The 283,212-nt window shown below is 44.2% G+C and overlaps 13 protein-coding genes, 1 long non-coding RNA gene and 2 pseudogenes across 31 annotated transcripts in view; 9 read left to right on the top strand and 7 right to left on the bottom strand.

The window, feature by feature from the left end:
• Window positions 1–1,933: 1,933 nt before the first annotated feature.
• CATIP (ciliogenesis associated TTC17 interacting protein) lies at window positions 1,934–26,008 on the bottom strand. Of its 2 annotated transcripts, XM_081853188.1 has the most exons (11): window positions 25,927–26,008; window positions 13,914–14,073; window positions 12,062–12,226; window positions 9,854–10,054; window positions 8,014–8,069; window positions 6,106–6,192; window positions 4,259–4,429; window positions 3,861–3,985; window positions 3,135–3,211; window positions 2,368–2,456; window positions 1,934–2,182 (listed from the first exon to the last, which is right to left on the bottom strand). In XM_081853188.1, the coding sequence occupies exons 3-11, from the start codon at window positions 12,156–12,158 to the stop codon at window positions 1,970–1,972; spliced, it is 1,116 nt and encodes a 371-aa protein (XP_081709314.1). In that variant the 5' UTR covers window positions 12,159–12,226; window positions 13,914–14,073; window positions 25,927–26,008; the 3' UTR covers window positions 1,934–1,969. The 2 variants fall into 2 exon arrangements, with proteins under 2 accessions (XP_081709314.1, XP_081709313.1); XM_081853187.1 differs by lacking the exon at window positions 25,927–26,008 and having other exon boundaries at window positions 12,062–12,238; window positions 13,718–13,937.
• LOC309336828 (putative hydrolase PNKD) lies at window positions 20,445–53,352 on the top strand. Its single transcript, XM_081853208.1, has 9 exons — window positions 20,445–20,667; window positions 41,716–41,831; window positions 43,254–43,366; window positions 47,355–47,413; window positions 47,734–47,826; window positions 48,932–49,095; window positions 49,592–49,678; window positions 49,875–49,990; window positions 51,892–53,352. The coding sequence occupies exons 1-9, from the start codon at window positions 20,480–20,482 to the stop codon at window positions 52,063–52,065; spliced, it is 1,110 nt and encodes a 369-aa protein (XP_081709334.1). The 5' UTR covers window positions 20,445–20,479; the 3' UTR covers window positions 52,066–53,352.
• Window positions 53,353–64,289: 10,937 nt separating this feature from the next.
• On the top strand, window positions 64,290–98,949 carry LOC309336851 (protein lifeguard 3-like). Its single transcript, XM_081853277.1, has 12 exons — window positions 64,290–64,431; window positions 88,474–88,714; window positions 89,993–90,087; window positions 90,959–91,023; window positions 92,060–92,113; window positions 93,455–93,505; window positions 93,835–93,874; window positions 95,479–95,516; window positions 96,206–96,293; window positions 97,069–97,164; window positions 97,700–97,753; window positions 98,334–98,949. Exons 2-12 carry the CDS (start codon window positions 88,495–88,497, stop codon window positions 98,478–98,480), a joined length of 948 nt encoding a protein of 315 aa, XP_081709403.1. The 5' UTR covers window positions 64,290–64,431; window positions 88,474–88,494; the 3' UTR covers window positions 98,481–98,949.
• Window positions 98,950–99,821: 872 nt separating this feature from the next.
• Window positions 99,822–113,329, top strand: LOC309331348 (protein lifeguard 3-like). The gene is made up of 9 exons (XM_081843469.1): window positions 99,822–101,711; window positions 103,839–103,918; window positions 104,429–104,523; window positions 104,729–104,793; window positions 105,496–105,549; window positions 106,078–106,128; window positions 106,896–106,935; window positions 107,645–107,697; window positions 112,496–113,329. Exons 2-9 carry the CDS (start codon window positions 103,867–103,869, stop codon window positions 112,653–112,655), a joined length of 570 nt encoding a protein of 189 aa, XP_081699595.1. The 5' UTR covers window positions 99,822–101,711; window positions 103,839–103,866; the 3' UTR covers window positions 112,656–113,329.
• Window positions 113,330–114,286: 957 nt separating this feature from the next.
• On the bottom strand, window positions 114,287–117,033 carry LOC309337019 (uncharacterized protein). Its single transcript, XM_081853645.1, has 3 exons — window positions 116,891–117,033; window positions 115,207–115,408; window positions 114,287–114,978 (listed from the first exon to the last, which is right to left on the bottom strand). Exons 1-3 carry the CDS (start codon window positions 116,919–116,921, stop codon window positions 114,795–114,797), a joined length of 417 nt encoding a protein of 138 aa, XP_081709771.1. The 5' UTR covers window positions 116,922–117,033; the 3' UTR covers window positions 114,287–114,794.
• A 212-nt stretch (window positions 117,034–117,245) lies between these two features.
• Window positions 117,246–133,123, top strand: AAMP (angio associated migratory cell protein). The gene is made up of 11 exons (XM_081853062.1): window positions 117,246–117,426; window positions 119,065–119,190; window positions 119,910–120,029; window positions 120,876–121,015; window positions 121,792–121,936; window positions 122,879–122,962; window positions 124,527–124,642; window positions 126,687–126,781; window positions 128,057–128,147; window positions 128,995–129,149; window positions 129,765–133,123. Exons 1-11 carry the CDS (start codon window positions 117,297–117,299, stop codon window positions 129,838–129,840), a joined length of 1,278 nt encoding a protein of 425 aa, XP_081709188.1. The 5' UTR covers window positions 117,246–117,296; the 3' UTR covers window positions 129,841–133,123.
• A 5,501-nt stretch (window positions 133,124–138,624) lies between these two features.
• On the bottom strand, window positions 138,625–146,589 carry GPBAR1 (G protein-coupled bile acid receptor 1). 2 transcript variants are annotated; one of them, XM_081874912.1, is made up of 2 exons: window positions 146,384–146,589; window positions 138,625–139,864 (listed from the first exon to the last, which is right to left on the bottom strand). In XM_081874912.1, exon 2 carries the CDS (start codon window positions 139,855–139,857, stop codon window positions 138,817–138,819), a length of 1,041 nt encoding a protein of 346 aa, XP_081731038.1. In that variant the 5' UTR covers window positions 139,858–139,864; window positions 146,384–146,589; the 3' UTR covers window positions 138,625–138,816. The 2 variants fall into 2 exon arrangements, with proteins under 2 accessions (XP_081731038.1, XP_081731039.1); XM_081874913.1 differs by lacking the exon at window positions 146,384–146,589 and adding an exon at window positions 142,272–142,277.
• A 2,245-nt stretch (window positions 146,590–148,834) lies between these two features.
• Window positions 148,835–160,594, bottom strand: LOC309331673 (keratin, type II cytoskeletal 8-like). 2 transcript variants are annotated; one of them, XM_081844008.1, is made up of 9 exons: window positions 160,161–160,594; window positions 155,215–155,423; window positions 154,945–155,005; window positions 153,315–153,410; window positions 152,910–153,074; window positions 152,631–152,756; window positions 150,950–151,170; window positions 150,113–150,162; window positions 148,835–149,097 (listed from the first exon to the last, which is right to left on the bottom strand). In XM_081844008.1, the coding sequence occupies exons 1-9, from the start codon at window positions 160,452–160,454 to the stop codon at window positions 149,090–149,092; spliced, it is 1,230 nt and encodes a 409-aa protein (XP_081700134.1). In that variant the 5' UTR covers window positions 160,455–160,594; the 3' UTR covers window positions 148,835–149,089. The 2 variants fall into 2 exon arrangements, with proteins under 2 accessions (XP_081700134.1, XP_081700133.1); XM_081844007.1 differs by having other exon boundaries at window positions 148,835–149,068; window positions 160,161–160,589.
• Window positions 160,595–160,886: 292 nt separating this feature from the next.
• LOC309336414 (keratin, type I cytoskeletal 18-A-like) lies at window positions 160,887–171,214 on the top strand. Of its 2 annotated transcripts, XM_081852110.1 has the most exons (8): window positions 160,887–161,443; window positions 163,705–163,787; window positions 165,061–165,217; window positions 166,686–166,850; window positions 167,617–167,742; window positions 169,180–169,400; window positions 170,453–170,481; window positions 171,040–171,214. In XM_081852110.1, the coding sequence occupies exons 1-8, from the start codon at window positions 161,060–161,062 to the stop codon at window positions 171,135–171,137; spliced, it is 1,263 nt and encodes a 420-aa protein (XP_081708236.1). In that variant the 5' UTR covers window positions 160,887–161,059; the 3' UTR covers window positions 171,138–171,214. The 2 variants fall into 2 exon arrangements, with proteins under 2 accessions (XP_081708236.1, XP_081708237.1); XM_081852111.1 differs by lacking the exon at window positions 170,453–170,481 and having other exon boundaries at window positions 160,891–161,443.
• An 813-nt stretch (window positions 171,215–172,027) lies between these two features.
• Window positions 172,028–199,001, bottom strand: ARPC2 (actin related protein 2/3 complex subunit 2). Its single transcript, XM_081843871.1, has 10 exons — window positions 198,765–199,001; window positions 188,143–188,177; window positions 187,110–187,222; window positions 182,642–182,687; window positions 181,830–182,016; window positions 180,761–180,854; window positions 178,462–178,588; window positions 176,406–176,506; window positions 176,102–176,202; window positions 172,028–172,486 (listed from the first exon to the last, which is right to left on the bottom strand). Exons 1-10 carry the CDS (start codon window positions 198,836–198,838, stop codon window positions 172,462–172,464), a joined length of 903 nt encoding a protein of 300 aa, XP_081699997.1. The 5' UTR covers window positions 198,839–199,001; the 3' UTR covers window positions 172,028–172,461.
• A 12,217-nt stretch (window positions 199,002–211,218) lies between these two features.
• Window positions 211,219–212,855, top strand: LOC309345758 (C-X-C chemokine receptor type 1 pseudogene; annotated as a pseudogene). The gene has a single exon. The product of its transcript is annotated as a C-X-C chemokine receptor type 1 pseudogene (transcript).
• Window positions 212,856–220,522: 7,667 nt separating this feature from the next.
• LOC309337771 (C-X-C chemokine receptor type 1-like) lies at window positions 220,523–222,430 on the top strand. The gene has a single exon (XM_081854599.1). The coding sequence runs from the start codon at window positions 220,540–220,542 to the stop codon at window positions 221,629–221,631; it is 1,092 nt and encodes a 363-aa protein (XP_081710725.1). The 5' UTR covers window positions 220,523–220,539; the 3' UTR covers window positions 221,632–222,430.
• Window positions 222,431–226,356: 3,926 nt separating this feature from the next.
• Window positions 226,357–232,900, top strand: LOC309336832 (C-X-C chemokine receptor type 1 pseudogene; annotated as a pseudogene). The gene is made up of 2 exons (XR_014161592.1): window positions 226,357–226,422; window positions 230,455–232,900. The product of XR_014161592.1 is annotated as a C-X-C chemokine receptor type 1 pseudogene (transcript).
• Window positions 232,901–238,416: 5,516 nt separating this feature from the next.
• RUFY4 (RUN and FYVE domain containing 4) lies at window positions 238,417–259,420 on the bottom strand. 2 transcript variants are annotated; one of them, XM_081880172.1, is made up of 12 exons: window positions 259,248–259,420; window positions 255,636–255,699; window positions 255,243–255,349; window positions 253,414–253,542; window positions 249,783–249,889; window positions 248,916–249,059; window positions 248,243–248,306; window positions 245,261–247,267; window positions 244,222–244,328; window positions 243,613–243,759; window positions 243,004–243,135; window positions 238,417–239,450 (listed from the first exon to the last, which is right to left on the bottom strand). In XM_081880172.1, the coding sequence occupies exons 2-12, from the start codon at window positions 255,679–255,681 to the stop codon at window positions 239,348–239,350; spliced, it is 3,093 nt and encodes a 1,030-aa protein (XP_081736298.1). In that variant the 5' UTR covers window positions 255,682–255,699; window positions 259,248–259,420; the 3' UTR covers window positions 238,417–239,347. The 2 variants fall into 2 exon arrangements, with proteins under 2 accessions (XP_081736298.1, XP_081736299.1); XM_081880173.1 differs by lacking the exon at window positions 259,248–259,420 and adding an exon at window positions 258,714–259,201.
• A 12,628-nt stretch (window positions 259,421–272,048) lies between these two features.
• The window catches only part of TNS1 (tensin 1), a 335,674-nt gene continuing 324,510 nt past the window's right edge, over window positions 272,049–283,212 (top strand). For all 11 annotated transcript variants that reach the window (XM_081852254.1, XM_081852268.1, XM_081852271.1 and 8 more), the window contains exon 1: window positions 272,049–272,186. In XM_081852254.1, the coding sequence (XP_081708380.1) occupies window positions 272,064–272,186 (123 nt within the window). In that variant the 5' untranslated portion in view covers window positions 272,049–272,063. The remainder of the gene's footprint in view (window positions 272,187–283,212) is intronic.
• The window catches only part of LOC309337189, an 18,426-nt gene continuing 9,399 nt past the window's right edge, over window positions 274,186–283,212 (bottom strand). Inside the window, exon 3 of the long non-coding RNA XR_014154138.1 lies at window positions 274,186–274,435. This is a non-coding gene — a long non-coding RNA (uncharacterized lncRNA). The remainder of the gene's footprint in view (window positions 274,436–283,212) is intronic.

The following is a 283,212-nucleotide window of genomic DNA, read 5'->3' on the forward strand; positions in this document are numbered from 1 at the left end:
TGAAATGGCATCCCTGCTTCAAAAATGCAAAACCAAAGGAAAACGTGAGAAATGGGTTACAACTCTTGTGTTTATTACACTAAAATGCATTGTAAGAATCCCTGTTAGCTATGGGTTACTGTGCTTATGGAATCAAATACCACCATTAGTCGTATCATCATTTATCTATGGGTGGCTGAGGACTGTCTCTGTACACTGCTTTTTCTATGCAGACATAATATTTTTGTACAGAAAACATTTTCAGTTTCAAACAAACAAACAAACAAACAAACAAACAAACAAACAAACATCCCTTTATGGAACAATTACCGGGGGGATGAGATACTGTGCTGAAAGAACAGTGTTAAGAATAAGCTGTACTTTCATAGTTTGATAATAGGCACAACATTTCTTTTTTAAAAACCCCAAATTTCCTGTGTTCTCTTTCCCAAGACAAAAACGGCCCATGTAAACATCGCCCTTCTCCTAAGTGAGTACAAAAAACAACAACAAAACATTTGCCAGATCTACCTACATGAAGAGAACATAACTGGTGCTCTGTAAAATGTTGAACTTTCAGGAGGGGTGTTGTGAGAGAATAGTTGAGGACAATTTCAATTTTAAATGTTTTAAGGTTTTGGTGCATGTTTAAATGCTGTAACTTCTAATATTTATTTAGACAAAACAACAAAATTGTGTTTGATGGGGATCTTGCTACTTACATATTTCAAATGTAAAGGCTGGGTCCCTACAGATGTAACTGGAAAAAAGGACCTGCCTGAGTGAGAATGACTGGCTCTTAATGTTGACAGATATACTAGAAACAGAACTGACGCCACGTTTTCCATCTCCTTCCATTCTTCTGGAAGGATATCTACTTCTTGATTTTTTTTAGACCACTTGCAGATTTATCTGAATTAACGTTTGTTTGATATCTTATTCAAGGTTTGATTCAAATATAACAATGAGCAGGCATGAGCCATCGGTTCGTACAGTTAAACCTACCTTTTTCACCTCCTCCCCCTGCTGTGGGAGGAGAGGAGGTGATAAGTTTCTAGCTGCAATAAACAGTAAAAAAGGTAAAGGTAAAGGTACCCCTGCCCGTACGGCCCAGTCTTGACAGACTCTAGGGTTGTGCGCTCATCTCACTCTATAGGCCGAGAGCCAGCGCTGTCCGCAGACACTTCTGGGTCCCATGGCCAGTGTGACAAGCTGCATCTGGCGAGCCAGCACAGCACACGGAACGCCGTTTACCTTCCCGCTGGTAAGCGGTCCCTATTTATCTACTTGCACCCGGGAGTGCTTTCGAACTGCTAGGTTGGCAGGTGCTGGGACCGAACGACGGGAGCGCACCCCGCCACGGGGATTCGAATCGCCGACCATGCGATCGGCAAGTCCTAGGCGCTGAGGTTTTACCCACAGCGCCACCCGCGTCCCTGCAATAAACAGTAGCTTCCCACTTTTGACCATTAGCTGTCCCTCCACGCAGAAGTCTACATATTTGGATGCACCTTTTAAACTCTTTGTTTTCAATAATTGGAAAAAAAACAACTTTATTTGGTCTCACGTTTCATAAATTTTCTATCAATTGATTCAATTATTTATTGGCTGAGCTTTCGTCTCGAAAGACAAAATTTTAAATTCAGAGAAGTCTGTTATAATGTTTAACTCCTGCCTTCTTCTTTTTTGTTTTTTAAGGATACATTTGATCCAAAATGTCACATTCTGGAGGTTTTCCACCACTTCCCACTTTGCAGAGTCGCCAGCTCTGCGCTGGGTGTGGAAATGCTAGCGGTTTCAGTTCCTACTCCCAGCAGCACTCCTAACACCCTTTGGGAAGCAGCGTACCTCAGGACTGAGCCTCTGCGCTGGACACAGCAGTAGTCACTATGCACCCCTTTGGGCAGGGCGTGCCCCCAGCAACTTCCAAAAACAGTTCCCGCAAACCCCAGCATCATTCTCTGGGTCTTTATTCTTCTGCTGGAATAGTTTAGACGTGGCTGCGAAAGGGGCTGGGCTTGTCGGATGACCGAAACGACCTGCAGGGTGGGCGCTCTGCTGAAAAGGGGGCAAAGAACTCCGCAGCGAAGGTGACCACATCATCGGGCTTGCGAAGGAGCAGCAGCTGTAAGAAATCTGCCAACAGTGCACGGAGCTCTGGGTGGCGACGCACATAGGTGGCATGGCTTGCTTGCAGCTCCTCCTGAAGGGAGGAAACCAAACCCCCGTTAGAGGAGGGGCTCTCAGGTTGTTGCTCTGTCCAGTTTGGTGCCCTACCCAAGTACTTCAGGTAAAACTACATGTATGTGGAGGCCCACTAATTGACCCCTGGCAACAGTTGGCACATTTTAAGAGCGTAGGCAAGACTCTAGCTGCCACACAACTCACCTTTCTGTCTAAGAACTGGGAATACAGCTGCACATCCTCTTCCCAATCCAGCGGGATTTTCTCAAAGACTGGACGAGGGTCTGCTTCATCTGGGAAGAGGTGGAAATTGAAGCAGAGAGTTAGGAACACAGGAATTAGAGATAGATGTCCATCACATACTAGAAATCCACAGCTCTTAAAAATAAACAAAAATAAACAGTGCAATTAAATTTCAATCCATGCCTAAATGAAAGAGAATGTCATTTTGCCCAAGTTAGTTGATTCACTCCCAGATGCTGTCCCCAGTGGAGGCCAACACAGATCCTGGGCCTCTCCAGACTGGTGTTTTGTTGTGGGTGTATCCTGCAACGCGTTCTTGACACAATAATAGTGTGTTAGTGGTGGATTTAGTCTACTTTAGTTTGCTCTGGGATTCTTCCCCAACTGTTATCATGTTTTTGCTTTCCAAAGAGGCAATAGCACAACAGAACCAAAACAAAAATTAACTAGAACATTTGTAGTATAAAAAAGGTATGAAACTTCAGCAGGAGATTATGAGAGATGCACCGCTTGGAAATGAAGCAGCATGAGGACCCCAAAACTTTTGCAGGCACTGACAGTATGGATATCTGATGTGACCACCTCAATTGCAGATCATCACAAATGTCCAATGAAAAAAGGATGTCTGGAGGGGGTGCAACTACCAAATGCCCCCATTGCCTCTGGTGACCATTCCCAAGCGCTGACAGGGTGGAGGGAGGGAAATTTCACAGACTCCTGCCTTTTACCTGTGTCGATCAGAATGGGCATCTGCAGGATCACCATGGTGGCCGGGGATCCAACCTGGACGCGGCGAGATAAATGCCTGGGTGGAGGAGGCAAGAAGGAAAACTAGCCAGCTGGACCCTCCCATATTTGCCTGGGAACTGTAAGAGATAGGCAGGAGCCCTGCAAGACTGTAGCTGCATGCGACTCTGGTGCCTTCATGATGTGGTGTGAATGGATCATCATGAGGCATGCCAGGCCTAGGAACAGGAAGTTCTCCTGCCATTACCTTTGCATTTCTTTTAGTTAATCAACTGACAAATGTATCTTGGTGGATACTGAAGATGCAAACATCTTCTGTCTCCTCTTCTCCTCCCCACATTTTGCACGTCGTTTTGCATACGAAATGCAACTGAGTTGTTTCATTTATGGTTCTTAGGGTGGAATAAGGGAGGGAGAGACGGGGAATTTAGTACACACAACCTGTGTACCTTGAGAGTGGACATAAAGAACTAGGTTACCTTGCATTCACTCAATGTATTTGTAATAATAATAATAATAATAATAATAATAATAATAATAAGTTTTTTTAAAGCACTGGCATTCAAAGGAAACCAGGCTGTGCTAGGAAACCTACAGTAAGAATGCTGTCGAAAAGACTGTCAGAAGCTATTCTAGGTCAGAGGGAGTGAGCCATGTTGCCTGCAAGGAAGGGCTGGACACAAGCAATTGCACTGGGTCCTCCTTACCCATCCGACAGGAAGTAGAACTGCCAGCACAGGGGGACCTCGTCCATGGAGTGCACAATTCTCTCGATGACAAACACCTCCACCTCCTCTTTGCCCACTTTCTGCTTCTGGATGCCCAGGGAATTCTGGGAATGGAATTGAAGAACGAGAAAGGTGAGTAAAAATAGTGCTGCTGGTGAGGCAGCAAAGCCTTGTTCTCTCCTGCCAGCATATAGTTAACTTTAGACAGTCAGCTGGCCTGCATGTTTTGGTCAAATCTTCACGTGGATTTTTTTGCCAATCTACCGAGGGCTGGGCTGGATAGGTCAGCACAATATGTGCTGTAACACAGCCCTTCCCGAGACAAACTTCCTCATACATTGCCGACACCTGCAGGGTGCCCCACCAGACACACTCACATAGGTGCAGGGGCAGATGTGCTGGTCAATGCCAAATGCAAGGAAAATGGCATCTTGTGGTACAGCTTGCCTCCTGGCCATCACCCGCATCACCAGGAAGTTGGCAGACTCTGAGACTAGACCATGAAGCTGTGCACGTTTGTAAGAAAATGTGTCAACGTGGATCTCTTCCTGTGAGAGAGAATAGAGGAAAGACATTTTCACCTAATCCAAGACAACAACAGGTCATTCTGGGGAAATTGTTTTGGGACTTATAGATGGCACTCCTTGGCGCTTCAAGACAGGCTTAGCCATTCGTGGGACAAGAATGGGAAACTGTGATCTTGCTGCCCTTTGTCATCTGACTGTTATGAGGGCTTGTGCAGCATAGTGGTGAAGACTTTGAGTTGGGAAGTCCTCAGTTCAAATCAGATCTCAGCTGCAAATTCACTAGGTGGCATTTGGTACTAAGCATGACACCTTTGGCCTCAGACCAGCTCATATCTGCAACATGAGGACAATGCTGTTCTTCTTAGTGGGCAGGTGTAAGTACTGAGATAATGAAGGTGGAGGGTTTGGAAATGTGCAATAGAAATGTTGTTCTGGGACATGATCTGAAGGAGATGCTCAGGAGATCTGGGTCTGTTTGGTGTCTGGAGACCACCTGCCTTGAATTCCATCATGGAAGAAAGAAGGGGTATAAAGGCAATACATATAGTATGCCATATTGCTGTTTGTCTATTTAGAATACTTAACAGGGTGCAAATTGCTTTACAAGCCTTGCAACAAGGCTAGACTCCAAGGTAGTTAGACTACAAAATAGTGGAAAGTAACATAACAATCTCATAGTCTGTTAATCCCTGATGACAACCAGTGGAACAAGTTATTATAGATAACATTCAAGGACAGTAGCTAGGAATGCTTGAGGGATACAGTATTTGCGAAACTAAGTATGAACTAACCAGATTCAGACCTTCCAGTGTTATGAATAATCCTAGCACCACAGGGACATTGTGTTATTTCTGTTCCTGGACTTAGATTTGAATGTAATCTTTATTTCAGGATCTTTTGTAAACTGCTTATGAAGTGGGAAATAAATATTCTAAATGAATAAGTAATGTGTGAGTCAGAACTCACTTCTTGATTGTTCCCATGTAGTTCTCATTCAACAACAGCCACAATCAAAATGCATTTTAAAACATGTTATTTCAAGAGAAAATGTACTTAGAAACTTGTATTTTGAGGAAGGGGGGACGTTTAAAAATAAGTATTACTGTATTTTTCGCCCTATAGGACGCACCAGCCCATAGGACGCACCTAGTTTTTTTGGGGGGGGGAATAAAGGGGGAAAAATTATTCCCCCCCCAGCCACGGGAACTCCCACAGGGCTCCCTAGGCTGCAGATATCTGCCTGAAGCGCGGGGCGCACTGCTTCAGTGTGCCCCGCGCTCCGTGCAGCAGGCTGCTATCCGCAGCCTAGGGAGCCCTGCGGGAACTCCCGCGGGCTCCCCAGGCTTACGGATAGCTTCCTGGAGCCTGGAGAGAGAGAGGGATCGGTGCGCACCGACCCCTCTTGCTCTCCAAGCTTCAGCGAAAGCCTGCATTCAGCTCATAGAACACACACACATTTCCCCTTCATTTTTGGAGGGGAAAAAGTGCGTCCTATAGGGCGAAAAATACGGTACATAACATACAATTTTGGTTGTGTGGATTTAATAGGGAAATCACGCTGGAATTGACTTATAGGTGAACAGACATGAAAGTGACATGGATTTGAATTACTAGTGTGATTATTTCCCTTAACCTAGAAAGGGAGGGAGTTGGGCTTGACTTTCCAAATCCTTTAAGAAGGATCAGAATTTACTCACATCTCTTTCCACCACAGTTTTGCTCACAAAAAGCTGGTCTTGGCGTCTCACCACATGGGTCCTGGTTTCCACTGGGTGCTCCCTGAACTGCAGAAAAAAGTACGAGAAGATGATAAATCCATGCCAGACAGATGGTTTTTTTTTAAAAAAAAATATTTTTTTTTTACCCAAGAGTACTTATGTCTAAGCCCTTTGTCCCTCTAGTGCAGAGGTGGGGAATCTCTGGCCCAAGGCCTAATTATGGGTTCTAGTTTGGCCTGCAAGACCAGTTCCCAAAAGCAAATCAGGATGAAGGCTTATTCTGATATAACTGCTTTGTAAACAAATAAGGACCAATTAAGACCAGGCATAGGAAGGAATTCAGTGTAGTGCTAATCTCCCTTCTCCTCCCTCTGTGTGCTGCTCCAAGGGTTCTCCTGGACCCCCCCCCCCAAACCAATGTCTTTATATATGTTGGAAGCCACCCAGAGTGGCTAAGGGTGGGGTACAAATAAATTGTTGTTGTGGAAATCCTTGTTTGGGCTTCTAGTGGGAGGGGGTTGTTAGTTGAATCCCACCCATAGTCTAACCACCAAATAAGCAAATTGGGATGGATGCTGAATGTACAGATTGTCTGGAGCAGAGGTCCCAACTAAAGAAGAATGGCAACTTAAACTGATGGAATATGCACAGCTTATGGACCTAACATATAGAATAAGACAACAAGAAGAACATACATTGGAAAATGTTTATTGAATATATGGGAGGAAATTGTGTACACTTGAAAACATTGGCAGCATTAAGGTAAATTCAACAGTGTAAACAAGTTTTGATGGATGTAATAATGGAATACTGAATGGTTTAGTTTATGCAAAATATGCAGTGATTTATTATATGCAAAATGAACCATAGAAAGAGAAGAAGGGAAGTCACTGACATTTTAAGGTGGTTTAAATGAATATTATAAATTGTAAAATAGAAAATTTAATAAAAATTATACCCACAAAAGAAAGATTGTCTGGAGGAAGCCCATCTCGGCTAATGGCTCTCCTGTCCAGTCCTTGATAAGTATAAAAGTTTAATTTCGGAAGAAATTCAGAGCACTTATAGGCTGATCTATCACACCTTCAATGACACACTGTTCCCCACCCCACCCCGGAAATATGAAGAGATCTAAGGCTTTACAAGTAGGTGGAGTCAGCTATGTTAGAAGGAAGATGTCAGGCGCCAGTATGCAGGTTGGTTATTTTATTTATTTATTGTTAAATTGCCCTGCTGACATGATTTGGATTTTCTGTCTCAGGCACCATATTGTCTTAAATTGACTTTATGTAGGCTGTGCTATAAATAGTCCTGTTAGATTGCTTCCTGCTTCTGGTGTGTGCATGTAGGCAAGACCAAAGTGTTGCTTTAAATCCCAGTCCCCACAGGGGGAAGGTGGGCTGACAACTGCATTTCCAACAGCCTGCTTTTGAATGGGCTGGATATTCCACTGATTTCAAAGGGACCTAAGGTAAGGTTACCAGATTTTTTTCAATGAATCTGGGGACACTTTTCAACTTCCTACTAAATAGATGGATTTTGTCAGGGAACTGATTTGGAAATCCAGGGACTGTCCCTGGGAAACGGAGACGTCTGGTAACCTTAACCTAAGGCCAACTATCCTGGTGAGTTTAACAAGGAGAGCAGAAAATGGAGATCATGAAGGAAACCTGCAAAAGGGGGGCGGGACTGAAAATATTTCCCCTACCCCCATGCTTCACTATGAAGAGGAGAAATCTTGTCAGGATTACAGGTGTTTAGAACAAACTTAGTTGGTCTCTAAGGTGCTACTGGACAATTTTCTTATTTATTCATTCATTTCAGGTGTTTAGATGTTATCTTGCATCCAGGTAGCCATGGTGAAGGGGACACAAACAAGATATTTACCCTCACACTTTCCTTTGTGTGCTGCTCTACAGTTTCCAATTTCTTTGTTACATATCCTGATAAAGAAAGAAATAAAGGTTTAAAAAACAAACAGTTAAAGGTTATGCCACCTAAACACTCCCTGCAAGCCCTCATTGCCTCTTTATTACCCTTGGAAATACTCCAGTTTTTACCAAGAGTTCCTGAAGCTGCCTACCTTTCTCGGAATTTTCCTGAAGTAGTGCCTGATAGCTGCTAGAAACCACTGTGACGGCTGCCAAACTTACTGTGACTGGGTTGATTTCACACTAGCTGTTTTCTCTGGAATGGATATCATTCATTCACTTTGTTTTTATGGAGGATCCAGATGATTTCTCTTCCAAAATGTTGCATTCCAGTGTTTTCTGTGCTGTCAGCCCAACCTAATTTGTGCCATTTCTTTGTTTGCTTAAGATACAATTGTAACACCACTCTGTCCAATGCCATGAAATGGCAAAGCACTACTGATGCATCTTGGGGAAGAGTGGTCTGTTTTTGGTGAAGCCTCGCTTTTCTTCATTCTCTGCCTAGTTGCTTTTCCAGGGAGACAAGCAGCTCAACTGAGGTGTTTGAAGGAGAGCAGAAGGTTCTAAGCATCAGCTTTGTACTAACTCTCAGATCCAAACAAAACATATTTACACAAGAAAAGTACAATGACTAGTGTTGTGCATGAACTACTTAAATCTCATTCGTTTCAATGGGTTTTAGGGAACCTACCAAAACACGTGATTGCTCAGGGTGGGTGGGTGTGAATGCACAAATAATACTCCATGGCTTTTATTCAACATATACCAGCTGCATTAAGAAGATAAAATAAAAATTAAATGCATATTGTTAGTGACAAGGGAATAGCTGGGAGAAGGAACAGCAGTGTGGTGTAGTGGTTAGAGTGCCTGGGAAACTGGGGTTCTGGTCCCCACTTAGCTGTGAATCATGCAGAGTGACCTCGGGTCAGTCATTGTCTCTGAGCCTAACGTACCTCACATGGTTGTTGTGATGATAAAATGGGAAGAGGGAAGACCATGTATGCCACCTTGAGCTCCTTCGAGGGAAGGTGGGAAAGAAATGTGCTAAATAAGTACATCACAAAATTAGGAGGTCTTTGCTGATTGAAGGCTGCAATTCTGAACAAGCTTCATAGCCCATGAGTCCCATTAAATGAAGTGGGAATAATTTTAAACATAGTAGAGTCTTGCTTATAGTATGGTTGCCATATTTCAAAAAGTGAAAATCCGGACAGAAAAGTTGTTTAGCTTTTTTGACAAAATCTCAAAAGAATAAATAAAAATGAAGTTTTGGAGCTATTTTTAAGGAAAATCACCCAAAACGACACTGCTGACATGGGCTGCCATATGTCCAGATTTTCCTGGATGCTTCAACAGATTCCGCCATGACACTGCTTCCAACGGCCAATTGCTGGTTATGTCTGGGAAATTCCAGACGTATGACAACCTTAGCTTATAGGAACAGGAATTGTAGGGCCTTATTGGGGATATAGCAGAATATTAAGTGCTATGTCCACACTGTGTGGCTGGAACCTTGCTCAGCTTTTTCTTCCCTTGGGTCTAAAACGGTTATCAGACTAAGGAAGCATGGCACTAGGAACAAAAAATGACTGTATTCACTTGCTACAAATACTCTATGGTTAAATCTCTTCTTCTCATGTTATAGCTCCATCTCTGCATCCATAGTTTCAAGGTCCCATATCGCCAGTTGTATAATTTGAGGCCTGAAGGCTGTTATTTGGACACAGGAGTAGGCTGACTCTCTCTCTTCTCCATAACACCACCCTCCTCCTGCCAAATTATCACAGTGAAGTTACCTGTAATGGACGTTGTGCAAGGGATGCCATCAATGGTCCCCTTGCTGCTGGCACGGACCAGGTACAGGTCTTCTTCGTCCCAGTCGTCTGGTGAATAGCTGGTCTCCTCCACTGAGATGGTGAATGTCCCTGTAGTCTCTCCGCTCTCCGAGATGGCAACCAGTGATTCCCCAAAAATGCAGTACTTTATCTCTTTCAGTTCTGCAAGATGAGAGAGTAGAACATTATCATTTGGGGGAAACAGAGAGAGAAAAGCCTGTTCCCACACAGAATGGGAAAATATCCCCCAAGAACAGAAACCAATTGGTGGTGGATGCAGAGTATTTTGGCAACAAAGGTAGATCCAACCCTAAAACTCATGAGCAGAGACCTAATATCAAACCAGATTCTATATGGAAGTGTTTAACTGAAAAGCTGAAGGAATAAGTCCACTAAGTTTGGAGTCATCTGGGTCATATTGACCTCCTTTCTCCCCGGCTTCTCCCCAAGGCCTGCCAGTTGCTTGCCTGGCCTGTGATGTGCCTGGTGTTTTTTCCATGATCCATTACAGCATTTGAAAGGATGGTCACCCAGGGAAAGGCGTGGGGAAAATGGGCTGCATTCCAGGGGCCATATGCCAATGGTGCCCAGGGCCAGAGGCAAAAGCGAGCAAAGCAACATGTGTGAATTTTACCTTTGTATAGTAAACTACTTCTTACCTATGCTCATACTCTCCTCTCTGTCCCGCATCCAGGCAAGCAAGAAGCATTGTCTGTGGGGTGTGATCCATGAGAGGCAGTCAAGTACAACATTCCTTGTAATGATAGAGAAGACTTGCAAGGGAATGTTTGGTCCAGCCAGTCAAAACTTCCTGTTCCTCCTGGCTAGAACATCCTTCCTTTTGCATGTGATAGAAGGTGGGCGTGACCTAACCTGTCCAGGTAAGGAAAGGATGAGTCATGCAGCACAACTCCCTCTTTTTTTGACTTCCTTCTTTGTTTGACCAGCTTCTAGCTAGGACTGCTCTGCTGGCTCTCAGCTAGCTGAAGCACTGGGATTATTCCCCCATATGGGGTAGAGCCACATGTACATATTTGTAACTGAGTCTGCCTTCAGGAATCCATCTGTGATCTGATGTGAGTAAACTTCTTTTATTGACTTTGAATAAGATTGTTGTGTCTTTATTCTTTTAAGAGGGATTCAAGGGAACTTACTGGGAACATACAATTCAATCTGAGACAGACTGAATTGTATAATAGTGAGAGGCTCACATGAACCTGCAACCAGCTATCTGCTATGCATATAAAAGGGGGAATGTAACTGCTACATAAAGGAACTTGCTAGTGCAAGTTAGGAAGGATATTAATAAACAATATATCCTCTCCTGCCACCCTAAACATTCCCATATTGTCTGAGGTTGAGGACACATTCCAGTGAGGGAAAAGCTCTCAAGGAGGGTGCAGTTCAGGGCTGGTGAGGCATGTGGCCTGAAGAGAGGGGAAAGGGCTCTGGGAAAAGTCCTGAGGGTCAGACAGAGAAGCCTGCATTTGGCTCCATGTCCTGAAGTTTCCCCATCCCAGCCCTGGGACATACCATCTTGCAAGTCAGTCTGGCAAAGCCTTGTACCAGGTCTAAAAGGTGGCTCACAAAATTGGCTGTTGAAGATAGGAAACTTGGTTTTACCTTAGGAGTTAGCAGCAAACTTGCTGATACAATCATGCCCACGCTGACCAATAGTGTTCCTTAATGGTTTGGAACTGAGGAAACTAGACACGACATTAACACTGAGAATATTCCTATTCCATTTCATTTTTTTATAATAGCAGGTGCAGGGGGACCCTCCCATTTTCATTGGGACTGCAGCATGCAGGCAGGGGATCTTTTACTCCCCCCCCCTATTGAAATCCCACTGAAAATGCCCCCAGTGTGGAGTGGAGTGGGGAAATTCATTAGAACTGCAGCTGGGTGGCAGGATGAGGAGAGGTTTAAACCTCCTCCATGTCTGCTGCAATACCAGTAACCCCCCCCCCCCCGCCCCTCAGTGCCTGCTATGAAGAAAAAGAAAAAAGGTTTTCCCAGTGGTGCTTTTAGTGTCAGTCTACTTTGGCCCTAAGACTCCTATATCTTCAAAGGTTGATAGTGAAAAAGCTCCTGGCTGTCAGCACCCCTCCCTTACATGGGGGAGAACAGGGTAGGAGAGCCTCCTCCCTCCTCAAAAGGGGCACCCACCAATGAGCGAAAGGAATTCCACTGCCCCTTTGTTGGCAGCTGGGACTTTCGGTATTGGCACCTCCTTCGCCACCTCGTCTGAGGTCTTCTTTTGCATTGTGGAGAGATGAGGACTTAAAGCCTTGGAGCAGGTGGGTGTAGAAGAGGACACTTCCCAGAGGTCTGCTGTGAGGAAATCTGGAAGAAGAAGCAGCGGGGGGGCGGGGGGCGGGGAGAGGATATGGATGATGAAAGCAGACTGGATGCAAACCCTGCCTGCAATACATTAGCTGGAGTGGACATAGCTCTAGCCACATACTGTGTGAGATAAGGGGAATAGTCCCAGCCTACCATACTGTTTCAATTAATTTTGACGATATATACAAGGGAGAGTCACAGTGAAGAATTCAGCATGAAACCAACACCAGAAAGAACTGAGCTAATGTGTCCAAGACATGGGGATCTGCCATTTGCTCATTCAGGTGCTGTGAGCCCACCACCCCACAGGACATCGCTGACCAAAAGACCACTCGTGATGAAACTGGTTTGAATTTAGGCCACAAGGTTATTGATTACAGCTGTAAGGAGTTTGGTGAAGGCATTGGGTTGTAACCGACCTCAACCAACCTGACTGCTGAATTATCAACCAAGGGGTCGAACCGATGTTGAGGAGACCCTATGACTTGTATCAAATAGGTGCTACTCCACAAGGAGTGCTATGGCCCTAGCCCCTTGCATGGGCATCCAGACAAAAGCACCTCCTCATGGACCCCTTTAACGGGTTTGCCATATTCCCTCAGAGGCAATGCACATTTTCCATTATTCCCACCAAGCTCCCAGGCTATAAACACGACAAACTTTTTGAAAATGAAAGCTAGGAATCAGGACCTGCTAATGGGCCCTGCATGTCTAAAAGTCAGATATCCAGGCAAAGCAATGGCTCTTATTTTGCTGTGCTTCGTGCCATCTCCTTGGTGGGTGCTAAGATAGAGCTCTATGGTCAAGCTTTTTGCAGGCTCTTCCCAGAGAATAGTAGGAAGGATGAGGGCCATCGGCCATCTTCCCTCTTCCCATGGAACTCTGAGAAAGGTAGTCCTTCAAAGGGTCTTTAACAGAAAATTCTCACCAAGCTACAATTTTCAGGATTCTTTAGGGGAAGCCTGTTCTGCACAAATAAGGAATCGGTCTCGCAATGGGGCAGTCCCTATGCTGCAACTCCCTGCACACTGGTATTTGGCAGACACCTTTGCTGTATTGTTTACAGCGCCTTCTAAAAACTTTTTTGCTTAGGCAGGCCTAAGCCAGATAGGTAGGGTCAGCATTTTAATTGGTAATTCCCTTTTGTATTTCATAACATATATTTTTAACTGGTGATTTTATAAATACTTTTTAATGGATCAGCTCATTTTTAACTTCTGATGATTTTAATGTCTATCTTATGTTTTATGCAAACCATCTACAGTACAGGTTTTGACAATTAAGTGGTAGACAAAATTTAAAATTTAAAAATAAATAAATTGAGATAAGGTATGTGCTTTCTCTGTCTTTTTCTCGTTGAAGCTGCCTCCTTTTATTTTATTGGATGGCTCCCAGCCTGGCAATCAATTAATCAATAAAGCATTTGTATAAATTTGGGAGAATATTGGCTGCAAAGACCCCCTATTTCCTTCCACTCACTTGTCCTCCGTCCTTCTGTACAGCATCCTGATGTAGCAACAAAGCCCCTCCACCCTCATCAATGAATGCCTCAAATGCTAACCCCAGTTGCATCCATCCCAGTTATTTCCTCCCCGCCCATGCAGCTTCCCAGGATGGGGGTAAATTTAGAGAAACGAGTGGAAGTCAGCTTCGTGTTAGACCTGAAGCCTCCCACTCTAGACTCACTGCGGGTTTTTTCCTGTCCTTCCACAGTGAGGTTACAATGTATTCATTGGTTTCCGCAGCAACAGCCTTCCTCCCCGCCTCTTAAAGGGACAGAATGAGTTGGTAGCATTGAGAGAAGCTTTTCACAGGATTCTAGCATGCATGGAATTCTAACAGGGAAGAACACAAAGGGAGAGGAGGGCATGAGCTGGGAATTAGGAACAGGCAATCAGAATATAAAAGGTATAGTTGTGGAGTTCTGTTTTCAGTGGTCTGCACAACCAAACAAGGCACGTCTACATACACCATCCTTTGCACAATATTCTCACACTTCCTGATCCAATGACAGTATAATGACTGCATGTAATGGCTGAGGGGAAGAATAGCTCATCAACAGGAAAGACCTTGCTGAACATAGATGGGGGGACAAAGACCTCCAAATGTTGCCTTAGAAAAGCAAAATTAAATTAGTGGTGTTTTACCCACACCCACACCCAGACTGTGGGTTACAGATAGCCTTGCTGCTGTTCTTCTCCATTTATTGCTGGCTAAGTACCCCTGCATTGGGGTCACACAATTAGTGAATTCAAAGCCACCAAATGAATACCTTAACAAGGAAGCTCACAAAATACTGTGGGCATTTTCTATTACTATAATAGAAAAATGGTGCAATGGCACCCCTGACATGCATGTAGTCACATTCCATAAAGCCATCACAGTAGCAAAGGACTCAACAACTGATGGCATTTGTGTCTTAGTCGAATCAAACAGAATCTTATGGCTACAAAATCTTATGGGGGAAGTATCACATTTTCCTAAATGCAAAACATGGCACTTTTGAGGACTTAGGACATGCAGAATCTCAGCCACAGATGTTACACAAGAATATATCATACAGAGAAGTTCTAAGTAGAAGAGTAACTCATCACTGTGACTAATGAAAAAGAGTTCTATGAATAAACTGGTTCTTCTTTGGGAGTAGGACACTTCAGTGAAGAACTTTTAACAGCATCATGTCCGTTTCTCTGTCATCTTAAACACTTTTTTTCAATGGTTAACAAATCTGGCTTTTCTTGCAACATTATTCAACGCTAACCCAGTATTTTAGGGGAGTGGGTGGTGTTGTGGTCTAAACCACTGAGCCTCTTGGGCTTGCCGATGCAAAGGTCAGTGGTTCAAATCCACACAACGGGGTGAGCTCCCGTTGCTCAGTCCCAGCTCCTGCCAACCTAGCAGTTTGAAAGCATACCAGTGCAAGTAGATAAATAGGTACTGCTGCAGTGGGAAGGTAAACAGTATTTCTGTGCGCTTTGGCACTCGTCATGGTGTCCCATTGTGCCAGACGTGGTTTAGTCATGCTGGTCACATGACCTGGAAAACTGTCTGTGGACAAATGCAGGCTCCCTCGGCCTGAAGCGAGATGAGCGCTGCACCCCATAGTTGTCTTTGACTGGACTTAACTGCCCAAGGGTCCTTTACCTTTACCATTTATCTAATCCAGTATTGTAAACTTTTTCAGAATTTCAGTTCATCCTTATGAATGGAAAGTTATTAGGGCCAACAGAAGAGAACTAGTATCCTATTTAAAAAAAATGGTACAGCTGGAGGATACTTCTAGCATTACACAGATAGTTTATATATATAAACAGCTGGTTGTTATACATACTGTTAAATTACTTTAGATACAGTTGGTGGGAGAAAGTTGTCCTGAAACATCCCCACATGGACATTTCTACATCCATCTGCCAAATGTATCCATTATCAACCCCTCTTTATATATTCAGTCTCCTTTTTTCCATACCTGTACTGTACTTTCCTTTCTGTATCTCCATCTTTTATTCTTTGTGTTTTGTCCACTATGCCCCAAAGCAAAAATCAAACTACAGCCAGTTCAACCATGTCCTCTCTGCCTTCCGGCAAGATTGGATTATTACCAATACTGCAAGTTAAGAACATGCCTGGAGGCACCTTGGTTAAATGAGGGAGGAAGAAGCCCTAAGCTTTCAGTAAAATGATAGCTCTGTTGTTGATTTAGAGTATTCAGCTACATTTTATTCAGAGCAGACCCACTGAAATGAATGGACCTATTAAGTGCAATGGGTCCATAGCTGTCAACGTTTCCCTTTTTTAAAAGGGAAATTCCCTTCTTCCAAATAGGATTTCCCTTAAAAAAAAGGGAAAAGTTGACAGCTATGAATGGGTCTACTTTGCTCAACACCACCCAGTAAGGGAATCCCAGATACATCTACTCAGAAGTAACTTGCAAGTAACAGGGCAAAAGACTGCAGTTCTCAACCCCTCCCCCACCTTCAAACAGATGTGCACGACAGATTCCCATACTGAAGCTGCATGCAGGCCATACATTTAAAGCAAGCACAAAGAATTCTGCAAACTGTAGTTTACCCTGGACAGAGCTACATCTTTAGCAAAGTACTGTTCCCAGGGCTCTTTGGGGAAACTAGTGTGCTTTAAATGTATGGCGTGTCATTCATTCTCTCCATCCTCCTGAAAACAGAAAGATGAGATTGCTGGGGCTCAGCTGGCACTGTCAAGATTATGAGCAGCTGTCAGGATGAATGTGGGTCATTGCAGGGATGGAGTTGGCCTGGAGTATGTGTATGCAATAGTGAGGGGAGAGAAGGAACTGAGTGATGAAACGTTTAACGAAGCAAAGGTTAAATCTATCTGTTTTGTCCCTCACTCATTTACAGAGATGCAGAAAGGCACCACACTAGTTAAGGCACTGCACTGCTCTAAATATATTGTGCACAGCTTTAGAGGCCAATGTTCTAGGTGTCAGCAATGCCAAACCCTACTAGAGATCCTTAATTGTCTGATGTCTTGTGCGGCTGTCACTAAACTCTAAAGCCATCTTCATGATATCGGTGTTGCCATAGAAACAGACAGGCTTCCCACAGGGGGAGGGGAGCACAGAGTAGATTATAAGGGCGACAACAAAATACAACAAAAGCAAATGAAGCTGAAAAATAGGATGTGAGCTGCAGATGAAGGTGATCTTGAAGAAGCATCTTTTGAGAATAAGCATAAAAGCTTGCAAGTATTTACTGGGGAAACCATTCATTAAGCCTGACTACTCCCTCCTGCTCTATGCATATTTATTTCGACCTTGTGCATCTTCCCTGAGATATCAGCGAACACCAGCATACGGGCGAGTCCCGCCTTTGCAGACAGCTCTGAGCAAATGATGTCAGGATACAGTTTCCAGGAAGCAACTCAGTTCCCAGAGTTTTCTTCCTAGAAGCAAATTCTGCTCACAGTTGGCACTGAAGATTCTGCATCGCAAGAAACAAACCCAACAGGCAAGTTGCATTAAAAATAAATAAAAATGGTGTGTACGCATTTTTTGCTCATTCATGGAGACAGAAACAAACTTTATTGCCACTGTACTGCTGCACCATCTGGTGGCTCAGGCTAGTACAACAGTCAAGGAATGAGGGGGATATTTCTTAATATGCCTGGAAGAATTTCTGTAAGTCTGGTTCTTTTGATTTGACATTTTCCTCAATGAGCAAACAAAGAAGTGCTTTTAGATGTGCCTGAGAGTCAATCCTACGATCAGGCAGGGTGACATGTCCCCGTTCTGTCTTTATGTTGTCTCCTTCCTCTGCCCAGCCTACTTTGTAAGAATCTGAAAGGCTCTGTCGTCTAATAAAGCCTTTCCAAACTTGGCCCTCTCCACCTGATTAGGACTACACTCATCACCTCCAGTCAGCACGACCTATTGACTGTGTAGAGTGGGGCTGATGGGAATTGCAGAAGAAACAGGTGGAGGGCACCCAGTTAGGAAGGCTGGGGTCAATCTCTAAGTCAGTGAGCCATAAGCCAGCAGCTTGGAGACTGGGGTAAATGCAAAACAGGTGAGAGATCAGCAAAGAAGGCAGAAACAACTGGGTATCATTAGCATAGATATTATTAGTAGTACTGAAAGACTAAGTAAGAGGATCTAATGGATAAAGATAAATAATGAAAAGGAAAAAAGATAATCCAGTGATCTCCAGGATGATGAAATAATATGAAAAATAGTATTGGATAGATAAGCATGCCACAATCATACAAATATCAAGTTCAAGATAATTGTAGCAAACCATTCAATTCTTGGTATGCTCATGGCATTTAGTGATCCCTTTACCTTTACTTATATATATAAGCAAGTTTGAATTTATACACAAACAATTCTTTGGAGACTGAGTTCGCCTCTAGGGTTATACCCAAGTGAATGAATGTGCATACAGCACCTTAAAAATAAAATAAAAAGATACTGGTAAAAAACAACAATCACCCAAGGTTACTTTTCTCTCCAGAGCAATGCTCTGCCATTTGGTGAGTTCGGTTTTTAAAAAAATAAAGTCTACCAACTGAGTTGTCCCTGCCCTTAAATTGATTAATTATTGCTATGAATCAAGCACCTTAAGGGCTTCCATCAGAAAGTAAATATATGCTTCAACACTTGGATAGGCAGAAGTAAGTATAGCTTCCCTTGGTTATGGTAGTTGTCCTCATGGGCGTAGCCAGGATTTATGTTGGGGGGTGGGGGTGGGCAGGACACCCACCTGTCATCATCCTCTGTCTGGCTCTGTCTAACAGATTAAGAATTAAATGTCTCAACAACAGTTGTTTTAAATTAATTTCTTTTTACTCCAAGTGCTCAGAAAAATGTGTCAAAATATTTCTACAATTTCTACTTTAGTTAAGTATTTTTTATTTACTTGATTTAGGGGGGCAGCTGCCCCCCGCCCCCTGACTATGTCCATGGTCATCCTTACAGTAGACATGTGGCCGTAGACTACATACATTGTTTTAAATGTGCATTTTATATTTGGCTTCCTTTAGTAATGTTGTCATTTGAAATGCCTACGATAACTTTGTTGTTGTTGACTTTGCTGCTTTAAATGTGCATTCTGTGGTTGACCACCTTTGCAATGTTTTATTTTAAAATCTTTAAGATAATATTTTTGTTTCCTGTTAATTATGTTGCTTTGATTGTATACTTTATATTTGACTTTCTGTAATGTTTTCCTCTGGGTTGTTTTGTTTGATGCTTTACTGTAGGTTGAAAACCACTTTGAGATTTTTTTTCTTTAAAATATTATTAATTTCATTTCCATACCACTTTATAATAACAATAATGTATGCAACAGTCTTGGGAAGGGAAGGACTTTAAAAACCTAGGTATATTTACTTTAGCGTAAATACCGTTCAGAGGGCACTACTGTTCTGCAAACATGCATTGTGACTCAGTGCAATGATTAAACTCACAGGTGTTTGCAAAAACAGCAACAAATCTCTTTTTAAAAATGCAGTTAAGCCTATGAAGTGGTGCAGCAGAAAGCAGTGTCCTAACAGTGCAATCCTGTTTACTCAGAAGTAAGGTTCGTTCTATTCAATGGGTTTAACGCTCAGATAAGTATGCATAGACTTGCAGCCTAAGTTATCAATGAATTGTACTTACTGGGTAAACTCTGTTTTACATGCTCAAAAATGAGAAGGAAATTTGATGCTATTGACTCTAATCAGTAGGTGCCACAGTTCACACACTGCCTTTCGAAACTAAAACAAACACACTCATGTGGAGTCAGGGAACTGTAGGAAAATATTACATTGCTCTTTCTGTACCAGGGAAATGCCACTGACTTCTTTACAGGGGAGGAAAGCCCCGTCATTAAGGAGGCTGGGGCAGTAGGTTCAACTTGTCTTTTCAAAGATAATCAGCTGTTTTTATATACCTTGTCTGATTTGGCTGCACTTTTCATTGTTTTATGATACAGCTGTTCTGTGTTCTTAATTGCGGGTATATTGCAGTTATCTTGGGGAAGAAGGGATTCTCCAACCTGACGTCCTCCAGTTATTGTTGGACCACAGACCATTAAGCCATGCTGGCAATGATTGGTGGGAGCAGTGGCCCAATACATCTGGAGAAAACAACAGTTTGAAAGCAGGTCAAGGCTGCACATTTATGATATAATAGGGCAGGATTATAAAGAGACACAGGGAGAGAAAAAAGTTTACTTAATCCAGTTTTGCTGTTGTGGAAATGAACCAGATTTGTCATCATATTTTTGAGTTTTAATACTGTGATTCTTGAAGGTTGGTATATAAATTTAATAAAATTATTGTTAATACTAAATGCTTTTTTCAGGGGGGACGATGCATACTGTGAATCTCTGTACTTTTGTCCATTTACTGTCTTTATTTTTCTTGATTTGAACTAAAAAATGGTGATTTTCTTGAGTCAAAATGAGAGTACCCCTAAGCATTTTTTAAGAAAAAAAGCACTGACTAATACTATTATCTCAACACATTTATAAAGAGGCTGTGAAAAAATGTTTTGTTTTGTTCTGAAAGCCCGATGCCTTGGGCTTCTTCGTTTACCAGTTCCTTACGCGTTCCCCTAGGGTACCACCGCTGGCATTTACGGCCAGATCCCTCAGGGGGCACTGCATCCCAAGCCGCGCGGGAAGCGGCTCCGGGCCAGACGGCGCTCCGAGGGGGCGGGCCCGGCTGCGTGCTTGGGAGGTGGGAGGGCTGTTTTAAAGCCAGGGGCGGGGGGCGGGTCCGATGCTTGCCGCGCTCCCTCCGCAGAGCATGGCTTGGCTGGGCTGGCTGCTGCGGATCCGAGCGCTGCTTGCAACCTTCGCCGCTTCTTCTTGCAGGGCCCTGAGCGGCGCTTTCCACCGGTGCGCGGCCAGGCAGCGCTTTCCCCGAATGCCCATGGCTCTGGCGGGTCCCCTCCTGTTCCGCATCGGGTGAGTTTGGAGACCCGGAGAGAACTCTGCGGCTGGATCCTTCTGATCCGAGGACGAGGAGATCATTTCTCTGATCCGGCGGGTGCTGCAAATGGGGAAGTCTTGCCGAGGTTACTCGGGGGAGGCCTGGTGTTTTTTTAAGGGGTCCCAACGGTTGTATTGTAGCAGAAGGAGATGTCTAGAGCAAAGGTTGCATGCGGGGGGGGGCATCGGGTTTGGGGGGATCTGTTTGCCTGCTTAGATCTTGCTTTATAATTGAGTGGGAAGAGGATCTGTTAAGATGGGGCGGGGGGGAAGAGCGGGTATGTGCGTGCGCGCGCCGCGCGCTCCTAGATATAACGATGAATTTTTGCAAGTGGAATGTCAATATGATTTGGTGGCGATGTTAACGGGCAGCGAGAGTTATGCGGTTTTTAAGATAAGGCAGGTTGCTTTTGGTACGAGGGGAAGCCGGGCTGCACGGATCCGGGGGGCGTCTGTCGGTTTGGGGGAATAGATAGAACAGTCGTGGACCAAAGTATAGCCCAGGTATAAGAGTGTAGTGCGTGAAGGAATGTCCTGTGCGATTCTGCGGGAGGTTAATGAAGAGAAGCTTTGAAGCGCTAGAGTTAAAAGTCCCGTCGAGAGCCAATGTGCATTGGCTGTAGGAGAAGCGTGGATCGGTGCCTGCCTCTCTGGAACCCGGTAAATTAATTGGTTTAGGAAGAGAGAGATTGCAGTTGCATGCATTTCAACAGAGGAATATCTACGGAGCCTTAATATGCATGCATGCACATGTGCACTAAGAAATCGTCCTGCAGAAATATATACTGTATTGAAATTGGTGAGTGCACGCGGAAGGAAGGTAGATTTGGGATCTACTGGTAGATCTCTGTGATTTGCAGTAGATTGACTATAGCAGCAACAACAAAAATGTTTTTTCCACCCAAATTGGGCTGCTGAAGTGAAGAAAGCTAACCAGAGGTGGCCTTTGTGTGTGAAAGGACTGTGAACAGAGTTCACTTCTGGAACAGAAAACAAATGCTTTAGCTGAGAATGTGCTCTGAGGGGCCCTTTTAATTATAATGGGGCAGATCCAAATGTTCACATGCAATGCACATTTAAATAGCATGACTTCCCTCAAGGAATTCTGGGAACTTTAGTAAAGGGTGTTGAAAGGTGTTGAGAACTGTAGCTTTGTGATGGGGAGACTATAGTTTCCAATATTCTTTGGGGGAAATAATGTGCTGCAAATGTGCACTGTATGTACTTTAAACGTGCACTGTAGATCTCCCTAAGGTATATCTTTTGCACCTGGTTTTAGCAGGTAAATCTTGGAGCACTATTTAAAAAGCAGAGCCTTACTTAGTGATGCCAGGGGTTGAAACTGGGACTTATTGTATGCAAAGCATGTTCTCTACAGCTGACTGACAGCTCTTCCCTTTATATACCTCTTCAGCCCTTAACTCTGCCCACCCCCACCCCTGATCTAGGGGACTGTGAGATTTATGTTACAGGTATGCATGATGTAATGCTAAGAATGCCTTTCTGAGGCATCGGATGCTGGCTTGTACTGTGGTGTTTAGTTTTGGTCAGAAATTGTTCTTTGTATTAACTTTGCTTTGGAAAAATCCTGTTTCTGTGATGTGGGACTAACAGATGGACAAGGAAAATAGATAATATTTTTTTGCGACCTTATGGTTGCAAAAGAGATTTATGATGTGTATACTTTATGGTTTACTCTGCCTTCAGTTTGCTCCACCACTTGTGTTTGAAGCTGAGCACACAAGATGTTAGCCACAATCCTTATGTATGCTGTAGTTTTTAAAGGAATACTTCTGTTTTGATGCATTTCTCCTCAAACCAGCTTCCATCTGATTTGAAAATGGAAGGTGAGGTGTGTACATTCAAGGCAGCCCTTGCACATGTGCAGACAGCTTCATTGAAAATGAGTTTGGAGGGGGTGTTACAGGTGCAGGGAAACAAATTGGGTAATGTGTGTTGGGTGAAGACATCCCCACACCTCTCTGGTGTGTACAGCGATGTGAAAATGAAACTTGAAACACAGGGAGAAAATGACCTCTGTGTGTTTTAAGATACAGTACTAAAGTATACATAGTCTAATGCTTCAAGGCTGGAAGGATAGATACTCACCATCCATGGTGCAGTGGCTTTTCTGTACTGAAAATATGTAGCTTATCTTCAGTCCTGTTTAGATATGTATTTGGACATAGGAGCTACTTCTATTGTGTTTAAATTAGTATTGATACCTGAAGGAGCATCTCCACCCCCCATCGTTCAGCCCCGGACCCTGAGGTCCAGATCCGAAGGCCTTCTGGCAATTCCCTCACTGCGAGAAGTGAGGCTACAGGGGACCAGGCAGAGGGCCTTCTCGGTAGTGAGGCCGCCCTGTGGAACGCCCTCCAATCAGATGTCAAGGAAATAAACAATGATCTGACTTTTAGAAGACATCTGAAGGCAGCCCTGTTTAGGGATGTTTTTATTGGTTGATGTTTTATAGCTTTATTATTATTATTATGAATAATCTGTTGGGAGCCGCCCAGAGTGGCTGGGGTATTATTATTAATAATAATAATAATAATGATGATAATTTATAGATTATTGCTAATATGAGCTGACATCCCCTCCTTTCTGCTACATTGGCAATATACTTTTTTTTTAAAAAAATGGAACAATAAGTAGTTTGGATAACTAGTTTTCAGGGATTACATCTAAGATTACTTTGGGGGTGGGCAGAAGCAGTTGCATCTATGCATGTTGGGGATTGGGGAACAGCCGTAGCTCAGTGGTAGAGCATCTGCTTTGCATTCAGAAGCTTCTAGGTTCAATCCCTGGCAGCTCCAGGTAGGTCTGGGGTTGTTTTCCCATCTAAAACTCAGGAAAGCTGCTGGCAGTCCTCGTAAACAAAACTGAGCTAGATGGGTCATTTTGGAATGGCACCTTCCTCAATTCCCAAAGAATGTCTGAGTTCTGCGAAGCTCTGCTCACTTACCTTTAGCTTGCTACAGAACACTTAATGGACTGTGAAGTTTTTCTTTTGTTCTGCATCCTAGTAGATAAAAATGAACAGAGCCTTCCACTGCCACAGCTGCATTTTGCCTGCTTTTCTTGGGAATGGTCAGCTGTTTGCAACATCTGACATGTGCGTGATATCCAGAAAGCTCCCTGCTGTTCACAGGAGAGCAGAATGACAGCGGCGGTAGCTTTCTGGGCCCATACAGTGCTTGACATGAATGCATATCCTGCAGCTTCTGGAGATTCCCATTCATTCGCTATTGGAAATGCTCTTCCTGTGTTTGTGTTTGTGTGTGCGTGTATTCATTCTTTACAAATCTTTCCATGCCTCCGAGTATGGAGTTACAGAATGGGCCAGAAACTGCAGTCTGCAGGAAGAGAAAGGGTGAGGGGTGAGGGTGAGGAAGTGGCACATAAACCAGAAAGGTAGGGAGGGAGAGCATAGAGGTAGAAGGAAAGGCCCTTAGGTTGCTTGAGGAAAAGAACCATGTGCTTTTAGAAATAGAAAGAAGAAAAGGTGGATGCAGCATCCAGCATGTGGGAGATGACGCAGGAAAAAGAGGCTTTCCTTTTTCCTATACAGTGGTACCTCGGGTTAAGTACTTTATTCGTTCCGGAGGTCCATTCTTAACCTGAAACTGTTCTTAACCTGAAGCACCACTTTAGCTAATGGGGCCTCCTGCTGCCGCCGCGCCGCCAGAGCACAATTTCTGTTCTCATCCTGAAGCAAAGTTCTTAACCTGAAGCACTATTTCTGGGTTAGCGGAGTCTGTAACCTGAAGCGTATGTAACCTGAAGAGTATGTAACCCGAGGTACCACTGTATCTAATAGTAGGTCTTCCAAGTCCTACACTGCTTAGATATGCTGGTTGAGTCCCCCTCTCTTCACAGTTTTTTAATGCACACCAGGGATGGAGAACCTGGCTCCTTCTGATTGTTGTTGGACTCCCAACTCCCAGCATGGCGATGGGCAAGGGATGACAGAAGATGTTGTTCAGCAATATGTGGACGCCACAGATTCTTCATCCCTGATGTACTCGGTGCTAAAAGGTTCTTGCACTTTGACCAGTGGCATAGCAAAGTCAGGTGGTACCCGGAGCAGAAAATTTCTTGTCACCCCCAGCCATTGAAATTATTAAAAGAAGGAAAAAGAAGATACTTGAGGATCGTGGCAAGCAAGCCACAGAGTCTTAAAGCCATGCAGATTTCTTTTAAGAGATCTGACATATTTAACTGTGTCAAAGGCTGTCGGCCCATCCATCTCAATGGTGTCTACAGCTGGCAGCTGCTACCCAATGTTTCAGATGTAGGTGCTTTCATGCCCTACATGGAAGTGTTGGGGATTGGTGTCAGGGGCTGTTTGCATGCAATGTGTGTGGTCTGCCACTGAACAACAGCCCTTCCCCTTAGATACTTCCTCATCCATATCCAAATTTGGCACCCTCTCAAAGGAGATGATTTTACTAAAAGTGTTTGAGGGGTTGGTGATGCATGACTCGGTAGTAACGGAACAGAGGTCAGCCCTGGAACATATAAGGAAAAGGCATTGTGAATATGAGAATGCCATCTGCTGAATGGGGACAGCAGAATGCTTCTGCAAAGAAGATTTAATTCCAGGCAAGGACTTTCTCGCTGCTGCTGGCTTCCTACCTCCCCCTGTACTGATCCAAGTAAATGTGAAGTACCTTTTGTGAACCAGAAAAAAGATGCTCTCATTAAGGGACACTTGAATTGTGCTGTGGTGACATATGTGTGTCTCACAGAACTGATGCACCTAACTCTTTGTTGTTGCATAAAAACTCTGAAGCTAACTGCTAAAACGTTATTGTGAAGGCTTTGTTAAAATCCTGGACCTGTAATCAAAATATCTCATACAACTGCCCTTACACTGAGTTGGACCAGAAGTGCATATTGCTCAATAGTGCCTACACAGACTTTCAGCAGCTCTCCAGGGTTTCAGACAGGAAGTCTATCCCAGCCCTTCTTGGAAAAGCCAGGGAATGAACCCGGGGTCTTCTGTACGTGCAAAGTAGATGTTCTACCACTGAGGTGTGGCTCTTCCCTTTTCACGATAAGGTACCATTTTTTGTGCAAGTAGCAGGTACTTCAGAAAATAAATAAATCCACAGGCATCTAGAAATGTAGTGCTCTGCCCGGGTGATCAGTTATCAGAAGTGAGATCTGCAACAAAATGTTGCGGTATGGGGTGGTGGTGTTTAGGTTTCCATTCACTTCATTCCTCACCTGCAAATTTGTACTTATGCAAATCTTGAGGTTCCTCCAAGCTGGCTGATGCCTTTCTCTCTTTCTCTCTTTTGTGTGGGTGGTTTTGGCTGCCTAAGCAATTATACCCTCAGCTTTCACATCATAATAGTAGGAATGATGCATATATCACTTTTCCTTTGTGCTCTGACCACTTCATGGTATCTTAGTAATCTTTATGATGCTATAAGGCAGGGCAATGGTATTAATACTTGTACTACAAGTATTAAGGGGAGCTTAAGACTGTGATGGGCTTATCTTGGCATTCTTCCAAGCAAAAACTTATATTTTGGGGGTGAGGGCATCACTGGAGCCGAAGTAAGTGGTAATGTGTATGCAACCTTGATTTTATTTAAAGCAAAACCCAATCTGTTGCATTCCAGAGACAAAGCATAAATAAACCCCTTGGAAGAAGGTTTGCTCCCAGGCAGTATAGGATTGTAGTAAAAAAGAGAAGGTCACATGATTATGAATATTTCATTAGATTTAACACAAAAGTATGCATTAAAGTTAGCTAGACTTGCATCTTCTTTTGCTTCCTTGATGTATTTGTGCACAACCCTGCTAATGAATTGCTCAAATGCAATGCTTTCATTTTCAGCCAATTCTTGAATGCCTGGCAGTTCTAGTTCTTCATTTCATACACTAATTAGTTTATTCACATGATCAGGCAGAAGGCATGACCTTTCAGAACATAGCATTCTATTCAGCGATGACAAAGAGTGCTGAACTATATGGTGCTTGTGTTGGGAAATTGCCAGATAAGAAGTCCTACTTGGTTCATTCCTGGAAACATAGCACTAAGACAGAGTCAGAATGTTTTCCCACCCCACCCCCCACCCCGAAAGACACTGCTGCATCTGACAGATGGATTTGGGAATCTCCTGCTACTGGAAAGAGATGCCAACTGGAAAGCCTTGGTCTTGCACGTTAATGCAATGAATTATATGGAGTGGCAGGACAGGTTGTGCCTGCCTGCTCTTAAAGGAGGGTGTGTGCACATGTGGCCCTGGGGTCGTTCACACAGGCCCACAACCTGACTTCTTCAGTACTGGGGATCAGTGTAATAAAGCCTGGTCTTGAGCTACTATAATAGATGCCTGCTCATTTCTGAACCTGCCCAGCAGCTGAGATCATCACCAGTGAACCTACTTGGTCTGCCCCTTACTTTACAGAGAACCAGTGGTGTAGTGGTCCAGGAGGGTTGCATAGGGCCAAAGACCTATTACTATTTCTGCAGCAGTGTCCCTGCTTCCATCACCCTATCAGCATGATAGGGGAGAAGATATTGGAGCACGCCAAATCATTTTCCAAGCATAGGCACAGAAAATAGTAGATCAAGCTGATCATGGAGACTTGCATGCCATTGCTTGTTACGGTGCTTGTTTATTACGATTGTACAATGAGAAGATCATTGTATAATCTTTCAAGGTTGTGACTGTCATAAAGGGACCCTCTAGTTCTGTCACTAAACTACTAGAGGAAAGACTTTTGTCACTGTCCTCTTATTTGTAGAACTTCCTCCAAGAGGAGATCTCCTTGCCATCTTTGTTTAAGAACCAGGTGAGGCCCATTTTGTTTACTGTGGCTTCTGCTGAATTAAATGGTTCTTGTTGAACTTTTACTTCTGGTTTTTCTTTTGGGCTAGGGTTGGTCAGCCAACTGCTGAGTCACTGCTGCTTTTATTGGTATCTCTGTCTTCTGGCATGCTTTTGGAATTTACCTGCTGCTTGATTTATTTCTTTTTGATTATACTGGTGTCGTTAGGAGGCTTTATTAAGCTGCCTTGGATGCCAGCTTAGGGCAGTAAAAGTGGTATACAATTCCTCTTCACCCCAGTAAATCAATCATTCAACAGGTGACTTTACACAAGCATGTTCTTGATTGTGGCCAAATAATGAGCTGTCATTTGATTGGTGACTCAAGCCTACTTAATTTAATTATAAATATGCTGCATGGTGGGAAAGCATAGAAGTACTCTAGACACCTGGTATTATCTGAGCAGGCTTGGGATGAAGATGTTGCTATAAACTTCACAAGAGTGAGAAGTCCAAGGAATGACACCCTGGAGGAAAAAAGTTTTCCCAAGCAGTTTCATCAAGAAACACTGGGTTAAGCGTTCCTCAAAAAGCCTTAGGAACCATTTTTTATTTGTATGGTTGCTTTCCCTTTCTTCATTTTCCTCTTTAGCAAAGTTTCCCCAATCGTGTTTATGCCACAGAAGAAAATAGACAGGTATTTGCATGTTTTCTGCTGTGGAGCAGATTGCAACTTGTGGGGGATGAGGGTGGCTGGGGAATTTAGACTGGAGAAAATCAGTGTTCTGGGATGGAGTGTTAAATCCCACTTCTGCAATCCAATTTGGGTAGGGTAGCCAGATTTGAGAGGACAGGGTTCCTATCCCTTTGTGTGTAGTAGAGGAAATTTAAGCACGTTGTAGCTTCTACACCTGCTGAAATCCCCTCTTCTATAGAACTCTTAAAAGTGAAGGAGTCCTGTCCTCTCCCCCCTTACTCTGGCCATTCAAAATATTTGCGGCCTTCTGGTTGCTTTTAGGTTACATTTAAAACAGCCAGCGATCCAATTGCAGATGGTTTATGTCCTTGTTTTAGTCCTGACAAAGCCCTGGAAATCTGTCTTTCCTTATAGCTGATAAGATTCTGGATTTTGCAACTCTGCTCCATAGCATGTGGTTTTTAAATCTGAACCACCAATGCTCTGCTTTGCAAATACTGTATTTTGTTGTCTGCAGCTATTATACTAGGGGGCCCAACTACCGTATTTTTCGCCCCATAGGACGCACCAGCCCATAGGACGCACCTAGTTTTTTTTGGGGGAAATAAAGAATTTTTTTTTATTCCCCCCCCAGGTGCGGGGCTGGGGCGGGGGAAGCCCAAGCTTCCCCCAACCCCAGCCCCCAGAACAGGCTGCTATCCGCTAGCCGTGGGAGAGCCGTGCGACTTCGCGCGGCTCTCCCACGGCTAGAGGAGCGATGCGCGAAGCCCCAAGCACGTGCTGAGCTCAGCGCGCCCCAAGCTTCTGGGTGCAAGCAAGCTCTCCGCTAGCCGTGGGAGAGCTGCGTCTCCCACGGCTAGCGGATAGCTTCCTGAAGCCTCTCGCTCTCCAGGCTTCAGCGAAAGCCTGCATTCGCTCCATAGGATGCACGCACATTTCCCTTTCATTTTTGGAGGGGAAAAGGTGCGTCCTATAGGGCGAAAAATACAGTACATGTTGCAAATGCTTCTGATGAAGCCCCCTGACTGAGTACTTTAATATGAAGCAGCCTTAGGAAATTATAGTTTTAAGAAGTGGTGTGACAGTACCCTAAGGTGCTTTTCTTCTGTGGGATACCAGATGTGAATTTATTTACAAGGCTAAATCACATGGCTAAGCTTCAACAAACACGAGGAGGCAGGTGTTAGGCATTTTATAGTATATTCATACACTCATGGACACACAATTTGCAGCCCAGTCTTGAAATCTGTTTACCAAAAGTAAGACTGACTGGGTTCCTTCCAGCTTTCTTTATAGATAGCGTACTTAGGATGTCACTTTTACTTCTGCAGTTTTTGTTTTATTAAAAGCCTGGGCTAAGTTTTCTTGGGGGTTTCCAGACTGTCACAATTTTTGGTTGAGATTCAGTCAACATACCAGTTAATTAGGATTGTGCAATTACAGTTGATAGGAAGGTCTTGCACAACAAATCGGCTTCCCCAAAAGATCTAACTTCCTGCAATAAGGCACGTGGCGAGAAAATTCCCTGGAAAGCGTGGGATAGCACTGACTTTGACACACCACCATATAACCTCCTCACAAACAAATCATGAGGGACGCTCACTATAATAGCCAACATTGCATAAAACCTCCCTGCATAAAAACAGGGTGACTGTTCAGTGAACACTTCATTCAGAAGCACCCCTAGGTGCCCGAAAGGCACCGTTTCTATAAAACATTGCTGCAGGAAGGAAATGCACCCAGTCTGCATGTTTTGCTTGTGCCTCCATGACCTGAAAAACAGAATTGTCTGAACAAGCCTCCTCAGCACACCATTGTGTATCTCCCCTGCCTTTACGTTCCCTGGCCTCCTAGTTCTCTCTTCCACTCTTCCCCTTCCCCCTTTCCATGATTAAAGCCTGAAATATTATTAGTAGTGTGGACTCTTGAGTCTTTGAAGTTCGGCACAGTGAGTGCCTTGGGCTGATGTAAATAACTCTGAATACAAAACTTGAGCCTCTGTGACATTTAAGTCCTTGGAAATAGGGCTTAGCTCTGGGGTGTATGAAGTAAGAATAGCTTTTGAGCATGTATACAGTGCTTTTTCTCCCCGCCTCACAACCATAGCTACTATGGTATAGCAGTGGACAGAATGGTCAACTGAAGCTGCGTACTGATTACCATTTACTCTGGCTCCAGTCTGCTCCCACCGCTTTTGTTTGAAGCCAGGTACACATTATGTTAGCCATAGCCACAAGCCTTAAGTATCCTGTAGTTTCTGCTCCTGTCTGATGCACTTTCTTTCAAAGCAGCCCCTATCCAATTTGGAAACGTAAGCTGAGGCACACACATTATCACGGCAGCCATTGTGCAGGCACAGATGACAGCTTCAGCGAGTTGGAGTTCATTGTGGGGAAACAAATTGGGTAATGTACATCAGGTGAAGGCCACCCCAACCCATCTTTATTGTGTACAGCAATGTAAAAAAGCAACTTGAAACACTCTGGAGGGAAACAACCATGGTGTGTTTTAAGCCACTAATGTGTACTTAGCCTTAGATCACAGGGAGAGGGGCAGGGTCAAAAAGCTGATTTTGGGCTCTCCATATCTCAGGATGCTGTGCTCACACAGGGTTGTTTGAAGGATGGCTAACCTTTGCCTCTTCCTGATGTTGTTGGACTACAACTCAGACTTTCCTAACCACTGGCACGCTGGCTGGGGCTGATGAGAGCTGGCGTCCGAAACATCTGGAGGAAACAGCTTGCCTGTTTTCAACTTAATAAAAGGTCTGGGGGGAACTATATGTACTGCCGTATTAAAGGGGGGTAGGGCAGGGAGAATTATATGCTGCCTTGTAACTCAGTTGACAGGGTGGATTGCAAGAAGAGGAAGAAGAAGAAGAAGACGACAATAAAGCAGATCCTCAATAACACACATAAAAACAGTATAAAAATGATGTCAAACATTAAACAAATTAGACCTGGAACTCATAAAAGGGTCTTTGAAGGGAGGAAATGTACTTTGAATGTGCCTCAAAGTGTGTACACTTAAGAGCTCCTTCCTTCAGTAATAAAGAACCAACACTTGAACCGCTTGCAGCACCACTTACTCTGGAAATTACAGACTGGTGAGACTGCTAGCTGTCTTTCTCTGGAAAAAACAAAACCCCCAAACATTAGAAAGCATATTTCTGCGTGTCTTGTTGCCAAGGTACCCAGCTTGCATTGTTGGTTGTCTGCCAGGCTGCTGGAATTTCATCTAATGCTTTTAAATGCTTAACGTGGAGGGACTTTGCTCCTCCTGACTCCTCTTTCTCTAAAGTCAATAAGGTGTTGGGGGGGGGGGAGAGACTGAGCCTTTTGATCCTAATCTTCTGTGTGTTTGGACTTTTGGAGGTGCAGTGCAAAGACCTCAGGCAGTGAGGGGGAAATAGAGTGGAACAAAACATTCTCCCTAGTTGTGCTAGAAACATTTCCAGGGAGCGATTTTGATTTGTGCTCTGTGCAGGACAGTCGGGCTGAAGAAAGATAAGCCCAAGCTTGTCATCAGTGCAGTTTCCAGGCCAGATGGTTTGAAGCTGCAGTGTTGGCTGATCAAGGTGCTGACTGTGTCGCTGTCGCCTGCTTAATTGCTGTCAAATGCCATTGCACTGCAGTGAACAGGCTCCTTGAGGGGGGCTATTGCTGACAGTTCTCGGGTGCGGCGTTATTCTTTATTATTATTGAATCGAGAGAGGGGGAAAGATTACAGTTCTTATGTTATGTTATACAAAAATATACGCTAATAAAACAAAAATACTAAATAATAACAAAAGAGATATTTCACCCATGTGACTTCCCTCCCCCACTACTCGACATTCCTTATTCTTTTAACATCTTATTGACATTGCGTCTTATATATCTTATCCCTGATATTCCTAGTATATTAAGTTTATTTATTTCTACTTTACATACTTAGTCTATGCATATCAACATATTATCCTTAGAGCAGTGTTTTTTCATATAATCCTCAAAACATTGCCATTCCGACCTTAGTTTCTGATTTGTCTGATGTCTTATGGCTGCTGTTAACTTCGCCATTTCTATAAATTCACATAATTTACATATCCAGTCTTTACTATCTCCTTTCCAATTTTTTGCAAGTAATAGTCTGGCTGTGGCTGTGGCATATAAAAATAGTATTTTCTTATCCTGTGGGATATCCTTTCCTACAATACCCAATAAAATACGTCTCTGGCTTCTTTTCTATAGAGGTTTTAAACATCTTTTTTAACTCTTCATGAATACATCCCCAGAATCTTTTGACTTTTTCGCAGCCCCGCCATACATGAAGCATAGTCCCCTCCATGTTATTACATTTCCAACATAAATTGGATTTTAACTTATATATCTTGGCCAGTTTGGAAGGCGTCATGTACCACCTATAAAACATTTTCATTAGGTTTTCTTTAATGGTATAACAGGCGGTAAACCTAATATCTGACCTCAAGAGCCTTTCCCACTGATCTATCTGTATTGTATGGCCAATGTCTTGGGCCCATTTGACCATTACTTCTTTTATTTCTTCATCGTTTAGGTCCTATCCAATATCAAATCATAAGTTCTGGATAATACCTTCTTATTGTTTTTTAATAATACTTTTTGTAGTTTAGATTCTTCTTTCCCAAAACTTGTTTTTTTATCCAAGTTAAAAGCGTTACTCTTGCCATGCTGTTTCGTATGTTTAAGCAGCTCTTGAGTTTAACAGTGGAGATACTGTGTTCCATTGGTACAGGTGGGGGCTTTTTAATTCTACAAAGGGCTTTGCTTTGGTTTTTCTCCCACCCACCTGCTTAAGCTGCCTTCCCATCTGCATGTACTCCGTACCATTAAACATTGCAGCTTCTGTCAATTTGGGGAAATGTACGTCTTAGAAATGCAACCTTTGCTTTGAGAGTCAGGGGTTCAAGTTTCAGATATTGGGTGAAGAGGGAGACATCTGTGACAGCGGAGCAAGATTCTCAGCTCTCTGGGATGTAGTCACGATCAAATTAAATGGCAAGATAGTATTTTTGAGGCCATACGTTTTTATACTTCCTAATAGCCATAGCAATGTTTTAACATGGATCCAATAGTAAATCTCACACTGTTTCTTTTTAAACACAGGGTGTTATGTCTTTCACATGCTTATAATAGCTTAGATTTAATAGTTTACAATGGCGGTCACCTTGTGATGCAGCCAGTGAGTTGGTTATAAATATAGATGTTCCTGAGGAATAATTGCAGAGGGCAGTGCCCACCCCACCCTAAATGGCTCCATTGGTGTAAAGTACTAATTCCAAATTAGAGGCCAGGTGGTGATGGTGACAGACATTGCAGTTTCAGCCCTCCCTCCCTGGCTGTAGGGCTCAAAGCACTATGATGTTTGGGCTCCCCACAATTTGGTGCTGGGTTTTTAATTACTTTCTTGCCTCTGTAGAGGGCCTCTTGCCTTCAACACTTGAGGCTAGGAACCTGGTGTATTTTTCCCAGTCTATTGTTAATGCTGTAGCTGCTGTGTAAGCTAAAAAAAAAGAAAAAAGTATTCATTTTAAAAATGGATTGTGAGAAAGTGCAGCTCCATTGAAATGGGTGGGTCATAAGCACACTTGCTTTTCATTTTATGTATTTTAAAAATAGATTCATACCCCACCTTTCCGGACAAAAAGAAACTCTCAAGGAGGGCTTACAAGAATTCTAGTGCATCTCACGGCTGCTCAGTGTGGTGTAGTGGTTAAGAGCGGTAGTCTCGTAATCTGGGGAACCGGGTTCGCGTCTCTGCTCCTCCACATGCAGCTGCTGGGTGACCCTGGGCCAGTCACACTTCTTTGAAGTCTCTCAGCCCCACTCACCTCACAGAGTGTTTGTTGTGGGGGAGGAAGGGAAAGGAGAATGTTAGCCGCTTTGAGACTCCTTCGGGTAGTGATAAAGTGGGATATCAAATCCAAACTCCTCCTCCTCCTCCTCCTCCTCCTCCTCCTCTTCCTCTTCTTCTTCTTTTATCACGCTGCCCACATAATGTTGTCACCATCATCAAAATGCCAGCCTGTACTTTTAAAAATCCCCATTTCCTCTTTTTGCAGAAAACTCTTATAGTGAACATGACCTGCTGGACATCTGAGGCCACTGCTGGTGTGGAAACATGCTAAGGCATTTTTGTGCATGGGCAGATCTGTGGTGGTGATTTAGTGGGTGGTTTCTATCACCACACTCAAACTTTTGTTTGCTCCTCACTTGAGCAAAATCTTGCCATTCTGTATCTGGAAGCCTTAAAGATCCGAGTGTGTCTTTTCTCACCCATTGGTGCATGCTAAAGCATCCAGTTCAGAGGAACTATTCTGTCAAGAACTTTACATATTGCAACCTTGTATGCCCAATATGAGGAGAATTTGTGCATACTTAATTTTGGTTCGCTGGTGTCAGTTGACTGCCTGTTGTTTTAGCACTGGCCTGATTTTCACACACAAACAAATTGCACAGTGGTAAAGAGTAGGCATGGAAAATGTTGCTTTGGGTTTTGAGAAAGAGAAAATTCTGCGGAAATCAGTATCACAAGTTCCACTAGAAGCTGCTGCAGCAGTTGGCACAAACTTCCGTAGATTGTTAAATGCTGGTTTCAGCTTGCCTCCTAAAGGCAGTTAGTTACTCTTGCCTCTTTCCTTTTGGTGAAGAGGTTTCTGTTCTGGCAAATGGTACACATTTCAATGATCTTGGCCTAAGAATTATTACTATTATTTAATCTCTTTTTAGCCTCTGTTTTGTTTGCAGCATGCAAAGAATGTGTTGGCATTATCCCTTGATTGCAGTGTAGCATAAGGGCGCAATTTACATTCCTCCCATCGGACATAGCTTAGGAGATGGTGTTTAAATCCACCCTTCTGGCTGTCATCAGACATATGAAGAAGGACACACTGACATGGTAATTCCAGAGTGAACTGTGCATTCTTATATATTTACCATGGTTTGATGTGTGTCTTCTGCCCTGCCCACGTGCATTGATCTGGCCTTCATTTGCACCTTTGGTTTCTGTTCGAGCCTGGGGGAGGTGGGTGGCAGCCCTTCACAGCAGGGACAGTGTGTTCACTTTATAATCCTACATCTAGTTAGCCATCTGTTTCATTAGCATCATGCGTAAGTTCCTCCCTCCCAGCCTGTTCTGCCACGTCTGTTTTCTGTGCTACAGAAAGGGACTTGGTTAGGAACATAAGTGGAGCTCTGCTGCATCAGACCAAGGGTCCATCTAGGTTTAGCTTCTAGGTTTAGCCAAGGGCTTCTAACAAGCCCTTAAGCAGGGCATGAGGGCAATAAGGAGCTCCCTCCATCTTTGTTGCTTCTCAGCAGCTGATATCCAGTGGTATTCTGTCTCTGAAATGGAGGTCTTGTTTAGCTATCATTTGACAAATCTTCTTTTAAACCCATCTAATCCAGGGCCCATCAAATATGCCATAAGACAGTAAGTTATAATAATCCTCCTAAAAACAGTAAAGGTAAAGGATCCCTGACAGTTAAGTCCAGTCACAGATGACTCTGGGGTTGCGGCTCTCATCTCACTTTACAGGCCGAGGGAGCTGGCGTTTGTCCGCTCTGCAGACAGTTTTTCCAGGTCATGTGGCCAGCATGACTAAGCCGCTTCTGGCGCAACGAACACCGAAACCAGAGCAGTGCACAGAAATGCCGTTTACCTTCTCACTGGAGCGGTACCTATTTATTTACTTGCACTTTTTGGCATGCTTTTGAACTCCTAGGTTGGCAGGAGCAGGGACCGAGCAATGGGAGCTCACCCCATCGCGGGGATTCGAACCGCCAACCTTCTGATCGGCAAGCCCAAGAAGCTCAGTGGTTTAGACCACAGCGCCACCCTTTCTTCCAAGGGAGCATACATAGGATTCCTAGGAGGTCTCCCATCTGTGCACACACCAGACCCACAACACCTTGTTGTTCTAACCGCTGCCTACAGACCCTTCAATGAATAACTTCCTTCTGCCACCATGTTGACCTCCATCTGTCTCAAGAGACAATGGCATGTGCCTCTTGGGGTGGAGTCAAACTGCTGGAGAATCACAGTGCCTTAAATTCATCCCAACAATAGCAGCAAGTAGAAGATAATGCGGTAATGTTTAGTAATCATATTGTATCAATAGTGGTGTTTAGATCAGCACAGATATGAGTGATTTATTTGCAAAAGGTATAACAGATGTGGGTTGCTAAGTGATCAGTACAGTTGTCATTGTGATCTGCCTGAAGGAAGCCCCCGCCCCGCCTCCCGACTATCACTCAAAGCAGTTCTGCTGCCTTTGCAGACTCAACGGTGGAAGAAACATGTCTTTTTCTCTCATTCCATCTCTGCGGCAGGGTAGGCTGTGTAATGAGTTCTAGACCCTGCTCAGTGTTATGGGAATGTTATTTGCTTCCAGAAAAAAGCAGTTTGCAAATAATACAGAAATGAGCACTAAACCTGTGCTATGATCTGGAAGTGGCTTTTACGTCATGTGAAAGCTCAAATATAATGTAGAAATCAACAGTTAGGGAAACGTCAGGAATAAACTGGATTAAACTGCAGCCTTAAGTTTCCTTTGGATAAGGAATACTGGAGACTTATGGTGCCCTCTCATCAGTGTTTGTGTTATTTACAAATGCGTAAGCAGAGCACACGAGCTCTCCTACAATGCAGGAGATCTTCTCAGAGTGAGAGAGATGCTTCACTTTCAGTCGACTTGCAACTCTCCCTGTCCTTCTCTAAATTTAAAATACTATCAAGCTTTCTTTCTCGCACACAATCTGCCAAGCACTTGGCTTGGATCCAGTCCCTCCAGATGTGCTTCATATGTAGGGAATCATCCACAGCCATTAAAGCAAGGCTAGGGAGCCTGTAGCCATCCAGATGTGGTTGGACTCCCTGACCACTGAGCATGCTGGCTGTGGGGGCTGATAGGAATCTAACAGCACCCAGAGGGCCATCAGTTCCCATCCCCTGCATTAAGGCAATGATGATATTGGTGTTCACTATTTGACAAAAAAAACCAGGCACTGTAGTCAAACAAAAAATATGGTGATTCAAAGGAATTGAGCCTGGGCAAGTTCATAGAAGCAACTTGTTCTCAGAAAGGGTGTCTTGGTCTCCAGTCTAGGTCCAGCTTGTAGCTCTTCCTGGAGAAGAGGGCAAGTTGGCAGGTTATTGACAGGTTACCAAAACAAAAAGACTATGTGGGTGGAAGATAAGTGGGGTTGGTGGATATATGCCAAGATTGCACTGGCTTTCTATTGAGCTTGCTTAGCGTCCTCCTCCTTGGTGGGACATAATACTTCCTGTGAATCAGCCACTGTTGACGTTAAAGAAAAAAGAATCCACTAAGATGAGGAAACCCCATGGAATGATGGGGCTGCAGCAGTTTTAACCCTGTCTCTCCTCTCCCCAAATATAAAAGGCTTGTGAGTAAATTCATATCAATTTGATTTGCCATAAAAGTGGAACCAGCATAGTTTGTTATATAAAGCTATTCTGACAACTGAATTGAAATCAAATACTGAGCAGATGTTTTTAATGCTGAAGTGTGCTTTTACAGATCCTTCATTTGCAGTGTCCCATCTGCAATAGTGTGGCACAGTGGCTGAATTGTGAAGCCTCTGCCCCAGATTTGCTAGGTGGTTTTAGGCAAGCTGCTATTTCTTAGCCTTGGTCTGCCTTATCTATAGAACGGGGATAATACACTGATCGATCACCCTCATTCACACATTGTGGCAAGCCAGTATTTCATGCTAGTGCATGTTTTTGGATTTTTCCTGTTTTTGTGTGCCCCCCCCCCCCCCGCGGTGTGACTGGGAGAAAGGAAGCCACAGTTAAGCGTGATCTCACTTAACCTTGTATGTTCCAGGTGATTTGGAGCTCAACACCTATCTCCCCTGGCCAGGATTGGAGTTGTAATCAAGAACAGCTGAAGAGTACTAGGTTGATGCCACCAGCAATGTTACAAATGCTAAACTAGATAGACCAATGTAGTGACACATCATAAAGTAGTCTTCTATGTTCCTGTGACTTTGCCCTAAGGAGATATTTTTGCAATTTGCAATTGTCTAACCTTTGCTGATTTGTTAGAGTTCTGCTTTGGCAAAATCAGTTTGAATATGTGGGTCAGGGATGGGGAATGATCCTGAACCCAGGATTTTTCTTCCCACGTGTGCTGGTCCAAATTTGACAGGTGATGCTGTGTGTTGAAGCTTCAACACTGGGCTTAACGATGCAGTATGGGGCTGCTTGAAATTCCTTCTGCAAATAGCCCCCTACTGCTCTTTCAACACTGCTTGGAAAAATGCTTTCAGACAGTCAGGTATGATAGGTGGGCATGGTTTGCCCAGAATTGCCTTGCATAGCAAATGGGGAGGCCTGGTGGGCCGTGTTTGGCCCGCAGGCTGGAGGTTTCACATCCCTGATCTACACGGTCCCTGCAGCTTCTGCTCTAGATGTGCACCGAAGGCATGCAAGAACTTCCATTATTTCAGTTGGAACTAGTTCATCCTAAACAATAGCTGACAGTTCATGGAGCGTTGGCGGCTCTCAGATTTTGATTTGCTGGAGGAAGTTACTGTGGACACAGCTTGAAGATGGGTCTTTCTTCCAGGAAACGGCTCTGGGGGAGAGAAGCTGGCTGGATTTCAAAGCGTTCTGAAGTTAATACTCTGTAAGGCCCTGCTTTTCTAAGATAAAGCAACTGGACAAAGTGTAGCTCTGTGTAAACACACTGTACAGTTCTGACTGAACAGTCTCTGCTGGTGCAATTGGCTGGCATGCTGGAGAGAACGTTGGCTGTGTAATGCAAAGTGCTTGGTTTTTCTGTCTTGGCAGTAGAGGATGTTGGTTAATGCAGAGGCAGATTCCAGCTATAGGGCCTGAAATTTTATTCAGAGAGTCTGCTGGATGAACCTGTGTTCATCTCTACCAGGTAAGGTAAAGGTAAAGGACCTCTGGACAGTTAAGTCCAGTCAAAGGCAACTATGGGGTGCGATGCTCATCTCGCTTCAGGCCGAGGGAGCCGGCATCTGTCCACAGACAGCTTTCCGGGTCATGTGACCAGCATGACTAAACCGCTACTGGTGTACGGAGGACCATGACAAGTGCCAGAGTGCACTGAAACGCCGTTTACCTTTCCGCTGCAGCAGTACCTATTTATTTACTTGCACTAGTATGCTTTTGAACTGCTAGGTTGGCAGAAGCTGGGACAGAGCAACAGGAGCTCACCCCAAATCCACGGATTCGAACTGCTGACCTTCCGATCGGCAGGTCCCACTCGCATAGCTTACCTCACAGTGCTTCTCTGATCTTTCTTCTCTCCCCCCAACTCTGCCCACTCACTGCGATCATGAGCTGTAGCTGCCTCTTGCTGTCTCTACAACAGAACAACAGAGAAAATGCTGGCATGTTTCTCTGGAAGCTGATGGGTTGAGGAGAGAACCGCTGGGAGTTAGTAGTCACTTCTGGGTAAATTCCTGGGAATCTGAGATGCTCAGGGAAAATGCAGTGTTGAAGAGCAATTAATGGTTTCACTTCAACTGTGTTGTGTATACGCCAAAGGGAAACATTGCACTGCTGGGACTCTTTAATCAAAGGAACAGATGTCAAGAATGGATTTGTGAAGAAAATGTCACCTCTCTTCTGATGACTCTGTGAGCCCCCTGCTCAGCCTAAATAAGCCTGTAGGCCTGAGCTTCTATACCCCTGGCATGGACTATACATTTCTATACAGTGGTACCTCGGGTTACATACGCTTCAGGTTACAGACGCTTCAGGTTACAGACTCCGCTACCCAGAAATAGTACCTCGGGTTAAGAACTTTGCTTCAGGATGAGAACATAAATCGTGCTCCGGCGGCGTGGCGGCAGCAGGAGGCCCCATTAGCTAAAGTGGTACCTCAGGTTAAGAATAGTTTCAGGTTAAGAACGGCCCTCCAGAACGAATTAAGTTCTGAACCCGAGGTAGCACTGTAACCTGTTGGGAGTGAAAGTAAAACTGGGACCCCTTTCTTCTTGGCAGTACCTTTCTCAGGTCACTTTGACACATTCTTTGAAACATTACAACAGTTTATATCATTCCACGTCCATTGTTATGTTATTTGCATGTGATGGTATTGCGTTGTCTTCTAAACTTACAAGGTTTCCATCATCCAAGATACCAAGGTCTCATGTGATGTGTGACTAGGCATCAGCAAGCACAAAATAGCAAGCTTGATTCTTTCTGCTTCTTCTTCTTTTTCCTCCTCGTTTTGGACCATGGTGGTTTCTGAAGTTGATGGTCCTGGAGGCATAGTGGAGTCCAGAGCAACAGTGATACCCATGACTCCTTTAGATTGCTTAATGTGTGTGTGGCCCACAAATCATCTTGAGACGACTTGGCTTCTGAAATTCATGTGTAATACTTGCAATAGTATAACTCAGACTTTTGGCTGAAAAGTCTAAAGAGTTTATGAGAGCATCCAGTCTTTTTTTTTTTTTTTAATTATAAGTTTTAAGCCCTCATGGCTATGGAGCAAAGCTTGGAAATATGTGGGGAGTGTCTACAGGTTCAGAAATAATTAGAGCTTTTGCATGGCCTTCCAAATGGTGGGTGTGAAGTGCATTATAGAAAAATATACCAAATGTAACATTTTTTTTAAAAATGTCAGGAAAGAAAAGTATGTAGCAGGTAGCTTGGCATAGCAAGAGTTTTCTTACACTGTTCTGTAGTGCACTTTTTTTGTCCTGTATATTAACCAAATCAGCTGGTTTTTTTGGTCCCTTTTCAATTCCATGTAACTGCCTATTTACTTTCGTAGCTCAGCAGATTTTACTAGTGCTTGACAGTACTCTACCCTGCCTGTGATAAGAGACACAATATTCCATAGTAGAGCAACACAGAATCCACAGCAGACTTTGAAGATCCTACAGTTGTAGTTTAGACTGTCCTGAGAGTTATGCCATCTCACTTACCTCAGTTTTGTGGAGGCCAGCTCACATAGTAGGAAGGAAAGGGCACTTTGCTCAGACGCACTCTTCCATATTACCAAACCTGCTCTGAATGTAAAAAGTTTTGTGCTGAAAGCAGCTTTGCAGGGCTGAGCACTGGCTGAAATGAAGCCCTCTTCTCCTGGCATTCACACTTGAGAGTGGTAGGGGAGAACATTTAACAAGTTAACCGCTTGGTTAGGTGACAGCTTGTGAAAAAGTGCAAAGCAAAATAGTGCTATCATAATTTTATTTAAATATTATTTGAAAAGAAATAATAATGCAGGAGGCTGAGAGAGACCTGGCATATTCCAAGTACAAGCCATTAATCTGAAGCAGCATCGCCAGCATTGCTGAGTGGATCTGTGCTGTGCTAGATTCCCAGGGTTTTAATCCCCGTAGCCTGCAGCCGTCTATGAAATTTTACTTGGCTTTGCTGTAGAAGCCAGACAGAAACAGCTATTAGCACTCTGCATGGTTAAGCATACTCTCGATGGAAGGAATGATGTCAATGATGTTTATGAACATGTTCAGGCTCAGCTCACTGTTGGTCTTTCCTGTCCCTCAGGTATAATCTCTATGCCCACACTCGGCTGGGCTACCTGTTCTACAAGCGTCAGGTGAAGAAAGCGCGGGAGCGTTACCCGCAGGGGCACTCTGTTCCTCAGCCTGTGGTGTTCAGCGGTGAGTGCCCAGTCTTTTTGCCAATGCATTTCCGATTAGTCTGTGTGCTTTGCTGCTTCGAGGTACATTGCTTGGGTATTTCTTTTGATGAAATTTCCAGGCGATTAATGGCCAGAGGCAACACCTGCAGAGTGGTGTGTGCAGAGTGCAAAATCTTGACTCCTTTATGGAATCCAGCTACTTGAGATGTTTCCCCCATGAACCCCTCCTGAAAATCCAGACATTTGACGCCCGAAATTAATTACACACCACACCTGAAATTGGAAGAACTGGGGCTTTCTGTTTCAAGTTTAGGTTTTCTTTTTTAACATGTGCAAGACTCTAAACACTGTTCCTTGTGCCTAAGCTCTTGCAAGGGGCATAAGCAAGTTTGATTTCTGAAGTAAGATGAACATGCAGCAGCAAGCTAGTGTCTGGGGTTTTATTTTTTTATTATTTCACTTTCTCTTTCTCTCTCCCCCGCCCCACTTCTGCTATTTCAGAGGGGGAAATACCTCAGTTGCTTAAATAATCTTGTTTGTTAACTGCCACCACTCCTGCTCCAGAGTACCCAAAATGCTTTGAACAGTTTTGCTTAACTCTTGTTTTGTGTTTGTACTTGTATTTATATTATGCAGAGGTTTATTTATCAGCATAAGAAACAAGCAAGTGTTTGGGGCCATTTTTATTCTCTGTTTGCACACCCAACCCTTTAAAAAGGAAAACCCCCAACAAACCGCCCTAACAGACTCTCCACAATCCTCCCACACAATGGTCACCCACATGAAGTTCAAGCCTTGTTCTCACAGGGTATCTTAGTCCTATGTTTGGTCTATACTATTCAGATGGCAGTGGGGGGGTGTTGCTAAATGCTCCTCCATTCAGAATAATTCCCTCCATGTAGGAAACTAGTCTGTCAAAGAAAAGCCTGAGGTGCTGGATTTCTGTGTGGAGGGAACACCTTTGTATGGAGGAGCATTCACTCCTACAAAACCCTTCCAGCAGTCTGAAGTGGTATTATTTAGTGCTTCTTTGTCCTTTTAAAAGTATATTTTATTCATTTATTAAGTTTATATCCCACCCTTCCTCCCAAAGGAGCTCAGGGTGTGTGTGTGTGTGTGTGTATGTATATATATATATATATATATATATATATATATATATAAGCTGCCTGTCTGCTGCAGCACTGAAGGCACTTGGTGTCATTTTACTATAATATTGCAATTTATTAATACTTTAGCATGTATTGATAATAGATAATTTTGTCTGTGTTGCGTGACATTAGATGATATTATATGTCTTTTTTTTAAAAAAAATAAGGTGATTTTACAAGAGATAGTATTAAGAAAATAAATGTTAACATAAAAATTGCAGCATTTGCTAAGGTCTGTTGTGTTGACTTTCCTGCTTTCCTTTGCTCTATGTCTGCCTCTGTCATCCTAGGAGTGAAGATTCTTCCCATCCCTGTCCTATCCAATAACTACAGCTATCTTGTTATTGATACTGGCTCAAACTGTGCTGCAGCTGTAGACCCCTCTGACCCACTGGCGGTACAGGTGAGAGAGACAAAATGTGACACCTATCGCCCCTCCTCTCTCCCTGTGGAGCAAGACTAGCATTTTCTTCCTTATTTGATTCTTCAGATTTAAAGGGGGAGGGCTGTACCTTAGTGGTAGAACATCTGTCTTGCATGCAGAAGGTCCTGGCAGATGTCCCTATATGTGGGATATCTGGACTTGGTCCAGGAAGGCATCTTATAAACGTATTATTATTATTATTAATATAGCATTGAAGGCATCTGCATGTTTGGTCATCATCTGGTTCAGCCACTGCACTTGCAGAAGAGGCTTCAGTATCCCAAATACATGGGTGACTCTTTCTATGCATAGGAACAGCACTTCCAACAGAGCAGGTGGAGCAGCTACTCTGTATATTTTTTGCTAATATGCCTGCAGTTTTGCTTTCCGCAGGGAGCTCTAGTATAGGCGGATGGGAGGGGGTAGAAATCTAGAGAGTTCCTGGTGTCATCAGCAGGTTATAATTCCTGGGATTCTTTGCAAATTAAACCAAGAGCTATCATAGCACAGTGGCTAATTGGCTGTGCTGCAAGTCAGGAAGTATGGCATCATAGAATTGGAGAGTTGGAAGGGACTCAACGGGTCATATCTGGTCCAACCCCCTTGCAATGCAGGAATCATTTGCTGCGGGTAGCAAGTCTCTCAGCACCCATTCCCAGTATGGGAATGTGGCAGAGAGGCCCATCGCCCACCTGGCTTCTCAGCAAAAGCAGGTAGGGAAGCATTGTGTGTGTGTTAATCCTCAAATGCCACTCCCTCCCATTTCCCCTCCTTGCTCCCATACTGGGAGGCGCCTAGAGCTGTGGAGGATTAATATGAGACGAGAGGATTCCTCCTAGTAAGCCCCTTGATCTGGCCAGGCAAGTCCTCCATCTGTCCTTTCCACTCCCCTCTCTTTACAAGCTTAGAGCAGGAGGGAATTGCACTCTAGGTAATGCAAGTAATCCAGTTCCTACAGCTAGACAAAAAAGGTAAGCAACTTCAAGGTTAAAATATGAAAGGAACAGATTTTATTTAAAGCAGAAGAAAAGGGAGCAGAAGAAAAAGGAAGCTGCATTAAAAGAAAGAAACCGCATTCACTAAATCAGTTGTAAACTAAGCCAGGTTTAGCCTTTTACAAAATACTAGGGGTTGCTGCCTCTGCTCATGTTCGTCTCCAACCCACAGCCTCCTTGCCAACCCTCCCCCTTCAGATGCCACTCTTTCACAGCCCCTTCAGCCCCTCATAGCTCACCCCAGTCCCAAGATCCTGCTGTCACTCACAGAGGGGAATAAATATGTTGAGGGGCGAGTTCTGGGCAAACTGGGGGCAGCGATGGGAAGCCTGTTAAGGTCTGCTTGGCCACCCACCCAGCTGCTTTCCTGCTCGCTCAGCTGGGCCTCCCGCTCATTCAGACCCCAAACTTCTCTCACGTGGTTGCGCATGCATCACCCATTCCCTGACTGAGACCTCATCTGCTTTTGGGGGTGGCTGGGGGAACTGCCAGGACAGTGCCCCCCTGCTGCAGGGGCAAGTGCTGTTAAAGCAGAGACTGAAAACTGATAATGCAATTTGTACTGTTGCCTTGGCATGTGGAGCCCTGTTTACATTCAGTTGGGGCCAGCCCAGAGATGCACATGTTTGACTTCCTTCAGTGGTATTAGTTGCTGCTTTCAGCCCCCCACCCCCAGATAATTTTAAATCTGTGATTGACCGCTCCCCAGAGCCTGCTCTTCACTGCCTCTTGCCTGAGGCTTTGATTCCTGCCACCCTGCTTTCCTGACCATCTGCAATTGGCTAAGTAGGAGCTGGCCACGGCCAAGGTCATTCCAAGTTTAGAGCGACAGCCTCACATGATGCGCACCATCCCTCCTGCTTGGGGCTTCTTTCGTGTTTTCCCTTCAAAGGCTCCCGTCCGGCTGGCTCTTCCTGTTATACTTGAGAAGCGGCTCTGCTGCTTTGTTGAGATGCAGCCGGTGGAGACATGCCGGGTGGCCGGATGAGACAGCCAGACCAGTGACCCGGAGAGGAAAAGCTGGGGATCCAGATTTGGAACTGGAGGGTGAAGGGCTGCTGGGAGCAATTCCTCCCTCCTTGACCCAGTTCAGGGGCTTTGTCTAGGTGCTGTTATGATAGAGAGCGATGCCGTGTGAATTGCAGTTGAAGTAACAGCTTAATGCTGAAGCAGAAGCAACAAAATATGCCCGTACCTGCAAGGAAATTCCACAAAGACAAACCGGAAGGAATCCTAGCCAAGGAGCAGCATTGCCTGGACGCACTCTGGGAGGCGAATGTAATGCACAAACTTAGTGCTCTGTTGCTCCAGTTCCAGTAACCTTTTTATAGCTGAACAGAGTAGATAGAAGACAGATGGCTTGGGAATATATGTAACTCTGATGGGGGAAGGTGGCACTGCCCAGTAGCTGAAGGCTTGGGCATTAAACCTTACACTGGCCCTTTAATGTATTGTACATTGCCCAGAGGAGGAGACATTGAGTGACTAACAAATTTAGATGATGCATGGGATCCTTTGGGGGAAATGGGCCTGTCAAGGTGAGTGAGGACCCAGTAAGAGCTGTTCGACAGTGGAATTTGCTGCCAAGGAGTGTGGTGGAGTCTCCTTCTTTGGAGGTCTTTAAGCAGAGGCTTGACAGCCATATGTCAGGAGTGCTCTGATGGTGTTTCCTGCTTGGCAGGGGGTTGAACTCGATGGCCCTTGTGGTCTCTTCCAACTCTATGATTCTATGATTCTAAGAATAGTGACACGGTGGAAGTGCCCTTGCTGCCTTGAGACCAAGAGACAGTCAATTATGCACCTGGGCATAATGGAGTAACTCCCAGTTTAAATGCAGTTTAAATTGCAAATACTACTAAACTCTCATTAGTAAGCCCTGTCCTTATCCCCTAATTCATATATGGTAACAGGAGTCTGCATGATTAGAGGGCCAAGCCAAAAGCCATGATAAGTTTAACAGTCTCTATTCTACACCCACCCCCCGGATTAATGCAGGCTTGGAGGTTTCAGTTTTTGTGATAAAACACATCTGCGTGCACCACCAACCCGCTTTCTTGCGTAGAAATGCAGGTGGGGATTTTGATCACAAAAACAGCGCAGCATCCCTTTTGCCCAGTGCCCCTGCCAAGAGATCAATTGCAGATCCCTCACTTCAGCTTGGCCTGGGTGCTTTCTTGTATGCTGGCATGAGACTTATTCTTAATCAGTTTGTGTTGTCACTTCATGTGTTGCTTCTCTCTCTCTCTCTCTGTGTGTGTGAGAGAGAGACAGTTAAAAACATTTACAAAACAGTTAAAAAACTAACTGAAGATCAGTTTATTTATATGGTTTATTAACAATATAATAGGACAGTAATCCCCTTTCTGTCCTAGTCACAGCAGCCGCTATGGAGAAATTATATTACTGCTTTATATTGAAGTATACCCTGTGGATGTGAGCTTAATTTTTAATGTAAATGATTTTCGAAGTCTGTTTTGATGCCATGTGGATGTCTGCATACAAGACTTAATATCTGTACATACATTAGTTCTGGAAGACAGCACTTTCTGCATGTAATTGTTTTTTAAAAACATTTACATGCGTTGTTTTTTTTTAAAAGAATCAGTTTAGAAATCTCATTGTTGATATTTCCAAGCCTCTTTGCCCTTCACACTTGCTTGTGATGCTATTGTGTGTTTGTCGCTTTCCAGACTGCTCTCTCCTGCCCTGTTGAGTCACATATCTTATCGGAATGGCCTTCTGCTAGACTTATCTAAGCCCTGAAATAGGGATCAGCTGCCTTGCCTTTCTCAGTCCCTCTGGCTGTGCTGTGTGACTCTGGTTCCTGCCTTTGCCATTCAGAACCTGTTTCTCTTATACAGAGCAGGAGGATGTTCCTCTGTTTCAGGCTAGCTATCTTTCCTGCCTTTTCTGGGGATGCAGGACATGAGCCTCTCCTATAAACCTTTCTCTCTCTCTCCCTCTCTCTGCAGTCGGTCATCGAGCAAGAGGGGGTGACGCTGGAGGCCATCCTGTGCACTCACAAGCATTGGTAAGGGGGCTCCCTCCTTCCCTTTACCTCGATGGGCCCTAGAAGGCCTCAAAATACAGGTGTGCTGAGCAAATGCTGTGCGGCCATCTTTGGGTGCCATCCATGCAGACGTTTGCGGAGGGGGGCAGGGAAAGAATATAATATTTGGGACTCTTCATTCTCTGTGACCCAGCTGGGAGGGAATTGCCCCCATCATGCCTTCTTTGGGAACACATCTCAGGCTCTGGGCACTGAAATCCGGCAGGTGAAATGAGGACTGCTAGGTAGATGAGCTTTTTTTTAATACTGTGGCTTTATAACAAGCATGTTTTCTCTCATAGGGATCACAGTGGAGGCAATGCAGCGCTGAGGCGGCGCCACAGCTCTTGCCGAGTCTATGGCAGCAGCTATGACGACATCCCAGAATTGACAGAGTAAGTGACCTTTTTATTTCTCCTCTCCTGTGGATAAGTGTTGGATAAAATGTTCCCCTGCTGAGCCTGGAATGTAAAGGCAAATCCTCCCATTAGCTGGGGATCTGTCGGGAGGCTGTAAAGAATAATCCAAAGTTCTCTAATATCTGCTAAAAAGGTTCCTGGGGAGCAGCTGCAGCATTTGCTAGTGTTCCTGACTCCTCCTCCTCCTAAGCAGGGATGGGCAATCTGGCCCCTCAGCCCAGTTTCATGAAGACTGGAAGGTCCCAGATAGAGAGTGAGGGGGAGTGGAAATATGGGGTGGGATCACTAAATGGATGGAGCAATGGAAGCTGATCAGAAGGTCGGCTGTTCGAATTCCCGCAGTGGGGTGAGCTCCCATTGCTCAGTCCTTGCTCCTGCCCACCTAGCAGTTCGAAAGCACGTCAAAGTGCAAGTAGATAAATAGGTACCACTCCAGCGGGAAGGTAAACGGTGTTTCCATGCGCTGCTCTGGTTCACCAGAAGCGGCTTAGTCATGCTGGCCCCATGACCCAGAAGCTGTATGCTGGCTCCCTCGGCCAGTAAAGCAAGATGAGCGCCACAACCTCAGAGTTGTCAGCGACTGGACCTAATGGTCAGGAGTCCTTTTACCTTTACCTTTAAACATCCCATTGGGCAGGGGGAGAAAAGAGAGAGAGAGAAAGAGAGGGGAAAGGGGTGTGGCATCTGACAGATTATCCTCAAGGGAATGTGGCCCTTGACAGGGCAAATGTCCCCCCACCCTCGCTCTATGGCAAGCTGCTATGACATTTTCCATAGGAAGCATTTGGCCAGTCAAGAACTGGGATCCAAGTCTCCTCTGTGCAGAGGCATATCTAGGCTCTTTTGCACCATTGGTAAGGAGCTATATTGGCGCCCACTCCAATGCTTGCGGCCCAGCCACCAAGAGCAGTGGAGGAGCATGCAGACAGGCGGGCAGCCTCCTAGCCACGGAGGTGTGATTTCTGCGCCCTTAGTGGGGACCAACATCTAGGTTGGCCTATGGGCCATCCTAAGGTCTTCCAGGCTGGCAATATGGTTTTCCTTCCTCCTCATGATCACAAACCCAACTGTTGCATTCCAGTCCCCTCTCAGATAAAGAGACCATTGTGATAGGACGTCTGAACTTCAAGGCCCTCTTCACGCCGGGACACACTGTGGGGCATATGGTGTACGTTCTGGATGGCAAACCTTTCGAAGGGCCAGCCTCTCTCTTCTCGGGAGACCTCCTTTTCCTCTCCGGCTGTGGTAAGTCAGTGGGGAAGGGGGATATAGGACAGCCATTGCTTCCTGGGAGGTTGTGCTTCTCCACATATGAAGGCCTCCCCAAGGCACTAGAAGGCAGCAGCTGCACTTGTGCTCCCAGTGCTTAATTTGTGTGGAGACATCTACAACAAGCTCCAAGATTGTTGGTGGGAATAGGAGAGAGGTGATTTGGTCCTCGTCTCTGGGAGGTGTGCAGTGTCTGTGAGAGAGGAGACACTTAAGGGGAGAAAAGGTGTCAGATGAAGGCTTGTAGCTCAGCAGTAGAACATCTGCTTTGCGTGCAAATGCCCCAAGTTCAATCCGTGTCTGAAATCATGGAAAGCCGCCATCAGTCAGTGGAGACAATGTTGAGCTAGACAAATCAGTGGTCTGATTTGGTATAAAGCAACTCCTTTTGTTTCTGTTTGGCTGTGAGGAAGCACTTTATTTTTGTGCTTCTTCCCTGTAGAAATTAACTCCTTGTTCCTTAACCGTCCAGGTCGAATATTTGAAGGGACGCCAGAAACAATGCTGTCATCGCTGGACACAGCAGCTGATCTTGCTGAAGACACACTGCTTTGGCCAGGTAGGAGCTGGAATAGCTGCACGGACAGAAAAGATGCCCATCACCTTCTACGCTGGTCCTGAAGTAGGGCAATGGCTGGTTGGGAATTAGAGGAGGTGAAGGCACTAGAGGTTCACTGGGAGTGGCACTCAGCAGGATGAAGCTCTACGTCAGCGCAGCCCCTGTTGACTGCCTGCTCCTTTTCTTTTTTTAATAGGGCACGAGTATGCTTCAGAGTGCTTAATGTTTGCACGCCTTCTGGAGCTGGAGAATCCCGTCCTGGAGCAGAAGCTACAGTGGGTGAATCAACAGCGGGTTGAGAAGAGAAGCACGGTGAGAGGGCTGGGTGTATGCATGCATGAGATGGTTCTTTCAGATCAGCTGTGGTCCCTGTAGAATCAAGAGAGAATTGGAGAAAAGTGGCTGGGGTGGGGTGGGGGGGCGGAATTGATGGATCTTGGAGTGTTCTTATAGACAAGAGACTCAACCTGCTGGCACTGTGTGTGTGTGTGTGTGTGTGTGTGTGTGTGTGTGTGTGTGTGTGTGTGTTTCTTTGTTTCCCTCCATTCCCCTTCCCTTCCTGTGCATCGGGCACATGCCCACTTCTCCAAGGCCCTCTTTGTCCAGCCGCCTCCATCCACTGCAGATGCCATGGCATTCATCCAAGAGCAGCTTCCTGGCTCTCTTGTGCCGCTGGGTAACACCTGTCCAGGGAGTTTCCTGCCTCTGTCTTCTTAACTGCAGGCATCTGGTTTCTGATTTTGGTTCCTCCCTTCTGGAAGTCTGGAGTGGGGTGGTTGTCTGGTGCAAAACCGGCCTGGGGAATGTGGCAGGTGGTACTTTCTCAGCTGGGATCTGCTTGTCTGGGAGGTTGTGGGTCTCTTGGCAAATTCTTGCATGCTTTGGTCTCGCTGCCTCAGTTGCTTGCCATGCACTTTGCCTTCCTTTCTGTGAGATATCAATAGCTTGCTTTTCAGGTATCACCTGAAAAAACCCGGGGGGGGGGGGAATTAACCACACCCAACCAAGTGTGCAAGTACTCAGGCAAGCATGCGTGTGGAAACTCCATCCACAGTTTTGCTGGGTGCCACTGTCCCCTGCCCCCTCCACCTCAGTCTCTCTTTCATTGTGATGTTCCTGTGCCTGTAATTGCTGCCCATTTTCATCATTGTTGCTTATCTAAGTCTTAAATTCCTTCTGGGTTCATTTCTGTTGCAGAGCTTGGCCTAGTTTCACCAGCCCTTGTATAGTATCTCTCTCTGCAGTTATCTGAACCTCACCTGCATCTATGTGTCTACTCCTTCCACTATTCCACTTACCCAGATTGTGAGAACATGAGAATAGGCCTTTTTGGTGGTGGCTCCCCATTTTTGGAATGTTCTTCCCAGGGAGGCTAACCTTGCATATCTTTGGCCGCCAGGCAAAAACATTCCTTTTTAACCAGGCCTTTGGCATTTAACTATCTATGGCCTTTTAGAGTGGGCAGAATGTTCCGTGGTTTTAAGGTACGTCTGTTCTTTTGGTAAGTCGTTTTGAGTTGCCATGGCAAAAAAGGTGACTAATAAATTTAATAAATGATAATAATAACTGTGAGCCATCTGTGCAGAGAGCAGTGGTGGCCTTTGCAATGCCATAACCTAACACCGAATTAAATTACATTTTTGAGTAGCAATACTGGTATAGTGGAACCTCTGTTTTCGGGCATAATCTGTTCCGGAAGACCGTTCGACTTTCGAAACATTCCAAAACCGAGGATCAATGGGCAGTTGGCAAAATCCATTGGGAAAAATGGAAAAACACGCAGTGCAAGCCGTTCTACTTCCGAGTTTCCTGGTTTTCGGCTTTCGGTTCCGAATTGTTTGTCAATGGAGACGTTTGAGAACCAAGGCTCCATTGCAATAGTTTGGTTGGGATCTATGCAAAACATCACCAAGGCCAAAGCTGGCAGGGCCCGACGGGGAGCTTTATGTTGTCTTTACTGCTTTCACATCCTGCAAAAAGCCACCCAAGGGCCAAGATCAAAAGCATTTGAGGTCAAATTCGAAAGAGCAAAAAGCGCCAGGTATAAAGCTGGGGTGGTCCAATTTGCCCAACATGCCAAGGTCCTGGCCTCGCCTCCCCTCCATTCAAAGGAAAGCGGCAAATGCGAAAGCAGTTAGGAGGAGAGGTACTGCTTTGTGCTGCCCGTTGTCCATGCTCACAAGTGTGTGCCTGTCTCATTCTCTCCCCTAAAGTGCCCTTCTACCATCGGTGAGGAGAAGCAGTACAATCCCTTCCTGCGGACGCACTGCCCGGAGGTGCAAGAAGCCGTGGGGATGAAGCGCCAAAGGGACGAGGACTGGGACACCTTCCGGGCCCGGGTGCTGAAGGAAGTGCGGCTGCGGAAGGACGTCTTCAAAGCAAACTAGCAATCTCGGGTGGTGTCAGGCTGGAGCCACATGCAGGGTGTACCTACAGGCAGGGGCCAGGCAGGGCCTCTCTGCAAGGAGGAGCCTGATCACATAATGGGCTCTACTATGCTAATGAGGAGGGATCTACTTGGATGCTGATCTCTCACGCAGTGCGAAGTGAAATGGCAAAAAAACGGAGGGGTTCAGGCTCGTTTCTTGAGCTCCCCGCCCCCCAGAAGGTTTTGTTGGTGCTGCTGCTTATCCATGAGGCATGGCGAGTGGGACTTGCAGCCTTTCACCTGCAAAGGTGTTTGGTAGTGGATCCAGGTGTGTTTGGGTGGCTCCATAGCCCCTGCTGTTTTCAGAACACCTGCGGTGGGGGGTGGGAGGGAGAAGTGATGGAGCAGTAGAAGGCAGCGCCTGGGATGATATGCTGAAACGTGCATCCTTATTTTCAGAATGTGTGTATTTGTTTTTGAGTGTGCCAGCCTATTTCTAGCTCAGGGGGGTCATCTTATAAGCACAATCCTGTTCACTTTGTCCCCTCATCTGGAGAGGCAGGTGTACACATGTGAGACGGTCTTCCATCTCTTATCGAGCACATCAGGAGGAACCTTTGCCTCCCCAATATTCCTACTCCACAAAACCAAAATCTTGGGCAGCTGAGCACTTTTAAAAAATCATCTACATCCAAGGACAGAAGGTGTCCTGCCATTTGGCCTCTTCAACTTGTTCCTTCTCTTCTGACTCCTGTTAATATAAAAATGTTTTAAACTTTCTCTCCAGTTGAGCCAGGTGGGCATATAAGCTCTTGCAGCCGGGCCAAGCTTGGATTTGTGCTCCATGTAATTGCAAGGCAGGTTTCCAGGTACACCTAGTGTTTCTCCAAGCTGCCTCTCAGAGCACAAGCTGTTACCAGGAATGCATAGAGTTCAGGCCAACAATGGCTGTGCTTCCCACGGGAGCAGGAGAACGAAGCCAGGGAGGCATGCCACCACCTCCTACCTCTGAGAATATGTTGCCAGTCCCCCATGGCATACATGGCTTTCTTCCACCGGCACCACATGCAAGATGTTCGCAAGGGAGATTGTACATTAATGGCTGTGAGGGTGTTTTTAACTGAAGCTCAGCACTGTGGCCGTATGGTTGGTATTTATCTGTATATAGTTGAGTTTGGCTCCTGCTACCTGAGTTTCTACTGTCTGTGAGTTTTATAGCGCAGGGTTGTTCTAAGGAGAGGCTCAAAAGAGCGTAATCTCTTTTTTTTAATTCATTGGCGATGAAATAAAATAGCACGATAGATTATTTTGGAATCCTTTTCCCCCCCACTTCACATTTTAATGTATTCTCTATTGTGGACACTACATATGTTTGGCTCTATTTTGCAAAGACATGAAACAGTGGGTGGGTGTGTTTTTAAAAGTGACTGCTGTGAAATCTTAAGAGAACTGCTGTTTCACTTTGCACCTTCAGTTCTTCTGTCAAATGCTGAGGCTTTGTGGTGTCAGTAAAACAAAGCTGAGAATGGAGGCTTACAATGCTGCACATGCAGTGTGCTTAACCTCAGGTGGGTGAAAAATGTGTTTCTTTTGCAGAGGCTCTCAAAGATCAGTAATAACTTTGAAAAAAATACCTACACAGTCTTAACTCTGCAAGGAGGATAAAGTGTGTGTAGCTGATGACTGGGTCATTGATCCATCATGTTTAGGCTGCAATCCTAAACACAGTGACAAGGGAGTAAGGCCTATTGAACACAGAGGGACTTCCATCTGAGTAAACATGCCAAGGATTGCTCTGCATTGAAACATGAAAGCAAAGTATTGGCAGAAGGCATTACCTGCAGGAAACCAGGCGTAGCAACAGATCTTGGAAGAATGGTGTCATGAGAGCCTCATTTGAATGAAAATTGGTTCTCAAGACCTACCCAAGTTGTTCTATTACAGTAGATGAGTAATCTTTTTCAGCCCAAGGGCCACATTCCCTTAAGGTGCAACCTTCTGGGGGCCACCTTCCGTTTATGGGTGGGAGCAGAGGCAAAAGTATGTAGAGCATTAGATCTTACTCTTTCACCTTTTGTACAGTAGGCTGCATTCTAGCCAGGCACAACCTGAATTCTCTACATTACCTCTTCTCCTTCACCTGCAAGAAAGAAGCACCACCACCATTTAAAAACACATTCCAGCCAGGGGGAGAAATGCGAAGGAATGGAGGAGGTTGCTGATCAGGGTCAGTGAGGGGTATGGCCTTTGGAAGGTGGGTGGCCTGCAGAGAGCCTTGAGGAACAGATGGAGAGGCCGGAAGGGCTGCATTTGGCCCCCAGGCCTAAGGTTCCCAACCCTATCCAAGTCCCTAGCAGAGGGGCTGGGACAACCAGAACCACAGGATAGCTCTGCCTTCTCTCTGTGTATACATCAGTGTAGGCTAATGTCCCTGGATTCAGTGGAGCAGAATGTGCAAGCCAGTCGGAAATAAGTCATACTAAGTTCAATGGGGCCTACTCCCAAGTTAGCGTGTGTAGGACTACAATGGAAGGAAAAGCTGATGATGGGCGGTGCAAAACCTTGGCTTCGCCAGGGTCTTTTACTCGGAGAAAAGAAAGTTTATGCTCCTGGATTACACTTCATTCCTCTAAGCTTGCTGCTGTAACAAGGGCAGGTGCATAAGCTAGTTCACCCTCACTCTTTGCACGACAAGAGGCAGCATGAGGCCCATGAGCTTTGCTTGGTCATCTGCGCTCTCTGGGGTGGGGAAAGTGGCTTTGGTCACACAACCTTCTTGTCACACCCAGGAGCCTCTGTTATCTTGCCTTCCTATAGGAAGCCCATGTAAGGGAACTGATAATTCTGATACCAAACTCTCTGGAGATGCACTGAGATAAGAAGCAGAGGAGAGGGTCTGGCTTGCCCAGGGGCGTGTAGCTGTCAGCTCGGTCAGGGATGCTGCTGGGCAACAAGGTGGTTGAGGGACCAGCAGCATCCCTAATGTTCTGTCTGGCTGAACTCCCAAGTGCAGACTTTCCAAGCCCATCCCAATATTAAGAGTTTTTCTGGTAAAGGGGGTGGTGGTTCTGTGGACATAGGAACACACAGACGCTCTACCCCCATGCAATGTACCTTTGTGCTGTTCCAAGTGCCCAGATGGGCACAGCTGAGGTAGGTTGTGCCTCCCAGCTCTTCCAGCCAAGTCTCAGCAAGTCTTTAATGAGCATTCCTTCTGATTTGTTTATTGTGGAGGGCAGGTCATACGGCAATGAGCATTTGTCCTGAATTCATCCCGATTTGCTTGCAGCCTGTTTACATTTCTTTCCCTTTATTTATTTGTTCATCAGTGCATTTCCTGTCACTTTCCAACCGGGAAAAAGTCTGGTGTCCTTTTTCTTTTTCAAAAAGTGGACTTGTTGCACTAGGCCGACGATTGATTTAACCACTTTAAATGCTAAATAAAGCCTAATGTTTTGGTATGCAGCTGAACTATTCCCTCAAAATGCTGACAGTCTGGTGGCTCTGAATGTGATAATCAAAGACAGGTGTGGGGAACCCTTTGCCCCCCGGATGTTGCTGAATTAAACCTCCCACCATTGGCCATGCTTTCTGGGGCTGATGGGAGTTGTAGTTTAGCAACATCTGGAGGGCCAAAGGTTCCGTACACCTGATATAAGGGATAGGGGCCAAGATTTATGTAGCACACACTGTGATATTTGTTTGGATTTGAATCTCCCAATAAATTTTGGGCTTTTCTTGAGTTGTACATTGGTTTTTGCTTGGTTTCTTGAAATAAATGTCATCTAACAAGCCTTTGAAATGCTGCTTTGGAGTGGAGAGGGGAATTGATGCAACCAAGCTTGTAGGAACTGGTAGGGAGCCCTATGGGTTTACTTGCCAATGCCCCTATTTACCCTGCGTTATCTTGAGAAGGGCACAGTGTCCCCCCCTCATTGCACAACCTCCCCCAAAAGTCCTAATTCATTCTCCATTCTCCACAATGCAGGATATAGAATACGTTCTAAAAAGGTATGTCAGTTTCATCCCAGAGTGTCTCTTCCTTCCCTTTTTAAAAACATGTTTCCGAGACATGGGCATTGCAGCAGTGTATCCAGCCTTCCAAAAGTAATCCACAAAACACTGGGGACATTTCAGTACACAAGAGAGGGTAGATTTCTTAAAGGATCAAGGATGGCGGAGAAATGCTCTGCTGCTAAAGATCCAAAAATAAAACTGCACCAAAAGGCATAGGGGTGTGTGTGTGTGTGTGTGTGTGTTGGATGTCACTGTTTCCATGCACACCAGCTGATAAGCGTCTTACAGCATGTGTAGCACATCTTTGATGAAAGCAGCATTCTGAATTGCAGTGAAAACGTTAGCATTACACAAAACAGCATAAAGGGGTGGGGAGCTTTGGGTATCTTTTTCTGTTCTTAACAACAGAAGTTCAAACTTCAGGAAATGTGTCAGTCTCCCATGGCAGCTGATTTAAGAACTCCATTAATTTGAGGAAAGGCACTTGGATGCTTTATGACAGGACAAATTTAACATGTGCGTAAATGAATGTGAGATGGTCTTGCCCTTCCTCGGCTGTTCACATTTCCATAAGGCAGGTGGCAAAATGACATGCTTGAATGGGCTGCTGTCTCTGAAAAGCTCTCACAGCAGGGAGAAGACTGAGCAACACTCCCTCACATATGCTAGATTTTTTTGCAACACAGTGAAGCGTTCAGATGTGTCCCCCTCCTTTTCTGCAAGATGACTTGGTACAGTCCAAGAGATATTTAAAATGCTACTTCTGAGTAACATTTACACCATAAAAGGTATTGTCTAAAAGTCCTGTGTTGCTACACTCTGACTGAGTTTCCTAGTTCTGAGGCTTCTCGGTCTTTTGTCTTGATTACAGGAACTTACAAAACTGGCTGCTTTATACTGAGTTAGACCATTGGTCCATTAGTATTGTCTACATGGACTGGCAGCAGTACAGTACTCCAAAATTTCAGGCATGGGTCTTCCCAGCCTTATCTGGAGATGCCAGGGATCAAGAAGAGACCACCTTGGTCAGACCAAATACCTGACTAGTCCAGGGTCCTGTTCTCACAGTGGCCAACCAGATGTGTATGAGAACCCCAAAAGCAATCCTGAACACACCCCAACACACTCACTTCTTGTGATTCCTAGCCACTGGCATTCAGAGGCATAATGCCTTGACTCTGGAGACAACTGCCATGACTTTGAGACTTTCTGTATGCAAATCCAGTGCCCTACATCTGAGCTGCAGCCAGCCTTTCCTGATCCTTGCTTCTGTATTTCCCACCTACATTGATCCCTCCCATCTTTCCTCCAGGGCGAGAGAGGACATGAAACTTATTATATTCTTGGTTCCTTCTGGGGAGAAATCAATGAACTCTCTGGAGGCAAGAAGCCTCTAGAGGCCAAAACAGTTGCCAAGTTTCCTCATTTTCTCTCCCAGATGTTTTCCTCTTATATAAGCTGCTGACAACTGAGCTAAGAAACCCTTCTCCATAGGAATTTTGCAAAATGGTGTCTTGATGGATGCAGCAACCACTGTTGACCTGGATTTCACTGTACAGTGGTACCGCGGGTTACATACACTTCAGGTAACATACATTTCAGGTTACAGACTCCACTAACCCAGAAATAGTACCTCAGGTTAAGAACTTTGCTTCATGATGAGAACTGAAATCGTGTTCCAGCAGCGTGACGGCAGCAGGACGCCCCATTAGCTAAAGTGGTCTTCAGGTTAAGAACAGTTTCAGGTTAAGAACGGACCTCCGGAACGAATTAAGTACTTAACCTGAGGTACCACTGTATGTAGGCCAGAGGTGGCAAACCTGCGGCCCTTCAGATCTTGCTAAACTACAACTCCCATCAGCCTTAAGCATTGCCTGTGCTGGGGCCGATGGGTAGTATAGCTCCAGCAACATCTAGAGGGGTCACAGTTTTCCGATCCCTGGCACAAGCCAAGATTTATGAAAATGTACTGATTTTCAGGAAACTGCTCTGTTCGGTAAGTGAGTACCAGCTCTTTGATTCGGACTGATCTTCACAGCGAACCTTCAGAGTAGGCGTGGCAGTTTTCTAGCAGAACTACAGTGGTACCTTGGGTTAAGTACTTAATTCGTTCTGGAGGTCCGTACTTAACCTGAAACTGTTCTTAACCTGAAGCACCGCTTTAGTTAATGGGGCCTCCTGCTGCTGCTGTGTCGCCGGAGCACGATTTCTGTTCTCAGCCTGAAGCAAAGTTCTTAACCTGAAGCACTATTTCTGGGTTAGCGGAGTCTGTAACCTGAAGCGTATGTAACCTGAAGCATGTGTAACCCGAGGTACCACTATATGAGAGAAAGGGAAAGAGAGGCAAAATGGAAATGTTTTGCCAACAGGGAGATACTTTGCCTGAAGAATTTTCTTCCAGTCATTCCACAGTCTGGGGGGCGGAGGGCTTTGTTAGAATAATGGCTTGTAACCGTAAAGGCAGCTCACTACCCATATAAAAGAAACTCAGGCTCAAAAGATGCTACTTGGCTCTGTGGAAAGATAAGGGCTTTCATTCAGCTACAATAGTTTCTTTCCTCAGCTCTCCCACCACCACCCGGGCACCAGAAACACAAACAAATGTATGAGAGGGAGAATTCTAGAAAGTGCAGCTTCTCCCCTCGCAAGGTACATGAGAAGCTAACTCGGGTGGATAACTGGTTTCCAAACATCTCTAAAGGGAAGTTTTCCTTCTGCACATATGTTTTCCCTCTGCACATAACTGTGGCCTTATGGGAAGCATTGCTTCTTTTCTCTTGCATTCTGGGAAGTCTTGCTTATAATCTTTTCTCTGTTTCTGCACACACTGTACGAACCTGTTCCAAACACCAAGACATTCTCTCATCGTTCAGTTCACCTTAAGTTCATGGTGACTTGTTCTCCATGCATAGCTGACCACATCTATAGAACTTGATTATTGTATTCTTTCATGTTATGATCAATCATTAGTAATTGTTTTATGCCATATTAATCTTTAGTTATTATTAATTAGGAGGTTTCATGCTTGTCTAGTCCCAACCTCGTTTCCCAGCCTTTAATCTACCAGTGATTAATGTTCACATGTAATTCCCACCCCTCACATGTAATTCCCGCCTTGCATTTGCATTAACCAATCAGCATTAAGTTTCTTTGTGTTTGTATCAACCAATCAGCCACAAGCACACCTGTGGCAATGTTTGTAATATTCAATAAAAGAGAGTTCCCGGGACTTTCCCGGCAGACGCCTCATGACACCCACTACTCGTCTGTCGTGATTTTCATTCCTACACATCTCTCAAAGGTTATATAGCAGCTCTTTTGCAGTCTGGTCCTGACAATCTTGGGAGGGCCAAAACCTGGGTCCCTTTGTGGCGGGTGCTCCATCTCAGGGAGCAGCCAACTTTGATTTATCATATACCTTTGTACATTTGTCAAAGAGATCAGTTTGCTTGAAAGGAACTTGAAATTGTACCAAAATCCTTACAAGATGTTGATGGGGAGAGGATGCCACCGCGTGGAGGTTTTGTGTCTCTGCAGTCTTGGAAATGAATCTGATGGAATGAGTCAGCATCAACCGTGGGGAAGGAGAGGAGCTGTGATGTACATTTTCCTGGGCAAGAGCTTGATTCTCCTTTCAAAACTTTGAAGGCTGAAGGTTAGGCTCTCCCTTCTCCCCCTAATTCTGGGTATTTTAAAATCTCAGTGAGTCAGGTGGCAAGGAAGCTACTAGAATTTGAGGTTTCCCTACATGTCCTAAGGCAGCTGGCCCCTTCCCAAGTTATCTTTATGCAAAAAAATAAAAAAATAAAAAAATGTCACAACCTCTGATGGATCTGATAATGTTCGCGTTCATTTGAACTGCATTCCTAAATGTACAGCAATGGGACAGTATGGCTTGTTTATCAGTTTCCAACCTCTCTGGCTTGCCATTGATCTCTTGTAAAGCACAGCTTTTATATTATAGGGCTATATAAGAACATTATGCTCTTCTGTTTTAGTGGCTTGGCAGCCCATGACAAACGATTAATGGAAAACAATCCCAGCTTGAAATGGAAGTTGGATCATACATGTCCAGCTGTGGACAGTGTGTGCCACAAAGGGGAGGTGGGTGGGGGGAGATTCTGTTTTAAATTTGGCAGGGGGGAAAGAGGGACTGATCTCCTGCAGCTGTCTCCAAGAAGTAGCCTTAAGGAGATGCAAAGATGTCCTTTTGCTGTTTTTGGCCGGGATGTGTGTGAGTGGGAATTGGATGTGTTGACACAAACATGGTCTTAGCCTGCCAGCCGGCCCTTACTCTACCTTTTGTTTGTAAATTAAATCTATATGATTAGAATCACAATTTTGTCTCCAACCTTCTTTTCCTGCAAAGAAACTCACGCTAAGGTGCTTTATTGAAGTTACCAGCAGCTGGCAGATGTCATATTATAGAAGCAGAGAATTATAGAGTTGGAAGGGGCGCCAAGGATCATCTAGTCCAACCTCCTGCAATGCATTAATCTCTACTAAAGCATCAATGACTGAAGACCATCCAACCTCTGCTTTAAAAACCTCCAGTGAAGGAGATGCCACAACTTTCTGAGGGAGTCCATTCCACTGTGGAACAACTCTTACCACCATAAAGTTCTTACTGATGTTTAGTTGGAATCTCGTTTCTTGTAACTTGAAGCCATTGGTTGCAAGTCCTACCTTCTAGAGCAGGAGAAAACAAGCTTGCTCCATCTTCCATATGGCAGCCCTTTATATATTTAAAGGTGGCTATCATATCACCTCTTTAGCAGACTAAATATATCCAGCTATCTCTCAACTGTTCCTCATGAGGCTTGGTTTCCAGACCCTTGATCATCTTGGTCACCCTCCTCTGCAGATGTTCCAGCTTGTCAATATCCTCCTTAAATCTCAGCACCCAGAACTTCTTAAATCACAGCACCCAGTACTCCAGGTGTGGTCTGACCAAGGCAGAATAGAGGGGTACTATTAGTCCCCTTGATCAGGACACTATCCTTCTGTTGCTGCAGCCTAGAATAACATTAGTTCTTTTTGCTGCTGCATCACACGGTTGACTCACATTAAGCTTGTGGTCTACTAAGACTCCTAGATCCTTTTCATATATATTGCTGGGAAGACAGGTAGTATAAATTTTACTTAGGGATAAACTACCAGTAGGATCCTGTACAGGCATTTTTTAACAGGAGGGGAAAGGTCAAAGCAGCTGTGGAGACCCTGAATCAGATTTGGGCCATGACTTTTATGGCAAGTGCATGTCGGATAAATAGCAGTGGTGGTGTGAGCAAGGGAGGAGGAGGATTTCAGCTGGGAAAATGGCAGTGTCCGTGTTTATAGCAGCCTTCATCAATCTGGTGCCCTCCAGAAATTTTGGACTACAACTCCCACATGGTGGCTGGGGCTGATGTGAGTTGTACTCCAAAATTTCTGGAGGCACCAGGTTGTTGAAGGCTAGTGTAAAGGATTAACTTCCTCTTCTGCAGCTCCATAGCCCTGCTCTGTTTCAGGTTTCTCTGCAGCCACTTTAAGAAAAGAAAAAACAACAACTTCAAGAAAGCCAGTGGAAGGACTTATCATAATAGGGGCTTTGGCTATGATTAGTGGAATGGTTTTAGAAGGAGTTTAGGTATGACTCAATTGCTCGCTCTTGTGATACCTTTCTGGCAACTGTTAAAAGACATTGTTTAGGAAAGTTTCCATGAAGAAACTTGCAATTGAACTGAATAGAAGCCAGAATAAAGGCAAAGTGTGAGACACTAGACCCTTGACGGGTAAAAACATCAATAGTTGAGTCTCAGGATTAGTGTTTCTAAACATGTTTCTGGACAGAAATTTAGATCTTAATTACAAAGAACTGTTGGGTCATTTACTTTTGGCCGCACTAGCAGCTGTTGAACTAGAAGACACGTAAATGTTGACCAGTGGTACCAAAATGCTTTTGATGTGATTTTTTGGAGAAATTAACACACAAACTAAGGGTAGGCAGGGGCCAGAAGACAAAGGACTCATTCAATAAAAAATGGAAAGCGTTTACTGATTACACAAGTATAAAGGATAATGCCTGTCCTCTAGCCTTGCTATAGGCTACACTATGGATCTTTTGAAGTTACTTTCTCTTTTCATTTTGAAACCCTGTAAAGGAGAAAAAGAATAAAGATTATCAGTATGTATAATAATTGAGCTATCTTAGGCCTCATGTTAATATTCACCCTTTGCATTTTATTTATTTATTTATTTATTTATTTATCGCTTCAATTTGTATTTTCAAAAATGTTCAGTCAAGAAATGTAAAATAATTATGGTAGTTGACTTCTATCAAGTCTAAAACTCTTTTGGGAAGGAGCTTAAATGCTAAAAGAATTGCAAATGAAAGAGGCTCAGGCTGAATCCAATGGCATGATCAGCAGTCAAGGATGTTGGGAGTTGTAGTATAACATAAGAAGGGCAACCTATTGCCTATTCCTGGTTTACATGGCAGCCTGCTTATCTGTGATTTCCACTGAAGTCAATAGCTTTACTGCAGAGTAGACTTGCATAGGATTGCATTGCACAAGCAGTTCAAGAGCTGAGTGTTCAGAAGCTACTCAAATTAATAACTACTGTTCAGCTGAGGAACAAAATAGTGGGGTAAGGTGGGTGGGCATTAAAAACACTTATAATGGCCAGTAGGATCATTTAGATGGGCTTCTGTGCTCCAAATGTCTGTATGGACCAATTTTTCTACCAAATTAATGGTTATTTTTATTATATATTTATTTATACCTCACCTTTTCCTCTGGCAGGACTCAAGATGGCTTAAAGATAAAAACAAGAATCGCTAAAAACATGGAAAAAAATCAATAATTAAAAATGATTAAACACTGAAAGAATTAAAACTACATACACATAAAAAATCTATTTAAAACTTACAAATAATTATGATAAAAACAGTGCGGCACCAGCCCTTTCATTAAAAGCAGGCAGTTTCCAAAAGCCTGTTTGAACAACAGAGTCTTCACCTGCCGGCAGAAGGACAGCAAGGAAGCAGCCAGTCTGTCTTCTCCATGGAGGGGATTCCAGAACCTGGGAGCTGCAACTGAGAAGGCCCTTTCCTGCATACCCACGGGTGTCTGTGGGATCCCCCAAGAGGAGCTCTTTAACACCTTGGCAGATCTTGAACAGTACACCAATGTTTGTATACAATGTGTTGAATGTTTAATTCTAAAAACCAAAACCATCCATTTTAGTATTGGATGGAGATTGCCTGGGACTCTTGAACCACCCCTTGTCAGGCCAACCCTGCCGTGCAGAACTTGAAAGAGCCCATTCCTGTCTGGAAGGTAGTCTACTTCACTAAGGGAAGCGTTTGTACAATTCATTTATTCACCCAGTTTTGCTTTAGCCCCCCACTCAATGCCGTGTGGCCCTTGGAAGGTTGCCTAGTGGGGGATGTGGCCCTCAGCCTGAAAAAAGACGCCCCATATAAACAAGTTTCTCACACACCCTTCAAAACTTCACCCCTAGACCAGAGGTTTTCAACCTATTTGGGTCCCTGTCTCCCTTGACCAACTACATTCTTTCTGTGGCACCCTTGTGGGGCCCAGGAGCCCATTTATGTCACCCCTTGCCTGCAGAGCTGACAGCTCCTTACCCCTTTTCAAACACCCTCCTTTGGAGAGTGATCCCTCAGTCTCCCTTCTTCTCCTCTCTCCTTGGGAATCTTCTGGTCTCTGAGCTGGCCCCCCCCCCCCGCCCCAAAGAGAGGTGCCTCCTCTCATTGCCCACAGGGCCCTGGGAAACACCCCCTGGCCAACCCTAGAGGCACCATTGAGTTTATATCCAGGGCTGCTGCAACAAACAGCTGTGCAATCCTTTGGGAGGCAGCGATGCTAGAGACCATAAGAGGAGGCCATTGCAAGGGATGGAAGGGAAGAGGGACAGAGGCCAGTGTTGCTTGCAGTCGCAGCACCCCTGTGACCATCATTCAAGGCACCCCAGGGTGCCACGACACAGTGGTTGAAAACCACCGCCCTAGGCGAAATAGATCTCGCTGGGCTAAAGCCGTGACATGTTGCAGATTCTGCGCGCTTTCACGTCAAAGAAAGCTCATTCCAAACAACAAATGGGCGCAACTTTCCGGCGGCAGGACCCGATCGAGCCACTTGGTGGCACCCTGAGCTCCTCTGACGCAGCTGCTCGCAACATATTCCTTTTGGACGGGAGGGGCTGGGTTTCTCCCGGGCGCCGCCTCCCTCGGTTCCCCCGCGCGCCCCGCCCTCGCCTCCCAAGGGCCGGGACCAGAGAAGTGTTGTTAAGTTCTGTCAGAGTCGCGGCTGCAGCGAGAGAAGAAAACTTAAGTCTGTGGGGACCGAGCGCCAGCACCAAGGTAAGGAAAGGAGGGCCTGCGCTTTCGGGAAGGGGTTGCTCGTGAGGAAGCCCGATGCGTTGCGGGGTTGTGGCTTTTTTTATTATTACCCCCGGGCGCCCTAGCAGGTGCGGATGGGGACCCAGAAGAGATGCGTTCTCTTCCTCCCTCCCGGGCAAGTTTTTCTGTGCGCCCTTGGTGCGTTCGCGCCTTCTGAAGTTTTGTTGAAAAACGCACACTCGGGTTTTGATTCCTTCTCCCGAGGTTATTGACTCCTTGGTCGGAGTTTGCTCTGTTTTGATCCGGACGGCAGCCGAGCGCGGGGCTCCTGTGCCTGGCGCTGGCCCTGCGCTGGCCGGTACCCGCCATTGGGTCGCCTTGCCTGCTTGGCACCTGGTGCTGAACGGCCAAGAGGCACGTCCTGGCGCTGCTTGTGAAATCGTTGCCAGAGTGTAAACGAAGCAGAGCCGGGCGGTTTCGGTTTTGCTGCGCAAGGGGGGCTGGTAACTCTCTGCCTATGCCCGGAGGAGCTCATTACCGCACATCTTCCGAGACGTAGCCAGGGCGCGGAAAGATTCTGTGGCTAAGCCTTGGCACATATTATACCTAAGTGGCTCTCCCAGGGAGCCTGCTCTCGGTATGGCAATTTCGTCCTGCTTTTCAGGGACTGGTTTCGGTATTCCCCACCCGATTCCCCACCCGAAGCAGAGGCAGAAGCTCAGTCTTCCCTTGTTATTTCCAGTCACCTGACTGCATTTATTCCTTGGCTGGAATATTAGATCATGGAAGTTTTCAGTCTGGTTTTTACTTTTTCTTTAGAATATGGGTTTAGTTTTAGTGTTTATGATGGGTGGGGTTACACCAGTCATCTGTCTGTTTCATGTTTGCATTCCTAAGATATTCAGCAAAGAGGTCCTCCCACCATCTAAGAATGGGTAGGCATTGTGCCAAAGCAAGCCCTGGTAAGTGGGGTTAGGATTGTAGCCTAAGACTCCTATCCAGGAGAGGGGAGTTGGCTTTTAAGTGGGGGAGGACTTTTTGGGGCACAGCGGGAGGGAGGGAGGGAGAGACCTGCTCTTTCTGCAGTGGGTCCACAGAATCCCCTCCCTCTAGTGAAACTTTGCCTAAGTGCCAAGCCCACAGGGACAAGAGATGTTGAGTTAGCAAAAGATGCAACTTCTATGGGAGAAGAGGAAGCCAGACAGAACTTTGTGAAAGAGTCATGCTCATAGAAACACTGTGATGTAATGGGGTGGGGCAATGGCTGGGTGACCTTTTTTGACATTTGCTCCGCTGACAACATCCCTTGGTTTTTCCACTTGTCTGCTGAAATGACAAGGCTATTTTACTCCCTTGCCTGACCAACCTGTTCCCAGCCTTGCTGATTCCTTTCTGTCCCAGTCTCCCTTTGCTGTTGTTCCATCCCATCTCCCTAGATCTGTCAAATGCAGTCATTTTACAGTAAAATATTTAACCTTCTCTTCCATTTCAGCAGAGATTACCATTCCCATCCCTGGGATTCCCCAGCCTAGTTGGGTCACTAGGACTAAAAACTCTGAATTCTTCCATGCATGGCCTGGATTTCGTTGGCTTTTTACACACACACACACACACACACACACACACACCTCAAACAAACAAACTAGACATGGTTGCTAAGTTTGGTCATGTTGTTCTCACATTAATCCTTGAGAAGAAATGTATTACTATTAATAATCCTTTAAATTTCTTTTTGGACTGGCACTCACAAATAATCTGTTGGTTTTTTTTAAGTCAACAGATTTATTACCCAGAACAAACATGTATACTGTATAACCAAAACCTCAATTAAAATTCATTTTTGTATCCATCACACACTGGACTTTCTCTTAAGTTATGGCCCACTGTTGTACTATGGGCCACTTTAACTGGCAAACACACCTCAGATTGGAATCTGTAGTTTGAAACTCCCTGCCTCTTCACTGTATTATTTTAGATGCCTACTGAAAATGTTTTTGAAAATGGCCTTGATTGAGCATTTATTCTTACTTGTTTATGGAGTGGTTATACAACAATGAGCATTTATCTTGCATTCATCTTGGCTGGCTTGTGGGGTGTTTGAATGTCTTCCCATTAGTCCTTCATTCGTTTTACAGGCTTTAATGTATTTCCCTGTCACTTTTCAACATTTAAAAATGTTGATTCTTTTTTTATATGTCGATTTGTTGCTCTAGAGCAGAGAGGGCTTTAATCCACTTTAATTAGGGAAGCCTAAATCTACAGTATGCATTGAACTCCTCCTACATATTAGTGACAGTCTGGAGTCATGAATCTTAATAGTGAGCTTGTGTAACCAAAGCAGGGCTAGGGAGTAGCAAGAGGGAGATGGATGCTTGGAGAAATTCTAAGGCTTACAGGTAATCTTGGCCTAACTGCACTGGCTACCAATTAGCTTCTGGACCCAATTCAAAGTACTTAAATGGCTCAGGCCCACAATACCTGAAGGACTGCCCCTCCCCATATAAACCACCCTAGTTTCTGTCTTCTTCATCTGAGGCCCTTCTCATATGCCTCCTCCACATGAGGTCTGGAGGGTGGCAACACGAGAATGGGCCTTTTCATCCTTGGATACTTCAGTTCTTTCTTTCTCACATATACATTTGTTTCTTGTAACAAATCAGTTGCAGTGAACACGTGAGATTCCAAGGATATCTGGGGGCTGAGAATTCCCTTGAGCTACATAGAATGTTGCCATATTTCAGGGCAGGCAGTTTGGGCCCATTTAGCCCATTGCTGTCTTCCATGATGATTGGCAGCTGCTCTCTGGGACTTTCTGCATACAAAGCAAACGCTTTGGCTTCTTGAAGCTGTAGCCCCACCCTTTCCTCAGACATTTTTAAAAACAGAGTTATAGAATCTCTTCAGCCCCAGGGCAGGGAGGTTGATCGCCAGTCCTTCCCAAGCAGCTATGCTTAGTAAAGAACCTGGGCAACGTGTCCTGCCTTACCAACCTGAAGGTTTTTAGCCACTCTGCATCTTCTTGGGCATTCATTTGCCTAAGGGGATTCTTCTATTCATCCCTCTTTTGAACTTTCAAATAAGGACCTGAGAAATAGTAACTATTTTCTCTTGGCCTCTTTGAGAAAAGAACATCACCTAGCTTTGAAGACCTAGATTTAAATTGAAAAGCTCCTGTTTGCAAAGGTCTAAGTAGCATGGCTCAGGTATGCACATGTTTAGAGATGGGAAGGCCTGGGAAAAAACCTGGTCCCCCATTTTTTCTGGGTTTTTCCCCAGGCCTTCTCATGCACCCTCTGCTCTAAAAGGCTGGCAAGCTGAAGAAAGAAGACTCAAGCTTAGGCTGAGATCCGGTTGCCACCTACCTGGGCATAAGCCCCATTGAACACAACAAGGCTTACTTCTAAGGAGACATGTATTGGCTTGCTGGGTTAGCAACCAGATTGGCCCAAGGCCATGGTGGGAATCAAACACATGTGGTAGAAAAAATATTAAAACATGATGTGTTTTTTTACAAACGCAAGCCAAATCTAACCAGCCACCGTATTTGGTTTGAAACAAGCTGGGTGGTGGTAGAGGAGGAGGACAGTGAGACCAGCAGATCAGCTGAAGCTCCTCAAATTGTGTACAGGACTAAAACATTTCTGTGGCACAGGTTTGCTGTAATGTTCCTGATCAGTTTCTTCCCAGGCATTTGTTCTTCTTTTCCCAACTTACATCTTCTGGAGCAGAAGGGAGCAAAGCGAGTGAGGAAGCATGACTTGACTTTTCCATTCCGATTGATTCCAACTTGGCTGGGAGTTTGGGATTCCTTTCCCTCAATTGACCTCTTTGTTTCCCGAAGTCAGATGGGCAGGCGGGGGCTACACATAACAATTTGTGCTGAGATGTGAAATGGCTAACACTCTTTCCTACTCCCAGGTCTGGGAAAGGCAATTGGATTTAAAAAACCTTTCTGTGTAAACATCCACACACCCTGAATGTGTGCATTAATACAGCATGCACACACACTGCACCTTCTCAGCTGATCTGTGCCCAATTAGTTACATATTATTACATTTCTATATCATCTTACCCCACAAGAGCTCATTGCAGGAATATGTGCTTTTCTCCACTGCATTCACTCCTCGAAGCAGCCTGGTGTGATAGGTTAGGCTGAGTGATAATAACTGGCCCAAGTTCACCCATTGAAGGATGGCTGAGTGGGGAGTCTGACAATCTAACCGCTACACAACTCTTGTTACCTCTTCACTCATCAAATCAGGAAGGAGCAATTTGCATCCCCATCAGGGCACTGGGCTAAGCAGAGAGGTCTCTGCCCCATCCCAGTGCTGGGTCTACCTTTATTCTTTTTTCTGCCTCTCCCAAGTGGGGGTCTAGTAAGGATGTGGGTGAGAGAGAGAAAAATGTACTTGCAGGACTGGGCAGAGAGTTACCGTATTGGCCTGAATATAAGCCTCGCTTTTTCCCCAAATCCCAACCATGAAAAGTTAAAGTGCGACTTATATTTGCAACCTTACAGTATGCATATATTCAGATATTTTTTTCTCCCCCCCCTTTCCAGTTTTAAAGATGCAGCTCATATTTGGGTGCGGCTTATATTCGGGCCAATACGGTACCCACCCATGACCCAGAGATTCAGCATGGGCTCTGTGATGTGGGTTTTTGAAAATAGTTTTTAAAACTCTTTGCAGAAATAGCTTATAGGGGTATTGGAAGGCCTGCTTATATGGTTCTGAGCAAAGTGTCACATAATGTAAAATAAAAGGTCTACTCCAGTGCTGAGATTTATAAAGAAAAACTGTCAATTATTTTTTGTTGCTGTTGCCAAGATGAAGCTTGAAAATATTGGTGGATTGCATCTGAAGATGACCCTCCCCGTTAAATATTATTGTACAGTATACCCATACCTGGGGGAAAATGTTTACTAAAAAAGCAATTAAAATTTTAAAAAAAATTGCATTCAGAACATCGAGTATAAAAGCGGTGCTGTCTTGTGTTGTCTGCCTTTTGGTCAGCACGTGCAACATGGCTTTTAATCAGTCCTTGTGATGACTGCCTCTATAAGGGAAGCTGCTGGTTTGCATCAGCTCCCTGCAGACACCTGCTGACTTTCTCCACAGCTTCCAGAAGCCGGAAGCTCTCCTTGGCAACTGGCATAAGGTACTCCAGTCGTGAGGCAGAAATGTTTCCTTGTCGTGAAGCTGCACTTGTTGAATTTCTTCCAGTTCTGTTGCTGTAAAAGGCTTAGAAGCCTTTGCTGGGAAAGAAGTAGGAAACAATCAAAGCACTTGGCAAGAGCAAACAAACCTCTTTCACTGACACGACTACCCCCAGCTCTTTCTCTCAATTAGAGCTGTACTTCTGGGGCCTTGTTGGCAGAGGCTTGGAGTCTGAGCTGATTGAGCTCTTCTCTGTGCTTTGCTAGTTTCACATTCTCCTAAGCCATCTCTACTATTTTAAAAGGGTAGCTGCATTAGGGAAAACCAGTTTGTCGTGCAGAGGTCTGGCCCTTTAGTTTAAGGATTCAATCCAAGAGCAATATTGAAACAACACAAGAGAGGTGTGCCGCAACCCCCATCCCCCAGCCCTGACACTGCAGTAACAACCATTATTTTAAAAGAAAATGGAACATTGGACCTTCTTTTCTGACTCCAAATGGTCTGGATATGACATCCACAAACTGAGAAAGTCAGTATGATAAGTGACAAAGCAAATTTACAGAGCTCCGTTTGTACAGTGGTACCTCGGGTTACATACGCTTCAGGTTACATATGCTTCAGGTTACAGTCTCTGCTAACCCAGAAATAGTGCTTCAGGTTAAGAACTTTGCTTCAGGATGAGAACAGAAATCGCGCAGTGGCGGTGCGGTGGCAGCAGGAGGCCCCATTAGCTAAAGTGGTGCTTCAGGTTAAGAACAGTTTCAGGTTAAGTACAGACCTCTGGAACGAATTAAGTACTTAACCTGAGATACCACTGTATGTGTGTTGAAGCTACAAAAGGTGCGGGGTTGGGTCTGAGCATCCAGACCAGAGGCATTGGGGATCAAATTTAGGCATCAAAACTTTCTTTTTAAAGGAAATGAACACTGTGAGTAGCAATCAACATGTTCTGAAAATCTTGATGCCAAACTTATCCGTAGGACTTTTTCTAGTTTCTGCCTTGCTCCTTGATCTTGATGAGGAGCAAGTTACTTTTTTTACTGGTTTTGCTAAAACCACGAACAATTCTTGCATTATTATACTGGAACATTATGTACATGTGCACTTCAAGTTTCCTAAAGTATCCAGCACATCAACATACAACAATGCATACAACTCTGTAAAAGTGCTTAGGTATCTATATTTACAAAAATTATATTGTAGAAATGTAGTACTGTATTGCATGGGGCATGACTTTTATATGATATATGTTTGTTCCTGCTTATAATTTTGCATATGATTAGCCAGGCTTTCTTTTTCTTTAACCAGCAGTGCATGAATGACTTGCACTTGATGGAAAGAATGGTTCAGTGTGGACAAATTCCATGCATACATCTGTTTAAAAAGGATTGCTCCTCCATCCCCAACTATGAGTGCTCATCTTATTTATTTCATGAAATGCATCACCCAGAAAAAGCTTCTTTCACTTGCAGAACAGTTCAGTTTCTGGTCCTGAAGCCTCTTGCTAAAAATAGACTGATGGAACCGTGAGGCCTTTCCTGCCCTGCCCTATTCATAATAGGAGGTGTCATGTTTTTCCTGCCCCAGCTTTAGCTCTGAAAGGGATTTTTGTAAAGTTTGCTTGAGCCTGGGAGCAGAGCAAAAACTTTGCATCAGGATTCAAAATGTCCGGAGCCCCCCAGCTAAATGCAGTGTTATATTTGTACCTAGGAAAGGAAAGAGAATAGAGAGAGAAAAGAACACTGGGGAGTGACTTGAGGAGAGTTTTATGAGAAAACATGAAAGGGAGATGGAACTATATAACATATTGGTGTACGTGTAACACTGGAGAATTGTGGTTGGATTTCCTGTAGTTTTAATGAGGTCCTTCAAATTTTTTTGAACCAATGTGGGGCCAGGTGGAGGAGGTATTTACTCCCCTCCCTCCTCTCTTGAAGCTCCAATTTTGGAGCCCCCCCCCCAAAGGCACCAAAGCAAAACCCAAAAATATCAGGAGATCTGATTGCAGAACTCCTGTGTAATATGTAATCTGTCTCTAAATGGCTGGCTGGGACTGATGGGAGCTGTAGTCCAAAATGAATGGAGGACATCAGGTTGAGAAAGTCTTCTATAATGAGGAGGATAGTAAGACACATGGACTAATAGCTGCAGTGGCTGTTTGCAGATATGTTACTGAGGGTACAGTCCTAAAGCAGACTTGCCTGGGAATAAGCCCCAATGGACACTGTGGGAGTTCTGGGTTGTAACCAATCAAGTTTTACACAAGAGTAGACCCATTGAAATTCATGAACCCAATTTAGTCATGTTCCTGAATTTCAGTGGGTATATTCTGAGTAAAACTTAGCTGGGTACAGCCCAGTATTGTTCATGTTTTTGAAAACTTAGCCAACAGAAACGTTTGTATAAGGCACCCGCCGGGTTCCAAGTATAAAGAAAAGCATAGCTATCAACTTTTCCCTTTTCTTGCGAGGAATCCTATTCGGAATAAGGGAATTTCCCTTAAAAAAAGGGAAAAGTTGACAGCTATGAAGAAAAGTATTAAGGAATAAGGGCAGAAAACAAAAGCAGGCGTTTCCCATAGATCTTTTGTCTTTTGCAGAAGTCAGAAGTTTTGCTTTTAGCTTTGGTGTCTCATGACCTAGAAAGAATTGCAGCTTGTGTTAAGGCCGATAGGATCACAGTGGACGCTGTCCAAAAAAACTTTTGTCACTTTCAGAATTATTCAGTTTCTGGGATCTAGAGTCTCTTGCTAAAAACAGACTGGTGCAAGGCCTCTGCTGCTGTTCACTGCACTATTCATAGTATGAAATGCCATGTATTCCAAGCTCTTACATAGGCAGCTGCTTTATACGGACTGATGCCATTGGGTCCATGTAGCTCAGTATTGTCTACACGGACTACAGCAGCTCTGCTGGGTTTCAGACAGGGAATCTCACTCAGCCCTGCCTGGAGATGCTGGGGGTTGAATCTGGAACCTTCTGCATGCAAAGCAGATGCTCTACCCTTGAGCTACAGCCCTGAAAGGCTTTGGCATTGTGCAATAAAAAAGCAGTTTGTTTTTAAGGTGCCACAAGGCTTGATTTTGCTGCAACAGACACCTGTTCCTCTAGAAACCTAGAAAAAAAATCAGAAGCTTTCCCATTCTCTCTCTCTCTCTCTCTCTCTCTCTCTCTCTCTCTCTCTCTCTCTCTCTCTGGGACCATTCCGTTTTAGGCTCCTCCCCTCCTGACTCCTTTTCCAAGGGAAGAAGTAGGACCACACCTAAGTCCTAAATCACATGTGACTGTGACTCAGCAGATAATTAGTGAGTCCCTGAACAGGCTTTTTTTCCCTTGAGAAGTAGATGGTACTGCTATGCTGTACTTTCAGTTCCTGGTGTGCTGGGGACCTTGTGATGGTTGTGTGGGAACAACTGTTCAACAAAGCTACATGTTGGCACTTCAGCCTTCACTCAAGGAGACTGATTAAGGCTACAATCCTAACCCCATTGACCTAGGAGAAAGCCCCACTGAATGTAGTAGGGCTTACTTCTGAGTAGATGCGATTAGGCATGTGCTATAAATGCTTTAAAGAACCACAGACTGTGTAAAAGAGTCCAGTTAAAGGCAGAAAACACCAAGGATGTATGCCAAGCAAGCCATCGCTGGTGGTTAGACCAAGGTTGCTGCAACAAGAATGCAAGAGTGACATGTTTTTAGCTCTGGCGCTTTGCTAACTTACTTCCTCCCTGTATTCGGCTTCTGATTCCATGGTTTCTGAAAAGCAAATGCAGTTGCTGGTGACAATGCGGGGCAAAAAGAAGGAAGTGGTTTTGTCTCTCTCCATCTCTCCCCGCTATACACAGATGTGGGAAGTTTTCTCTCTCTCGCCACAACAACAAGCTCCATCGGCTTGTACTGCCTGCAGCGGAGTGATATGAAGAAGCCATGCTTTGTTTTCAGGGAAACAATTGCTATCTTGAGAGGTTGAACAAGGGGAGTTTGTAGTGGACAAACATAGAAAGTACAGCTGTATCTTAGAATGGGGTGACAGCAGTGGTGAGTCAGAGGGACAAGGGAGTGAGAACTACCAGGCAGAAGACAGCTAGCTCTGTTGCATGCCTGTTGGCTTTCTGGATGCGTAGTGTTCTGCCTCTCTGTGACATGGGTGCCTCCGCGACATAAAGCAGTGGTGCGAAAAGCCTCCTGGTACGTGAGAGAAGTCTGCTATGTGCTGCCTCTCTACATCAGCCCGTCCTCTGTCTTTGGGAGGGTCATAGCTGGAGTAGATTTCTTCCACGTGACATGGGACTCCTCAAGGAGTTGCTCTGCAGTGGCTCCTATTGCAGAAAGCTAACATGGGAAGGTGGACATTGTTGGTTTCTATTTCCCTCACTGAGCAGCAACTGCAGTCACAAGACATTGTTTTGCATTCCACAGTCAGAGTTACTGTTGGATTCCCACGGGAATGGGAGACTGGATGTGACGTTCACTGGTTTCCTGTTTTTCACTGTTCTCTCAGTGTTCTTTGTTTCCGAGAGGAGTTGCTTCTCTGCTCTCACAGAGGCAAGATGCATGTTTGTATTCTCTCAGCATAGAGTGTAAATAAAAATTGAATGTAGCACATACTGCTTATCCTTCTGCTGTGTGACGACGCTCTGCTTGGGCTCAATATAAGACGAGCCTGTATCAGCTTCAGATGGGCCGAAGCTGGTCAAAATCTCACAGACATGGACTGTTTACTACACACCAAAGCCAACTTCTGTTCATTTCAACCTAAATCAGTCTATTCTGTATGAACACATTATCTGAGTTTTAGCTAGCTGGCTGTAGTGTAAGCTGAGAGTTCAATTTATTGAACTGACTTGGTGTAGAGAAAAGCAATGAGCATGTACCTCCCCTCACTTCCTGCACCCAGTTTTTTAATTGATTGTACTTTTATTTCAAAGTACAGACACATTTTTCATAATATTGCGCCACCTGGAGCTAAAAAGGTATCAGCAAGAGGCCTTGGTTTCCTCTGGAGTATCAGTGGTGAGCCATTTCCATTAGGCCATGCCGATTGTTATTTTGTTCAGTTTAGCATTTCTTGCCGGATAAGACTTTGTAGTGCTCTTATTTTTTTGTCCCCTGCTGGGATCACATCTACTCGGATGGTCCGCCCCCACCACTTAATGGATCCAAATGGTTTCCAGAGAGTGGTAGGGGATGCTTTATCCCATGTTGATGGCCTTTCAGCTGATTCCCTGGTGGCCCGCTGGAATGCGGAGTTAACCAGGGCTATCGACTGTCTGGCTCTGAAACGCCCTCTCCGATTGCATGGAGCCCGGACAGCCCCGTGGTTTTCTTCAGAGCTGAGGGCAAGGAAGCAATCACTGAGACAGCTAGAGTGGCAGTGGCAGAAAATTCATTCTGAATTGGACCGGACACGGGTTAGAGCTCAACGTCGAGCCTACCAAGTGGTGATAGCGACGGCAAAGAAGACTTCTGGTCAAGTTGCATGGAATCAATTTCAATCCATTACCCCCAAGGATGTGGACAGGCTGCTTGAACGTGTGAAACCAACCACCTGTCTCCTTGATCCTTGCCTATCCTGGCCAATAAAAGCAAGCCGGGAAGGGCTGGGCGATGGGCTCTGCGGGGTGGTGAATGCTTCTCTCTGTGAAGGGAGCCTTCCCAGACCCGCTGAAAGAGGCGGTAATAAATGCTTCTTAAAAAAACATCTTTAGATGGGGCCAATATGGCCAATTATTGCCCAGTCTCAAATCTTCCATTCTTGGGCAAGGTGATTGAGCAGGTGGTTGCTGAACAACTCCAGGTACGCCTGGAAGAAGCAGACCATTTGGATCCCTTCCAATCAGGATTCAGGCCTCATCATGGGACTGAAACTGCCTTGGTCGCACTGGTTGATGATCTCCAGTGGGCTAGGGACAAAGGTGAGAGCTGTTTCCTAGTTCTGCTGGATCTCTCAGCGGCCTTTGATACAGTCGACCATAACATCCTTCTGGACTGTCTAGAGGGGCTGGGAGCTGGGGGCACTGTTATATAGTGGTTCCGCTCCTTCCTCCTGGGCCATGTTCAGAAAGTGGTGGGGGGGGATGAGTGTTCAGACCCCTGGGCCCTCACTTGTGGGGTGCCTCAGGGTTTCGTCCTCTCCCCCATGCTTTTTAACATCTACATGAAGCCACTGAGAGAGATCATCAAGGGGTTTGGACTGGGTGTCCATCAATATGCAGATGATACCCAGCTCTACCTCTCTTTCAAATCAGAACCAGTGAAGGCGGTGAAGGTCCTGTGTGAGTGCCTGGAGGCGGTTGGAGGATGGATGGTGGCTAATGGACTGAGGCTGAATCCTGACAAGACAGAAGTACTGTTCTTGGGGGACAGGAGGCGGGCTGGTGTGGAGGACTCCCTGATCCTGAATGGGGTAACTGTGCCCCTGAAGGACCAGGTGCGCAGCCTGGGAGTCATTTTGGATTCACAGCTGTCCATGGAGGCGCAGGTCAATTCTGTATCCAGGGCAGCTGTCTACCAGCTCCACCTGGTATGCAGGCTAAGACCCTACCTGCCCGCAGACTGTCTCGCCAGAGTGGTGCATGCTCTAGTTATCTCCCGCTTGGACTACTGCAATGCACTCTACGTAGGGCTACCTTTGAAGGTGACCTGGAAACACAACTAATCCAGAATGTGGCAGCTAGACTGGTGACTGGGGGCGGCCAATGAGACCACATAACACCAGTCTTGATAGAGCCAACATACTTGGCTCCCAGTATGTTTCCGAGCACAATTCAAAGTGTTGGTGCTGACCTTTAAAGCCCTAAACGGCCTCGGTCCTGTATACCTGAGGGAGCGTCTCCATCCCCATCGTTCAGCCTGGACACTGAGATCCAGCGCCAAGGGCCTTCTGGCAGTTTCCTCATTGTGAGAAGTGAGGTTATAGGGAACCAGGCTGAGGGCCTTCTTGGTAGTGGCGCCCACCCTGTGGAATGCCCTCCCATCAGATGTCAAAGAGATAAACAACTGCCTGACATTCAGAAGACATCTGAAGGCAGCCCTGTTCAGGGAAGTTTTTAATGTGTGACATTTTAGAGTATTTTTGTTGGAAGCCGCCCAGAGTGGCTGGGGAAACCCAGCCAGATGGGCGGGGTACAAAAATATATTATTATTATTATTACTCATTTCAGTCTTTATGCAAATCTGAAATGCAACTGATATGTTCATAATTGCCCCAATAACCACCTGTCTCATGAGATTTCTAGGCAGGTCTGGAAATATGTATTTAACAACAACAACAAAAGTTCTGTTCTGGGAGAGAGCAGCCGAAGAGAGCCCAGATGTGGTCTGTTGGCTTTCTGAAGTGTGGGTCGAGGGGAAGCAAACCTAATTCTGGTGCAACACATGCTACTAACAGCTTCCTTTCTAGTGCTCTGCTGCCTGAGGAATATGATGATGGCTACCATAAATGAAATGTCAATGCATGAGCTGATCAGCATTTTTTGCTGCTGTGTGTAAGATGCCTAAGAGCTGGTTGTGAGTAAGAAAGAGCGTCAGCTCCTCTGAAACACCAGCTCCTGACGTGGTGAAAATGCTCCACCAAGATACCCTCAATTACATTTAATATAACACTTGTCCGGGTAAACTAGGAATAGTCAAAACAGATTCTGAAGCTGCAGGGATGGGGGGTTGGCTGGTGTATTCTTGATCTAAGTGCTGAAATCATATGCTCTTTTAATGTTGTTGAAGCCAGAAACTCTCTACTACGCCCCCCCCTTTCCTCCCAAGGAGAGACTTTCGTCCTTCATTGAAGAAGTTTGTGGTGTGCTCATTATGAAAGAGAGTTCCCCTGGCTGAGTTGCAGCCTGTAACATTATGCTGTTATCGGACAGGGTGCTGAGCACACCCAGATAAGCAAGGCAAATGGAGGGAGCTCGCAGAACTCACATGGACCCAGTCAGACTAGACTTCCTCCTGGTTTTGCATCCTAAGCCGTGAACTTAGTCATTGGCTTTTTCCAGTGCTTTAGACGAGTCTTTAGATTCTTCCTTATTATTGGAGCCAACCACAACTCCCCACCCGTGAGGCTACGTGGTTAAATAACTTCCTTAGTCATTCACCGTAGGGCAATGATGGATATAGTTACCTGAAATAATGCCTTCTGCCATATGGACCTAACTACATTGTAAGATCCTATGCCAAAGCCCTGGCTTAAAGTGCCTCTGCCAAATGAAGTGTGGTGGGAAAAACCAGTTGGCCCTGGGAATTGACTAGTGAGAGGATCATTTTAGCACTGGCACCCTGCTCAGGGACTGAGTTTCCTACAGAGTTTCTTCCACCTTCATAATGGCCTTTTGGGTACTAGGAGGTGAAGATGTTCCTGTTCACTCCAAGCTTCTAAATACCCTGTTTTTTATGGTCTTAGTTTTAAATTGAGCATTAAATTGTATTTTTAAATTGTGTCACTTTTGTTAATTGTGCTGTCCCTGCTCTCCCAGGCCACTTTGTGAGCCATCCATAGAACTTCTTACGATGGGGCGGCTTCATAAATGCAGAAAACACAACTTAACAGATAAATGTAGACAAGGTGGTGACTGGCGGTTTATTCTGCTGCTGCAGCAGTTGCTGTTTAATCTAGATGAAGCCCTTGGACACAGAGGCTTTTCAAGCACAGAGCTCCCTGTCTTTCCTTGGTACCGCCTTACTTCATACTGTAGCTGCTGCCTCCAGAGCATTCTCTTTGAGCCGAGTGTGTTGGGAGGTGGAGTTCTGCGCCACTCCCTTTGCCTCAATTAGTCTCATGCTTGAGGCCTGACTCAGAGGGACCCGCTGCCAGGTTGGAGAGCCAAGAATAGAACAAACTCTGCAGGAAGAGATATCTGTATTGCAAGTGGCACCAGTGTACACAAGGAGCTGCAACCTGCTTAATAGTTGCACCGCCTGTTTTCTTTGCTAATTGTTGTACAGTAGTACCTCTGGTTAAGAACTTAATTCATTCTGGAGGTCCGTTCTTAACCTGAAACTGTTCTTAACCTGAGGGACCACTTTAGCTAATGGGGCCTTCCGCTGCCGTGTGATTTCTGTTCTTATCCTGAGGTAAAGTTCTTAACACGAGGTACTACTTCCAGGTTAGCGGAGTCTGTAACCTGAAGTGTTTGTAACCCGAAGCATTTGTAAGCTGAGGTACCACTGTACTGTCTACCGAGTTTGTACCTCAACACGGAGCATGTGCTTAAGATGCACCTATTTGGGTGGTTGAATATTGGACTTCCTGCTCTTCTTCCATATTAAAACAACATTTATTTTTTACTAAAATATATTGGAACTTTGCAAAACCACAGCTTTTTAGTGTTAGATTTGTATGACACATTGGGTGGGGATGTAATCCTTCTGCCAGGATTTTGGCATCCAAGGCAGCTAGCATTAAAAAATATAGATCTGTAAAAATACAAACCAGTCAAGAGAAAGAGAGGCTTAACTAAAGAATCATGGCAAGAAAAATTGACAGACCATGTAGAACTGGCAAAACTGACATATAAGCTACGGGACAAGGATAACTGTGACTTTAAGGATGAAGGGGAACCCTTTACAAAGTATCTGAAGACGCAACAAAGTGAACTGGACTCCTTGGCAGGTTTTGAATAAACATTCACAAACTTTTAATTGATAATAATCAGCTAAATAGTTGATCTATACAACTTTGTAACATGCAGAAAACAGCAGTCTCAGAGAAACCAAAGACTGGAACTGAGGGAAGTCAGGGGGTGGGGCGGGTGGGTTTTACGTGGGAGGGTGGGGCGGGTGGGTTTTATGTGGGAGGGTGGGGGGAGGGAGGAAAAATGGGGGGAAAACAAGGATGATATGCTTTTGGATAATATTTCTTGTTTTAATTTTGAATAAAAGAACTTTATAAAAAAAAGAGAAAGAGAGGCTTGAACCATCCCAAACGTACATATATCTGCCAGGGTGGTGGTAGCGACAGCAGGGGGAATATAAAATCTGTAGAGTAGTGGTATTGCAACGTAAGTAGGTCTCCCATCTAGCAAAACATTTCCAAAATGATTTCAGGAGGTGAGTTAGGCCAGTAGAAATGGTTGTTTCAAATCCTTTGATCATTGTCTGTTGGTTCTAGAAATCTGCTCTGTAAATCGCTCTTTAAACATAATGTAAACAAATTTTCAAGGATAGGAAAGGGAGGTACATAAGACATCATTCTACTCTTGGCACTTTGCCAAGTACAACAAAGAGTGACGACTGGAATGTGACCTTGATGACAAATGATCATTAGAGAAAATTACCTGAGTGCGTTTAAGTATTTGTATCTGCTTTAATCTTGACTAGTTCCTGTATGGTAGCTCCACAGTATTTTGGTACTTGGACAGAGAGGTCTTGCACCATCTAGTTTTGTGTTTATTGTTTAGTTGTTACAACCCCCCCCCCCAACAACTCTGGCAGTTTCTTTTTAATGCATGCTATATTTCTAAGTACTGTACTGGAATAGGAACCACTATTTCCTCCATTCCTTTGGCTTTGCTCTTGCTCCCTGGCCTGCCCAGGGGGCCTTGATAATTGTTCTCACAAATACCCCCTTCTGGATTTCAACAACACACACACACACACACACACACACACACACACACGTGCCCCGCTCCAGGCAGGTAGGGATGTTCCAGTCACCCATTACCTGTTTAACTGGTCATTTCTGCAACATCTTCTCCTTCTGGCAGTTCTTTGGGCATCTGATCCAGTGTAGTTTATGACCTTTGGAGTTGAACTATTTGCTTTACTGTCAGATAAAAGAATTTGCTTGTTATTTAGGAGAGGAGGGGGAGTGCAAAAAAAGAAAAATGAGGTTGGACCAAGTGGCAAGTTCTATTCACTTAAGGCCCATCAGTTTCAGCAGAAGCTTAAGTAAAGGTGAGTGCATCCCATTGATTTAAGTGTTGTCTAATTTCAGTTTAGTATGGAGGATCTAAACCTTTATATCCCTTGACTTCTGCTGGATTCTTGCTTTTGACTTGAGTCCTTGCAGCTGCCTAGAATTGTAAATTTATAGAGGTGGGCTTTTTCCATCCAAGGGCCCCAGTTCCTCATAGGAAATCTTTGGGAAACCACATACCTGTGGTGGTCGTAGCCAGAGGTAAAAATGGGCAAACAACAGAAGTAACACTTGCTTTTGTACCATAGGCTGTGTTCCAGCCACACAAAAGTGCATGTTTTCCCGGTGATCCATCCAAGCAGGAGATGCGGTATTCTCAAAGTTCATGGACGCATTCCAGCCAAGCAAAAACCTTGAAGAAGGTTTCAGTGCAGGGCTGGTGAGGGCTGTGGCTTGAGGAGAGGCCCGATAAAGGAATTTGGCCTGAGGGTCCCCACCCATGCTCTCCAAACACTGCAAGGTTCATTCTCTGCTCATGTGACTGGGCGTCTCCTCTCAACTCTATTCTTTAAGCCTACCGTATTTTTTGCTCTATAAAACGCACCAGACCACAAGACGCACCTAGTTTTTGGAGGAGGAAAACAAGAAAAAAAATAATTCTGAATCTCAGAAGCCAGAACAGCAAGAGGGATCGCTGCACAGTGAAAGCAGCAATCCCTCTTGCTGTTCTGGCTTCTAGGATAGCTGCGCAGCCTGCATTCGCTCCATAAGACGCACACACATTTCCCCTTACTTTTTAGGAGGGAAAAAGTGAGTCTTATAGAGCAAAAAATACGGTAATTAGGATTGCTAGATGTCCTTTGCTCTGTTTTCAAAGGATCAATCCTTACTTTGTGAAGCCAGTTTAGGAAAGCATTATGTGATAGGAAATTGTGACATTAGAGAATAAGGGATAGTCCTTTAAAATAAACTTCCCGCAGGAGATAACGGGCATGCCTTTGCCCTGTGTCAACACTATAGATCCAAAATGCCTTTTGTATTTCTAAATATTTTAAGTAAACCTAATTTAACTCTGACCTTGCAGCTTCTTCCCTGGTGTGGGTGCTGTTTGCAGCAGTATAAATTCAGTTTATTTTCAAATGTGTTTAGCAATGGTGGGGGAACTGTGTCCACTCTCTCCAGATGTTGTTGGAGCTCTCGAGGGAGAGTTGTTAAGAGGGAGATAGTAAAAGCACAACTTCAGGCAATACCAATGAGACGGAAACATGGAAGGTGCCTAAGGAAGCCAGGGTGGCTATCTAAAGAACTTTTAACTGAGTTAAGATTAAAAAAGGATGTGTACAAAAAATGGAAAAGGGGGGAAACCACCAAAGAGGAATTCAAACAAATAGCCAGCACGTGTCGACACAAAGTCAGAAAAGCTAAAGCACAGAATGAACTCAGGCTTGCTAGAGAGGTTAAAAGCAACAAAAAAGGCTTTTATGGGTATGTTCGTAGCAAAAGGAAGAACAAAGAAACAGTGGGGTCACTCAGAGGAGAAGATGGTGAAATGCAAACAGGGGACACAGAAAGGGCTGAACTCCTCAATACCTTCTTTGCCTCAGTCTTCTCCGATAAAGAAAACAATGCCCGACCTGAAGAATTTGAAGCAAATGATTCAGCAGAGGAAACACAGCCCAGAATAACTAAGGAGATGGTACAAGAATACTTGGCTAGTTTAGATGTATTCAAGTCTCCAGGGCTAGATGAACTGCATCCAAGAGTATTAAAAGAACTGGCAGATGTGATCTCAGAACCACTGGCAGTCATCTTTGAGAATTCCTGGAGAACAGGCGAAGTCCCAGCAGACTGGAGGAGGGCAAATGTTATCCCTATTTTCAAAAAGGGGAAAAGAGAGGACCCAAATAATTACCACCCAGTCAGTCTGACATCAATACCAGGGAAGATTCTGGAGCAGATCATTAAGCAAACAGTCTGTGAGTACCTAGAAATGAATGCTGTGATCACCAATAGTCAGCATGGATTTCTGAAAAATAAGTCATGTCAGACTAACCTGATCTCATTTTTTGACAGAATTACAACCCTGGTAGATGAAAGGAACGCAGTGGATGTAGCCTACCTTGATTTCAGCAAGGCATTTGACAAGGTGCCCCATGATATTCTTGTAAAGAAGCTGGTAAAATGCGGTCTTGACTATGCTACCACTCAGTGGATTTGTAACTGGCTGACTGACCGAACCCAAAGGGTGCTCATCAATGGTTCCTCTTCATCCTGGAGAAGAGTGACTAGTGGGGTGCCACAGGGTTCTGTCTTGGGCCCGGTCTTATTCAACATTTTTATCAACGACTTGGATGATGGACTCAAGGGCATCCTGATCAAATTTGCAGATGACACCAAACTGGGAGGGGTGGCTAACACCCCAGAGGACAAGATCACACTTCAAAATGACCTTGACAGATTAGAGAACTGGGCCAAAACAAACAAGATGAATTTTAACAGGGAGAAATGTAAAGTATTGCACTTGGGCAAAAAAAAATGAGAGGCACAAATACAAGATGGGTGACACCTGGCTTGAGAGCAGTACATGTGAAAAGGATCTAGGAGTCTTGGTTGACCACAAACTTGACATGAGCCAACAGTGTGACGCGGCAGCTAAAAAAGCCAATGCAATTCTGGGCTGCATCAATAGGAGTATAGCATCTAGATCAAGGGAAGTAATAGTGCCACTGTATTCTGCTCTGGTCAGACCTCACCTGGAGTACTGTGTCCAGTTCTGGGCACCACAGTTCAAGAAGGACACTGACAAATTGGAACGTGTCCAGAGGAGGGCAACCAAAATGGTCAAAGGCCTGGGAACGATGCCTTATGAGGAACGGCTAAGGGAGCTGGGCATGTTTAGCCTGGAGAAGAGGAGGTTAAGGGGTGATATGATAGCCATGTTCAAATATATAAAAGGATGTCACATAGAGGAGGGAGAAAGGTTGTTTTCTGCTGCTCCAGAGAAGCGGAGACGGAGCAATGGATCCAAACTACAAGAAAGAAGATTCCACCTAAACATTAGCAAGAACTTCCTGACAGTAAGAGCTGTTCGACAGTGGAATTTGCTGCCAAGGAGTGTGGTGGAGTCTCCTTCTTTGGAGGTCTTTAAGCAGAGGCTTGACAACCATATGTCAGGAGTGCTCTGATGGTGTTTCCTGCTTGGCAGGGGGTTGGACTCGATGGCCCTTGTGGTCTCTTCCAACTCTATGATTCTATGACTCCCATCGGCCCCAACCAAATATGGCAAGTGGTAAGCCAACACCCTCTGGAGGGCTACAGGTTCCCCACTCCTGGTTTGCCACTGAATTTTTCTCTCAGTTTGTTAATTCCTTTGACTTGTACTATTGTTAAGCCATTGCAGAAACTGGCATTTGTACTTTTCATTATCCCTCACTCCTCGACCCTGTTAGGGTTTGATCAGATGATATCAGTGAGAAGATACTTTATAGTCACAGTACCTTTTTCATTATGATTTAGGAGATCTCCCTTGGTCTCATTCTAGCCAGACAGGAAATGAATGGGGCATCTTTTCTGTGTGTTTTTCCCCATGTACATGGAGAGCAGATAACATGTGCTGAAGATGAAAGCAATGCTTCGAGATAGGAAAGGGTGATGTTTACATAAGCGTCAGTAGTCTGGCAGATGTAACTTCCTTGGCCTATCAGTTCCCGCTTCCTTTAACTATATGAATTGTCATAGCAGCAGTTAGAGGTGCCAGTACCCAACCTCTTATGTACATACACAAGGCAGGATAAACAATAAAGTGCAAATTAGTCTTTGGTGGACGGGAAGGCCAAGGTCTCAACAACCTCACTTTGGAAGAACCCAATTATATCTATCAGGCAAAAAGCTTTTCCTGACAAATCTGTCTTTCTGGACCCGACCACATTCTCTCTCACTTTCCCTCCAACTAAAAAGCCATGGAAAATGAGGAAGAATGCTGCCCTTTGCACCAGTTTTTAAATTAATCATTAAACTGCTTATCGTGACCCCTCCTTCCATTTCTTTTCAGTACTCAGAACTGACTAGGGAATAATAGCACTGCCTTGCAAATGTCAGTTCTGCAAAACAAGCAGACCCTTCCTTTTTCTCTGTGTTCAAGTTCTCCCTGTTTATTCGGCGAGTGCCCCCTTATATATCCGGAAAGGATTTGTTTGCCCTTCCTCTGAACTACTACTCACAATGTTGTGTTGTCTTGCAAAATTACTTTCTTTCACTTCTCCCTCTTCCCCACATAGGCCCCTGGAAGGGAAAAATAATTTTTGGAAAAAGGGGGGGGGGTGTACGGAAAATATTGCATCTGCTGTGGCATGGCTGGCTGCCATGTTCTCTTCTTCCTCCCCAGGGGGCTTCCATATGTTTGCCCACCTGTGACTGGTCAAAATTAATCTGTTCACACAGGCTCTCCTCTCCGCAAGGAGTCTCCTCAGGAGAAAGTTGCCCTCTTTCCTTAGAGAACTAGCTTGCTTAGAAGCTGTGGGTGAGTGGGAACAAGCTAGAAAGGAGTGTCAATGTTTTGCAACTGAGGGAGCGTACCATCTTGGCAGCCTTTGGACTCATAGTCGGCACTTTTGTTTAAGCAGCCGCCGTTGAGGTACAGTTTGTTTCTAAAGAGGCCTAGGAGCAGCAACATCTGTTTTTTATATTCATTGGGACATAGGAAGGAAATTGCCATCTAGCTCAATACTGTCTACACTGACTGGCAGAGGCTCTTCAGGGTTTCAGGCAGGGGTCACTCCCAGCCCTCCCTGGAGAAGATTGAAACCTGGGACCTTCTGCATGCCAAACACATGCTCTGCCATTAAGGCTGAATTTGTGACATACAGATTCATTCCCTGAGTTTGTAGCCTTAGTATATCCAGTCATTGCCTAGCATCGTAGCAAGATTGTGGATGATACAATTTTTCAAAAAAGGACTTGTTTTCCTGATTGGAATTTTTCTAGCCTTGTGAATAAGTCTGCCGAAGTAACTGCTCTGCTTGCCTTGCCTGCCCCACACATCTGTAGCATATCAACACCCTGAATGGGGACTGGGATGGGGAGGCAACCAAATTTCTTCCAGCTTTCACAAAAGCTTCCTTCACTGATTGCCTGGTGTGATTCTAACATGCCACACAGGCTGCATGCACACCATACATTTAAAGCACAACAGAATCCTGGGAGCTGTAGTTTGCTCCTCGAGGAGCTACAATTCCCAGCACCTTGGATAAAGTACCATTCCCAGGATCCTTAGAAGGAAGCCGCATAGTTTAAACGTATGGTGTGTACATACGACTGGGCAACTGGGTATACAACTCTGGCATTGTCCTGTTGTAGATACAAGCACAACCATAGCACAGGGTGGGGCATCTTAGGCCCCAAGGCAAAATGTGGCCTCCTAGGCCTCTCTGCCTGGGCTTTGGGACTCTCCCCAGGCCATGCCCTTCACTGGCCATGTTTCACATTCTCCTCAATTGGTTTTGCCCAGTTGAAATGTGTCCTTGAACTTGGCCTGAGTGGAGGATAGAGGCGGGTGGGTTAAGCGTGTGTAGAAATCTTGCCTACTGTACAAAGGTGAAATGTTACATTCATTGCTTTGCCTGCTTATGCTTCTGGCCCCACCACCCACTGACACGCAGCCCCTGGAAGATTGCCCAAAACCAATGCTTAAAAAGATTCTTCACCCCAGCAATAGCATCTGTTCCTTTTACATGCAAGATGCGCTGACAAGCCATGGAATAAGCAGGCGCTGGGGCTGGGGAGGGGTTTGCTAATGAGCATCTTTCTGTTGTGGCCATCCATGTACGGTGGTAAGTGAAAACACTGGGCTCGTTTGTGCTTGTTTTCCCTTAGAAGGGAGGGATATATAAATATATTAAATAAATAAATAAAAGCTGTGCATTCAAGTGCGCAATTGTGGGCAGGGCACTCTTGAGAAATGGTTCTGGAATTGCTAACTGGCATCAGCACAAAAGGGCTGGTTTGCTGTCCACCCTGAAGAATGTTAAAAGGAATCTCAGGCCAGTAGTGGAAATGATTGTCAATTTCTTCCTGTGTCTCAAACCTGAGTTATCCTGAGGCTGTACTTCTCTCCCTTGGTCTCCCTCCCTCCCTCCCTCTCTCTCTTCTGACCAGCATCATGCACAAAGTCCTTGTGTGCATAATCATTTGACAGGAATTATAACACCGGTAATATTAACTGCTGCGTAATCAGCTGCTTTTTGGTCCAGGGTAGGCTTCTGATTTTCTTCTTGCCCTGGCACCACACGCATTCTAAAGGGTCATCCTATCTCCTGGGAGATCATATATATATGAGCAACAGGTAAAATAGATCAGCTCCTTTAGGGAGTCACTGGAGAAATCTGAAATGAGAATTGTTGGGCTTCTTTTAAAAGATATGCTGCTGACATGCCAAGGCATTGCTGTACATATACTGTACACCACTTGCTGTTCTACAGTGAAATGTAATGGATCTGAAGTTGTGGAGCAAAGAAACTCCCTCTTTACTGCTCCACATACGGTAAATACGTTGCCAGTACCAGGCCAGAGGTGCATATAGGCAATGACTGTTTTATGCGCATTCAAAGCATGCACAACCATGCACGTGCACATCACCACAACCCAGAAGTGGCTGGAAAAGGAAGCGTCACGGGAGCATGGCGAGCTTATATATGCTCTGCCGACAAGTGTGGGGGTCAGGGATGCAACCCATGCGCAAAACAGCTATTGCCTATACCGTATTTACACAAATGCAATGCACTCCTTTTTTGGCTGAAGTATGTCGCAAAAATTAGGATATGCATTAGATTTGATGCTGCATTTACATTTGCCAGAAAAAACTGCTTTTCGTTTCAAGGTTTTTGAAAATTGAAGTGTGTGTTAGATTCGATGGCGCATTAGATTCACATAAATACAGTATTTTAACTTGTGGAAACAATTTTAAATGACTGAATGTGCTGTACAGTTTTAGGCTGCAGGCACTGATTCAATGAGAATATACTATGCCATCTTGCCTGTTGCCCTTATTAAGCTTTTCAAATTTATTTCAGTCGAATTATATATGTTTTCCACTGTGTAACTATGGTCTGAGGGAGGTTTGAGGGCAATATATCAGTGGAAGAGTTCCTACTTTGCATGCTGAAGCCCACCTCCCCGAGGTAGGACTGGGAAAGACAGCTGTATGAACCCCAGGAGAGCAACCACTCATCAGCATATAGACAGCAGTGAACTAGATAGGCTAATAGTCTGATCTGGAATAAGGCAGCAGACCCTATCAGGCAAGAGGAGGTGGCGAAGAAAAAGCTGTGTCTGTGTGGTGCCATTCTCAAAGTCTTCATTTCATAACAATCATGAGCTATAATGTGGAAGGAAGGGGTTTCTCAGAAATAGCTAGATTCGCCTTTTGAGATGCAAGACGGATCATAAGATGCACGCAGGACTCTTGGGACAAGAAAAAAGGGACGTTACTCGGGTTTTTTGAGAAGTTACTAGTCACTTAGTTCTCTCTCAAGTCCTATATGGAATTCACATATTCCTTTAAAAGCAGAGGACAAAAAATAAAGAGCAAAGTTGGTGGAGGTTATCAATGACACTGCCTAAAAATTAAACAGTTAATAAGTGCCAAAGCATTGCGCTTGAAGGATACATGCCCTCCAACCCTTGCTTAGCCAACTTCAGGTAGTAATATGTTCTTCCTTTAGTTTTAGGATTCTGCTACTACAGCCTTCATCCCCCTGATGCCCTCCAGGAGTTTCGAAGCACAGTTTGCATCAGCAGTAGCACTGATGTGAGTTGTATTCCAGAGGGCACCAGGTTGGTGAAGCCTGCTCTGCTGGACCGCTCTATTCAGCATGACATTTGCTGCCTTGTGACTTCCTTTTGGCTCCCCCCACTGGCCATTTTTGGTTCTGATGCACCATCGAGACACAAGAGGTGATGCATATATATAAAGGGTGATCTGCATGGTTTTTTGTTTAGTACGGTGGAATTTATTTTGCAGGTGCGCTATTAGGGTTTTACCTCTTTTGTTTTTCAGTGCTGGGAGCCTCGCTGAGACATGTCACGCCCCTCTGCTCCTCCACCAGGCTACGATGATCGGAACCCCCTCTATCCTCCACCAGCGGGGGGATATCCTGCGGGGTACCCAGGAGGCTACCCACAGCCCCAGCCCCAGCCTCCACCATACGGTGGTGGGTATGCACAGCCTGGAGGCTACTCGCAACCAGGGGGTTATCCACAGCCGGTTCCTATTATGCCTACGGTCCCAATGGGCTTTGGTATGCATTTTGATATGTTTTCCTCCTATGATGGGGAAGGGGGAATACATTCATGAGTGGGGGGGGGATTGGCCAGCTGAAAAACAAATGGAAAAGGGAGTAGCGAAATGCCACAACTAGATGGCTACAAAAGCAGGAAGTATTAAATATTCCTCTTCTTTCTGCTCCTGCTCCTCCTCTTTCTCCTTTTTAAAATGTCCTAACTTTTCTAGGCACTGCCCTGCCCGCAGACTCACAATCTAATGGAGATAACACAAAAGGAAAGAAGAATGGGGAGGGAAGAATAAAGCAAGCACGAAAGCAGCTGCTCCTTTCTGCAGCTTATGAAAAGGGGCCAGATTGGGCTTTGCCATTATGGTCTTCTTGAGAGGCAGGGAGTCCAGCCTCCCAGTGACCCCTTGATCTTCTAGCTGATGTGGTTGGGGCTGGAGTGTGCTTCTATCCAGCTTTGTAGTCCCAGGGCAACTGGCAGGGGACAGAATTGTATGTGTGTGCGTGTGCATACATGCATGTGCTGGAGTTGTAGTCCAGCAATATCCGGAGGGACACAAATTCCCTACCTCTGATATATTTGCCTGATTTAATTGCCATATTATACTTTCAAACAACCTGGTTAAAAGGGTGGGTTTCCTTCATGCTTACATTATACTTACATGGATGAATGGGTAAAGTGAATATTCTCATTTGCTCTAGTGACTATGAATATGGAACTATGGTGTGGTAATCAAATCTAGGTTATGTTAATAGGAAGTTAAAGGGTGTGTGTATCATGGAGGAGGCATTAAAAAGAAAGGCTTATGCTATAATAGGCCACTCCTTTTGATCTGCAGCTAAAATTGCCTTTTGAGGCAAATACACTTCTAGCCACATAAAGTGGTCTGAGAAGAATATGTACTTAATGCACAGCTTCAGGAGATTTTGCAATCAAGCGGCTTGGTTTCAGTAGCAGCTCCCTAGCAGTAAATACCCAGGTGCTGAGATCTAAGTAACCTGAATGATCAGTGCAGAGGAAAGGCATATATGGGAGATGGTGATTTTAGCGGAAGATAATGAGTAGCTAGAGAGGGTGAATTTAGAGCTCAGAGGGCACTGAGAGACTTTCAGCCTTTCAAAGAGTTGACTGTATGGGAGGCAAGTCTTTGCACACCCACCTTAGAAGGTTCTGAAAATACTATGCCAACCCAGGCCAGGAAATTGTTCCTGGTTCTCCTCTTCTCTAGTTAGAGCAGGTGAAGTTAATGTAGAATAAATACCACCATTTTGTCTTCCTTTTGACAGGAGATGTCTATGGTGGCGGCGCTGCTGGAGAGGATGGGACTTTCACTACAGCAGACTGGGATGACAAGAAAGTCAGACACGTTTTCATCCGCAAGGTAATAACTTGAGGAACTACCACTGCATGGTCCCCCATTGCAGCCTCTGCTTTAATGGATACTTCTCTTGGAAGAAGCTAGTCTGTTGTGTCAGAGGGAGAGAATCTGCAGAGAGCAACCCTTGGTATCTTTGCAAAGGAGTCTGTTCACTCTGCTAGGAGGAGTGTTGCCCCGTTCTGCAGAAATGAATGAATTGTGGTTACAAGGCGACAACTAGGCATTTAGACTCGATAGGGGCAGGGCCTCCTTTTAGAGAACTGAAAGTTTTGCTAACAGTGTTAATAAAACAAACCATGCTGCTTTTTCAGCTAGCATTTTGAAGCACCCCCTTCTGCTATCCCTGGGTGACTGTGTAACTTTTCAGAAATGCAGAACTGTAAGGAAGGACAGCTGAGCACAGCATCCAAACACCTAGGTGAGAAGCAGTTCAGAAATACATTGTTTCTTGCTTTCCCAAATGGTATGTGGTAGGTAGCAAACTCAGTTTATATCCCCCAGGGCAAGTGTAGGGAACCTGGGGCTCTCCAGATGTTGCTAAACTACAACCCCTATCATCCCTGACCATTGGCCATACTTGTTGGGGCTGATGGGAGTTTTAGTTGAGTAACATCGGAAGGCCCAAAGGGTACCCACCTGTGCTTTAGGGCAAGAGTCTAGAAAAAACTCCTAGCCTGCAAACAGATAGGTGAACTGCAGGTGGCTGCAGCATAATCTGTTGGAAGCATCTGGCCCTCTCTGTAATGAGGGGTTCTTTAGAAGATTTACTGCAGTTCAAAAGACAGTGAAATGAGCACCATTCATTTCCAGTCTCTAGGTTGGCATTGCTGTGCATTTACACAGCTTCATGTATACCACATGTCTTCATTTCCAGGTCTACACCATCATTTCTCTGCAGCTGCTGATAACTGTGGGCATCATTGCAGTCTTCACCTTTGTGTAAGTTTTTGCTCCAGCAGTCACAGACCAGTAGTGCTTTTCCCTACTGAGAAATGTCCGCAAAATAATGGTGCTCAGAAAAGCAATGTATTTTTTTATTTCCCCTTTGTTCATGTTGAAGCTCAGGACATTTATTTTCAGCTTCCACCAGTAGTATTAACCATGCTGACACCAGAATAGTTAATAGTGTTGTTGGAATAATACTGGTTCTATAATTTACTTCTTATTCAATTCCAACCCAGTCTATGGTGATAAGGAAAGAGAACAAACAGTTTAGGGGCATCTTTGGTAGTAAAATTAAAAGAGCCATAATTCTCCCTCCAGCAGTTAGTTGTAGCACTATACTAAATGCTTGGAATTATTATTTACTCGAGTTAGTACCACCAGGGAAATAGAAACACCTTTTTTTACAACCACAGGAAAAAAATGGTTCTGACTTTATTCTAGATACTTACTAGAACAGTGGTTCCCAAACTCCCACTTGAAAATTGCTGAGGGTCTTGTCAGGCCACTTAATGATTCCCCCTCCCCCCCCCCGCTTGTTGTAGCAATTGCAATGCGCTGTGCTAGATGCTGTATGTTTTTAAGTGTGTTTCTATTGCTTATTTTGTTCCTTATATTGTATAACAATTTGCACTCCATAGAATTAGGACTGTAGTACAATGAAATAAATATAAGAAATAAAAGAAGCAATAGAAATACAATTAAAACTAAATATGAATCGTGTCATTAATGTGGAAATACCACAGTCTACCTGAATAAAGCTTGCAGACCACCAGTGACCCTCAGACTACAGTTTGGGAGACCTCTGTTCTAGGCCTTGCACTGCAATTGGAGCATGTCCTTAACAGTTGTCTTCTGTGCACGATCTATTCCTTATGAGGATGACACGGGGGAAATATTAATACGTAGCAGTGAGGATAGAGACTGGAGTATGAAGGGATCATACGGATTTCTTGCAGAAGCAGCATCCTGCCTCCCGTGATAATTAATGTGAGAGAAAATATTTATATTACATAATTTTCACCCTCCACAGTGAACCCGTATCCAGTTTTGTAAGGAGAAATGTTGCTGTTTACTACGTATCTTAGTAAGTATTGGCTTCTCTCCAATATGCTAACAGGGCTGTGCTGTCTGTCTGCTCAGTTAAAAACATAAGAAGAGCCTGCTAGATCAGGCCAATAGCCCATGCAGCCCAGTATCCTGTTCTCACAGTGGCCAACCAGAAGCCCATGGGAAACCTGCAAGCCGGAGCACAAGAGCATCCCTGTGATTTTCCAATGGAAGCAGAATGCAGCCACCAGGGCTAGTAGCCTTCAATAGCCTTCATGGAGTTGTTCTGAGCTCTGTGGCACAACTTGGGCTAAATCTGTATTTTCTGTTATCGTGGATCTGGGTGACTATAGATACACCCTTCTTTGGGGATGGGAAAGCCTCTTGTCCAGGGTTCTCCGGAAAGCTGGCAGCTCTGCTTGTGGAAGCAGGGATGGAACTTCAGGTTAAATCACCTCATTGCCCGGCCAGGCATTGCAGGCACACAGCTTGCTACCACAGGGTTAAGGGCACACCACTGCATGTTTACAGGCATCACCCAAAGGCCAAGTGTGTATCTGTTGTCACCCTTTGGCATGATTGGTGGGGCAGAAGGTCCATGATCATTAGAAGTCAGCAATGATATCCTGCCTTGGTGCTGATGCTCCTATGTGGTTGCATTTCCCCCTCCATTTCTCATTACTGCTGTTTTGAGTAGTACAGAACTTTGCCATAGAACATGGTGCATAGGAGGAGCATTTGCCTGGAAGTCAGTCACTTCCAACTCTGTGGGACTTACCCATGTTTACTTGGAAATCAGATTGGGCTGCAAATAGCCTATATCCTATGAGAAGTGGAATGAGCCTGGAGATAGCTGGGCATCTGTCCCAGGATGTTAAACTTATCACCCTCCTGATGTTGCTGGGCTCCATCTCCCATAAGCCCCAACCACCATGATTTATTGCCAAGGATGATGGGAGTTGTAGTTCAGCAAGATCCAGGAGGTCATAGGTTCCCTGTCCCTGGTCTATCCCACCAACTTCCATGTGCAAGAGAGTAGAGCTCGTAGTAGAAGCAGTGGTGAACAAGCCTAGCTCTGCTAAGATGTGATGTACAGAGAGAAAACCACAGAGACTAAACTCCCCCTGAGGCGTCGGAAGTGGTGCTCAGGAGTGGCACCAGTGCCCTGAGTTCTCCTAAGCAAATGTCACGTATCAGGGTCCCACACCACAACAATTGAAGCCAAATTAACCACTAAACAGGGTTTAGTGGTTAATATTCAACTCTTGTGCATCTGAAATCCCAGCCTTTTTGTGTCTTTAGGGAGGGATGCAAAGTTCTTGATAGATGCAAGGTCCTCCTATGACTCAAACATCTTACTCTTGTTTCCTTCCCCCAGTGCTGTGTTCTTCGTCACTTACCTGGTGCTGGCATGCTGTGAGGGCCCACGGTGAGTGTTACATTGGATATTCTTGGTGACTGTGGGATGAGTGGCAGCTGGGCAACATGGGAAAACTAGGCTGTGCAACAATTTCCCAAACGCCGTTTTCTTTCATTACTTGTGGGTGGTTTGGAGCCAGCGGTGCAGTGTCTGGGGGTGTGTGAATCCACTTTGAATGAAGCCTGAACCCAGAGGCTGCTTTGGAGTCTAGAGTAGGATTGCAACTCACTTGGCCTCTTTGCTTCTGGTGAAAAATGCCTACAGCTGGGAGGATGTGCTGGAACACTTGGCCCCGGTGACACTGCTTACATATCTCCTTTCTTTTCAATCTCTTCCAGGAGACGCTTCCCATGGAATCTTATCCTTCTGACCATCTTTGTAAGTAGGCAAGTTGTTCATGGGGCTTGGGCAATGGGGCTTGGGCAATGGAATTTTCCGTGAATTCCCTCAGTGGTGGTGGTGCATTTTTTTTTAAATTTTAAACATTTTTATTCCACTCTTCTTCCTCACTGCTCAGAGTCATTTACATGGGTCTAGCCCCATAGCATCCTCTCTGTAGCCTTATATGCTAATAAATAAATAAAAATTTAAAAAATTGTCCAGTAGCACCTTAGAGACCAACTAAGTTTGTTCTGGGTATAAGATTTCATGTGCATATGCACACGAAAGCTTATACCCAGAACAAACTTAGTTGGTCTCTAAGGTGCTACTAGACAATTTTTTAATTTTTATTATTTATTTCGTCTGTGTCAGACCAATACGGCTACCTACCTGAATCCTTACATGCATTTTAGACTGAGGGATTGTTTTGAGTCAAGGTCTTACTCACTGAGCTTCAAGGCTATGTTCGGATTTGAGCACGGATCCTAGTGGGATGCCAGCATACACAGTCCTGGGATGGACTACGTAGCGTAGATACAATGGGCTTTTGATGGAAACTTTTAAAAAATAAAAATTCCAGAAAAAACAGAGCTCCGAGGGATACTAAATTCTCTATGCCTAGTCTTGCTTTATACTCCAGTCAACACCTGAAACTATTTGTATGTAGCTTAACCTGAGCAAAAGGTTAATCAGCTATTTTGGATGTACACCCAATCTAGATCTGAAGGCTATGTCTAATTATGTACACAAGACTCTTCTGGGGATATCTCACCATATTAAATTTTGGAGACTCTTATTGTTGCAGCAACTCCAGGCAGTTCAGTCAAAGATTTATATTTCTCTTGAGGCCCCACTTTGTGAATGTAACAGGTGTCCTCAGGGACTATGTAGTCATGGATTGGCAAAAACGTTATAGTTAAGGGATTCAAAATAAAACAATTTATTTATATCCTACTCTTCCACCAAAATCAGTACAAATAAAACAACCAGTTTCTAAAGAACTTAGTACAACAAACACTTAAAAATAAAGGTCAGACAAACTCAAAATAGCAGCAGAGATAAAAGATGTTGCACCTTAAAACTGGCAGCAATCAAATGAGAAGTTACACGTTAACAACTTGTCTAAATACAAGTGCCTTCCATTTCTAGTGAAAAGACACAAAGAGGAAGCCTGACAAACAGCTTAGGACCAGGTTACATTAGAGCAGGTGTGGCTAATGTGCCCCTCCCAGATGTTGCTGGGCTACAACTCCTCAGTCCAGACCCTTGGCTGTGCTGGTTGGGGCTGGCTGGAGTTGGAGTCAAGAAACATCTGGAGGGCTACAGGTTAGCCACACCTGCTCTAAGGCACCCTGGTCTTAAGATGTGTAGGGCTATGGAGCTACATTTCCCTCCTTGTCTTTACTAGCTGTGCTATCTCCCAGGACTGTGCTTACTTGATGAGAGCATCTGCAAGAAGAAAGTATGAGAAACAAAAGTTTCATCTGGTTTTCAGACTTGACAAATCCTAATCTGAAGCTATTGCAGAAGTGAAGCTCTTTGAGGTTATGGTGATATGCCAGGAAGGCAATATTCACTTTTACCTTCTATTTTTCTTCTAGACACTGGCCATGGGATTCATGACAGGCACCATTGCTAGGTAAGATAAACATCATCATCATCATCATCAGCTTGCTCTCTAGCATTTAAACTTGAGCTTCTTGCAAGGATGGTTACTTTCACAAATCTGACATACATTCTAACATCTCACAGCTGTGATTTAAATCAGGTACAGGATTTTGAGGGCCCTGATGATGCTACACAAACTTCTTGTTCTATCACTATGCTTTGGCCCAAGCATAGTTCTACTCCTTGTATCATCTGCTGCTATATAACAATTTCCAATACCTGAGCCTTATTGGTGTGTCCAGTCTACACCGAAATCATTCATTTAAGTCTCACTCCACACCGAGCATTGCCCATCTAGAAAGGAAGGTTTGTAGGTTCCCTGCCTTGAGGTGTTTGCGGCAGGGAGGTATGATTGCAGTCCTAAGGGTTGAGACTGGTATATATTGGAAAGAAAGCTGTAAGCAGACTTGCTTCTAAATAAATGCATTTAAAACTGAAATGCTAAGTCAAAACAATGTTCTTAATGACTAAACGGTATTAATTCTGCTCTATTGAGACATGTTCAACTTTGCATTTCCTTGCTATTCAGTATGTAAATTGTCCTGAGTTTGGATCTAAATTGTGCACTTAGGATTCAGTGGCAAAAGAGTTATCATAAAGTAAAAAACACCCCCCCCCCAGACCCTTAGGTAAAAATAATTCTTTAACTCTCTATTTCAGCATGTACTCTACAAAGGCTGTTATAATTTGCATGATAATCACAGCTATTGTGGCCATAATTGTCACCATCTTCTGCTTCCAGACAAAGGTGAGGCTTGGTTCTTCCTTGAAGGTAACATTGGTGTGGTCTAGTGTGGATAAAAATCAATGATTTTTTTAAAAAAATAAATTGGATTTTTAAAAAATTTAAATTGGATTTTTAAAATAAAATGTTTTTGCAGGAAAAATCTTTCTAAAGATAGTTTTCTATTTCAGTTAATTATAGTCCAAAGGTTATTCATCAGGAAATAAGGATTTGTTTTAAGTTTTTTGTGTGTGCTGAAACTCAGTCTAAGTTTTTTTTTTTTAAGTTTAACCACATCAGTTAACAAACATGGATATATATGCTATAATGTTATTGTTTTAGTTAAATAAATTGTTTAAATTGTTATTAAGGAAATGATTATTTTTCTCCTTCCAATAAAGTACAGCAGAAAAGTTGCCCATATATAAACAATTAACTTATTAAACCTCACAATAATTTTATAATTATCTGTCAATGTATTTCTAATAGTATTACCAAATTAGTAATTTTTGATATAACTGTAAAAACTTCTCTGAAAATTTATTATTCCAAAAATGAAACCTTCATCTGGTTGTAAATATTAAGATTATGCCAGCGAGAATGAGTCTTTCTGTGAAAATATGATTTAAATCAAGTCTTCCTGACTAGTGATTTAAATCAAATCCACCCTGGTGTGTGTGTCTTCTGTATCATGGAGTTGGTAGAGCAAAGAGGTCTCCTGCAAATTGTGGTATTGTGTAGAGCGGGCTACTTGCTATCTGCATCTTTCCCCCAAAATGTGTCTTGCTGTTGTTGGCAGGTGGATTTCACATCCTGTACCGGCTTGTTCTGTGTGTTGGGCATTGTCGTCATGGTGACTGGGATTATCACAGCCATTGTTCTGGCCTTCAAATACGTAAGTAGCTGACACTGAAAGCTTGGCCTGGGAAGGGATTGGTGATGTAAATGGTAAAATTGTTGCCCTCCAGGTGTTGCTTGAGTTCAACTCCCATCCTCTCTGACCATTGGCCATGCTGTCTGGGGCTGTGATGGGAATCCAGCAACATCTGGCGGGCACAGGTTCCCTACCCTGCTTTACAGCTACAAGCAATTGGTCATGTGTGTGTGATTTGCATTTGACCACTGCATGCTCCCATCAGTTACCAGCTAATACTGATAAATCACTGCAACTAACCAAGTGTCTGGCTCAGTGATGTGGGGGTTCTGGATAATCAGTGTCCTGCCAACCTTCTTTTTTGAAATGTTCAATTCGCACTCTCCAGTTCCTCCAAATGGGTCCTGACTCTGTACTGATGCTCACATTCCACTCCCAGCCGCTGCTCCTATTTGTGCTCCATGGACAGGCCTAGAGATGCTATCAGTGAAGTTTTAATTCAATCAAAACACTCCGCTTGCAGGCCAGTGACTCATTTGGTTCTCTTTCCTTGCAGGTCTATTGGCTCCACATGCTGTATGCAGGCATTGGTGCCATTGCCTTCACCCTGGTTAGTAGATATATATATATAATTGTGTACATATAATTTCTTGCCTGCTCTACATCAATAGGACTCAAGGCAGTCAATTTTGGTGGGAGAACATAACCTTGCCTGTATCTTGTGCTATCCCCTGGGGGGAGGTGGGGTAGATAGCAACTTCCTTGATAGCTTTAAAGGCTTACGGCTGTAAGAACAGAGAGCAAGAAAGAGCCCAGTGCACAGCTTCAATGGGGGCTGTGTGGTGGCTCTCCCTCCCAAACAATAGTTAATGTCTTTCTGGTTCATTCTGGTTTGCTGTCATCATAGTGTGATGGGCAGTGCTACGGCTGCTACATTTGTGGCTCACCCTCTGCAGCAGTGAAGACCTCACCACCTAGATATAATTTTAGTTATCTTGGGTGACTGGGTAGGTTGCTAATTGCAAGTGTCTCAGAGTGGAGGTGTAGTAATTAGGGCAATGGGTGTGGTTGCAGTATGACAAAGGTACCAAAATAATGCATGGATTGTGGTAGCTAACTCGGGGAATGAAGAAAATTTTGGTAATTTCTTCAAACTGGTGACTAACTGCTTTCCTCTTGGCTTTTGACAGTTTCTTGCCTATGATACCCAGTTGCTGCTGGGCAACAGAAAACACGCCATGAGCCCTGAGGAATATGTCTACGGTGCCCTCAAGATCTACACAGACATAGTCTACATCTTCACCTTCCTCTTGCAGATTGTGGGCAGCAGAGATTAGGAAGCTGAGGCCGTGCCTCTGTGCTAGAACTTTGGCAACCCTCCCTAGAAGTTCAGGGGACCCCTGACTTTTATTTTCTTAATATAATGTTCTGCTGCGTTGCTCTCGCCTCCTAGAATGTATAGACACTACTAAGGTATTCACATAGTGGACAGAGCTAAAGATAAGATATGATACATTGTATACGCTGTAGATATTGACTCTAATTTGTAAGATGTCGTTTATTTCTCCATTTCCACATGTGGAATCCCCTTTTTGTATCTGATGCCCTGGGTACAGGAATCTGTATCACTGCTTTGGAGTGATGTATCCTAGCCCTCTCAACTTATCTCTTATTTGTATTTTTTGTTTGGTTGTTTGTTTTTGGTCAGCTTACTTATCTAAAATGTAGATGGCCCTTCCAGCTAGAAAATCCAAAGATCCAGGGCTCAACTATACAACTGCAAATAAAATTTATATTTTTGAATAAGATCTCCCAGATTGATGTGATGGGGGCAGTGTTATGCGGGTTGCATTTATTATTATTATTATTATTATTCTTAAAACAATGTTTATTAACTTTCATTATAAAAAATACAAATGTAATAATTACATTCATCAACATGAAATACAAAACAAACATAAGAGAACTAGAAGAGCTTGCAGCTGTAAACTCAGAGCCTCTATCTATATAATCTTTGAGAATTCTTGAAGAACAGGCGGTGTCCCTGCAGGCTGGAGACAGGCAAATGTTGTCCCTGTCAAGGAGGAGATACTTCTAATAACTCACACGTAGGCACTGAATGGGTTATCAGGCTTTATTGCCATCTTCTCTGGCACCAGCTACAGAAATCAAATGGCAGTCTAGTCTACAGCGTGTTCTCTCCCTCCCCTTGGCAGGCAGCCCCATTATCTGCTCCCACTTTGGGGACTACCGTATTTTTCGCCCTATAGGACGCACTTTTTCCCCTCCAAAAATGAAGGGGAAATGTGTGTGCGTCCTATGGGGCGAATGCAGGCTTTTGCTGAAGCTTGGAGAGTGAGAGGGGTCAGTGCGCACCGACCCCTCTCTCTCTCCAGGCTTCAGGAAGCTATCCATAAGCCTGGGGAGCCCGCGGGAGTTCCCGCAGGGCTCCCTAGGCTGCGGACAGCAGCCTGCTTGCCCGGAGCGCGGGGCACACTGAAGCAGAGCGCCCCGCGCTTCAGGAAGCTATCCGCAGCCTAGGGAGCCCTGCGGGAGTTCCTGCGGCTGGGGGGGGAATATTTTTTTCCTCCCCCCCCCAAAAAAACTAGGTGCGTCCTATGGGCCGGTGCGTCCTACAGGGTGAAAAAATACGGTAATTGTTAACACCTGCCTGAGGGCCCCCACCCAGCAATACTTGCTTACAGAATCACTCCTTCATGACAGTCCCCATCTTCAAAAAGGAGAAAAAAGAAGACCCTCATAACTACCGACTGGTAGCTGGACATCAATACCAGCAAAGGTCCTAGAATAAAGAATTAAACAGTTGGTCTGTGAGGACTTAGAAAAGGATGCTGTGATTACCGAGACCCAGCATGGGTTTCTCAAAAACAAATAATACAACTGGGTGATACTGAAAGTCGTGGAATTTGATGGGGTCACCCAGGTGCAGATGAGGCTGATGGGAGTTGTAGTCTAAAACATCTGTCAGGCACCACATTGGGGAAAGGATAGTGTTGACAATAGTTGGGTGCTGCTTCAGACAGTAGTTATGTGCACAGTAAATCATACAGCATACACACCTTGTTCTAAAGAGTTAAAGGATCCCTATTTATCCCAAAAGCCTAGAGAGACTGTAAGCATGACGATTTGCCACAGACTTGTGCTTAAAAAAAAAGTGAGAAAGGGAGGGAAAGGGTGTACCTGTTCTGAAGCAATTGGAACCCAAGTCAGACATCGAAAGGGCTGTGCCTTTTGTTACTTATGGTCTCCCCAGATTGGCATGCAATGTTACACTGCAACGGGTGCAACCACTACAGCTTTTCCTGGACTGGGAGAGCTTGACCACAGTAGTGCACTCACTGGTGACTTCAAAACTGGATTACTGCAGTGCACTCTATGTGGGGCTAACCTTTTACTTCCCTTGGAAACTGCAGTTAATGCAGAATACTGCAGCTTCGTTGCTGGCAGGAGTGAGACTCTGAGCATATAAAGCCTTTAGGCAAGATACATACACTGGTTGCCCATTTGCTTAGCAGGCTGACTCCTCCTTCCGTCTCAGAAGATCTAGGAAACATGGTGTGGTTTCTAAACTAATCTTTTCTGTTATTGTGGGTTTCCTGTTTCCTTTGTGTTTGCATTCTGTTTTTTTCTTCAACTTTGAGGTGCACTTGCAGTCTCACTAAGGCACAAAGGTCTGATCACTCTGACACCACAAAAGTCTCATGTATTATACTCCCAGACTACTTGAAGCCTACGCGCTGTAAGCTGATGTTTGCTCCTTCCCCAATACATTTTTTTATGTCTCTGTAACACTCTCCCAACCATAGAAATACAAATCAAAGAATGGGCATGCAGGCCTGATCATTAGGCAAAGTGAAGCAACCACCTCAGGTGGCAGGTGCTGGGAGGCAGCCGCTGCCACCACCCTTAAGTGTCCCTCTTAACCCTACAATGATCTTTGGGCTTTCGCAACCCCAACGTCCTGCTTCAACCCCATTTAGTGAGTCTATTTGCATGGATTACAACACCAGACTCCATTTATGACTTACCTTAATGACTTGTCCCTGATGTGCTCAAAAACCAGAAGTGTGTCTATCTGCAAGTGTTATGCATTTATGCAATTTGGAGGAATATTAACCTTGCAATTGCCCAAAGTGTTTATCAGAAGCAGCATGTTGGTTCAAACAGTAGTGGCTAGTACATGATTCCAGGACAAGGACTGAATCCAGGAGGAAATCTGCTGATGTGGGGTCTTCCAAGACTTCTAGTGCTACTTTTTAGGTGAACAGGGAATTTCCTCTGACCTCAGTGCTAACATTTCCTCTCTGAGCTCTCGACACAAGGGGAGCTTGCAATAGCTCCAGCTCTCCTCTTGGGGGCACTCCCGCTCCATCCCATAGCCCGCTTCATGCAATAGGGAGGGGACCATCACTTCCTCGTCATTTCTGGGAACTTTTCTCCCATCATTCTCGGGATTTACCGGTACTTCGAAGAGCCGTAGGTCATTTTTCGGTCTAAAACTTTGGCAACGGGAGACGAGGGCGCCGGAGCTAGGCACACGAGTTAAGGTGAGGATGCTGGGAAATTTGGGGCAAGGGATTGGGTACCCGTGCTCGGTCACATGGCGTAGGGGGTCGCTTCGGTTTGGACGGGCATCGCTCTAGCCAGCGAAAAAGTCTCAGTCTCCAAAGTTCAGGTCTAATTTTAATTCCCACGCTAAGATTCAGGGGTGGGGGTGGAGTCTAATTTGATCTTGAGGGGATCAATAACTTCCAGCACATTTTTGCCTGGAAATAAACCGACTGGCACAAGGACTTGTGTTCGGCTGTGACTTTTCCGACGGGACCTACTAAGGGATAAACGCTACTCTCAAACCCACATCATCGCACGTGCGAGCAGACCCTCTCGGGTCCAGACAGGCCCAGGACACTTCCAGCTTCAGAGATCCTTAGCCCATAATAACGACAATGCAAAAATATCAAAATAAGGCTCTTAAAAAAAGAGTGAGACGTCATTTGATTAAAAAAAAATAACGGAAGCGTTCCTTTTCTGTGCAAATGCACTAATTATTGAGGTGGAAATGTAGCTTTTGTGCCATGCAACAGTTGATACTAAGCATGGTGAGTCTGTTCGAATGCTCTTGTTCCATAATGGAGCAGTAATGGTTCTTTACCTGCTCCAACACGTTCATGTAAGCCGCTGATTCAGGCAAACCGGCAAAAGTATGCCATGAAATTGTGCTATTAAGAAATAATATTAAGAAATGCCCCAGAGAGTCGTAAGTTTGAGTATGTCTTGAAGCCATTTCCTTTGAATTGCAGTGTTTCAAAGTTTATGGAAGATACTTGTTTGAGGAAGATGGCCTTGTCAGTGAGGTATTTTGAGGTTTATTTGATGTACAGTGCTGCTTGCTGTGAATTGCTGCAGAAAGTAGATCTTCATTACTCAAAATGATCGTGGGTGGAAGAACTCTCCTGTGTGGATGAAACCGTTGCGACTTTGGGGGCTTTTTAGTTTGGAAAAACTGAGTAAGAAGGGACAAGATAGAGTTGTATGAGATTATACATGATGTGGAGAAAGTGGATTGAAAGAAGTTCATCTCCCCCTCTCCTGATACTGGAACTGGACTGCAAAACTGAATGCTGGAAGTTTTGAGACAGGTAAAAGAAGGTACGTTCTTCAAACAGCATGTAGTCAAAACGATGGGATTCAATCCCACAAGAGGAAGTGATGGCCACCAACTTGGATGGCTTTAAAAGAGGATTAGACAAAGTCATGGAGGGATAAGTATATCTGTGGGAGCCAGATAACACTAGGTAAGTATGCCTCTGAATACCTGTTTGCTGGAAATCACCTGTTGCTCCACACACATGGTTGACCACCATAAGAACAGGATACAGAACTAGATAGGCACCTGTGTTTCCATGACTTTGACGGATGTAAAATGCAGTGCCAATTTAAAGCATGTATGTTATTCACATATCATGGTATTCTTGCAGTTGTATTAATTGTTCTTAGAAACATTGATAGTCTCAAAAACAGCGATGGAGGACCATTGGGCCTCCCAATATTGCTGAAGGACAACTCCCTCATCTTTGTTCTTTATAGTCCTGCCTTTACAGCCTCCTGAAGGCTAGCCTCTCTGGAAATAAGCAGTCACTCTGGCAGTGTTAGAAACTCAAATGGCTCTTTAAACCAGGGCTACAGTTGCCAAAACAGAATGCCTAGTTGTCATTTGGGTCCCAGACGGCTTGGAAGTTGTATTTTTCAATATGACTTTTTGGTTTCCGAAATTCAAATATAATGGATAGAATTCTACAGAATGTGTTGCTTGTGGGTGAAAACAGTCAAGATCCAAGGATGCCTAAGCATGCAGCTCCAGATGGTGGAGACATCAGACACCATCCTGGCACCTGGGCATCTTCACTTGGTTGCAAGTGGCTGATAGCCAGGAGCAAAATTCCCCTGGTACCTGGTGAATTTTGAATGCTGCACTCTGGATCCAACACCTTTTCCCTTACTCTTTATGTTTGGCACACCTTGCTGGGCTCCTTTGGCCTGGTGTGTTCAGAACCAGCAGTTCAGAGAAGGGGTGCTGCCTCAGGGATGGGCATGTTGTATTTTGCATCCTGTATTTTATGTTTGTTTTCACTCTCCAAGTGATAATGAGGGTTTACTTCCTTGGTTTTTTCCAGGTGCTGTGCTAAGCCTCCCTGACACATCATGGCAGAGCAGAGTCCACCTCCCTATGATGGCAAGAAAACTGGAGCTGCAGGTGCGAGAGCATACTTCGATTCACCTGGTTAAAAGCAGAGATTCTGCAAGAACGGTGGTAGAGGGGTGAGGGGTGAGAATATTGTGAATTGCTGGGGACAGGAGAATCTCCACAAACAGGGAGGAAAGGAGAGCTGGTATGAGGAGAGGCGCCAGGTATTAGGCAAGCCTGGAAGTAACATGTTCCATTACTTCTGGGTCGCTGCGGAGCGCAACCCAAAAACGCTCAACCTGAAGGAACTTTAACCCGAGGTATGAATGTATATTTCTTAAACTACAAATGGTAGCCACTGGTGGGGGCTACCAACAACTATTGGGATGGCAGTGGGTATTGATGGATAATATAGTGCCATGTTAAAGGTCCTGTTGAACCACTGTTTGAATTCTACTTCATGCTAAGTGTGGAAAAGCAATGCTTCAGCAGCGTCTATGGGCCCTAGGGTGGAATCTGTACCATCCAGATCTTGTGGCTTTGAAATTTACATTAACAAATGTTGCTGTTTGTCATCAGATACAACAGATTTGGAGTGTCTCGCAGAGGAAGATGGGGGTTTTCGCATTGCTTGTTGGGTTGACAAGAATGTCCGGCAAACTTTCATTCGCAAGGTAAGTCTGAAGGCACTTTGAGGGAGAGGGAGAAGGCATATATGATAGGGTCAAGGTGCTCTAGTACACAGTTCAGCAACAGTCACCATTCATGTGAATCTGATCTTGCTACTGGGTTATCTTGGCATCTGTAAATTGCAACATGCTTGTTTGCATTTATATATATATATGCAGATGCTCATATCTTGTTTGTCTTCATGACCAGGTCTACAGCATCATCACCCTTCAGCTGTTGGTGACTGTGGGCATCGCTGCACTCTTCACTTTTTCGTAAGTTTTCTGGTGCTCTGCTAGAACTCTGGAGGGGTTCTGGGACTCTAAAGGTAGGGGTTATCAGAATGAACCAGTTCTACCCCACTATTCTGACATCTGGTTACTTCTGTTCCCATTTAGCTGCATTTGGAAATTCAGATTCTAGATTGTAGAAGATGAAATTCTGTACCTGTGCCATTTCCCTAAAATCAGGAAAAAAAGTATTTTATGTTGATTTGTTTTTAATTTATTTGTTTTTTAATCTGTCCTGCAATTTTAAAGTGGTGAAATTATTCAAATATCTGCCTCTCTGTCATTTGGGCTTGTTTTGTGGAACTTTTTTCTAGATGGGAGGGGATACTTTATTTTGTGACCTTGGCTTTTCTCAAAATCTTTAATAAAGAGATATTTGAATGGGTTCTTTCCCCCTTTTTCTTTTTGCCCATTAAAAAAAAACATGCAAAATTATGCAATGAAAGAATTTCACCAGTGCATCGTTTCTCCATTGTTATAATTTTGTCTTTTAAATGGAAAACATAAATTTAAAAACCTTGTCCTTGCAAAGTTTCATCATTTTCACTACGGAAAAATGGCAAAATGCTCCTCCAAAATCCAGCTGGATTCTGCCCACAATGTTCTGATCCAGAAACTATTCTGGCAGTACAGAACTGCAAGAACCAGGGCAGGTATCTCATCTTGTGCTCTCTTCCTTCTCCACAGACACCCTGTGAGCCATTATGTGCAAAGGAATATTGCCCTGTACTATGTATCTTAGTAAGTATCACTCCCTATACAGATGCAGAGCCAAATTCCGCTCTTGACCTGTTGCCAAGACAGATTGCTCTACTGGTCAGCTAAGCTGCTTCATGTCAGATTCTCTCACCCTGCCTCTCCTGTAACTTCCATCACTACCATTTCATAACAGCACAATGGCTGTGTTGTGCAGGGGGCCTCTGGGGAATAAGTTGCACATGGTATCCTTCCCTAGAGGAAACCTGCCTTCTTCATCCATAGTTTCCTGATGAAACGTTGACATCTGATTTTACTGGTAATTTTAATGCGCTTTTTATATTTTATGTAAAATGCTGTTGATGTTTAGAAAGTACATAAATTCTATTAAATTAAATAACAAACATGCATAGTCAATTGATGGGAGGGATATTATTTTTGTATGGAGGCTATCTCCCTTCATGGTTCAAGAAGGGCTTGAGGGAGCTCCTACATTTGGAAAGCTGTTTATTTATTAGAGTTGCCAGCTAGTTTTAAATAAGTCATCTCTCTCTCTCTTTTTTTCATCCCTAGTGCTGTATTCTTGATCTGCTACCTTGTGCTGGCCTTGTGTAGAAGCATCCAGTACCTATCTGTTGACGACATTTGTGATCACACAAAAAACAGAGTTTCAACATTTGCTGGGATTCATAAGGAGGGGACAACGACAGAAGATGGACTTGTCAAAGGAGTTAGCATTTTGACAATGGCTTTGGATATAAATTGCCTTGGTATCTTACTTGGCCAGCTCTCTGGTACAGTGGCTTCACTTCTGTCCATAGGGCCAGTTCAGATTGAGAACTACTGGCTGACTCAGTTCCCTGTCAGTTGTGCTGTGGGGTACTACAGGGAACTTGTATTTTCCCCAAGTTAACATCTCCATAAAGCCGCTGGGAGCAGCCATTAGGACAGGGGTCAGTAAACTTTTTCAGCAGGGGGCCGGTCCACTGTCCCTCAGACCTTGTGGGGGGCCGGACTATATTATTTTTTGGGGGGGGGGAATGAACAAATTCCTATGCCCCACAAATAACCCAGAGATGCATTTTAAATAAAAGCCCATATTCTACTCATGTAAAAACACCAGGCAGGCCCCACAAATAACCCAGAGATGCATTTTAAATAAAAGCACATATTCTACTCATGTAAAAACACGCTGATTCCCAGACTGTCCGCAGGCCGGATTTAGAAGGTGATTGGGCTGGATCCAGCCCCCGGGCCTTAGTTTGCCTACCCATGCATTAGGAGATTTGAAGTGCAGTGTCATCAGTATGTTGAATTCTCTCAGAAGGCTCCTTTTCTTGAGGTGAGACCGCCTGCACGTACTCTCTGACTCTCTTGCCGGTGTCTTTCAGGAGGCGCTTCCCATGGAACATAATCCTCATGACTATCTTTGTAAGTACAGTTTTTTGTGTGGTTTGCATTCGAATGATGCAAAATCTCTATTGGGGGGAGATGGTGGAAGAAGGGTCTAAGATGAAGTGTAGGGCAATGCATTTGACTCGCCACAAATTTTCAAGCAAAATAAATTGTCCAAATTGGTTTAGTATGTAAAAAATAAATACTTGCAATTCTATCCCCTTTTCATAAATTCAGAACACCTTTGTATATCAAATATTGGGATCAACTAACTAGCCTTGCTAGTGGAAGTGGGCTTTCCCCCTTTTCTTCTCCCCACACCCCCAAAATTGACTTTGGGTGTGTATGAGAGAAGACACAGAAAAGTATGTAGGGAAAAGTGGGGTGGGGGTGGGTTGTTCCATCTGGTGAGGTGAAAAGCTTGTGCTGACTGGATGATTGCCATAGTGATAGGAAAAGGGCCAGCATAGAGTAGCAGATAAAGTATTTCTGTTATGTAAATAATGGAAGAAGCCGAAACTATTTGTCCTGATGTGTAACTAGGGGGTCAAAGGATGCTGTAGGTCAGAAGTGGGGAATCTGTGACCCTCCAGATGTTGTTGGACTCCAACTCCCATATGTCCCAGCCATGATGGTCAGTGGCCACAGATTACGGAATCTGTTAGATCTGGAAGGCCACATTTTCACCATCTCTAGTGCAGATGGTGCTCTGTTAATTTTTGTTTTGTTTTCTGATTTTCCCTAGACCATGTCCACGGCATTCATGACTGGCACAATCGCAAGGTACTGTGCAAAGTGGTAAATGGAAGTGATACAGTAGAGGCCTACACAGTGGGAAGCTGTTTCTGAGCTGGATTTAGAAAATGTCTCCAAATAGGTCATATCCCCAGACGCTACTGCACATCCCTTTTCACCCCTCTGCATGGAACTCATTTCTATGGTTGTGGCTGCAAAAAAATAAAATTAAATTAAATTAAAAATTGCATAGCAAAAGTGTGGAAATAATTTAACATCCTGACAGAATGTGAAAAGTTCAGCAGGTGGAAAGTACAGGAGGTAGTAGTGAGGGAAACAATAGCCAATAATGCAAAATTAAGTCTGCAATCCTAAACAAACCTAGAATTATGGGTGCTTGGAGTTGAACTGACCAAAGGTCATCTACTCCAACTTCCTGCTGATGCAGGCAGTCTGCTGCCACAGCTTCCCTGGGAGATGGCTGTCCAGCCTCTCCTTAAAAAACAACAACACCCCCCCCCACTAGATTCTTTAATTGCTACTGGGGAAATTCCACTGAACATAGTGGAGCTTATTTCTGAGTAAACATCCCTAGGATTGCACTGTGAGAGAAGCAAACAATCAAGTGGATTCTTGATGAAATAAATGGTGTTCCTTCTTGGTGAAAAAATATGGGCAAGTTTTTGATAATGCAATTTTGGAAGTGGCCTTGTTTTTGGATATAAGAGGATGATATTCAACGCTGCAGCTCTGCTGGCACAATGGACTTGGTTGTGTGCCACAGAGCTGCTTCCTCTCCTGTCCCCTCCAGCCCCCTGCATGCCCTCAAAATCAGCTCTGGAGCATTGGGGGGTCCTATGGAGCACATTTTGTAGGTGCACAGGGTGAGGAGAGGAAGCAGAAGGGTCTTGGCTCAATGATAGAGACCTGTTCTGCGTGCAGATGCTCCCAGCTTCAATTCCTAGGGCTGAGAGAAACCTGCCTGAAACCTTCGAGAGCTGCTGCCAGTCAGTGTAGGCATAACTGAGCTGGATGAACTGAAAGGTTGACTTGGCATAATGCAGCTTCCTATTTTCCTATGTTTGCACCAGCAAAATCATGTGGCTGGAGCATTGGATACAACCCCTCAAGTTTGAAAAGTTGTTGTTGTTGTTGTTGTTTAGTCGTTTAGTCGTGTCCGACTCTTCGTGACCCCATGGACCAGAGCACGCCAGGCACTTCTTTTTTTTTTGTGGTTTTCTTTTTTTTTTTTATCAATAATTTTTATTATTTGTTCCACAAAGAAAACCAAAATCGACACAGAAAAAGAAAAGAACACCAACAAGACATAGACAAAGAAAACCTACACAAAACACCAACAGAAAAAGTACACAAAACCACTGTTCTTACAATGCTCCTATAACATAGCTGTTTCTTTCAGGACTTCCTTCAGCTTGGCTGCGAATCATTCGAAGCAATAAATAAAGTTACACGTTCCATCGTTTATATTGTCATTATATCTAATTTTGTTTTCTATTTACTTTGAACAATAACCCATAGTCTTTCACAGTGCATCTTTAAATCCCTTTAGCGTTATTTGACCTTCACTAATACATTCCAGATAATCTACGTACTTTCCCCAATCTTTGATGAACACTTGGTCTTTCCTATATCTAATTTTCCCCGTTAGTTTATCAAGCTCTGCATATTCCGATAATTTAGATCTCCACTCTTCCACTGTTGGAGTTTCTTGCTGTTTCCACCTCTGGGCTATTACCACCCTTGCAGCCGTTACCGCATAGTATACCAATCTGCTATCTTCTTTCTTTATCTCTTGTCGTAATATTCCTAATAGAAAGATTTCGGATTTCTTTAAAAACGTGTATTTTAGTATCTTTTTTAGTTCCGTATAAACCTTCTCCCAAAACTGTTTAACCTTTCTACACTCCCACCACATGTGGTAAAAGGAGCCCTCTGCATCTTTACACCTCCAGCACTTGTTGTCCACCTTATACATTTTTGAGAGTTTCATGGGTGTCAAGTGCCATCTGTAGAACATCTTCATAACATTCTCCCTTATTACAGTACACGCCGTGAAGTTCAACCCGTCCTTCCAAAATCTTTCCCAGTCCTCAAATTGTATACTGTGCCCTATATCCTTTGCCCAGCGGATCATCACTGATTTGACCTCCTCATCTCCTAAATTCCAATCTAACAACATCTTGTACATCTTAGATATAATTTTCGTTTTACTATTTATTATCTCCGTCTGGAAATTAGAGTCTTTATCCACATAGCCTCTTTCTCTAATGTCTTTGTTAAACATCTGATTCACCTGTTGATGGTGAAGCCAGTCGTAGACATGTTCTTTTATTTGTTCATAAGGTTTAGTTCTCCATTTCCCATCTACCTTCGTTACTAGCTGATTGTATGTTGCCCAGTTTTTCCTCATATTGGTGGTTTTTATGCTTGTTATTTCAAGAGGTGATAGCCAGTGTGGTGTTTTCGGCTCTAACACATTTTTATATCTTTCCCACACTTCAATTAGCGGCCCTCTGAAGATGTGATTGCCAAACCCCTTGTGTGCTTTCATCTTATCCTTCCACAAGTAGGCGTGCCAACCAAAGTAAATGTCGAAGCCCTCGAGATCGAGTAGCTCCGTATTCTCCAACTTAACCCAGTCTTTTAGCCAGCTTAGGCATGATGCCTCGTAGTATAGTCTCAAATCTGGCAGAGCAAAGCCCCCCCTTTCCCTTACGTCTGTCAGTAGTTTAAATTGTATTCTGGGTCTTTTGCCCTGCCATATATATCTCGAGACTGTCCTCTGCCATTCCTTAAAGATCTTACTCCCCTTTATTATAGGGATGGTCTGGAAAAGAAACATTAATCTTGGTAATACATTCATCTTAATTATGTTAATTCTTCCCCATAATGACAGTTTCAGCCGTCCCCATTTTTCTAAATCTCTCTTTATTTCCCTCCATATCGGCTCATAGTTATTTTTATATAAGTCTATGTTTTTAGGTGTTAGCCAAATGCCGAGGTATTTAACTTTTTTGACCATCTCTATCTGTGATTGCTGTTGAATTAATTCTATTGTCCTTGAATCTATATTCTTGCATATCATCTTTGTTTTTGTCTTATTTAGTTTAAACCCCGCTACTTCTTCAAATAGTTCCATTTCTTTCAATATTTTTTCTATTGAGGTTACTGGATCTTCTGTCATTACTACTAGATCATCTGCGAATGCTTTTGTTTTATAAATATTCTGACCTAAGATCACTCCCTTTATATTCCCATTTTGCCTTATTGAGTTTAGGAGAACTTCTAACACTGTTATAAATAACAGCGGGGAGAGCGGACATCCCTGTCTCGTTCCTTTCCGTATCTTTATCTCTTCTGTTAACATATTGTTCACGATCAGTTTGGCCTTCTGTTCTGTATATATTGCCTTTACCCCATTAAAGAAGTCATTGCCTACATTCATATGTTCTAGGTTTTTTAACATAAAATTCCATATCACATTATCAAACGCCTTTTCGGCATCGATGAACATCATTATAACTTGTTTATCAATCCTGACAGACAAGAATTCTAGCATATCGATAATATTTCTTGTATTATCCCTCATCAACCGGCCTGGCAGAAATCCCGCCTGGTCCTTATGTATAATATCTGCTAGCACCTTTTTTAACCTTCTTGCCAGAATTCCTGCAAATATCTTATAGTCCATATTTAATAATGAGATTGGTCTATAATTTTTAACTTGGGTTAAGTCTGCATCCTGTTTTGGGATGAACGTGATGTATGCCTCTTTCCAGGTTTCTGGGATTTCTCCTTCCTTTAGTATATTGTTCATAGTCTTTTTCAGAGGTCCCGCCAAAATAGTTTTCATTTCTTTATAGTATCCGGCAGTGAATCCATCGGGGCCTGGTGCTTTGCCCCTCTTTAGATCTCTGATTGCCTCCTCTATTTCCACATTTTCAATTGGAGTGTTCAATTTTTGTTTTCCCTCTATTGGGATTTTTTGTCCCCCTTTATCCTTTATAAATCTTTCTATCTTTCTTAGACCGGCTCTCTCTTGGTCTTTATACAAATTTCTGTAGTAGTTAAGAAATTCGCTCCTAATTCCTTTGGGGGCGGAAACCACTCTTCCAGACTTCTGTCCCTAGCACTGTGCTGGTTTTTCTTTGATCTGTCTAGAGACTAGGTGGCAGTATGAGAGAGCTGGTTCTCTCATGCATGTCCGTTATGTTCTTTTGTTTTGTAGTAGTAATAAAGTTAGGTATGCAACAAAATCTCCACTGTTTCATTTCCATTACTCTGCTGCATTTGAGGTGCTCACAATAGCAAATGTGAGTCCACTGCACCAGGACCTGTTCCAGAGGAATGCTGTGCTCTGCTGTTCCTGTGATCAGAGGGTTGGTGAAAGTGCTCCCAACACCCATCCCATGCAGCTGCTGAAGACGTGGGCTTTAAAGGGTGTACAGACAGGGCCTTGCTATATTGCAATAGGCTTAAGAAAAGTTTACAGATGACTAAGTGGGAAACTCTCGACCAAACTAGACACAGCATTTTTCATTTAGTTTGGTCCCACATAGCTGCCCCCTGCACCTTAATCAATAGCTGGTGTGGGGAGGGGGAAATCAGAGGGATCATGGCAGCCCCAGCCCAATACATTTTGGCACCTGAGGCAAACCACAAAATGGTTCCCTAGCCAGGGAAGAAGCAGTGAGTGGAGAGTTACATCAGGAACAGGTGGGGAGCAGGAAATCAAATCAGCTTTACCCAATGGTTGAGGTGGGAATCAAAGGCTGTTGATGGGGAAAGAAGGAAGCTTTAAAGATAGACCGTTTATTGAATGATGTGGCTAATTGCTGCTTTGTGATTCCTTACAGTTCCTTGCTTATGACACTCAGCTGCTGCTGGGGAACAGGAAATACGCCATCAGTCCCGAGGATTACATTTATGGAGCCATCCAGATCTACATAGATGTCATCTACATCTTCCTCTCCTTCACAAGGCTTGTGGGCAGGAATTAGGGACTGTGGGACCTGTACTTAGGGCCAGGACTTTGTTTCAGCATTTGGGCGAAAAGTTTCTTCACCTTTTCCCTCTTCACCAGCACAGGAGTCTGTTGTTTGCAAAGATCCTATACTGATGGTACACAAAGCTGATGCATAACCACTCTGCCACTAAGGCATTTTTGTATGGCCATTAAAATTTTGCATGAAATTTGACTGCATGAAAATGCTCAATTGCAGAGAGTTAGTTGCGCTTAGGTCCTGTTGAAATCCATGAGATGTGTTATAGTCACAATTGATTTAAACCCCGCTGGTTTCAGTGTCATGGGCACAAATTGATTTCCTGGATTGGAGCCTGTAATTTTTACATTTTTCTGCAACATATGCAGGCAAGAAATATAGACCTTCCAGTGAAGTTCCGCTCTCTTAGCTGTAACTGCAAATATATATGTTTAAAATAAGCCAACTGTCCATTCTTGTTACATATTAGAGATTACGGCAACTGTCTTAATATAGCACTGTTTGATGTAGGCCAGTGATGGTGAACCTTTTAGAGACCGAGTGCTCAAACTGCAACCCAAAACCCACTTATTTATCGCAAAGTGCCAACACGGCAATTTAACCTGTGTATGCAATTTTTCCGTGTGTTTCTTCTTTATGACTGCTGTTGTAATAAATAATCTTTCCTAAAAGTTATTGTATTATATATATATGTCTCTTAACACGGCCCTCAATAAGTGAAAGAGATGGATTCTTTGTCAAGAATAAGACCACATAGTCCCTTTTATTTCTCATAAAACAAATGCCTCCCCTGTAGAGAGCAAGAATGATTAAGGATGACCTTTGCAGGATTGTTAGCCCCCTATCTTACTTGACCCACCCTCAAATTGGCATGAGTTACAAAAAATATAAACGCCTCTTTTTTAAAAAATGAAATGCACCCAACTATTAATTATGAGAATTAAAACACATGCTCTAAAACCCATGTATGGGGTGGGGGAAGAACACTGAAAAATTATACTTTTAATCTATGTAATTTAATAATACCATAAATGCAGTGTCTGGACACTTAATGGTTTGTGGAACTGACTAGAAACAGCTGTTCCTTTTACTTCATCTCGCAGCTTGCTGGTATTGCTACACAATCCTAGTCATTAGGGAAGTTATTGAAATCTGTGAGTGGTGTTTGTGCCAACTGTAACATTACAGTGGAACTAACACCACACTTTTATAGGTGTGCAGGATGGCAGAAGGCACTCTGTGGAAGAGACATGGGAACAATACATTTGACTATCAAAAATGGTTACAAACAGCAATTGATTTAATATGCTAGAAAGGACCCTGTAATGATACCGCCAGTGTTTAGGAAATCAAATATTGTGCTATTCACACACAAGAATCATAGAATCTTAAGAGTTGGAAGGGACCCCAAGGGTCATTTAGTCCAACCCCCTGCAATGCAGGAATCTGAGCTAAAGCATGCATGACAGATTGTTGGATTATAGCCAGTCGGTTCACCACATGCTCAAAATAAACCTGCATCTGCAATGAATCAGACTTCACACTTTCAATTTCAAGGATTTAATGGGACATTTTTATGCCAATCTGGCAAGGTGTGAATGGTGAGACCTGGTCTCCCCTCTGGCAAATTTTATTGTAAAAAATGTGATAAGAACACAGTTTTATTCCTAAATATGCTGCTGATCTAGAAAGTACAAGAAGATGGACTTAATGGGTCCTCGCTGCCAAACATTCCTTACATAACTACTGTCCCTGCGCTTATAATTCCACACCCCGCCTAAATATTACTCAGACCCACAAGAAGATCATCTTTTAACCCAAGATACCTACAACTTGATGCCAAGCCAGACTGCAGTGCTGTTTTCCTAGGACACATCTAATGTTGGTGATGGTAGGGAATTTATCGATAACCTCTGCTTAACCCCACACAAAGGCATCATGAGAAATCAGCTGACCATATTTCATACAGTGCTGTATGGTGTCTCACGCAGATTCAGAGAATGCACCGGGATAACTGCTGGTGGCAGAAGCCAATACCTGCAAGGTACTCCAATACACTGCAAAGTACTCTGGTACAGAGATAGAGCATCTTAAAAATGGCAACGATTGAGAGTTCTAGCCACTTTCATCCCAGGGCTAGGACTTCGTTTGAGCAAGTCCCTCTGTTTCTCGCAATGCTGTCCTGTATCGCTCTCTCTCATATTCTCCCTCATTGGATGCCCTCATTTTCTGGCGGACTTTCAGCTGCTTCAGACGGTTCTTGTCCACTTCTCGTTTAGTGAGGAGGAAAAGGATGATGCCAGAAGGGAAACCAATGGCCCTGGAGAGAGGCAAAGAATACATAAGCCACAACTTGCTCCCAGGAAGATTTTGCTTGGGGCTGTTCAGTCTCACACCACAGCCTGATATCCTTCCACTCCCATACTCAGCCCATATATTCAAGGGTTCCTTAGCATTTCCATCAAACTGAGTTGCCTGGCATTGTAGGCTGCAAGATGGACAGCTAACCTGGGGAGATCATAAAACAAACTGATGAAATGATGCTCACCAAGCAATGCCAACTGCCTTCATGGGGTTCTTGCCCTTCCTCCCTGTGGGAATATACTCCACATGTTCATAGGTCTTTCCACCAGACTGTGGTTTTGTCTGTAATTCTTCCAAAGCCCTGCAGCTCCTGTGGAAGGATCGGGCAGGAGTTCTGAAAGGCACACCTAAGCCTACAGCTCGGTTCATAGTGGCAGAAAGAAGGCCTGCAAAGGAGACACACTATAGTGAAATTGTACTTTTAAACATTTCATCTAGATTTATCCACCAATGCTATGTCCTAAACTCACTGAGTAACGTTGACCCTTTTAGTTTATGTACATGAAAATGTGCCTAGTGGTCTGATCCTATGCATTTGTGCTTCTAGGTGTGCCTCAGCAAAGTTCCTAAGCTGTCTTTTAAGAGGTCATCCATAGTGTGTTTGTCAGCATATTGCAAAGTGTCTTTTAACGTGCCTGATCCTTGGGACAATTCTGGTATAACAAATCCTGGCAGGAGACTAAAATGCCAGTCAGATGCAGAAAATTAATACGGCTTCTGTGCTTTGAACAAATTCCATGGAAGGATATTTTGGCAGGCATGACTGTCCTCTTCTTCACAGAGCTGCTGAAGTGCAAAGGAGCTCTATTAAAATAAAAACAAGGCTCTGGGGATTGGAGGTGTCTGTGCCCTCACCTACCTGGCCATGATTTACAAAGTGCTCCTCCATGGGCTGTTGTTGCAGCATGGTACAACAAACGGGGAGCATTTTTAAACCTGCTTTTTTTGCACACATCTGGTAGATTAAAAAAAACCCTTGTATTAAAAAACCAATCAATCATTGGTCATTTTGCCTACTTTGAAACTTGCCTGAAAAGTTGGTTTTGGTGGAAAGCTTGTCAGGCTATCCCACAGACAATTTTCTTAAGGTGTGTGTGGATAGCTAAATAAATTCCTGCCTGCATGCCTACAGTGGACCTCCGGTTTCCAAAGCTTATGGAGGTAAATACTAATTGAGAGGAGGGTCAACCACATACAGTGTGAATATATTCCACCAAGTGCCACCCACTAGTGGGGAAAGGAAAAAAGAGGCATAAAATTGAAAGTGCTGTGTGGACAACACACACAAAAAATCACCCCCGTTATGTATCAATGCCCTAGTGTGGGTACAGCCAAGGTATACTTTCCCTGTTACTCCTTTGCTTCCGTTTACCTGACCTAACGGTGGGAAACAACACATATTTTTATTCACAAATGTTCATTGTTTCAGCCCCCATATTTTACGGAGGGCAGAACTGCAGAATCCTCCAGCCTGGGAAGCCTTTCTTTCTGGCCCTCCTGTGCCGGGCGGGGGCTTTGCTGCCCTGCATTGCTTTGCTTGCCAGCTGATCGACGGCATTTATGCCCAGGATTTGGTCTGAGTCTGCCGCTCGCCGCTGTTTTTTGGGGGAGTTGCACCAAAAAGTGACATTTAAAACAACTACTGTGGGGCAGAGCCCTGGGCCCTGGCTGGGAATCTCAGCACAGCCACAGAGCTCTCTAGGCGACACCTCTTCCTCTCCTAACCAGCCCCAGCAGCAGCAGCAGCTGCTCCTCCGCCGCCGCCTAATTCACCAGCCGACCCGCTCGCTGTTTCCTCCCCGATGCCAGACCCCGCTTCCTCCCCAACAAGGTCGCATTGCACGGGCAGCCGCGCCTCCCCTCCCTACCCTGCATTCGAACCCTGCAAGCGGCCGCCATCTCTCTCGCTTCCTCCCGCTGCGCGCCAGGTACTAGCAAGGTCGAGGAGAAGGAAGCGAACCCGACACTACAACTCCCATGACTCCCTTTCGCGACGGCGAGGGGTCACATGGGCAACGAAGGCGCTCCTTCTAGGAGGAGGAGGAGGAGGAGGAGGAGGAGGCGGCCCTCTGGCTCGGAACGCAGAGCTGGCGAATGAGGGAGTCCGCGCTGATGACCCCTCCTCCGATTCGCTAGCCCGTTCCGATCCGCTTCGCTGATTGGCGGCGGAGACTTTCACCCCGCCCCCCCCCGCGACGGGAGGGAGGGAGGGAGGGAGGGAGGAGGAGATCAGCGTAGGCGCGTGCGGGTTGCTGGTAGGCTGAAGTCGTCAGCATGGCGGAACCCGCAGACGGGGCAGGTTTGGAGGCGGCCTCGGAGGGGCTCTTGCTGATGGCAGCCGGCGATGAGGAGGGGGCCGCGGAGGAGATCGTGGAGGTGGTGGACCTTGAGGCGCCTGGACCCGGTAAAGAGGCGAGGGACTGGGTGGCTGGGACGGGGACTTGGGATCGAGGTCCTTTTCCAGGGACTTTTGCAGAGGAAAACGTGACCACCCTGAAAAGTAGTAAGAGGGCTGACCGGTTAGGTGTCATCACCCCCATCCTCATTATCGTCACTCACTCTGTCAGATTTATTTGTTAGGAGACTTTGCTCAACTACAGCCTAGCTGAGCGAAACATTTTAACATAAATCACCCCCTAGCACGTTGGACCTCGTTTTGTGCAATAAATCATTGGTTCATCCGTTGGGTGCCTAGAGCAACCCTAGAAACCTTATATGTAATATACTATATTTATGCCTGTCAAGTAGTAAATAGCACGCTTTCTCCCTAATGTTAAAAAAAAGAGGAAACTGGCCCTTGAATCTTTTTCACAACCCATCCCTAGGGGATTATACAGCAAACAGTATAATACACTGTGAACAATCTTTGGGTCACAGATGCACATACATTTACCGATATTCTGCTGTTCACCAACATCTTTGTTATTTATACACCCAGAGATAGGATGGATTTAGAGCTGGCCACTTGGAGGTGCTCTAGCTCAAGAATATTACAAAGACAGGTCCCTACCCCAAGAGGCTTACAATCTAGAATGGACACAGTGAAACAACAGGGAAAGGGGGAAATGGAGTCATGGGAAATACATGTGATTATTTCAATTGCATCCTATTTGGCTTTGGGAAAAATTCTGTGTGCAAGAAGCTGCCATAAAGTAAGCTGATGTAAATTAAGCCAGCGTAAAGTTACACTAGGTCCAAACATCATGGGGCATCGGGGGGGGGGGGGGCTGCTTTCTACCTAAGCTTGGTAGAGGGAAAACAAGCATTTAAAGTAGTGTTTTATGCTAGGTTGCTAGGTCACATGACTGAGCTGAATGGGCTTAGGGTGCAGTCCAAATTCTACCCCCTCATCATACCTTTTGAGGGACTTATATTGGCCTTAGCTCTCGTGACTGAGCCAGAATGAGCAAGGTACACTGGCTTATCTTTGGCTGAGCTAGGGTTGGCTCTAAGGTGACCCAGTGCTTCCTATGTTGCTCATCCTGGTGGATTTTGCCATAGGATTGCTGCCTTGGTTTAAAAAAAGGTATAGGTACAAAGCAGGTGATGGAGTAGCAATCACAGGGGGAATGGGAGAAGGGGAGCTGTTTGGAGGCAATGAATAAGAGAACAGAGGAGAGAAAGGGAGGATGGGGTCCATAATTATCAAAACCGATGTCTCACATAGGTTAGGGAAGGCTATTATGCATTACAATCTATAATTTGACATAGGAATATAATTGAGGGGCTCAGGTTCTAGTCACAGCAGCATTTCAGACCACATAGAGTGGAAGGGGCACAGGAGATTAGGGTTGGTGATTTCTACAGTTTGTCTGAATCCTTTGCAACTAAGACTTACTGGCTGTGGACCTCAGCTGTGGACTGAGGTTGGCAGTTTACCACGTAAGGTTCATTCTCCTCCTCTAAACAGGACTGTGAGTGCACACAGAGATACCACAGTTTAGCACACCTGCTTTTACTTATTATGCAGGGCTGGGTTGGAGGGGGGAACCTCCATGCTGACTGGCTTTGTAAAATAGCATTGCTTTGTTTGCTTCTGCAGATGATCTGGCTGATGAAATGGAAGATGTGGATTTAGATGAAGAGGAGGCTGCTTGGGAGGATGTTGAGGCAGAGGAAGGCATGGAGGCCCAAGATGACAGTGAGGTCACGTTCTCCAAACACACGGGTGAGCTGGTAAAGGAATGAGAGTAGGCATCTCATTCATTATCTAGTGCCCCAGGTTTGGGCCTACCTATTCTGTGCCTATTTTGTGGCCCGGCAAGACTACTTTATTATTATTTGCAAAAGAAACCTGGTTGATAAAGGATTTAACCAGCTCTTTGTCAGTGGCTAGCACAGTATTCCATTGGTGGGTTGCTGACGCAAGGTCACACTAGCCGGTGAGCCTGCTTTCTACTTTAAGTCCCAGCCCTGCTAATTTAAAGCCAGGGTTGGTGATGTGAATAATCTCTGCTGGTATTTTCCAAGATGGTGCTCTTCCATGTTTTTCTTTTACCTTAAAAGGGCCAGGTGCCCTTGAGCAAGGAATTGGGGGGGGGGAGCACCTGTGCATTCTCTATAGTTCTGCACTGTTGTGGCTACAGGATGGTGCTGTTTCAGCTGAGAGTGTGCTTCACTTTCACTCTTAACATTTTGCTGGGAGAGAGCAACACAGTTATGCCCCAGTCAAGGATGGGGAACTTGTGTCCCTCCAGATATTGTTGGATTCCCAGCTCCCATCAGCTCCCAGCCAGCATGGTCAATGATGACATTTGGAGAGTAGCAGGTTTTGCATCTCTGGTGCTTTTGGTTCCTCTTGTTTGGATGCCCACAATAAGACTGTGAGTGTGAGAGAGAGGTATGTCTGGCTTCTGTCACTAACATTGTTCTGTTTGTTCCCCCTAGCATCTGTTTTCTGCGTCAGTCTTGACCCCAAGACCAACACGCTGGCAGTGACAGGCGGTGAAGATGACAAGGCTTTTGTGTGGCGCCTCAGTGATGGTGAGCTCCTCTTTGAATGCTCAGGTGAGGCTCTTCTGGGTAATACCTTGCAACTCTAATGCCAATATTTGAATTGCTTTGTGTTGCTGGGGTCAGCATAAAACAGTTTTAACAATAAATACTTCCCTCTATCTTGGATAGCCCTGGGGATAAAGTGATCCATATCTAAAAATCTATATATAGGTAACTCTTCAGCTGGTGATTTGGATAGGAAGGTGTAGCAATGGAAAACATCTATATTTTTGAGGTGACTGAATATCCCCTCCTTTTACTTCTGGCATTGAAAGGACTGCCTGCAGATTGCCATATGTGGATAGCTCCACATTAAGGGTATACTCTATAATGGCCCTGCTCTACTGAAGAAATAATTCCAACTGGGCTGGGGCACCTGTGGGCTTTGAATGTTGTTGGACTACAACACTCATCATTGTTGACCATTAGCAATGGTGGCTGGGGTTCACGGGAGTTAGAGCCTGAAAGAGCCATATATATGATTATTTTCATGACTGTTGATTGTGTTGAGGCAGGATGTGTGTGATATTATTGAGCTCCCTGGAGGAACAGCAGGACACTAATACTTCCACTGTGCTTTACCATATACTCTCTCCGCGTTATCTTTCACAACAACAGACCTGTAAGGTAGATTAGTATTATTACCCTGATGTTGGCAGGGAGTGGGTTGAGGCTGTGAGAGAATGATGTAGAGAAAGATGGCGGCTTTCCTGCAGGCCATGAAGTGTGTTCATGGCAAAGGAGAGGTATCAGGCACTTCCTGGTATGTTATACTTGCTTATCTTGGAGGACTCTCCATTGAACTTAATGGGATTGATTTCAGAATATGCATGTTCTTGTTCTTTTCATTATCACCAGGACACAAAGATTCCGTCACTTGTGCTGGTTTCAGCCATGATTCCACATTCGTGGCCACGGGTGACATGAGTGGACTGATAAAAGTTTGGCGGGTGGATGCCAAAGAGGAGATCTGGTCTTTCGAAGCGGGCGACTTGGAGGTGAGAAATGGGGCCTATAAATTCCAGGGCAAAGGTTTCACCATGAGAAGATTTGCCAGGGGAAAGCATGATCTTGATTCTAGGGAGAAAACTGAGAGATAATTCAGATAAATTATTTCATCTGACAGAAATGCAGTGCTTTATAGGCCTGTCATTTGGAACAGTTTCTAATTTGGTTGGGTGCAACAATGTTATATGGAACAAACTTATGCTTTCTGTGCAAGCTACAGTGTTACGATTGCTACAACAAGGCTATCAGTTTCACTTATTCCGTGTTCTTTGCCACTCTGCCCTAGTCATACAAAGGCTCACAGAACCACATGGCAATGTCATAGCGTGCCAATTGCACAACCTATATGTTAGGTTGCAGTCGTAAGCAAAGTGTACTGGTGAGATGGTGTGATGTCGTGGCTAATGTGTGGGAGCTAGGAGGCTGGAAGTCTCCAGTTGAAATCCCGCCTTGGCTGCAGATTTGCTAGGTAATGTTAGGCAAGCTCCCATCTCAGCCTTGGCCCCTTCTCCATCTCCCCTGTTGGCATTGTATGGAGACCTCTCTTAAAGTGTGGTTGCATGGAATACTGAGAAGAGCATACGGGAAGCTATTTTCACCATCTCAAGTGTTGTATAAACTTTTGGGGTACGTATTTAAGAGTTGGCTGTTGGATAACTTTTGCACAGTGAGAAAGAATTTGTTGGTCATGTGCAAAGCAGCAGGCTCCTTTCTGGTATTGCTTAGCTCCCAGCCTATTGCTTTCTCTTTCTCTTCTTGACCCCAGTGGATGGAGTGGCACCCTCAGTCCCATGTCCTTCTGGCTGGCACTGCTGACGGCAACTCCTGGATGTGGAAGATCCCTAGTGGAGAGTGCAAGACCTTCCAAGGCCCGTCCTGTCCAGCTACGTGTGGTCATGTCCTTCCTGATGGTGAGGAGCAGGGCTTGGGATGTGGGGATGGGTTTGTAGAATTGTTATAGGCCTGGCAATTGTTATAGGCCTGTCCAATGGCAGAATACACCAGCTTGGTTCACCCATGATGCTAAAGCATGGTTGGTTGGTTGGTTTGTTATATTTATACCCCACCTTTCCTCCAAGGAGCTCAAGGTGGTCTACACAGTTCTCCCCTTCTTCATTTAATCCACACAACCCCGTGAGGTAGGTTAAGCTTAAGAGACAGTGACTGGCCCAGTGACACCCAGTGAGCTTCATGGCTCAGTAGGGGGTGTAAACTCTGGTCTCTCAGGTCCTAGTCCAACACTCTAAACACTACACCACACTGGCTTATTGGTTGGTTGAATCTTTGAACCCAGCCAACAGAGCAACCATGGTTTGTGTTTTGGCAACTTGCGACTCCTGGCCATTTTAACTATGTTTTTGTGTTACGCCTGAACCCAGCAGCATTGCTTAATCAGTTTTTCAGCCACTCCATCCCAGATACTGGCCAAGTTACAGAGGCAGAAGGCAAGGCTAGATGGAAAACAAACCAAGCTTTGGAGGAACAAGCTATGGCTTGTTTGTTGGATTATAAGGCAACTCCTGGGTTTTTTTGAGAGTGGGGGTGGAATGGTTAAAACAAACCATAGCTTAGTGTCATGTGTGACTGTAGCTGCTGTGAAATTTGCCTCTTCCAAGCACATCCTCTGTTTCTTTATGCACAGAGGCAGCCTTCCCCAGCCTAGTGCCCTCCATAGATTTTGAACCCCGACCAGCATGGCCTATGGCCAGCAAGGAAAGAAGCTATAGTCTAAAACATTTGGAGGGGAAGACTGTAATAGCAAGGGATCGTGTTACACTTGGGGTTGACTCTTGGGCTTCCTTGGGATCTCCCTGAATATGACAGAGTGACTAACACAACGACGCTCAATGCAGGGAGGAGAGCTGTGGTCGGTTACGAAGATGGGACCGTGCGCATCTGGGATCTGAAGCAGGGCAGCTCGCTGCACGTCCTCAAAGGTACCAAAGGTTCTGTTCGGTTGCCTGTTTCCATTTATTTGCTGTCAAGAAGCTGGAGCAAGGGGAGGTGTTGCTCAGAAACCTCTTTCAGAGTACTAGCTTTGCACGAGAACTGTAAAGGCAGGAAAGAACCTGAGGAGGGGGAGGAATATGGATGGCTTTCAAGAAACATGGAATCCCAAGTCCTAAACAAAAACAATAAAACTCTGCTTTCATGGTGCAGCCTCTGCAGGATTTCCTCTCTTTGGAGATTGGCATACAGTGGTGCCCCGCAAGACGAATGCCTCGCAAGACAAAAAACCCGCTAGACGAAAGGATTTTCCGTTTTTCGAGGCACTTCGCAAGACGAATTTCCCTATGGGCTTGCTTCGCAAGACGAAAACGTCTTGCGAGTTTCCCCCCCTTTCCCCCCTTTTTCTAAGCCGCTAATAGCCGCTAAGCCGCTAAGCCTTTAATAGCCGCTAAGCTGCTAATAGCGCTAAGCCGCTAACAGGGGTGCTTCGCAAGACGAAAAAACCGCAAGACGAAGAGACTCGCGGAACGAATTAATTTCGTCTTGCGAGGCACCACTGTATTGGCATCCTCTGCTTGGGGGAATGTAATGATGGTCACCAACTTAGTTGCCTTTAAACGGGAATAAGATGAATACAGTACAGTGGTACCTTGGGTTACATACGCTTCAGGTTACAGACTCCGCTAACCCAGAAATAGTGCTTCAGGTTAAGAACTTTGCTTCAGGATGAGAACAGAAATTGTGCTCTGGCAGCGCAGCGGCAGCAGGAGGCCCCATTAGCTAAAGTGATGCTTCAGGTTAAGAACAGTTTCAGGTTAAGAACAGACCTTTGGAACGAATTAAGTACTTAACCCGAGGTACCACTGTACATGGAGGAAGAGGCTATAGCTCTTAGTCACGATTGCCACATGCATTGTATGCCGTATGCCTCTGAACACCAGTTACTGGGGAATAGTATTGGGAGAGGCCGTTGTGTTGTCTTTGTGAGCTTAACCAGGACAAAGGTCATGAGGGGGGGTGTCCTGTGATTTTGCCTGCTTTTTCCTACCTCCTTGTGGGCTTCCCAGAGGCATCTTGTTGGTCACTGTGGAAATGGGATGTTGGAGGCCTTTGGTCTGATCCAGCAGGAATCCACTTGCCTTTCTATGAGAATCAGTTAAACTACAACAAAGACTGAGATGGATTGCTTTGAAAAGTATCAGCAGTCACTGGGTTGGTGCAGAGGAGAGAGGTGTGTTGGTCAACCTTTCTTGTGAAATAGCATCACCCCAGGGCCACTGAGCCACTTCTGCTTGCAGATAACAGGGTGTTATTATGAGTCAAGGCAAAGGCCACAAGCCTGTCTCATGGTTTTCATGTTCTTATATGAAGTCATAGTCTTTTTGTTATTTTCTCTTGTGGCTGTAATGTGCTTCAGAATTGGCAAATCCAAAAAGAAAAATGGTGAGCCAAGACACAAGCAACTATTTAGGGCAATGAAGGAGGTGGAAGGTCTTAGCACACGCCTAGGCACCCTTTGATGTGTGATCTTTGCTCTCTCACCATTTCTAGGTCAGGATGGGCACCAGGGCCCGTTGACGTGCGTGGCCAGCAATAAGGATGGCAGCCTAGTCCTGACAGGCTCTGTTGACTGCCATGCCAAGCTAGTGAGCTCTGCAACAGGCAAGGTGGGTGCCTTCTTCCCCTCCATGCTGGAATGAATATACATGGGAACTTCCTTAGCCCACAGGGTGTGAGAGTGAGAAACTGTGTTTGTTGCGGCACAATCTTGTATTGCCCATTTGGATAGAAGTTGCATTTTTACTCCACCCTTCTTCCAAGGAGCTCCGGAGTTCTGTCCCCTTCCTTCTTTCATCGTCACAACAACCCAGTGAGACAGTGAGAGCTGTTCGACAGTGGAATTTGCTGCCAAGGAGTGTGGTGGAGTCTCCTTCTTTGGAGGTCTTTAAGCAGAGGCTTGACAACCATATGTCAGGAGTGCTCTGATGGTGTTTCCTGCTTGGCAGGGGGTTGGACTCGATGGCCCTTGTGGTCTCTTCCAACTCTATGATTCCATGATTCTATGATTCTAACCCTGCGAAGTAGGTTGGGTGGAAAGTGATCTGGGTCTCCCCGTTCCTAGTCCAGATTTTACACCAGGGTGAATAAAAATCAATGATTTTTTTAAAAAATAATAATAATAAGGCAGATTTTTAAAAATTTAAATTGGATGTTTTTTATTTTAATCTTTTTTTAAATTTAAATTGGACTTTTAAAATAAAATGTTTTTGGAGGAAAACATCTTTCTAAAGATAGTTTTCTATTTAAGTTACATTACAGTCCAAAGGCCATCAGGGAATAAGGATTTGTTTTAAGTTTTCATGAGTGCTGAAACTCAGTCTTAAGTTTTTTTTTTTTAAGTCTATGTATTTCTGATAGTATAACCAAATCAGTAATTTTTGATATAACTGTAAAAACTACTCTGGAAATTTATTATTCCAAAAATGAAACCTTCATCTCGTTGTAAATATTAAGATTATACCAGCAGGAATGCCTTTCTGTAAAAAGAAGAAGATTTTAAAAAAAAGATTTAAACCAAGTCTTACTGACTGGTGATTTAAATCATGATTTAAATTGATTTGATTTAAATCAAATCCACCCTAACTCTTAACTTGTCTACTATCAGAGAGTTAAACTACTGTACGCAGTAACCCCTGCAAACAGGGAGCTTTCTTTTACCATGCCTTGTGCATCTGGCTCTTTTTCATGTCTTGTATTATCTGTGCATACATCTATGGGGCAGTCGTAGTTCTTGTGGGGGATGGTCAGGGTTTTGCAATGTCACTCTGCTACCGCCGCCACCAAACGGAGAGGGGGACCAGGCTCTGGTGAGTGTGATGGGCCTATGACTTCCTCTGAAGCCAAGCTAAAATTGAAGGGAGTGAGGCCCAGGATTTGTTGCCACTCTCTATCTGCTCTGAAAGAGATGGATACACATCACCTTGCCTCCACACCTAACAGGCACCCCAAGCTCAGAATGCCGTTGCCTTCTCTTTTTCACCTCTGAAGGTTGGCTGGGCATTTTCATTTTTCCCTCACCAGCTCTAAGCAGAAGTGTTGGGTTCTTCCTCCATTTCAGGAACATTGTGTGATGTTGGGGATATTGGAACAACAACAACAACAACAATTCTTATTCTTATTATTTAGTATTCTGGTTGGCCAGTGAGGATGCTGTGGTGACGGCTGGTTTTCCAGGTGTCTTCTGTGGTGTTCTGAGCTAAGTTTGTAGGCTCTTTAGATTTTGTTGGATCTTGCCCATGAGTAGTGTATATCAGTTGTGTCTAAAAGGTTGATCGGGACCGATTGGTCGATCCCCAGGAGGTTGCAGTTGATTGTTGTCAATTGTGGGCTCATTTTCCTTTGCCTAACAACACCTGGCTCCCTCTCCCCTGCCTGGATTTTCCTGATATCTTTAACAGAAGACGGAGTTTTTGCTGTGAGGCAAAATGCATTCGCATCGCTGTTTTGTTTTGCTTCCCCTTAAAAGTCTCCCCCCAAATGGAGCCCCAACAAAATCCTCTAAAAAAAAGGTCAACAACTTCAACAACTTTTACCTGAACCCCTAAGAAGGGGGGTAGATCACTGTCAGATTTTAATTCTGAAAGTAGATCGCAGTCCCTTGGGAGTTGGCCACCCCTCACTATCTTATCATTGGCTGTTTCTTTCCTGCAGGTTGTGTCTGTTTTCAAGGAGGAGGCCACTGTCCCCAAGTCTTCTGCTGAGGAGGCTGAATCCAACTCAGTTGAATCTCTGGGCTTCTGCAATGTGTGAGTATTCTGGGTTGTGGGAACTGCCCGGAACTGATTGCTGAAATAAGTGAAATGTTTCCATCAGGGATGGGGAACCTGCAGCCCTGCTGGATTTTGTTCCCACAAGCCCTGGCCAGTGGTCAGGAGTGATAAGTGTTGTAGTCCAACAATGTCTTGAGGACCACAAGTTCCCCATCCCTGGTTTGCATGAACAGAATGGAAGGGGACCACTGCCTGCAACATAATGTAGAGCAGCCTTTGCTAACTCAGTGCCCTACAGATGTTATGGACTGTTATAATCAGCCCAACCACTATGATAGTGCTTGTTGAGGCTTATGGGAGTTGCAGTTCAAAGTACCTGGAGGGCACCAGGTTGCCAAAGTCTGATCTAGTATAAGATCAATATGGGCTAGATACCACTGCATCATGAAATCTTAATTGTTTATTTTACATGGCATTTTCTTCACCCACCCTTTGAATGCATACGCATCCTTTGGGACTGCTTACAACAATTAAACAGCAATATCATGAAACCACTATACAGTGGTACCTCAGGTTAAGTACTTAATTCGTTCCAGAGGTCTGTTCTTAACCTGAAACTGTTCTTAACCTGAAGCACCACTTTAGCTAATGGGGCCTCCTGCTGCCGCCACACCACCGGAGCACGATTTCTGTTCTCATCCTAAAGCAAAGTTCTTAACCCGAGGTACTATTTCTGAGTTAGCGGAGTCTGTAACCTGAAGCGTCTGTAACCTGAAGTGTATGTAACCCGAGGTGCCACTGTATCAAGTAAAATTACCTTGGAAAAGAGGCAGACTATTTTGAAAACAAACTTCAGATGGAAGCATCTTCCCAAGAAGGCAAAGCCCTGCCCACGGTAGTTGGGATGGTTGAGTCTTTGCAAGCCTACTGGCTTCTGAGATTTCACCAGGCATTGCCCACATGCTTTCAAGGCTATCCTCTGCCAGAAGGATCTTCTGCCAGAAGGATCTTCCCAAAAAATAAGAGAATATTTGTGAGCATTTCTGCCAAAGTCAAGTGCTATTTTGTGGAACCCATTTAAGGGGAAAGCTGTCACCAAATTTCAAGAAGACTGCCTTCACAGGCAGCTCCTACATTGCTCCTTTTCTGAAGGAACAAGAGCCAGCCTGGTGACTCCTGAATGACTGTCCTTCCTGCAAGGAGGTTTGGACTATTTATTAAAGCTCATTGCCTACTTTTCCACAAAAACTTGCACCCAGAAGCCTCCCATTAAAAAAAAGCTCCTTTTTCTCTGGCTTTGTTGTCATGCAGGATGCCGCTGGCTGCTGTTGGCTACTTGGACGGGACCTTGGCCATTTATGACGTCGCCACGCAGACCCTGAGACACAACTGCCAGCATGAGGTAGTGGAGAAGACCCTTCTGGGAATTGCTGGGGGCTTTGGGAAGAGCTGCTGTTGGCTGGAGGAAGCAGTTCAATCCAGGAGGAATGCAGCAATAGCCAAGGGCAGCTGTTCACAGAAGTCCTGGGTCCTGGCCTCTGCCTTGCAGCCCTGCTGCTGACAGGAGCTTCAGACAGGTCCCTAGTGCCTCGGGTGGAAGTGACCCTGCACATGATGTTGGGACCACAACTCCCATCGTCCCCAGGCAGCATCACCAGTGGTCAGGGATGATGGGTGTTGGAGTCCAACAACATCTTGAGGGCCACAGGCTCCCTGTCTTTGCTGCAGCAGGAAACTTTCCTGAGCTAAATCCCCTACATGCAAACAGCACCCAAAAACCCTATTATGGGCGAGCACATAATGGAGGGAAGGGTCATATTTTCTAAGCTCTCCTTTAATTCATTCTCTTCTCCTGGGTGAGCGGTCTTCTTTCCCGGGAAGCTTACTGTGCTGTGACAGGTTGATTGCAACATGCATTGAGTTTGTAGTCCAGGCTTGGCGCCCAACCACCTCTGATTTAGGTAGTCAGTAGAGTTTGTTTCATTAAACATTTCAGGGTAGGAAGACCTTAGGTGGGTGAAGGATCTTTCTTCTTCTTCTTCTTCTTCTTCTTCTTCATATACTGCCCCATACCTGGAGGTACAAATACATAATAGAAATAAAAACAACAACCTAGTAACGCCCCCCCGAAAACCCCACATTTTAAAAGGGCATAGGATGTCAATCAAATCAACAAAAGGCCTGGTTAAAAATGCTAAGCGGGTGGGAATGCTGGTGACTAATAGCACCCTTTCCTTCTGTATTTTCAGTCGGGGATTGTGCAGCTCCTGTGGGAAGAGAGTTCCCCTGTGGTCTACACCTGCACCCTGGGTGGGGCCGTGTGCCTCTGGGACGCCCGCTCAGGCAAGCTGATCAGCGAGTACCGGGGCCACTCAGCAGAAATCCTGGACTTTGCTTTGAACAAGTGAGTTCCTGGAGCAAGAGCCCTTGGGGAGGTGCTGTGTGCTGTGTGGAGGGGTGCAGAGGGAAGCACAGAAAGCAAGCATTGGAAGGCAAGGATATACGGAACAGTATACATCAAGCTATGGCTTGTTTTTGTGTGGGTGTGAGTAGGGTTCCTGGGGAAGGAAATACATCTTGTCTTCTTAAGGCTCTTTTCCTCCCAGCTCCCTTCAGAGTTGTCCTTTTCATTTGGAGGGAGGGCTCCACCGGTGGTTCTTGCAGAGAGCGGTGCACGTACACTAAAATGGAAATATGTGGTTTGGCACAGAGAAGAATGGACTTGGAAAAAGGGTTCATCCCTAGGTAACCTGAGGCACTTTGGCTTTCCCTGCCTTCCTTTGTTATATGTAAAATGGGACTTGCTGATATCTGCCCCACCCGGGAGTTGTGAAGGCAAGTGAAATAGTGATTCTGGTTGGTTTTTGTTTGCTTGCTGATTAAGCCTCATTGAGGTGAACAGGACTTGCTCCTGAGTAAAACCAGGGTAGGCTTGGGCTGTTGAAACTTGCACTGACATTGATTAGTAATCATTGTTGGGGGTAAACCTTTTTCTCTTCTTGTTGCCTCTTTCTTGCAGAGACGCTTCCATTGTGGTTACCACTTCTGGCGACCACCAGGCCAAGGTCTTCTGTGTGCAGCGCCCTGACCGCTAACAGGGCTCCTCTCGAGCAGTGATTGGCACTGTGAAGAAGCAGCCCCGTGTGGATCCAAGCGGCCACACCAGTGGGACTGTGGTGGGGTGGGCAGGGTGGTTATCATCCCGCCTAAGAGGGCATCTAGTGTTTTTGGGAAGGGAAAGCTTTGCCACCCTATCCCCCGACTGTCCGAGGGCTAATATTTTGGAGTTTTGGATGAGAAGCTTTTAATTATTACCCCTGCCTAGTACTCTGAAGAGCTACAAAGGTGTGCAAACACACTGTGTCTGGTCTGGGGGATAGATCATCTGCATGACTGTGGTGGGAGAGGTGTGCCATGCCTTTTTCTGCATTTTTTCTGGTATGGCCCCCCCCTTGTATAACTTCCAGAGGAGTGTGCAAAAACCCTGGTAATCAAAGGCATTAGCTTCCATCCACTTCTGCATAAGCTGGGACAGGTGGATGGCTTCGCAACCTCTGAAATGACAAGGAAGTATGTCCTCCCACCTCCCCTGTTTGAAACCTTTGCCCTTGGTTTGGGTGAGCAAATCGTGTGGCTTGGCAGGGAGGGATCGGCTTTAGCCAGAGTTCTGACGCTCACACATTGTCTTGGAAACATCATCCTATGGTTGGTTGAATAGATCAGCCTGGGAGTTGGGCAGTGGATCTCTCCAGCAACAAATACACAATTTGTTTGAACGATCCCTCTGGCCTCTTCTATATCAGATGACATCGTGATGCAATAAAAAAGAACAAATGCAAAAGAAAGGCTATCATTTTCGCAAGGACTTCGTTTGGGGACCTATTTGTCCATGGTCAAACAGTGAGTCGGTTGACTGTTGTCTACTCCCAAACCAATGGTCATTAAATAAAAATAAAATGTGTGCTTATGTTCCTGGAAAGAGGGAACGAATGAACACATGGAAGCATCCCTTGCTCCTCCACCAGCCAGTTCTCTGGTCTCAGCAAAGAGAGCTGAGTTGGGGGTTCTGTTGGGAAGTGCCCAGTGGTTCCTAGGCTTACTCTGTAACCTCTATTGCATAACAGATCTGACCCCAGTATCAGCCAGATGTGTGCAAATAGAGCACAACTGTTCTAGACATCTTATTATTTGAGGTATTGTATGCTGTGATGACTTTGGTAGGAGTTGGGGGCTCCCTCTCTCCCAGGGCTAGCGCAGTGTCAGAAGAGGGGGAGGATGGGGAAGAAGAATGCTCTATCGCACTCTGTGTTTTTGCCAGGTAGTCGTTGAAAGTGCTGCCCTGCACTGAGGGAGGCGGGAACAGAAAATGAGAGAGGGGATGCGGTGTCTCTTATGAGAAACGGTAGCAGGAGGAAGTTCATGGGGTGCAGTTTTTGCTGCCTGTGCTAACACTACCTGCCCCACAGCCACTAACAGCTCAAGAGGCTTCTTTGAAGGCAGTCTTCGCCAATCATGAGCCTTTGGAAGATTGTCACTAACATGTTCTCCACTTCCCAGAGTTGCTGCTCATTTTGTGTGTGTATGGTCGCCATAAAAGTCTTGTTCAGAGGACCTGCTGGAGGGTCCTATGTAGAAGGTGAACATAGAAAGCTATCTTATACTGCAGCAGACTGTTGACTGATCTAGCTTTGAATTGTCTCTGTAGCTACTGACTAAATAAAGTGTGACTGGAGCTGGAAAGACATGCTAGTATTTTAAACAAAATGCCAAGTATCTATTTAGGATATCCTGGGACAGATGGATTAGCCTGTCCCACCAGTAGGAGGCAATTGGTTTCTAATTTGAGTGCTATGGAGGTGTCCCTTGTGTTTAGAAGTGGACTGGGAAATAGGTGTGAAATCCTCTTGCGCCTTTGTGCTTGTGAAACTGCTTTTGATCCATCAGGCACATCTGACAACTTAAGAAAAGGAGATGTGGTTTTTGGTCGTTTCTCACTGCAGTCCCAGAGGCCCCCCTGTTACAGTGGTGGTGGTGGGGACCCTCCAAAATGGTTTGCGGGGGGGGGGGGTTGGCTGCAGGAGAAGAGGGGGGAAATGGATTCTCCTTTACTTCAGTGGATGTCTTCACCGAATTAAAAGCTAATCTGTGAGCAGAATGGTGGCATGGTTGGATTTCCAAGCATGTGATCTCCAGCAAGGAATCCTGGGAACTGTCATTTGCTAAGGGTGCTGGATATGGTAGCTCTGTGAGGAGGAAACTCTAATTACCAGGATTGTTTGGGGGAAGTTGTATACTTCAGATGTCCGTTGAATATTCTTTAAAATGTATAGTGTGGCTCTGCCCTGTGTATGTTTGTACAGGTGGTGGGAATTCAAAAGTCAATTATTGAAAAAAGTATAGAAAATGACTTTTTGTAATTGGGTTGCATCACCTGCTGTGGTTCTTTTTTATTTTTTTATGCATGCACGTTTTAGCACTGCTGCTTAGAACGGTTGTGAAGAGGGCAAAGCCTGTTGCATAGGCAACCACCCAACAACACTTCTTTTCTTTCCATGCAAATATGTTTTGTGTGTATAGCAATGCCTTTAGTCATGATTGGTTTGTCTGGCAAATTTTGAAATTTGCTTGTTCACAAAGCAAGGTTCATTTTGTTTACCAAATCCTCAGAAACCTTTGTTCCCCCAGCAGTCAAGCTAGCATCATTTGCTTTTGTGTAATGTCTGCGTTTCCATGGAGCAACGTCCTGTACTAGGATTAAACATGAAGAGCCACACCATCGCTCTGAACGTTTTCTTAAAAGTTCAAGCCGGCTTCAGCAACGAGCCCATTCACACAGTGACTGCCGTTCTGCACCTCCTGGTCTGAGGAATGCAGACCATGAGCTCTCAATATTCGTGACTTAAATCAGCCTTGTCAACAATTCCACAAAAGTTGCAGAAATGTTTATTAGCCAGCTGGGGCTGTCAGAAAAGAGGCCCCTGTTCCCATTGCAGCTGGTCCAGTGCATGGCGGGGGGGGGGGGGAGGGCTTCCATCTGCTGGCACCCTACTTGGTTTCTAAGGTGATCTGAGGAAGGAAGATGTTCTCTGTCCTCCCCACCCCCCTCCAGTAGTAGGGATTGTTGAATTTTTCAACTTTCAAATTCCAAAAGTGAGGAATTTGCTAAAAAGTTGCAACGTAACTTGGGAATTCCAAAGATATTTTGCTTAAATTAATATAATTTAGTTTTGCTTAATACGTAAAATGTGTAAAATTGCATAGAAATCATTAGAAATGATTGCCAAGTACTTGTAAGTTTTATATAAATATTATTGTTGTTATTATTTAGCATTACCTGACATTTTCAAAAGGTAAAATTAAAATCCTTTGCTTTTCTGAGAGCAGTTTATGTGCTTTTTAATCAAATGTAGATTTACCAAGCTAAATATTGTCCAATAAAAAATAATAATAGCAGATTTGAATTCCTCATGCCCCAAAATGTATTTTCAAGACCTCTGAAGAAATTTGCAAAAATTAAATTCCACTCCGTAAAATGACTTGCTCTACTCCACCAGCACTCCTTCTCTGAGCATCTTTCTGTCCCCAGGGGTCCACCATTGAGAGTATGCCTATTACCGTATGGAAGAAATACTTACATGGAAGTACATTTTGTTCCTACTGAAGAATGGAACATCCAGTTCTGTTACTTTTTACTGATGATACTGAGTATTTCTGTCTTTCCAATATGATGGCCTCCAATTGGGAGTTATTGGGTTCCCAGTTAAATTGTTGGGCTCCCACCCAACTCCTATCAGCTCCAGCCAGTAGTCAAGAATGATGGGAGTTGTAGTTCAACGTCTGCAGGACTACTACAGGACTACTCCTCTGGAATATGTAATGTCTGAGTCTGTCTTAAAATAGACTGCTTGGTTTTGTTTCCTAGTATATGAATATCATGCAATAATATTTGTTTCTGGGAATGTAAGCCACAGATTTTCTTCCTAGATATGTAAACAGCGATTCTCATGGGAAAATGTTGGCCTTTATCTAGTACTCCAGAACTGAGATGAACTTAGATAGTTACAAAATGACGTTGGAGGGCCAGTGTGACCTTATCTAGTTTATACACCAATCCCTCAAGGTCCAGATGGTGGTGTGGGCTTGTGAGAGAGGCAAGCAAAATGATTTAACCAGAGGCTTATTTCTGAGCAGACATGGTTAGGATTGCACTGTTGTTCAGAGATGCTAGCAAGACCACATCAAAGTTAGTAAAATGGTTGAATCCAGAGGATTCCTGAACTAGCAGGCTGCCTTTCTGTAATGAAATTAGTCAAAGGTGAATGAAGACTCCTTCTACCTCAGCTTTCAGTGGCAGCAATGTGGAAAAACCAGAGTGCACACAAAGTGTGTGCTAGAAAGGGGTTTCTGTTCCACGGAAACACAAGTTCAGAGAAATACATGTAAAGCTTTAATTACCAGAGGTCTCCGAAAAGAGCATTTTGTGGAACCTAGCAAATATTGTACGTTGGTTAAGTTATTAACAGCAACTCTTACAAGTGGTTGTCAAGTTCAGTGCGCCCCAAAATCACTGGAGAGAGTGTGTGTGTGTGTGTGTGTGTGTACCTGTCAAATATAACATGGGTAAGGTAAAGTGACAATATAGGGCAACCACCATCTGCAGACTCGAAGGAGGGATTGTTTTGCTTTTAGTTGACCTTCTGGCTAGTGATCATAGGAAGTTCTTTCATACTAGATCAGCCTGTTTGTCCTTCGGGATTAACATTGCTTGCTCCAATAGGCAGCAACTCCATGGCTCTACTAGGCAGGGGTAGAAGCTGGGCCTTCTGAATAAGAAGCATGTGCTGTACCACTGAGCAGTGGCCTCTCCCCTCCTCTTTCCTAGGCATGGGAAAATGAAGCTTTTTGCTTCAGTGTGACCTGCTTTGGATGCTCTCTGCTTAAACGGTTGTATTTTGAAGCTTGGCCTGCTTAGCTTGTGCATGGTATAATATGCTATTTCATCATTAAGTTTTCATCACCTTTTCATCATTAAGTTGTTCCAAGATTCCTACCCAGTTTAATATTAAGGAAATGGGAAGTACCATAAGGGACACATAGGCAGGATCTCTGAATGGCGGCAATTAATACTGATAAAGCTCAGTTTTGCCTCCCTTTCCAAGCTTCCTGAATCTTGGGGGTAGCACTGCAGTTTAAAGTGGGGCTGAGAAACCTGTGACCGTTCATATGTTGTTAGACTCAAAACTCCCATCAGCCACAGCCATCATGGCCGATGGCCAGGGACAAAAGGAGCTGGAGTCTAGCAACATCTGGAGGAGGCTGCAGGTTCCCCATCCCTAATTTAAAATACAGGGGAGGTAAGAGACTTTTCTCCTGTTGCAAATGAGAGATCAGAGTATTATAGAGTGAGGACTGTGGGGGCGGCAGCAGAGATGAGTGGCAGGCCTCTGCTGTGCTGCCCTTTCTCTGATCTCTTCCAGGAAGTGCTACTGCTAGCACAGCATCAGATATTATAATAAACACAGGGTAGGGGCTGTTCTTTTTCAAGCATTCCGGCCCTCTCTACATCCTCAGATCACAGAGTCATCAGGGAAGAGAAGCATCCAGCAGACCAGCTCTTCTGACTGCTCGCACTTGAAACTTAGCAGAACTTATTTGGTATTAAGTCAACGAAAAGCAGAGCTCTGACCTGGGCTGGGTAGAGCAGGGTTGAATTCCTCGCGCTGCCATTTATCCTATGAGAAAACAGCAAGAGTTTCTGGAAGCGCCCGGGCTGCTGTGTCAAACTGCAGAGAAGGCAGTGCTTGCAAGCCTTCTGCCCGTACTGACTTTTCTCATTTAATACAGATGACAGTTGCTCCTGGCATGCTGCAGGGAGCCGCAGTTTATCACAGCGTGATCAGGCAAAGCTGTTGCAACTTCAATTTACACATATCTGCAGTCGCTGTAGCTTGTGTTACATCTGCTTGACCGGCTGCCCTTTTCGTGTTGCAGCCTCCAGTCCCTTCTGATTGAAATCCCAGGCTGATGGATGAGCTGCTGTGTTTCAGTGGCACAACCGTGTCCTTGGAGCGTTTCAGGAAGCTGTGAGAGATTAACTTGAACATTTTGCATCACAGGGTGTGACTGCTGCCCCTTTCCTGGGGGCAGTGTGCTTCCTAATGGAATATTTACGAGCTCTCATCCATCACCTTGCGGAGAGCAGGGGATGATCATGAGCCATCAAACCCCATCTGTGAGGGTGGAATGGCTAGCTAATCCTCTTTCGAGCAAACACAGTGGCAGATGCTGCTATCGATACAGCCCACTTGGCGGTCAGCAAACATTGGTAGGGGGAACTCCCTGGGATGTGGTGAGAGAAGAGGCAGCACCGGACACTATTTGTTCTGTCAGCGTGGGCGAAACACCCAGGTTGGTGCCCAAGTAGGATAGTATCATGGTGTGTGATCTAATTATATATACAGATTTACCAGGTTTCACTGGTATGCCAACTGCAACCGTTCCTGGATAGGGATAGGTTGGCCACGGTGACCTGTGCACTGACAGCCTCAAGAATGGATTATGGTAATGTACTCTATTTGGGGCAGCTCCTAGACCTGGTTTGGAAGCTGCAACTGGTGCAGAATGCAGCCCCTCCAAGTGTCCTTGAAGTGCCCCAGCCCAGTATACCTGAAGGTGCGTCTCCACCCCCATCGTTCAGCCCAGACACTGAGGTCCAGCTCCAAGGACCTTCTGCTGGTTTCCTCACAGAGAGATGTGAGGTTACAGGGAACCTTCTCGGTGGTGGCGCCTGCCCTGTGGAACATCCTCCCATCAGATGTCAAGGAAATAAACAACTGTCTGACTTTTAGAAGACATCTGAAGGCAGCCTTGTTTAGGGAAGTTTTTAATATTTGAAGCTTTATTCTGTTTTTAATCTGTTGGGAGCCACTCAGAGTAGCTAAGGAAACCCAGCCGGATGGATGGGGTATGAATAATAAATTATTTTTATCATCATCATCCCTATTTTGCAAGGACAGTCCTGGATTTACAGAAGTCATCCTGGTTTCTGATTTGATCCTGGAATGTCCCACATTTCCTTAGGACATCCCTATTTTCATTGGATAGATGTGGGAGGATATGAGAATACCGTGGTTAGGTTACTGACTGAAGCTTCTTGCTGCATGCATGTAACGCCCCTCTTGAAGTAACCGCACTTGCTGCCAATCTGGTTCCAAGTAAATTTTCCTCTATTGACATGTAAAGCTACAACCAACTTGGGAGCTGGTAACCTGGGGAAAAATGCTTCTTTTAAATAAACATGCCCATTCAATTAGATCTTCAAAGGAGGACTTCCTGGCTGGGCCATTAAGTGCATTAATCCACCTTGTGATAACCCAGCATAGTGCCTTGGCTGTGGTGGTGCCTGCTTTGTGGAAAAGCCTCCTCTCTGAAATATGGCAAGCACCTACAGTAATGTGATTTTGCCATCTGTTAAAAACGCAGCTATTCGACCAGGCATTTTCTCAAAAGTAGCTATTTCTTCCTACTGTATTTGTATACTGCATCTTACTTTGATGTAATTTTATCGAAAGGTTTTATATTAATAATGTACACTGCCTTGGAATTTTGTTTTAAATGAAGTGCATTGTAAAAATATGTTAAAATAAATAGCATAAATGCAGTTTAATCAGCCATCTTTAATGTGGTAACCCATATTCAAAAGCATATAAAGTAAATTATGGCAAGTCAGTAGAAAAATCCCAAAGGTATAACCCAGTGGTTCCCAGCCTTTATGACTATGAGGACCCCCATTTAACCTCAAAAAACACCCCCCCACATGCTAATTGCTGTAATTTTAGGCTGTGTTAATTGAGAAAACACAATAACAAAAAACTATTTTGAACTCAGTAAGGCTTTGCAATGAAGTGTTAAAAAACCTTAATTTTCATTAATTGCAACTATCATCATCATCATCATCATCATCATCATCATCATCATCAAAGCATCCTAATGAAGAACTGAATATAGTTCTCCAGGTGTGGTGCAGTTTGAAAGCTAGTGCTTATACTGTCTTCATAAATGTGGCTACCTGTGAGACAGAAATATTTGCTGCATTATTCTCCAAGTGGTACAACAGACCCACCTCTTTCTCCTCTGCCAATGGGCAGGATGGGGTGGGGAGCAGCTATCTCACAAGGGGTACAGACCAAATACAGATGCTGTAAGGAAACTACAAGCACTCTTAAGGGAACAAGCCAATCTATCTGATATTAGGGTGGCAGATTTGATGAATGACCAACCAACACAAAAGCGATTATTATTCATGGGAAATTCCCAGTCCAGTTAGAGAATCCAAACAGGGATAGAAAAGTAACTTTCTCATACTATTTGTTACCATTGGTCCATGCTTACTGACAGGTCTCTCCAGTGAATGGCTATGATGCTTCTGGCTGCTGAAAGTAAGTGGGTTATGAGTCCTTTGTGGTGTAAGTGGGCATTATTGTCTTGGAAGGTGTTTAGTAAGGCCAATTCTGGGGTGGTTTCTAATACTTGCTTGGTTATTTTACTTATTTCTCGTATGGTTGTCCCACCCACCCCACTCACACATGAAAACAAAGACCACCACAGCCAACCAAAAATGAATAACCACACCCTAGGCCAACCCCAACCTCTCTCACCACCAAAGGAACACAAGTGAACAGCAAAGAACCTGTACAAGCGACGCTGACGCCAAACCCTACATATAGTAAGTAAAATAGAAACATCGCTACCCCATCTCACCCCCACCCATCTTCCCCCCCTCCACCTCTTTCCCCCTTTTCTTCCTAATGTCTCAACAAATGAAACTGATTTGTAAAAATGTTACATGGAAAAAAAATACGAGAGAGAGACATTGCACACACTTTTGTAAATCAAGAAAATATTTAATAAAGAAGAAAAAAAAAGTAACTTTCTTTCCTCTAGGCAACAGGAGCACAGGGTGACTTACTGATTATGACCAGGGCCCATTTCCAAGAGCTGTCTACATATACAATCTTACTCAGAGTGTGGTTTTGCTTGCTTCATGTGACAATTTGCTACCTCCGAAGGTATCAGCCTGGTGCCCCATTGAGGTCTGCCTCTGTAGGGCAATGATGACCATGTGGCAAGTGGGCCTTTGCTTTGGCTTTCCTTTCCTTGCGCCCCTGTCTTTGACAACAGCCCCCACAGCATTTGGTGGCCATGTCTGTCCAAAATTGTGTGTACTGTCTGTTGCCAAGGCTGAGGATGACAGGCAGTGCAGCTGCGCTGCTGGTGCCTATGCAGGTGACAATAGGAATAATGAGAGGGTGGATGTTATGATTATGATCTATAGACAGCAGTGAGATATTCAGGCAAACAATATAGGGCACCCAGCAGGCCACGAAGATGAAGGAGACACTAGCGATCTTCTTAGCATTCCTCAGTTCCAGTTGCTGCTCCAGCTCTGAAGGGGGCTGGCCTTGGTTCACTGAATGAAGGAGTCTTGTGATGTCCTTAAGCTGCCTTCGGGATGTGCACAGCACCTGGATGCACATGAAGCCCATGGCAAGGATGGATGGAATGAGGAAGCCATAGGTCTCTAGATAGAGGTAAGGAATAGGGAAGACCAGACCAAAGGAACAGTTGGCATGGGGCTGCCACTGGTTCCAAGCCAGTGGGAGGCATGCAAAGATCAAAGGAGCTGTCCAGGCTATGAATATGTAAAAACCAGGCCAGCGATACACCCAGGACCGGTGGTAATGCAGTGAGTGGATGATGAACACATACTTAACATAGTGCACCACCAGCAGGTTGGCTAAGAAAGCAAGGAAGATGAAGTTAGGTGCCACATAGTTGAAGAAGCAGAGGTGGTAGTTTAAATCCTTCGTTGAGGACAGCTCAGGAATATTGGGAAGGAATAAGCCAGCCAGAAGATCAGCAAAGAGTAGGCTCAGGAAGAACCAGTTGGTGGTGTTGCGGAGTCTACGGTTGAAGAGGATCCCAAGGATGAGGAAGATGTTGGCCAAAACAATGAAGGCTGACAGGGGCCTTGAGAGCCAGATGATGATATTTTGTGTCATAGTTTCTGTGTCTCTAGTGAGGACTCCCCTATCCTCTGCACCTTCCGACATTGACTTCCTAATGGAAATGAGAAAACACCCCATGTTATTATTCAGCAAAGCTAGAAGGTTAGCTTGGCAAACTACATTTCACTTCCAAACCACTGTGGCCTGATGATCGTCTTCCAAAGCAACTACTCTATTTTGAACTTAAAAATGGTAAGCGTAATACTGGTGGTCAACAAAAGACGTTCAAAGGCTCTCTCAAGGCAAATCTTAAAAAATGTAGTATGAACAGTGAAAACTGGGAAACACTGGCTTGCGAGCACTCCAGTTGAAGAACAGCCTTTACCAAAGGTGTCATGGACTTTGAAGAAGCACGAACTCAAGATGAAAGGGAGAAATGTGCTAAGAGGAAAGCACGCTTGGCAAACCCTCACTGTGATCAACTCCTGCCCAAAAACCTATGTCCCCGCTGTGGAAGGACATGTGGATCCAGAACTGGCCTCCACAGTCACTTACGGACTTACTTTAAAAACCATGTATATGAAAGACAAACTTACTTGGCTACGAGTGATCGCTGAAGAAGAAATATTTCACTGACATGATTATATTTAGTTATTAAAAAATCAATCCCACATTGAGTTCTTCTAAATAAATAAAACAATGCAATAATTCAGCATAAAAATTAGCAACACCACATCTTGTTTAAGTGTGTCTTATACAGCACAATTATACTAAATCTATTAAAAAAACAACATAATTGCTACTGTGTCAATAGGGCAAAAATTCTGATATTATTGTTGTATTATTTATTGGCTTTATTTGCCACTCCCCCCCCCAAATGTAACTCAGAGCAACTTACCAGAAAAAATAACACATACATTAAAGCCAACATAGAACTAAAACACAGTGAAAACTAGAAGCACATTCATATTTTAAAAAGACAGGACTAAAACATCCCATACATTGAATTCATCAAAAAAAGTTTATGGCAAGGGTGCGGAATAGCTAACTGGGCTGGCCACTAAATATTTAACATTTAGCCTTGGGCAGAAACCCTGAACTTGGCCATGATTGTGCCCCTGCAGGTGATGGTGAAACTCAAAAAGCCAGTGCTCTTAATTCTCCCTTCCTCAGGACATCCCACCCCCTTCCTATCCTACCTTCCTTATAGTTCCCTAGACTCGCTACCTCTGAAATGGGATTAGTTACCCCTAGATATAAATAAGTAATAAACAGTGATATTAATTTAGACTAGCACTTGATAGTTCTTGCTCATTCTCCCAAATAAGCAAGACAAGACTGGTCTTTTTTTTTTAAAGTACGTAATCATGTCTGTTGCAATAGCAGCATTTGTCTTGTCTGATAATTTCCAGTAAAGATCCCTAAAAGTGATATTTCTGTCAAGGGTGCAGATCTATAGACACGAAAGCAGATCTGGTAACAGAATTAAAACCAGAGGCTTCATTTTTTTAAGAAAAAAAAAGTGAAGAAATATTTTAAACCAGTTGGACCAGGCAATCAAGGAAGGGTAAGCTTGTCCAAAATTCCCATTCTCAGAATGCATGTCAAATGTTAGCAGTCTTTACAAAGAGCCCCAAAGTGTTTTGCAGTTAGGCTTCAGTTAGAAAATGAGTAAGAGAGAGACTTCATTCACTGAGACCCACAGCCCTGAAATCTCTTGTGAACTCCATGGTCCTTTTGACCACCTTTGAAACCTAAATGCCCAGAGACATTTTTATTTGGCTCATGACATATCCTTTTGGGAAATACTCTGAGACTGTCCAGCCATAAGATCATGGAATCTTAAAAGTTAAGCTGTTGTCTTAGGAGATGAAATCATTTCCCAACTCTGAGCAGTGCAGGAGGCAGGGATGGCTCAAGATAGTTTGTTGCCTATGGCAGTGCAGTAACCTTCCACCTCAGATCATGGGGCATAGTACCCATGGCTGGTCAAGTTATTTTGACACCTGAGGCAGATAAATCCCGCAAACACTCCTCCTTGACAGGAAAAATGCAACAATCATAAATTCAATAATTAACAACTTGATACCCTTTCACGACACCCAAAATCTTCTACCTGAGGCATTCGTATTCTGCCTAATGGTAGGGCCCTGGAAGCCACAGATTAGGTGCTAAGGAGCAACTGGGGTCACACATCTGCATCATACATTTAAAGCACTATTATACCACTTTAAGAGTCATGGCTTCCTCCAAAGAATCATGGGAATAATAGTTTGCAAAGGATACTGAGAGTTGTTATGAGACCCCCTATTTGACTCACAGAGCTACAATTTGCAGAGAGGTTTTTCAATAAATCCCTCTTTCCAGGGATTTGTGGGGAGGTGGGTTATTTTACTCACATGTGGTGGAGCTGTAAAAAAAGTTCCTCGATTTTGGGACTTTCTAATGTATTGATTGGCTACCTCTTGGTAGCAGTGAAGACCGATAGCTGGATATTGGAAGGACCTGGAAGGGCTTACCGTGAAACAGTGGTATACGAAAGCATAGACTAGAGTTTTGGTTGAGAAATTGACTCATTGTTTATGAACAGCTAGAGACAGGAAGGAAAAAGGACTGTTTTGCAACAGAGTGGCAGAGTTTAATGACCCTTGCAAATAAGGAAGAGACCGGCTGGCCTGTGCCATCAGTATTCTGGAATATCTGGCTTGTACAATTTTTAAATTTGGTAATGTCTTGGTGCTTATATTGCTTAGCTCTCGGGATGAACAATACTTACCTTGGCATTTGTTGTGTGCTATTGCCTGACGGAGAATTTAGATTTTTGTTGTAAGCTGAATACAGTGGAAGCTCGGGTTGCGGATGTAATTCATGACAGAGGCACCGTCCGCAACCCGCAGCATTCGTAACCTGCAGTGTTGCGTCTGCGCACACGCAAAGCGCGATTGGCAAAACCTAGAAGTAACCCTTTCCGGTACTTCCGGGTTTCCCGCGGTCCGTAACCTGAAAACGCATAACCCAAAGCATCTGTAACCCAAGGTACCACCATAATAATAATAATAATAATAATATAGGGTTTTTAATGTATGTTGTGGATATAGCCAGGAAAAACACTTGAGGAGGAAGACTATCATGAAGTTGTTTGGCAAAGCTTTTGAGGGCCGGGATAAATGTGTGTGGCATTACCTCATGTTGCAGCTACTCTGCAGTCAAGAGCCACTAAAAGAACCAGTGGTGTTATTTTAAGACACTCATAAAGAACAGGCAACAGGCTATTTAGAGGGAGACTCCTACCATCTGGCTGCGTTTAAGAGAGACAATTAAGCTATTCGAGTGACATAATGGCCAGTGGAAATCATCCCTGCTGAGGCCCTGCCGTCTTTCCCGAAAGGCTGAAAACAAAGTGGAACAAAATGAGGAAAGAATCATTTGACAGGGTGGTTTTAAGGGGCTTTAAGAGTGACCAGCTTAAGAAGCAAGGAAAAGCCTGCCCATGCAATGATAGCCTGCACAAAGGGTTAATCTGTTATGCTGTTAAAGTTGCATTTGCCAAATGACTATCAGCTCAATAACACTTCCCTTCCTCCCAATTGAAATTAGATTCATTTTTGCACCCCAAAAGACTTCCGCTGTGGCCTGGTTCACACGCAACACTAAGACAAACCACGGTTTAGTGGTCTTGGAGGTGTTTTGTCCCTTCCCAGTTGTTTTGCTATGGAGTCATGGTTTGGCTTAGTGTGTCATCCAAGCCCTGGTTCATGGTTTGCTCACAGCTCAGCACAGTGCAGGAGCAAAACATCAGGGGAGGAGCAAAACATTCTCATTGCTCATTCAGACTAAACCATTATTTGGCATAGAGTTATGTCCAGATGAGGACTGTGTGTGAGAGTGAACCAGAGGTGCTGTGGGGAAAATTCAACCCACACACATGCTTTTCTTGCATGTTCGTGGGTTGAATTTTGCCTCATCGGTTAGATTTTGTGAAGAGAATTTCCATACGCCTTAATCCTCAAAACATCTAAATGGTTTCTAGAAAATATAAGATATATGTTAAAATTGCCAATAAAATAAGATGCTAAAAAAAAATTCAACACAATACTAGTATTTTTAAAATATTTGCACTTTAAAATAAAATTACATACTGCATTAAAATACAGGTCAGATTTACATGTCTAGGTAGGTTTGCTTAAACAAAAACACTTAGCTGGAGCCGAAAACAGTACACTGGTACCTCAGGTTACAAACACTTCGGGTTACAGACTCCACTAACCCGGAAGTAGTACCTCCGGTTAAGAACTTTACCTCAGGATGAGAACAGAAATTGCATGCTGGTGGTGCGGTGGCAGCAGGAGGCCCCATTAGCTAAAGTGGTACCCCAGGTTAAGAATGGTTTCAGGTTAAGAATGGACCTCCAGAACAAATTAAGTTCGTAACCAGAGGTACCACTGTACAGCAAAGACATCTGCCTAATATCGATAGGCAGGGAGCCCCCCCCCATGGTTCTGATACTGAAGCATGGGTCTATATGTATCTATAACAGAGAATATATATTACTGAGAACATATGCAAAGTGTCTTTTCTTCAAATAATGACAGGGCTTTAGCAATGGAAATGGGAAAGGCGAGGTACTTGCCTGGAAATGGGGGCATCCTGATTGCACTGTCTATTTAAATGATAAGAATAATTATTAAGCCTTAGGTCGCTGTTCTGCTTGAAAAGAGGCAAGATTCAGAGCAGTGAATCATCTAGAGAAGCGATAAGCAGCCTCTTCTGTTGGTGGGCATTCTGGAGCTCATAGGGGCATTTCATTTCCTGCAATATATCAACAGTAATTTGTGTCCGTTGTTGAGCTTCACACATGGTCTGGGAATTACCATGTGAAAGATTTCCTGCCTGGTATTTTGCTGGGCATGATTCAGCAGAAATCATTTTGTGAATGGGATCAACATGCTAATCTACCAGTAGATGTGCTCACTTACAATAAGTTTTAATAATAATTAGTACAGTGCCCAAGCCTTATTCATATGTTAGTCAGCAGCTGCATGCAATGGACAAGGGTATTCTAAAGCAGTCAGGGGAAGAGGCATGAGAGAAAGAAGGATGAGAGGAAAGGATTTAGAAATAAGTTCGATATTAACTTATTAAAAATGGAAATGATGAAGATTAATGATGGGATGCATGCTGCGCTGAGAGAGAAGGCAGGCAACATTTTTATTTTTATACAGATATGATTGCAAGGGCTGGCCCCAGAAGCAGTACCGATTAACCTCCAAACGAGTCATTAACAGGGATGACCCTAGCGAAAAAACAAAAATGAACTGTTGCACAGAGATGGGGAGCCTGTTGCCTTCCAGACGCTGAACACGTCCAATGGTCAGGAATGATGGGAGTTGTAAGAGAGAGCGGGAGACAGCAAACAGTGAGCAATGTGTGGATCTTACGGGAACATCCTGATTCTCCAGTATCATTTAAGGGCAGCATTTTTCATGTAATAATGATCCATTTTTAAAAAACAACAACCCACCAAGCAAATTTTGCTTGCGAAATATTTTAAGGAACTCTGGAATTTTTTTTGCTTTCAGTTTCAATGGGACTTACCCTCAGCCAACTGTCCCTGACACTGCTCTGCTCACTCCCAGTTCTCGGCTTCTGTCAGTGCTCTATAGCCATGGAGTCATAGTGTGACTGCATAGTGAGCCTCTGTGGAATATGAGCACTACTCCCAAAATCGAGACCTTTGGTAACCCTTAGAATCCTTTATTGCTAATGGGGAAACAATGTGGTCTGTGCTCCAGCATGAATGAGTCGCTCCTGGGTAAGGAGGATAAATTTCATTCATTAGCATTTAAAAGTGAACCTGCCCAGTGCTGGATTAAACCCTGTGGCCCCTAGGCAGTTGAAATCTTTTGGGCCCCCACTCTAGTGGGATAACATTGAACCAAGAAAGCATGATTGTAATTTTCTTTCAAGAACAAATCAATATTATTTTGATCTATTGTCGCAGGACCCCTAAAGGCATGGGGCCCATAGGCTGGTGCCTACTCTTCCTATCTGGTAATCTGGAACTGAAGCTGCCTAATTCAAGTTTTCAAAAAAATAATAATGCATGAACTGAGACACAGACACCCTTCAAAATTCACACCTGTCTGAAATTTGCAGTGCCGCTTTCCAGCCACTTTATATATAACAATGCATTTACTGTACCAGGGTAAATACATATAAATGCATCTATAAGTGAAAATAGCATTTAAAAATGCATTATATTAGGCAAAATTACTTTGCAAAGCATGTATAGTATACAAAACTGCATATTAGGAAAAAGTTGCACTAAAATCCTGATGAATTTTCACGAAGACTTTTAAAAACTAACACAGACAACTTGCCAACTGATGTGGCAATGTGGAGAACTGAATTTAAGATTGGAAAAATGAGAAACCAAAATAGACATAGCCATCCTTTCCCCTGGGTAGGTTTACTGTGAGTTCCTCTCAATGCACTTGTGACCTTGTGCGAATGGATTCAGCTGAGTAATGCAGCCCAGTGACTGGCAACTGGCCTGGGTTCTTCCTTCCTTCCCTCCGTCCCACCCTCCTAATCAAGGCGAAATATCAGGGCCAGACAGGCACAAACTAACCTGGAGGTTTATCAGCCTTCCCTGGGCAGAGCTCCTGTTGACACCAGTTCCCAATGCACACCCAACCATGTGGTGATGTGAGCGAGGACTTGTCAGGTGCTTCTTGGATGCCTCGCTCTGCTCGAGGGCTGGCCCATCTTCAGCTGCTATCAGATAGTAGCGTATCTTGGACCATCTTTGACCGAAAAGGGAACTGAGAAAGCAGGCGTGGGGTGGGGGAGAAGAGGAGCTGGAAACCACAGTGAAAGGCTGTTTCCCTCCTCCAGATTGTATAGTCACACCCCTTGTTAGCTGCTAGCAAATTGCAGGCCTGTAGAGGGTCTGATTGCTTAGAGGCTCATCTGCCTCCTAGTGGTTCTGAGCTAGCCTATGGTGCAAAGATAGCTCTGGAGGCTTGCGGTAAATTAGGGACACAGTCAGCAAAAAACTGAGGTCCTGCAGATTCTCCTAAAGTGCTTTGGCTTTCACACAGGAGGGCAACCAAACAGGACTTATCTAAGCCAGGGGCTCAGCCCAGAAGCGTCCTATTTTTCTTAATGCAAAAACTCAGCTCCGGAGCACGTGGATTGGGCTTGCAGGACAGCCTTGCAATGGTTATGCTCACATGGAATCATAGAATTGTAGAGTTGGAAGGGACTGCGAGGGTCATCTAGTACAACTCCCTGCAAATGTATGCTGCTGAAAGATATGGAACTATACAGAATACATAGAATGGAATCAGGTCTCTCTAGCTGGCAGGCAGGGGAGCTGGCTTCTTGCTAGTGTCAAACCCCAGAACCCAGTTCTTTCGTATCACACATTTGCTCCTGCTCACAATCCACTTTTAAGGGGATGCAGTTTATTTTATTGCTACAGATTCCTGACAAACAGATTGTATTACGGCACACGCTTTCATGGGCTAGAGTCCTACAGCATCCCCATTCTTGCTGTAGCAGGAAACCTTCCTGAACTGAAGCTCAGAGACAGGCTTTAGAAGAGGAGCTTCATTGGATGTTGCCAAAGTCCCACCTGGTCCAGCATCCTGCTCTCACAGAGGCCAACCAAATGCCTACAGGAAGCCCACAAGCAGGACCTGAGTGTTCCTAGGTTCTCCTGCACTGTAGCTCAGTGGTGGAACATCTGTTTAGCATGCAGAAGGTCACAGGTACAATCCCCAGCATCTCCAGATAGTGCTGGGAATGTACCCTGTCTGAAATCCTGAAGCTGCTGCCGGGCAGTGTAGACAATATTGAGCTGGATGAACCAGTGGTCTGACTTTGTATAAGGCAGCTGTTTTTGTTCCTATCCCTCTTGGAGCAGGAATTACAAGATTCAAACCCTTCTTGGTAGGATCCCTTAAGGGTCATGCTCCATCCCATCCCCATTAAACCCCCCCCCCCCAAATGGATGGTTGCACAAGTTTCGGTACAAAGAGCTCTGAACTGCATCCCTGCTTTTCTTTCTGTAGCTTCAGTGTTGTGCTGGATTCTCTTCAGAGCACGAAAGTGGCAAAGCCTCTGCTCAGAAAAGAAGAGAAGGCCATTCCAAGCATTTTATCCATTGCATATCAGGCTACCTCCCCCCCACCCCAAATGCATCTGAACTTTCAAACTGTAGGCTACCATGATGTTTCTCCCCTAGGAACATCATCCCTCTTCTCTAAAAGACATAAGTTATGCCCCACTCTTGTCTCCAAAAGTACCAGCTTGCCTTTTAAGGGCAAACAATGACAGTTGTTTCTTCAACAAAACCCCAAGGGTTGGGCCAGTCCTCTCTAGCATAACAAGGGAGTGAAGGAATGACTAGCAAAGCCAGATGCTCAGGATTGGCCTGGATAAGACAGGAATTCAGCCTTGTTCAGCATCCAAGAAAGAGCCATCATCCTGGCTGCAAAATGTCCAGTATCCACTGTTGTACACTTTATCTAGGGAGATCAGAACCTCCCGCTTCACCGCAAGCAAAAAATAAACCTATATGACGCATGGGCAAAAATGGAAGATTAGGGACCAAAAATGGAAGATTAGGGAGCTGCTGTCAGGACTCATGCAAGAAACTTAGTGCAGCTGAGGAGAATATTGATGGAGTTGAACCAGGGATGGGGGAAACTTTGGTTCTCCAGATGTTTGCTGCACTACAACTCCCAGCATCCTTGAACAATGGTCATGCTGGCTGGGCTGATGAGAGTTGTTCGTCAACCTCTAGAGCAGGCTTCCTCAACCTTGGCCCTCCAGATGTTTTGAGACTACAATTCCCATCATCTCTGACCACTGGTCCTGCTATGGGAGTTGTAGGCCAAAAAAAATCTGGAGGGCCGAGGTTGAGGAAGCCTGCTCTGGAGGGCTGCAGGTCCCCCATCCCTGTGTTAAAGAGATGCATCACCCACACCAGCCTACCAGCAGTGGGTTCTGGCCTGCCTATGATGGCTTAGGAGATAGACCCACTGTGTGGACAAGTAAAGAAAACAAGGATCTGTAGAAGGCTTTAAAACACTCATTTATTTTTAAGCACTGGGGCCTGATTGCCCCTTTGGCTTGTTCTGCTTCGGCTACTTTTCTGAGATGTGACTGGCCTCAGAGAGGATCTTCCCATCCTTGGTCTCGATGGTTTTGATGAGCAAGGGCCTCTTCAGTGAGTTGTTGGTCAAGGAAGTCCCCCCAGGTGCCATGTTGTGGGCAGGCAGCGCCATCCCCTGTGTCAGGAGCCCAGCTGCATAAGCAATGGATGGATTTAGAAATCTGGGTCAAGAGATCAAAGAAGGATGGCTTTAAGCAAGAGACTCCTGATTTGACTCCCCAAAGTGATTTGAGAAAGAAGAGGCAGCTAGAAATGCCATTCAAGCAAGTTAGCAGCAGGTCCCGGAGCCAGAAGGCCAACTGGCCATTTGCTCTAAGTGAGTGATCGACATGAATTTGTGCGCACGCACGCGCACACACACACACCCAGACATAGAACCAGAAACCGGACCAATAAATTTTGTACTAATGGAGACTGAGCAAGGATACCATTCTGAGGAACCCAAAGGGTCTTGAGCAGAGGTGGAATTTTAAGGAGGATGTAGAACCCTACAGATGATAGGAGGCACCCAATATATTACATGAAATTCTGGCTTCTTGTGGGGCATCATTCAGTATTAAGGTCAAGAGGCAGTCCAAACAAGCATAAGAAAAACTGAGGTGTTCTGGAGCCTTCTGTAGTGTTTGTGTACACAAAATCTCTTGATTACATTTAAAATATATTTCTACCTTTTTCTGTTCATCTACCATGTAAAAGTTTAAATACTGAGACCTCATGATAACAGCTAACTAAGCTGGGTCCACATCATGGCAGACACACTTGGTGGGAAGTCTTCCCTGTCAAATGCCAAATGCCATGACACGTAATCAACTATCAAGAACTGTAATCAGTATCAGACTGCCAGATACTAAATGCTAAAATCGAATGTCTTCCAGTATCCAACGGAGATAGCAAATATTCAACAAATATTTGAAAAATGCAGTGATGAGTGATGACAATAGCAAAAAAATTTTTGTTGTTGTTGTTTAGTTGTTTAGGAAACCTAGAAAAGCTCAAAGGGAACCCGTTTGGCAAGGATGGGGCTGCCGTGTTACCAGAAGAATCCAGAGGATGGCAGGAGAGATTGATGGAGTTACCAGTCGCCTCCATTTTATGAGCACCCATTTTTACCACAGGCTTGGGACTATTCTAGGGAACTTCATACACAGCTTCAATCAGAGTAGGAAATATACTTACCTAGTTTGTCTATAGCACTGAACTGCTGGCTTGGAGCCTGGCTACCCATCCTGAGAGAAGGGGGGGGGGAAACATGTGATGGAACAAGGGTGTTTTAGTGTTTCAAGTGCCCCCACCCCACACTTATTTTTTTACCTCCCAACCCCCTGCTGATTTTGGCAATGGCAAACACACACACACACACACACACACACAGAGAGAGAGAGAGAGAGAGAGAGAGAGAGAGAGAGAGAGAGAAAGCTGGGATGAGTGGAGCAAAGCACCTGATAGGGTTAAATATAGCACCCTCCCTGGTAATCAGTTTGTGCATCTGATGAAAGGAGGGGGGGGGGGCTGATGCTAATTCACTCCCTCAACTGATCTGCACAGATCATCTGAGAAATCTCTCCCCCCCCCCTCTCTCTCTCTCTCTCTCTGTGTGTGTGTGTGTGTGTGTGTGATAGACACAGACCGACCAACAGAGTGGGGTGGCCACACACTCATTAGTGCAAACAACCTCCAAAACCATGATTGTGGCCCACAGCGTGTAAACAATACTGAGTTAGATAGACTGTCAGTCTGACTCTGTAGAATGCAGCTTCCCATGTGACATCATAGTGATGTCATGCGTGACAGTCAATCCTAGATGTCCAGGTGCAGAGCGACTGATTCACCAACCTCCCACCCGCCCCATGCATGCATGGTGAGTTCCACTAAAGTTAGGGTTGCCTCCAACTAAATCCTACCCGGAGCAGACCCACTGAAATGAATGGATCCAAGGGACTCATGTCTATCAGCTTCAATGAGTCTTCTCTGAACAGGACTAACACTGCTTACCACCCACAGGACCTTGCTTACCGGTTCTCTTCTCCTTCCAGCAGTTTCTGGTAGGTGGCAATTTCTATGTCAAGGGCCAGCTTGACATTCATCAGCTCTTGGTATTCTCGCACCTTGCCAGCCATGTCGTGCTTGGCCCGCCTCAGAGCCTCCTCCAGGTCTTGGATGGCACCCTTGGCACTCTGCACAGCCTGCTCCCCTTGCTCTTCAGCCTGCGCCACAGCACTCTCCAGGTTGGCTCGCTGGGCAGGAGGAGAGAGGAGCTGTGAGACTGCTCGAAAACCATGGTGGGAAGCCACAGGGAAAGCCCACAGTAGGAAACTGGAGGCAAGGCCTGTCTCTTATCATAGCGTGATAGGGAAGATCCTGTTTTGGGGCTGCATGGTTGCTCCAATTTGGCTGCGGCTGCTTGTCCTATTTTCCCCAGCTGCCAATTTGAATAGCAAAGGAAGAGCTGAGAAAGCTTTGGCAAAAACGAGCCCTTCTCCTGTTCCTCAGTTTGGGGATACAGGGCATTTCCAGATGACCTGTTTACTGAGTGTTCGTTCTGATTTGTTTGCAGGGAGTTTAGATGATGTTGCCAGCAGGTGTTACCCAATGCTTTCCTGTGAATTTCCCCTTCATTTTTCTTTATTGCAGAAACTCTGATCTTTTGGAGAAGCAGGTTTGTTGCACAAGACCTCCTAATCTGTTTAAAATTGCACAACATGAATTGACCAGCAAGTGAATGAATCTCACCTGAACAGAGAGACAGTCGAAGTGTCCACAGTTTCTTCAGCTCTTTCATTATAACAATTTGCTAAGGTCACGCCCAGAAAGTTGCTATTGTGTGGGTGGGAGTCTATCCCATGATGGAAAATTCAGGTTGTACAATTAGAGTGGATTTGGTACCTTGTGCAGGAAACCCATTAAAATAGGACTTTTTGCACTGAGAAGTGTGTGTGTGTGGGGGGGGGTTGCTTGATGTGGTGCCCTGCAAACAAATCATAATAAATACAGTGGTACCTCGGGTTACAACACTTCGGGTTACAGGCTCCACTAACCTGGAAGTAGTACCTAAGGTTAAGAACTTTACCTCAGGATGAGAACAGAAATTGTGCACTGGGGGCACGGCGGCAGCAGGAGGTCCCTTTACTAAAGTGGTACCCCAGGTTAAGTACAGTTTCAGGTTAAGAACAGACCTCCGGAATGAATTAAGTTCACAACCAGAGGTACCACTGTACTCAATGAACAGCCCATGTCACCTAACCTCCCCACAAACTTTATGCAAACCAATGAGGATGAATGCTCAATTAGCAGGTCATCTGGAAGTAGCCTAAGTTACCCATCAAAAAGAATCAGTGTTTGGGCTGTAGACCTTTGGAAGCAGCTGAAGGCCTTCTGGGCCACACATTTCATTTAGCAGTGTATTTGGAATGGGGACATGAAGTGGATCCATGAAGCATGCCCCCCTCAAGACCAAATTACCCATTTCTCATCCCCCCTCCAGCTGTTCCACTTCTTTATGAAGAATGATGCTATCTGCAGACCTAAGGTATAACCTATCTGTGAAATGCAATCATATAATGGTTGGATGGCTGAGGAATGAGAGGTGGAGTGTGTAAGGGGATGTAAGTGCAGTCTGATTTCCCCTGTTAGTGTAAACTCTCAACTTTCACCAATAGTTTAAATAAGACTCGTTTTCTGCCCAGAGACAGCTCACCTGGTTCTTCAGGGCCTCAATTTCCCCATTAAGGCGCTGCGCGTAGCGTGTCAGCTCAGCAATCTGCCCTCTGGCTCTCTTCAGATCCTCAAGGTTCTTCTGAGTCTGTCTTGCTATGTCATCACACTGGAAGGTAAAGAGAAGAACCAGGAGGTTTTAGTCAACAGCCTCATCCAGGTACCAGCCAATTCTCTTTAAAATGTTATGTTCAACAATATGCATATATGTTATGCATGCCTGCATGCACACACTTCCACGTGATGGAAATGTGCTACTTGCCTTGTTCTTGTACCACTGTTCTGTCTCATCACGGCTTTTGGCAGCCATGGCCTGGTACTGCTCCTTCACCTCATCAATTATATGCTTCATCTCCAACTCCCGGTTATTGTCCATCTCCACAGTGACCATTGCATTTTGGATCTGAGGTTGCAACTCCCGGGTCTCCTGGGTGTGGATGAGCAGAGAGAGAGAGAGAGAGAGAGAAATAATGACATTGTTGATGAGGTTGGGATGACAGGTCATCTCAGATGGAGAACATAATCATGGAGCAAAGCCCAAGCCCTTCTCATCTCCTCTGAGTACGCCTTGTGAACCTTCAACCCAGAAGATGGGACAATAATCCGACCCTCTTCCCACTCACCCCTACCAAACACACCCACCACTCTTCTCCCATTTGTCACCCACCTCTTCAAAGAGCTGGTTGAGGTATTTCATTTCATTGGAGGTGCTCTCTAGCTTCGACTCAACAACCACTTTCTGCACATAGATGTCATCTAGGTCCTGTCACGGGAGAGAAGTAATCAGCAGATCCCATGCCTGGGTCAGAACAGGATTCACCTGTCATGAGCCCTGCAGTGGGATTGGGTTGGCAGCTCTGACAGAGGAAGAAGAAACAGAGTAGAGGGGTGAATTGTGGGAAGCTGGCTTGGAGGAGAGGGGATCTCCCCTTTCCACCATGACTTCTGAAATACACTCGGAGTCGAGTGTGGATTTCATGCTCTGTATTCAGCTCATAGTAGTGAGGAATGGAAGTTCCCCCAGAATGTCTGCTTTATATACATTATTTAGACAATGGGCCCCACATAATTGGCTAATTCCAGGATTCTCCTGTAGGTCAATCAGGTTGCGGATTCACTTCCACCTGGAGCTGGATTGGGTGGCTCCTGTGGACCAATCAGACTGCTGCATTCTGGGTCCTATTGTTCTAGGACCAATCAGACTCCTGCCTTTTGGATCCTATTCAACTCAGTACATAACAACTTCAATCACTTTGGAAGGGGGAGCAGGGATGCCAGATCTCCCCTCTGACATTCCTGCAAAACAGAGAGCCTTAGTAGACTCTGGAGAGGCCTTTGATCTGCCAAGATGCAGGGGAAGGTGGACCAGGAGATGGCAGTGATTCAACAGCAGTCTTTTATTTATTAATTATATTTATTACATTTTATACACCACCTTTACCTTCCAGGGTGGTTTACATGGCTCTCCTCCTCCCCATTTCATCCTCACAACAACCCTTTGAGGTAGGTTTGGCTAAGAGATGGTGACTGGCCCAAGGTCACCCAGTGAACATCATGACCAAGTGCTGATTCGAACCCAGGTCCAACACTCTAATAATTAAGCCATGCTGTCTTATCGCCTGGGAACTGCCTCCACAAATGGGAGCAGCCTTACCTACCCCGATGGAGTGCATGCTTGCAATCTCAATGTTCCCACAAGGCAAGAAAGTGCAGCATGCCTCGTCTTTAAAAGCTTGGCGGGAGGGGCAGGGAAGCATCCTAATTGCATCCATCCACTTCTGAACTTCTTGTTCTGCTCTTGACTTCCTGAATCATGGCTCCTGAGCCCTTGTCTGCTGCTGAGTCGGTACCATTGCTTGTGAGTAAGGTATCTCCTCATGAGTAACAAATCCCTGAGAGCCCTTCACCACCAGCAGCTGTAATTAGGGTGTGCTCTAGGAGGCCAGAATATATAAATTCTCCCTCTTGAGCCTTTTGGTAATTGGAAACAGCACACGTCTCTGGCTCCTGGCTCCAGTTCCCCTGCCTTGCTATGTTATATCTTAGCTGAACAGTGACCTTGGACCTGGCCTCTGGATCATGGTTTGAACCTAGACTGATTCATGTTCTTCGCCTTGGTTTGTTTGGACTGCCTTTGGCTGGTGAGCATTTTGCTAAGTGGCTTATATATCTTGGGATTTGGACCCCTTGAGGGCACCCACTGGCTATCCTGGCTGTGGGGAATAGGGAGAACTGCCTTGGAACCCTATGCCCTATAAGTTCTATGTGTAGATTTTTTTTTCACCTCCAAGACCCACCTTCTTGGTAAGCACAAATTCATTTTCAAGTTGGTTACGCCGGTTGATTTCATCTTCATACCTACAAAGAGAGGGAGAGGAGATGCTTTTTGATCTTGGCAAACAGGGTATTTATGCCCTGTTTTCCAACCTCCTTGCCCTCCAGGCTTTCTTTCCTTTCTCCACAGCACCTGTAGCTCTTCTTCCAAGTATCTGCTAGCCACTTCTTGCCTTGCTAGGCATGCAAGATCTCAATTTGAAATGCATCTCATTTGCACCTCGCAAACCCACCTGCTTTTCAGTTCATCCAGGTAGGCCTGCATGTGGTCCAGCTCATTCTGCAGCTTCACCTTGTCCTGTTTCAGTGCATCGATCTGCTGCTTGAGGGGCTGGCTGTGGGCTGTCATGATGCGCCCCACATTGGATTTGTACTGGTCTTTGCCCTTCAGGAGCCTCAGCTGTGTCTCCAGCACTTTGTTCTGTTGCTCTAACTTTCGCACCTGCGGGGATGGATAAATAAATAAATAAATAAATAAATAATAAGATGAAATGGGCACTGGGGCAGGGAGCCCTGAGCAGCTTTGTTCAGGGTCCAGAATCCCACCACACCTTTCAGTGATTACTCAGGCAATGCTTCTGTCTGGCCATTTGTGACTGGTTTCTAAAAAAACCCCACTATGTGCTCTGTGTTTGATTCATTCCGATGAGATGACCATTCAGACGTACAGTGCATTTCAATAATAATATTAATTAATAAAATTTATTATTTATACCCCACCCATCTGGCCAGGTTTCCTCAGGCACTCTGGGCGGCTTCCAACATAATATTAAAAATACAATAAAACATCAGACATTAAAAACTTCCCTAAACAGGACTGCTTTCAGATGTCTTCTAAAAGCCAGATAGTTGTTTATTTCCTGACATCTGATGGGAGGGCATTCCACAGGGTGGGCAATTCAAAAGGAAATCTAATGACTCTTTACTTTCATTCATTGCATCACATCCTGCCTGAAATCCTTGCTCTTTCTTTTTAACCCACTGAAACAAACTAACTCACATGCAATCGTTCACAGGACTGAGAAATGGTAGATTTTCTGTGTGATGCCCCAACCCTCCATTGCCTTCATTTCTACAATTCCTTTAGAGCAAAACAGGACAGAAAGGATGTGTTGCCACACTAGTCAGTCTCATTTTAGTATTGGGCTGTGTACATGGCCACACCATTACTTTTCCTCCATTTGGATCAAAGCTAGTTTGGGGCAGGGGAGGCATCAAAACACAGTATTTACTAAGGAACAACAGGATAGATGGACATGGGTGGCGCTGTGGGTTAAACCACAGAGCCTAGGGCTTGCTGATCAGAAGGTTTGCGGTTCGAATCCCCGCAACGGGGTGAGCTCCTGTTGCTCGGTCTCTGCTCTTGCCCACCTAGCAGATCGAAAGCACGTCAAAGTGCAAGTAGATAAATAGGTACCGCTCTGGCAGGAAGGTAAACGGCATTTCCATGTGCTGCTCCGGTTCACCAGAAGCGGCTTAGCCATGCTGGCCACATGACCCGGAAGCTGTACGCTGGCTCCCTTGGCCAATAAAGCGAGATGAGTGCCGCAACCCCAGAGTCAGCCACGACTGGACCTAATGGTCAGGGGTCCCTTTACCTTTAACAGGGTAGATATGGATTGTGGCTCATGTTGTGTGTATATCTCTTCCCAAAGCAGTGGCAAGAGCACCCCGAATGGAGACTAAACAGGAGTGGCTTAGGCAGCCATACTTAGGTTGGCTGTTACTTCTCTCTTCTGCATGGGTGTTACCCTTTTGGTGACATAAGCAACAGCACTCATGCCTGAACATAGGAAAAAAAGAAGGACCAATGCCTTCAGTCTTCCAATTCAAAATGTTTCAGTGCTATGTGATACTGCATAAACCAGGGGTAGTCAACCTTTTTATACCTACCACCCACTATTGCATCTTTCTTGATGGTAAAATTTCCTTACCGCCCACCAGTGCTCGATGGAAGGAGTATTCAGCTTGTGCCGTAGAACCCCCTACCGCCCCCTAGAATCCTGAAATGCCGACTAGTGGGCAGTAGAGACAAGGTTGACAACCCCTGGCATAAACAGTTGAGACGAGATTTCTAGTTTCTGCCCCCAACTCCTCAGATTTGGGATTGCTGGGAAATGTGCCTTCCCCTTTGTCGTCTCCCTTTTTGGGGGAAAGATTTAGAGACATGGAGTAGGGGCAAAATCACTGTGCACCCACTCCTTGATATCAGGATTCTGTATCAGAAGAAGGAGTGTGAAATAAGCTAGCTCTACGAATTGAAGCGGTGGTGGTTATTTAGTGAAACATTTCAGGAAAACCAAGCACTAGCATTTGACACATCTGTCCACCAGGGGGCGCAAATCCTCTTTGTTTCATTGTTATGACGCATTACATTAGAAGTAGGATTGGAGCCTTCATTTAACTGTCTTGCAACACATATAGTTTTAGTAAAATAAGCAATCCATTGAGCCATGGTTGAGGACTCCAAACACCTACCCAAAGATCTCACTTTTTTCAGGTACCATGCTTAGGGATATTTCAGAAGCAGCTTTCGGAGGCTGCTTTGTGCCTTCAAAATGTCTGCATTGATTTGCACGGTGGGTTTGGTGTGAATCCATGTCATGCAACGATCCCTCACATATTTTGGACTGCTGAATGCAACAAATGGCTACTGTCTCTCAGCACAAGCGAACATGTAGGATGTTCACTGGCTAAGGAGAATACAGACAGGCATCCTGCGTCTTTAATAGCTGGGAAGGTTGGCAAGGATAGCTTGCTATGCAGGAGGGATAAATTTTGTCTCCTACACAATGGAGCATTTGCATCTTTGGCTGCTCTGTAGGAATTTTGATACATATACAGCATCCCTCACAGGTGTGGCGATCCTCCTAATAACAGCTGTGTACACACCGCACATCTAACGCACATGACTTCCCCCAAACAATGTACTGTAGTTTCCTTCTCACAGAGCTACAATTACCAGCACCCTTGGAAAACTACAGTTCCCAGTAGTATTGGGAGGAAGCTGTGTGCTTTCAATGTATGGTGTATATGCAGCTACCTAAAACAAATTTGTGAAATGTTTCTGTGGACAGCGTGCCTGTTAGAAACTGGAAGTTTCTGGACTGCAAAATTTGTTAACGTTCTTTAAGCAGTGTGTCCTAGAGCTGGTTTGTAGTTTCAAAATAAATAGTTTTTAAAGACAGTATTTTATTAGATTGAAAAGAAACCCCTCCCCCAGCACACACACATGCACACCCAGACTAATGTACAACTGAGGCCAAAATTCTGTATCTGAAAATGAGCCCCATTGAATTACCGTATTTTTTGCTCTATAAGACTCACTTTTTCCCTCCTAAAAAGTAAGGAGAAATGTGTGTGCGTCTTATGGAGCGAATGCAGGCTGCACAGCTATCCCAGAAGCCAGAACAGCAAGAGGGATTGCTGCTTTCACTGCGCAGTGATCCCTCTTGCTGTTCTGGCTTCTGAGTTTCAGAATTTTTTTTTTCTTGTTTTCCTCCTCCAAAAACTAGGTGCATCTTGTGGCCTGGTGCATCTTATAGAGCGAAAAATACGGTAATTGCGACTTCTGTGTAGACACTTATTGAATTGCACTAAAGTGCAGAACATTTTTGTGGAGGGGGGAAAAATCCATATTAGATTAAAATAATTTATAGTGAGTGTGTATATGAAAGAAATACTTTTGCACAATTTCCTGTAGCTCACACCTTGGGAAAAATTAGTAAATTGACTGTCAGTTTTGATATCCATATTCCTTTTAGAACCTGCACATCCACATTCTACAATTCACAATTACATCAGATCTCGTTTTACTTCCTGGTCCCAGAATAAAGAGCTTGATCTTTTATTTTAAGCAAACAACTTAAGTTTCAACTACTCCTCAGTTTACAGTAAAATTGAACAACATGGATGATTACACTCCACCTTAGTTTTGGGAAATTGGGATGTTGGAAAACCCTTTGTTAGTGATATGAGCATCGTATTTGTCTGGTGGTGTGATATTTAGCACAGTTTTTCCAAACACCCTTTCAGTATATATTTATTGAAGGATGAAAAATTATTCCTCCACCCCCTTACCAGTCTTTGTCCATCTTTATTGAACATGTGTTAGTTCAGTGTTCTAGACTTGGGTATACATCTAACTCTCCATTCCCTATATATAAACAGAGTGTAATACTTTCCATGAAAGTCCAATTCTTGGAATCACCAATTTATAATCTTGGAAAGAGGCCTTGAAAAGTCTGCTAGTCAAATAATGCAGTATTTGACTCACAGCCAAAGTAGATCATACTCTGGAGATCTGTGATCATAACTCCCATCTCCTTAAAGCTTTTCAAAGCTAGCTGTGTGGAGAACCCACGTCACACTGGGATCACAGTTCAGGGAGACCCGAGTTTTAACAGCTTACCCTGAAACATCTGCAGTGCAATCTTGAACAAATCTACTCAGAAATAACACTGTTCCCAATGCAGCTTATTTTCCGGAACAAGACTGCAGCCAATATAAAACCTTATCTTTCCAAAGTTATTACTTGCCCCATTAGGGAAAACAGGTACTCCTATCAAGCATCTCCTTTGCATCCTCTGACTTGCACCATCTCTAGTGGTTTCTAGAAGGAAGCACCTATGGAAATCAATTTATCAAGTTTTGTGTTGTTGGTTTTTAATGGTTTTTCTGCTGTTTGGAGCTGTGCTTTTTGTTGTGCTGTGAATAAATAAACGCACTGGGGATGAGCGTGAAAGACACTTTTTTTGTGTGTTCCAAATTTTACCTAGTGGAAGTAATTGCAAGTAATTGCCAGCGTTAGGTTAACATCTATTGAAACTGTGCCTGGCAGAGGTTTGGGCTCTGCGTAGTGATAACAACAAGGATAGATGTTAACAACAGGGTCCCATAACTTCAGACACCTGAATACAAGTTGACACGAACTTGGAACTTCCATAAATGCTTCCGTCTCCGTATTCTCCACTCTGATTGGAGCAGCATTGCCTGCGCAAAGGGGCAATCTCTCTGAGTGGTAGTAAATTAAGTTTGACTCAGCCCATCCGTTTCAACGGGTCTACACTAGCTTGGGCATGTTCATTTCAATAGGCACCACCAACACCCCTTTCCCCCCCTCTCTCGCACCCCCCACCCCAGAGCAACGTCCCGCCCCACGCGCGCATCCTGGTTGCACCTTGTCGATGAAGGAGGCGAACTGATTGTTGAGCCCTTTGATCTGCTCCTTCTCCTCCGTCCGGATCTGGTGCAGTTTAGGGTCGATCTCCAAAGTGGGCAGCGAGGAGAGAAGGAAAGCGGGCGAGGCGGACAGGGGAGAGCCGGGGAAGGCGCTGGAAGTGGATCCTAGTCGGAAGAGCCCCGGCTGGAAGCTCCCCGGGCTGGCCCGGTACAAAGAGCCCCGGTTGGAGAGCGAGCCGTGGGAGCGGCTGCTGAAGCTCAGGCTCCCCGGGCGAGGGTAACTGGTGCTCATGGTGCGCGGGCTGCAGCGCTGGCTCGGCAAGAGGAATACAGGTGTTCAGTACCTGGGCCGAGCTTAATAGCAGGGGAGATGCAGAAGGCCCCGCCCCTTGCACACCTGGGCACTTTATTGGCATATCAGCGCCCCCCCCTTCCCAGGGCTTCACGTAACGTGGAGCGTGATGGCATATTTGCACATCAACTTGCGCTTCACGCATCCGCGCTATCGAGTTGCACTCTGATTAACATAGCCGCGCCCCTATCGCCTCGCCCGGCCAATCGCACGACACCGCTAAAGCCAGCTCAGTGTTCTGTGTAGACCACCTACGAGTGCGTTCCACTTGTTTGCATAGCTCCGCCCCTTTGGTCCTTCTTATTTGAGATTATTACGGCGGTCCAAGACGAGCGCCTGAAAGGCTGCCCAAAGTTTGTGCGAAAGCCCCTCCCTCAAAAAAAAAATCCCTCGTGCAAACAAAGGAGGCTTAGGCAAACGGGTTCTCTTCTACCAATGTGGCAGCTAGGCTCTCTCCCATTGGCTGGCCGCTACCTGGGCATGCAAATGAGCATCCTGGAGGATATAAGGGGCCGGTGCGGGCGCCCAGCGCGCCAGGTGGCGCGATGTCGTTCTATTCTCGTCCGCGCAGCGGCTCCCTGTCCGCGGCCTCGGGGCGCTTCTATCCGGCTTCTTCCGCGGGCTCCGTGCGCGGCAGCTCCAGCGGTTCCGACTCCTGGTTCTCGTTGTCCCGGCTGCACGCGGCGCTCCCGGCGGCGCGGGCCAGCGCGGATGTGGCTCCCGCCTGGCTGGGCCCAGGCCGGCAGCAGGAGGCGCTGCAGGGCTTGAACGAGCGCCTGGCCGGCTACCTGCAGCGGGTGCGCGGGCTGGAGGTGGCCAACCGAGCTCTGGAGGAGGAGATCGCCGCCATCCGAGCGCGCAAGGCCGGCGCCCTCGGCCAGAAAGACTGGGAAGCCTGCGAAAGGCCCCTGGCCGAGCTGCGCAAGCAGGTGAGGGGCGCGGCTGAAAGGGACGGGGTGAAACACCTGGCAGGTGGGAAAGGGATGCGAGCGGAGGGGACGCAAAACGCTGGTGGGCTTGGCAAGAGAGGACAGTAGAGCGCCTTTCAGGTGATTCTCCATCTCCAGGTACGGATGGTCATCTGCAGATCATTCCAGCACTTCATAGGACCCCAACACAGCTACACACGCCAAGGCCACGGTTCCTTCCACGCACGTTTTCTTCCCCACTATGTTCAATGGAACTCGCTGGAAAGCGTGATTGCTAGCGCTTTGCTGCCCAGTGTTTGTACTGCAGGTAAATCCAGGCGATTCTGGCAAGTGCAAAAGATAAAGGCATGGGTGGAAAGGTCAGAAACTGGGCGAGTAGAGTCAGTGGGCAAGGGGACACATTGACCTGATACAGGTTGAAGGCAAGAGAGAATGGTGGAAAGCAGAACTGGAGGAGAACTGGTGCAAAGGAGCCAGACTCAGCCCTAAACCCATTTGCGTTATGGATATCCAGTGTTTTAAAAGTGCCACAGAGCACTTCATGTACATGGTATTACCACAATCCATATAAACACCAATGAAAAGCATATGACATGGGTGGTGCTGTGAGTTAAGCCACAGAGCCTAAGACTTGCCCATCAGAAGGTCAGCAGTTCAAATCCCCATGATGGGGTCCCTGCTCCTGCCAACCTAGCAGTTTGAAAGCATGTCAAAGTGCAAGTAGATAAATAGGTACCGCTCCGGCGGGAAGGTAAACGGCGTTTCTGTGTGCTGCTCTGGTTCGCCAGAAGCGGCTTAGTCATGCTGGCCACATGACCCAGAAGCTGTGCAATGGCTCCTTCGGCCAATAAAGTGAGATGAGCGCTGCAACCCCAGAGTCTGTCACGACTGGACCTAATGGTCAGGGGTCCCTTTACCTTTTAAATTGGAGGAGATGCACTTTGGATTCTAGAATAAAGTGTTGTGTATGCGCGTGTGCAGTCTAAATGTTTTCCCAGCTTTTCCAGAAAACAACCAAGCACCCTCTCCACACCCATATAACTTTTTGATCCTGTTTTCTCTTGACAATTTGGTAACAGTCTGGTTAAAAATACAAGCTTATTCCCCCACTCCCTTTCTATAAGAGTTGTATGGAAATAAAACCCCTTCTTGATAGACTTTCTTTTCTTCCTTGTATGGGATGCTTGCATGTCCAAACAAAGGAGGATCCAGACACTCCCAAAATGTGGGGATGTAATAACTTCCTTGGAAAAAAATCACCTAACCCTCCCCTTTCTAACACCTGCCTCCCCCCACCCCCCAAAAAGAAAGCACAACTGTAATGTACTGGTTTCATAGTGAGGCATACAACTCCAATTGTTTCCCTGTTGTAAGCTCATATTTAAAAAGCTGAGTGTAGCTGGAAATCCAAGCCCTTGGTTTGGTAGGTGTAGCTTTCTTTTCAGGCTAATATCCTTGGATTACCTGTTTGACCACCTAGCGGAATCTACATTTCTGCCCAACTGGTTTTCAGCATGTTCTTGTAACACCAGGGTTGAAAGGTGCTGAGATGTGCAGCATCTAACCAGGTAGATTCATTCATAGGAAATTTCCCAGAGCTGAGCATTGGCTAGCAGCTCATCAGCTTTTTATAGGTGGTTTGCAAGGGCTAGTCCATCCATAATGCACTAGAGTGGCTCAAAAGGAGGGGTAGTTTGTGTGTTGAGTTATTATGTTCTTATCCCACTGTTCAGACATTGATTCCCAAAGTGGTTCACATCAGTTTAAAAGAGAAAGGAGGAAGGGCTCTCCTGGAACACAATGTTTGACAGGGAACATGATCCAGCTAGGATACACCCAGCCTGTAGAGAAAAAACAACACATCTTATTGATGTAGTGGTTTATGACAGAACAGGAACACTGAATTGAAGATTCAGTCATTCAGATTTTCATTACCAACAAGTTACACATCAACAAAATGGAGTCTCATAAATGGCCTACTCTGGATAGCACAGAGCAAACATTGCAGCCATCGGTTCCTAGATTTTATTTTGTATAACCAAATGCAATGGTTCAAAGAACATGTCTGCCATGCACATGAAAACAAATATGTTCATTTGCTTTGCAAATACATTTGATTATCCAGACTGCAACCCTCTAGGTGCAGCTGATTTTCAACAGGAGCCGAGAATATGGGATTGATGCAAACCTATTTGAACACGGTGGGATTTTTGCATAGGATTGTGTTGTACATGATATACAACTGCTCCTTCCCGTGTCAGGTGGAAGACCTCAATTTGGACAATGTTAAGCTGCTTCTGCAAATCGATAATGCCAGGTTGGCAGCTGATGACTTCAAGCATAAGTAAGTTGTTTTGTTTACAAACCTTTACAAAAACTGTACCATAAAAGCAGGCATGGGGAAAGAGTGTATAATTCTATTCCAGACACCTAAATGTGAGGAGAAATCACAATGAAGTCTTTTGGGGTGTTTGTGTAAATTCCATATGCCAAAGAAGATTCAAAAATAAAAACTGGGATCCCTTGAAAATGTTGCTTTCTCACAGGTTCAAAGTGAAACATTCTCACTTTCTAATCAATTAATTTAACACTCTTCAGTGTTAACTGGCTATCACACTTTTAGCGTATGTTACTTTTTGTGGAGTAATTTTGCTAGTGCAGTTCTTGAGGTTCTACACTGAAATTAGTATTTGACACACAACTACAAATTGTTAATGTTTCTTGTCCTTATGATTGCATTGCCTGTAAAAGATACCTGGGTCATGAGGATAGAATCTGTTGTATACATGGCTAATTGTCTGTTCCTTGGGACCTCTATTAATGACCTCCAACCCTGACATCCTTCCTGCACCTTATTTACTCACCTCTTTCTTCAGCTATGCTGCACCTCACGATAAATTCTGTAAATTTGATTACATGTGGCTTGGAGCCACCATGTCCCAGGTTCACTCCCTGGCATCTCCAGGGAGGGGCTAGGAATGTCTCCTGCTTAAAACACCAGCAAGTTGCTGACAGCCAGTGTCGCTAAATGGACCAGTGGTCTGACTCAATAGGAGGGGAGTGGTCTTTGTTGGATTCTTGTTCTTTGTTGGATTCTTGTTCCTTGTCAGTTTTATATTGATTGATTGGTGTTTTTATTCTTTGTAGTTTGCTTTTATCACATGAACTGCTTTTAGATTTCATAGCTGAATGATGGGATAGAAATTTAACATTTGCTTTAAAACATACACATATAAGCCTTCTCTATCTATCTATCTAGGAAAGTGGCAGTCAGGAAAGGTTTGAAAAGCTGCTGCTAAATTTTTGAGTGAGACATGCGTCTAATCCGACACTCAACCAGAGCCAGAAGAGACAACAGAGTACCAGGGAGACAGCAGAGTACCAGCTATATCCCAATGGCCATGAAAATAGATTAAAATGTTAAAATACTAATATCAATATTTAAATAAAGTTAACCCTCACCCCCAAATGTGGAGGTGGTCTGGGAAAATACCTGAGCATGATTTACACCCGGGTCTAAAAGGTTAAGTGAAAGTCTGTTCCATTACTTGCACTTGGTTTCAGCCTTGCAACTTGTTTGTTCATTTGTTTCTTGTTTCCTCCTTCCCTTCTTCCAGACTGGATGCAGAGCAGGCTATGTGTGACAGTGTGCAAAAGGACACACATGGGTTGCGCAAAATGATCGATGACACCAACTATTCCCGCTTGAAGTTGGAAGGGGAACTGGAGTCCCTCAGAGAGGAGCTGGCTCACTTGCGCAAAAGCCACCATGAGGTAACAGTATGGCAAGGGCTGCGTCTGAACCCACCCCTGTGTCCACCCCCAGGTATTCAACACACAGCTCTGAGAGGATTGGAATATTTCCCATGTAGTCAGTATGTGTGTCCATAGTAAATACATGCTTGCCCTTATCCTAATAATAATAATAATAATAATAATAATAATAATAATAATAATTTATAGCCAATAATGACATTCACACACACACCAGAGGAATAAAGAAAGCTTACACGGAATGAAAGATGCTGCTTCAGGCTACAACTATGCAGGCAACAAGCCCTACGGTTCATGTACACCTTAATTATGAGGGTAAAATAAAGGCCCTACCTAAACATGGAGAGTGAGTACACCTGATCTGGTCATAAGCGGAGCACAAGTCGGGGATAGATAACTGTACCTTCCGTGAGAGTTAAGATCTCCCCTTCAGGATCCTATGTCAGCAAGCCAATAGTATCTCTCCCCCAAGCAGTGATTAAGCAAAGCACAAGGATGATCATTGAGATTATAGAGCAAAAAGGAGGGCCTGTTGTGTGAGCTACCTGACCACTGAAAATCTGGGGTTCAAATAGTATTTTGAGCCAACTGAGTGACTGAATAATCTGACACCTTAAACCCTTTGATGCATTGTTTATTTCATGCAAGTTTGCCATTGTGTCCTGAGATAAGTTTGAAACTGAGTGGTCACAACATTAGTTGGGGATAACCAACAAGTTACCTATACATTTCCTGAATAATTTACTTTTGAAAGAAGATTTTGTTGCCCATGTGAAATCCAGTTCCTTCTTATGGGAGGGTGATGATTAAACTTTTCTGGAAACTAGAGATCAGTAAGCTGATCTTTACAGTAAAACTGTCTGCTACCCCTATTAGGTCATGTCTAAGGTAGGAGCTGGTACCAGAGTTGTGCATAGTTTGTTGAGGGGTATATTTTATATTAAAGCTATGACAGCTGCACTGATGTGCCATGATCTGCAGTAATAAACCATGTAAAAAGTCCAGACTAGCATCCATTGTTACAACAGATACAGCTGAGAAATATCTCACGCTGCAGACAGTTATTATTATTATTATTATTATTATTATTATTATTATTATTATTATTATTATTTATTATTTAGTAGTAGTAGTAGTAGTAGTAGACCACCCTTTATGCATCAATCTCAGGGCTTTTCACAATTTAAAATTCCAATATAAAAAGCACGTAATACATAATAAAAATAAGAATAATAAGTAAGATCTCTAGATCCCATGGAATCATGTTCTGAGAAAAATGTGTGGGGACATCCGGCAGTGAAGTACTTACGATTTAAACTCTTAAAACAGAAGGGAGATGAGACAGTAGTAAACAATAGGAAAGTGTACATATACTTCAGGCTTCTCTGTGGAGACAAATGCTTCCCCCCAAAGGCCATATTGACCTCTGCCCCCTAACAGGCTTTCTCCCTTTCTGCATGGTCTGCAGGAAGTAGAGGCTCTCAATGCTCTGATCGCCAAATCTGACATAACAGTGCAGGTGGATAATCCACAGAAACATGACCTGAGCGAGACCATCGCTGAGATCCGCAACCAGTATGAGAAAATGGCTGAGCAGAGCCGTTCCGAGGCTGAGGACTTGTACAAAACCAAGGTGAGGAGGGCACTAGGGAAGGGGAAGAGTAGGGACGGGACAGAAAATGGGTTGAGTTCACATTTAAAGGCAAATCTACCTAATTCACTTTCCCCCCAAAACAATACGCAAACTTGAAACCCAGCCACTGTTCAGAATTCACACTTCTCTGAATTTTGCAGTGCCATTCTCCAGCCAAGCAGGAATGCATATACAGTGGAACCTCGGTTTTCGAGCGTCTAGGAAGCCGAAAAATTCGGAACCCGAACGCCGAAAACCTGGAAGTGAATGCTTGTTTTCGAACGTGCCTTGGAAGTCGAATGGCTTCCGAGGCGCATTTCTACATTTTCGCAATGGAATTTGCCGATCACCCATTGAACCTCAGTTGTCAAATGTTTCAGAAGTTGAACGGTCTTCCGGAATGGATTATGTTTGACAACCAAGGTTCCACTGTACTAAGGTAAAGTATGCATTCAATGGCAGGTAGCAGTGGAAAGAACGTACCAAAAATCATTGTATTTGGGGAGGCTGCTTTGCAAAAATGAGTATATTAGGTGAACTTGCCTACAAACGTGTGTATTAGGAGTAACTCACTAAAATGCTGATGCATTTTTTCACGGGGACCTTTAAAAAACAATAATCACAAAATGACATGGAAATGTGGAGAACTGATGATTGGAAAATCGAAAAACTGTGAGAAACCAACAAGATTGCTTCATCCCTAGGAGGGAGCATGGCTCTCTGCCCCACACTAACTTCCCTTTGCCATTACTGTTCACCCTTGCAGTTTGACTCCATGTCTCAAGAAGCAGATGTGCATGCCCAGGCGCTGGAAGAAGCCAAAAGCGAGTTGACAGAGCTTCGTCGGCAGCTCCAGGGAATAGAGATTGAACGCCAGACTCTGCAGAAAACGGTAAGAAGAGGGGTGCCCTCTTTCCTTCCCAGTTCCCAGTATAGGTCATAAGAGGCTCTCCTGAGCAGTGAATAACTTCTTCCTGAAAATTATAAGCATGCAACAGGCAGTGAAGAAGTACCACTACTTGTTTTATAGCAGGAGTGTCGTCTCCTGTCGTGCTCTTTGTCAATCATCTGTGTATCAAAATTATTCAGTTATTATTACAGTTCTATCCCAACTTCCTTGCAAAGAGCTCAAGCTGGCATCCATGGCTCTCCCCACCTCCCCATTTTATTCTCACAACAACCCTGTTCGGTAGGTTAGGTTGAGAGTTGGGAACTGGCCCAAGGCCACCCAGGGTCTTAATTCAGCACTTGTAACCAATACACCCCCAGTGACTCTAGATAGTTTTTCCTCAGAGATGAAATCCATCAAATAAGAGGTCTGTTACATCAGAATGCACAGCTAAGGGTTGAACTTAGAATTAAAGGAACTGACCCCCAAAGCAAAATACCTTTATTATGACCAATCAACTTGGAGTGAAGAGTGAAGTGAGAAAGATTGCTTTGACCAATGCCTTATCAAGCACCCAGAGCTGGCTTGAGATCTATTACTGCTAAAGAGAGAGGTTGTGATGACCCCGCTCACCCCCATTCTATGTATAGAAGCTGACCTGACTTCAGCACTAGCAATAGCTCATGGTCCTTCACATCAGAGGGCAGCCGGCTAGCCAAGGGGTGCTGGACCAGTGATGCACTGCACACAGTTCTGTCCTCCATATCCATTTTCTAGGACAGCCACTGCACCCTATGCAAGTTGAGTCAGCCCAGGCTTCTCACACCTGTGGTTGCTGGGCTCCAGAAGTGACAGATGCTACTGTAAGAAAGGACGCACACTTTTGCTCCTTGCTCCAGCTGTGGGTGAATGAAGGATGCAGCTTTTCTTACATCCGCTTCACAAGAAGCACCAGTTCTACCTCCCCAAGCTGCATAAATATTACAGACTGGGCCTATTAAATGTCATTTGTTTTGGCACGGATGTCTATTTTAATATGAATTAAACTTTAAAGGTGTGGCAATGGCTGAAAGCTGCACAAGCACTGGGTGGAATCCCAAGAGAGACTTAAATTTACCCCAGAGACTTTTGTTCGCCCCATGGAACATATCGACTCCCCTACCTGAATAGGGGATTTCTTCCTCTATGAATAAAGCAACCTATGCTTAAAGCTCTGCTCAGCTTCAGAAGCTGTTTTTTGTGAGTCAACACGCATGAGGGTACTACTGTTGAAAGAACAAATCTAAAACTCATTAAAGTAAGAGAGCTGCTCTTACAGAATTTGTGGAGTCCTGGCCAATATTCACTCATTTTTTGTTGTTGCTATATGCCTAATTCTGTATAAAAGTTAGGGTATCAAATTTTGTTCACTGCATAAGCCCAAACCATTTTGTGATGCAGATAGACACGCTGGAGAATACCTTGAAGAACACAGGAGAGCACTATCAAAATGAAATGACCAATCTCAACCATATCATTGCCAAGCTGCAAGATGAGCTGGCAGCCTGCCGCGCTGACTTGGAGAGGCAGGCCCGAGACTATGAGGCCCTGCTAGACCTCAAGACCAAGCTAGAGAACGAGATTGAACACTACCGTAGCTTGATCGAGGGGGCAACAGACAGGTAATGAAGGGTTATGCCCCTGACTTCCTTCCTTGTACTTCTTCGTCATATGCCTGTTGAATGTCCCTGGAGTTCTTCCACCAGGCTCACTTTCCCTTCCCCAACCTACATTTGACAGGAAGCTGCAGCCATTCCTGGCTCCCTGGTTGGTTTTTCCTGTATGATCCATGCTACCAAGTTTGATTCACAATATGACATTGGTAGGGGGGCATGTTTTCAGAAATCTACATCTGCTAGTTTTCCAGCCACTCCAAATTCTGTGTGATGTATCTATCCATAGGACATAATTTTTCTAGCACTGCATGTATCTGAAAATACTTGCTTCCTAATAAAAATATACCAGGAGCTACCTTCATATTGGGCATAGCATCAAGTTACAAGATTATAAAGAAAGGAGGATAGGATTATTAATCATTTGTGCTTTGCTGTTCTTCCCTAGATCAGGGTAGTAAAAGATTAAGTAAATCTACATCCTAATTAGGTCTGAACCCTCGCAACCTTCAGTTCTATAGCTAGAGCTGCAACCAGTACATGACTTAGCTGTCTCTGAGCTGACTGCCTTGTGGGACAGAGGAGCCAACTCAGTTTCTGCTTTTTCATGAATGAGGAAGACCATTAGCTAAGACAGGTGGTTTTAAGGTATAGAATGGGAAGGCACTTGCATCTTTCAGAACAGCATCAAGGGGAAAACCCACTGGTGCTGTTTCTCTTATCATTGTAGCCGTGTGATGTGACAAGGTGTCTACTAGTGAAATTTTGTCTCTAAAGCCATTCCTAAAGCTGCAGAAGCCCTCATGGCATCTGATGCTGGCAGCCTCATTTTTGTCAAGCTACGAGGGATAGAAAGGTTGCTAACAATCATTTCAGTCCCTTGAGTAACCGCACTGACTTTGGAGGAAACAAGGCAGCAGATGGGAAATATGGCTGTAGAAGCTAATGCAATGTGTTCAGTGGCACAGGTGTGTAAGCAAATCTGTAGCAGGAAGCCCTCACGGTAAGCAAATTGTCCTAGGATGAAGCAAACAAACTGCTGCCATGTTTTGTATTTTCAGAGGGGAGTTGCAGAACTCAGGCAAAGCAGGTAAGTTCTCCTCTATGATGTAGGAGTAGACATTACTTAGAACAGTGCTGCCTGCTTCTGCATGTCTGTGTCTGCCTGAAACCTGCTTGTTGTTCTCCCGGCCTCACAGTTCAAACACTCTCCCAGGCTTTGTTGTTTGCTTTTCTACCAACAGGACTGTGGCTTGGTGTGAAAAACTCTAAACTGAGTAAATTGTTCAACATGCACAGGGGCTCCAAGCACAGTGCTGTATCAAGCCAGTTGGCTGTACCCAAGTATCTTCAGGAAGTCAGTTTTATGCATTGGAGGATGTAATGCACACATACAAAGCTTGAACTCATATTTACCAGTGTGTACCCTAGGAACCAGCCCTGTTTCTCATTGACAAGCAGCTGTTGCAGTCTCAATTGAAAGCTGCACAGGTGTCCTCAAGGTGGAGGTTGCATTTAGCAGCGTCAAAAGGCAGTCTTCAGGCTTTTTCCTTTTTTAAAAAAGCAAGTTTTTGATCTCTGATCTAGTCTCCCGAGTCCATCCTAGGCTTCACACTCTAACCAGTTACTTTTTATTCCTCTTTTGCAGACACCAGGAGACAGACCATTAAGAAGGTGGTGGTCACCACACAAGAAATTGTGGATGGGCGAGTGGTGACTCAGAGATCGGAGGAAGTGATTCAGTAGGCTTGTCCAGTGTGATGTTTGCTAATCCCTGTATCAAGTTCCTTTTACTGCTGAATAAAAGAAACAATGTTTAGCAACTCTGGACATCCTGTCATGACATTTGCTTGCACAGTTTACTGTGATTAGTCAAAATCTATATTAAAAGACAACCTGGAATACAGAGGTTGGACCCTGCATAAACCACATTAGCATTAGAGTGAACAAGTGCTGCTGTTCCTCATCTACTAGGCTAGAGCCCCATATGGCAGCAATGGAGAACAGGCAAGTGCACATTTACTAATTCCTGAAAAGCTGAAAGCAGAAGGTATTTTATACTTCTTTTCAGAGGACTGTTGCTTCCCCACCACATCAGAAGTACCAGCAGTGAGGGTCTATGCCATCAGAACTGTCAAACACTATGGTAGACTTTCTCATATTATTCATTGCTGATTTTAACTACTTAAACCTTGGCAACACAGGCTTGCTACATGACCTACTAGAGTTCTCAAATCACATTTCACACACATCACCTCTCATGAGAATACAGCCCTAGTGGTGTATCAGCAGAGTTCTCCATTAGGAGTATTGACAGACCTGTATTTGCTAAAAGAATGGGGAGTGAAATCAGCAGACTTGACCCTTCCCATGCCCAGAAATTATCCTGATCCTAGGAAGAGGAGAAATTAAAATTCAAAGGAAAACACTGCTACTCTTAATCTGCCAGGGTCATTTCCCCCTTCCTTTCAAACTATAAAATTTTCTTTTCAAGTGTGTCTGTCACACATTAGCCAGAAGCTGCTGAAAAGTCTGGGCATCTTATTTATAGCCTTTCCCATATGCCTTTTCTGAATTTGTACAAAAATAAATTAATAATGCACATCTAAAAATGAATACTCACAAACCATGATTGGTAAGATAGAAAGATCTCCTTTATTAATGAACCCCAACAATATTTCTTCAGATACAGGAGTTGTGAACTCAAAATACTCAGAAGAAAAACAAGTTAATATTGCATTATTCTCATAAGAAATACTGCAACTCATTACCGGTAAACATATTGCAAAGCAAAACAGCTTGAAAAAGGGGAGGGGGGAAAAGAAAGAAAGAAAGAAAGAAAAGTTGATCAAAATGGAATTAAGGTTTGTTTTTCTGTTTGAACTATTAAGTCCTTGCAAGCACAGCTCGATTCCGCAGATCAATTCCCAAACTTGTATAGAAAACATAACCCGATTGGATTTATTTCCTTAAGAGCCCAGAGAGGTGCAATGTTAAAAAGCTACGATTATCAGGTAGCAAGTGCTCCAGCCTTCTGCCACAGTTGTCTGACTTCACCTCGCCTCAGGCGTTAACGGGATGAAAAGGTCTTCCCCCTGGCAGAAAATCAGAGGGCAAAGATCAGGTTGACTCCAGTACATTGTCACTACATCATTACACTCCTTCCTGACTTCATAGCATAGATACCTACTACTTTTCCCATACAAGTGACCCAGGTGTCTCATTTTTCATTGTCCTGCACCACTACTGACAACAATTCTAATCCCAAGCTTCAGAATGAAGAATGCAAGACTGATTTTGTGGATGAATTCACCACAACTGAGTTTTTCCTGCTTGCAGATTCCTGGGTATACCACATTATCCAGAAAAAAATCCAGCGCTTGCTAAACTCTATAAACTCACAGATCAAGGGAAAGGGGGCTACAAAGAATGCACTGAAAGGATCTCCTCCTACTACACAGAATTGGTCTTGGATTCAGAAGCTGATACCACACATGCCGTTTCATTGTTTGTCTGTTTAACATCCACCAAAGCAGCAACTGGGAAACTATCAGGTTCTTGCTTCTGCGCAGACACACAATAATCATACACCCTTAGCACACAACTAACTGTACCTCCAAACACACACAAAGACTGTCTTCTCTCTCCTTTCAAGCACCTCACTCAGTGGGCTGCATTAGGGATGAACATTGGGGCCTTTTCACTCCTCAGCTGACCTATGCAGAGCAACAGAGCTGCAGGGGTGGGGAACTAGATTGGGAAACCTGGAGGTCTGGACTAGGGTCAAGGCCCAGAGGATCCCTATCCCTGCTGCAGAGTATGGAGTGAACTCAGAAAAAGTCAAAGGGCAGTCCTGGAAATCAGGGATTACACTCCATGCCCTACCTGCAGCTGTTTAAGTTGAATATTAAAATTTGTTGATTTGTGAAGAAAGCCTCTCAGGACTTTTCTCAGATGCTAACAGGGCTACGGAAGTGAAATAGCCAGGTGAGTGGAAAGAAGAAACAGTCCCAAAGAAAGAAGATTGACAAAAAAAATTGCTGGAGTATGAAGAAATGGTGAAACTTACCAGAAGATTAAGAAATCAAGAAGAGAGACAATTTAATAAAGACTATTTGAAAAATTATTGTAAATAGCTTAAATCATTAGCAGGATTGACACAACAACGTGCAGTGAAAATAAACTAAATAGAATATAACGGATGAAGAGTAAAATAGATCTGAACTGGAAATGCAGTGGCAATAGATATAAAATATGTAACCGCGGGGGGGGGGTTGATATTAATATTCAGTGCTTTAAATTGGATGTGTAAATTTATTGCTGTCATAATATTTATAAAGGACGCAGGTGGCACTGTGGGTTAAACCACAGAGCCTAGGACTTGCCGATCAGAAGGTTGGCGGTTCTAATCCCTGCGACGGGGTGAGCTCCCATTGCTCGGTCCCTGCTCCTGCCAACCTAGCAGCTCGAAAGCACGTCAAAGTGCAAGTAGATAAATAGGTACCACTCTGGTGGGAAGGTAAACGGCGTTTCCGTGCGCTGCTCTGGTTCGCCAGAAGCAGTTTAGTCATGCTGGCCACATGACCCGGAAGCTGTACGCCGGCTCCCTCAGCCAGTAAAGTGAGATGAGCGCTGCAACCCCAGAGTCGGTCACGACTGGACCTAATGGACCTTTACCTTAATATTTATAAAGTGAGAAATATATATATATTTAAATGAAATAGCCAGGTGCTATATCATGCAGTAAGATAGATGAAGCACAGAAAGTAAAGAAAGGAGATGTTGAACAGCTGCAAGCACCAGTTGGTTCCTAAGGGGTCACAACCTCCCATCAGCACAGAAAGCAGCTATCCCTGCTCCTTTAAAGATAAATAAATTTTCATACAAAAGCCAAAGGCTGTGCAACACAGAACCGGAGCTACTAAGAAGGAAATCAGATACCTCTTTAAAGAGATGTTATGTGCTCTGATTCCGGGTACGGCATGAGTCATCCTTTAACATTCTTAATCACAGCTGTGCATTATTCTAGCCTTTGGGGTTGACCACAGGAGCCTGTTTGGTTTAATCCACCCCCCCCCCCAGGCCTAAGTTCAAGCTTATTATCTTAATTTTACCAGCTCTGCCCAACCCCCACACTATGGTGCCTCAGCACAGTAAGAAAATCAGACTGAAAACTGGCTGTGAGATTAGCAATTTGCCCCAGGTCAGAGATGAAACATCCTGCACGGTTAGCAGCATCCTGCTATATGGCCCATCACAGTCATTCAATCTTCTCACAAACTTGCTTGCCTCCCTTGTCTCACAAGTCCTATCCATAATCTCCCTTTTCATCCACCACCGCTGGCCCCCCTGGATGTCATTGCTTGGTAAAAGGAATCACCAATAAAAGACTTGGCAAAGAGGGTCTTAGAAAAGTAGAATATAAGCACCAACAAGGAATGAATTTGTAATCTGATCCCTGACGTGCCAGGGGCATCGACATCAATTCATACGTTTTCCCCTCCAAATAGATCAGGTATGCTATGCTAGAAGGGCTCTTAAGAGCAATATATATACCCTCCACAACCAGTGTGACCAGCAAGTTGCTTGCTTATCTTGCTTGCTTATCTCACCCCACCCTGTCAATAAAATAGCAGTATACAGTGGATTAGTTTCCATTCTCTTGTCCAGGGAAAAGAAAGTACCCCACTCATTAAATACCAGTAATATTCTGATTTGCCCTATGCAGCTCTTTAGTCCTGTAGAGTACAAAACTCATCTCAGGTTTATACTAGAGAAGTACTAACTACCCTGAACTGAAAGCCCTTCAAAGTGTTGAAAGTTAAAAAAATAAAAATCACTGCCTCCATAGAATCAGCACTGCAAAGCTGAATTGCTGATTTCAGTTCCTCGTGTTAACCACACAGTTCTTCATGCCTGGTTACAGCAAACCAAGGAGAGAGTATATTAAGAACAAAAACAAATTACAGATGCAGCTTTTAACCTACACTTCTATTTTTGAGCCCAAGGATGCACTAGCTAACCTTCCGACAGAACCAATCAGTGGCAGCTGGGATCTATCTCTTGCTAATGTACTTGCCAAAGTGGTTGCATTCCAAGCAAGTGATGATAATAAGTTTGCTTCTAACATTCCTCATCCTTCTCATTCAACATTAGCCACTGATTCCCCTTAGCATCATGGCCACTTTTTTCTCCACTATATAGACCTGAGTTTTGAAACCATTTTTTTTAGTTTGCCTCCATCCCATTCCTGTCTGCTGCATGGTGTGAATTAGGGCAATGCCTTGCCTTTCGCATGGAACTGCTCACAAGGATTTGCAGAAAACTTTATCAGATAATATGGCTGGATTAATTAATCTTTATTGTCAGGCCTCAACTTTTGAAACATTGATTATATCTGATCACATCTCTGCTTAATAGCCAAAATATGATGAGCTTCCTGCACTTCCACACAGCCCCTTTGCATGATGGGTGAAAAAAAGTTCAAGAAGCTGCAGTTAAAGACTTGCTATTACTCAAAGCAGGAAACTATAGGGACTTCTCAACAAGCCAGGATATTACACAAAGTACTATCAAATCAATCTGTGTATTGCCCATTATTTAAACAGCAATACAAGGTAGTCTTTTGTTCCTCCTCAGGTGTGAGCTATAGCAACAATAAAACAAGAAAGACACAAGCAGAAGGAAGAAACTGTTCCTCTGATACTCACGTGATTGTTTTCATTTCCTTCTTTTCTGCATCTGGCCGGGCACGATTCAGCACTTTGAGGAAATCTGATGTTTTTGCTCTCATGCGCGTGTGAATGTAAGCCTGCACATAGGTCAAAATACAAAAAGGCAGCTAAGCAGATCTATCTTAGTACTTTGAATTTCAAATTTCATCTAAGCACTCTAAAGGATCTACATGCCAGAATGGAGAAGATGAAAGTCAGGAATCATTTTAGGCATATGAAAGAGAAGTTTTGCATAGCTTCTTCAGAAAAAAAAGATTCTATAATAACACTCTTCCTGTACCTTGGAGCATTTGATGTGATAGTGCAGGTAGTCCCGGAATGTGTGAATCAAATTGATGGTGTTGTCCCTGGCAGCAGCACTGGTGTGGCGGGGGAACAGCACTGCAAAGGAGAAGGCAACAGAAAATAGTTACTCTCTACCAAGCACTAACAAAGCTATGAGGGAACTCACTAGTCCCGGGTCAGAGATACATTCAAAAGGCCAACAGCATGTACAGTTATGAATGTGCAGCATTTGCACGGAAGGGCTATAATGAAGTCCTTATCCATGCTGCACACCAGGATTAAGCTTGTCTTAATGGGATGCCTTTAGGGCATCGTCTTTGGAATCAACATCTCTCCACAACTCCAACTCAGGAACTCAACCTAGTATTTGATCAGGCTTAGCTATGCCACTCAGTCCCACAAAATGCTGGCATCAGTGACAAACTTGCTCATCTGAATCTTTCCTAATGGTCCTTCCCTGAGCGCTTCTTGTACAGCTTTCAGTGATCACCACTTTATTCCTCCCAGGCATCTAGATAAACCAAACAATGAGCTTTGCACCCTCACAGGCTCTTTAGTGTGTGAATAAAGAAGAGGCATTATGCAGCCTTTCACTATTTAGGGACAAAATATAGTTCTCACTGATCCAGAGCCAGAAAATATTATTCACAAGGAACTATTTGCAGATATGATATTTAGTACTTATTTTATCTGTATCCAAATGTGTTGAAATGCCTCTCAATTAACAGACTCTACAGTTGCCTTCTCTATTTCTAAGATTCATCACAAACAATTATTGGCAGTTTCTCCTCCTTAACACAATTTGCTAAAGTAAGAGAGCACCTGGGAGAAGGCAACTGCCAAGACTGAGTTTCTTATCCCCTTTGTCATAGAGAATAAATGTTCAGGAGATGACAAGATACATTAATATTCCAAAGCAAAGTCCTGCCAGTGACAAGTTTCTTAGACATCCAGAGGCTTCTGTGGGAAAAGTTTCGTTAACTGTTCCAAGGATGAAGTAGTTGACAGTAGTGCAGAATATGAGAAGAGTCTGATGGATCAGGCCAATGGCCATCTGGTCCAACATCCTGTTCTCACAAGAGCACAGCAGCACTCCACCCACCTGCAATTCCCAACACCTGGTATTCAGAAGCATTACTGCCTCCAACCATGGTGCGCCAGATGTTATAAGCCAAAAGTGACAAGGAGCAGTCAAGTAGGCAGACCTCGTCTAACTGAAATACAACCATGGAGACTGGGGGCATGCGTGCTACTTTCCAGTGATTCTGTTTATAAAACTTGGTACTAGGAAACAAACTATTCCTCACCCAGTAAAACAGGACTAGACGGAGCTCTGGATTTGTCAACTGCACTACAGAATTAGGGATACCCATGCTATTTCTTTGGCACTCCCCAAATCAAGCATGCTAGAGACTGCATGTCACCACCACAGCTCTAAATGAAAAGCCATTTCCAATGCTCCACTGGCTTCTGAGATATGCAAACAACGCTTTTACACTGTACAAGCTGAACTGGTTGTTAATCAGCCACTGGCTAAGTTCAAGGTGCTAGTACTGGTGTATAAGGCCCTATACAATTTGGGACCAGGATACCTATAAGATTGTCTCACCATTCATATACCCTACAGAGCACTGCACCATGCATGAGAGGATGTCTGGCAGATATCATCTTATCAGTAGATCCATTCCATGTGACTGGCCTATAGAGTGATGGTGTCAGCCCTTTATAACTCCCTCCCGTTGCACTTCAGGCAGGCACTGTCTCTATTGTACTTGCAGCACCTATTGAAGACCTTTCTCTTTCAATGAGCCAAAGTAGAGATTTTTATCCCAGCTGGTTATCTGTACTAGATTCGGAATTATTTTTATATATGAAATTGTTTTATGGATGCCTATATTGTGAAATTGCTTTGAGGTGCATCATAGGAAGCTATGCGTAAGTGAAATAACTCTTAAAAGAGATACTAAGCACTTAGCAAACTAAGCAGGATTGCAATGGGAAAATAGCTTTCAACTTGGCTGGTCACCTAGATGAGAGCAGCACCCACTTACCGAAGGTAATGTATCCAATATTATCTCCTACAGCTGCATCTGTATCTTTTAGCTCCAAAGGGGGCTCCCTGTGGCTGAAGAGCACTTGGGGGGCTGTGTGGCTGGCACGACGACCCTCCTTAAACTCCTAGGACAAGACAGGATGAGAAAGAATGTTAATATGAATCAGATACTAAAAACAGCAGGCATCCCCTTTCTGAGCCTGGGTTAATTGTTCTCTATTCTGGGGAATGCAGATGCCCAGAACCAAATATTTATTAAGTCCCTCTCCCCAACTGGTATAACTTCTGAGCTTCTATCATATCTCAGCCTAGAATCAAAACTGCTTGGTAAGGTCACTTCAACAACTATCCTTCAAAATAGTATATGTGTGTTTTCATCACACTGGTATTAAGATTAATTTTAGTGTCAGAACCCCAAGGCACTTCAGGTTAGAAGCCTTAACATCCTTTGCTAGCAGCTTCATCAAGAATACAAAGACACAGGAGAATGGCAGTGCACTTGAAGAATGATCTAAGACTAGGTCACGAGAGAGTAGCTGAGAGCTATCACCACAAAGGGTTACTCCTTCTCTTGACCAAGGTGCTTTACAACTGTATTATTCACTGCCAAGATCCAGTCATTTTATCAGCACACATAATTGCTTCAAGAAATGCTTGACTAAACACAGGGTATTTGGAGCAGCTGAATCTGACTCGTCATAGCTAACATAAATGAAATATTAACAGTACACACTACCTTATCTGGGATGAATAAACTGGGTATCAACTAGGAGGTGAAGCACACACATTTGCACTGCTTCAAATGCTTGAAAAACATCTTGTTGCACCTGAATCTGGGTCCATTGAGTTTCAAGATAAGCTACTGATACTTTGATACTATGTAGTCAAAAGAGGCAAAGTGCTGAATGTATCCACAATTAAGCCATGTTTTAAATCAAATGATGACAGTGTGACGTACAAATAATCTCAATGAAAACTCCCATTACTTTGAGGAATAGGCCTTTTAACATATGGTTCAGAGAGCATAGTATATGTAGAATTAATATTTCTAATTTTAAAGCTCATTTTCTTGGCATTTCTTGCATTAACTATGATTACTTTTGTTTGATTCTTTACTTTCATTTTTAAGCCACTACACTTAGTTTTAAATGCAATTTGTAGTCTACATTTTCTTGACATAATTTGGATGTTGTTCCTCTTTTTCTCTGCTGATTTCCTCTTCTACTTCAAAATTCTCACACTAAGTAAACAGCTCCATGCTCTTGCTCCTATATATTGACTTTTCTCCTCTGCTTTCACCATGCTCTATTCTACTGTATCCTCTTTGAGCTACTGACACCAATATCTTATGTCAGTGCTTAATTTCTAGAAGAGCGATACTGAGGTTCAGGTCTTTTAGAACCACTTCTTCATCTGGAATCCCTTCCTCCTATTTAGTAGTGTGTAGGGAACCTGGTAAAGAAGGACACTGCACCTGTGGAGGAGCAATTTCATTTATTTTTCCTTCCTATATTCTAATAGAATCCAACGATACTGAGGAAACAAATGCAGGGCCTGGGCCACAAACTCTTACAAAATGGAAGGCTTTTTTATTTTGTCAGTTATGTCTAATGTTCCTCTAAGCCCTGCTAGGGCCCCCTTTTACACTGAACACACCCACTTCCTTCTTCTATTACCAAGTGGCACCTCAGGACTCGCTTCTTTGGCTTTCCTTGTGTCCTTCCTATATCCCCCTTTTTGCATCTAGACTTTAGTATACTGTAAGCTTGTGCAGTAGGACCATTTTACCTTTTAATAATCATAGAATGCCTAGGGCAGGCATAGGTAAACTCGGCCCTCCAGCTGTTTTGGGACTACAACTCCCATCCCTAGCTAACAGGACCAGTGGTCAGGGATGATGGGAAGTGTAGCCTCAAAACATCTGGAGGGCTGAGTTTGCCTATGCCTAGCCTAGAGCATTTTGGTGATTCATCATAGATTAGAAAGAGGTGGGTTCTGGAATTAGATTAGGTGATACAATGTCACAGGTGGTAAGGTGATTGCAAGAGTGTCATTCCATACCCCCACTCCACATTCCTTTATACTGCAAACCTGTGGGCAGGATTCTTTGCACAACCCCTACTGAGTTTAGGAGCCTAGCATAATACCTTACAAGCAGGTCCCTAAAGGCACCACCAATGTCAATCAATCTTATCAGGGTAAGGAACTCGCTTCAAAGTTAGCAGCACAATGGCACTCCTGGCATAAATGTGCAAGTCATACACCACTAGAATTTGACAGACCTTGAACTGGCATACCTGCATAAACACCTTTCCAATCACTACGTCGTCATCATCTTTAAATACCGTGCTGAAAACCACTGTGACACGGTCCTTCTTTGATTCAACATACCTAGGAAGGAGGTGAAAAGAAGGAGACTTCTTAGGCGTTCCAGATCTTCAATGTGAAAAACCCACAGGGATTAAAAAACAACAACCCTAAAAGTGTGAACCACTGTCACTATTCAGTTCATATTATTCAGCTATCAGGAGCTCCTTGTGGAGTTTATTTAAAAAACAGTGACCAAAGTACAGTGCCGCCTTCTCCCTGCTCTCTCCTGCCACCTACCCAAATGCAGGGAACAAAGAAGACCTTTAAGGCATGAAATGCGCAACATCTTTCCCTGTACCAAAGGCACCATGCATGTGAGATAACCATAAGGTGGAGGGCATTTTAAGTTGCCTCCCACGGCAGAGATCTCCACACGGTAAGTCACTGGCCAGGTTGCCAATAGTGACTGCCCCTGCCCCACATGCCAGCATAGAATGCTGGCCCAGAACATTTTGCTGCCTTAAATGCAGCCAAAATGATGCCCCTCCCCACAGGCCACTACTTTCTTGCTGTACCATTCAGAAAGCAATTATCACTGCAATCTATCCCCTCAACGCCCTGCTCCCCTTTATGGTAATGGCTGAAGGTCCCTTTATCCTATTGCATTACCAGCTCAGTCTTAACAGCACAGAGAACTGCATAGAACTGGGGGGGACGGGGGGACACAACCAAGTAGGCAAGCACTCAATTCAGCAATGTCTTTTATCTCTGAGGATTATGGCACATCCTTTTGTCTGACCCCTCCAACTTATATGGGGTACTTGTATATATTTACTTGAGCTGTGAATTTGCAAATTAATAGCTTCAGCCCAACTGAGGGTCAGCAGCTACACCTCAGAACATGCAGTCATGTTTTGCTACTGACCACCCTAAAGGAGCTTTTGGTTGACAAAGATCAGTGCGCAACTGAATACAGAATCCTTTGAACATCTCTAAACCTCACAGTTTGGAAACCAATTTCAAAATGCGGGAGACGGAAGGCCAGTTATTTCTTACATAGTTTCATCATCTCGGTAATGGATGACTGCTCTCCTCTCTCCATCCTTTCCTTCCTCCTGGAACTTGAAATATTTCTCAAAGACTGAGGCAAAGCAGTTGCGCTTCAGCATGCCCGCTTGGTGCACAATGGAGTCTTTGGCAGCAGGAAGGTTCTCCAAGTCATACAGCAAAGAGACATTGTAACCTAGAACAGGCAAATGACATTGTGATCACAACTTTCCCCTCCTGGTCAGTCTTGAATGGATCACTTTCTGGAGAAAGCAATGCACTGCTGAATCATACATTCAATAATTATTTCAACCCAACATGCCAAGGGAAGGACATTCAAAATAAGTGTTTGATACATTTCATTTAATGTGTCTCCCCCCCCCCACTCCCACCAAAGGAAAACATTTCTCTGCCTTCTTTCAGAGTTGGGAAAGTAGATCCAACCCCTGTGTTTTGTAACAAATGAGTGGGAAGCAGTACTGTCGCAGGTAACCATGGTTTTCCACTGCTTCTGAATGCCTGTCAGTCTTTTTACACAGAACAAAGAATCCCTAACTAGAGGAGCGGGGGCTTGCTTGGGGTGGATCCAGAATCATAGCTTGCTCTGCTAAGAAATAAAGCTCTGATGTTCTCAGCCTTCCAAGTGGAACACTGAAGGGAGAAGGCGGTGCTTTTTAAAAATAGCACTGTGACAAGGAGATCGCAACTGAGAGCTGGCTTGAAAAGGTGGAAAGCAATTCCTTTTCTGAAAAGCAGGGAGTAATTATACTGGAGCAGCAAACTGAACAAGTTATCAGGGCACATATTATGCAGAGGCTTACCAGACTCTGGAGTTACCAAGTAGTTTCCATACACTCTCTTCAACAACTAGGAAATAGACAGAGAAAAGTGTTGTGAGCTTTGACGTGTCTTCCTATGTGCTCTCTCCAGCACCTTCCCGTCTTTCACTCACCCTGTGCTTTTTAAAGCCCTAACCCTTGTTCCAGTCACTCTTGATGTTCCAAGCAGTTATCCAGAAGCCCTAAAAGTTCTTTTCAACCACTTCACACTCTAACAGTTAAAAGTCTTATACAACAAAGGAAAATATACTGACGTCCAACAGCATAGCTCACCAGCATCAAGTCTTCTCAGCTAGGATACTTATTTTGGCACTACTCAGTTCAGGGTAGAACAGATGAACCCAGTGTGCTTGAAATACTAACTTGATTTTTAGAAATATTTCTTTAAAAGTAGCTGACTAATGCAGAAAGGCATAGGGGGAAGCAGGTTATTGAGCACTTAATACAAGTGGATCTGCAATGAATCATTGCAATACAACCTGCATGGTTTCTGCAACAATAACTGCGCTGTTCCGACAACAAACTCCAAGGAGCAGATTAATGTAAAATGGCCTCTTAAAACTATTCACTATTTAGTATTTCTCACCTTCTAAGTTCTGGGAACATTAAAGTAAATTCTTTTTTCCTGGTTGACAGATTCTAGATTTAATGTTATTCTATGTTAATCCCAAAGAATTCTATGGTGTTCCAGCCACATATTCAGAGGCCAATTATGTTTTTCCTGTTGAGCTATAAATTTCATACATATAATAAGCTTGCTGCTGGTGACATGATGCTTTAATTTGGGAAGAAAGAATAAAGCCACAAGAGATCTTGCCAGAGTTTATGGATTCAATCCATGTCTGGATTCATATAGTAAAAGAGAGGCTGGAGTACTCAAACAACTGAATCACATATACAAGCTTCCAGAAAGTCATAAAATAAGGTAGCACTTTGATTACAGGCCAGATTTTGGTAGAACATATACTATATGCAGAGGAACTTTGACATCTTGTCTTGTCCCAAATCCAATTATTGAAAGTGATTTGCTGCCAGCCAAGTGTAGAGAAGAGCATTTTTTTCCAACCACATGCCATCTCTCACACACAAGTAGTACCTATATGCATGTATTTCACACTGAATGGAATTTCTATATTTTCAAAACACACACCTCTTGCCTTTGAGGAGCAGCTTTACAACCCAGTTACTTAAAGTGTGACAGCAGCTGTGTCCATGCAGACCAGGCAAAAAGACACACTTGAAACTGCACTGAGAGGATCCAGATAGCTTATAAACTAACAGGGTTGGGAACAGAATTGCACAAGGACCCCCAGCACAGCTTGCGAAGGTGGGGCTTAGTGCAAGAGCTTTAGAGGAATGCTTCCATCACAGTGATACTCACAGAAAGTTCAAATCTGTAGCACAAATTGGACTCCCGCATTCACACATACATATGACCTCATGAGGAAATATTTCCCACTCTACTAGCAGTGTGAAATGAGGTTTCACAGGCAGGTTTTTTGAAAGCCATAAGACTAATTCTGTTACTAGCTGCTTACCAAAGAAATGCGCAAGCTCTTGACATACAAAGTGTGTCATACCAGCTACCTTTAGAGCTCATGCATTTCCCCAATACCTGGTGGTCCTGGTTGACTCAGCTACAAAACTTACATTTTTTCCCCTGAAACAAGGGTGAGTAGTTTGAAAAAAGCAATAGGTATCTCTAGAGGGAGAAAGTGAACTGGGCTTTGAGTGAACTGGGCAGCACACTGTTTATTTGAATCAGTTCCTTAACTCACTCCATCTGTCCTCAGAAAGACTGAACTAGATACCACACATTCAAACAAATATGGTAAAACCTAAGACTCTTACTGGGTTGAGAGTTTTCCATGGAAAGTAGCAAGACAACAGGTGCTACAAAACTGAACTTGAACACTTTTTAAATAATTTGCCTGCCTCCTCTGCCCCTTTAGAGGTACTATGCCAACATGCTCCATCAAAGATTTACACAGTCCATTGTTAAAAACCTATGGCAATCTTTTAGTAAACTGTTCATTGCCAAGACTGTTTTCCTCCTGTATAAGGCTAGCCTTATACATCATGTGTTCTGGGCAGACCTTCACTTCCTTTCACCCCACAGCAGAATTTCCCTTTCCTCCATTCCTCTGCTCCTAGTTGCATCCTGCCTTAGAAAGTAATTCTGTTTGGCCAGAGAAATGGATGGGTCAAGCATCGTAGCTGCAATAAAGACACAGTACATTTTTCCAGGTCAATTCAACCAAATGCTCTCAATAAAACCAGACTGGGGCAACTTCCTTGTCTCTTGACAACTGTTAAGTGGCAGCAGCAGGACGGAGACGAAAGAAAGATGCAAAGTTGCTCTGGAGGCAGTGAAGAAGCAATATCCTAGTGCCCCGGGATATCAGCAGCGGCATTGGAGTTCTTCAGGCCAAAGCTGCTCCATACTCCTATTCATTTGATACAGCTGGGGTTTCTCTCTACCTTTTATTTTTCGCACTTAGAAAATCAGAGACTGAACAAGACATGACATGCAAGTGTGTATTAAAAAAACAACAACTGATGGCCACTTTGTTTATGCAAAAACAGCATTGAACAGCCACTGAATGGACACAGACCACTTCCTTTTTATTTTCTGCTCCAAATCAAGCCCTCTTTAAGAAACACCTTAGGCATCCTGAATGGTTCCAGACACACTTGCAAGGCTAAGCATGTATATGTACACAAATATACATGAATAGGAGAAGAGATTTGGAAGAACAAACAGGCAGGGGAAGAGTTAAATCACCACCCTTGACTCACACACTTTTCTGCTCAGAAACAAATCCTCCCCAAACTGCTTTTCCATGAACAAAGAAGCCATCAGGGCTTTAAAAACATGCAGTTTCCAGGCTTTCATTTTTAATTTTTTTAGCCCATGGCTCTTCTCAGATGCCAATGTACATGATTCAAGCAATTTTATGAACCATTTCCTTAGTTTTTTACATATGCCCCGTACCAATTGTAGCATCTGCTCTTGCTAATGCAGAATGAACCCCCGTTCAGTTATGCAACATCTGAAAACCATTTCAGGAACTGAGTCACACTTTCTGCTGAGAGATGCAACCACAAGGCACAGAGAGGACTGTTATTTCTACCATAAATGGCAGCAAGAGACCTGCTGCTCAACATGAACCAAATTTGCCACTTCACACATAAGGGACTTAAGTAGTGAGAGCCCTTGCGGCTTGCAGATAGATTCAATTATTTATTTTTATTCACAAAATGTATATACCACTTGATTGTAAGAACCCTCAAAGTGGGTTTAAAAAAATTCAAGCAGATCTAGAAAGATCCTGCTTTGAAAGCGTTGCTACAGTAGAACCAGCACTTGCAGCTTCCGCAGTGATTCTCCCTTACAAACTCTCCAGGTATCAATGGTACAGTGCAAACCTTTTAATGACAGTGCCCTAGTCAGCAGTACAGAGACTGGAGTAAGCTGTACTATCTCTACAAGTATTAGCACCATGTGTTTCTCCATTCCACAGATATCAGTTTCAAGTTTAAAATGGATTTAAGTCGGACACAGCTAAGCTAAGGAGAAGTCCACCAACAAATGATGAAATACCTGGATGGCAATCATCAAATGAGATTTATAACGAGCAAAATGCCAAATTTAAAACTACCTGGACGTCCTTTCACATGGACAGTAGTTTATAATGAAGTCCTACTATCCACAAAACAACATTATTATAACACAGTGAAGTCAGCATTCAACATCACCTACTAGTCAATCTCCCAAAGTTTGACAGAAAAGGAAACATTTTAATTAATGATGTGGGGCTGAGTCCAAGTACTCTTCCCTTGGAAGAGAGTTCCTTAGTCACTTGTGATCACTGAGAATGTGCTGCCGCAAGTAGGAATTTTTATCACTATAAGTGGGATAAGAGTTTTGAAAATCTTAGCAGGTTAGGAAGAGAAAATGTAGGACCAGGAAGTGTTCTGAGACACACCAAACTCCAACAATTTTGGGCTATGCAAGTCAGCATTTTGAATTGTGCCCATAACAATAGTGTTCAGTAGTTCCACCATGAACAGTGAATTGGCAATGCCTATTTATAGTAATTCAATTAAAGAAAATCAAATGCTTCTAAAGAGTTACCGTATTTTTTGCTCTATAAGATTCACTTTTTCCCTCCTAAAAAAGGAAATGTGTGTGCGTCTTATGGGGCGAATGCAGGCTGCGCATCTATCCCAGAAGCCAGAACAGCAAGAGGGATTGCTGCTTTCACTGCGCAGCAATCCCTCTTGCTGTTCTGGCTTCTGGGATTCAGAATATTTTTTTTCTTATTTTCCTCCTCCAAAAACTAGGTGCATCTTGTGGTCTGGTGCGTCTTATAGAGCGAAAAATACGGTAATTTAGGCAGGTATAGAGGCCGTCAATAGAATATAAGGATAAAGACTACATTCTCACCTCATCAGCACCATGTTCCTGGAGCTCTTTGTAGAACTTTAGAGAAATACTGACCATAACCTTTGTTTTATCACCATTAGGGTTGGAAATATGGTAAAGAACTCCATCAAAGTCTAGGAAGGAAGCGTTTGAGAGATGAGTGCTTGCATGTTTTGGAACCTAGTTGCCCAGCAAGGAAGGACGTTTTCTAAAATAATGTACACCACAGCATAAAGGTTTTGAATTACTAGTAAAAAAGACTTTTACATGAACAGGAAAAGCAGCCTGACAAAGCAGAATCCATCATGTTATGACTGTATTGTGATTAGGTTCTCCCAGATGACACCTGGGCCTATTAGAATCAAGCTGCATTTTCAAAACCACACTCAGGTGCCCAGCCAAGTTAACAGTGGACGTTTATAACCACTTGCTCCTTTGAGTCACTACCCTTAGGCAGAAACTCTTACTATTCAGTGCAAACCTGTATCCACATTCTTCCCCACTGGTAAAACAACAGTTATCAGTGGTTCTGGGCCAATAGGTGCCCAGACCATATCACTATCTGAGTTGAGTGATGATGGCCATTTTATCAAGAATGAAAAAGATTAAGAACCCAGGGCTTGCAAACTTGAGATAAACTCTTTTCACTGGAGTACCAGATGTTGTGAAATATTAATGGAATGATATTCTTAGTTTACAAATTTCACCCTTAAAAGCACACTCAGTCTAGATTGAGAAGGCTATGAAAGCCACCTGATGGATCTATCACCATCATAATCCTCATTAGTTATTAGATGTATATACCACCCTTCATCAAAAAGTCTTACGGTAGTTCACTAGATAACGTACCAACTCCAAAAGGATGAACACAGAACAGCTCCTCATTAGATTACATTAATATACCAAGAAAAGAGCTTTATTTATGCACGCACAGTCCCATCAGCAGAAGAGACACAGGGCTCACTGATAAGGACAAACTCTGCAACACAATGTGGGGATTTGTGTTTTTACTCCCAATTCTTTATCCCAAGAAGTTTAATACATTGGCACGTACCTGCAAATGTTACTTCTACAGCCTCAGGCTTGTTTCTGCAAAAAAACCACACACAGAGAAAAAGCAATCAAAATAAGCCAAAGCCCTTGCAAAAGTTCACAGGATCTGGGGTACACTTCATCACAAAGGGCTGAATGTCAGCTTTTGATCCATATACTTTCTAGCATATCTGCAGCCATTATCTATATGTGCAGCACATTAGCCTTGCTATAGGCATACAGAGATTCCCAATAGCCTCTGATACCCAAGTGACCAGGGTTAGAAATATAACCGTGACCCATACATTCTTATATTAAGCAGCCCTACAAACCTCACTCTACCCTTTGCGTGCTATAGCTTAACAATAGATATATTTGTGTTACTTTGTGAGGCTACAGAACAGGCACAAGCTACTGTAAAAGGGTCCTAATGGAAAGTGAACTTGATTTGTACCATATTCCATACTGGAAAAAACTACCTGGCTCCGTTAGCAGAAGTAATAATAATTTTATTATTTATACCCCGCCCATCTTGCTGGGTTTCCTCAGCCACACATGCAAAGACTCCTGTAAGCACAATGGAGCTTAGCCCCCCACCCCCATATCCGCTCTGAAGGATCAGGAGAGCCCCCAGAACAATGTGGGGGAAGGGGAAACCTTTGCATCAGCACTTCTGCTTGCAATGACAGAACAAGCTCCTTCATAAGAGCACTGGCTGATCCAGTGGTATCACTGATGAAACTAAGAATTCCTCTCATTATTGCAACTCATTTCTGAGTGACTGACCTTGACTTCAGGATGCAATGAATCTGTTCACCACATCTGCTGTTGGGTTTTAACAAGTTCCAAGCAAACTAGCTAGATTTTAGTTTTTATGCAAAAGTATGACCAAGCTTGTGGTCAAGGAAGCCTCTTCCATGTTGACTTTTCTCGCCAGTGGAGGGACTATTGAAACTAGGTTTTGTCCATATTGTGTTAAGTTCTGTCTAGTGCTCATTTAGAACCATAGACAACCAGCAGGAAATTGCTGTAGCAAAAGACAAACATGGTTTCTGAACTACATATTTTGTTTTGGTATTGTGGTATGTATGAGTGAAAATGGTACCCAGAATTTTAACTTCAAGCATCTTCCTTCTCACTAGCTTAAGTCAAAAATAGCTGTGAAATTTCTTAAGCTATGTCTATATATGGCACTAAATTATAAACTATCAATACCAAACCCTTTCTGTTTTGACAACCTCCTCTTCATCCGTGCCAAAAGAATCATGTAAGGTTTCAATGCATTTAAGAAGCTCAAGACAGTTCTTAGAATTCTATGATGAGACTTTAGAAAGCTCAAGACCAGCCTTTGTAGAATATATCTTCCATCATCCCTGACCATTGGCCAGTTGTAGTCTAAAGCATCTGGAGGGCACCAGGTTGGGAAGACTGCTCTAGACAGTTATCACAGTGGATATATGGTGCACAAACCAAGGGGAATAAATGGAAGTATGGCTTCCTATATATGAAATTATTTCCAGTTACCTACAGACTACTCTTAAATTTTGCTTACCATCTGGAGTTTAAGACTATAGGTCTACTACACCAGGAATTAGATCCCCATTTTAGCCTTCAATCTTGAGTGGGGAGCCATTTCCACATGCTCTCAAATTAATCTATGTTCATTGGTTATCAACACAGACCAGAAGATAAATTCCATTTTCAAGCACTAGTCATTACCACGCAGCTAAGTGTGACTGGCAGTCTGGGATTGAGGTAGCAAGAGCATTTTATTAGCTAGAAGCAGAAGGCAGCAAAAGAGGCAGGCTCCCCACCCACACATTTGCTAGTTCTCAAGCAGGAATAAAAAGCAACCATCGTTTCTTATGCACTCACCAAATTCATTTCCACTGCAGAGCTTATGTGAACATAAAATGCACCCATGCAGATGGTTAAAACAGCAAAACTGGTCACCTCCAAGCATTCCAGAACTCTTTCCTGAATATAGTTACGGCAAGTCACATTTTGTGAGCACAAACATGAAGGCAAATTAGTTTACCCAAAGATACATAGTGCCCACACAATTTTAAACCTCTCGGCTGGCAAACTGTGAGAATCCAACCACCATTCTCAATCCACCAGCTCAGTTTTCACTCTATAGTATATGATTGCTGTATACTATATAACAGAAGGGTGGCTCAAAAATGAGATTTGCCACTCATATCATTCTTTGGCTTTCATTTCAAGTACTTCCTTAGTGAGAATGAATGAAAATGGGGCTTATCCTCTTGACTCTTACATTCACCTCTGACTACATCTCTTCCTTTGCAGCTTCTCAATAATAAAAGAGAAAGATACTCAAGGAGAGCAAGGAGGGAACAAATTCAGCCTGATGGCCTTCAGTTACCAACTTGCTAACTGGCAGTTGACTGCTAAGTCCAAATACCTGTGTCCAGCCCAAACTGGCTATTGTGACTTACAGAACTAACTAATATGTCGGTGCTTCTTAAACATTCTTCACTCAGCCACAACATGCTTCAATTTCAGTGCGGATATTTAAGATATTTTCCACTTATTTTGCTAGATGTTTAAAATTCCAGTCAAAGCCATTTTGGCATTTCCTTTGTAGGGCTTTTTGCTAGCCTATGAAAATATATGTCATTCTTCAAGCACACAACATACAAAGGGATTCTATGTTATCCTGCTAGCAATATACACTGACTCATGTGCATGCACACACAGCGTCTACCAAGAGAAGGTGATGTTGGTACCCTGAAAGATGTTGGCAACTTAAACACAGCTGCATATAATGGCTTCTTTCTCATGAAAGAATACACTTTGGCTAGGAGCAGCTGGAGCTATAAAGTACTTCCTTGCTACCAAAAAGTTGTTCCTGTGGCATCTGAGATTTCATCAGCCATTGCCCACATATTCAGATTCATCTTTGTAGTCAGAATGCTTAAATCCAGAGTACTGTTCTCTGCACCCGAAATACAATACTTGTGTGGTGCAACTGCAAAGCAGAAACAGTTATAGAAGACCAATAAACTTTTTATGTAAAATAACATTCTGAATAACTGATTTTATCTTTAATGAACTATTGTTCAGATGAAACCTTCAAAAATCAGTGATGTCACTTATTTCTCACCACTGCGTGCAGTGAATATTTTGTTCCTGTTTATATGTTGCATAGTCAGTAAGGCTGCAATCCAAACTACCAATCCATCACATTTGGGGGGGGGGGCAAGATCTTGCTTTGGGGTGGGATATAAGCATAACATATAAATAAGCTCTGCCAGCCTCCAATTGCAGAGTAATGCTAGTGTGTGTGAACAAAAGTTTAAAGCTTCAAGGCAAGGGACTGATAACATTAACCCATCATATGGAGCCATCCTTCAGCATGTTCTACCAGCACCACAAATACAAGATCCACATTGTTCAATTGGGCATAAAGTAAAGGTAAAGGGACGCCTGACCGTTAGGTCCAGTCACGAACGACTCTGGGGTTGCAGCGCTCATGACTAAGCTTCTGGTGAACCAGAGCAGCGCATAGAAACACTGTTTACCTTCCCGCCAGAGCGGTACCTATTTATCTACTTGTACTCTGACGTGCTTTCTATGTGTAGCTTTACTTCACTGGTGATGTATGAATCCATTTGCTCCTCCTGATGGCTCCCTTCCCAATCAAAATGACTTATTAGTAGTCAGACTCATCTCCAAACTTTCCAACAAAGCACTGCTTTCTGCTATTCTGATTAAAGTGAGTCTCTCTCTCTTTTTCTTTGTGAGCTTCCTACAGTGCAAGCCACCTGAAACATGAGGACACAGGGAGCTTTTCTTTTAGCTGCATCTGCCCTAAAGAGCAAACAAAAAAGGCTCACAAACCAAAAATACCACCCAGCAGTCAGTTCCCTTCCTGTAACAGACTCTAAATGCAAGACAGGCCTGTTTTTGACAGACTCATCTGAACTTGGGAGGCTAAAAAAAACAGTAGTGGTTTCAGCCAGAGGCATCTGTCTGTTTTCCCCATTAACATTAATGGGCACTGAGTTCAGGCCATTCAAATCCTCTCTGAATCTGATTCCAAGGACATCTACCCTAATGCAAAAGATGATGAGAAATGCTTTTGGCTGGCCTAATTTCTTCCTGCACTCCTCTGTCTCCCTCCACCTAATGATAGCTGTTTGCCATCCTTAAATTAAGTTGCTGTACTTTCGAACTCCTGATCAGACTTTTGTCCCCAAAGCTACTGGTAAGAGAGAATGGCAGCTAGAATGGATCTAAGCCAACACATGCTTAAAACCAACGTCAAATCCCCATCTGACAGCATTTCCCCTATTTTCACACAAGCCAAATGCCTCAGACTAACAGTAAATTAATGAAATGAGAAAAGAGATAATTATGTACAGTATCTTGTGCAGAACTTGCTTCTCATCTGCTACATTAGACAGAAGTGGGGGCCAAGGCACACAGGAAGGCATACAGGGGAACAGCAGCCTAATTAGGAGCTCATTCGGTTCACAATTAATGTCTGGTCTGAGTAATAAAGGAAATTGAGGATTTCAGGCCAATTTAATCTCCCATTTCTGTAGGACAAACAAAAAGCCAATTAAAAGCTTACGCCCTGCACAGGGGATCAGTTCATATTCCACCAAGTCTATACAGATTTGGGGAAGTGCAGGACAGGATGTACTAATAAATATAGATTATGGTAGAATCTGGTAAGAGCACTGTGCCGAAAATAAACATTAGAACAGGAAATTGCAACATTTAAGATAACTAGTTAAAGTGTCCCAGTCAATTCAAGCATTCAAGAATTCAAGCATTCACAGGCACAAACTTTAAATCCCTCATATGCTTAAGGGGTATGAGGGTATGTGGAGCTGTCAGGCTCATATGCTGCACAATTACTTGGAAGTCCCAATGAAAGCAGTGGAATTTCCTTTCAAGTACAAATCTTTGCATTCAGAATGTGTTAAAGCTTATGCAGATCTGCATCATCAGATACAAGGAAAGCACCAAATGGTACGTCAGCCTGGCATGGTGCTAGGCCAGCTACCCAAAGCACTGTGTTTTACAGTGGAAGGACAGTAGACAAATTCTCTTAAACAGATACAGTCAACTCACAATTTACATGCATTTAACTTGTGTGATCCCAGTTTTACATACTTGGTGCTGGCAAACTGATATCGCAAAAATTAAAATGCATGCAAGGCACATGCAATTCAACACATCTCTGACTTGCTTATTGGGCTCTGGGAAGCTCTTGAGCAGGCTTCCTCAACCTCGGCCCTCCAGATGTTTTTGGCCTACAACTCTCATGGTCCCTTGCTAGCAGGACCAGTGGTCAGGGATGATGGGAATTGTAGTCTCAAAACATCTGGAGGGCCAAGGTTGAGGAAGCCTGCTCTTGAGAGATCTTACACAGCCCTGTGACTTCTTGTGAAAGCTTTGAGAACCTGTGCAAGAGCCCCTCCCCGCCAGCCTGGCAAGCAAGGTGGAAAGTTTAAAGGTGGGGATGCTTGTGTGGGGGCAGTTTTGGGCTTGCTTTGACTGTATAGATTTCGACTTTACATGCAATCCCCAGAATGTAACCCTCACATCACCCTCACCCTCACCCTAATTCCCCAGCCACTCTGGGCAGCTTACAGCATATATACAAACATAGTAAATCATCAAGCATTAAAAACTTCCCGATATAGGGCTGCCTTCAGATGTCTTCTAAAAGTTGTGTAGTTCTTTATCTGCTTGACATCTGAAGGGAGGGCATTCCACAGGGAGGGCACCACTCCCAAGAAGGCCCTCTGGTTCCCTGTAACTTCACTTCTCTCAGTGAGGGAACCAGCAGAAGTCTCTCAGAGATGGATCTTAGTGTCTGGGCTGGAGATGCTCCTTCAGGTATACTGGACAGAGGTGATTTAGGGCTTTAAAGGTCAGCACCAACACTTTGAATTGTCAGAATTCAACCTCAATCTGTTACCCACCATCCATCCTCCAGCCACTCACACAAGTTGAAATATGACTTTAGTTTTTTTGAAGTCCAGCCCTTCCATCACTTTACCTTCCATTTTCAGATAGTCTGTCTCTGTACAATGGTTCTACCCTGTGTCTGTTTATTCTTTATGGTGTAATCTCGGTATTTCACATAAGAGACATAAGAGAAGCAGGATAAAATTAAACAGTACATGTAACTTCAGCATCACCTGACTTGAAGAAGATACCAAGGGCTGCTGAAAATACTGAATTATCCAAAACACATAAAATGAATGAGAAGGAAGTAATGTGCAACCCTACTGCAGAAGCACTCCTATTTCTGGCTTTCTGCTGTGTTGAGAGACTCCATTACAGCCAAAGAGAGGGAGCCTCTAAATAGCATTAAGAAACTAAAGCTTGAAAAATCTACATAAAGATATATTAGAAAGATTTTCTATGACAGTCTTGCAGATTAATCAATTATGTCTGTCTACTGCCAATATGTAGTAACCTCTGATCAGCTGCTGCCGGGTGGAGCTGAAGAACTCACTACTTCTTGATGCAGAATTTTGTTCCAAGTTGGCTACAGTCACTGAAAACCTAGACCCAAATAAAGAATCATTCTGCATGGCTTACCAAACCATCTATAACAGAACATTTGAAAAAGTATGTTGAAACAGTTTCCAGATTGCCAGGAAACATCAAGAGCTACAAATGTAAAATTAATGTTATTTAATTCTATGTGTAACTTTGTGTCCATCATAATCTGGGAATGCATGACAAAAGGCATATATAGAAACACTCAAAACCAAAGCTGGAGCCAGAGCAGTTAAAACAGGCTACTAAGTGTGACTTAGCACAGCATAAGCTGTGTGGGCATAATGTTCACAGATCAAGAGTGATAGCTGGGAATGCATAGCATTCTGGGCTGTTCCCAAGAAATATGCGTGCTTTTTAAAAAAAAATAAAAAATAAAAAACCACAGATAACTTGACGTTCCAGAACACCCGTGGGCAAAGCCGAACAAACGTTTTCACAAATATGCAGACAATGAAAGAAAAGATGGTGCCAAAGCCAGGCCCTTCCTAGAAATATATTCTGCTTTATTCCATAGAATACTACATACACTGATGGATCCCTGCTCTCATTTTACTGATCTGACTGCACTACCTTAATTTATCCAAAATTATGCCAAACAGCATTTTCTGTTCCATCAAATAAAGTGAAGTAGCAATGGGACCAGTTCAAACAAAAACAGAAATGTTCAAACTAAAACACAAATGATAGAACTGTGAGACAAGAACAGAACACCCCAATGCAAGCATGGTAGCCCATCCATTAGTTATCACCACTTCCAAGGCATTTAAGCACCCATTACTTCTCTATTTACACTTATTCTGCAACTGAGGGATGTACCTGAAACATTCAAAGAGATAGAAACCAGTACCATATACTGGATTCAGACTAAACACACATTGATTAAGGGCCTGTTTTCAAAGGAGCAGTGCTCTAAACTGTGGGGCTTAGGACTATTTCTCAGATGTATAAATGCAGGAAGAAAAAGTTCTCTATACACCCATTCCGTAAATGAAGAATGACTCAGCTTGAAACAAACAATTTAGTACTCATTTCAGATCTCTGTCTTGGTTTTGAGCTTGTCGGGACATGGAAGCTTTCAGCTTAAAAAATGCAGAACCTACAACTTCCTCTCTGCTAATATACCTAAAATACCAACCATACTGCCGTTCTAGAGAAGCCATTTTGTTAGATTTCCTGACACATAAAGAATTCAACAGGAGATTAGTGCAAGGGCCACATAGGCTGCAATCCTAACATAATGCTGCAGCAGCGGAGTTTGAAGGAATGCTCCAGTCAGTGCTGCATACTAGCTCCAGTATCCACACAAGTAGGGGTTTTTTTTTGGGGGGGGGTAAGTCATATGACAAAATATCCTAGGCTGCTGCAGTGTAAAGGCCCAGATCATGCCTGTTGCATCATAGCAGCAGGATCCACACAGGATCCAACAGATCCTGTGCCAGTCTACCCCTAAACTCAGCCTCGGGGATGCCACTAGCAATAGCTCCTGCCTGTCATCCTGCCTGAAAAGCTGGGTGAAGGGGCATCTCTGCTCCATCCAAACTCCCTCCAGATTGGGGGACTGGATTTCTTTCTCCCGTGTTCGTGTGTGTGTGAAAAATACACCACAAGTTTGCAAATGTGCATGCTACTAGGTATGGTGCAGTGAATAAATTTATGCAAAGGTCTGGAGATACCTGAAATAAAATCGCTACTCAGCCATGAAGCTCACTGGGTACCCCAGGCCAGTTGGCCTAACCTACCTCACATAGTTAATAAGAAATAGAGGAGCTACCCTGAGCTACTTGGGAGTTAAGACAGGATAAAAAGATACTTAAGTGCACTTACCAAAGAATTGTAACTGTACACTAAACAGGAAGCTGCAGCAACCTTGTGCCAAACCAAGGCTTGCTTCTGCATAATTCATGCATGAAGAGGCCTAAGATAGCACATCCTGCCCAAAGAGTTGGGACACAAGTGCTGCAATCATAGAATCGTAGAGTTGGAAGGGACCATGAGGTCCAGTCCAACCCCCTAAAATGCAGGTCTCTTTTGCTCAACACAGGGCTCAAACCCACAACCATGGGTTTAAGAATCTCATTCTCTACCACCTGGGCTATCTGCATGTTAATTCATACATGTGCACGAATGCAGCATCAATACTAAAATTCTACATATTTAGAAATGGGAAGCATTCCACAATAAGATACTCTGTGCACAGGACGTTATATTATGTGAGGGTGATGAATTTACGAACATCCAGAATCAGCAAGTATGGCTAGTGTTATTGTGTGCAAGCATAAAACTGGTTAGTGATGTCTATTGCTTCCCTGGAGTCTTCACACAGTCCTCACATTGTAGTGTGCAAACAACGACTGCTGAAGTTAAGAGGTTGAACCTGGCCAAATACTACACATTCGACTACATGTATTACATTATTACATGTATTACATTAGTGAAATGACATAAACACTCTTAAAACCTCTGACAGGAAATGCTCCTCAATATACTGTTATAGCCTTGAGTAAGCAGGCAGATCTGTATAACATATTGTGTGATTAAATTTTTATCTTTCCCCCCCCAGGAATAGCCCTTCCAAAGTTTTCCTCAAAGTGTGTGTGATGCTTCTGTCAGGCACTGCTACTACCAGAAGCCAGCATCCCATGAACCCAAAGTACTACTTTTTGAACAAAACAAGCACTACAAATTGTATAAAGCTACACTGCATTTAGATTTCTTATACAAAGCATGAGCAGAAGATGGTCTGCTGGACACTGACATGGTACCTGGCATCTCCAATTTTCTGGGATCCTTACAATGAATATTAAAATAGGTGGGCGTGAGAAGCAGTTTTTTTATTAAGGATCATGTAACACAAATCAGTTATACCCTGACAGTTATCTTGGAACTAAATTATAAGCATGGAATATTTGTTTCCAGTATTAAGTACCTTAGATGAAGTCCTGTAGCAACATAGGAATGCAGAAAGCTGCCTTATACCAAGTAAGACTGTTGGTTCATCTAGCTCAGTACTGTTTACACTGACTGACAGCAACTGTTCAGGATTTCAGGCAGGAGTCTTTGCTAGCCCTTCCTGTAGATACTGGGAACTGAACTAGGGGCCTTCTGCACGAAAAAAAACAGATGCTCTACCACTGAGCAATGGCTCTATGAAACAATCCACCTAAGGGACAGGCAAAAGCTGAATGCACCCACACCCTCCAACAACAGGGATACGTTCACCAACACTGTGCCCATGGCACATACACAGCAGAAAACTATTTTCAAACAATTCTGCATGCTCCAAGTTTGAAAAACTCTCAAAAATGGATTTCACAATCTCCTTTTAACTTTGCTTAAACCATTACGGAACACTTGGCTTCTCAGTCACTTTACAACCGTTCCGCACATACCTGAAAGGTACACTCTATGTGCAAACCCAGAGACACACCCTAAGTTAAAACAAGGCTGAGCAAGTGAGATCCCAGAGAAAAGGGCACTTCCTGGTGAGAATGGGGAAGCAGCAGCGTGTGGTGTGTTCAGCCTATACCGCCTGCTCTGCAGCAAACCTGCATTCAAAGGCCACCACCGACTGAACCCACCCAGCCACCCAACCCTTTGGAGTCCCCGTCCCCCCCCCCTTTAGGAACAAGCCTCCTTTCCGCCGCCTAACGTTATGCGATGCCGATACAGCGACGGAGAGCTACAAGGCATTTTGACAGACTGGGAGGAGCGGGAGGGGAGGGAAAATCGATACGAAACGGTTCAGTTTCATGAGTCAGTTTTATTTCTGGGTGGAAAGAAGGGAGCTCAGCGAGGAAGTTGCAAGTCCTCCTCCCGCACCTAGTCACGCAGGGTGGGGAAGCACAACTCCACCCCGGCGGACAGTCAACTAAAGTGGGGGGCGAGTGTGTGTAAAGGGCTGGGTGCGTGTGGAAGTAGGCCCCGAATCCCCGCCCTGCCTTTAAGGAGCCTTGCCGCCCTCCTCCTGCTCCGGCAGCCCGGGTGGTGGGGGGCGGTTGTCGGGGAGCCCCGTTTTGGCCCCCACATCCCCTCCGCCGCCGCCGCCGCCGCCTCGCCTGCCACTCCCTCTCCCCTCTCCCTTCTCTCTCTCACCCGGCGGCCGCGCCCTCGAACTTGAGCGCGAGCGTCTCCTCAATGATGCGGTTGTTGACCTCCAGCAGGATCATGGCGACGGCTGCGGGCGGGACGAGGTGAGGAGGGGTACGGAAGCCGGGCGGGGAAGGAGGAGGCGGGGGGGGAGAGGGGAAGGGAAAGAAAAAAAACCACCTAGCTGAGAAGCGCGCCGCACCGGGGACCCGCCCGACTCCAGCCGCTTCCGCCACAGGGGCCCCACCCACCTTCGCCGAGCCGGCACCGTGCGTCACTTCCGGGCGTGGGAAGGGCCGGGCTGTGAACGGGGGGGGGGGGCGCGAGGAAGACGAACGGGAGGAAGGGAAGTGCGCATGCGCCCTTTCAAGCGACCACCGCCGGAGCCTCGCTCTGGAAGCTACGTAGGGGCTGCTTAGTATGGTCCTCCCCTTCGCGCTATTCACGTCTCCGGTGGGCTGCGCGCGCGTGCTGCTTGGTGTCGGGCCTGCTGATGATGATTGACGGCTGCCGTCCCGGAGGCCCCCCTCGCCCCGCTGTAGCTTCGCGCGTGCCGCCAGATGGTCCTTTCTTGCCGGCCGCGTGCGTGACCTCGGGAAGCGTGTGCCGCCGCCTCCTGCTGACAGTTCTGCTGCGTCCAGCTCAGGCATCTTGGTTAAAGTGTCAATACTCTTGGCAGACCCCATGCAAATCCCCATTCAGCCCTGGAGCGCCCTGGATGAGCTTAGGCCAGGCATTGCCTAACCTGCCTCACGGGGTTCTTCTTGAGATAGCTATGTGATTTTTTTTATTTGTTAAATTTATATCGCGTTCTGCCTCCCAAAAGATCCCAGTGCTACAGATGCATCCGTGATAAAACACGGCAATTAAGACAAGATAAACACATAATGAAAATATTTTTTAAAGGATCCAAATTGCAATGAGGTTTATTGCAAAAGTTAAAAATCCAGATGCAAAAAAGCCCCCCCCCCCCCGCAGGCCTGGGCAGGCTGGTCGTCCTCTTATATACCTGTTGGGATTGACAAGGCACCTGACTCTCACCTGAATCTCATAGCTCTCCTGCAGCTGCCTCTGATCAGTTATTTAACACTTGGGAGAAATAATTACCATCACACGTCATGTGCATGGAAGTTGCCAAACCAATTAACCAGCCAGAAGGATTACTGTTACTAGCACAAGTTTTCCTATAACTTGATGTTGCTGGATAGTTTTGATGAACTGCAAAAGCGTTTTTAGTTTGCTTTCTGTTTTTTTTTTTTTTTTTAAATAATTTTTATTGGGTTTTTACATTTTATAACAACAGACACACACACAAAGACAAAGACAAACAAACACACAAATACAATTACATACCCTAAGTTTCTTTACCCACTTTCATTGACTTCCCCCCACCCCCTCCTCTTACATCCCAATTCCAAAATTAATTCAGCAAGTTCTTACCTAACCTCTTAAAGATATTCACATTGCTTTTAAAAATTAAAATCTTTTGTTTATCTATATTCAACTATCCAATTCTCTTATAATCATTAATTTCTTTTTTTTTTAAGGTCGATCTAACTTCCCCTTCACAAATTTTCCCTTTATTATATTAATTATAGGTCACATTGACCAAGTAAAACAAAACATAACATTTTATAATTCTATTCTCTCCCCCCCCTGCCCCGGTTTCTGTCCCTTCCTAGACAAATGTCCAGAAAACAAACAAAAAATATTTCTAGCCCGGATTCCTCACGTCCGAGGCGTCTGATTCTCTGTCAGTCCCTCTCTGCCAGCTATATTGGTAGTCCTCTTTGATGGTCCTAAGACCCCGAAGGAGTTCAGTCAGAGTCAGATCATATTTTCTTTCATTCAGAATGTTGAAGAGTGTTTGCTGCGAAAGACCATCTAGTTTTCCATACTCAAGAGAAAAGTCCCAATCATATTGCTTTGTTCTTTCTAGTCTTAATATTCCAAGTACTCCAGGGGCTTCTCTCTTCTTCTTTCTCATCTTTCGCAGGTCTGTAATCCAGAGGTCTTCTTGCTCATACTCTAACGCTGCAGATTCCTGGTTGATATTTTCCACTTGTAGTGTCTGAACTCCTTCTTTTTTCTCTGTCAATTCCAAAGGCATCTCTTCCTGCTCAGCTGCAGAATTTTTATCGTACATCTCCTTTGTGCATTCAGCAGAGTTGTTTGTTTCAGGATTCAAGGTCATAAAAACTTTACTCAGAGCCATACTCTGCTCCTGCAGGATTCCCACGAGAAAGAACATTTTTTCTATCTCCGCCAGTAATTTTCCCTCTGCAGCCATTGTAATGTCACTAATTCCCCCTAGGGGGCTTTCAGTTATTTAGTAGTCCTTTTCCAATAATCTGTTACTTTGTTATTATCAATACTTTGTTTCCAATCGCCTCAGTCCAAATGTATCAGCTTTAATTCCAAGAGTTATTAAATAGCAAAATTCTTTACTTTATCCGCCCGTTTGACAGCTTCTTTGACAGCTGTCAAACTCCTTTCACTTCTTCCTCCGGGACCCAAATAGGACACTCCCGGGTTTTTTGGGGGGGATACACACAAAGTTCCAAATTCCCTTTCTCTCCAGCACAAAAATCTTGTTCTATCAAATTTGTGAGAAACTTTTAAATCGTCAAAACAGTATTCATTCCGCCTTAATTCTCCGTTCCTTGCTTTGAAACGTCTATAAGTAGAGGGGGTGCGGACTTCCCTTTAACACATCCCCCGATCGTGCCGAATTCACAGGATAAAATTTTTAAAGTCCAAATTCCACTACTCACGGGTCCTTTGTTATCCAGTCCAAATTTTGGGAAGAAAGTCAGCGCTCTCCTGCCATGGCTTGCGGCTTCGCTCTACTGAGGTAGCGGTCTACTCTCAGCACCACGCCACTCTCCGTACCCTCTCCGCAGCCTTTAAAAAGGCTCTTCGTGGGTCGGGGAGGGCGCTTAAGGTGCCCACCGAGTCACCAAGTCCGCAGGCTTCCGCGCCTGCGGTTTCTGAGGGTCCCCGTGTCGCCGGCACGGCAAGACCCGTCCTCAGCAGAGCCGATTCCCTCCGGAGCTCGGAGGGAATCCGCCATTAGCCGTTCGCGCTAACCCGGAAGTCCTTTAGTTTGCTTTCTGTTGCCACCCTGGAACTTTTCTTTATTGGTGCCACATCATTTTGTACAATTCCTTGCAAATGAAGGAAAACAACTTTTCTGCTTGTATATCTTGATAATACAATTTTGGTTACTGAGAACAAACAAGATTGTACAAAAACAAGATTGGGTGCAGACCAGGACATAGGCGTCCTGACTGTGATGAAGGTGACCTCTGTGCTTGCTTGCTTGCTTAACAGCTGTTGGGACCTTCAAGGTCCCTGCTCTCCCTTCTTATGGTCTTTGTACTGGACCTGGAGACTCCAATAGAGAGCATTCCATGTCAAGAAGGAGAGCAAGTGGGCAGTCTATCAAACGACAGGGCAGGAGTTACATGGAGTAGGGCCTTTTCACTGGTGGTGCCCATTGTATGCCTCACTCTTCCCAGACCTGGTCTCTTTTGCCCTGTATTTTGGAGCTTTATAAATTAGGAAGATTTGGAAGAACTGGTTGACAAGTCTTATTAGTTGCTGACGTATGAGAGGATTTTATTTGCTGCTATTCTGTGCTTCTGGTGCACCAGTGTTTGCACCAGTGTAATTGAGTTGGCCAGGATGCCAGAAGGGATACAATTTATGAGCTTTCTCCATTATCTGCACAGCAGGGGGTGTTCAGTCCACAGTGCAAAGGCTGAGCTGAAGCATTCCCAGATGGTTACCTGCTTTCAGCAATAGGGGTCGCTGTTTGGTAGTACCCAATTGGTTAGCTGTCAGATTCTAGAGCTCCTTATTGGTGGTTCTTAGGTAATTCAAAAAATACAGAGTCCATTCATAAAACACAAAGTTCATTCATAAAGTAGTAACATAAATCTCCATTGCTACATATTGGGTATATATTTCAGCGGTTGAACGTACAAGTTTATGGCCATGCTGTAGTGTAGTGCTTATGCGACTGTGAATAAAAGGTGTCTGAGCTCGATATCTCAGGGTTTGGGGGCAGGAAGAGGTGACAAAACTGATTTCCAATAAGTGCCCCCCTTATTTCCATAACAAGTCCTTGAGTCTGTATTCTGAATGGTGACACCAGGGACCTAGAAGGTGCAGGGCTTGTCAGTCCAGCCCCTGCACAGTCTCAACAGGGCTGACCTTAAGGCAATTGGGCAAAATTGGGCCCCACGGGCTGCTCTTAAGGGGCCCCCTGCACCAGGGCAATCTAGATGGATTTTATTTATATCTATAAGATATAGCAGAGTTTGGCTGTGAACTGGAGCCCTACCAAAAATAATAATAATAATAATCAAGTTGCATCCCACCGCTTCAAATTGGACCCCACTGGCTAGCCCTGAGTCTAATAGTTGCTGGGCCTGAGTTTCCCTGCCCTCGCATGAAGTCTTGGGTTTGCAATTTTGAGAGAGGGGAGTCTGCCCGCTGAGGAGTGGGAGGGCTGGCGAGGCCCTCTAGATTTAGAGGCCCTATGCTTCAGCCTACTTAGCCTATACATAAATCTGGCACTGCTCCCCATATACTTCCATTTTCCTCATTGTGCAACATGATAACTGTGTAGATAAGCCCAGTAACATTCACTCTTGTGTGCTGCCAACAACTGTACTGCTCAGCTCTGCTATTTCCACAGAGGGGGAGGCATTGCTGGAAAGCAGTGGTGCCAAACAGAATTAAATTGCCACCTGATTTTCCCAGTCCTGCACCTTTGACAGCTGCCTAGCAGACAGAAATTCAGAGCGTTTTCCATACTGAATCTCTGCCTGTCATGTAGTTCTTGAAGACACAGGAGCATTGCTAGGGGGGGGGGGAAATTGAACCCTAATTTTAAAAAAGTTTACTGTCTTTTTGTATTTGATTTTTATTTGCAAATTTTGGGTGTAGGAATAATTAGTTTTTCTGTTAACTGCCTTAAATGCAGATCTTTGTTTTGTTTGGGGTTTGATTCTCCTTATACATTTTAATTCAGAATACATTGTAGCATTTTACTTTATGTTTTAAGATAGACTGAAAATGCCTTAATAGGTTTTGGGGTAAAGTAAAATTGTACAGAAATGATTTTTTTTTTTAAAGAATCCTATGCATGAGGGTCACCAGCCTTGTGTTTGTGGGCACCAAGATGACCAGGAAGATATTTGTGGGCACTATAGTGCCAATGAGTGCTGGGTTGGGAATTTCCAGACCTGCATGTGAGTCTTGCTACTCACTACCAACTTTAAAATGTAATACAGCTCTTCTGCAGGATGTTGGGAGGGTTGTTGAAGTAAAACTATTGCACTCCAAACTCATCTGTTATACAAGGGGCTGAAGTCTTTAACCTCCTAGCTGCATTTAAGCACACTTTTAATAAATGCTAACCATACTTAGATACCATTGAACGTTTGGATGGCATTTACGTGTAAGAACATAAGAAGAGTCTGCTGCTGCACGAGCTCTCTCCACTCCTGCAGTTCCCATTCAGAAGCATTACTTCCTCCAACTATGTGGAGGCAGAGCATAGCCATCATGGCTGGTAGCCACTGGTAGCTTTATCCTCTGCGAATTTGTCTAATTGTCTTTTAAATCTGTAAATTAAAATGGATGTAGTGATGGTTATTGTATTGTTAATGTGAGCTGACAGGTGTTTTTTCCCTTGTTTTTTTAGCTAGTTCCCTCCCCCCCCCTTCTCCCCATTCCTCATGAATTTGCAGTAAAATTAAAATAATTAAAAAATGAAAAGAATAATACAGTACTGACTTGTTTTACTATGCATTTTGGGGGAATATGTCAAAGGTGTATTTATCCACCCTTCAGAAATCAGAGTTCACAAGGAAGAGTAAATCTGGCCCCCGTCCCTCCAGCAAACACACACTCCCTAGTAAGCAAACAGGTGGAGCCCCTTTTCCCTCACGTAGTAATGGCTGTCCACAATAAGAACACTGTTCTACCTTTTCTTTTTATTACATGACTTGCAATAAATAACTCTTCTTGGCAATTGACAGTGAAAACCCACAGTTATTTACAATGAGGATTGGGTGGGGTGGAGTAGGTTGGATTTTAAATTTTACTCGTTGTGTCAACAATCCCTGGCAAAGCCAAACATCCCCTCCACATCCATAGCTGTTTCTAAATAACCGCTGCCCAGAGGCCTGCTTCATGGAGCATTTTTCATCTATGTATAGGACTACAGCCCTAATAGAGCCACACTGAGTGATGACATTGAAAGGCAAGGGTGGCTAAGCTTCAGGTTGCATCCAGCCTGTAAAGCTACAGGAAGTAGCCTGTCACCTCCTAGGTGTTATTGCCTGATCTCAGTGCTGTGGTATTCAGGGCTGAGATGGGGAGGTAAGGGGCTCTATTTGCTTTTTTGAGAGTGTTCTCTAAACAGTGGGCAGAGTGTGCTTTATCAGCCAATCACTGCTTGGATGCTCGGCACTGAGATGGGGAGATAAAACCTCTCTGCTTGTGAAGAATAAAAGGTGGGGTTTCAACCACCAGCACAGCTACTGGAATGGGGAGGGGTGGAAATGTTACCATATCCTCTGTCCAGATACTTCTGTGAATAATAATAAAAAACCATTTGAGAGAACTAACTTTCCTCCAGAGTGTGTGTGAGAGAGAGGTGCACCGGCATGTGCACTTAGATGTGTGGCTGCACATGTGATTTGTGTGCTATATATGCAGGATTTGTGTAAGTTATGTGTGGTATTTGTGTGTTGTATGTGTGTGCAAGCACGCATGCACGCACACACACACCTATGTGTAAAGTTACATTCATACCAATCCCAGGCTTCCAGTGGCTGATAATCAATGGGCCAGAAAAAGTTTGCCAACCATGCTTTAAAAGGAACGTTTTCTTTAAGATGTCTAATGCAAGGACTGTGTGTAATCTTGCAAGGACTTGTGGTTGTCCTTGTCTCTCTACTGTGTGCTATTCTATGGTCACACCAATTAATCTAGTGGCAACTTGTTATTTAGAACTACAAATACTTACAATGAGGAGGATTGGGTGGAGCAGAATAGAGGAGTGAGTGGAGATTTGTATGTAAAACAAACATGACAGTACTATGTACATTTTTTAAACTGTAGTGTGTGAAACAGTCCAGTCATTTTATTTATCATTTTCTTCAACAAAGCTCCCAACTTGTACTTGAGCAGAAAACCAGCCTCAAAGTCTGTTTCCTTCACCCACCTAAATGGAAGAAGGGGTGGTGTCTTAGTTATAGCCCAGCCTAGGGTGAGGTTTTCACACTTAATTTCTGCCTCTTTGTGGCAGAGAAGGACCGAGGAAGCAAAGGTAATGACAACAGTACCATAACCTCAGTGTGCACATGATGCTTCCTTTGCTCCTCACACAAACAACTGAAAATAGTGGTGGAAATGGTTAAAAAAGCTTGAAAAGCCCTTAGATGGGCTATAACTAAAACATGGCCACCCTCTGAATTTCAAAATTATCCATATTTTGCTATGCAGTTATCTAGCCAAGTAAACTAACTACCATGTACAAAAATGCATATATTATGGGAAAGTATGCATAAAAATGCAAATATTAGTGAAGATAGCTTACAAAAATGCATTAGATTGTGGAAAATTCTGCAAAAATGTGTCTATTAGCAGTACATCAAGATGCACGCTAAGATGCTGGTGAATTTTCATGAGGTCTTTTAAAAAAACAAAAACATTACAAACTGATGTGGAAATTTCGCAAACTGAAGATTGGAAAAATGAGGAAATGGAAAGAAACTGAAACTGACAGGTTCACAAATCTCTACCCCCACCTGCAAGTCTTCCCTTCTAAAGCAAAATTGTTTGTCAGCTTTGCTTCCTTAACAAATAGTGGGAGAGCAGTGGTTTCTTGCTGTTTCTTGCCCATTTCATCTGACAGTTCAAGAAGCACTCAATTTTGATGGTAGGCTATGTTCCTAAACACACCATGGAGTATGCCCCATTGAATACACTAGGGCTTACGTCTCAGTCAATATGCATAGAATTGTGCCATTAACTTTTAAAGCCATCTAGATCAGCCCACCTCTTTGGCCAAATGTGTGATGAGAATGGGTGTGGAAGTATTCTTAAAAAAACAACCTTTCAGATTCAAAAGCCTTAATGAATTTAGCATATGTTACCGGATCTTTGCTTCCTGGTCATTATTATATTGGAACACATTCCACAGAAGCTGGAGCCAAAAGCCATCAACAGCTTCATTGTATCAAACCCTTGAGGTTAAGAGTTTCCTCCTCTATCATGTAAACATTCGGCTTCCAGAGCATGTAGTTTTTAAAACTATAGTTTTAGCAATTTGCTGACTGATTTGATAATCCGGGAGTGGGTGGGATTGGTCTCCATGGCAAAATTCAGATAGATGGGTAGTCACCATGAAGGACTCTTAGCCGGAAAATTTGCAGAACATATGAGGGCAAAAAACATCATCTTTCCCAGTAGAAGCTTCCGCCTTTGTGGTTCTTTTCACTGGTGTAATCCTTAAACAAAGAAATGGCTCCACCCTGCTTATAGTGAAAAAACAACACATGCTATGATCTTTCCACTTTAGTGTGTGATACAAGTCAAGGGCAAGGGTTGGCTGAAAACCCATTTCATAGCACTTCTCAAGGGTCTTCTCAAAAAGTTACTTGTAATCCATATCTCCTACAATGTTGAATAAAGGTATTCCCATTGACAAAAAATAATTCTGTCTTTGATTTTGTTCTCTAGATCTAACAAAGGATGCTAACTTTGGCATCAAAACATAACCCCAAATTCTATCATACCACTCTGTGCATATAACAGCATATAACATTATTGTTGCTGCCAATGAGTAGGAAGCCAATTCCACATGATCTTTCTTCACAGAACCTTCCAAATAAGCAAGCTTTATAGCTGAGTAGGAATTTGAACCTTGCTCTCTGAGGTCCGCGTCATACCATTCTAACCATTACACCACACTGACCCTCATTTCTGGCATGTGGCTTGGTAGCTTCTGTTTATTTCATGTATTTTTGCAGGGGTAATATACCATCTAAGGGACACGGGTGGCGCTGTGAGTTAAACCACAGAGCCTAGGGCTTGCCGATCAGGTCAGTGGTTCGAATCCCCAAGACGGGGTGAGCTCCCATTGCTCGGTCCCTGCTCCTGTCAACCTAGCAGTTTGAAAACATGTCAAAGTGCAAGTACCGCTCCAGCAGGAAGGTAAACAGCATTTCCGTGCGCTGCTCTGGTTTGCCAGAAACGGCTTAGTCATGCTGGCCACATGACCCGGAAGCTGTACGCCGGCTCTCTCGGCCAATAAAGCGAGATGAGCGCCACAACCCCAGAGTCGTCTGTGACTGGACCTAATGGTCAGGGGTCCCTTTAGCTTTACCTAATATACCATCTAGGTATGACTTGGTAACAATCCTCTCTTATACCCATGTTTAGAGAAATCTTATGTGCAGTTGACCAAAGCTTTCCCTAAACATCCATTGGAATGTCTTTTCCAATATTCTGGGTGCATTTTACATTTTTATTGTACACTAGAACAAATGTGAAAATATTCAGACTATGGCAGGGGGGAGCTGATGCTGCAGTTTTATGCACACATACTTATTTCCTTGGGAGTAAGTCTTATTTAAATCAATAAGACTTCCTTATAAGAACTCTGCTGCATCAGACTAAAAATTCACCCAGGCCACTATCCTTTCCAACAATAGTCAGCAAGGTGCTCCTGCAAAGGACACATGGAGGAAACATGGGAGATGTACTGTTGCCTTCATCCCTGCTTGATTGTGGTCTATCCAGAGACATTTGGTGGACCACTTCCCAGCATCCACAGTCTTTGTCCCTAGCACAAGTGTAGCCAACATGATGCCCTTCAGATGTTGTATACTACATCTCCCATCATCCCTGATTATTAGCCATAATAGCTGGGGCCAAAGCCATGGTCTACTTTCCCCCTCCTGTCACCTACAATACCCGTTGAGTGAGAACCTTCTGTCCATTTTCTCTGTTTAGCCTGCCTTCTGTGTGAGGGTGAAAGAGGATCTGTTGTACTTTTGTTTCTTGAGTGCAGGGCAGAGGACTGGGGAAGAGCTCTTCACACAAGTTTCCGTGACCGAGATAAGAAACCCCTTTTCTTGCTTGCTTTTGTTGCAAAACCAGGGTGCAGGAAACAGAAAATAATACTTTTCCCAATTCTGGAGGCATGTGCTGAAATTGCAACCTATATAGTTCTCCTTTGATTTGATTTTGGGGGTGTAAATTTAAAAATGCTCTCTGTGTGCTTGTTCTTTGATTTAAATATGAAGCTGCAGATACAAAATGCCCTCTCACAGTTTTTTTTTTTAGGGGGCGGTTGCATTTTAGTTTCAAGCTGTATATTTTAAAATGCTGTAATGAAACTAAAATTCATGCCCACTTGAACCTCGGAAACTTGTCCAGAATGGATGATGGCTCTTGGACTAAAGGAAATTTCCCCACCTCTGCTATGCATCCTGCATTGAATTCAGCTACGTCCTACTCAGAGTAAACCATTGAACTTAATGAACCTAAGTTAATCATGTGAATGGGACTAACACTGAGTACCACCTGCTTATGCCAGAATACATGTGTGTTAATAATGATAATGGGGGGGATAATTTTGTGGGGGTTCTGTTGAAATGTGAGGGTGAATACTTGGAGAGAGGGAAAGGCTTTTATTTTTATTTTAAAAAAACAATTGCTTGTGGGACTGGTGGCTTTGGCTGAAACTTGAATGGCAGGTGCCTCGACAGAGAAGAGCTAAAAAAATATTATTGGGGTGGGAAGAGCAATTCTTGAAGTTTGTTGAAATGGAGGGATAGTGGCTGCTCTCCTGTAGACACTTATCCTAGAATGTGTTAATAATGATGGTGGTAATCACTGACAAATATGCCTATGAAGAGGGTGATGTTATAGGATTGGGAGTCAGGTGCCCATGGTTTTAAATTTGTAAGATTGGAGTCTGTCTGCTGAAGTGGTCAATCCAGCCTTTCAGGTGGGGTGTGTGCTTCAAATGTTTGGTGTGCACACAGTTCCATAGCCATTCATAACCTTACTGTCAATGTGGCAGTTTATTTTTCTTCTTACTAAATTCTCTTCAAATGCAACACTTGTTTATAAATTGCAGGTTCCCCAAACAGTGTTACTGGTATGCTTTTGGTCTAGAAATTAAATTCAGTATAAACCCGGAAGGAACGGAACTAGAACAAACCAGAGTTCCTTGAAAGTTTGTTAAGATAATGATGATAGGCTTGGCAAACCAATTAAGATTATACAGTGTTAGAGCAGTGCAAATAAAAAAAGAAATAAATTTAATTTAATCTAAAGTTTCAAAACATCACAACAGAGACTGTTTAATTTTCATTCAACATTGACATAGGACTCTGGTCTGAGTTAATGAATACATGATCTTGATGGGTTGCTTTTCCTCATACCATGAGGTCAACAGCATAAGAGCAGTAGAAGGAAGTAATCAATGAATCTCCTTTAGATTTTCAGGGTGTTTTTTCATGGGACAAGTCCACACTGCAACACTATACATATTTACTTGGAAATAACACCCACATTGTTACATGGGTCTTACTCCCAGGAAAGTGCACATCGGATTGCCATCAATAGCCAAATTGTTTCTGACATGCTTGTTCAAATACTTTCAAAGCCAGTAGAAATTATCCAAATTGTGTGCCACTATCCTCCCAGTTCGGGGGAAAAAAAATCCTCTCCAATGTCATCAACTATATTTTATTTATTGCTTTCTTCCGAGCTATATCCATCTTCTTTTCTCTGTGGTATTCTGAATAAATGTGCCTGCTGAGCCAATGGCACAAGATTCCTAAGTAGATGTTTTTATTCAGTAACCTCTCACTGAATCAGTCTAGAAACTATTCCACCACCACTTTACCCCCCAAATTGATAATTCTTTTGGTTACCTCTGGCAGGATTCCCTGCACATTGCACAGTATAATATGGATTCAAAGGGCTACTTTGTTTAGCAACAGGTTTTGCATGGTAGCAGGGAATGGAATTGTTATATGAGTGTCAGGTTCTTTTCAGATCCATTGTTTGGTTATTGCATAACATTACTTGTTATGCTCCCAACATCAGGATTTAAGATGCTGAAGTTTCAACTTTTAAAAAATGCTCGAGCATTTTGAGAATTGTTAAACTTAGATTCTACCCATATATTACAGATACATAGCCTTGTTCATGTGTCTGTTTTGGCTCTCCTTGAATCATTCTGAAGACAATTCCACTTCTGCCCCAAAGCAAACTCTTGCCACTTGTAGCAGAGTTTTCTGCATGCAGCAAAGTATTGCAGTGGTACCTTGGGTTACATATGCTTCAGGTTACATACGCTTCAGGATTCCATGCTCCGCTAACCCAGAAATAGTGCTTCAGATTAAGAACTTTGCTTCAGGATGAGAACAGAAATCGGGCTCCGGCGGCGCGGCAGCAGTAGGAGGCTCCATTACCTAAAGTGGTGCTTCAGGTTAAGAACAGTTTCAGGTTAAGAACGGACCTCCAGAACGAATTAAATACTTAACCCGAGGTACCACTGTATATGGATTCCAAAGGCTACTTCTTTTAGCAACAGGTTTTGAGTGGTAACAGGAAATGGAATTGTTAGATGAGTGCCAGGTTCCTTTAAGCTCTGCTGTTTGGTTCTTGTGTAACATTGACTGATATGCAGGATTTAAGTTGCAGCAGTTTTAAATTCTTTGTTAAAATGCTCAAGCATTTTGAGAATGGTTAAACTTAGATTGGGTCCATGTATAACAGATATAGAACCCCTTGATCTTAATGAACTTGTTCTTGTGTCTCTACACAGACCCAGAGAAACACCTCAAGGATGGCAAAGACAGTTCTGTTTTCTGATCTGGATCTTTCAGACCTATATCCAGATGCTAATTACAGTGACTATGACTACTATGGCACTTTCAACCCTAACAGCGTAGCAGCAAAAGCACCCTGCGGAATCGATGTTATGCCACCTGTGTTCAAATACCTAGTGGCATTCATCTACGGTCTCACATGCCTTCTGAGCCTGGTGGGGAACTCCTTGGTGGTTCTGGTGATTGCCTACAGCAAAGGAAACCGTTCTGCCACAGATGTGTATCTTCTAAACCTTGCCATTGCTGATCCTCTTTGCACTCACCTTGCCTTTCTGGGCTGTAGATAGAGCGCATGAATGGATCTTTGGCACTCCCATGTGCAAAATCCTGTCACTCCTGAAGGAAGTCAACTTCTGCAGTGGCATCCTCCTGCTGGCCAGTATCAGCATGGATCGCTACCTGGCAATAGTTCACGCTACTCGGGCAGTCACTCAGAAGAGGAGCTGGGTCAGATTTGTCTGCGTTGCCATCTGGCTGCTCTCCCTCATCCTCTCCCTTCCTGTAATTATCTTCCATGAGGCTTTCTTGCCAACCGAGGAGATGAAATGGGTTTGTCACAAAAATATTGGCTGAAATCAAATATCTGGCATTAGGGCGAAACTGAGAATCCTGCCACAAACGTTTGGCTTCATTCTTCCCTTGATCATCATGCTCTTCTGCTATGGTGTGACGGTACACAGACTCTACCAGACCAAGAACAGTCCAAAAAAGAAGGCCATGAAAGTCATCTTGGCTGTGGTGCTGGTCTTCCTGGTCTCTTGGCTGCCCTACAATATCTCTCTGCTTCTTGATACATTAATGAGGTCTGGAGCTATTGGTGAAAGCTGTGACCTTCGCAACGGCATTGATGCAGCCCTTTCGGGTACTGAAATCCTGGGATTTGCTCACAGCTGCATAAACCCCATCATATATGCCTTCATAGGGCAGAAGTTCCGGATCAACTTCCTCAAGATCCTGGTCACAAGAGGCATCATCAGCAAAGAAGCCTTGACTCGATTTAGAAAGGGTTCCTCCTTCTCATCTACCTCTCTGTAATAGCCTGGGGGGAAGAAAAAATAGGATGGAATCAAACAGCTGAAATGAGGGTGAAACAGAACCCTGCCACAAATGTTTGGCTTCATTCTTCCTTTGATCATCATGCTCTTCTGTGCCATGCATATTATATATACAGTGGTGCCTCGCAAGATGAAAAGAATCCGTTCCGCGATTCTCTTCGTCTAGCGGTTTTTTCGTCTTGCGAAGCAAGCCCATTGACGGCTTAGCGGCTTAGCGCTATTAGCGGCTTAGCGGCTTTTAGCGGCTTTTAGCGGCTTATCGGCTTAGCGGATCAGCTGATAAGCAGCTTAGCGTCTTAGAAAAAGGGGGGGGAAAGGAAAAAAAACCCGCAGGAACTTGCAAGACATTTTCGTCTTGCGAAGCAAGCCCATAGGGAAATTCGTTTTGCGAAGCGCCTCCAAAACGGAAAACCCTTTCGTCTAGCGGGTTTTCCGTCTTGCGAGGCGTTCGTCTTGCGGGGCACCACTGTAGTTTCTTATAAACAATCCAAACCATCTCTTGTTCTGCTAAAGCCATTCTGTCCAAAATAGAATCCTGTGATAAAATTTTGACTGGATGTAGCTATCATTTCTATATGAGCTTAACTAAAAATAAAATATACAGAGCAAGGAAACTTAATCCCCTCTCTACCTTTAATTCCTTATTTTGTAGAACTGCCTTTTGTATATTTTAAATTGAATGTGGTCATCATAGAAATATGATTTTACTGTAATCTTGACTGCAGAGCTATGTTCAAGTCAGTAACTGACCCCTTAGCAACTGCTTTAAATGCATCCCATTGCATAAACAAACCTGTTCCTTCATAAGGATTGTTCATTACTGAAAATGTGGTTCATGAATGACCTAACTTGAAACATTTGAAGCCAACTACATTTCAAGTCACCCAACTTTTTATGGGGAGAAGCTTCTGTTATAGGTCAGGAAATACAGCATCCGTAGTATGTAGGAAGCTTCCTTTTTGGCCTGCTGAACTCCATCTGCATATTTTCCCTTGCCCAGGGGGTAAGGGTAGTGTGCTATTTAGTGGTGGATAAGATCAGCCTTTCCCATCTCAGTGATTTGCATTTTATGAGACATTGTTATATGAGCTGAGAGTCTTTATGATCCCTATTAAAACAATTATGTGGTTCTACCTGTCAGCAAGACTTCAGTTACCAATGTATCTAAAAGGCGAGAGACACCCCCAAAGCTAACAGGAGGGGCCAGAAGGACAATATTTGCTCTCTCTGTGTGAAAACATTCACAGAAAAACAAATCAAGCTTTATGAAAGCAGAAATAGGCTTTTGGGAACAACTCCTGAGAACATTATTTGCAAGTCAAGCATGGCCAAGGTGGGCAGGCCCCAAATGAAGGAGCAGGGCTTTTCCTGGCTGGGAATTCAACTCAGGGCATGATGGCAATACAGTCTTCAAGGGTCACCATGCAGAAAGGCGATGGAGAAGCTAGGCTCTACACCTGACTTCTTAGCATTTAGGGCAACACCACTCATAGGACACACTGCAGAGCTGGAACTGGAGCAGAAGTCATGATCAGGCAGAAGGCATGTTTCTGAAGCAGTCTTTCCCAAGCAGGTGCTTTCCAGATGTTTTTGACTACAGCTCCCATCAGCCCCTGCCAGTTGGCTGATGGGAGTTGTAGTCCAAAACATCTGGAGGGCACTAGGTTGGAAAAGGCTGCTGTAAAGGGCGTCACTGTGAAATAGAATTCGCAGAGGATATGTGCTTTTTTGGCCAGGAGCCACAATTGCAACAGAAATCACATAAACTGGCTAGCCAGCCTGACAGTGAGGTGTGAAAAGATCAAGTATAATCTTTGTAGCAAAAACAACACAAGAGTCTTGTGGCACCAAAGGCTAACATATTTATTATGGCATCAGCTTTTGTTTACCAGTGGTCATACCCACAAATATATGCACACACAGAGTATTAGGGTTTTTTTTATTTAAAAAATGGTAAACAATGTGGCCAAATGGTTATCAAATACCCCCCCCCAAAAAAGCTCAATCCATGACCTTTCTATTTATGTAAAACTTCAATATATATAGAATATATATATTCTAAAATATATAGAGACTGAAATACCCAGGTGTCAGAGGTTATTTATGTACACAACAACTGTGGCCCATGTTTTGTTAGCCCAAAAATGGAAAGTGAGTGAGGTCCCAACTAAACAGGATTGGCAACTTAAGTTGACAGAATATGCAGAACTTACAGATTTAACATATAGAATAAGAGACCAAGAAGAATATACGTTTAAAGAAGATTGGAAACGTTGTTTGAGTATATGGAAAATATGGAATATATTGAGTATATGGAAAATAACTGTGTACAGCTGAAAACACTGGCAGCATTAAGATAAATTCAACAGAGTAAATAATTATTGATGGATGCAATAGTGGAAAACCGATTGGAATGGTTATTATAAAATATGCAGGGGTGTAAGATATGCAAAATGAACCATGGAAAGAGAAGGCGGGAAGTCATTGGATATTTTAAAGTTTGTAAAATGTTTATTTGAAATTGCAAAACAGAAAATTTAATAACAATTATAAAAAAAAGTCCCATTGTTTTTTTTTTTTTTTTGATGAGCATCCCATCATCCCTGCACCAGCAAAAAATTGCCAGAAATCATTCACATTTGAAGTAGCTTCCCTAAAACATCCAAACTTTTTGCTTGATATTCAAGCAATAGTTCCCTCTGCTGGGGAGTTGTAAGGAGAGCATCAAGGGACACATATTATTTCCTGCATGCCAGTCCGGCAGTTAGGATGGCAAAATATTATTTGGTGAAATCTTTAAATTGCTTTCCATCTTCCTGTCAGTGATTGCAGCTCTGATGTTGTTTCATAGCCCTTTAAGCAGAGAACGATTTGTGGGCAGAAATTGTATGTACTGATGGATGCTGTGTTGGTCCAGCAAAGGAAACTAAAAGAACTTTCAGACTGTCACTATTTGGAGATGAGATTCAGTCACATACTTCAAAATTTAGGATGGAATAGTATACTTGATTGGGAGGTCTTGAGCAAAAAACCTTCTGCCCCAAATATCAATTTTTTGCAATTAAGGAAAGTGACGGGGAGATGCCCTGGAACATGTGGGAAACCACTTGTGTTGACACATCATCTAACTTCCCTGAAAACACATCATCTAAATTCCCCACAAACAAATTAAGAAAGAAATCAAGAAGAAAAGAAAGCAACAAACAGGTAATCTGTGAGTGCCTTCACTCAGGCTTGTCACTCAAATGTCATCTCACAGAAATAATTACTCTTGTCTTCTGGCATAGAATACAGAAATAACTATATACTTAGAACAGTTCAAAATTGGTAAACCATTGGATCTCACAAATCTCCTACTGTATATGCATTCAGTGATAAAAATGGGGGGGGGGGTCATTTGAATCATACGTCATCATTTTCAAAGAGAGGGAGGTTCAATTTACCCTACACCCTTCAGTTATCATGTCCTCCAGTTGCAGCCCCTGAACTCTATCATAAACAACAATGTCCTTAAAAATACGCTTTTCCCTCTCCTGCAGATCTGAAACAGGACATGCTTTTTATGGTTATGGAAGTCCATCACAGTATTTTCAAAGATTGCATTAGAATTTTTCAATGCAGGCAGACAGATTTTCTAAACACTGTCTACAGGAGTAGATGAGTTTCTGCACTATATCAGACTGAACAGCTTGATCTTTGATCTGCAAGGAAGGAGCTGTGAACTAGTAACCAAGTTCAGCATCATGTTGGGGTAATCAAAGTGAAGGAACTGAGTGAGTCCCCTACTAGTATACTTCTCACAGCTGGAGCTGTTTCCTGTTATAGTCCTCCACAGCCTATTCCTCACCCAGCTTCTTAAGTAATAGAAAGGAGGACTTGGTGTGCTTTCTGGAGGGAAGTTTTGCAAAGGCCAGTTCCTCCTAGAAAACACGAACTTTCAGCATCACATTTTTTGTGCTCTCAGGACAATTCTCTAAAGCAGGCAGGTAAGTGAATGACTCTGCCTAACTCTGCATAGGATTGAGGTTGAGGATAAGAATGATAAGGACAATATATTAATATATTGGGAATAACGCATTGATAGTCAAGACTTGGTATTCCAGAGTGCTAAAGTTCTACATAAATGTGTAACAGGCTAGAAAATAAAAGTTAAGCAGCTGTAGAATTTTGATGGTGTGATCCTCACTGTTGATCATAATGATTGTATCTGACTTGTATTGCGGTGCCAGTCGGCAGACTCAAATCTTACTAAATATTATTTTGAACAGCATATTAAATTATACCAGTCTAATACCCATTTTACATGTGATATCACAGCACTGATCATAGTTTATCTTGCAACTGACCATACAATATTTCCAATTTTAAATAATAATAGGAAACAAAATACACACAGAGATGACTAATACTATGCAATACTGGATTTGAATATTAATGTTGTGTTGTAATTGTTGTAGCCCATCCTGGGACTTTATGGTGAAGGGAAGGCAGTAATAATAATAATAATAATAATAATAATAATATAGTAATGGATTTTGAATACAAAGTGATGCACTTGATACTGAACATCAGACGTCTCTCATGTGGGGTAGATTGAGATCACAGATCTGATACTGATACAGAATGACTCCTGAGAGGGGAAGGCTGCTTAGAGAAGGATCCTGCAACTGGTGATGTTATATAGATAGAATTATCAGCAGCAATTGCAACAATTATTTACTACAGCTGTTGCTCATACAGCACTCTCAATACCTTGCTTTTCATAAATCAAAAAGACAGCAGCTGCACCTCTGCATGAGTGTCCTTGTGAATTTTCTAGTGATTTACATTACGGAGATAGGCACTGCAACGTTCCACACAATTAACTCTTTGCAACATTCAAACTCAGTGATGCACACTGAACTCTCATGTGGGGCCTGGCTATGTAGCAATTGTGCTGGATTCCACTGGACTAGCTAGCAGAGCAAGAGAGAGTTTATACTGTCAGTCCAAAGAAGTATCTAATCACAACAGGAAGCTATTGCAGTAGAAGCTCCCGAGCCAAACAATTTCTGTTTCCTACCAAGATGTCCAAATTTATATTGAACTCAAAACCACAAATTAATTTATAAATCATACAAAAAATAAGAATATTGGGGCAGAGGCGTAGGAAGGGGGGTGGGGGGTGAACTGCCCTGGGTGTCATCGCTGAGGGGGAAGCTTGGGAGTTGCGGGCGGGAGGCGCGCCCAGGGTGACATTCGGTGCGCCGCCTGCCTGCGACTCCTAAGCCTACCCCGAGGCATTGATGGGGGGGGGGAGGTGACAATTTTTTCTCGCACTGGGTACCACCTTACCTTGCTACGCCTCTGTATTGGGGAATGTCACTATAGATTGACTTTTCTTTGCACATAAATGAGACAGCCTGGATTTTGATAATCTATTGAAAGACGTAATCTCTCCAGTGTTGGCTGTTTCCCAGCATTAAATCAGAGAACAGAGGTCAGTGCAGGAAAATATTTATGCATGAAGCAGCCCATAGTTTTCAGCTACACTGGGTATTAATGCAGACCTCAGGAATGAGACTTGCATGGCAGACCTGCTAAAGCAAACATGCTGTGCATCTTGGGAAAGAGGTGTGCTCACACTTCCTATTGCAAGAACAGCAAAAGCAACGAAGTTATTGGCACAGATTTCCCCACATTGCCATAAAGATGAAACTTCACACATGTAGTTTTGCTACACAGACATATCCTCTCCACAGGAAGAGAGCAAAACAGCACGTATGTATGTTTCACAGTGGTTATGACAGGTGTTTCGAAGTTATCACATAAAAATAAACACTTGATCTGTTTTCACATATGATGGTGTGCAGTATATACCAGATGTAGCCAATGTGGTGCTCTGCAGATAATGCTGGATTACAGCACCCATCATCTCTGACCATTGGCCATGCTGGCTGGGGCTGATGAGAAATGGAGTCAAAGGCCAAAGAAGAGCCCTGGTGTACACAGATATCAATTTCCCTACCATGGGTAGGTTCATATTGCAATGGGAATGTGTGGTAAGTGAGGTGGTCCTCACAGTAGAAAGATGGTTGTTATTTTGGGGTAGGATTCAATTACATACTGGCAAATTCAAGTTGCACATTATGATTCATCAGGAGGTCTTGCACAATAAACCAGCTTCTCAAAAAGATCTGATTTCTGTGATAAGGAACGTGATGAGAAAAAATCCTAGAAAGGGTTGAAGCAATGTCATCTCACTTATGAATGGCCCGGCATTCAAATTGCATAGCTGGGATCTCTCTAGACTCTAGCTACCATATCTATGTTGCCATAAAGTTCCGCTTTTGTATGGAAGGAAGCCTGGTTAGTTGCATCAAATCAATGCATTTTTTTGGAAAAGGCAGCCAAGTATATATTCTCATACCTAAGTGACGCGACACCTCAGACTGGGGCCAAATGTCTCTCTGGACATTGAGACTTTCCCCAGGCCACTTTCCCCAAGCTGCACCCTCAGCAGTTTTCCTTTGTGCCTTTCCTTAAATGCCTTTCCCAGAAAACTCCGTGCCATTTTCTCTTCACCCCATTTGTGAGATAAGATGGCGTCCGGCACGCTTCTACTGCGCCACTGGACGCCCGTGCCGATAGAAAAAGCGAGCTCCCTCAGCTCTCTTAGCAGAGTCTTTGCAGCAGCAGAAACTGTTGCCTTGTGTGTGGATAATAAATCAGACCAAATGCAGGCCTTTTGCTAATCTCCAACAGTCTTTTAATGAGTAGAAAAACATCATAAATTAGCCAGGCAAGAGAGCAGGCATCCTTTCGCCTCTCAGCCGAAAATGAAAGAGAACTCACACACAAAGAAAGATTCCCGTATGTGAACATAACCACGCCTCAGAATGACGTCACACAGAACTGTTTAACCCTGTAAGTTCTTATTCTCCTCACACCATTTTCCACTCCACCCCACAAAATAGTCCGCAGCAGAGATTTAAAGTCACAAAATATGCTACAAAGTGAAGGGTGGATATATATAGGCTGTTAGACCTTTAAAGTATGCTCTTCCAAGTGAGTTCCAACATGTCCTCTTAAAAAAATATTTCCAAATTCTCCCTCTTTCCCCAGCATAGGAAAAGACCAAACATTTGGTAGCTTAAAAAATGATTTACTAACAAACTCTCCAAAGGTCAGATTCATGTGCGTTTTCTTACACCAAACAGAAAAGTTGCACAGGCAGTAAAACGTAGCTTAGTTACAAAGTGATAAAACTTCCTAAATCCTTACCAAGAGGTTGGTAAAAGCCATGAGGCTGAGCTGCAAACCTCCTTACATGCTTAGTTCACAGGTAGAGTAAGGCTAACAAAGACTTGATTGCCCATTTCCTTCCAAGGTAAGGGGAAGTAGCATAGCTAAGTCTGACTGGACAATTAACCCCTTCATGAATTAATCAGACTTAAGTATTTGGGGTATATGAGGCTGGTTATCCTATGTTCTCCTTAACATGAGAACTGTGGGAATTCAATATTAACAATGGACTACCTCGCAGGCAAACAGTGAATGAAATGCGACATTTTAGACCAATGGCCAGGGCACATTTAGGCCACTCCAAGGTGATTGTGGGGCTTAAGATACCAATATGGAGCCGTGTGTGTTTTACTTCTGGTGAGCTGTAACTTTTTGAAGCATTTTGAAAATGACAATGGTAAATCTGATCCATGTATAACAGATACATAATCTCTTGATCTTAATGAACTTGATCATGTGTCTGTTTTGGCTTCAAACTCTATGCAGGTCCACAGCAAGACCTCAAGGATGGCAAATACATTTGTGCTTTCTGATTTGGATCTTTCGGACCTAGATCTAGATGCTAATTACAGTGACTACTACGGCACTTTCAACCCTAACAGCGTAGCAGCAAAAGCACCCTGCGGAATCGATGTTATGCCACCTGTGTTCAAATACCTAGTGGCATTCATCTATGGCCTGACATGCCTTCTGAGCCTGGTGGGGAACTCCTTGGTGGTTCTGGTGATTGCCTACAGCAAAGGAAACCGTTCTGCCACAGATGTTTATCTTCTGAACCTTGCCATTGCCGATCTCCTCTTTGCACTCACCTTGCCTTTCTGGGCTGTAGATAGAGCGCATGAATGGATCTTTGGCACTCCCATGTGCAAAATCCTGTCACTCCTGAAGGAAGTCAACTTCTACAGTGGCATCCTCCTGCTGGCCAGTATCAGCATGGATCGCTACCTGGCAATAGTTCACGCTACTCGGGCAGTCACTCAGAAGAGGAGCTGGGTCAGATTTGTCTGCGTTGGCATCTGGCTGCTCTCCCTCATCCTCTCCCTTCCTGTAATTATCTTCCATGAGGCTTTCTTGCCAACTGAGAAGATGAAATGGGTTTGTTATGAAAATATTGGATGGAATCAAACATCTGACATTCGGGTGAAACTGAGAATCCTGCCTCAAACGTTTGGCTTCATTCTTCCCTTGATCATCATGCTCTTCTGCTATGGTGTGACGGTACACAGACTCTACCAGACCAAGAACAGTCAAAAAAAGAAGGCCATGAAAGTCATCTTGGCTGTGGTGCTGGTCTTCCTGGTCTGTTGGCTGCCCTACAATATTTCTCTGCTTGCTGATACCTTGATGAGGATGGCAGCTATTGCTGAAAGCTGCAGCCGCCACCGCAGCATCAATGCAGCCCTTTCGGGTACTGAAATCCTGGGATTTGCTCACAGCTGCATAAACCCCATCATATATGCCTTCATAGGTCAGAAGTTCCGGAACAACTTCCTGAAGATCCTGGTCACAAGAGGCATCATCAGCAAAGACGCCTTGACTCGATTTAGAAAGGGTTCCTCCTTCTCATCCACCTCTGGCATCACATCTACAACTCTGTAATAGGCTGGGGGGGGGGGAGAGAAAAAAAGGGAGAAACAGAACACTCAAGACAGAGTATGTCCAGCCACTGTTACGATGAAGGTCTTTGTAGACTTCAAGAATCAGGTCCAATAAGATGATACCACTGAAATGCTAAAAAAACCAACTACTATTTTGCCAATATTAGTGGAGATTCAGCAGTGCTAATACAGAGTTCCTTATAAACAATGTCCAAACAATCTCCTGTTCTCTTACCACCATTCTGTCTAAAGTAGAATGCTGTGACAAAACTTTGAGTGGATGTAGCCATCATTTTTATATGTGGTTAAGTAAAAATGTGATATATAGAGAGTGGGCAAACTACATTCCCTTTCTACTTTTAATTCATTATTTTATAGATCTGTCTTTAGTATACTTTAAATCGAATATATTTATACATCTTGATAGAAATATGTTTCTGCTGTAAACTGCAGTGCTATGCTTAAAGTCAGTCACGAACCCTCTAGCAAATGCTTTAAACACATCCTTTGGCACAAACAGTCCTGTTTCTACACTCACATTAATTAGAAAACAGATGTTTATGTTTTTTAACACTTTATGGTAACCCTTAATCTTGTAACAAAAAATAATTTGAATTCTGTGTTTTTTTTCTATGCAACTGTTCTTCATACTATGCTAAAATTAAATATTGATTTCTGTTCTAATTTTTAAACACCTATGAAAGCATTTGTATGCTGCTAAGCTTTTGCTGACAATATAGAAAATATCCTTCCGTAATTCTTAGTTGACCTCTGATTTTATTTTTTCATATGGTTGTTATCACGTGGTTTTATGTATGATTGTTGTAAACTGCCCTTTTCCTGAACAGAGGTTTATACATATATTTTTTATATGTAAATAAAAAATAAAATAAAAAAAATATACTGTATATGTCAGAAAGGTAGCCCTGCACTGCAAGCAATATTGAATGTTGTTAAGTTTTCTTATGAACTCTTAAATGTCTTTTCTTTGTTGTTGTTTTCTGAACAAGCAATAATATCTTGTGGCATCCAAAAGAATAAAAAAATGCATAATGGCATAAGCGTAGGGGTGTGTGTGTAGATTCAGGGAGGTCAGAAGGAAATTAAATGCATACAGTACGGAACAGCAATTGCATCATTGGCAATGATTTTTCACAAGGGCAGTCCCCAAAAAGTATAGGCTGTATTAGGAGGTGAGAAAAAAAATGACCCCCTCATTTCAGCTGGACGTAGGAACACTAAAGTTTCTATTTTAATTTCCAACTAGTGACGTATTTGCACATTTGTTAGACTTCATGTGTTCTATTTGAATGACTTGCTCTCAGTGCCTGTAGTTGATGCTTAATGTGTCATGCTTAATGACATCACTATGACCTGCCTCTGTGTGTCAGCAGTTGGACTGAGGAGGAATGTTGTGGGCTGCCCCCCTTCTTCTGAACCTTCCCAGGAACTGGAGGACAGTATAGATTTAGAACAGTGGTTTGCAGAAGGTCATAGTTCAGAGGCTGCAGAGGGGAGAAGCTGGGAAATATTGGGAGAGGAACAGCAGGAAGAAGAAACACCAAGGGAGAGACAGCTGACAGACTCAGTGTCTTTGGAGAGCATTCCTGACCTCTCCCTAACATAGGACCAGGCAAGCATTGAGGATAGTGGAACAGAAAACTCAGAGGCAGAAAGCTCAGATTAGCCGACGCAAGGATGACGTAGAATAGGAGAGACGGAGGGGTTGGACTTTACTCGGAGCAACGCCATTATCTTAGGGAGACTGCATTCTTTTGTGTCTCTCTGTGAATTATGGAATAAATTACTTGGTAAGGACTCCTCTTATTTATCTGCTTCTTGGCTGCCACTGTGGGAAGGATTGGATTCTCTAAAGCCTGACACTGTGGCATCACCGGGGCCCTTAGGTCTCAGATCTGGGCCCTGATACCCCAGGGTCTGGGATGCTCCTGACCTGGCAAATCCACATATAAATACCTTACAAGGAAATGAGGACGAATGCAAGATGAATGCTCGTTGCTGCATAACCACCCAACAAGCAAGTCAGAATGAATGCTCAACAAAGACCCCTCTCAGACATCCCTTTTTATTGTGCATTCATGATGATTTGATGGTATCAAGATGGTTATATGCAAGCTCGCTTTCAGCACCATTCACACTGGCAAACGTTTTGGGGCAGCTATACAGCTTTGTTTCCTTTAAATTTATTTTTATTGAAACTTTTCAGCATGGAACACAATAAAAAACAGATTAAGGTAAATAAAAATGTAAAAAAATAAATCCACAAAAAAGAAAAGAGAAAGAAGAAGAAAATACAAAGCCCTCTATCAGAAGTACAGTGGTACCTCGGGTTAAGAACTTAATTCGTTCTGGAGGTCCATTCTTAACCTGAAACTGTTCTTAATCTGAGGCAGCAAATGGAGACTCCTGCTGCCACTGAGCCGCCATCGTGCGATTTCTGTTCTCATCCTGAAGCAAAGTTCTTAACCTGAGGTACTATTTCTGGGTTAGCAGAGTCTGTAACCTGAAGCATCTGTAACGTGAAGCATCTGTAACCCAAGGTACCACTGTATATCTTGTCTCACATAAAAGGGGGTGGACCCTCCCAGCTCTCACCTGGGAGCAGTGGCGGAGCCTCATGCTCCGGCACGGGGGGGGGGGGGAGAGCAGGTAGGGGTGGGGCTGGTGCACGTTCCAGGGGCGTGGCGCGCCGCCCAGATGGGCATGACGTGTATCCTGGGGGCATGGCATGCCATCTGCAGAGGCATGGCACCCAGCACGGGCGGGGGAGCAGCTGCGATGGAACCCCACCGGGATCGAGCTGCCGGGGGCGGTGCGCTCCCCCACGCACTCCTCTTCCTCTGCCGGTGCCTGGGAGCTTCCCTTTTCCCAACCTCCCACCCTGGGAGACCCTTCCCTGTCTCTCACGCAGGGTTTTTCACCTTCCATCCATCACCTTCTTGTGTGTGCCCTCATTAACCCATAGTAGAGGACCTCAAAAAATAAAACAAAAGCAAAAGTGAAGTTGATAAAAGAAGAAAGAGAAATAGAAAACACAAGAAGTAAAGCTCATGAAAAATAAAAGGAAAGAGAGCAATGAGAAGGAAATAAATTGGACTTCTGATTCTTCATCTGTCCATTATGTATATAAACATTATTCAAAATATTCAGCATTCAGAATAGTATCCAGCTGTATTCCAAGGTAATACCACTCTGCTCATCAATCTGCTAGGCAGTATTTTTCCAATATTCAACCCCAGGTATCTCATTCATTTCCCTTTCCACACAAAATGTCCTAAAGGGGCTCCTCAATTGTTATTATTGCTAAAAGTCAAGAATAGTCTTCCTCCAGTCCAGTATAATGACTTTATCTCCAAGAAATTCCAACATCCATTATTAGAATAATAATCCATAATTAATAGAGAGTAATACTCCATGGTTATATACAGCTTTATTTCCAACGGATGCAGGTTCCATAGCTTTCTGCCTGTAATTTTTTGTAGCAGAATTCTGCAGTTTCACTTTTGTTGCACTATGTAGGCACGTCCAACAGGTAGATCGTGATCTACCGGTAGATCACTGGACGTCTGTGGTAGATCACTGGCTCCCCCCAAAGAAGCTCAACAAGTTTGGCTCCCCTAAAAATAAGCTCAAGATTTTGGACCTGAATCCCCCAAAAAGGGGGTAGATCACTGGCAGTTTTTAACTCTGTGAGTAGATCGCAGTGTCTTGGAAGTTGGTCACCCCTTCACTATAGCATAAGAGTGCCCCTCCAGATGGCAATAATGCAGTAACTCTAGGGAAGTGTCACAAAACAACGAATAAAGTGGAATGATGAGTGGACAGTCTGGTATAAAACCACTACTATTGCACTGTTATTGTGTCACTGACAGGCTGAAGAATATGCCTATGAGAAAACACCAGTTAGGGTGTGTGTGTGTGTGTGTGTGTGGGTGGGTGGGTGTGCGTGCATGCCGATAATCTAACCTCTGTATAAGCTTTGTGCAAGCAAGTCTGAATAAATGAATAGCTCATTGGCATGAGCCCTAAGTCACTTTAATTTTTTTTTTACATTTAGAGAGTGAGGTTAAGAGATAAAGGCAGTGGTGGAACACAAGTCTCCAAGCTTTACATCAATCTGCGTTTCTCCTGCACAGCCCTGGTTCTCAGATGTGGACCTCACAAATCCTGTTGTGTAACACCAAGAATTTGCACTACACGGTTGCAGTAGGAATTTGTGGATAGGCACTTAGCCATAATTTGATGGGAGGTTGGTAAACATCATTTATGTAGGGTTTACTCCTTATCCTTTTCTTCTCCCAAAATTTTTCCACAAGGCAGTGGAGGTTTAGGAACAGTGTTTTCCTTCTCCTAGATGAGCTACCTACCCAGGTTGACAAGCCCTATCTGCCTCTCACTTCCCTCTACAGCATGTGCAGAAACTGCCTTCTTGACCAATGGACCCACTATTGGTCTCATTCACTCAACCCACCAGAGTCTGTCTTCGCATACAGGGGAAGTTTGCAGGTAATGCACTGTGAACTAGTATCTTGTTGGGGTAATCAAAGTGAAGGAATTGAGCGAGTCACTTACTAGTATACTTCTCACAGTTGGAGCTGTTTCCTGTTATAGTCATCCACAGACCATTCCTCACCCCGCCTCTTAGGTAATGTAATGAAGGGTTTGATGTGCTCTGTGGAGGGAAGTTTTGCAAAGGCCAGTTCCTCCTAGAAAACCCGAACTTTCAGCACCACATGCTGGTGTCCTCAAGACGATTCCCTAAAGCAGGCAGGTAAGTGGATGTCTCTGTCTAACTTTGCATAGGACTGAGGACATGAGAATGATGATAAGGACAATATATTAATATATTGGGAACAATGCATTGATAGGCAAAACTTGGTATTCCAGGGTGCTAAAGTTCTAGATAAATGTCTAACAAGCTAGATGATAAAAGTTAAGCAGCGGTAGCATTTTGACGGTGAGATCCTCACTGTTCATCATGATGATTGCATCTGCCTTGTATTGCGATGACAGTCTGCAGACTCAAATCTTACTAAATATTATTTTGAACAGCATATTAAATTATACCAGTCTAAAACCCATTTTACATGTGATATCACAGCACTGATCATAGTTTTCTTGCAGTTGAGCATACAGTATTTCCAATTTTAAAGAATAACCGGAAACAAAATACACACAGAGATGTCTAATACTGTGTGCTACTGTGTGTTTATATATTAATGTTGTGTTATAATTGTTGTAGCCACCCTGGGACTTTGGGATGAAAGGCAGGGAAAATAATAATAATAATAATAATAATAATAATAATAATAATAATAATACAGTAGTAGTAGTAGTAATAATAATAATAATAATAATGGATAATTTTGAATACAAAGTGATGCACCTGATACTGAATTGCAGTTGTCTCTGATGTGGGGTAGATGGTTATAAGCAGATCACATATTTGGAACTAATACAGAATGACTTCTGAGGTGGAACAGCTATCTAGAGAAGGATTCTGCAAGTGATGATGAGCTATAGACAGCATCATCATTATCAACAATTGCAGCAACTATTTACTACAGCTGTTGCTGCTACCCCTCATAAGCCAAAAAGACAGGTTCCTGGCCTCAGAGAGCTTACAGCATAAATTTTGACTAGGGAAAACAGAGAAAGATGAAGGGAAAAAGATGCTGCTCTTATATTCTTAAAGGAAACAGCTAATAGTACACTCATCACACTCACACTCACACACCCCAAAAGTAAAGCTGCCTCCACAGGAGAGACCTGTTTATACAGGAAATCATTGTCAGGTATTCAATAGCAGCTGCACCTGTGCATGAGTCTCCTCATGCATTTTCTAGAACTTCGTGATTACACAGACTGGCATTGCAATGTACCACGCATTTTCCCCCGACTCTTTGCAGCATGCATCAGGGATACAGACCAAACTGCCATGTACTGCCTGGCTATGTAGCAATTATGGGGTATTCCATTGGACCAGCGAGCAAAAGGGAGTTTACAGTGTCAGCCCAGAGAAGCATTTAATTGCAACAGGAGACTATCCCAGTGGCAGCTTCTGAGCCAAATCATTTCTGTTCACTCCCATGTTACAGCAGCATTTTAGAAACAGAATGTCCAAATCTACATTGAACTCGTCACCAGACTAATTTTACAAATCATATGAAAGATAAGAATATCAGGAAATGTCACTATAGGTTGATTTTTTTTTTTTTTGCACATAAATGAGTCAATCTGGATTTTGAATATATACTGAAAGGAGTCATCTCTCCAGTGTTGGTTGTTTCCTAGCCTTAAAGCAGAGAACAAAGGTCCATGTAGGAAAAACTTTATGCATTGGGTATTAACACAGACCTCAGGAATGAGACTTGCATGGCAGACCTGCTAAAGCAAACATGCTGTGCATCTTGAGAAAGAGGTGTGCTCACACTTCCTATTGCAAGAACAGCAAAAGCAACCAAGTTATTGGCACAGATTTCCCCACATTGCCGTAAAGGTGAAACTTCACACATGTAGTTTTGCTACACAGACATATCCTCTCCACAGGAAGAGAGCAAAATAGCACGTGTGTATGTTTTGTGGTTATGACAGATGTTTCGAATTTATCACATAAAAATAAACACTTGATCCGTTTTCACATATGATGGTGTGTAGTAATATGCCAGATGTAGGCAATGTGGTGCTCTGCAGATAATGCTGAACTACAACGCCTATCATCCCTGACCATTGGGAAATGAGGAATGGAGCAAATGGGAGATGATATCCAAGATAAAAGGAGAGCACCATGCTGCCTACCTCTGGTGTACACAGATATCAAATTCTTCACCACATGTACTTTAGCCTCATAAAAGGAAAACATTGTGCATTAGTTGCTCCAGTGCTATTTTTCTAGAAAAAAATGTTCTGGAACTCACCATGAGTGCCTCCCTTCTTCTCTTATAATGGTGCCCACCTTAAAGGTGCTGGAACTGAGCTCCGGTGAGTTCTAGCTGAAAAAAGCCCTGGTTGGTCCTCAGAATAGACAATAAACCCCTCCAGACAGTTGCTATTCTAGGGAGAGACTCAATCACGTACAGTGGTACCTCGGGTTACAGATGCTTCAGGTTACAGATGCTTCAGGTTACAGACCTGCAGAAATAGTAGCTCGGGTTAAGAACTTTGCTTCAGGATGAGAACAGAAATTATGTGGCGGCAGCGGGAGGCCCCATTAGCTAAAGTGGTACCTCAGATTAAGAACAGTTTCAGGTTAAGAATGGACTTCCAGAACGAATTAAGTTCTTAACCCGAGGTTCCACTGTACTGGCAAATTCATGTTGCACAATTTTTGACCTTTTGTTATAGTATAAGGAAAATGACAGGGGAAAACACCATGAAGCTTTGGAGCAATGAAGCTTTGCATGCTCAGTAAACAGGTCATCTGGAAGCACCCAATATTTTCCAAATAATCCCCCTATTGCAGAAATTCCCATATGTTATTTTATTTTTTGGCTGCTTTAGTACCTGTGTGAACCCTTGTTGTGTGCAGGAATCACAGATATCCATGATCGATTACACATTTTTAAAAATAAGCACAATAAACACTAACAGAAATGAAAGGAAGGGGTATAAATAAAACTAGAGAAAACTTAAAAGAGTTTTGAAAAGGAGGCACAACCCTCTTGGGAACAAGGTAAAGGTAAAGGGACACCTGATCATTAGGTCCAGCCTAATGTGGCGCTCATCTCCCTTTATTGGCAGAGGGAGCTGGCGTACAGCTTCCGGGTCATGTGGCCAGCATGACTAAGCCACTTCTGGCCAACCAGAGCAGCGCACGGAAACGCCGTTTACCTTCCTGCCAGAGCGGTACCTATTTATCTACTTGCACTTTGATGTGCTTTTGAACTGCTAGGTTGGCAGGAGCAGGAATCAAACAACGGGAGCTCATCCCGTCATGGGGATTCGAACCGCCGACCTTCTGATCGGCAAGTCCTAGGCTCTGTGGTTTAACCCACAGCACCACCTGGGTCCCTTCTTGGGAACAAAATATGCTTTTAATAATTAAATTATGTCCCTGTTGCTGCAATCTATGGCCTCTGTGGAATGATAGAAAACCCAGTCTTTGTTTTCATTAGGAAAAGTAGGAGAAATGGCCACACATTCAACCTGCATAGTTGGAATCTGTCTGGAATTGACCTATCATATCTATGTTGTCAGAAAGCTCTTGTGTGGAAAGAAGCCTGGTTGGTTTTATCAAATCAATGCAATTTTGTGTGTGTGTGTGGAAAAGCCAGCCACTTATATGTTTTCACACACCAATGATGGGGAACCTCCTCCTGCAAGAGTCAGCTGGTTCCCCCAAGAGCTCAGGACCAAAAATGGAGCATCCTGATTTTGAATAGTGAGATATTGGAGGATATGGATAGAAAAAAGTAGATCTTTTTCCTCAGTGATCGCTCCCTGAATCAGCCTGAAGACAATTCCACTCCTGTCCCAAAGCAAACTCTTGTCACTTGTGGCAGAGTTTTCTGCACGCAGTATAATCTGGATTCCAAAGGCTACTCTGTTTAGCAACAGGTTTTGAATGGTAGCAGGAAATGGAATTGTTAGATGAGTGCCGGGTTCCTTTTAGCTCTACTGTTTGGTTCTTGTGTAACATTGACTGATATGCAGGATTTAAGATGCAGCAGTTTTAACTTTGTTAAAATGCTCAAGCATTTTGAGAATGGCTAAACTTAGGTTGGGCCCATATATAACAAATATGTATCCCACTGATCTTAATGAACTCGTTCATATGTCTGTTTTGGTTTCATATTCTACACAGGCCCAGAACAAGACCTCAATAATGGCAAATTCAGTTGTGCTTTCTGATCTGGATTTTCTGGACTATTATCTAGATGGTAATTACAGTGACGTCTACGGTACCTTTGACCCTAACAGTATAGCAGCAGCAGCCTCACCTTGCAGAATTAATGTTACACCAGATGTTTTCAAGTACCTAGTGGCATTCATCTACGGTCTCACATGCCTTCTGAGCCTGGTGGGAAACTCCTTGGTGGTTCTGGTGATTGCCTACAACAAAGGAAACCGTTCTGCCACAGATGTGTATCTTCTGAACCTCGCCATTGCTGATCTCCTCTTTGCACTTAGTTTGCCATTCTGGGCTGTAGAAAGAGCGCATGAATGGATCTTTGGTACTCCCATGTGCAAAATCCTGTCACTCCTGAAGGAAGTCAACTTCTACAGCGGCATCCTCCTGCTGGCCTGTATCAGCATGGATCGCTACCTGGCAATCGTTTATGCTACCCGGGCAGTCACTCAGAAGAGGAGCTGGGTCAAATTTGTCTGCGTTGGCATCTGGCTGTTCTCCTTCCTCTTCTCCCTTCCTGGGATTATCTTCCGTGTGGCTTACCTACCACCTGATTTCTACAAGTGTGTTTGCTATGAAAATATTGAAGGGAACCAGACATCTGAGATTAGAGTGAAACTGAGAATCCTGCCACAAACGTTTGGCTTCTTTCTTCCCTTGATCATCATGCTCTTCTGCTATGGTGTGACGGTACACAGACTCTACCAGACTAATAACAGTCAAAGAAAGAAGGCCATGAAAGTCATCTTGGCTGTGGTGCTGGTCTTCCTGGTCTGTTGGCTGCCCTACAATATCTCTCTGCTTCTTGATACATTAATGAGGTCTGGAGCTATTGGTGAAACCTGTGACCTTCGCAACGGCATTGATGCAGCCCTTTCGGGTACTGAAATCCTGGGATTTGCTCACAGCTGCATAAACCCCATCATATATGCCTTCATAGGTCAGAAGTTCCGGAACAATTTCCTCAAGATCCTGGTCACAAGAGGCATCATCAGCAAAGAAGCCTTGACTCGGTTTAGAAGGGGTTCCTCCTTCTCATCGACCTCTGGCATCACATCTACAACTCTGTAATAGCCATGCTTGTAAGGAGGCTTCAAGAGTCAGACTCACTAAAGTGATACCATTGAGATGCTTAAAAAAACCACCTGTATACCTTTGGGTATAGGGTGGTGTAGAAATAATAAAATAAATAAAATAAAAATAATCTGCCAGTATTAGCTTAGATTCAGCAATGATTATTGATGACACAAAACATCCCCACATGCTTGTCAGAAAAGCAAATATGTCTATTTTCCTCCCAGAAAGTTTTTGTGATTCAAATAATCTGAACATTTGCACATCAGGTATTGTACACCCAGAAACATGTATAATGTTCTCAAATGGAATTCTGTGCATTAAAACCAAGATGGCTACCAGGTTATGTCCAGTGCAGATAATATACAGTTCTTTGATAAATGATAGCCAAACAATATCCTGTATTTCCATAGCCAATCTGTCTAAAGTAGAATCCTGTGACAAAATTATGGGTGGATTTATATGCTTAACAAAAAATAAGATATATGGAGAGAAAACAAACTTAATTCCAACTCTATCACGAATTCATTTTTAATTATTCTTTTATAGATCTTTCTTTTGTTTACTTTAAAATTAATTTGTTAATACATCTTGATAGAAATATGATTTTGCTGTAAATTCGCCTGCAGAGCTGTGATTAGGTCAATGCAATGGAGAGAGGGTGGTAATAAGGAATAATGCACACAATGGCCTTTAGGGAAAAGGCCCGTCTCCATAACTTTTACCTGAAGTCTCATATTTCCCTAATAGTTAGGGTATTTTCCCATTACTGCTTAATCCAAATCCAGTGTTTCTACTGCTAGTTTTTGAAGCTGCATTCACACATTATTTATAATTAATCCTGTAGTTTCTTGACATACTGCTGTTTGCTGCAGTCCTCTCAAAACATTTGCTGTGTTTTAAGCTGCTAATACGAACATACCATGAATTAAGGAACAGGATGCATTGATCTGATTGCCAGAATTCACTTGTGTCAAGCTAGGTAGGTTCATTGTGCACATCTAGAGCCAGTGTCAGGGGCTGGGCAGAGGAGGAGGGGTGGTGGAGACTCCTTCCCCACCCTGACCCTTCCAGGGGGGAGGAAGACTATATAGATTCACAACAGTGGTTTGCGGGAGGTCATAGCTCAGAGGCAGATGAGGAGGAAAAGTTGAGAAATAATGGGAGAGGAGGAGCAGGCAGAGCTGGAGCAGCAGCTGGCTGACACGTTGTCACTAGAAAGCATTCCAGACCCACCATCTCCCAGAACCTGGCGAGCCTTAAAAGTAGGAGAGCAAAGAGCTCAAAGACAGAGGGCACTTAGTGGCACCCATAGAGGAGATGATGATGATGAATGGAGATTCACTCGGGACAATGCCGTTATCCAAGAGGCTGGATTCTGTAGCCTCTCTCTGTAAAGTTTGAAATAAAAAAGGACTGTAAGAAACCTTTCCTTGTCTTTATAGTTTCCTGGGCAACCAGCCGAGAGCTGCTGACAGCCAAAAATAGAGAACTGGTGACCTAGTGTGAGCTTCAAACTGTCTACATGGCTGTTGATGCATGATATTTCAGGGATAAAGTATTGGCCCTCTGCCTCTGCCTATACTGCCAGTGTTGTAGCTAGCTGTATGAAATAAGAAGGTCTGGCTGATGTTATGTAGATATGTATTCCTACAAATTCTAAACAGGTGACATGTTACCTTCCCTTATTATATAAGATGTTGGCCCAATAAAGAATCCTGGTTTAACTATTCAATCTCTCTTATATTTTCTACATGTACAGCATCTGATGAAGTTGTTATTAAAACACTAAAAACAAAAGACTTCTACAAGATTATACACTGATACCTTAAGTTGCATGTCTTATAGTTGGTCACTCATTTAGAAGTGCCTGCTGTAGAAGAATGCTTGATACCTATGCCCATTTTTTGGCATAGGTTTGGTTGTCTCTCAAGATTTCATCACTAAATTGAGTACAAGGGTTCCTGAGGCAGGGGCAGCAGACTTCATCACCATTTGAATACTGAGGTGACTTCACCTATTTTTTGATGTGATGGTTCCAAACTCGCAGATGACACTATCCATTTAAAAATCGCAATATTTTTTGTTTCTAAAAATTTCCAAGTAGCATCGGGCACTTCCCAATAGGTGTGTGTGTGTTCTTTTGTGTGTGTTTATGTGTGTACGTCTGTGCATGTATATGTGTGTTTGTGTGTATACACAAAAACACATCAACTGAAGTTTCCAGGCACATGAACATCCAATGGATAATATGCATTTGTGCATGTAACATATGACAATCTGTGTATGGGTTTCCCACTATTTTGTCCATGGAATTGCTTTCCATACAAGTAACACATAATATGGGAAGCAGTCCTGAATCATTTATAGCACAACCCAATACATTCTACTCAGAAGAAAGCCCCATTGAACTTAGTGGGACATCACCATGATGGAACAGTGTAGAAGGAGTGTTTAGGAAACCTCATGTGCTTGCTATGGAGTCTTCAGGAGCTGTGCACACTGAGGTTAAATGTTAACATATTTCTCTGTACTGCATTAGAAAGAAGACATGATGAGCAGATTAGATGTCAGTCAGTCTTTCGATGGAGATATTTTAGATGTGGGGAATGTGTCTACAGACCTCTCCAGAAACAGATTTTTTTGTTTGTTTAGTCAATGTTCAGATGGACATGATGTCCAATGACTGTATTTTGCAACAAATCATGTTGCTATATTGACTGGAATCTTTTGATGCAACAGAGACCACAAATTTCCTTTCATGCACAAGTGTACAGCTATTCTAGAATCCAATAAAATAATGAACTAGTGCATATTGAATGTAATCAATGTGTATATTTGGTAGGATCATGTCTGCATTTTCAATACTGGACCTATAAGCAAAGCAGGAGCTGCTCAGTCTCTAAAATTAGGGACAAATTAGAGGCTTTGGACAAAACACAATATTTTTCTGACCCATTTACAGCTTGTTTGTGATGATTTTTTTAGTACAGTGGTACGTCGGGTTGCATACGCTTCAGGTTACATATGCTTCAGGTTACAGACTCCGCTAACCCAGAAATAGTGCTTCAGGTTAAGAACTTTGCTTCAGGATGAGAACAGAAATCGTGCTCTGGTGGCGCAGCAGCAGCAGGAGGCCCCATTAGCTAAAGTGGTGCTTCAGGTTAAGAACAGTTTCAGGTTAAGAACGGACCTCCGGGTGTAAGGAGGCTGAAGGGACATTCTTTCACCTTTGGTGGACTTGTCCAAAAGTGAAGGCCTTCTGGGAAATGATCTACAATGAGTTAAAAAATGTGTTTAGGTACACCTTTCCTAAGAAACCAGAGGCCTTCCTCCTGGGCATTGTGGACCAAAAGGTGTTAAAGAAGGATAGAACACTTTTTATGTATGCAACTACAGCAGCAAGAATACTCATTGCAAAATATTGGAAGATACAAGATCTTCCCACGCTGGAAGAGTGGCAGACGCAGTTGATGGACTATATGGAACTGGCTGAAATGACTGGCAGAATCAGAGATTTGGGAGAAGAGACAATGGAAGAGGACTGGAAGAAATTTAAGGACTATTTACAAAAACATTATAAGTTGTATGAATGTTAAGAATCTGCATGATTTGGAAATTTTAGCTCCTGCAACTAGATTGGGAAAACAGAAAATTAAGTTATAAGCAAGAAAAAGTTGAAATTTAAAGTTATTTTATGTATTATTTTAAGGTATAAATAATTGACAAAAGGTACTTTAAATTTAGAAGTAAAATATTTTGAAAGATATAAACAAGATACGAAACAAGGTAATAATTTGCTGATATGTTTATTGTAAAGAACGCAGGGTGAGGGAGATGTGGGGAAGTCCAGTTAGTAACGTAAAAATGCATTTTGAAAGTTGGATTATTTTTCTTTTTTCTCTTTTTTGGTTTGTTCTTTTTTCCTTTTCTGTAAATTGAAAATGTAATAAAAATTTTATTAAAAAAAAAAAAAAGAACGGACCTCCGGAACAAATTAAGTACTTAACCCGAGGTACCACTGTAGTTCTTTGCTGGTCCTCAAATTCCAGATGATACTATCTTACACATTATAGAGTCCATTGGGTTTAGAGAATTGTGTTCCCTAGCTACTTTGAACAAAACTAGACATTTTCCTGACCAATTTATGAGCTTTTTGTGATGATGGTATTCTAGCTAGTAGTGGCTGTCCTCTGCCCCAGAGACAGTTGCAATCCCCAGTTGTAAAGGGATTTCCCATCTTTGTACTCAAGACTGGTGCTTATGAGATTGCTGGCAGATGTCATTTCCGGGATGCCAGAGCAGCTGTTACCCAACTGGTTTTTGAGAAAAGCCCCCACATCCTCCTCACCTACCGTAAACAGCTGACATCATCCTCACCCATCACAGCTGAGAGATGCATCCTGGGAGGGTGATACTACATTTCAGATCTCCTCAATAGGCACATTTGCGAGGGCTTCTGAGCTTCACCATTCAATTCTGCTGGTAGAGACACTTTTCATGGCCATGGTGTGCACCCAGGCGAAAGAAAGGACAGGGCTCCTATACCTTTCATCGCTATATAAAAGAGGGTATTTTAGCAGATGTTGCTTTCATGAAGAGAGTTGGCTGCTGAAAATCTTTCTTCTACACAAGTATTAAAAGTGCAGGGGTTCCAACCTCAGTTGCATCCGACCAGTGTTCGAAATTCCCATTGTTCCAGGTGTGTTTTGTGACAGGGAATTTCATAAACACGAGCAGTTTCTGAGCTCTGGTCCACAGTACTGCGTCTAAGATTTCAGATTAAAACTGCCACTTCTGGCCCTGAGGGTGTGGGAGGAGAAATTCCTCCCCGCTCAACTTCCAAGAGATCACTGCAGCATCAGGCAAGCTGATAGGTTCCGCCTCTCAGCTGGCCGTACAGAAAGGCAGCGTTTCGCTCTCGGTGGCCTCGAAAAATGAACACAAGTTTTCAGCTGCAGTTCATTCATTTCCAGCTTTGTGTTCTTGTTATAAAAAGGGCGTCTAGACATTCTGTTGTTGCACCCATAACCTAGGTTTAAGGTGCCATTTAGCTCCTAGCTTTCGTATCTCTGTTTCTAACACTGCATCTGATCACTCTTGTAGAGGCATCTTGCTTTTTTTCTCACCCAGGACAGGACACCTCTTCTGAGATGGTGCCTGCTGCCTGTGCATCATTTCAGCAAATAAATCATGCTTTATCTCATTCTTCAGAGCTATTATTTTAATCATTTGCAGATGCCTGTAGTTTTAATCACTTCTGCAGTTAAGCAAACAAGGCTGCAACCCTATCCACACATTCTAAGTCAGTGGGGCTGCTTTCTGTGTAGGCATGGTCCCTGCCTTTATATTTATTTAATTACCTGACAGGCCTAATATGTTTACAGGTACAGACTATGCTTCCTTCACAGGCTCTGCATTTCCTCTGCAGCTGCCACTGGGAAACCTCTTGCTTAAGAGATTTCATTGAAGCAGCCTTTTGCAAGAACAGCAGGAAGCCTGCAGAGGGGAACAAATGGTTGGCTAAGAGGCATCTCCCTTGTCCACTGTTGCACCCAGTTGCCTCACAGTTGCAGACAAGAGAGAAAGAGCAGGATGGAGGATGTGCTGAATGCACATTTTCTTATTCTTCAACTCTCTAGGGCCAAGTGCTTTTAGGCAATCTGTTTCAGCTAAGATTGCCATATCTTTTTTTTTTTTTTACCAGCTCCTCCCATGCTTTTTGGTCGTGCTAGTCTTTATGCCATGGAAATCTTTGCAGATCCAGCTGCTGTTAAAAGCACAGAGGAAGAAAGGTGGTTCTCCATCCTGGTTTGAACTATGTGAAAGGCAGTATAGAAATATTGCAGATTATAAATAAACTGGAGTAGCCACTCCATTTTATGGGAAGAATACAACCTTAGACTGGCACTATTTAAAAAAAATAGGGCAGGGAAAAGCTTACAGGGGTTGCCAACCTCTTCAGGACAATGGGTCCATTTTGAAATCTGAGAAAGTGTCATGGACATAGTTCTTATTTCTCATAAGGCAAGGCTAATCAGGCTCCTTCTGCACAATGCATTTAAAGCAGAATCAGCCACTGCTTCCCCCAAAGAATCTTGGGAACTTGTGATGTCACTAGACCCTGCCCTGTGAGTTTTAGAGTTTGGATGCTGCTGACTTGACAACTCTAGGGAAGGATCTCTTGGGCAAAATGGGATGGTAACCAAGTCATGTAAACGGCAGTTAACTCCTGTTGCGTACGACTCTGGGGTTGCGGCGCTCATTTCACTTTACAGGCTGAGGGAGCCAACGTTTGTCCACAGACAGTTTTTCTGGGTCTTGTGGCCAGCATGACAGAGGCCGCTTCTGGCAAAACCAGAGCAGCGCACAGAAATGCCATTTACCTTCCCACTGGAGTGGTACCTATTTATCTACTTGCACTGCATGCTTTCAAACTGCTACGTTGGCAGGAGCTGGGATTGAACAACAGGAGCTCACCCCATCGTGGGGATTCGAACCGCTGACCTTCCGATCGGCAAGCCCAAGCGGCACAGTGGTTTAAACCACAGCGCCACCCACATCCCTCCTGACATTCACATAGAGAATATAATAGTGCATTTCAAATGCCACAGGTAGCTTGATCCACCAGCTTTCCCTCCCAGCCACCTTGTTTGCTAAAGTAAGGCATGGGGAGAGAGACAGACTACATTTTAATGTCGCTGTTTCTGCAGCAGCTGACACATATTGACATTTTTGTTGTTGTTATGGATTCCTTTGCTAATATAGAGAAACATAACACTACAAAATATGTTTTATTGCACAAAAAAGGAAGGAAAAGAACTAACACAAAAACCACCCAGATGATTTTCTTTAAAATTTAATTTCTGAATGCTCCACCCCATAAATAATCATTTCTTCCACAGCAATTACATGATTCAATTATGGATTCCAGTTTCCAATAGTGATCTTCAGAGTAAAAATAAAGTACAGTGAACTGGGGACATGACACCTGCCATCCATGGTGGCGATGGGGACTCCTCCCCTCCCATAATTCTTCCTGATCTTCCCAGCTACCTCAGGAGTTCCCACCACCTGCAGTAGGAAACAGTACAGTAGGAAGCAAAATGCTTCCTTGGACTAGCTTGGGAATTCGGCGTAGCCACAGCATTATCCCACAAAATTTCTCCTTCTGTGATGCTGCTGAGAGAGAACAGAGCAACTGCTCATGAAGTCACGCACTTTCAGATCCCATGTTTGCCAGCTTCCATATGCTCAACTTTAACGATGGACTCAGTTCATTGGGACAATGCCCTTATCCATGCTTCATGTGCTTGCTGTCCCCAGCACCTCCAACCAACCACAGCAACTGTTTGTTGGGTCAACACATGGTATCCCGCAAAGGAGAAGTTTGGGAAATATTCAGCTGTAGGGGCTGAAGGCAAATGGCTGAACTGAGTGCCTAGCTGCATGCCTCACAGAAACGCCAGATAAAAACAGACTTCTAACTAATAGTGTTGGATCTGGAAAGAATGAGAGATGCTCCTACACCACTGGAACCCGCTGAATATTTAGAGTCATCCCTGATACAAATTTAATTTCTAAGCCGTTTATCATTACGATGTCCCTGACTGCCACCATATGCTCCTCTTCATTTGGAGGAGCCTGCAACCAATGCCCAAACAGAAGTCACATCCATTCCCACATGACACTCAGGGAGGGAGCCATTTTCTGGACTTGCAGTGTCTGTACCACTGGGTGGAATGGGCTGCCTTGCTGAGCCCTCTGAGTCTGGTCAGGTGCCCTGGCCATTTCTCTTCTGGTAGCAGGGAAGGCAGCAGCGCTCCTTGTGCCCACTGCTCACCGAGCAGGCATGACACACCATGCTCCGACACAACCTGAGAAAGCGAATGAGAGAGTGCGCACAGGAAACCACTTTGTTAATGTTTATTAACGACATGTATGCTTATGCTTTATATAATGCTTCTTAAAAATATGTATCATATCTCTCAAATTCTGTTCTGTCCTTTTATTTTTGAAATTAAGTAAGCAGTGTTTTTAACCCAGTTGGACTGAAAATTTAAGTCGTGAGCTTTAAAGAGCAACATTTGATAAGAAATAGTTCTAGCCCTAGTGACAACAGGGCAACCAGAATGGAACAGTTACCTTTCTGTGTGTGTCTGCATGAGAGAGATTTCCCTTACAGAGGGCTAAGAAGCAAACAAGATTTGCTGTGCGTGTGAACTGTGATGCAAGCAATCTGCATTCTGTTACTTTTAAAATGCAGAAGCTGTGGGCCTATGCAAATGGAGGACATTTCCATGCACATGGAGAGAACAATTTCAAGACAAGTTAAATCTGGATCTTGACAGAGCAGAATGCTGTTTTCACAAGTCAGTTGGCTTTATGGATTCTATGGGAAAGAACTTTTGTTCGTCAGGCTATGTGACTATAAAAACAGATCCCTCTTAATGCCAATTTGGAGAAGACACCAATTCACAAAGAGGATTGCAAATTTGGAAAATAATTGCACAACAGAGATTTCAAAAGGCAAGATGTAGGGGCAAAGGAAGGCTAACTGGCACCTGGTGCGGGGGGGGGGGGCGGGGGGCGGCAAAGCACCTGGTGGTGTATGTACCGTATGTACAGCATATGCGCATGCGTCATATGTACGGTGCATGCATGGCACCACTACGTGCTGCACATGCACCAACAGGCGGTTTGCTGACAGCGGTGCTTGAGTGCCGTATGGATGGCGGTGGGGTCCTCTGCTTGTGGTTGTAGCTCTGAGAGAGCTGGAGCTGCAAAGCCGCGCGCAGCCGATGGCTAGCAGGTAGGCTTACCTTGCCTGCCGCTTTGCAGTTCCCCCCTTTCCCCGGCTCGCTGTAGGCTTGGGAGTCATGGGGGGCAGGGCCTGAATGTCACCCCCGTCAAGATGGCACTTGGAGCATGCTGTACCCACCGTACCCACCTTGCTCCGCCTCTGGCAAGATGTGACCATGGCACTTCTTTCTCCCGCCTTACTTATTTTTCCTAATTTTATCAGGCTCCTTTGCCAGGACACTCTTTTCTGTATGTACTTCCTCACTCCTTGGTGTGTTACAGATAGGTAGCCGTGTTGGTCTGCCATAGTCAAAACAAAATAAAAAAATTCCTTCCAGTAGCACCTTAAAGACCAACTAAGTCAGTTCTTGGTATGAGCTTTCGTGTGCATGCGAAGAAGTATCTGAAGGTATCTGAAGAAGTGTGCATGCACACGAAAGCTCATACCTAGAACTAACTTAGTTGGTCTTTAAGGTGCTACGGGAAGGAATTTTTTAATTTTGTTTTGTCCTTGGTGTGTGTGTGTGTGTGTGTTTGTGTTTGCGTGTGTATTGGGGTTAGTGTGCTAGGTTGAGTAATTCCTTCACTTTAATCTCTATTTCTCCTTTTCAGTGTTTTTCTTCACAAGGGTGAGAACATCCAAAGCTGTGTAACATTTTGTTAGGCAACAAAGTTTTGGACTTTCATTTTTGGTCTGGTTCTTTGTCCATATATTCCCTTGCAAAGGAAGACCTCAGGTTTTGGTCTGGTTGTTTATCTTTATATCCTTGCATTCCTTTTTCCGAAGAAAGCATCCTATGCTGTGCATTTCAGGCCTGATCAATTTTGGCAAGCAGACCAAAGCTGTTATTTAAAGTTCACTATCCAGTTCCATCGCCAAACTGTAACAACCTGACATAAAGGGCAGGGCTAAAAATCCAGACCTGCTCTGAACAGTCATGATAATGCACTACACACATTATGACTAGGGGTCTTAAAAGCTGGAAGTGGCTTGGTCCTCTTGGATCATTGACAGGGCCTGTCTATAGATGCCTCTAGACACAATAAGATGGCAGATGGCTGGCATGTCACCAGCACTGAACTTTCAGAGCATCTAGCTGCCCTGTAAACAAAGAGTTTATACAAGTTTTTAAAGGCAAGGGCAGGAGATTTAAAAAGTAGAGAGATGATAGATCTGATTGGGGATGTGTGTCCCATCATGTTAGGCCCTGCCACTGCATCACCCCTCTTCTACAACTAGGGAGCTGGAGACCCTTCATTAGTAAACAGCAGCTGTAGAAAGGAGAAGTCGTGATCCAAAACAAGACATTGTGGTTTTTACAAACAAGTGAGCATGGGAAGAACTGACGAGAAATGGGAAACATCATGTGAGACACAGCCTGGGCACCTGAAATTGTTGACAGCTAGCTTTCTCACACTATGGGATGATGGTACAAGGAAAAAGATACAAAAAGAGGCTTTTGAGATGGAGAGGATATGAGAGTGTGGTTTTAGGGTATTGCCACTTAATTTATGATGTGCTTGTTCACTTGTTTCAGGTGAAAAGTCCGAGTTGATCAGAAACTGAATATGAGCTATGGTGCAGCTGACTAAAAAGCTAATGCAAATTGAGGCTGTAGTAACAGAAGAATGGTGCCTAAATCTCAAAAAATGATCAGCCCTTTTTGCATCTCAGTGCCCTTCAATGATATGCATAACTTATCTAATATTACCAACGGAGATATACGTCAGCTCTCTCCAGAGGTCCCCGCATGCAAAAGGACACACTGGGATGTTCTGCCACTTGATGGTGTCACATTCTCACCTAGACCAAAGAGACCCATCTGTACCCATCTGCAGGGGTATTCTTCACTGGGGAGGGCCATTCTCTGGTTCAGCCCCCTTTTCCCACATGCTGTGGGATCCAGTAGGGCAGAAAAACAGAACAGGGGGAGGAAAAAGCATAATTCCTGGCTAAAGTTCTGTTTACTTTTGACACACTTACAGTGCTGGATTTATGTATAAGCTAAACAAGTTATAGCTTAAGGCCCTACTCTCTTGGGGCTCCCAAAATTTTTTAAGGAAAAAACAACTTGATGTACATTTCCAGAAGATAAGATAAAAAAACAAATAAAACCTACATACAGCAACTGTGGCAAATGGCTTTAGATACCTATTAGGTCCATAAATTACCATGTAGCATATATTCAACACAAAAAACAGTGACAATTTGTTGTTGACAAAGTACAGCTAGACATATAAAGGGCCCCATTACCTTCAGTAGTTTAGGGCCTCATCAAACCTAAATCCGGCCCTGCACACTTGGTCCTCCTCACTGAACACAAGTTATTTCTTTTATGCAGTGGCTCTCCATTTGTAAAATGTTCTCCCTGGGAAGGCTCGCCTGGCGCCTTCATTACACTGAACCAAGCAGCCTCTTCTCCCAGGCCTTTGGCTAATTAAACAGCCTATGTCATTTCAAATGTGTTTGTGGGAGAGGGACTATTGGTTTGTTCTTGTTCTTATCATGTATTTTGTGTTCTCATTTTGTATTTTTATGTTGTGAACTGCCCTGTGATATGCGGGTGATGGGCAGAATATAAATTTAATTAATAACAACAACAACAACAATAATAGGACAGACGTTACCTGCACTGGTATCGGCGTGACATGAGCCTGAAATCCTTTTTGCACTGAACACACACCCCTGGGTTCTGAGGAGCTGGAGATACTGTTGTGGAGGCAATGCCTTCTGTCTTTTGCCACAGGGCATCTTTTTCCCTGAAGAAGAAAAGGGAGGACAGAGAAATTTACTTTTTCTAGCTCTATAGGCAGCTAATGACCGCCACCAGCCCATGACAAAAGATGGAGCCTTTTAAGAATTATAGATAATCTCTTGAAGCCCATTGTCAATTCAAGAAATGCACTCAATGTGTTTTACAAGCTGATCCTATGTAGTTTGAAGTGAGTACCAATGCAGCTCACAGATTGCAGTTGTATTGATCTTAATGAACTGAATACTACGCTTTGTATTGCTATTCTGTGGTGCTTGTATGTGTGTTGCTCTTTATCACTGCGCTGCAGCTGAGGATTCCAGCTGGGAAGATGAGACTCTAGCTGGTCTCTAGCATATCTAGTGTGTTTTGATCTTTGTGGCGTCCCCCCACCCCAGTCCCCTAGTCTGCATTTCCAAAGCCAGCAGCATGAAGGGAGTGCGGCTCCCTTCTCCTCTGCTCCTCATGGACTCAGTTTACTCACCGTAGTAACTCCAGCAGTTTTCCTTTCATGTTGCAAATAGTCTCCCCCTGTTCTGACAGCTCCCCTTTGTACCTCTTCTCCTTCTCCTCCGATTCCTGTCGGCTTTTCTCCAGCAAAAGCAGCAACTGTTCTTTTTCCTGCTGAGACCTAAGCAGGAGGAAAGGAAACTACTGAATACATACACACTGTGAACATCTGTTGTTTCGAACCACTTTAATTGCAATGGCCTGTTTCAAAGAATCCTGGAGTAATATATGATTTCTTCAGCATTTCCTTAACACAGGACCTGGAGCACCTGAAGGGTACTCACGATTCTTTCTTTGCAGCTGAATCATCTGACATTTTATGACATCAGGTGATTGGCCAGATCTAGTTCCCTATCTCTGCTTTATAGGAGCACAGGAAACTGACTTACACCAAGTCAAACCAATGGTCCATCTATCTCAGTACAGTGACCGGTAGCAGTTCTGCAGGGTTTGAGGCAGGGGTCTTCCTAGTCCTACCGGAGATGGGATATGAACTCTTCTCCGTGCAAAGCACCTGCTCTCTCCCTGAGCTACAGACCTTCCCTTAAACCTACCATCCAATGAAATAGGCTCATGCTCTCACCGGCTCAGCTGCTCCATCAGCTGCATCATCGTTTGTTCCTTGGCAGCAAACATTTGCTTTGCTTGCTGCACATCAGCCGTCATTTTCTTCAGATGGTGAGTTAGACACTGAGGGGAATCAGGTAAAGGGGGGGGGAGCACAATAGAAAATCAGTGGGTCCCAGTTAGAGAGATCACACAGACCCAGGAGCATGCAACTGTGGGGGTATTGCCAAGGCTTCAAATTCGACTGCTGCGTTTTCAAGACTGTAGCAGCATCTGCAAAATGAAGTTGCTGGGGCAGCACTCCTTCAGAAAATGCCATTGGTAATGGACTGCTAAACTCCAGAACTTACTTAGCTGCTTTTTTTGCCCAGCACTCTAAATGAGCCTATATTTTTGCTCACAATACTTTCTGGCCTGGAGCTTCACCAGCACACCAGGACCTTGCATAGAAAAAATGGTTTTACTTTTTTCTGATACACACACTGTTTGTTCCTGTCTCCAATGGTCCCCCCCCCCCGAAATAATGCTACAGAAAAACGTAGCTTTTAAGTTAATGGTTTGATTTTATTTTTGAAAAAATAAATCAGAATTAGGGGATTGGTTTTTAGAGACCAAATGTTTAGTTTCAATTTCCAGATTTGAGTATTGAAATTCAAGTTTTGTCACATAAATTTGAGGATTGCCTAAAATCTGAGTCCTAGATGAAACTCTAGATTCATCCCAAATTTAAGAGTTCAGCACCTGACATATAAAACTCAAACTTCATAGTTATTTTGACTTGCCATACATGTGAACTAGTCAACATGGTGCCCACCATATGTGGTTGGACTCCAACTTCCAGCATCCCTGGCCACTGGCTACACTGGCTAGGGCTGATGGGAGTTGGAGTCCAACAGCTTCTGGAGGCCACCATGTTGACTACCTCACAGACTTTCTCTCACTGGAGAAGAGGGATGCCAGTTGCAGGCAGTGCCTCCATATGGTCAGGATCAGTAGCACACCATTTCTCAACTATCATGTATCTTCACATTGTACATGGAACATGAGTCCCTTACCTTCCCATGGGCTTCTGCACTAGGCTTAGCACCGGCCCCTTTCTTGACAGGACTTACCGCATCTTGCAGCCCATCAACCTGAAGAAACTCTGTGTTCATTGGCCGTGACCCTGCTCCTCCATGGCTGTTTTCCTCAGCGATGCCCCTCTTCCTGACCAGGTCCCTGCCTTTTTCATCTCTGGCCCCGCAGGCCGAGTCCAGCACAGTGAAAGGAGGAGGCCATGTCCTCTCTAGAGCGCCTTCCTCCCTGGGCCATTCCCAGCCCTGCTCCAAGTCTTTGCTCAGCTGCTCCGCCATGTTTGTGGCCCACATCTTCTCCTGTTCCAGTTGTTCCAGTTGATTTCTCAGCTGCAGGCACTCTTCCCTGAGGGCTGAGGCCACTACTTCATTTGTCTCCTGCAAGGATGTCTGTTGTGCTTTGCTGGTGGCCTTGAGCTCCTCCAGCTCTTTCCGAAGCTGTGTAGCCTCCTGTGTCCATCCGTCCAGAGCAGAAGCCATGCTCTCAGCTTGCATTGCCAAGGCCTCTCTTTCTTTGAGGGCTTGCTGCAAGGTGGCCCGCAGCTGCTGCCTCTCCTCTTGTAGTGTGGCCACCTCCTTTTCAAAAGTTCCCAGCTGGTTCCCTAGTTCCTGCAAAGTCCTTTCATGCCTGGCCTGCTCCTCAACAGCTTGAGCTTCCAGCTGAGACTTCTTGCTGGCCGCTTCCTCTAAATGAGCCTCCAGCGTAGTGTTTTTCTCCAGGGCGTCCTGTAGCTGGGCCAACTGGCTATTCAACTCTCTTTGCAAACCCTGAGCTGCTTCTTCCTTGACCCTTAGGACCTTCACTTGCTCCTCCAGAGATGTCTGGAGAGTGGCAACATGCTCCTGACATGCCGACAGCTCCTTCTGAAGGTCCTCGACCTCTAGTTTTGAAAACACCAGACTTTTCTCCTGGGACACCAGAGTTTCCATAAGAGTCTCCTTCTCCCTCTCTAGTACCTGTATCTCAGCAAGGCTCCTCTCCAATTTCCCCCTTAGAGGACCCCATTCCAACATGGCTGGATGTTCTTCCCTTTCTGCTGGCCTGCAGCTCATGCCTTCTGGCTGCTCCTCATTCATTCCCAGCTGGCCACCTTGGCTTTTCAGAGCTACCACTTGGGCTTCCCACTTCTCCAAGCTCTCTTCGCACGCCTTCAGCTTCTCCTGCAGGACCTGACACCGAGAGACCAGCTGCTGGCGCCTCAACTCTTGGGCCTCAATGTCTGCCAAGTGCTTCCTCCTCTCTGCCTCCAGAGAAATCAGCCTTTGCTCTGCCTCCTCTAGAGACCTCTCAGCGGCATCTCTCTTGGACCAGGCCTCCTGGCATTCGCCAGTCAGGTTGGCAACCTTGTCTTCTGCCTCCCTGAGGGCCTTGATGGTTTTGGCCAACTCCTGCTGCTGTTTTTCCTGCTCATCCATCTTCTCCTTGTGTTGCTGCTCATGTTTTGCCCGCTCCTCTTTCAGAAGCTGGTTTTCCTCCAAAAGGGCTAGTCTCAGAGATGCATTCTCCTCTTGCTGCTGGGCCAACTTTTGCCGCAAAGCAGCAAGCTCCCACATCAGTGTTTTGAAGTCCTGCTTCCACCTGGTGTCACCTTCAGTAGGTGGCCTCTCCATCTTTCCACACAGGCAGTGATCTGAGAGATGAAGCAGGGAACATCGTTCCTCGATGGAAGAGATGCTTCCTGGCTGCTCCTTGCTCAGCTTCTCCACTTGGGTCTGCAGCTCACCATTTCCCTTCTGCACCTCCTTGCCAGCAGCTGGATCCGCTTCCATAAAATGACTCAGCTTCAAGAGAGCACCCATCTGCAGCAGACTGTTCTTCCTGCTTCTCCAGATCCCAACCCATTTCTCCATGGAGTTTTCCAGCCCAGTACTGAGTCGATCATCAACAGTTGGCTCAACAGCATGTTGGTCACTAGTGGTTCTTGGCGAGCTCTCATGAACTTTGGTGGCCCCTTGGTGGTTCCCGCAGTCTCTGTTTGAGTTCCCAACCTATGGTCAACAAACACATAAATTGTTTGGTACAGAGTGATGGGATAAGGCTGGATCCTAAGAAATTAGAGTATTATCAATGAGTGCTAGATTCAAAAGTTGGTTCACAGCCAGGAATAAAGGCCTCTAAACTACAGTGGTGCCCCGCAATACGAACGCCTCGCAAGACGGAAAACCCGCTAGACGAAAGGGTTTTCCGTTTTGGAGGCGCTTCGCTAAACGAATTTCTCTATGGGGTTGCCTCGCAAGACGAAAAAATATTGCGAGTTCCCGCGGTTTCCCCCCCGCTTTTTTTTGCCCTTTCCCTAAGCGCTAAGCCGCTTATCAGCTGTTCCGCTGATAAGCCGCTTCTCAGCTGATCGCTAAAAGCCGCTAGACCGCTAATAGCGCTAATCCGCTAAGCTGTCAATGGGCTTGCTTCGCAAGACGAAAAAACCGCTAGACGAAGAGAATCGCGGAACGGATTAATTTCGTCCTGCGAGGCACCACTGTATTGTGAATGAAAAAAGTGAACAAGAGGCTGAACAACAATCTAAGGTTTGCCAGGTTAGGAGCCCCCTCCCTTTTTAATGTGAGGTAAGATAAAGACAGACACAACATTTGTAAAGTAATGAGGACAGGTTTTGAAGTGCCCCCAGAGTGTTTAATACAAATGTACCCTTTCCTCTCTTAGTGTGAGCTCCACAAAACTGGCTCTGCACATCTGAGGTGAGGAAAAGCCAGCTGTGGAGAGTGTTGATTGGCTACAGCCCATGCCACCACCAAGACACGTTTTCCTAAACCAGGAATGGGGAACGAGTGACCACCACAGCCCTCCTGTGTTTGGGCTGGGAAGGGGTTGCAGGTTCTAGATCCATTTTCATGACAGGGAAATGAAAAGCTCTCAAGGTACACCAGTGAGCCAAAATCATTGCTGGGGTCTTAGGGCAGGAAGTATTTTGCAACGGGATAAGCAAGGAAGTGGGGAATATGTACCTCAGAGGGTGCTTCCTTCTGCTTGGAGTGCATAGAAGCTGGGTTGGAACATCGTGGCAAAACCCTGGAAGAGATCAGAGCAGCAGATTTGCAAGGATGCTGATGATATCCGTATTAGCATCCAGAGATGCACTTAGCCTGTACTAGAAAGTGGGCTTTTGGCAGCTTCAGCTCTCTGGGATCAATTACTAGCTGAAATCAGACAGGTGTCTCCCATGATGATATTTAGGTGCCTAAATGAAGACATTTTTGTTTAGGAAGGCTTTCGCAGAGGTGTAGCCCAGTCGTTTATGGAAGGCCAATTTTATGAAATTGTTTTGTTATTTTTAGTATTTGTATGGCTGTTTTCACTGTTTTAGTTTGCTGAACTGATTCTATTAGTGCAGAGCTTGCATCTCAGTACTTTTTTCTGTTTCTACGAGGTTTACCACTTCCGTGGCTTTATGCTGTGAAGCCGCCTGCAAAATAACAGAAGCTTAGCAGTAGCAGAACAAGACCTGAACCAAATGCTCTGGTGTGAAAACCTTTGAGGAGGGAAGAGCACCTTCTGCTGGTGACAACATGCAACAAAGCTCCTCCCCTCACCCGCTTCCTTCCACTGCCTTACTCAGAAAGCTCAGAGTGGGGAGGCTGTATCTGCATCCATGGAAAATAAGCAGCGCCTGCTACTCACTCAGAGACCATGGGCCACGCAGCATCCAGGTCTCCTCTGCACAGGGCCAGATGAAAGGCCATGCCATCCAGCTCATAGAGGAAGCCCAAGATGTCCGTCCACAGCTTTCGATCCAAGAAAGGGCTGCGTGCGTAGTACCACTCACTGCAAAGAGCAAACCATAAATACATACATAGCAGAGACTTTAAACAAACTCATTGTGCTGGGGGACTCTAACCTTTTGGGGCCCAGGTGCACATTTGGAAATCTAAGAAAATGTCCTGGGTGCCACAAAATGCTCATCTCACAGAGCAAAACTGGCGATGCTCAAACCTCCCCCTTCCCCAAACCAAACGACGACAGCAACAATGGGAAAACTAGCTACATGAACTTCAAAACAAATAACACAGATGCATAAAAGCAGCTGGCCCATATAAATGCATACATAATTTTGTAATGCAGTTATCTTAAAGTTTGTTTGTTTTTTTAAAAAAAGTTTTATATATTCCACTTTTACTAAGATAAGTTGCATGCTGTTTCAGAAACATTTATTGGGAGGTGGTTTATAAATCCTTAAATGAATGAATGAATGAATGGAAAATAATAACAACAACAACCTGCCAACTTTCTGTAAGCCATAGAAGTCTTACTATTTTGAAGAATAAAAAACTGGGAGGGACAGAGAGCCTTGGCATCTACCAGGAGTGCGTGTGTGCATCTCAGGGCACTGTGGTGCCCACAAGTGTCACCTTGGAGATCCCTGTGCTCTCCCAACTTCCCCATCGTTTTGCCCTCTTCCTTTGCACTATGAGGATAGTGTGCAACCTTGTTTTCCTGCATCACAAGCTTCCTCTCCCACTGCCATGCCACTTTCACCCAAGCTCTTACCTGATGACTTCTGGCTCCATGAAACAAAGCTGCAAGGTCTCCGCCAGCTGCCGATGGACCAGGCAATAACGAATGAAAGCACGGCCCTTTCCCACGGCTGTTTTCAGCTACCAAGGGAAACAGATTCACATTCAAAGGTGGGAAAGCCTCCAAGAGTTGCCCTATTCATTAGGTGATTCTTTATTGACACCATCTCTACCCCATCTGGCCTGGCATAAATTCTGGGTTTGGGGTTCAAGAGGAACAATCAAAGGGCTATGCCCACTGCCCCTCTGCATTTGCTGCCTGAGGTGGTCACCACACACTGCCCAATGCTAGGGCCGGCCCTGAAAATATGGCATGATTTCCCTGTGATTATTCAGCAGTTCTTTTATATACTGTTTATACTAATATCTATGCTCCAATGCAATCCGTAGTGGTTCATTAAAAGGGCACACCTGAGCTTTCCCCAACCTGGTGCCCTCCAAATGTTTTGCACTACAACTCCCATCAGCCACACCCAGCCCAAGGCACCAGATTTAGGGGAGGCTTCCTTATCAAATAACCCCTAAGGGCTGTTTGCCCTTGTTAATATGAGCATCCTTTTGATTACTAGAACAAATTATGTGCAGCATCTCCCTGATTCCTGGTCCCTGCTCTGCAGGATCTCCTTCGAATGAGAAGCACTGCCTCAGGCAGACCCTGTTGGCAAGAGACAGTGCCATCACATCGTACTTCTGGGTGGGGAGCATAGCCAGCATTTATTTTAGGGCAGGAATGGGTACATGTGAAGAACTGGGGAAGGAGAAAGGGAGACATGGGCGTAGCTGGGAGGGCAGACTTTATTTTAGGGGGACAGAACCAAGTTACCTGTGATGCAATTGGTTGGTTTATTAAGTATTTTTCTTTATTTACTTGATTGGGGGGGCAGTTGCCCCCCTGGCTATGCCCATGTCCCCCTTTCTTGTTCCCCAATTCTTCACATGTACCCATTCCTGCCCCCAACGCTCACAAGTTGTGGAAATTTATCCCCACAAAGATGCATTTGGAACATTTATTGTGTAGTTTTTGTCATACACTGAAGGTGCAGCTCTGGCCTCTGACAACACAAGATGCAAATTTGAGGATCCACCCTATTCTCTTGACTGTTTTAACTGTTTTTCACATTAAAACAAAATAAAAAAATTCCTTCCAGTAGCACCTTAAAGACCAACTGAGTTAGTTCTAGGTATGAGCTTTCGTGTGCATGCACACTTCTTCAGATACACTGAAACAGAAGTCACCGGACCTTTCTATATAGTGAGAAGGTGGGGAGGGGTATTACTCAGAAGGGTGGTGGGAATGGGTGATTGGCAGATAGCTGCGATGAGCCTGTTGACGACTCTTAACGACTGCAATAGGTCTAACAGGAAAAAGCAAGGGGTGAGAAGGTGAAAAATGGCTTTGTCATGTATAATGAGATAAGAATCCAATGTCTTTGTTCAAACCAGGTCTCTCCATAGTTTTAAGTTTGGTGATAAGTTGCAATTCAGCAGCTTCTCTTTCCAGTCTATTTCTGAAATTCCTTTGTAATAGAACAGCTACTTTGAGATCTTGTATAGAATGTCCTGGGAGATTGAAGTGTTCTCCTACTGGTTTTTCTGTCTTGTGGTTCCTGATGTCGGATTTATGTCCGTTTATTCTTTGGCGTAAGGTCTGGCCTGTTTGTCCAATATAGAGAGCTGAAGGACACTGTTGGCATTTTATGGCATACACAATGTTAGACGATGAGCAATTAAATAGTCCCGAGATGGTATGTGTGATGTTGTTGGGGCCAGTAATGGTGTTGTCCGGGTGTATGTGGCAGCAAAGTTGGCATCTGGGTTTATTGCAGGCTCTGGTGCCAGTGTCCGTGTTAAGTCTGGTTATAGTATTATTGTGGGTTAGGAGTTGTTTAAGATTGGGGGGCTGTCTGGAGGCAATGAAAGGTCTTCCTCCCAGAGCTTGAGAAAGAGAACTGTCATTGTCCAGGAGAGGTTGTAGATCTCTGATGATGCGTTGTACTGTTTTAACTTGGGAGCTGTATGTGATGACTAGAGGTGTTCTGTTATTTTCTTTTTTGGGTCTGTCTTGCAGCAAGTTCTCTCTGGGTATCAGTCTGGCTCTGTTGATCTGTTGTCTAACTTCATCTGCTGGGTATTTTAGTTCTAAAAAGGTTTGCTGTAGATCTCTTAGGTGAGAGTCTCTGTCTGTAGAATTGGAGCAGATGCGGCTGTAACGTAGTGCCTGGCTATATACAATGGACTGTTTGGTATGTTTGGGATGGTAGCTAGAGGCATGTAGATATGTTTGTCGGTCAGTTGGTTTACGGTATAAGGTGGTGTCTATGCGCCCATCCTGTATTTTTATAGTAGTGTCCAAAAAATGTATTTCTTGCATAGATTGATTCATTGTTAGGTTGATGGTGGGGTGAAAATCATTGAATTTCTGGTGGAAGGTGTCCAGGGTCTGTTGACCATGTGTCCAGATGATAAAAATATCATCAATGTATCGCAGGTACAAGAGAGGTTTGAGTGGGTAGGAGTTTAGGAAACGTTGTTCTAAATCCGCCATGAAGATGTTGGCATACTGTGGGGCCATGCGGGTGCCCATTGCTGTGCCGCTGATCTGAAGGAACAGGTCATCACCGAATTTGAAGTTGTTGTGGGTAAGGACAAATTGGCAGAGTTTGGTAGCAAAGTCCGCTGTGGTTTTATCTGAAATGGTATTCCTTATAGCTTGTAAACCATCGTTGTGTGGGATGTTGGTATACAGAGATTCCACATCCATAGTAGCTAGTATAGTATTGTTGGGAAGATTATTTAAAGATTGTATTTTCCTCAGAAAATCTGTGGTGTCACGTACATAGCTGGGAGCACTGATGGCATATGGTTTCAGAACAGAGTCCATATAACCGGAGACACCCACTGTAATAGTGCCAATACCTGAAATGATGGGGCGTCCTAATAAACGGACATAAATCCGACATCAGGAACCACAAGACAGAAAAACCAGTAGGAGAACACTTCAATCTCCCAGGACATTCTATACAAGATCTCAAAGTAGCTGTTCTATTACAAAGGAATTTCAGAAATAGACTGGAAAGAGAAGCTGCTGAATTGCAACTTATCACCAAACTTAAAACTATGGAGAGACCTGGTTTGAACAAAGACATTGGATTCTTATCTCATTATACATGACAAAGCCATTTTTCACCTTCTCACCCCTTGCTTTTTCCTGTTAGACCTATTGCAGTCGTTAAGAGTCGTCAACAGGCTCATCGCAGCTATCTGCCAATCACCCATTCCCACCACCCTTCTGAGTAATACCCCTCCCCACCTTCTCACTATATAGAAAGGTCCGGTGACTTCTGTTTCAGTGTATCTGAAGAAGTGTGCATGCACACGAAAGCTCATACCAAGAACTGACTTAGTTGGTCTTTAAGGTGCTACTGGAAGGAATTTTTTTATTTTGTTTTGACCATGGCAGACCAACACGGCTACCTATCTGTAACTGTTTTTCACATTGTATTTTAAAATGGTTGCAACATGCCCTGGGACCATATAGTGAAGAATGAGTAAGAAATTGAATAAATAATAGTGGCAATACTATTAATAGCATCAGCCAATCTTACTTTGTCGAGGGAGGTGACATGTTGCACCCCTGCATGCACACCACTGTGCAGCCTGGTCAGGATTCGGCTCAGGAAGTCCCAGTAATCTTTCCTTTGCCCAAAGAGGTTTCTCTTTTCTTTCAGATCATACTATAATGACCAAGCGGAGTGGGGGGAAAGCAAAGATAATTTTTATTTACTCATTTGCAGTAGTATTTGTATCCCACACCCAACAATTAAAAAGCAACATGCTGAAAACGCTGGCAGCATTAAGATAAATTCAACAGTGTAAACAAGTTTTGATGGATGCAATAATGGAATACTGAATGGTATATATTTTTTGTAAAATATGCAGGGATTTATGATACGTAAAATGAACCAAGGAAAGAAAAGAAGGGAAGTCACTGATATCTTAAGAATGTAAAACGAGTATTTTAAATTGTAAAACAGAAAGCTTAATAAAATTATATACAGAGGTACCTTGGTTCTCAAACACCTTGATACTCAAACAACCTGGAACCCAAACACTGCAAACCCAGAAGTAAGTGTTCCAGGTTGCAAACTTTTATCGGAAGCTGAACATGCTCAGTTTTGAGTGTTATGCTTCTGTTTTGAGTGCCACACTTCCGTTTTGAGTGTTAAGCAGGTCTGTCTGTTTTTGTGTTTTTGCAGCTCTCTTTTGTGTTTTTGTGGCTGTGTGGAACCCAGTTCAGCTACTGATTGATTGTTTGATTGCAGTCCATTGTTAAAATTGCTTTCATTTTATGGATCAATGGTTTCGTTAGATAGCAAAATTCATGTTAAATTGCTGTTTTAGGGGTTGTTTTTAAAAATCTGGAACAGATTAATTAATTTTGCATTACTTTCTATGGGAAAGCGCACCTTGGTTTTGGAACACATTGGTTTTCGAACAGACTGCTGGAACGGATTAAGTTTGAGAACCAAGATACCACTGTATATTTAAAAAACCCCCAATTAAAATGCAACACCAATCAATAAAGCAACAAGAAGTTACACAGATGTTTCAGTTGCCACCAGTAAAACAACAGACGAGGATACACAGCAACACCACTGCAAGGATCCATGGATAAAAATGTATGGTTCCAAGAAGCCTGAGAAAATGAAGAAGTCTTCACCTGCCACTAGAAAGAGGCTAAGATAGGCTCAAGACCAGTCTCTCTAGGGAGGGGCATCCACCAAAAAGGCGCTTTTCACAGTATCCGCCCATCACACTTTCAAGCCTCCCAAGAACTTAGGGTCCAGGTTTGTTCATGTGGATGTTTTACTGCTTTAAATTGTTGACTTGCCTCTAGATACCAGTTGCTGGGAATTGCAAGCAGGGTGACTGCTGCTGCGTACTGGTCCCACCTGCAGGTTTTCTATGGGCATCAGGTTGCCTATGGTCAGAAGAAGTTGCTGGACTGGATGGACCTTTGCCCTGCTCCAGCAGGGCTTGCCTTGTGCTCTGACCTTCTTGTAAGCTGCTCCGAGCATTGTGACTGCACTGTGTGGGCAGGGCATACATTTGCTTTTGAAAGAACAATAATAGCTAACTAAGTTGGGCCCTTTGCGTTCATATTAATGGGCTCCAGTTGCAGCACAGAAAAAATTGAAACGAACAAAAAACCTGCCCTCTCAGATATTTATCACTCAGCTTAAGATGACACAACCTCGAGGATCACCCGCACTTTGCTACAGAATGCAGAAAAGGTTCGTGGGAAGAGCAGCACCAGAGCAGGGCAGCATGAGTCACATGCTGCAGACTTTGTGGGGGCACCAACATAAGCTGCAGTTTGCACGATGTCTGCTTCTATCACATCATCAACCCAAGTCTGTTAGAGGTGCCTTACCTGCAACAGGAACTCCAACTGGGCACAGAACTGTTGTAGCTCCCGACTCCCATCTGTCACCGGTAGTCCCTGCTCCTGGTAGTTTTTGTTTAACTCGGTCACGGTATCTAGATAAAGAAAAGGGTGCAATTAAGCCACATTCCAAAGCATTAAATGTTCCAGCCCTGCTACCCTACTACGCCCTGTAATGCAGGGCAGGACAATAGGTTTATAGCCAAAATAGCATCTCCGGGAAACAAGAGGGAGATATCTGCAAGCATTGGGGAACCCAGAGATTTGGAGGTGCACATGATAGTTAACACAAGAGGGGAAAGACCCCCAAATCATGTTTTGTATGCATGCGCTCACAGGGAGGTAAGGGAAGAAGCACATAAGAAAATCATGTGCACTTACTCTTTAAGTCTTTGACCACACGAAGAATCTCTTTGTCGCTGGCCATAGCTCTGCCTCAGCTTGCCTACAAAGCAAACAACCATTCATGAGGAGAGGGGTGGAGAGCCTTTTTTGTCCCCTGAGCCCAAGTGTAGCAAGGTTAAAGGTAAAGGACCCCTGGACAGTTAAGTCCAGTCAGAGGCGACTATGGGGTTGCAGCGCTCATTTTGCTTTCAGGCTGAGTGAGCCGGCATTTGTCCACAGACATTTGTCCAGCTTTCCAGGTCTTGTGGCCAGCATGACTAAACCACTTCTGGTGCAATGGAACACCGTGTTGGAAACCAGAGTGCACAGAAATGCCGTTTACCTTCCCACCGCAGTGGTACCTATTTATCTACTTGCACTGGTGTGCTTTCAAACTGCTAGGTTGGCAGGAACAGGGACAGAGCAACGGAAGCTCACCCTGTGGCGGGGATTCGAACTGCCGGCCTTTCGACTGGCAAGCCCAAGAGGCTCAGTGGTTTAGACCACAGCAGCACCCTGGGCAACAAACAAACAAACGGGGAAATATGCACATGGTTGGCTATTACTTGCAGCAATGCTCCACCATGCTCACGGGAAGGCAATATATCATGCTGATGACATTTGATGGTGACTAGCACTACTGCAATGCTAAAGGAAAAACCTGGTGTGCATTTTCCCTGCATCCAGAAAGGACCCAAGATTCTGAGCAATCATTCCTTCCCTAAATACACAAGGAACTAAAGCAACTAGTTTCAAGTGGCCAGAATTGACCAGGCCAGGCCTTTCACAAGGATGTCATCTGCAACTGTAGTGGTATTTTCTGTAGCCTTACCCAGCCCCCAATACAGCCATTTGCTTACAGCTAACACTGCTTCTGCTTCTTTCTACACACATTGCCCCCATTTCCCAGGCTGTGTATGCTCCATACATTTAAAGCACCCCCCTAAGAATCATGCAAGCTTTAGTTTAATACTCACGTAGCTACATTTCCCAGGATTCGTGGGGGGGGGGAGAAGTGCTTTAAACATGCTTTACATGTAGGTATACACTTTTCTTTTCTAAGGCATCTCTGTGGCTCCTTCCATACAGGGCTGTTGTGAAGAGGTGGACTAGGGGACCTGAGCCTTGGGTCTTTTGTGCTGGGGCCCAGACCTCCTGCCTCCTGCCTCCTGCCCACACTTTTGAAAATTATTTTTTTTTTAACTTTGCTTACAGGACAGCTAAAAATACTATGACAAAGCAGACTGCTGGTGAAACCCAGTCACTCACCCTTGCACATGTTAATAATTGAATGGAGTGGGGAAGGAAATTTTGTGTGCGTGTGTGTGTGTGCATGTGAGAGAGAGAGAGAAGGAGAGAGGGAGAGACAGAGAGAGTCACATCTATTCTCAGGACCAACTCTGTAGTGGGAGGAGAAAAACAAGAACACCACTCCCAAAATTGCTCTAGAAAGCCAAACAAACATGCCATTCCTCTCCAGCCATCTAGCACACTTTTCTACTCATAGCTTTGCCTGAGAAATTCTGGCCACACAATAGCAACTGCTACCTGTTTCTCTCCTTTGCCAAAACAGTTGGTACTAAAACAAGTCTTGTGTGCAGATACATGAATTTCCATATGCTCTCATGCAAAAGTTCAATAGGTCCCAGCTCTAAAGTTTCTCTTACATCTAAGCTGAATATTCCCTACTTCCTGAATCCGTGGGGTGTGGGTCTAACCTGAACACACTGTGGCGTGGTGGGCCCTGCCTCACAGACACCTCTTTGACTTGGTTTTTTTCCTGCAACAAATTGAAAATATAATGCTTCAAGAAACTTGAGAACTAGCCACGGTGTCTGCGTGAGATCTTCAGCTTGATATATCAGGGCAGATTTGAGAGTTTTATGCAGATGCAGCCTGCCTCCTGGCACGCCTTGGCCCTTTCCCTGATTTCTCTGCCCTCCTTGGACAAAATCCCACCACTGAACACTGCTACCTATGTCCTTCTGTGTAGCCAGAGGACTGGAGCTCCCACACGTACCTGGAATGAGAGGCTGGATCTCAGCTAAGCACTGCATTAAGCGCTGGTCTCTGTCCTGGTGCCTCAGGACTCATCTGTTTGAGCTCAGGGGCATCTGCTGGCAGCTTCCTCTTTCCTCTGCAAGTCATTGCTTCCCAAAGGCAAAGCATATGAGGAAATCCCCCTGGATTCCAGGCAAGGCAGGAAGGGAGGAGGTCTCATCCAGCAGCGCCCTGCCCACAAGCTACTGTTTCTGGAGTTTAGCCTTAAAAGCAGTGCCGTATTTACATATAAGCTAAACAATCTATAGCAAGCTTCCTCAACCTCGGCCCTCCAGATGTTTTTGGCAGGACCAGTTTTCAGGGATGATGGGAACTGTAGTCTCAAAACATCTAAAGGGCCAAGGTTGAGGAAGCCTGATCTATAGCTTAGGGCCCCACTCTCTTGGGCCCCCCCAAAAAATTAAGGGGGGAAAAACCTGGATGTACATTTCCAAAATATAAGATAAAAAACAAATAAAATAAAACCTACATACAGCAACAGTGTTTTGTGTTGCATAGGCTCCTTAATAGCTTAATAATTATTTCACTATTAATATACTTCTTCTTAATTGTATTTCACTATTAATATACAGTGGTACCTCTGGTTGCAAACGGGATCTGTTCTGGAGGCCTGTTCGCAACATGAAAAGAATGCAACCCGCAGCGGCGCGTCTGCGCACGCGCGGGTTGTGATTTGCCGCTTCTGCACATGCGCGTGATGTCATTTTGCACGTCTGTGCACGCGCAAGCGGCGAAACCCAGAAGTAACCCTTTCCGGTACTTCCGGGTCGCCGCGGGATGCAACCTGAAAAAATGTAACATGAAGCAAACGTAACATGAGGTATGACTGTACTTCTTCTTAATTGTATTTCAGTTCAACAATTATTTTGATAAAAGACATATTTTCTTATGTGCAATTGGCTTTAGATACCTATTAGGTCCATAAATTACCATATAGCATATATTCAACACAAAAAACCCAGCGACAATTTGTAGTTGACAAAGGACAGCTGGACATATAAAGTGCCCCATTACCTTCAGCAGCTTAGGGCCTCATCAAACCTAAATCCGGCCCTGCTTGCAAGCCCGGATTCAAATGCCACAGCGCGGCATTCAGCCCTCGACGGGCAGCCTTGCAGAGAGGAAAGGGAGCAAGACGCCAGGACCGAAAGAAGGGCAAAGCCCTGCTGATCTTTCTCTTTCTCTCTCTGTTCACACACACGCTTTCTCTTTCTCTCTCAAAGCCGGATGACTTGTGCCCTTGTGCCAAAGAGGGGAGCATTTATCCGGTGCTCAAAATTGCACAGGAACCGAAACTGACTACACCGGAGATAGAAACTTCAGCGAAGCCTCTTGCAAGTATCAATGAAGGAGTCCCAACGGTGGAAGATTATTTGCAGGGCGAACGGGTTGTGTGAAAGCGACAGGGGGCTCCACTCTCCCGTGTAAACACTCTCCCGAGCGCAGGCGTTAGGGTCACAATATGGGCCCGGCACTTTGCAATGGCGCGTTGTGTGAGTGTCCCTCGTCTAGGGCAAAGCCAAGCAACAGCCTGGCTGTGAGACTCACCCTCCTGCCTTCGCTCTCCGATCCTTGGCACAGGAGAGGAAAAAGCAGCCTCCGCCTCTCCCGACCTGTACCTGAGGACGGAAACCAGGAAGCAACGCCCACCTTGGCGCAAGGCGTTCCAACCAGCGCCTTTTCCGCAACTGGCGCTGCGGGCGCGCAGCCACCAAGGCTTCCTCTAAGAGGAAGGGCCAAGTCAAAGAGCCGTGTGTGCGCGCGCGCGCGCCTGAGCTGGCAAAATTGAGGCTCTCGACGATGCCGAAGTTGGTTACTAGTTCCCAATTCCTCATTTGTTCCAAATCTAAAAAAAGAAGAAGGAAAAGTTCATTACGTCACACTGAACTCCAAAATCAGCTTTGGGGTTCCCCCACATCATATATCTCTAGGACTGGGGGACTCTCGACTTCGAGGCCATGGGTGTAGCCATGTGATGAGGTGGGAGCTGTCCGGATTTACATATAAGCTAACAAGCTATAGCTTAGGGCCCCACTCTCTTGGGGGCCCCCAAAAAATTTAAAGGAAAGAAAAACTGGATAATTCTTCTTAATTGTATTTCAGTTCAACAACTACTTTGATAAAATATATATATAAAAATAAAAAATTGTCCAGTAGCACCTTAGAGACCAACTAAGTTTGTTCTTGGTATATGCTTTCGTGTGCATGCACACTTCTTCAGATACATGCATGCACACAAAATGCACACACAACTTAGTTGGCCTCTAAGGTGCTACTGAACAATATATATATATATTTCCTCCAGGAGGAAAGCACAGTCAACTACAGTTCCCATCATGCCTGTTTATTGTCCCTGCTGGCTCAGGTTGGTAGGAGTTGGAGTACCAACAATATTTCAAGGGCAGCTGGTTTCCTAATACTGGCCTAAAACCTTAAACTCCTAACAATGTTGCTGTTTAAAGGCTGCCTTTTAAAGAGCATGCCAGAGCATAAAAGCGGACTCTATGCAAGCATGCTCACACATCCGATGAAGAGGACTGTCATCCACAAAAAGCTTATCTGACTATATTATAACATTACAAGGCTGTCATCATGCTGCAATTTGTGTGGCAGCAACGCCAGTGTGACGAGAGACTAGCAGGCACAGGAGCAAGCAAACAATGTGAGTGGCAGCCAGCCTAGGGTAGGGGCAGGTTGTGAGGGAAGGGGGTGGTTTGGGACGAGCTGTGAGGAGGAGAAGGAAAGTCTGTGTAAGCTGCAAGGGTTGCCCAGGTGTAAAAGAAGGGGGTTGGCAAAGTGGATGGCAGGTAGGCAGGGTTGGACACTGTGAGAATAGGATGCTGGACTAAATGTGCCGTTGACCTGATCTGTAATGGCTCTTTCTTTATTGCTTGTACTGCACATTAAAGTGAGTTATTTGTGCATGGTATGGTAGCACCATCTTCTGGGCATAGAGGGGAAAAACAGAAGACTATCTTTCAAAAAGACAAGCCTGGAATCTGTTTATTTCAGAGCCAATGAAAAAGAGGGAGGTAACCCCTCTGGCTAGACTCCTCTTACAAAGAAGATAAAAGTCCAGGCCTCAATAGAGGGGAATTTTAAATATTACAGAGGTGAAGTGCGATTATGCCACTTAGTACAATAGGATCAAGTGAGCCCCAGGGCCCATTTGGCAATCTAAGAAACTGTTGTGGCCACCAAAAAATACAAAATTAAAATTAAAATTGAGGGTATTCAGAAACACACATGGAAATCCAGACAAATCACCTATACTTCTCAAAACAAACAAAACGTAGACAAAAACCAAACAAGCAGACAACCCCCCAAATACAACAAAAATAAAATTTGAGAAGGGTAGTTAGTTTTTGTGGGCACCCAAGGGGGTGTCTGGGAGTGCTGTGTTGGAGACCATGTGGTTAGAGCATCAGACTAGGACTAAGGAGATCTGGATACAATCCCATTTGGCCAGGAAACTCCCTGGGTACCTTGATCCAGTTGGAAAACCTGTTTTTGAACCAAGTGCTGCTTTCACTTCTGGACAACTTCCAGGGATCATATGCCATTCTTGAACAGGGTAAGGGACAAAGATGGGTGAAGCAACCTATGTTAGCCTTTGCCCAGTAGGCTGGCTTTCTTTTATACTTTCTGGGCTTGGTGAGGCATGTGACCCTCACCTGTCCTGAGCCTACTCCAGCTGAGGAATCACATGCCTTTTCCCCGAGCTAGCGAGCCCCACCTGGGCTGTGGGTCCTTGCCTGCCTTCCCTGTTTTCCTAAACTAGCAAGCAACTCCTCTTTCAGGCTGGCCTGCCACATAGCTGGGTTGCTCCCTACAGATCGCTCCCCTCCTGGCCTCCCAAATCATTGCTGCAGCCAAGTTGCCTTTTACGACTTGGCCAGTGTGTTTGTGTAATGGTTGTTTGCAGGACAGTGCCTAAAACACTCCCACTGCTCTGGCTTCATTGCACAATCCCTTTGTGCCTTGACAAGTGAAAACGTGTCACCCAGCAGAGGCTGCCAGCGCATATCAGAGACGGGACAGTGCTTGATTGCTGCGAAGCCAGAGGTATTTTGCCAAGACAAGAGCTTCATTGAACATCCCAGGGAGCCTTTGAAGGTGATTGTCTAGGGGGGAAGCAGTGCTTTTACAGTACCAAGGGGGCAGGTGGCAACCCTGAATCTACCAGCCCCACTCTCCCACGTTGCATTTGTTTGTTGCCCGATAATTGTGCTTCCGGCCCAGTCTGGCTGCAGCTTGGAATGCTTATTAATAATTGACCAGACTAAGATGGTTTTTTTGTGCCAATCCTTCTTTCAGACAAATATTTCCAAGTCTCAGCAGACCCCATTGCTGGAGTGACTTCCTGTTGCCAGTGTGGCAGGGCTGTGGGGCAAAAAGAAAGTTTGTTTGTTTGCTGGTTGGCACGAGCAACACTTAAAATACCCCGTATCTTCACTCTGTGTGTTGCAGCAAGAATGTGGCTGCTCTCCAGGCAGGCCCTGCGCAGATGGAGAACACACTTTCGTTGCAGAAGGTCCAGTCCCTAACACCCCCACAATGACCTTGTGTCAAGGTCTCTGGACAAAAGTATCAGGCAGCAAGCAAGGTGGTGAGAAAGATCCTTCTCCATCTCAGACTCAAACTTTTCATAATGATGTGAACGAGAAGATTTACTGCAGGAAAGATGGTTGTGTCCAAGTTCCTCACATGCCATCAGGAGGCCAAAAGCAAGTGCTTCAAGTCTCTGCATGCTGCCTGCAGGCACTGTAGGACTCCTAGATCTGCCAAAAAGTGTTAGCTGTAACAGAATTAAACAACTGATAACATGCCTGCCTCCCTTTCAAGCAAACACTGTGAATGATTTAATTAGTGACAAGTGCTTCTTAAAAGGCACTGATCCTCTGAGCTAGGATACCTGGGTAGCCATTAGTATCTTTCTCAATCAAAGATGACATTGCCTCTTGACACAAGGCTTTCAATTGCCCATCCATTTTTAATGGTCTGGCAGGCTCTGCCCACAAAAAGTGAAGGAGGTGCCGGAACAAAAGGTGAAAATAATGGGACTCTCCTCTCACACATATAGGAAGCTGTCTTGTACTGAGTCAGGCCATTGGTCCATACAGCTCAGTATTGCCTATACTGATTCCATGATGTCAGGTAGGGGTCTTCCCTAGTCTTACTTGGAGGCAGTCCAGGGATTGGACCAATGCCCTTCTGCTCTATCATTGAGCTGCAGCCCTTCTACATGACATTGCAGAATAGGCTTAAAGGACAGGAGGGAAGGTGTGGTTGTTGCTGCTGCTGTTGTTGTTGTTACAAAATGCCCACATTGGTTCCCTCTCCTGATTTCTGGGACTGTTAATTGCATGGTTAGCACAGGCCTCTGTAGCAGATGGTCATTCTCCTTGGCAATAAAGGGACCCTCTAAATGTTGCAGTTCTTTTTTATATTGGCCAGGTGGTGTTGTGAATTATAGGTTGCGATGTGTGCAATGATGGACCGATAAGGGGCTGACAGTCGCGTACAATATTGGGCTGGTGAATGACTCTATTTCTTTGGGGAAGGAGTGTTTTCTGTGTTTGGCCAGGTGGGCAACTTCCTTGCCAATTAAGATAGGGAGATTTCTTGTTTCCGTCCTCCAAAGAGCCCTGAATTAGGATGCCTTTTTCAATTTCCCTTAATGCTCAAGGTTTTAATTAAAAATCCACCAAGGGACTTTGCCTTACGTAATTCTGTCTTATTGGACAGACACCAACCATATATAGGGGAGTGAAGTCATCAGCTAAAGGGAAGCTTGCAAGGATTTCTACTTTCCTTGGGGAAATTGTGTCTCCTCCTCCTCCTACAAATTGGAGATATTGTGAGTGTGTCTTGGATCAGACTCTGGTTTGAGACTTGGGCAGCGCAGACACAATACATTTAAAGTAAGTCCCCCGCAAAGAATCCTGGGAACTGTAGTCTACCCCTCACAGAGTTAAAATTCCTGGCACCCTTAACAAACTACAATTCCCAGGGTTCTTGTGGGAGGAGTGCTTTAAATGTATGGAGCATACCCTGTTCTGCTTTCCCATATGGAGCTGTCCAGCTATGGAATGTTGCTGAAACCAAACTGCCTGAAGGGCTGGGAGACAGAGATTCTAGATTCAAACCGTCTGATCCAATCTCACAAGTCAGAGGTAAATCTACTCCATGGGTAGGCAAACTAAGGCCCAGGGCCAGATGTGGCCCAATCACCTTCTAAGTCTGGCCCGTGGATGGTCCGGGAATCAGTGTGTTTTTACATGAGTAGAATGTGTCCTTTTATTTAAAATGCACCTCTGCGTTATTTGTGGGGCCTGCCTGGTGTTTTTACATGAGTAGAATGTGTGCTTTTATTTAAAATGTATCTCTGGGTTATTTGTGGGGCATAGGAATTTGTTCATTTTCTTTTCAAAATATAGTCCGGCCCCCCACAAGGCCTAAGGGACAGTGGACCAGCCCCCTGCTGAAAAAGTTTGCTGACCCCTGATCTACTCCTTTAGAAACTTGAAGCTAGTGCGAGTTCTCTAGGGAGCTTGGCTTGTGTAAGAAACTAAATCCACTTTCTTTTTAATTGCCTGCATATAGGTATATAATCACAACCTCTTCTCTAGGAGTACGGTACTTTAACGATGTCAACCAAACATACTACCTAAAGTTGTCCATCTTCAAGAGTCATGAATAGTCCATTCTGCAAAATGGGAGTAAGTAAGGAAAGGAGAAAAGGAAAATGTGGCTGCGTTTGTCCTTTTTTAAAAAATTGCATTAGGTTTCTATATCTTACCGTAGCAAGAAAAACTTCAATAAAAATCTTAATGCCAATAATTCATTCTTCAAAATGAAGCTGAACCGTTACGGGGTGTGTAAACAGGACACCAATACCTTTGACTGTTGTTTTCTGAGGGTGGTGCAGCTGGTGCAGCCACCTTACTAAAGCCAAACAGATCTGGATTTGGTCGGTGCCTGGAATGAAAATTTCCTGGGAATCCCATGTATGCCATCTTGAATTGCATGATACAAGAAAGGTGTAAAGGCACTAAATAAAAATAAAATAATAGTTTTGCATATCTTTTTGGCACAGAGTGTGGAATGATCTAGTTTGGCTTATAAATGATTTCTCAACTATGTAACCCACCTTCAATCATAGGATCATTAGTAGGAACCAAATTGTTCTGTGTGGTTGGACAGGAGGGACATATTTCTTGGGAACACCACATAAGACACAGTCCCAGTGTACATGTTAGCACGGATCAAATGAAAGTTTCTTTAAGGAACACTCTAGTCTCCTGCTTACAAAGTCTGCAACAGGAAACTTCTCCCTCCAAGTTCCACAAGGTTATTCCATATCTCTTGTCAACAATCCCATTAGGTAGGATGGGAAATGGTGATTTGCCCAAAGCAAGCAAATGAGCTTCATGGTGGACCGGATTATAGGTCTGAGTGCAACAATCTGTCCATTATTAGGTTTTGTAGATTTCAAGCTGCATTTCCCCCAAAGTAGTGACCAGTGCTTGGATTGCCCCTTATTGATCAACTTCAATCTCCTCCCAATCAGAAATGCATGGATGATATCTATAAAAACATCATGCCCAGATTTACATTCATGCAGATTTACATGTGTGCAGGCACTTTCAAATGCACAAACATATACAGCTTGCCAGTATTAGGATTAGTGCAGAGAAAAGTCAGATGTAATAAATTCCAGATGAGAACATTGCATTTAATTAACTGTCCCTGTTAATGTTTAAATGTGTGTGTGTGTGGAGGGGAGCATCTCAGGAAAGCTCGCCATTCTTCAAGGCAATTTGTTTCCTATGGTAACTCTGACATCATCTCTCTCTTTCATGCTAATGTGTATTCACATGTGTGCGTGTGAACACACACAACAATGTAGCAGAATATATACATGAGTAAGGGGGGGGTGCTGACTAAGAGCTCCCTCTGTAAATCTTACAGTTTCTCGTGCGGAGGTCAAAAGAGAGATTTGCATAGCTCTTCCCAAAGTGATTGCTTCCCACCGGTGAGATTTACAGAGAGGTGTGTTAACATAAGCAGAGGTAGAATTATGCTTTTTTTCTAGACATAGAAAATGCATGCATTCATGGCCATCTGCATGATCATAGAGAAAACAAGCTCAGTGTACACATCCAGAGCTTTGCTTAGTTCTGAATGCTCCTTACACAGGGCAGAGAGTGGGCCAGATGCCCTCTGCAATCAGAACATTCCATCCCATCCATCTATGGCTGCATACACATCCCCTACATTTAAAGCATGTGACTTGCCCTCCAAAGAATTTTGGGAACTGTAGTTTGTTACAGGTTCTGGGAAGCGTAGTTCTGTGAGGGGCAAACTACAGCTCCAGCTTTAAATGTATAGTGTGTAGGCTGCCTATGATTCATTGTCCCAGCTGTGCTCCTTCTTGTCTCATCTGATTAATATAATTTGCGGGTAATATTCACCATGCCTCTGCTTTGCTCAGCCATTGCCCTCTCCCTTTCTTCTCTGTTTGAATGGTACTGCACAGTCACACAAGGAGGGAGAGGCAAGCAGGCTCAAGTCTCATGGATTGGGAAACACACACCAGCTAAAAGTAGTGGTGGAGTGTCGAATATTTAGGAGAAAATCATGAACTCCTGTTGGTTCCATGCAAGACCTTCAGAAGAATTGTGAAGTTCTTTTGTCACACACGGTTATGCTAGATGCGCACTCTTAGGCACAACTTGAATTCAGAGAGTTGGATCTCTCCAGCAAACCCCACCCACCCCAGCTCCATTCCCATGCCCTGTGGTGACTGTCAACTCCTGATTTCAATTAGTTGAGATATGGCAGGAATGTAAAACCCCCCCCCCCAAGCAGGGGACTGACCTGGGCTTTCACTCTATGAAGGAAATTGATGGTGTAATGGTGAACGCTGCTGGGGAGGGAAGGCACGAGGTCAGACTCTGTCTGAGTTAGACTAACTCCCTCCCCTGGCAGCATTCTTGCCTCTTGACATTTGAAGGCCATTAAGGTTGGATCAGCGGATCAGGACTTTATTGTTTTATTTGGCAGTTTTCATTTCCACCTGGGGCAGCTTGGGGGAGACGTCAGCAAAGCAACAACTTAGGTCCTATCCTTACACAATACACATGAAGTGGAGGTTGGGATTGTGTCCATAGGCTCTGAGCCCTCCCTTGCCCCTTGATCCCCTGGTATCCTGCTCTCCTATCTGTGCACTCCATCCCATCTGCACAAACTGACAAAACAGGTCTAGTCTGCCATCAAGTAGCCTTGTATTTGTAGCTCAGGTAATCGGGCTGAGTCCAGGTGAAGGCCAAGAAGTACACATACTTCCTGATGGTGTAAGACTTTGCCATTCAAAGCTATTGCAGGAAGAGCTGGAGACAATATACATCATCTTATGCATTGCTATTCATTCAAAACCTCATCAAAAATTTGACAGGTCTTTATCTGAAGCGGGGGGAGGGGGCATGCAAGCCTCCAGGTGCTTCTGGACTCCAACATTCATCCATCCCTGTCAGCATGACTGATAACCAGGGATGATGGGAATTGTGGCCCAGTAATATCAGGAGAGCTGCAGGCTCCCCATACCTGATCTAAATAGTGAGATTTTGCCTGAGTGCTTTTGCGTGTTCTACTTCTTTCACTATGATTTACCTACATAGGATATGCAGGTCTGCTATGAGCCTTTGGCTCTGGGAAGTGCCTGCTTTAATCATTGCTATCACTAGCTGTGGGGGACTCCTCTGTCTGTGTTGCAGATGCTGTGATATTTGAAGTAGCTGCACTTGAAGGACTGAAGCCTGAAAGAGGCTGAGCTCCAAGTTTTTCTCCACTCATGAGAGAGTGACGCAGCAGTCATCTTCCCCTCTGCTTTGTCAGTGATCAGGGTCACAGACTCTGTCCCCACACACAGTCCAAAAAGAAGACAATCATGGACTTACGCAGCTGCAATCCCATCTTGTTCCTCTTCCAGACTTTCATCTGTTTTTCGCTGCTGTTGCTGACCCAGTCCTCTTGCCTCAGTTCCAGTTCTTCCAGCTACACCAAAAATAACTCCTAAGAACTGCAGGTCCTGAACTTCCAGGTGTAATTTTCAAACAGAGATTTATTTTTAAAAGCTAATCAACATTTGCCTGGGATTTGCCTAGCAACAAGTGAGATCTGGGCACAGGGCAAAAGAGTGTGGGCATATGTCCATGACTAGATCTTAAGGATGGAGATTCCTCCCCACTCTGCCATACCCCACATGAAATCCAAGAGCGGTATAAACATCCATGAGGTGAAAGAAAGAGTTTGGTGAATCCCTACACTGGGACATATGCCTGTGTAATTAGATGCCAAAATTGAGCCTCTCTCATTTAAGAATAGGTACCCCTTCAAACTGGTGTTTTGCTTGTATTTTTTGTGTGTGTGCATTTGTTGTTTTTTTGTGGGTGTGTTCTTCATGCAATAGCAGTGTATTACTAGTGGCTTTATACTGGACTGTCTGTTCATACCTCATTCTGCCTTAATAATAATAATAATAATAATAATAATAATAATAATAATAATAAATTTTATTTATATCCCGCCCTCCCCAGCTGAAGCTGGGCTCAGGGTGGCTAACAACAATCAAAATAATCCAACGATTCTAAAAACATTTCATTATAAAAATTAATTTAAATCAAATTGATGGCAACCAATAAGCAAAATTCTGTGCAGATTGCCAGAGGAGGGGGGTCAGGCTGCGCCCTGACCAAAGGCCTGGTGGAACAGCTCTGTCTTGCAGGCCCTGCGGAAAGATGTCAAGTCCCGCAGGGCCCTAGTCTCTTGTGACAGAGCGTTCCACTAGATTGGAGCCGCGGCCAAAAAGGCCCTGGCTCTATTTGAGGCCAGCCTAACCTCTCTATGGCCTGGGATCTTCAAGATGTTTTTATTTGCAGACCGTAAGTTCCTCTGTGGGACATACCAGGAGAATTGTTCTGCAATGCTTCCCCAATATTATTGTATTATTGCTGCCTTTATAGGCACACTTGTGCTATATAGAGCAACAGAAGTAGACCAAAAGGTATACCAGAACATTTGTGGTATAAAAAGAGGATTTCAGCAGGAAGTTAAGGTGTATGTACTAACTGGAAGCAAAGCAGCATGCCCTCCCCAAAACTTTTGCAGGTAAAGACACTTTTGCAAGCAGGATCGAGTCTACCCAGCCAGATACCACCATGAATGCAGAATAGAAAGACTGCACGGGGTGGGGGTGGGGGTGGGGGAGCTAGGTCCACACCCAGACTGTTTTGCTGCTTTTCAGCCACCACCCCCTGTTGTGTAATGCTTTTTGCATTTGTTCAATATATCTGTGTAAAGATGAGAAGAGAAACAATGAGGGGTGTGGCGCAACGAGGGACAAATGTGACGTGTTAAGCCAGGTGGATTTACTTCCAAATAAATCCACCTGGAAGCATCCACTTGAACTGACAGGATGGATGGCCTCTTCCAAGTGTAAACAACGGAAGAGCCATGCTAGCCTTTCATAACGCAGAGAGAAAGAAATGTGTTCAATGGCACATTGAGACTAACTTTTTTTAGAGGCTTTTATCTTCATAAGTGACCATCTTACTTTAGCAGATACGGAGATGGAACTGGGATGTATGGTTCAAGTATGTTTAGGTCACTGCCCAAGGCTGCTGTTTCAAATTGCAAGAGCATTTACTGATGGTAAACACGCCGGCCTTTTGCGGGCCCAGCTACCTCATCACAAACAGAATTTGTAGTGAGTATATATAGCCACTTGCCTACAATTTCAATGACAAGCTTAATGCAGGTCAGTATCCCTCCTGATGTCTGTTCTGATGTAGTGAGGGACTTTATGGGGAGGGAATTAGAACCTCTTTAAAGAGGCACCTATTTTCCCAGTGCAAAATGTAGAACCAGAACTATAATCATAGACAAATAAGGGTCAGGCTGCCCCAGCTGTTTCCAGTTATGTTTTGGGACCTGTTTGGGAGTGGGGGGCGGGACAGGTTAGAGCTGGAGCAGGCAGTGTTCAGAAAAGCAGAGGTCTCTTCCCTTTGCTTGACACAACCAACAACTGGACAGGCATCCCTTTTCAAAATCTCTGGTGAGAATTGTGAAATTGCACGCCCACGCAAGCGGAAATTATGCCTGCTTGTAAACATGTCTCTTTTTATTTCCTATGTTATTTCTCACCATGGAGACTATGGGGAATTCTCTAAAGGAGCAGTGCTGTTTCACACAGTGTAATAGAAATAAAACCAACTCTCAACCCTACATTGGCTATTTGCAAATGTAAAAGGAAAGAAGGAGGGATGGTGGGAGGAAAGACTACCTTATATTGGGTTGGTCCACTGGCTGGTGAGAGCTCTTTGGTGTCTTGAATGAGAGCCTTTAGCTATTGGGATCCTTTGCAGCAGTGGTTAGTTCAGAAACGCAGAAATGATTGTCGCAACCATGCCTGCTCACAGCCACGCCCCTTCTAAGATTAGGCAAACTTCTAAAATTATGCAATAATCTTATAATTATACAACAATAATAATTAAAATGCAATGCAGCAGTCGGTGCAGATATCCATGTGCTCTCTCAGCTGAATCTACTCTTTTCTGTGCACACACGGGGCAAACGGTTTAGAGTGCTGCAGTAATTTCATACAGGGTGGCTTAAGTTGTGTTTTCCATGAAGTTTCACTGTACGTAACAAAACTTGCATGCCATTTTCTTAGAAGTGAAGCAGCTCTCTCCAAGTTTTAAAGATTGTTGCTAACGTGGTTAAGTTTTTCTATCGTAATCGATCCTATATGTTTGGCATTTATAGATATATTTTCCCCAAAGTGTGTCGTGAGGACTTATATAACTATTTTTGTCTGATATGTCCATCCATCCCCACATGCCTGTCCCCAAATTGTAGTCCCTGCCGAGCCCAAGGGACTAGATCAGCTACCATAGCAACACTGCATCTATGATAGCGCTTTATGCTTTACAACAGGGGAAAGGAACCTAAGGCTTGGGGGCCAAATGCCTCTCTGTCTGGCCCTCAGGACTTTCCCCAGGTCACCCCTGCACTGGCTCTGCTCCACATCCTCAAATGCATTTGCCCAGCTGGAATTTGTTCTTCCTTGAGCAAAGGTCTAGCTAGAAGATGGAGAGATGGGAGTCTGAGCCTAGAAACCTCTGACTTTTGTGCTGCTGGTATGTAGCCTAGCCTACAGTGCAAAAGTAAGAGCCGCACCCATTTCCCCGCCTCTTTTGCCTTTGGCCCCACACACCCTAGTGTGTGGCCCCTGAGGAATGTGGCCCCTAGGACCGAAAAAGCTCCCCAGCTCCTGATTCCAAAGAGGTGGACAATGCCATCTGCCCTGTGCTCAGTCTAGGAAGGGACAGCTGTTTCCATCCAGAGGAAGCGGCAGCTCAGTACATCACGAATCTAATCGGTACATAGAGGGATCTCCATTCCGATGAAGGTCGTGAAGTCAACATTATGGGCACTCTGCACGGGCATATATCCCACGGGAAGCAACTTGTGCAGGCAGGCATAACATAGGTGCCAGTTCTGTGGGTCTCTGTGACAGGCTGTGAGGGAGCCAGCCAGGGCGCCTTTGGGGGAGTTTACTGCTCTTTCCCCCCCTGCCCCTGCGCCCTTCCTTCTCCTGCGTGCCCGCTCCAGTGTCAGGATGCCCTGCCCCACTGTGCCATCTCCCTCTCCCTCTCCCTCGCTCTCTTTCTTTCACAGCCCTGCACAGTTTCCCCTTTGTTCTTTCCTGAGGAGAGAGGATCGTGTGTGCGTGCCTGTGCCAGCTTTCCCTGAGCTTCCTCTCTCCCCTCTTTCTGGGACACCGTCCCTGCGCTAGCAAATGGGTCCGTCTGCCTCCATAGGCGACACCCACACACGCCAATCGCTCCCCTCTCTCTAGGCAGGGTGCCACCTGATTCTGAGAAATTCCTCGGGCCGGGTGAGCTTTCCCTCCCTCCGCCCCCCAAGCGAGGTGCGTGTTGGTGGAGGGGGGAGGCTTTGCCCTTGAATCCTCCCCTCCCGCGTCTCTTTTGGAGAGAGGCGCAGAAGTGGGGAGAAGTTCGTTGGAGCGCGCGCGCGTGAGGTAGGGGGGGAAGGTACCTTGACCCAACCTCAGGGAGGAGAAGGGGAGGAGGAGGAGCAGCAGCCCAGCGGGTTGAGCCAGGCAGCCCTTTCCACACTCAGGCAACTCTCCCCTCGAAGCACCTGCAGCTTTGGGTTGCCCTGAGCTGCCCCTTTCTCCGGGCAGCTGGAGCTCTCGAAGCCTGGAGTGCAGGGGCTTCTTCGCTGCCTCAGTCCCCTCCCCTTCCCCTGGCAGGCTTTGCGCGGGAAGCGGGTTGAATGGGATGTACCGTGAGCCTGGTGTGCTGTGAGGGGAGCCCTCGGCCCGTTCCCCTGCCCGGGCCACTGAGGCACCGAGGGACAGCGGCGGCGGCGCCTCAGAAAAGGAAGCAGCGGCCAAGGGTGAGTAATGAGTCCTCGAGGGGAAAGTCAGGGGGTGTGAAGGGAGAGAGGCAGCTAAGAAGAGTCAGAAACTTTTTTTTTTTAAGGGAGGGAAGGAATAAAAGGGAAGCAGGGAAAGGAAGGGGGTTTAGAAGGAGCTGGGTGGTGGCAGGTGTGCAGGACTCTGAGGGGACAACGGCAGCCATTTCAGGAGCTGGCCCGTTAGGGTGAAGGGGTCTCTGTCCCATCCAACTCAGTCTACTGCCGGCCAGACCCCAAACTGCTTGTGCCAAAGGGTGCCCAGGCCTGTCAACTTCATTCACAGGAGGTGTGTTGCAGAGAGAGGGCAGATGGGAAGGAGACTGGCTTTTATTGGCTCTGCCTGGCCTTGGCTTGGCCCCCAGCTCTTGTTGGGCTCCTTGGCCTCTGCCCTCCTAGTCCCAATGGGCCCCAGCTGCCCCTGGAAGGAACGGAGATAAAGGGAAGGAGAGGTGGGTCAGTCAAAGCGAACTCAGTCAAGTGGATCATCCTCAGGATTTGTCACAAGGGCCCACTGACACGTGGCTTGTGCGGTTTAAGCAGTGCTGTGCTGCCACATGCAGCTGTTTGGGCAACTTACTTGCTACATGCTTAGCACAGCCTTGCTTGGAGAGGCAGGGAGGGTTTCTGCTGGCTATGTGTAGCATGATCATGTGAACTTGCCCTCATTTTCTGTGGTGTGGTGAGAAAGAGACTGAAGCCTGTGATTTTTAACAGAAGAAAAGAGGCATCACGGGGGGAGGGGGGGAGGAAATGTGTTATTGGGGGTCTGCAATCAATTAAGAAATGCTCAGGGTTGAGGCTGTCAGTCCTGTTCTCCAATACAGAGCTCACACGACCTTTTGGAACCTATGAAATTTTGGACAACTGAAGACTTTTATTTTCCCATTTACCTTTGATAGCTGAATGACCATGGCTTTGGATCTGCTACTTTTGTGTTTCTTTTCTTTGTATATCCCCCCCCCCCCCCAGTATTTCATTCTCATGGTTGCCAAGCTTTGGCCACCTATGGCTTCCAAAGGGAAGTCCACAAGCAAGACATGAGCGTAATGGCCCTCTCTCACAACTGATCCCCAGCAACTGCTGTATCAGAGGTAATATAGCTATTGAGACGGAAAGTCTCATCCACCATGAACTTACTTAATCTCCTTTTACTGCTATCCACATCTGTGGCTACCACTACATCTCAGGGTAGTGAATTCCATAACTTAACTATGCACTGTTTGAAGAATTACATAAAGTCCTGGGAGAGGAGGGTGAATTTGAGGGAAGGTCTGAAGGGAATGTTGGGTGCATGAGAGTGGGCAAACTGGTAGTGAGATGAAAGGACTGGGGACCTTACAGTAGCTGGGTTAGGCATCTGAAAGATGGGGCACCCCATCAAATTTAAGTCATTTCTGAGAGATTGATCCTGATGTTCATGGTACAACATGGAACATGTCAGAAAGAAGGTGTGGGGGGGGAATAATTGTTTGGCCTATTTGTTGATGATCTGAACAACAGGATTAAACCACAGAGAGGTATATTGAAGTTAAATATCTGGAGAAATGTCCCAGCTATTGCAGCAGTCAGCTTGCCTAAGGAAGTTGTGGCATATCATAGCTCGGAGGTGTTTGTGGAGAAGCTGTACAGGTATCCATCAAAGATGTTTTAGCACACAACGATTCAATCTCAGGGCAAAAGTTTGGATGGATGTCTTCCAGGAATGATTCTCTGCCAGTTTCATTCTCATTCAAATTGAGAGTAGCAGCCACTGTTCTTCTCCCTGCAACCTGCATTTAGGAGGAAGGAAGGAAAGAAGGAAGGGCCCAGAATAGAAAGAAAGGAAAAACACACCCCTAGACTCTGTTTTATGCTTCTCAGTTTTAAATATGAGCACAATGCCAGAGTCACGCCTCATACACCTATAGTGTTGGCAAACCTGCATTGCCCAGAACAGCTTAGCCAACATGCAGCAGCTCTCTATTTTTGGAGCCCCAAGGTCTATACTTAAGCTGAGGCCAGGCTATTTGGAGACGATGTTGCCTTTTCTTTCGCTTGGGGAAAGAGACTCACATTTCCTGCTTTTCAGCTGTGTTGGCTGGGGCTGATGAGAGCTGTAGCCCAAACATCCACAGGGCATTGGCTTGGGGGAAACGGAAGCCATGCATTCCTGGTAACCTTTGCCGTCTTGTCGTCCTCCCTTATTAAGCCACCCACAGTGGTAGGGAAGAGGGAGAAAGCAAGATCACCTGGGGAAAACAAAAGAGGAGACATTAGCAGGCAAACATGCGCCTACGCACTCATCACTTCACTTGTCACCATATAATAAGCAGGCCTCTCTGTGTGTGGGTGGAAGCCTGTGTGCCATCGGCCTGTTGCCCTCTCAGATATGCCCAGTGGGGGGGGGGAATGAGCAGGCATCCGCTCTTCATGTCTTCTTCTTCAGCCTGCCAACTAGCATGCCATCCCATACAGACAAGCTTGCACTGCAGCTGAAACACTATTGTGCCTAGGTTCTGTCCTCTTGAGCACTCCCTCATGCTGTAGCCAGCACCAGTTTGCATTCCACTAAATGGCATTGGGCTATTTCTGCCCAGTCCATGTTCACTGCTGCTGTTGGGCCCTTCTCCAGAGGACTGTAGAGAACTGGGCTAACTTGCAAAAACTGCAAGGGAGCTAAAGATGCTCCCCCTTTCAGTTCCTTCTGATATCATTTCACTTTGGCCATTTTTTTATTTCCAACAGCAAACATGATGTGGCATTCATCTGGCTTTGACCACCTGCAAATTTATTGACGTAATCTGCTGCCTCTTAATCCTCTCCTACGGATTGCTTTAATAAAGGGAAAGGTCAGGGTTTTTCACCAGGTGATACAACAGCTTCTGAGAAGTGATTGTGCAGCAGGCAGAGAAAGTTACTATTTGCCTCTGTCTATTGGCTCCAATGGATGCTCTCCAATGGATGCAAGTAGCAGCCTCCGAGAGGTGATTTTTGTGGAGGCTGTGGTCCCCAGAGCTGCTTTATTAACTGTCGCCTCATATCAACAGCCTCTAGACTAGTGGGTTTTTGTGAGTGTATTCTGCAACCTGACATTGATGCAATAATAGTGCATTAGTGGTGGATTTATAATGGGTAAGGTATAGGACCCCTCAACAGATAAGTCCAGTCAAACTTGACTATGGGGTGCAGCATCCAAATATCATTCTGCAGTTGTCCTGCAATGGTTGCCGAATGAGATTGCATTATTGAAATCTCAAGGGACACCCTTGCGCTAGAGTGCAACAAGAGTGGGGCAGGGGAAAAAAGCAGCCCAAGACATTTGTGGTATGGAAAGTTACAGGATTTCAGCAGGACCTTACAGAAAATGTGCTGATTAGAAATCACCCTCTTAAACCTGGGACATCATTTACATTAAATTCCTGAGTTGTAATTCATTTGTATGGCCCATTGGCCTCAGGGCATCTTTCACTACTCATGCCACAGATGAATGCTGTTAATGTGGAATAGCAAGAGGTTTGTCATTTGGAAGCACTTTCTGACCTGTGTGGTGTTTACAGCCCAAACCGAGTTAAGTCGCCCACATGGAAACTCCCCCAGTTGGTTCAAATGCTCCAGTTCCAATGAGCCTTCAGTTCATGTGAGGGACAAGATCCTTTTGCAGCGCAGTCCCAACTCTTTACTCATAGAACAGCCTATTTTCAGATTATAAGGAAGCTTTTGTGCGCAGTCCGATTAGCCAAGGTATTTACATTACAGCTGAAAGCATTAACTGATAAGAAGTCTCATTCTTATCGAAAGCAGCTGAGCTTGGGAACAACTCTGAATTTTTATTCTGGGCCAGGAAAAACCAGAACTGGAAAGTGATAACCTTAATTTATTAGTGCCAAACTAAAAACAATACAAAACTAATTTGAATATCATAGCTGAGCCATGGAATATGCAAAGCAAGAATACCTCTGAGTGTATGCAGAGCACAAGGCCAGGGCTTCCACTGTCCCAGGCAGCTGATCTGGGATGTCATGAAAGGTCAGGAAATTGTTACTTTTTAATTATTATTAATTTTTAAAATTGTTGTTACTTTTTAATTATTATTAAGTTTTTAGTTATATTTTTCCTCCTGGGGGGAAGAGAGCTTGTGGGGCTCCCTGACTCATGTGCCAACATAACTTAGTCAGCCTAAGACGCGGGTGATGCTGTCGTCTAAGCCTATTGGGCTTGCTTGCCGATCAAAAGGCCAGCGGTTTGAATCACCGCATAGGGATGAGCTCCCATTGCTCTATCCCACCTCCTGCCAACCTAGCAGTTTGAAAGCACACCAGTGCAAGTAGATACATAGTTACCACTGCAGGGGAAAGGTAAATGGCATTTCCGTGTGCTCTGGTTTCCATCACGGTGTTCCGTTGTGCCAGAAGCTGTTTAGTCATGCTGGCCGCACGACCGAGAAAGCTGTCTGTGGACAAACACCGGCTTCCTCGGCCTGAAAGCAAGATGAGCACCACACCCTATAGTCACCTTCGACTGGACATAACTGTCCAGGGGTCCTTTACCTTTACCTTTACCTTTACCTTTACCTTAGTCAGCCTTAGATACTAGGCACCTTAGCAGGGGATGGGGAGATTTGCTATTCCGTGTCAGGCAGCATAATGTCTTGGGCTGTCTGTGGGAAAGAGAGGTTCTTGTCCATACACAACACTCAGGACCCACAGCCTGTCCACACAATAATAGAATTCAAGAGTCAGGTCCCCCCAGGGCAGATAGCATAGCAACCTTCAGTCTCACCAACTCTTATCTTTTCATTTTAGAAATTATGCACCAGATAGTTATCCTAGCGGGGAATGCCAACTTGTCTGTCTGCCACATTTTTTTCCAGGAGGCGTCTCTGGCTTGTTATGAGATTAATTTCACTGGCTTCTGATTAATCTCAGCCTGAAGATAATCTTTTGTTTGTGACATCTGTTCAGTTGCCGTGGAAATCATTAGGATCCCCTTTCACTAATGGGAGAGGAGCTCTAGAAAAGGTTGAAAGAGAAGCGGGTGAAGAGACATATATTGAGTCTGCAGATACAGTGGGGGCTGGCCTGCTAAGGCAAATACAGTGGTACCTTGGGTTACATACGCTTCAGGTTACAGACTCCGCTAACCCAGAAATATTACCTCGGGTTAAGAACTTTGCTTCAGGATGAGAACAGAAATCGTGTAGGGCAGTGCAGTGGCAGCAGGAGGCCCCACTAGCTAAAGTGGTGCTTCAGGTTAAGAACAGTTTCAGGTTAAGAACGGTACCACTGTAGAGCAGGGCCCCACCAACCTCAATCTGCTTTCAGCCAATCCCTACCCTGAGTCCCTTCTTACTTACAACTAGCTCGGGTGGCAGATGTCAGTTTCCTCTTCCTTAGTCTCAGTGCAGCCACTTTTAGAACCCAGCAGGGTGGGAGATGGGAACAAAACTAGAATTAGCTGGACCGGCCCATCATCTGGCACCACTTACTGTTGGCCTCCCTGCTTTCTGCCCTACCAGCTTCAGTGGACACCCTTGTTTGGTACTCAAGGCCGTGCTGCACTTGCAGAATAGGGCTTATTTCCAGGTGGGGGGATAAAATGAATCCAAGGTCAGTAAAATGGCTCCATTTCAAAGTGCCTTGAATCTTAGCCTTCAGGCCAAAGAATGCTATGTCAGTCCACCTGCTCAGATTCCCATTTCAGACAGAACTTCTTTCTCTTCTGCCCTAAAATGTGGTGTAGATGCAAAACACTGTTGTGGCTTTTTCATTCCAAAAGAGAAAAATAGTTTTGTGGTGTGTGTGTGTGTTTGTGTGTGTGTGTTTTTCTTGCATTTATTTGTACTATACACCTCTCTCAGGGTTGTCAAAGAGGGGAGCATTCCAGGTTTAGCCCATTTTAGCTTCTTTTCCACAAGAGCAAAAAGATCAGTGCATGAGTACAGCCCTGAACACAATTGCCAACTGTCTTATTTTGCCTGAACAGACCTGAAAACCACAACAAAATCAAAACCACCCCTTTCATGATGAAAAACTATTCTGTTGTTGTTCTTTTAAAAAAACTGCTTGGCCAAGCCCACTCAAGTTTAAATACACATCTATATAAAGCAGAACAATCTCTCTCCCCTTCACACACAAACACACACATACACTGTGCACACACTGTGCCTTTAAAGCACAAAGAATTCTGGATGCTGTAGTTTACCCCTCACAGAGTTACAATTTCCAGCAACCCTTAACAGGCAAACAGTGCCCAGAATTCTTTGAGAGGGGATATGTGCTTTCAGCATCTTAAAAAGTAGAGACATCACCTTGCCAACAAAGGTCCGTATAGTAAAAGCTATGGTTTTCCCAGTAGTGATGTATGGAAGTGAAAGCTGGACCATAAAGAAGGCTGATCGCCGAAGAATTGATGCTTTTGAATTATGGTGCTGGAGGAGACTCTTGAGAGTCCCATGGACTGCAAGAAGATCAAACCTATCCATTCTTAAGGAAATCAGCCCTGAGTGCTCACTGGAAGGACAGATCCTGAAGCTGAGGCTCCAATACTTTGGCCACCTCATGAGAAGAGAAAACTCCCTGGAAAAGACCCTGATGTTGGGAAAGATGGGGGGCACAAGGAGAAGGGGACGACAGAGGACGAGATGGTTGGACAGTGTTCTCGAAGCTACCAGCATGAGTTTGACCAAACTGCGGGAGGCAGTGGAAGACAGGAGTGCCTGGCGTGCTCTGGTCCATGGGGTCACGAAGAGTCAGACACGACTAAACGACTAAACAACAGCAAATGTGCTTTGAGTGTGCTCAAAGTATAGTGTGGAGAGAGAGAGAGAGAGAGAGAGAGAGAGATTCCTTCCCTAGAACTCCCACAGTATGTATACAGAGTTATAGCATTATTAAGTGGCAGGACTGCTGTGAAAGTGCACTGACTGAGATCTATTATAGCAAACCATTTCTCTCCAGGGTCAAGCTTAGGACAAACTGATTAAGTGAGTGTGCTGAAGAAGCCCACTATTAATAGCACTGATTGGCTCATACCTATGATATCACCCCCCCCCCCTCCGCTTCAGAACAACTTTGCAAATTCTTTTTCAATTGATTTCACTTTTTAAAAAGAAAAGGGCAATGATTGATGATTTAAATAAATTGGGACTTCCGGGTTGGCGCCTCCGGTAATGGCAGAATTCCCTGATCGGGAGGAATTTGCTTCGTGGAAATCCGGGTCTGGCCGCCACGGCGAAGGCAGAGACCCACTAAAAATCACAGGCGGGTGAAGCCTGTGAACGTGGGATTCGGCTGGCACCTTTTGCGCCTCCCCTACTCGCGGGGAAACCCGGTTTCGGGGATCCGGAGCGGCGTGGGGTGAGCGGCGCAGTGCCTCGAATTGATTGCTTTTTCCATGGAGCGAAGCTGCATAGCTGTTACCGGAGAGCACTGACTTTTTCCTGTGGACAATTTGATCTTAAAGCAACTACCCGTGAGTAGAGTGAATTATTGGATTTTTAAACGTCTTAATTTGGCACCAAAACGGGGAGGTTCAAAACAGGAAGTCCGCCTTCCCCTTTTGTAAATAGACTGAAGCAAAGAGGCTGCAGGAGAGAGTGAAGGAAGTTAAAATACCACCGCTCTGAACCTGGAAACGGGCTGCTAGTAAGACTGACGTCTTTTGGAATGCTCATTGACCGTGACTAGAACGTTCACTGACAGTTAGTTAAATAAGAGAAATACATTGTTTCCAATGTCTCTGTCTGCGTTTAAAAAGGAGTAAAAGTAACTGGAAATTGAAACTAATTTTATTGTTTGAACTGTGTCTAAAAGGACTAATACAAATAGAAACTGTTTCCCTCTAGAGGAAGTTTTTGAAACTGTTACAAGAGTTGATCTGGGGGAATTTCCAGCTGCAAGATAAAAAGCTGTGAGACTCTGGGACTGACCTTGAATCGGTTAAGAATGTCGCTAGAAGAGGCCTTAGCGGTCACATTAAGTAAGATAAGTAACTCACTGGAACAGCTTAACAAGAAGGTGGATGTGGTAACTACCAAAATTGATAATTTGGGACAAAAAGTGAACATCAATATAGAAACTATTCAGAAATTGATACAGGAATCAACTTTGACATGGCAAATTGCGGAGAAGGCTAGGGAGAAAGTTGTTGCCGTTGAACCTAAAGTAACACAGTTGGAGAGCGAGAGAGTCCCAGCCTTACAGATGCAATTTGATGACGATAAGTCGATGCCTTCTATGACTGAATTTAAGGAAAATCAGATTTTGAGGATTAGAGCCCTACTTGAACTGGAGAAGGAGAGTTTGATGGATTTCATCACGCAGGAATTTGCTGATTTTTGGGACCTGGACTTGGGTCAAGAAGAGATTAAAATTGTGAGGGCCTTCAGACTTGGAAGAGGAGGAAAAAAAATAAGAAAAAAATAAGAGACTGTTGGAACTACCAGAAGAACCTAGAAGAACAACAGTCAATAGTGGAAATTTTGAAAGACGTCCCGAAATATCTTTTGGATTTTGGGTTTAACTATGGAGATTTGGTTGCCCTGTTGAGAAGGAATAAAATCATCTCTAGGTGGGAGTTTCCCCAAGATCTACTCTTCAGCCTCAAAGGAAGGAAAATAAAAATAAGAACAGTAGAAGACAAAGTAAAGTGCATGTATAAATACGAAGAAGACTTGCAGAAGGGACTTGGAAAAGAGTTAAGAGCATCGGACAGAAGATTACCAGGTTGATGAACTATATGGAATTGGCGGAAATGACTGGCAGAATCCGAGACCAGGGAGAAGAGACGGTGGAAGAAGATTGGGAAAAGTTTAAAGACTATTTATAGAAATATTGTAAAATTGATGAATGTTGGAAAAATGTTGGAATGAAGTTATATGGCTTTAGTAGAAATGTTATAAGGAATTAAGTATAGATAGATTATTAGAGTATTAGGGAAAAATAAGGTTAGAATATGTTAAGATAAATATAGGACAGAAAACAGAGAAAGATGGAAAGGAATTGCTGAAACAATTAACAGAAGTGGAATACAAAAAGGGAGGTGTGAGGAGGTCGTTGAAACAAGTAAATGAAAGATATGACATTGAAATTGTATGATGTGTGTTAAATTGTTTTTGTTTTGTTTTGTTTAGCTTATTGTGTTAGTGTTGTGTAATGTTTTTATATTGTATTGTACTGTCTTTTTTCCCTTTTTTTCTTTTTTCTTTCCTTTTTTGTAGTGTTTAAAAGTAATAAATATTTTTTTTTTAAAAAAAGATGATTTAAATAAATTGTACTTGTTTCTTTGAGACTATTTTTATCTCACATTTCCTATATATATGTGCATTCAAGGTGGCTAAAAACAAATTCATAAAAACAAATAACAAAACAAAAACAAAACAACCTTCAACAAGACAAAATAAAAAAGCTGCATAAAAGAAACAGTTATTATCTGGGTTATTTGTGGGGCATAGGAATTCGTTCATTTCCCCCCCCAAAATATAGTCCAGCCCCCCTCAAGGTCTGAGGGACAGTGGAGCAGCCCCCTGCTGAAAAAGTTTACTGACCCCTGCTCTAGCTGCATGTAGAACACATTAGAGTAGCTTAAAGGTTTGTCACTAAGGAACAAATTACCATGGCCATATATTATATAGCAACGAAACAAAGCCCTAGTTGGAGTCAAAGCTATGGTCCTATGGGCATGTCCTCTAACTAACAAGGCTACATTTGCCCCCCCCAATTCTTCTGAGCCCCTCATACCACACATAAAAGGGTTGATGGCCAGCTTGGGAAGAAGCAACGTCCTTTGTGATACCATGATTGAATTATGCCCTTCAAGGGTGCAAGGTATATTATATTTATAGGATCGTATTTGAAAACATTTCATAGAGATAAGGCATGGGCTGTGTGCCTGAGGGTGAAGCTGCACTAGAAAAAGCATGTTTACAAAGGCACACGTGACAGTTGCCAAGATGGTTGGAGCTTCTTCATCAGATGTCATTGGCAAAAGACACTTCTAACAAATGCTGCAAAATGTCTGTTTATGGTGTCAATCTGTATTACATGGCAGTTACTGACAGCCACTTTAGAATATTCATACTTCAGTAAACTCCAGAATTTTAAGTAAGGGAAGGATTAGGGATTAATATAATTCTCAACACTTCATAAAACTGTTGTGATTTTATCCTAAGAATTGCCCTGAGACCTGTGAGTATAGGGTGGCATATAAAATCATCATCATCATCTACATCATCTACATCATCTACATCATCTTTGAAGGTAATCATGAGGGCTAAAGTGTTATAAAACCATTATAAAGCTGTAGTGTAGACAGGGGTTAGAAGTTCAATCTCTTGACATATAGAAAACTCTACTTTTACAGACCCTGCCTCTGCGATCCTGATCTCTCTCTCTCTCTCTCTCTCTCTCTCTCTCTCTCTCTCTCTCTCTCTCACACACACACACACACACACACTCACACACATACACACTCTTCCATTTTCTTTGATGCTATATAGAATACATTGTGATCACAATCATATAAATAACCCCTGAGTATGTTGTAAAGCTTTTTTGATTTAGACACGAGAATGCTAATTGTGCATCAAAGCGATAAGGAGAGAAAAATCTGCAATCAGGAAAAAGGTCTGTCATTTCAACCAGAAAGGGAACTTGCTACTGGGCCAGGCTACCTAACTAGTCTCTGTCACTGGCAGCCTGTGTCAAATCAACACTTTTCATTCATGCTTCCAAGTGATGCTTGAGACAGTGGGTTCTGCAGTCTGGTGGTGGCTATGGGCAGCATTTCCTTGCTTTTGTGTCTGTGCATCATTTTACCAAGCAGGTGGTGCGGTGAGGACAGCTTAGTTACCATACCAGCTTTTCACTTTGTGGGGAAATGTCTGTGGTTGCCACTGACTGCCCACAGTGTCTCTCTACTGTCCACAAGTACACTTCATACCTTCTTTCCCAGCAGGACACACATGCAATCGTCACTCAGCAAAATGATCCGCATGCAGTTTCATGTGCAAGAGAGGACGCTCCATACA

Source organism: Podarcis erhardii (assembly GCF_964252035.2).
Source record: "Podarcis erhardii genome assembly, chromosome: 1".
In the NCBI taxonomy this organism is placed as follows: Eukaryota; Metazoa; Chordata; class Lepidosauria; order Squamata; family Lacertidae; genus Podarcis; species Podarcis erhardii.

What these genes read in the sequence shown, in the direction of transcription:
- CATIP (XM_081853188.1), bottom strand. Translation starts at nt 12,158, where the DNA reads ATGCAAAAGAAGACCTCAGACGAGGTGGCGAAGGAGGTGCCAATACCG. An exon ending in AAACTGTGGTGGAAAGAGAT is followed by an intron (nt 4,430 to 6,105) that starts GTGAGTAAATTC and finishes TCTCTCTCACAG; the next exon opens with GAAGAGATCCACGTTGACAC. An exon ending in ACATCTGCCCCTGCACCTAT is followed by an intron (nt 3,986 to 4,258) that starts GTGAGTGTGTCT and finishes TTCCATTCCCAG; the next exon opens with AATTCCCTGGGCATCCAGAA.
- LOC309336828 (XM_081853208.1), top strand. Translation starts at nt 20,480, where the DNA reads ATGCTTGCCGCGCTCCCTCCGCAGAGCATGGCTTGGCTGGGCTGGCTG. An exon ending in TCAGCCTGTGGTGTTCAGCG is followed by an intron (nt 41,832 to 43,253) that starts GTGAGTGCCCAG and finishes CTGTCATCCTAG; the next exon opens with GAGTGAAGATTCTTCCCATC. An exon ending in CTGACCCACTGGCGGTACAG is followed by an intron (nt 43,367 to 47,354) that starts GTGAGAGAGACA and finishes CTCTCTCTGCAG; the next exon opens with TCGGTCATCGAGCAAGAGGG.
- LOC309336851 (XM_081853277.1), top strand. Translation starts at nt 88,495, where the DNA reads ATGTCACGCCCCTCTGCTCCTCCACCAGGCTACGATGATCGGAACCCC. An exon ending in TTGTTCTGGCCTTCAAATAC is followed by an intron (nt 97,165 to 97,699) that starts GTAAGTAGCTGA and finishes CTTTCCTTGCAG; the next exon opens with GTCTATTGGCTCCACATGCT. An exon ending in GTGCCATTGCCTTCACCCTG is followed by an intron (nt 97,754 to 98,333) that starts GTTAGTAGATAT and finishes GGCTTTTGACAG; the next exon opens with TTTCTTGCCTATGATACCCA.
- LOC309331348 (XM_081843469.1), top strand. Translation starts at nt 103,867, where the DNA reads ATGGCAGAGCAGAGTCCACCTCCCTATGATGGCAAGAAAACTGGAGCT. An exon ending in GCCCTGTACTATGTATCTTA is followed by an intron (nt 105,550 to 106,077) that starts GTAAGTATCACT and finishes TTTCATCCCTAG; the next exon opens with TGCTGTATTCTTGATCTGCT. An exon ending in TAATCCTCATGACTATCTTT is followed by an intron (nt 106,936 to 107,644) that starts GTAAGTACAGTT and finishes GATTTTCCCTAG; the next exon opens with ACCATGTCCACGGCATTCAT.
- LOC309337019 (XM_081853645.1), bottom strand. Translation starts at nt 116,921, where the DNA reads ATGGCGGCCGCTTGCAGGGTTCGAATGCAGG. An exon ending in TTGCAGGGTTCGAATGCAGG is followed by an intron (nt 115,409 to 116,890) that starts GTAGGGAGGGGA and finishes TCTCCTTTGCAG; the next exon opens with GCCTTCTTTCTGCCACTATG. An exon ending in AAGGCAGTTGGCATTGCTTG is followed by an intron (nt 114,979 to 115,206) that starts GTGAGCATCATT and finishes GCCTCTCTCCAG; the next exon opens with GGCCATTGGTTTCCCTTCTG.
- AAMP (XM_081853062.1), top strand. Translation starts at nt 117,297, where the DNA reads ATGGCGGAACCCGCAGACGGGGCAGGTTTGGAGGCGGCCTCGGAGGGG. An exon ending in GACACAACTGCCAGCATGAG is followed by an intron (nt 128,148 to 128,994) that starts GTAGTGGAGAAG and finishes CTGTATTTTCAG; the next exon opens with TCGGGGATTGTGCAGCTCCT. An exon ending in CTGGACTTTGCTTTGAACAA is followed by an intron (nt 129,150 to 129,764) that starts GTGAGTTCCTGG and finishes TCTTTCTTGCAG; the next exon opens with AGACGCTTCCATTGTGGTTA.
- GPBAR1 (XM_081874912.1), bottom strand. Translation starts at nt 139,857, where the DNA reads ATGTCGGAAGGTGCAGAGGATAGGGGAGTCCTCACTAGAGACACAGAA.
- LOC309331673 (XM_081844007.1), bottom strand. Translation starts at nt 160,454, where the DNA reads ATGAGCACCAGTTACCCTCGCCCGGGGAGCCTGAGCTTCAGCAGCCGC. An exon ending in CTGGAAGGAGAAGAGAACCG is followed by an intron (nt 150,163 to 150,949) that starts GTAAGCAAGGTC and finishes CCCTTCTCTCAG; the next exon opens with GATGGGTAGCCAGGCTCCAA. An exon ending in CAGTGCTATAGACAAACTAG is followed by an intron (nt 149,069 to 150,112) that starts GTAAGTATATTT and finishes TTGCTTATGCAG; the next exon opens with CTGGGCTCCTGACACAGGGG.
- LOC309336414 (XM_081852110.1), top strand. Translation starts at nt 161,060, where the DNA reads ATGTCGTTCTATTCTCGTCCGCGCAGCGGCTCCCTGTCCGCGGCCTCG. An exon ending in GCTGATGACTTCAAGCATAA is followed by an intron (nt 163,788 to 165,060) that starts GTAAGTTGTTTT and finishes CCCTTCTTCCAG; the next exon opens with ACTGGATGCAGAGCAGGCTA. An exon ending in GCCAGACTCTGCAGAAAACG is followed by an intron (nt 167,743 to 169,179) that starts GTAAGAAGAGGG and finishes TTTGTGATGCAG; the next exon opens with ATAGACACGCTGGAGAATAC.
- ARPC2 (XM_081843871.1), bottom strand. Translation starts at nt 198,838, where the DNA reads ATGATCCTGCTGGAGGTCAACAACCGCATCATTGAGGAGACGCTCGCG. An exon ending in TGTAGAAGTAACATTTGCAG is followed by an intron (nt 187,223 to 188,142) that starts GTACGTGCCAAT and finishes CTTCCTTCCTAG; the next exon opens with ACTTTGATGGAGTTCTTTAC. An exon ending in AGGAACATGGTGCTGATGAG is followed by an intron (nt 182,688 to 187,109) that starts GTGAGAATGTAG and finishes TCTATTTCCTAG; the next exon opens with TTGTTGAAGAGAGTGTATGG.
- LOC309337771 (XM_081854599.1), top strand. Translation starts at nt 220,540, where the DNA reads ATGGCAAATACATTTGTGCTTTCTGATTTGGATCTTTCGGACCTAGAT.
- RUFY4 (XM_081880172.1), bottom strand. Translation starts at nt 255,681, where the DNA reads ATGGCCAGCGACAAAGAGATTCTTCGTGTGGTCAAAGACTTAAAGA. An exon ending in AGAAGGAAGCACCCTCTGAG is followed by an intron (nt 247,268 to 248,242) that starts GTACATATTCCC and finishes TGTTGACCATAG; the next exon opens with GTTGGGAACTCAAACAGAGA. An exon ending in AAACTGCTGGAGTTACTACG is followed by an intron (nt 243,136 to 243,612) that starts GTGAGTAAACTG and finishes TTTCTTCTTCAG; the next exon opens with GGAAAAAGATGCCCTGTGGC.